The sequence below is a fragment of the Manis pentadactyla genome, chromosome 18 (genome assembly GCF_030020395.1).
Source record: "Manis pentadactyla isolate mManPen7 chromosome 18, mManPen7.hap1, whole genome shotgun sequence".
Lineage (NCBI taxonomy): Eukaryota > Metazoa > Chordata > Mammalia > Pholidota > Manidae > Manis > Manis pentadactyla.
In genome coordinates, this window is record NC_080036.1 from 28,336,123 (window position 1) to 28,592,319 (window position 256,197).

At 47.0% G+C, this 256,197-nt stretch overlaps 4 protein-coding genes and 1 pseudogene across 25 annotated transcripts; 4 read left to right on the forward strand and 1 right to left on the reverse strand.

Moving 5' to 3' along the window:
• Nucleotides 1-13,364: 13,364 nt before the first annotated feature.
• SEC11A (SEC11 homolog A, signal peptidase complex subunit) lies at nucleotides 13,365-58,960 on the reverse strand. Of its 2 annotated transcripts, XM_036931880.2 has the most exons (6): nucleotides 58,624-58,953; nucleotides 29,427-29,536; nucleotides 24,990-25,139; nucleotides 19,872-19,991; nucleotides 14,101-14,158; nucleotides 13,365-13,894 (listed from the first exon to the last, which is right to left on the reverse strand). In XM_036931880.2, exons 1-6 carry the CDS (start codon nucleotides 58,672-58,674, stop codon nucleotides 13,844-13,846), a joined length of 540 nt encoding a protein of 179 aa, XP_036787775.1. In that variant the 5' UTR covers nucleotides 58,675-58,953; the 3' UTR covers nucleotides 13,365-13,843. The 2 variants fall into 2 exon arrangements, with proteins under 2 accessions (XP_036787775.1, XP_036787776.1); XM_036931881.2 differs by lacking the exons at nucleotides 13,365-13,894; nucleotides 14,101-14,158 and adding an exon at nucleotides 19,272-19,341 and having other exon boundaries at nucleotides 58,624-58,960.
• Nucleotides 58,961-59,168: 208 nt separating this feature from the next.
• LOC130681443 (40S ribosomal protein SA-like) lies at nucleotides 59,169-64,901 on the forward strand (annotated as a pseudogene).
• Nucleotides 64,902-82,186: 17,285 nt separating this feature from the next.
• ZNF592 (zinc finger protein 592) lies at nucleotides 82,187-136,832 on the forward strand. Of its 3 annotated transcripts, none has more exons than XM_036932021.2 (10): nucleotides 82,188-82,315; nucleotides 97,883-97,966; nucleotides 114,606-116,853; nucleotides 123,105-123,283; nucleotides 129,590-129,766; nucleotides 130,025-130,184; nucleotides 130,297-130,584; nucleotides 130,795-130,907; nucleotides 131,545-131,680; nucleotides 132,918-136,832. In XM_036932021.2, the coding sequence occupies exons 3-10, from the start codon at nucleotides 114,625-114,627 to the stop codon at nucleotides 133,422-133,424; spliced, it is 3,789 nt and encodes a 1,262-aa protein (XP_036787916.1). In that variant the 5' UTR covers nucleotides 82,188-82,315; nucleotides 97,883-97,966; nucleotides 114,606-114,624; the 3' UTR covers nucleotides 133,425-136,832. The 3 variants fall into 3 exon arrangements, 2 of the variants coding, with proteins under 2 accessions (XP_036787917.1, XP_036787916.1); XR_008994689.1 differs by lacking the exon at nucleotides 82,188-82,315 and having other exon boundaries at nucleotides 132,918-134,412; nucleotides 135,121-136,832; XM_036932022.2 differs by lacking the exon at nucleotides 97,883-97,966 and having other exon boundaries at nucleotides 82,187-82,315.
• Nucleotides 136,833-145,577: 8,745 nt separating this feature from the next.
• On the forward strand, nucleotides 145,578-193,573 carry ALPK3 (alpha kinase 3). Of its 7 annotated transcripts, none has more exons than XM_057494828.1 (15): nucleotides 145,663-145,787; nucleotides 146,650-147,022; nucleotides 150,332-150,370; nucleotides 153,730-153,851; nucleotides 163,693-163,810; nucleotides 164,367-165,600; nucleotides 178,150-180,208; nucleotides 180,829-180,976; nucleotides 181,372-181,499; nucleotides 181,630-181,665; nucleotides 183,708-183,988; nucleotides 184,465-184,553; nucleotides 185,372-185,595; nucleotides 187,846-187,894; nucleotides 188,448-193,573. In XM_057494828.1, the coding sequence occupies exons 2-15, from the start codon at nucleotides 146,988-146,990 to the stop codon at nucleotides 188,791-188,793; spliced, it is 4,908 nt and encodes a 1,635-aa protein (XP_057350811.1). In that variant the 5' UTR covers nucleotides 145,663-145,787; nucleotides 146,650-146,987; the 3' UTR covers nucleotides 188,794-193,573. The 7 variants fall into 7 exon arrangements, with proteins under 7 accessions (XP_057350809.1, XP_057350810.1, XP_057350815.1 ...); XM_057494831.1 differs by lacking the exon at nucleotides 146,650-147,022 and adding an exon at nucleotides 153,526-153,642 and having other exon boundaries at nucleotides 145,773-145,787; XM_057494826.1 differs by lacking the exon at nucleotides 146,650-147,022 and having other exon boundaries at nucleotides 145,578-145,787.
• A 3,620-nt stretch (nucleotides 193,574-197,193) lies between these two features.
• SLC28A1 (solute carrier family 28 member 1) lies at nucleotides 197,194-243,186 on the forward strand. Of its 13 annotated transcripts, none has more exons than XR_008994617.1 (20): nucleotides 197,236-197,921; nucleotides 198,842-198,930; nucleotides 201,085-201,198; nucleotides 202,028-202,139; nucleotides 202,973-203,064; nucleotides 204,065-204,156; nucleotides 207,258-207,441; nucleotides 212,798-212,939; nucleotides 213,596-213,709; nucleotides 214,855-214,932; nucleotides 226,627-226,707; nucleotides 228,101-228,181; nucleotides 230,596-230,721; nucleotides 235,658-235,788; nucleotides 236,769-236,937; nucleotides 237,059-237,256; nucleotides 240,288-240,369; nucleotides 241,047-241,145; nucleotides 241,272-241,364; nucleotides 241,623-243,186. XR_008994617.1 is itself a non-coding variant. In XM_057494673.1 (20 exons), exons 4-20 carry the CDS (start codon nucleotides 202,044-202,046, stop codon nucleotides 241,690-241,692), a joined length of 1,944 nt encoding a protein of 647 aa, XP_057350656.1. In that variant the 5' UTR covers nucleotides 197,238-197,921; nucleotides 198,842-198,930; nucleotides 201,085-201,198; nucleotides 202,028-202,043; the 3' UTR covers nucleotides 241,693-243,186. The 13 variants fall into 13 exon arrangements, 7 of the variants coding, with proteins under 7 accessions (XP_057350658.1, XP_057350659.1, XP_057350661.1 ...); XR_008994618.1 differs by having other exon boundaries at nucleotides 241,626-243,186; XM_057494673.1 differs by having other exon boundaries at nucleotides 197,238-197,921; nucleotides 241,253-241,364; nucleotides 241,626-243,186.
• Nucleotides 243,187-256,197: the final 13,011 nt, after the last annotated feature.

A 256,197-nucleotide genomic window follows, 5' to 3' on the forward strand; every position in this document is an offset into this window, starting at 1 on the left:
AGAACAGAAAGGTGTGAAATGACTCTCCTGGCAAACCTCCGAGCACAGACTGTGGGCCCTGAAGGGAGACATCCGGGATAGCTCGGGTCCGCTCTTCAGCTCCAGAATGGGGAAGGGGCTGTGGAGTCAGGAAAGGGCAGGCTCTCTAAGAGAGGGGGAAGGGAGAATCAAGGGTATATGATTTACGGAAGTCAGAGGGAATACATAGGGATCAGCCTGAAAATCTGAACATTAACCATTAATAAGGAAATATTTCAGAAACGGAGATTGCCAAAATACAACACCTTTTCTTGTAAAGACTATGTTCAAAAAGAGAAAATATCTACATCGAATGAGAGAATGACGACAACCTCAACTGAGGCTAGAAAGGTAATGAAAACCTAAGAAATCAAGAAGCCCCAGACCTACCATCAATCTTATTTGGGAGTAACAGTCAGGTATTCCAGGGGACATTCCAGTAACTGAAATAAATCCTCTTTAAGCTTCAGAGGCTTAAATGTGTGGAAATCCATCTGAGAATCTCACTGTTTCTAGGAGATTCACTAACTGGAGCAAATCCACAGAACAACCTAGAGCCTCTAAAGGACTCCCAAAGCCCTTGCAATTGTGTTTATTCTGAACAAAAGTCTTTATAGAAGTAGAACGACTGGGCTATGACGTCCAAAAGCAACAGACCCTGAGGCCTGGCTCTGCCATCCACGGGCCAGGAGATCCCATGGGCAAATCTCTTAGCTTCCAGTTTCTCTTTTATAACATGGAGTTTATTTTAAGGAATAAATGGGAGAAAATAAAAAATGTGTTATAAATTCAGAAGCACTTATCAGAGCACATAGTAAATTCTAAGTACTCAATATTATTAGCTGGATCCTGGGAAAAGCAAAGTCTTCTATAAACCTAAGCCTATTACAGGGAAAAAAAGTTTTCTGGACAGCAACTGAGGCCAGGGTGTTGACACAACAGTCAACAAAATGCCTTGGCAAAATGCCTCTTGCACCGTGAACTGTATGGTAAACTAAAATGCTAGCATACTTACCTCAACTTCTGGCCAATGCCAAGAAACCAGTTCTTTACAGCCTTCTCTCTTTTCACTTAAATAAGTTGTCAGGCTGCGGGCTTTGATCTAACCTTCATATTAGTTGATTAACTTACATGCCTGACACAAATCCTGGGTACAAAGTCTTTTAACTTCTTGAATTAAAGCTGGAAACCAGTGTACCAATTTAAGTAAACTGGCCAAATAAAATAAGGGTTCTAGAGAAATGATTCTGAATTGAGAGTAGGTAGCATTCTAGAAATTCCTAAGATTGATAGACAAAGACTTATAGTTTGAAAGTCATATTCAGTATCATAACTGTATGTAACAGAGGAATGACTATTGTTTTTATAACACAAACTTAAGAAAAAGCAAGATAAAATACTACTGGCTGGTGAGGGAAATAGGATGGATGTAATACACCTGAGGGGGGAGTTGATCAGAACAGAGAAGAGGTATGAGATTTTTATGTGTCTTGTAAGAGGCCATGAGTTTCAAAAGATTAAGAAACATGATTAAACAAGATAGCAGCATGAGAAGTGAAGCAGAAACCTCCTCCCAAAATTACATATAACATGAAAATACAGCAAATATAACTAATCCTCAAAGAGCTACTGGGAAGAAGACTACAACAGACAGCCTACATCTGGTGAAAAGAGAAGACCTCATGGAGAAGGGTAAAGTAGCAAACCCGTGATCCGGTAGGACCCAAGCCCTCCCCCACCCCAGCTCACTGGTGGGAGGAAGAGAAATGGAGTGGGGAGTGAGTAGAAGCCTGGGACTGCTAAATACCCACCCCTGGAGTTCCACTCTGGAAGCACAAACCTACATTACATGGTGCTCTAGAGATTAGAGGGGTTGGAAAGCAGACAGGTGGATACTAGGACAGACTGAGATTGCAGCCCCCTAGTTGGCAATGCAGTACCGAGACCTCCCAGTGCTACATGCAGCCTGCCACTCCTTCCTCCCGGCTGGTACTGGTTCACAAACCTGCTGCCCCCACCATTGCACAAGGCTAGCTGGAGGGCAGCCCCGCCTAGGGCAGCACAAGGACTCCTCCTTGCACACTCAGCCCACTGGCCCTGGCACTGGAGGCGGGCACTAAGGCCGGGAAGCAGGAAAGTACTCTTTCCTTCTGGCAGGAACTGGTGCCATGCACCTGCGACCCCCAACATCCCTCTAGGGGCCAGTTAGCTACAGAGTAGAGCTTCTGGGCACTAGAGGGCGCTGCCAACACAAAATTATTATTCCATAGCAATCATTAGGAATAAAATGGCCAAAGACCGTGGTGCAAAGCAAAATCCCTCCAACACCAAAAAGAGGGCTAAGTGAAACTGAAATCACCAATCTTCCTGAAAAAGATTTCAAAATAAAAATCATAAACATGCTCACAGAGCTACAGAAAAATCTTCAGGACCTCAGGGAGGACTTCACAAGAGATAGAAACTTTGAAACATACAGTACGTGAAATGAGATACAATGGAGAGATTTAAAAGCAGATTAGGTGAGGTAAATGAGATGTTAAATGAAATAGAAATTAGAGAACAGGAATACAAAGAAGCTGAGGCACAGAGAGAAAAGAGGATCTCTAGGAATGAAAGAATATTAAGAGAAAAATGTGACCACTCCAAATGGAACAATATTTGCTAATATTATAGGGGTACCAGAAGAAGAGAAAGAAGGGATAGAATGTCTTTTTTTTTTTAAGGTGACACTGAGTTTTTGCCACATTTATTCCTAGTGAAATGTACTTCAACTATTCCACACACTCGATCACATTTCCCATCTACCAACACAGTAACTAGTGAAGGCAGAATTTGCAGTTGCCAGGTTAATTGGTTCAACATAGGAATTTTAAAATAAAGTTTCTGTCTCACTCATCCTCTGTTGTACTGGGCACACTGCATCACTTTATGCTATAGGGACCCAGAACCAGGAATTTCTTGCTAAAAGATGAATAAACTCGTCCAAAATCAGTCGACAACTCTTCTTCCAAAGATCACATGCAATAGAGTATTCTATTCCAGACATCTTTTTTTTAAGTAGTCATAGCAAGTCACTAAATTGACTTCACAACCTATTTTTTCGGTCACAATCACAGTTAGGAAGGCTCAAACCCTGGCTCAAGACTCAGGATCTCAGTTCTGTGTCTTTGCTCTTTATCTGTGCAGGGATCACCTAAGAAAGAGGTTCCAAATATTCCCAGTAGAGTACTGTGGCCCTTTTTTGTCTGCTGTATGATACACTCAAGAAGCCAGGTGCAAGTCAATGGGCAGCTCACAGGTCAGGACACTGGTGCGCAGATCATGCAGGGTAGAGGAGTCCTGTGGAATGCTTTTTTAGGAAGTTTTTGATCCCACAGGGATTTGGGCGACTTTATCTCTGTTGTAGAATCCCTAATTTACTTTTTGTGTTCACTTAACTTCTTTTCCTCTCATTTGCAACAATTCTGATGATTGCACATGAAGTAGGTGACAGTGATTGGGTTCACCTAACCTTGCAAGCTTTACTTCATACCCCAAGCACATGCTTTAGAGGGATGACATGACTTTGGATGGTCACCAGCACAGCTAAGTCTCTTCTCCCTGACAACAGTGATGGATTTTCTCTCGTCAACTATTATTTGTGGATCTTTCTTATTGCCTATTATTCCCAGATCACTGTGCTAGTGTCATGCAGGAGGAACCTGTAGGGCTTAAGAAGTGAAGAAAAGCCAGGAGGCAACTGCATGAATTCATACACAAGGTCATCAGGAGCCAGGCTAAGATGCAGGGAACTTTAAAGATACCCGTTTGGCTGCTTTTGAATCACCTTTGGGCTGTTCATCTTCCAAAGGTTTACTTGATTCATCTGCATGGCTGATTCATCTGCTGGCTCCAATGTTTCCTGAGGCTTAAATTCTGCTTCTGAGGCTCCCCATTCTAATATATACTCTTGTTCAATCTGTAAAATACCTGATACAGCTCCAGTATGTTCCTCAAGCATATTCAGTTTAGGTTCCTCAAAACTTTTCTGTAATCCTTGCTTTGCTTGCACTTGAGATGTTTTGTGCCACTACATTTTTCCCATTGAAGAAATATCCTGCCTTGAGGGATACCTCTGCTCCCATTCAGGTGGTGGGAAAGTTGGCACCGCCGCCGCCCTGCCGAGTATCCCCACCGGCCTTTCAGAACCGCTACTGGCAGAGGAAGAATGAATGTGCTCAGTTGCCCAGCAATGAGCCCCATGCCCACGCCCGTGCCCACCCCCTGGCTCTAGAATGTCTCTTTGAGGAAATAATTGCTGAAAACTTCCCCAACCTCAGGAAGGAAATAGTCTTTTAGGCCCTGGAAGTACACAGATCTCCCAACACAAGGGACCCAAGGAAGACAACACCAAGACATATAATAATTAAAAAGGCAAAGATCAAGGACAAGGACAGAGTAGTAAAAGCAGCCAGAGAGAGAAAAAAGATCACATACAAAGGAAAACCCATCAGGCTATCATCAGATTTCTCAACAGAGACCTTACAGGCCAGAAGGGAGTGGCATGATACATTTAATGCAATGAAACAGAAGGGCCCTGAATCAAGATACTCTACCTGGCAGGGAATCAACAATTTCTAGATAAGCAAAAGTTGAGGGAATTTACCTCACACAAACCATCTCTACAGTGTATTTTGGAGGAACTGCTATAGATGGAAGTGTTCCTAAGTTCTAAATAGCTGTCACCAGAGAAAATAAAACCACGGTAAAGGAAGTAGACCAATTAATTACTAAGCAGATGCAAAATTAAATTCAATTACCCACAAAGTCAGTCAAGGGATACACAAAGAGTACAGAATATAACACCTAATATATAAAGAGGGGAGGAGGAAGAAAAAGAAGGAAGAGAAAAAAAAGAACCTTTAGATTGTACTTGAAATAGCATAATAAGTGAGTTAAGTTAGATTGTTACATAGTAAAGAAGCTACCCTTGAACCTTTGGTAACCATGAATCTAAAGCCAGCAATGGCAGTAAGTACGTATCTATTCATAATTACACAAAATGTAAATGACTGAATGCACCAATCAAAAGACACAGAGTTCTGAATGGATAAAAAACAAGACCCATCTTGCCTACAAAAGACTCACTTCAAACCCAAAGACATACACAGACTAAAAGTGAAGGGATGGAAGGTATTCCATACAAATAATAGGGAGAAAAAAGCAGGAGTTGCACTACTTGTATCAGACAAAAAAGACTTCAAAACAAAGTAACAAGATACAAAGAAGGACATTATATAATGATAAAGGGGTCAGTTCAACAAGAGGATATAACCATTATAAATATCTATGCACCCAACACAGAAGCACCTAATTATGTGAAACAAATGGTAACAGAATTAAAGGGGGAAATAGAATGCAATGCATCCATTTTAGGAGACTTCAACACACCACTGACTCCAAAGGACACATCAACCAGACAGAAATTAAGTAAGGAGACAGAGGCACTGAACAACACATTAGAACAGATGGACCTAAGAGACATCTACAGAACACTCCATCCAAAAGCAGCAGGGTACATATTCTTCTCAAGTGCACACAGAACATTTTCCAGAATAGAACACATACTAGAACACAAAAAGAGCCTCAGTAAATTCAGAAGGATTGAAATTGTACTAACCAGCTTCTCAGAGCACAGAGGTATGAAACTAGAAATAAATTATGCAAAAAAACCCAAAAAGCCTACAAACACGTGGAGGCTTAACATGCTCCTAAATAATCAATTGATGACCAAATAAAAACAGAGATCAACCAATACATGGAGACAAATGGTAATAATAATAATTCAACACCACAAAATCTGTGGGACACAGCAAAGGCAGTGCTAAGAGGAAAGTATATTGCAATACAAACCTACCTCAGGAAAGAACAATCCCATACAGTCTAAACTCACAATTAACACAACTACGAAAAGAAGAACAAATGAGGTCCAAAGTTAGTAAGAGGGACATAATAAAGACTAGAGCAGAAATAAATAAAATCGAGAATAATAAAACAATAGAAAGAACCAATGAAAGCAGGAGCTGATTCTTTGAGAAAAACAAAATAGATAAACCCCTAGCCAGACTTATCAAGAAAAAAAGAGAGTCTACACACATCAACAGAATTAGAAATGAGAAAGAAAAATCACTATGGACACAACAGAAATACAAAGAATTATTAGAGAACACTACGAAAAATTGTATGCTAACAAACTGAATAACCTAGAAGAAATGGACAACTTTCTAGAAAAATACAACCTTCCAAGGCTGACCTAGGAAGAAACAAAAAATCTGAACAGACCAATTACCAGCAACAAAATTGAACTGGTAATCAAAAAACTACCTAAGAACTAAAGCCCTGGACCAGATGGCTTCACCACTGAATTTTATCAAACATTTAGTGAAGACCTAATACCCATCCTCCTTAAAGTTTTCCAAAAAGTAGAAGAGGAGGGAATACTTCCAAACTCATTCTATGAGGTCAGCATCACTCTAATACCAAAACCAGGCAAAGACACCACAAAAAAGAAAATTACAAACCAATATCCCTGATGAACATAGATGCAAAAGTACTCTACAAAATATTAGCAAACCAAATTCAAAAATACATCAAAAAGATCATCCATCATGATCAAGTAGGATTTATTCCAGGGATGCAAGGATGGTACAATATTCAAAAATTCATCAACGTCATCCACCACATCAACAAAAAGAAGGACAAAAACTGCATGATTATCTCCATAGATGCCAAAAAAGCATTCAAGAAAATTGAACATCCATTCATGATAAAAACTCTCAACAAAACAGGCATAGAGGGCAAGTACCTCAACATAATAAAGGCCATATGTGACAAACCCACAGCCACCATCATACTTAACAGTGAGAAGCTGAAAGCTTTTCCTTTAAGATTGGGAACAAGACAAGGATGCCCACTCTCCCCACTTTTATTCAACATAGTTCTGGAGGTCCTAGCCATGGCAGTCAGACAACACAAAGAAATAAAAGGCATCCAGATTGGTAAGGAAGAAGTTAAACTGTCACTGTTTGCAGATGACATGATATTGTACATAAAAAACCCTAAAGAATCCACTCCAAAACTACTAGATCTAGTATCTGATTTCAGCAAAGTTGCAGGATCCAAAATACATACACAGAAATCTGTTGCATTCCTATACACTAATGATGAACTAGCAGAAAGAGAAATCAGAAAAACAATTCCATGCACAATTGCATCAAAAAGAATAAAATACCTAGGAATAAACCTAACCAAGGAAGTGAAAGACCTATACTTTGAAAACTACAAGACCCTCATGAGAGAAATTAAAGAAGATACCAGTAAATGGAACCACATCCCATGCTCATGGATAGGAAGAATTAATATTGTCAAAATGGTCATCCTGCCTAAAGCAATCTAAAGATTCAATGCAATGCAATCCCTATGAAAATGCCAACAGCATTCTTCAATGAACTAGAGCAAATAGTTCTAGAATTCATATGGAACCACAAAGACCCTGAATAGCCAAAGCAATCCTGAAAAGGAGGAATAAAGCTGGGGGGATTACATTCCCCAACTTCAAGCTCTACTAATCAAGACAATTTGGTACTGGCACAAGAACAGAACCATAGACCAATGGAACAGACTAGAGAGCCCAGATATAAACCTAAACATATATAGTCAATATACGATAAAGGAGCCATGGACATACAATGGGGAAATGACAGCCTCTTCAACAGCTGGTGTTGGCAAAACTGGACAGCTACATGCAAGAGAATGAAACTGGATTATTGTCTAATCTCATACACAAAAGTAAACTAAAAATGGATCAAAGATCTGAATGTAAGTCATGAAAGCATAAAACTCTTAGAAGAAAACACAGGCAAAAATCTCGAATATAAACATGAGCAACTTTTTCCTGAACACATCTCCTTGGGCAAGGAAAACAAAAGCAAAATGAACAAGTGGGACTACATCAAACTAAAAAGCTTCTGTACAGCAAAGGACAGCATCAGTAGAACAAAAAGGCATCCTATAGTATGGGAGAATATATTTATAAATGACATATCTGATAAGGGGTTAATATCCAAAATATATAAAGAACTCACATGCCTCAACACCCAAAAAGTAAATAACACAATTGAAAAATGGGCAGAGTATATGAACAGACACTTCTCCAAAGAAGAAATTCAGATGACCAACAGGCACATGAAAAGATGCTCCACATCGCTAATTATCAGGGAAATGCAAATTAAAGCCACAATGAGATATCACTTCACAGCGGTTAGGATGGCCAATATCCAAAAGACAAGGAACAACAAATGCTGGCGAGTGTGTGGAGAAAGGGGAACCCTCCTACACTGTTGGTGGGAATGTAAATTAGTTCAACCATGTAGAAAGCAATATGGAGGTTCCTCAAAAAACTAAAAATAGAAATGCCATTTGACCCAGGAATTCCACTCCCAGGACTTTACCTGAAGAATACAAGATCCTAGATTCAAAAAGACAGATGCACCCCTATGTTTATTGCAGCACTATTTACAACAGTCAAGACATGGAAGCAACCTAAGTGTCCATCAGCAGATGAACAGATAAAGAAGATGTGGTACATATACACAATGGAATATTATTCAGCCAGAAGAAAGAAACAAATCCTACCATTTGCAACAACATGGACGGAGCTAGAGGGTATCACACTCCATTAAATAAGCCAGGCAGAGAAAGACAAGTACCAAAGAATTTAACTCATTTGTGGAGTATAACAATGAAGGAACAAACAGCAGCACTCACAGACTCCAAGAAGGGACTAGTGGTTACCAAAGGGGAGGGGTTGGGGAGGGAGAAGGGGATTAAGGGGCATTATGATTGGCACACATAATATAGGTAGGTCACAGGGAAGGCAGTACAGCACAGAGAAGACAAGTAGAGACCGTATAGCATCTTACTATGCTGATGGACAGTGACTGCAAAGAGGTGTGTGTGGGGACTTGATACTATGTTTGAATGCAGTAACCACAATGTTGCTCATGTGAAACCTTTATAACATTGTTTATCAATGATACCTTAATAATAATAAAAAAAAGATTAAGGAACACTGTTCTACAGGAAAGCCAACTGGAGGCCCCTGGCTGAGTAGATGAGTAGGTGGTGTTTTTTAAAGTGGTTCTCTGCAGAAGTTGCCAAATTATACCTGCACTAAAAGAATATTCTCTAGGACAGCTCTATGAAAATCTTCAGCGTAATTTATATAAAGATTATTGCGTACCACCACACAGTACCCTTGCAGTTAGGTTCCAGAAACTTCTTAGTCCTTTAATCTTTAAAATTTTTAATTCCCTTTTATGTCCATTCCATAAAGCATAGAAGTGGTTATTTCCCTTTTTAAATTAGCCCCTAAAAAGTTAAGAACCACTACTATGGATCTCCAGCAAACAACAGAATCTTTTGATGTGTCTTGAAGGTACTAACGTTACCTCTGATTTCATCCTTTTCTCCTCTCACACTCATTTCAATGCCAAATTTTTCAAATATTTTGTATCTTATCACATAGTACTAGGTACCTTTATAAGCCACTCAAATCCTTTTTAGAACAAAGCAGGGTATAAATCAATCTGAAATGTGCAAAGCACTGTGACTAGGACACAGGGGTCTCCAAGCCTTCAAGGAGCGGCTCAGTGACAGGGGCACACATGACGACACAGCACTGCAAGGGCAATGTTACAGGGGAGCGAGAACAAAGCCCTGGGGAGCACCGAGCAGGAAGCACTATACATTCTACAGCTTCACTGAAAATAAAAAATACTCCCCTTTTGAGTTTCCCAGGCATATCTATTGCTGCATTTATGATCCTACATGGAGAAATTTGTTTACATGTTGCCCCTGTTAAGGCACTGAGTTTCCGGCAGAGGAGGGACCTTGCCTTACTCATTCATCTTTGTTCTCCAGGGCGAGGCCCAAAATCTGGCACAGAGGAGATGCTCAATAAATGCCTGCTGAATGAGAAAGCTTTTAGCAGGCAGAAAAGTGAGCCAGCACTGCAGACAGAGCAACCAGCGCAGCGTAAGCAAGACGGCATGTCCGTACAGTGAGACCAATGTCAAGGGTACAAGAATGTGGGGTCTGCTGAGAGCTAAGACTGGAAAAATTCCTGACGGCTACATGGCACTTGAAAAGCAATGACCTCACTATTTTTTGGATACCCCTGCATACTTTAGTCTTTAACACTTCTTGGTTACACAGAATTCTTTCTGCAACCAGATGCACCACAGCTGTGTGTGAAGGGTCATATTTATTGTTTTACTTCTAAAAGAATATCTGGTATTACAGTTCTTGTAAGGGAGAACAGTGGCAAAGATCTCCCTGGCCAGAAACCAGCCTGAACAGGCCATCCTGACGGAAGGAGTACCCCGAGGATGGTGGACAATCCGTTTAGCCAGCTGCAATCAGCTGGTTCACTCCTGAAGCTCAACAGACTAGTAAGTGTCCTAAGAGGACCCTCAGGTGCTGAGATACCCCACGCCATGTTCTTAGGGGTTATTTAGATTTGGTAACATACTCATTCAAATGATCAGAAAATGAACTCAAGGATAACAGAATCTTTATTCCAAGCCTAGGCTCTCTGAGAAGTGACTCCTTAAGTGAAAAATGCCAACACTTCTCCCATCAAGGAAGAGGACACACGAAGAGCCCAAGGACACACACACATACAAGAAGAAAGCAGAATTAACATTAAACATCCCAGAAAGGGAACATGCTGTTTGAAAGCAACCATGGAGAAAGTTTCCAGATCCAACTTTGGCAAGACCAAGATAATGTACTCACTAAGTAACAGGAGAGTACAAATCACTTTAGTGATTCATATGCTCTGACCCTGAATAAAGCTCAACTATAATGCTACCCTGCCTCTGGTCCCAATGCATGATTACACTGAATATTTAGTATATGCTGCTGGATGCTTCTGGAAAACAGAGGACAGTGTCTATAAAATGGGGCACCTGCAGTGGGGGAGCTTAGAATCCAATGGAGGAACTTGAGGCCACGTACATGAACTCACACAACAGCACGAGGCTGCAAACACTGAGTGACAGAGGAAGAACAATTACTCTGAATTTGAACAACTACTTGTAAAGCAAGTGAGACTCAGACAAGTAGAAACGAGAGTCTGAGATAATTTAACTAAACACAGCAGTACAGCACACGGATGCTTAGTATGTAGGGTAAACACAGAATGTATGGTCCAAAAAGAGACACTTCTTCAGAGTAAAAGCGGGATTGAAATTAATTAACAGGTAGAAATGATCTAAAATAGGCACAGACTGGCATGCTGCAGGACAATGGAGATACACAGTCATTCAAGCCACAGGAATCCACTGAATATGTATGTGGATTTGGGTGATGGAATGAGAATGGGATGGTAGGGGGTAAATGCAGGACTTGCAAGTGACTCAATATGGTGGGAAACCGAAAAGTCTAGGTGAATAGTCCTTCAAAGAAAATTGGAAGGGAAGCTTGGAGAAACTGCTGTGAGCTTAAGTTTAAAGATGGGACCATCCATGGAGTGCCCAGTGGGAGCAGAGAGACGGGGGACTAGGACTGAGGCCAGGCGTTTGGAAATAAGCTGTGGGGACTCAGAAGCTGGAGTAACGGGAGCGGATGCCCGGAGTCCCATTATCAAATCCTCATGTGAAGTGTTACCAGTTCTCGTTCTCTGCGACTCCCCTTCACTCACAACAGCCAAGCCTTCCCAACTTCCCACTTGCTGTGCCAAACGTCAAGGAGCTTATAATTCCATTAAAACATCAAATTAACCATCTCTGGCAATTCTTCTATTTTCACACAGCTTTTAATATACATTCTATTTGCTAATAAAACCTCCTAGTATTATGTTTTTGTACTAAATTAGACAATATAAAAACTTGGAACATAATACCTCTTTCCATAAATAATCTTTTTATTTTTGGCTAATAGAGTGATTCAAATATTTTTAAATTATATGATTACTTTTCAGAGAAATTTAGCTGCTGCTTCCAACTAGCGCACCCAGCAAAGGAGGAAAAACAATTTCACAGAACTGGTTGTGAAAATATGCTAGTGAGGAAAATATTAATGTCTTCTTCCCAGTAAGTGTGCGAAGAGGAGAAGTCTGGATGGCTGAAGATACAAGGACGAGCGTGTTGACACTCGGGCTGCGAGGGCCCCAGGGAGCCTGAGGATGCCAACCTTGGCCAGCAAAGCAAACTCCTCTCGCCCTGAGCAGTCCCAAGAAGGTCAGGACAGAGCAGAGCCAGGCACTGACTAGACTGAGCGGTTAACTAGAAGGGAAAAAAATGAGTAAGTAGCAATTTTCTGCCATTCCATAAACAGGGAGCTATTTCAGCATTCCCCTTGGCTCAGAAAATTCCAAGTACTATGTAAGCCTCAAAGAGGTTCAAAATGCACTTGTTAGCAGTGATTTGCCAACTTTCATACCCTACTGAGATCACTAAGAGCCCAGCTCCAAAGTCTGGAGGCTAGGGCCCAGTTGATGGACTTTGGGCGGCACTATTCCAGAGCGGGGGACTGCAGAAGGCCGTTCCTACTCTCACTGCATCAGCGTTACAGTGCGGACTCATTCCCATCTCAGCTGAACTAGTAGAAACCATTCACTTAGCCCAACACCAAATATTTGCTGACTCTGAGGTTTCACATTAATACCTGAAAAGAACAGAAAGAATTAAGAGTGTTTTGTGTTTGAAACACATTGGCTCATCCTACACTTTCTATTTCCATAACTGCCTCAATATTCAAAGGAAAAAAAAACATAAGTGGGCTCTGCATTCACTACTTTAAACCTTGCTTCCTTAAGTCTGCATTAGAGAAAAGCAAAGCCAGGCACCTATGAGAACAGGTTTAGACAAATTAGAGTTTAAAGAAAACCAGTGGCTTGCTTGCCATCGAGCACCTGCCTCGTGAGATGTTACGACACGCTGCCATCCCACAGAAGGGGCCCAGGATGTCTCAAGCTTGGAAAAGGTTATGAGTCTGTACAGCAAAATGAGATTTTCTGAACCTCTCAGCAACACTAGTGGGGTTCATCCACACCCGAGTCACGCCCTACTGAAGAATCAAGTTCACAACTAAGGGACTTCCTATGAATGTCAACGTTGATGGCTACTTCTGCTTCACAAAAACAAAAACAAAACAAACAAACAAACAGTTGTTTAGGACAACTTTCTTGGCTGAAGGACTGTTCACATCACAGCCTTTCTTTATGTCCCAAGGGGTGCTAAGAACCAGCACCGGGAGGCAGATTTCAGAAGCTTTCCCGACAAACACAAGTCAGGGATAAGGGGTTCAATATGCAAAGTCTTTTATTTAAAATTTTGAAAAGTTAAGACTGATGACCACCTCAGTATATGCCACTCCCCTTAGAAGGAGGAATGACAGTTTCAAGCTTGCGCAGAGCTCATTTTTGTTTACAGAACTCTGTAGGCACTTTAGAAGTGAAGCTTGGCTTCAAAATACAAACACTGGGGGCTTTGGCTCAATCTTTTAATATAAAAAAATCCACTGTTGTACAAAAATGTGAAAGTGTGACAATGACAACATATGAAATCCTGTGACTGAAAGTCCCCTTGAGTGCACGCCATAGTGCACATGCACACGTACGCCCACACGCACTCTGGTGTGGGAACATAAACTAATGCGAACCAGGGCCACCAAGAAGTGCCAACATGTGCGTTCTCCAGTCCACCAACCACACGCCAGGATCTACTCCACACGCTCAGTCACAGAAAGCACGGCATCTTCCAGGGCCAGCAAGGAGGGCTTCTTACTCACGATGGACCAGCACAAATAAACCCAGCAGGAAGAGAACAGCATACTAGAAAACAAGCACAGAGCCACAAGTCAGAGAAGCTTTCAAAAGTTTACAGATCCTCACTTAGTTAATAAACTGGCCTGTGTTACCACAATAAATTATTAAACTATCCAATCAGTCTTTCATCTTTTAACTGTAATCCATTTAATAATTTCTAAAATTAAACAAAAGATCACATTTTTGATGAAATACACAATAGAGGGTCTTACCTTAAATTTAGGATAGTCATTCATGAGGATTGTCACAATCCCAATATAAGGAACGAATCTAAGCAAACAAACAAAAAATTAATCAGCACATAACTTCTCAGTAGCTGTTATCACTTATTGAATATTCTCAGTATCTTCCCTAGAATACTAATTTTCAGCTCACAAAGTCCATTTGTATATTTCGTCCTATTAGATCCTTCCAACAGCCCATGTGATAGGGAAGTTAGGAACGTCACCCTTTCATAGATGAGGAAACAGATGCTCATGCCCCAGGTACGTGGCTTCTGTGCAGGAGGACAAGTAGCAGGTCTGAGGTCCTAGACCTCTAGTCGGTGACTCTAATGCTACCTGCTGACTCAGTGCGAGGGTCTGGTTTTGCCATCAGGGGGCTGTCAATCTAGCTGAGGAGACAGGTAAACACAGCCAGCACATTACAAGGTACTTCAAGTTGAGTGTAAGAGCTCTATCACAGTACTTCACATTTCACCACACTCTCATTTCTTAACCATTGGTAACCTGCCTTCGGCTCGCTTAATCCTGAACCTTTCATTACAACAGTTTAAGTCACCAAATGCAGCAGACCAGCCTCAGCCCTCAGCTTCCTTCACGTCTCTGCAGCATCTGGCTTTGACTACAAACCTGCCCCCGACACCCCCTTCTCCTTGGTTTCTGTAATGCGCCACAAATCTATTTTTCCATCTATCTCTCAGCTGCTGTCCTTTTTCATTCACTAGCTTTTCCCTTTTGCCCCTACAGCTTGTCCCCTCGAACTACGTTAAAAACCACCCATGAAATAACCTCACAGCACCTGATATATTTCCCTTGAAGTCTTCCTCACAGTTTAAATTACATGATTAGTTGTATGAGAAGCTATATAGCATCTGCCTCCCCTACTAGACTCTAAGTTCTATTAGGGCAAACTTGATGCCAGCCCTGCTCCCACTGTACTACCCTCAAGGCCAAACCTGACAGCTCGCACGTGGCAGGGATCCAGTGACACTGCCTGAGTGAGTCTGAATGTCCAGGTCTCTCCTTTTCTCTTTTCCTCAGGATCTCATTTTCTGCCCAGACTTTGTTCTCCCCTCAACACAAGACTCCTCATGATCACAAGAACTCAGGAGAGAACGAGGAAGTTGCTAGGGCACCACTGGCTTGGGAGGAAGCAGCAGTTAACACACACACAACTTCCTTCTTTTCCCTCCTCTGCCCTGCTGAGCTCCAGAGTGGGCGGGCAGCCCTGTCCTGGAGAAGGGGGGCTGGGACACAGTGGAGACTGTACTCTGCATACTTTCAACCAGCCCAGAGACCTTTATTCAGGGCGTATACAGCCTCTGCACCACACCGAAGGTGCACCAGCAAATTACTTCCCATGCTACACCTCCACCAGCAAAGCCTTACGCAAACTTGACTAATGGAAATTTTGTCTTTGCTGCACTTCACTTGCTTTTAAGAATTTCTCTTACTTTCCATCTCCTGGTTCTCATCCCTTCTGGTGGCGTCACCAAGACCCCTCTCTCTCCTTGTCCCCAAGCTCCCATTCTGTAAGTTGGTGTTTCATAAAACCCAGACCTCCTTTGCCAGAATCACTTGTATGACTTGTTTAAATGCAGAAGGCTGCATCTTCCACAGATTTACTGAGTGCATCTCTGGAAGGTGGGGCCCAAATGATAATCTGTGTGTTAAAGTACATGAAGCACAATTCTAGCAAGTGAACTGCATGGAACAGGCATGTGGTGACAAATAATATTCCCTCTTAGGGCCCATGCTTCAGTTTAAACCCCCTGTACCTTGAAAGGCTAAAAAGCAACAGTCACTACAGAACAGCATAGTTAAGCTCTAGGAGGGTGATAGAGGTTTCTCGTTTTAATACACGTATTTTTTCCTTTTTAATGCAATAACTCTGTTACTTCTTTTGTCTCATCTATAGTGCCTCCACTAAACCAACAGCTCTCAGTGCAGGTAAATCACCCAATTAAAAAATGTAAAGACAAATGCCTTATAGTAAAATGCAGACTGAAAGTCATACAAGCATCTGATTTTATTAAAAGTTATCAGGCTGATAATTCTGGACTGGAGACCAACAAGCAGCCACTCTCACGGGTTAAGACTTCCACAGTGGTGTCCACGCCGTTGCGTCTCTGCTCAAAGCCCCACAGCCTTTGGCCCCCAGGAGCCATACAGTCTGCTTATGAGTTACCCACAGAGATATTTTTTCCCCTAAAGTTGGTTCTTCCTCACCCATTAACAAGTGAAATGGTAGCAACTTGATCTTCAACAGTAATATAAACAAGATATAAGGCTGCCAGAATGTGACAGGCAGTCCAAAGCCAAACAAAAGACAACCATTTCTATCACCGTTTCCCTCCATGGACAGAGACGGCAGAGCTGTTAAATACACAGCGCCTCCATCAGGAGCCGTCTGCGATTCAGATCAGTCGCGCTTTTTCCCTACTCTGCTCAGATAAACTCTACTGAAGGAGGGTTGATAATAAGCAGAAGGTTTAAAATAAGTAAAACAAATGCCACCCACAAGGCCAACACCAATGCCAGCCTGTGCCAAGGTAACTGCTAGTAGGCAGAGTGTGGATGAATGCACGTCTCTGAGAGCTCACGGGATGACAGGTGCTGCTGAGGAACGGGCTTCAGGAGGGAGAACTAGCTGCTGACGTCCTGGGGGGAAATAATGTTGCCAGCTGTCTAAAGTAGTCTACATCTGGGACACCTGGATTCCAGTCACTGACTTAAAAATGACTGTTCCTGTCCCAGAATGATTTAACGATGAAGTACATTTGAACCGCCTCCAGTCGAGAGCTCCATTCCTCCTCTCCCTCCTCTCGCTGCACCTGGGCCCTGACCGGCCAGCCCCCCACCTCTTCCTCCCTCTGCTCTCTGCTCCTCTTCGTTTGTGTTTTTCAACTTTCTGAATTTAGAAACAGTCACCGTATTAAGTACTTAGTTGGTTCAGTATTAGTTTTATTTTCTAAAATTTTTATTATATGCTACAACATGAATGAAACTTGAAAACATTATGTTAGGTGAAAGAAGCCAGACATAAAAGACTATGTATTATAGGGTCTTTTTATATAAAATGTTCAGAACAGACAATCCAGAGAGACAGAAAGTAGGTTAGTGGGTGCCAGGGGCTCCAGGGAAACAGGCATGGGGGGTGCCTGCACAGGTGTATGGGGTTTTCCTTTTGGAATGTGGGAACATCCTGGAATGAGGAAGTGGCGGTGGTCACACAACTATATGAATAGAATCAAACTTGCTGAATTATGCATTTACAATTGTGGACTTCATATCCCAATATATGTGAATTATATCTCCATAAAAATTTTAAAAATTAGTTTTTATCTAGGGCCTTAGGCCTCAGTGTAAAATATTTTAGTGTGCAGCTACTGAAAAAAAATTTTTTTAATGCGTAAAAGACATGTACCACAGTCAAAGCCTAGGCTGCAGAAAAGCTCTAGCCTCAAGGTCTGGGTACAGCCTGACTTTTAAATATCAGTTTAGTATTTTATAAACAATTTCCATAAAGGAGGTGTTATGCCCCATTAAGTATCAAGGTAGGTGTTGGCATAATCAACAGAAAGTAAGTTTGTAAAGTTAAGATTCTATAATCCTGCTGTTCATGTTCCAAATGTTTACATTTCATGGAAAGTTACTTAATTCAGGGAGTGCCAGACTATTACTTTTTTTTTTTTTTTTTTTTAAAAGCCACAAAAAGGTCTATATTCAAGGTTGGGATTTTATAAATAACATTATATTTTGGGATTTTTCAAAGATTTTTCAAAAATTCTTCGGAAAGACAAGTTACTTGAGTGAAAGCCAGGCTCTCTTATCCTTTCATAGGATGCTACATCTTTTACCCAAACGGGCCAGAGTGGGCAGACAGCTGCACCAAATACCTTAGAATCAAGATCCAGACAAAGAGATACTGTGTTATCTGGTAGGAATATAAATGAAACAGTATGGCAAAATTTGTAAGAGCCTTAAAATAAGTATATGTTTCACCCAGTAATTCCACTTTTAATAATTTACTGTGAAGAAATGATTGGGCAGAGGCACTGAGATATATGTAACGAGAATGCTCATCATGACACTGTTCACATTTAAAAGGAAACAAAGTGTCCAACAATAGGACACAGACTGAATAAAAATACGGTCTATCCACACAGTGGAATAGCACACAATGTTGAAAATGATGATAATCCTTTGATGTGCAAAGATACTAATAACTTTAGGGGATGAAAAAAAAAGATTACAAACAGTGTGATCCTTCTTTCTCCCTCCCCCACCGCATGTGTTTATCTATACATACATCTATATACTAGTATCTGTATCTTTACATATAGGGGTGAAAAGAACATAAACCCGAAGTTAGGTTTGCAGGGGAGGGGAAGGACAGAAGTGACTACTTCTCCTGACTGTTACTTCCTTATGCTTCTACAGCAATCTGTACATTTACTATTAAAGGAAAAACAAAGAGATTCCCAGAGGCTGAAGAGTCTGACCACATCAGCAGCACCTTGGGAATGGAGAGGGATGGAGACTGACTTCTCAGGAACACTGGCGGCTTAATTTGGATTATAAAGCAAGGTTAGCTCCATCACAGAAAACCAAGTTCCCTTGAAATGGAGGCATGTACGAAACCCCAGTTCTGCAGAAAACAAAACACCCCAATGGTTGTTCGGTTCCGCTCCCTCTGGCCCCAGGCCGAGGATCTCTCACGCCGTCCCTGAGGCAGCTTTCCTTTAATGACTTGTCATTGCTGCTCCATGGGGACAGGGCTCCTCAGCGTGGCTGCCTGGACCCAGTGTCTGTTCTAGGTCAGAAGGAGCAGATGTTCTGACAGTGGTAGGAGAGCTGTGTGGCATCTAAATAGTGAGAACCAGCAGCTCCCCACTTCGTAAGCGTTATGCCAGTGGTTCTGGTATGACGGTTTAAGAGGGTGGGCCCCAGAGTCAGCCAGCCACTACTGACATCACCGTAAGCTCAGACAAGCAATCTAACTCATCTGTGTTTCCTCATCTATGGAATGGCAATATTAGGGTTGTTTGAGGTTAAAAGGAGGTAATACTTGCAAAGCACTGACAGTGAGTCTCTGACATATAGTAAGCCCTAATAAATGTGAGTTATTGTTAATACCATTAATAACATGAAGGTAGTAACAATCGGATACTTCCTCATACCAATAACTTACAATTCCTGTCCTCCACTGATCTGTTCTCCTGATAAAATCTGAAATAAACAGGCTTAATATAACTTTTAATTTCATTTAACCTCAATAATTTCAAGACTAGAAATAAAACAGTATGGAATCAGTTAACAGGATAAAATTAATTTAGATGAATACTTAAGTTGCTGACTCAATAAATACTTGAGAAATGTAAGTTTCATGAAGCAGGACTGAAACTGCTCTGGATCCCCACAGTCTGGCACAGTACAGACATCAGAGTACATGGAAGGTGCCCAGTACCATTTCTTGAATGAATTAAGTAAACAAATTAATTTTTGAAACTGTCACTCCAATTCATCATCTCATCACTAATATTCTATTCTTTCACTGTACCCCATCAATCCCCCACCCGGGAGAAGTATACCTTAAGTTTTAGATGCATTTTAAGAAGCACACTTTTTCAAAGGACACAGGTGATCTGGTAGAACCAGCACTGAACCATTATAGTGAACTGTACAGGATCAGACAATGTAACTGAGAGGGCCATGTTTCAAGTGACATGAAAAGCTCAGTAATGTCCCTCTGTACTCACCCTCTGGCTCTCCCCACGACATCTTTCTTCTCTAGCCAATGTTGTCCTTGTTTATAGAGGCCTCGGTCATCAACTGCATTATTATCTCCTTTGGTCAAAAACTTGACATGCCCATTTTGCCTTAAAAGAGTAAGGAAAGCCGAGCCATCAAATACCTTCATGCCATTTGAAAACATGAAATCCGTTCTTGTTCACCAAAATTTACTGTGGTATTTTACCATCATTATTAATGTCGACATATTTATTTATTCAGCTAAAAGGATGTCTGTAACTGTGTTGCTGATAATAGCAAAAAACTGAAAATAAGCTAAAAGTCTAACATTCAGGAGTTGAAATACTAGGCTGAGCATTAAGGATAATGCTACAGGACAACATTTAATGACATTGGAAGATCATAAATATTTTATTAAGTGAATAGAAGATTACAAAAATAGCAGGCACAGTACAATCTCACTTTTATATTAAAATAAACACAAACCACCAATTTTCTGGAAATAACAAAGAGCAAAGGAACACACTAAACTACCCCCACTGGAGGTAACTGCCAAAATGCAGACTCTGGGGGCTACGGAATGGCCCAGCTTATTTAACCAGTAAGTTGTAAGGAACAAACGAAGTTGGAGGAAGAATTTACAGATTAAATAAAAGAGACCATAAGGTCATATCAACCAATTGCAACCAAGAACCTTACTTGAATCTAGATTCAAACAAACTGTTTAAAAAAAGTTATGATACAACTGGGAATTTGAATAAATACTGGAAACTTAATCACACAAAGGAATGATTGTTCATATTTTTTTAGTCGTAACCATGGTAATTATAGTTATGTTTCTTAAAAGATCATTGATTACATTTTATATATGTTTGCTGAAGTATTCATATATGACATGACATGATATTTAGGATTTGATTCAAAATAACAATACAGGCAGGAGAATTGGAAGAGGTGGTAGTATAGTTGGGCAGAGTTGGCCATAGATGAGTGATTACTAGGACTGGGTGACAGTACATGGGAGTTACTATACTACTTTGTTGACTTCTGTGCATGTTAGAAATTCTCCATATTAAGAAAATGAAAGAACATAAAAAAGATATTAAACAAGATCTAAAATGACAGACCAAGGTGCAAACAGGGGCTATCTATGGCTTTCTTTAGCTTGCCTTTAGTTTTTTTCCTCCAACACACATACACTGCTTTTACATGTCAGGGTTTAAAGGAACAGCATTTTGCTTGATCAGAAAATTATTAGTTTAATTCTAAAGAACCATGAGGTTTCTGGAAATTTTCAAATTTAATTGAAAGCAAAGTACATTTTACAGTTCAATAAATACTATCTTAAAGTCAATTCAAGAGGGGCTGGGTTAACCACTGTAACTAGAAAAGAAGAAAATTAGCCTCAGACTCCTACTGATTGATAACACTCCAATTCTTAGCCAGACACTGGCTCACCAGACACTCAATCTGCACATGGAACTAAATTGGGAGGTGTTGCAAACACCAAAAGCAGTTAACTGCAAACAGTCACATTACAAATGAGATTCCAATTAGGAAAAATGCAAATATATACAGAGAAAAATAATGTGTAGCAGACAACTCAGTAAGTGAGAGAATGTCTGAAAAATCCTGGAGGTAACAAGAGGACAGGTGCCAAGAGGGGCCAGCTGCCAGAGTGGAAGTGAGGAGCAGGAGGAAGGACGATCAATCCAACCATGGCAATACTGGTTGCCTCACAGCAGCACATCACATAGGAGGAGAGAGAACTGGGAAAAAATGGGAAACTCCCCAGGGAAGGAAAGGAGAACAATGCTACAGGAGATACGGGTCTATTCCCAAAGACATGATCTGCCAACAAAACAAACACACACACTCAATTCCCCCCCTCTGGGATGTAATCAGGAGAGACCACTAGAGCTGTGTGAAAAAGCACAGGTCTCCTTCCTCCACTTAACAGTGTAACAACAGTTCTCTTGTGGCAACCTGCTCCTATGAAACCTGCTATTATGAACCCACCACAGCACTTCAAAACCCTGATGGACAACAGCCCATTGGTGTAAGCCTTCTCCCTTGGAGACTTCTCTCTTGTTAGCATGGAACCAAACATTTAATATCATCTACCTCCAAAGAGCTTAGAGCTCTCACAAATGTAATTCAATCATCATAATACAGCAATGTTAGGAGGGAGGAAACAACCACTTTATAAGTAGGAAAAAGACATACCCAGAAAAGCCAAATGGGTGCAAAATAATTTGCACACAAAAAGCAAAGCTAAGGACGAAGTTATCCCGAAGGCAAAATGTATCCTTCCAAACACTTGATCACATGCCAGTATTCAATCTCAACACATGTTCTATAAGCTGAGCTTACTAAATACAGAGTAGGCTATAAAATAAGATGAAGTAAGAGTTTATATGTGGGAAAATGTAAGTTTTAAGAATGACTAAGAAGCTAATATGAGGAGCTATCAAAAAAATTAAGGTAACTGACAACATTTAAAAGCAGTATCACCTTTTAAATTAAAAAACAAACTTCATTATCTCCTAGCTCTTTTGTAACTCATCTATTTTGGAAAAAAAACAGAAAAGAACAGGTAAGGGGAGAAAAGGACTCAAAGAGATTTTTCGCTGTCTGCCGAAGTGTGTGTCTCACAGGCCCCAGGCAAGAGCCAGGAATAATTCTTATTTTTTTTTACTTAATTAAAAATATAGTAACTATAATAAGTGCAGGAGGTGGATGAGTCTTTTTTAGAAACAGTGCCAACGACTTTTTCTCGATTTGCTATTGTGACCACATATTGGAAGTGTCAATGTTCCTGACGAGAGAATTTTGCCCGAGCTCAGCAGTGCATTAGAGGTAAGCCCTGGATAACATGTGCTCTTCCACTGGTCGGATAGTTCAGCACACAGTTAGTCTCACCTGGAGGGCAGGCAGGACTAGGCAAATGACTACACTGGGCACAAAGAACAGAGTCAAATTCAAGGACCTGTTACCATCTTATTAAGCAGTACTTGGCAAGTTGATTTTTTAGCTCAGGGATTCTTTGCATATGTGGTAATACCAGATATATTCTACCACATGTTCATGAGATAATCATGTTACAAAATAGTACTGACTAGATCCCAAGCATTGTATGGGGGAAATGTTTATAAAACAAAGAGAATTACCCCGAATTTAACACTATCTCTGGGTGATAGGATTACACTGTGATTTTGTTTTCTGTGCTTTCCAATTGTACACAGTATCATGTGCCACAATACACATGTAGTAAGATGTTCATAAGACAAATTCAATATATGAAAGAGAGCTTTATATGAGATTTACAAATTTACAAAGGCATTCATTACATAAGAAGCAGGTGCAGGAAGAAAGGGGGAATGAGACAAGAGAGAAATCAGCGGCACCATCCCACCTTTATTCTGAGAGCTCAGGGTTTTACCATAAAACAAGGGTAAGATGAGAGAAATGAATAATGCAAAAGCCAGCCTGAAAATGCTCAGAACACACTTATTACTACAGAACCTTAATCCATTTTGGTTGTCATTTGGTCCCATATTTAACAACTAAAAAATGTTATATTATTAAATCAAATGATTATGACAACCAGGTATTTTAGTCTTCTCAAAGGATAAAAGAAAATTGGAAACTTCGGAACATTAATAGGGTCTATTATCTAAACAGGACTGCAAGTTGAAGGCATCTCAAGAGCCTAAAATAAATCACAAAAAACCCCAAGTTCTAAGTATCATACAGCTCAAAACATTCACGTTAAAAATTGTTGTTAAAATTTAAGGAATTTGCAGTTAATATAGTATCTGTCAATGGACCTGCTCTGAAACAAAATGATCTGTTTTGAAATAAAAACCTCACTCAATTCCAAAGGGTTACACATAAAAAACGGACAACTCTACCAAAGCAGGCCCTGTGTGTAATTTGATTTTCTCTGATAAATTCAGGGGAATTGGTTCTGCTTTGTTCATAAAGGGCAGCGCTGAGAACAAAGAACACAAATCCACTTTGAGAATCTGGAAAACACTACTTGTATGGAATAAACCTTCAAAATTCCAAAATAAATTTCTGAAGAAATTTTATTCCTTTCTAGTCGATAACAGAATGTCACTTAAAAATAATAATCTTTCACAATATACACCGAGATCTGGAAAAAAAAGAGCAGTCAGATCTTTATTTCATCAATGAAGAAAGAACTCTCCTAAACTAGAATTTCTAAACAGGGATTTTCAAAAGACAACCACTGAGAGTTCCATCTTCCTGAAGTGGAGAAAATAAGCTACATTAGAGGGTAGTAAGAATACAGTAACGCTTCTGTAGGGCCTCCTCACACTCGAGAACACGAACCCCCCTCCACTTCATTCCCCGTGTCCTCCAGCGAGCCTCCTTCTCCCTTCTGTCTTTCCTTCCTTCCTTCCTGGAAGTTTCCCTTAACGAGAAGTACTAGGGGTTCGGAAAGGCGAGGATGAGGAGCACAGGCTCGGAACTCAGGCTCTCACAGCCCGTCTCCCCAGACCTCTGCACCGCGGAGAAGGACACCGAGACCCAGGGGGGCGACACTTTTTGCTCACGTCATGCCCCACTTCCACCCCCAGTGATTCTAACGGTTTTACGTATGTCCTTTCTGATTCTAAAATACAAATGTCTGTATTTAAAAGAATACCTCAGATTTTAGAAATTTTCTTTGGGACTTGAAAAGTTGGTAAATTTATTCTTATTTGAAATTAAGAGTTTGTTAGATTGCCTTAAGGATTTTTTTGAAAGGCTAGGGCTATCTCATCCATTATATCGTAAGTTCTATTTGGGATTAACCTTTATGTCATATTTTTAGGGGGTTATGAGCAGATCAGAGTTACTAGAAGGGAACCTTCCAATAGGAAGAGGAAGGGAGCCAAGAAAAACCTCCAGAAAAACCTTCAGAGAAATAAATTGAACTAATAAATAACTATTTAGTTTTCCAATGTTCACCAAACCTTCAGACATTCATAAAAATGATTGGGATAAGAACACAGGAGTTCCCCACCCTTTCTTAATCTTTAGGCTATTAAATTAAATACTGCAAACACTAAAACATAAAAATATTTTAAAACAGAGAAGCTATAGTTTGCACGTACTTTTCATGAATCTTCAAGACTCGGTGAACTATAGGAATCTCTCTTCCTTCTATCCGAAAAACAACAATTTCTCCCACTCGTATGGGATCTTCAACTCGATTTGTTAAAAAGAGAAGATCTCCTCTATGAAATGCAGGTTCCATGCTGCCACTGGGAGGAAAAGAATAATATGGTAACAAAAAGGACATTGGAGATCACATTTACTTCCAAAATTAGATACTCAACAAATAAAATTACTACTTGGAGTATACTCAATACCTTACTAAATACATCAACAGAAATGTGTACTGTTCTCCACTATGGTTTCCTCAGACTAATGAGTTATAGTAAAGATTTTAGTTATTAGCCTTCACTAACTAGTTCCACTTCAAGCATTATTTTCAAAGGAGCTTCAATCTTGAAAAGGGCAATGTTACTAATTCCTTAACCTTTTAAAATTTCAAATGACAAACAGAATATATAAAAGAATGAACTTTATAATCACTGCCCTTATTCTCACTTCATCTGAAGATGCTAGACATATTCAAATATTCAAATGAGAACCGGATCATCTTCTTGTGCCATTTATACAGATACAGACCAAGATGACCTTATGGTTTCAATCCATTATGAAGGAAAAACAGCACATCAAGTCAAAGACCAGCCAGCTGCAGAGATAATGCTTGTGTTATAAATTTATTTATTTTAAAAAGAGGAACAAGAAGGAAAACCAAGGACCAGAGCAGAGATTTTTGCCTAAGAATTTCATAAATAAAGAAAGGATTCATAAATGAAGATTTTCACAAATGAAGAAAGGATTCGGTTCTCTCCATTAGTGAGAACAAACTTCTAGAGTGTCTTCTCACCTCTCACCTATACCAAGTTCTTCAAAGGCCCTAGGATATTTTCACTAATTAATGAACATTCTCTTCTAGAAGACTGGTCCCTCTCTTAAGGGAATATGGAAGTGGTTCCAAAACTTTGCTACACATTAAAAGCACCTGGGGAACACAAAGAAAATCCCAATGCTCAGGTCGTATCTCAAACCATTTAAATCAATGTCTGGGGATGGGAGGCAGGCAATAGTATTTTCTAAATCCCAGGTAATTCCAATAAACAGCAAGAAATTGGGAATATGAATTTTCAGTATGTATTTATTCTTAAAACTTTTATTAAGGTTCCCCATGCAGCAATGAGTTCCCTTTTTCAGAAAGTGTTCAGACAGAAGACAGGACATCAGTTTAGTGAAATTATTATAAAAGGTATTCTAAACATGTAGTTTTCAAGTTTTTACTTTGATTTCTAAAAATCGGTGATATCCTTTGTTCAAGTAAAACCATGCTTGAAAATTATATAAATAAAATGGATAAAAGCTGAGTTGCTCTGGTTAAATGACTCATCTTTACTGACCACTTACTGTATACAAAGTGCTATTCTAATTTTTTTGGTAACGATCTTCAGAACAATTCTATGATGTAGGTATTATTACTATCCCAAATTTGCAGAAAAGGAGACTGAGGCTTAGAAAGGCTTAAGGTCATAAATAAAAAATGGTAAAGGTGAGATATGAACCAAAGGAGTTCAGTAGAATCCACTCTCACTGTGCTAAACTGACTGAGCCACTTTAGAATTTTAAGCAAGGAGTATCATAATCATATTTGCATTTAAGAAGCATCACTTAAGAAGCTGTGGAGTATATTAAAAATATTCAAATATTTATTGAATTAATGAGTAAACTGAAAAGATCAGAAGGTATGTCAGAAGGACCAGTTATATACTGGTGTGTATGTATGTACATATATATGTATTATACATGTACATACATACACAAGCACATACAAGTATAACCAAAGACTTGGCCACTATTAAAAGTGTTTTTAAAATCATGGACATGGAGAATGATAAGGGGAGAAAAACAGAGAAAAGGATGCATATACAGAAACAATATACATGAAAAGAGACTAAAATGTTAATTGTGATTATATCCCAGAACTATGGGTGACTTAGTTTCACTTGCAGTTGTGTGTGTTCTCAACATTTCATGTATTGAAAATATATAAACTTTTTTCTGATTATAAAAGCATTTTTTTAAAGGTCACTACAACAGCCCAGGCAGGAACTGAGAGGGCTTGAAATAGAACAGCAGCAAGGAGGACAACTCTAAAGAGGTAGATTGGAGAGAGGAAAAATAACAAATTTGATGGCCCACTGGATATGACAGAAGTGGGGACTCAAGAATGACTCAGGTTTTTAACATTGGCAATTAAGCAAATGGCAGCGACAGTCACAGAAACAGGAGGGGAAGAACAGGTTTGTGGGAAAAGGAGATGAATCTCATTTTCATTATGTGTAGTTTCAAGTGCCTATCCCACATTCAGACAGAGACATCCAGTGTGGGGTGAGAACAAGAGTTGAGGCTTCAGGGAAGAAAGCTGGATAAGAAATAAAACATATAAGAGTTCATATGGAAACGGCAATTAAGTACTGACAGAAGAGTATAGTGAGAGGACCTTAAAGAAGTAGACCAGGGGGACACCTTTTAAACATTAGATAATTAGTAAACTTTTTACTATTATCTGATTAAATTATATTTTCAATTTAATGCACTTATCATGATAATTTTATAAGCTATATATAAATCATTTAAATATTTTAAAACTGACTTCGGCTCTACAAAAAGTAAAAAAAAAATACTGTGAATGTTCTCTGAAACCCAGTTAGTAAAATAAATAATGAGAGTATTTGTTTTTACCCCCAAAGGCTTCACAAGTCTGAAAAGTGGATTCTCAGTTAGCCGGAGTCCTCTGAGGCATATGTGGTTCCAGGTAAAAACATTCCTTCAAGTAAGATGAACCCTCAGTCAGGTCAAATCTACCTGGGCCACCAAAGCACGTAAATTACCTTTCTCTAATGGCCACTCCTTCCATTCTTGACCAGATTCTCCTCTAATGAGACCTGGTCTCTTTTGATTTCTTTATTCCACAATGGCAATCAGGAAAGTTCAGTATATAAATAACCTAGCTACCAAATAATTTATCCAAGCAACACTTTTAAGTCCTAACTGGTATTACAAATTTTCCAACTATTACAAAAATGGACTATTTTCAGGACCACCAATGTATTGAGAGGTCCTTCATCTAATCTCCTATTTACTACAACATCCCCAGTTTAAAGGTCATTCGATTGTCCTTAAAACATCTCCACTGAAGGGAACTCAATCTGAAACATTCCTAGAAGCAATCTCCACACCAGCCTCCCTGGGCCCGCTCTTGACACTTTCCCCCACAGTGCCAATCGGTGTGGTTTCTCCTTCTGTCACTGTTTGAACACTTCACAAATTGAAGCTCTCAGCTGAATTCAAAGACTAGGAACTTAGGGCCACATAATTTTAGAATTGAAAGGGTCTTCTGACATCATCCAGGTCTAACTTTCATTTTATAGATGAGAAAACTATGGTTCAGTGAAAAAGTGATTTGCCCAAGGTTGGAGTTAGACAGTGAAAGAGCTTTATACTCCCAGACCAGTACATTACATGCTTTTCCAACTAATAAAATGCCCTACATCTCTTTGGACCTCTAAAATTACAGTTGCATTTGATTATTAATAAAGACTCAAAGCTAAAGGTACAAGTAAAACACTGGAGACCCAGTGCCCCCAGCCACGTGCTTCCGCAAGTACACCCCAGCATGACAACGAGGGACTTGAATCCATGGTCTGAGTAATGTACTATTAACTAGACTCTAGATAATGGTAATGTTTTATTTTATATTTAACTCCAGAAAAGACTTGAGATACCTTACATAACTAGCCCCAAATAACACAGAACTATGATGATCCAATTAAATAATCAAGTGGTAATTCTCCAAAAATGAGTTACTAAATTAGGTTTTAAATCACTATGAGTACAAGGAAAGGATGTACGGTGGACAAAAAATTCAGTACTGTTTGTCACTTTAAGAAATAGCATTAATATCTTCAAAATTCCTGAAATCTATTTAGAAGTGATATTTAAAGGTCAGCAGGAAACAGAAATAATTAGTGATGCTTCTGTACTGACACTGAGAACACGCTGCAGAAAAACTCTTAATTCCTGGAGATGATATATATTCTAGTAAACTAAGAACTAAGTACCAGTCCTGATGTATCAAAGTAAAGAGTGTTAAGAAGACAGAAGACTTTCAGGCAAGTACACTGAAACACTTGCCTAAGAGAGGTGCCAAAAATAAAGCTCACATAGTAAATGTGCTACAAAAAAGGTCATAAACCCTTTGGGGTCTGAATGGAAACTGTCTAACAAAACTGAGAATTTCTCCCAACTGAGAAATAGTAACTAATTTTCTTCCAGGCCCTCTTCTGGGAAAGAGTAGTTTCAAAGGAATAATAAAAGTTATTCAGTATCTCAATCTTTCTCTCAAATAATGTCATGTGATTACATGCCTTGAAAAGAAAAAATGTTACCTGAGCACCACTACAATAGGACTTTCACTTCCAGTTATGACCATTAACCCCTTCCAGATCATTAGCGCCGAGGAGACAATCATTCCAAAATTTAGGACTTGATAATAGAGCTGTAAGAACAAAAGAGAAGAGATCAGATCCAAGATTATCCTCACCCAGGAAAGCAACTGAGAAGAGTTAATCAGTTTAATAAGTTTAAGTGCTACTATGAGGGCAGCTGAAACTCTGAGCCATTCTTTAAAATACTGTAATGATGACACCATCAGCACCCCCAATCAGTGCTCCTTCTCTCACTAAAGCACCCTGGTCCATCTGGTTTGCTAAAACGTGTTCCTTTTTTTATATAACAGAACTGTTCACATAAGTTTTTCATGTGGACTTCACAACTATTCACCTTAAATTGGATTACATCCATGATAAATACCAGCAAAGAGTAATATAACTCTGCTTCTGAACTCTCTAGTACTTTCTCCTCTACAGTCTACCCCGTGATAATCATGGGCTATTCAATATAGCATTTAACTCCATTCCTCATTTTACAGTTGAGCAAACTTAGTCTCAGAGAGAGGAAACGACTTAACTTAATAACAGCTGGTCAGTCACATAAGACTTGAAGGCCAACCTTCAGTCTTACTAAATTTCCGCTACCCAACAAATTGTAAAATGCTATGTGGCAGATATAATACTAGAAAGGCATTTCAAGCGAGCTAATTGTGTTGGATTAAGGGTGGATAACGGTCAAAGTAGAGGATGACTGGACACTATGGCAAACAGTTCAATGAATGAAAAGATGGTGCTGGGAGTATTGGGAGAAATCTGAAAAAGAAATAGTAAACTCACATTATGCAGAACCTTCAATGTACGGCCAAGGATGCAGACCTTTAAAGACACTCATAAAATACTTTAAGGTTAAAAAAAAAAAACTTTCAAAAATTTGCACAAAATAAGTTATTTTGTTATTTTAAAAAATATATGTGCATGTGTAAAGTCTAAAAAACAACTGTTCTAGCTTTCAAAAATCCAATGTCATGAAAATAAAGGCGGGAGGTTGTTCTAGATTAAAAAGGACTAAAGAGACATAACGACCAAATGTAATACATAAACTATGATTGGATCTTGGTTCAAAAGAACAAAATGCATATAAGGAAAAAACCCAATTATAAAAGACATTTTGGGGTCAATTGGGGAGCTCAAATATGACTTAAATGATACTTAAATGACTTAATATTAATGTTAATTTTCTTGGATGTGATAATGATTTTGTGGTTATGCAGTATACTGTCTTTATTCTTAGGAGATGCTTGCTAGTAGCAATTAATTAGTGATGGTAGTGGTTATGGGTGAACTGTCATATTTTCGACTCGATTCAAATGATTCAGAAAAAATTCACATATATGCACACACAGGTAAGTACACAGGGAGCAAATATGGCAAAATGTTAACAACTGTATCTATATGATAGTTTACAAGTGTTCATTGTGCTAGTCTTTCAATTTTCCTTTTTTTCTAACTTTACTGAATTGTAACTGACAAAATCATAAGGTATTTGAAGTGTACAACATGGTGATTTAGTATATGTGTACCTTGTGAAAGGATCCCCCATAGAGTTAATTAATACATCCATCATCTCATGTATTTACCTTTTTTTTGAGGAGGCGGCGGATATGATTTTTCTCAATTTTTCTTAAAGTATAGGAAAAATTGGAAGAATATAAACAAAATATGTCAGTGGCCACATCCAGGGCTATAATACAAGGCAATTTTTTTCTATTTTGTTTATCCGTATTTTCTACTTTTTTCTTTTTAAATTCATTTTCATTTCTATCAGAATATGATATACACAGAGAGCCAAGAGATATATAATTTTAAAAAAAAGCAATAACTTAGCCATGGCAGGCCACCCCCAGCAATCATTTTCATCTCTTGTAGCTATTTCTTCTGGTATTTACCCTCACGCTTCTAAAAACTGATTCTCTTGTTCTCAAAAATCTGGATCAATAAAATTACCCATTACAATGAGGATTTTAGCTCTTTCACACCACTTTCTATTTTTTTTCCCCATGAAATCAACCTGCTTCTCCTGCATACTTAAATTAAAAAGTTTCAAGTTGCATATGCTTATAAATGCACAGTTTATCTCTGGAAGGTTACACAAGAAACCGGGGACAGTAGCTGCTTCTGGGAAGAGAAACTAGAAATCACGGTGGAAGGAAAATACTTTCCAATATATATATGCTTCATATTTTTTAAGTTTTTCTAGGAGCAAGGATAACTTATTCAAAAATAAGTTGTTTAGATTTTTCTTAAGTCTGTGTTAATGGCCATAACATTCTCTTCTGGCATTCCAATGAAGTATGACATAACTGTCATTATAATTAATGTCATCCACAAAGGAAGAAAAGGAAATGTGGACATTTTCTAATAGACACTTAGAAGTATATGCTGTTCTTTGAGCAATGGTGTGATCTGAGACCTAGTCTGACGCTCTCACTTGTAAGTGTGGAAACGAAGGCACAGACAAGCCAAGTAATAATGTATAGCCATTGGCAGGCAGAGCGCCAACAAAACTCAGGTCCCCTAAATTCCACCTCTTCAAAATAGCAGCTTGTTAAAGGTTAAAAAAATACAGTCTTTTTATTCAGAAGTCAGAACTGAGGAGGTGAAGTAGAAGAAGCCAGAAGTAGGAAAACTACCTTGTAAAAACTAATTATAGTCAACAAATGGATAAGCAGTCAAGAATTCAGCTAAAGGCTTTATTTTCCAAGCTTTCCATTCTAAAAAAAAAAATCACCAACTACTGATTGGGACAATAGCTTCTGGACCCCAATCTAGAACCTCTGAGGGAGAGGCTGTGGGATTCCATAAAAAACACAAAATATAGTTCCATGATCCCTTACTGAAAACCCACGGGGATCAGATACATTTATAATTCAGAACTGGCCAGATTTTGAAAAAAGTAATACCTGCATGTACCATATGTCACACAGCAGCACCCACAGCAGGCAGGGCCTGTGACAGTATCTCATAACCAAGCACATTGGTATTTCTGCAGCAAACACAGAAAACACACACTGAAGTAAGGAAAAACTCACAATAGGCAAATGCCAATCAGTTCAAGTCTGTTTTGTTGAGGAAGATATTTCCATTTTCAGACAGGCACAGATGTAGCTTGTCCGAATACATGTGGGATATCTAGTAAGATAACTGTTCTTTAGAAGAAATATGAAAGCCAAAAACATTATGATTCCTATGTCCCTACAAGGTCACTCGCCTGCCCATAATTACCCTCCCCTTTTTCTTCAGACCTGTAATACTACCTTTCACTACAGAGTCATTACTGTGAAATTTCTCTCACCAAGATCATCCTCACCACTTATTAAAGCAAAAGGCTAAAGCCCCTCACCATGGTTGGCTGGTATGTTCCTTATAACGTGTCAGTGTGAGCCAGCACCTAGAGAGAAGCACACTATTTGGTAAAACAAGTATCCTTTCTGAGCAGAAGTTTGAAAAATGGCATGTTATTCTCCCCTCTATTTCCTTTACTCAAAAGACAAACTATAGCCACCCCAGCCCCTGCTTTCTTTACCACCACAGCTGAATGCTTAGGCATGTGCATGATCAGAAAAAGTGTTGTCTCTTTCTGGCACTGACAGAAATAAGGTGGCAGCGATTTAACTTTCTCATTGGCCACATCAAGCTACTAGTAAGACATTGTGACGTGTGTAGAACAACCACCACAGGATTGAACAGCACTATTATTTTTTTCTAAAAAGTGCCTGGAACGATATGTTCCTCAATGCCCAAGATGAAGCTAGAAAAGCATTTTATTAAAACCAATCAAAGCTCTATGTAATATCTCTTGGTAGGTATGGTATGGGGGTTTGTGTGTGCTATTTTCCTTTTCTACTTTTAAGAAGTAATGTGTGGAACCCGCTCCCAAAAGTTCTGTGAGTAGAATAATCTGCATGACAATTTAAAATACATTGTAAGTAACATATCACGAGAATTTAAGAAAACCTAGAGCAGAATATTCAGCAAGATAAAAGCTGATCATAATTTTAAATACTATAGTTTATTTTCAACAGGCCATAATCTGGAAGTTATATACTAAGCACTTATCTACTGTAGTTATCAAAATACACCAGTATATTTCCTATTCATGTAAGAGATATTTGAAGTCCATTATGCAGAATATTTTCATAAAAGTCAGACTTCCAGTCATCTCAAGTAAAGAAAGAAATGACCACGGAAGCAAAAATATGACTCAAAGCTACAAAATAGCAGTTGGCCTAAGTCCTAAATTCCACTTATCTTAACACCTCAAAGCAGAGACTCATTAATCCATAACTACAATTCTCTGCTTTCTAACTCACAGAAGCAGAAGTGATTAGAAGCTAGAGTATTAGGGGCAGATACAATGATAGCAGCTAGAAGTAAAATCGATGGCGTTGGAAAAATTGAAGTATGTCCAGAATGAACAGTTATTATGGCTCAATGAAGACACTGATGATAGTCCCAGTGAAGAGCCCAAATGAAAATAACAACAATAAAAAACCTGAATCGTCTAAACAGGCATAATATCAATAAAGTAAGAGAAGTTTCATTTTTAAAAATCTGTCAAATCTTTTTAAAATCTGACAAAATGAAAACATGTCTATACATACATATACAGCAGCTTTATTCATAATAGCCCCAAATTTGAGAAAACCCAAATGTCCATCAACAGATGAATAAATTACACTATTTCCATATAATGGAATACTACTCAGGAATAGAAAAGAATGAACTCCTGACATACACAACATACATAAATCTCAAAAATATGTTGCTTGGGCCAAGCTGGAGTAACAGGGACCAAATTCATCTTCCTGCCTAGAATAACTAAAACACTGGCCAAAATATATGAAACAAAGGTTTCTAGGCACTGGACATGTGACTGTGTCCAGGTAGCAGAGGACTGTGATTAGTTAGAAAGGAGAAACAAGGTGGGCCGTATGACTGCCCCAACTTACAGACTGAAGAGTTTCCAGACCACAAGGCAACAGGGAAATGCAGACAGAGCCTGGAAGTCTCCTTGACTTGAGGATAAAGAACTGGAGTCTGGGGAGACAAAGGCAGCTAGAGAATTGCAGAGCAGCAGAAATGAGATTTCCACAAAGATCTTCAGCTGAGGAATGAACAGAGATGATCAGCACATGCATATGAGGGAATCACCAAGAATGGACGAAGAGCCATCTGAAAGGAGTAGATGGAATAATTCTCAAAGCTCATATGGGGCAGGAGTAGTTTGTTCCACCAGCTATGGGAACATAACACATGGGCTTTGGATAGAGTACTCAGAAAGGTATTGTTCAATTGTGGTGCAAAATTAGCCTGAAACTAAAGGCTGCTCTGGACCCACCTTTAAAAAAGTCTTGAAAGGATTAAACTGTTTCCAAGTAATTTGATTTATTCCAGAATAAAGATGAAGAATACTAAGGCACATACAAAAATATCTAGCACCCAAAAAAGTAAAATTCAGTCTGGCAACCAATAAAAAAATTACTATTCAAAGAGGCAAAAATAAAAAAACCCCTAAAACCTACAATGAGGAGAAAAATCAGTAAATAGAAACAAACCCAGAAATGAAAGCGATGATAGGATTAGTACACAAGGACATTAAAACTGTACATTCAAGGAGGTGGAGCAAAGATCGAACACATTAAATAGATGCTTGGATGACAAAAAATACATCCATGGCCTAAATGAAACCTCTAGAGATGAAAAGTAAAATGACTGAAATGAAAACCACACAGGACGGAGTAATAGCAGATCAGCCACCATGAAGAAAAGTTTAGTGAGTCGGAAGTCACAGTAGTAAAAACTATCTCAATGAAAAAGAAAAGGAAAAAAAGACTGAAAGAAAGTGGAGTATCAGCGAGCTGAGGAATAACAAAGCAGTTTAACATGTGAAATTGGATTCATCAGGCAGAAAGGGAGGACAGAAAAAAAACTGAATAGTGGTAAAAATTTTTCCAAATTTGATTAAAACTGTAAACCCATATATCCAAGAAGCTTATTAGCAAAACCCAAGCAGAAGAAACTTGAAAAATAACAAAATACAACATAATCACTAAACTGCTTAAAGCCAACAATAAAGAGAAAATTACAAAAGCAACCAGATTTTTAAAAAGACCTTATATAAAGAGGAAGGCAGAGTCCAACAGACTTCTCTCTGAAAACAACAGAAGGCAGAAGACACTGGAGCAACATCTTGAAAATATTAAAAGAAAACTGCCAACCTAAAATTCCAGACCCTAAGAAGTTTCCTTCAAAAATGAAGACAAATAAAACCTTTCCAAACACACAAACTAAAACAATCACCAACAGACCTATTCTACAACAACAAAATCTTTAAAAAGTTATCCAGGCAAAGGAAAATATCAAATAAAATCTGGATCTACACAGAGGAATGTAGAACATTGGGAATAGTATGTTGGTAAATATAAAATACATTTTTCTTACTTAAAAGCCTTTGAAAAGATAATTGACTACTTAAAGCAAAAACAACAAGGTATTGGGATAACGTGTGTAGAAGTGAAATATGCAATAAAAGCACAAATCCCAGAGGAAGGTAAATGGCAGTACCTTAGTGTAATGTTCTCATACATGAAGTCGTATAACATAACTGGAAGACAGGCCGAGATAAGCTAAAAACGCATATGAGGAGCCTTAAGGCAAACTAAATCACAAGGTATATCTAACAAGCTACCAGAGAAGTAAAATGGAAATAAACAAACAAAAACCACCCAACTAATCCAAAAAGAAGAAATGAAGAACAAAAAACAAATGGGAGAAAAAAGAACAAAGATGGTGGATTTAAACACAACACATGAAATGTAAATGACCTAAATGCTACACTTAAAAGGTAAATACTGTCGAATTAGATTTTTTTTAAAAGCCCAAGTCACCTATAAAAAAATTGAACTTTAAATACAGACACAAATTTTGTGAAAGTAAAAAGATAGAAGAACACATCATACTAACTTTAATCAAAAGAAAACTGAAGATATGAAAGATGGATGGATGAATTGAGTGGTTAAATTAATATCACACAAAGTAGTTTCAAAACAAATATTCCTAGGGATAATGAAGGTCATTTCATAATGATAAAGAGGTGAGTTCATTATGAGGGCATAATCCTAAACACTTATGCAACTAACAACTTAGCTTCAAAATATAAGAAGCAAATACAGACAGAATTTCCAAGAGAAAGACAAATCCACAGTTACAATTAGAAATTTCAAAAGCCCTCTCTCCTAATAATTGATAAGGCAAGACAGAAAATAAGGATAGAGAAGAACTGGACCCCACCAATCAGGCTGATCTAACTGCTATTTATAGCCTGTTCTGCCCAATAGCAGCTGGGATACATGCCTCCTAAGTACACATGGAACATTTTCCAAGATAGACCATACTTAAGAACCACAAAACATGTCGAACAAAAAAGAATTTAAATTATGCAAAGTGTATTCTCCAATCACAGTGGAATGAAAACAGAAATCAGTAACAGAGAGATACCTGAAAAATCCTCCAAATATTTAGAAATCAAATGATTACTTCTAAATGACCCATGGTAAAAGAAGAAATCAAAAGAGAAATTAGAAAAAGTATCTGGAACTGAATAAAAACAAAATTATGACATATCAAAATGTGTGGGATGCATCTAAAGTATTGTGTAGAGGGAACTTTATAACAGAGTAATGGCTTGTATTAAGTAAAAAAAAGGAAAGGTCTCAAATTCTACATTGTGTTTTTGTTTACACTCTGTTCAAAATATTTTGTAATTTTCCTTGTGATTCTTCTTTGACCCATGGGTTACTTAGAAATACATTGTTTAATTTCCAAATATTTGTGGACTTCCCAAATTAAGCTTCTACCTTCAAACATTAGGAAAAGCAAATGAAATCCAACATAACCCATGAAAAGAAAATACTAAAAATGAGGAGGAAATAAATGAAACAAGAGGAAAGTATAGAAAATCAAAACAAAAGTTGTTTCTTTGAGAAGATCAATTAGACTAATCAGGAAAAAGGAAAAAGAGAACATATGAATAACTAATATTAGGAAGGAATGAGAGGTGACACAACTAGAGTAATACATATTAATTTGTATTAATACACAAATACTAAAAGGATAAGTATTATGAAAGCTTTATACCAGTATTACCAATTTCTAGAAAGACACAAGCTACGAACACTCCCTGAAGAAGAAAAAGAACATGAAAAGACCTGTATTTATTAAAGAAGTTGAATTTATGGTTTAAAAACCTTCCCACAAAGAAAAACTGCAGGTTCACATGGCATTAACTGGTGAATTTCACCAAGTGCTTAATGAAAACCTCGGTAACAAGTCTATGCAAACACTTCCAGAAAGCTGCAGCAAATGGAATACTTCCCAACTCATTCCATGAGGCCAGCATTACTGATACCCACACCAAAGATGTTACAAGAAAACTACAGAACAAAATCATAGATATAGATACAAAAATTATTTGTAACATTTTAGCATTTCAGGTACAACAATATACACATTATGACTAAGCAGGCCTTTTACTGGGAGAAAAAAAGACGTCAGTATCTGTTGCTAAATAGTTTCACAGAACAAGACAGAAAATCATCAAGTATATAGAAAACTTAAGTATCATCAACCAACTAATATGTACAGAACACTCCATTCAAAACAGCAGAGTACATGTTCTTGTAAAATATACATGAAACATTCTCCAAAGACCATGCTCTAGGCATATAAAAAAGACCCTCAAATTTTAAAAGACTGTAATGATATAAAACTATGTTCTTCAACCACAGAGGAATTAAATTAGAAATCAGCACTAGGAAGAAATTTGGAAAAATCCACAAATATTTGGAAATTAAGTGACATTCTTAGAAATAACCCACGGGTCAAAGAGGATTCACAAGGGAAATGACAAAATATTTTTAACTGAGAATAAAGAAAAACATAACATATCAAAATTCATGGAATGTAGCTAAAGCATGGCTGAGGGGGAAATTTATAGCTTTAATTAGAGAAGAAAGATCTTACATCAATAACCCAAGATTTCAAGAAACCAGAAAAAATAGCAAACTAAACACAAAGCAACCAAGGACAGAAATCAAGTTTGGAGCAGAAATCAATGAAATAGAAAACAGATAAATAGAGAGAAAAAAAATCAATTAAATTCACAGAGACAGAAAGTAGAATGGTGGCTGCCAGGAGCTTGGGGGTGGGGAGAATGGAGAGTTTTAGTTCTGCAAGATGAAGAGTCCTGGAGATTAGCTGCACAGCAATGTGAATGTATTTTACTGAACTCTATACTTAAAAAATGGTTAAAAAACAAAAACAAAAACAAAAAAAAGGTTAAGACAGTACATTTTGTTATATGTATTTTACCACAATTTTTTTTCTGTGTGTAATTTATTTCTAGTTTCATATCACTGTGGTCCGAAAAGCTGCTTGATACAATTTCGATCTTTTTGAATTTATTGAGGCTCTTGTTGTTGCCTAGTATGGGATCTATTCTGGAGAATGTTCCATGTACACTTGACAAAAACGTGTATCCTGCTGCTTCTTGATGGAATGTTCTGTAGAGATATGGTATGTCTATCTGATCTAATGTTGGTGCCTCTATTTCCTTATTTATTTTGTCTGGTTGATCTATTGATGTGAACGGTGTATTAAAGTCCCTTAAAATGAATGTGTTGTGATTTATTTCCCCCTTTAATTCTGTATTTGTTTTACATATTTAGGTGCTCCTTTGTTGGGTGCATAGATATTTTAAATGGTTATATCCGCTTGTTGGACTGACCCTTTTATCATTATGTAATGTCCTTTGTCTCTTGTTACTTTCTGTTTTGAAATCTATTTTGTCTGATGTAAGTAGAGCTACTCCTGCTTTTTTCTCCCTATTATTTGCAAAAAATATCTTTTTCCATCCCTTCACTTTCAGTCTGTGTATGTCTTTGGGTCTGAAATCAGTCTCCTGTAGGCAGCATATAGATGGGTCTTGTTTCTTTATTCATTCTGCCACTCTGTCTTCTGATTGGTGCATTGTCCATTTACATCTAAGGGAATTATTGATAGGTATGTACTTGTTGCCATTTTATTAACTGTTTTGTTTTGGTTTTATAGCTTTCTGTTCCTTTCTTCCTCTTACAACTCTTTTCTTGTTATTGACGGTTTTCTTCAGTGTTGTGATTAGATTTCTCTTTTTTAACTTTTTGTGTATCAATTATAGGCTTTAGTTTTATGGTTATCATAAGGTTCAAGGATAGCTTCCTGACTATATAGCAGTCTATATGTTAAGTTGCTCATTGCTCTATTTCCAACACAATCTCAAAAGTACTTTTTTTCTTCTTCCTCTTCCACACTTTATGCATTAGATGTCATAATCTGCACTTTTTGTGTATCCCTTGACTGATTTTTTTTTTTTTTTTAATAATTATTTTTTATTGAAGGGTAGTTGACACACAGTATTACATTACATGAGTTTCAAGTGTACAACACAGTGGTAGAACATTTATATACATAATTCTAGGTTCCAGCTATCACCCTACCAGGCTGTTACAATATCTTGACTATATTCCTTATGCTATACCTTACATCCCGGTTACTAATTTATTTTACCATTGGAAGTCTGTCCTTTTTTTTTTTTTTTGTGAGGGCATCTCTCATATTTATTGATCAAATGGTTGTTAACGACAATAAAATTCTGTATAGGGGAGTCAATGCTCAATGCACAATCATTATTCCACCCCAAGCCTAATTTTTGTCAGTCTCCAATCTTCTGAGGCATAACAAACAAGTTTTTACATGTAGAACAAATTCTTACATAATGAATAAGTTACATAGTGAACAGTACAAGGGCAGTCATCACAGAAACTTTCGGTTTTGCTCATGCATTATGAACTATAAACAGTCAGTTCAAATATGAATACTCATTTGGTTTTTATACTTGATTTATATGTGGATACCACATTTCTCTCTTTATTATTATTATTTTTAATAAAATGCTGAAGTGGTAGGTAGATACAAGATAAAGGTAGAAAACATAGTTTAGTGTTGTAAGAGAGCACATGTAGATGATCAGGTGTGTGCCTGTAGACTATGTGTTAATCCAGGCTAGACCAGGGCAATAAAACATCCACGTATGCAGAAGATTTCTCTCAGAACGGGGGGGTGAGGTTCTAAGCCTCACCTCTGTTGATCCCCAATTTCTCACCTGATGGCCCCCCTGCGACTGTGCCTGTCTTAGGTTGTTCCTCCCTTGAGGAATCTTACCCGTCTCTGGCTAACCAGTCATCTTCCGGGGCCATACAGGGAAATGTGAAGTTGGTAAGTGAGAGAGAAGCCTTATTGTTTGAAAAAGTTAGCTTTTTACTTCTTTGCATATTTATGCCCTGTGGCTTCTATGCCCAGCATTTGTCTTGAGGTATCTTTACCACTTGGAAGAATTATGATACTCGGTAAATTTGATATGAGGCACGAATTCTATTTAAGGGTTGTAATTAGGAAGGAAGAAGAAAAGCTATAGAAGTAGCAGGCGGAAGAAAACATGGGAAGATTGATTATTTCTTTGATATATCTTCTTGTAGAGTAACTTCAGCATGTATAGGTTTTAAGCTACTACTTAAATTGCACACACACATTAACATAATAGGAGTATAGTTACATAACCAAAGCATATCTGTAATTACCAGCCATCTGCAGTGAAACCAAGAAAACCAGTTAGGCACCTTAGGCATTTGTGAAAACTTATCTATGATATGGTGGATATTGTCCAAATGAACTTGAACAGTCTGAGAGAAATCAGACAAATTAAAACAACCCATTCCTGGGGACTGTTCACATGCCATATGTTCTTTTAACAATAAATAGTTTGTAGTTGTAAGACTTTGGAGTGCTACAATTTGCACTTCTCCAAATTCTTGGTTGAGTTCCAACAGTATAGATCCAGTCCAATTTTGTTGTTTTACTGTATGCACAGCCCAGCTTAGATATCTCCTTCCTCATTCCCATGGCAGGTCCAGGAACTGGTGGGATGAGTGCATCTACAGCTGTAGCAGTGCGTGGATCTTTGTTGGGGTTTTTTGATGATCATCTTCTGGCATGAGTCTTCCAGAGGGTGCAGATGTTGGAAGTTCTTTTTCATATCGTATCTTAGTTCATTTTCGGGGTAGCCCAATTAGGCTTTGATCCTCTGTATAAACACAAACAGACCCTTTGCCTACACTTTTATATGCCCTTTATACCCTTGTGTAGAACTCGTTGGAGGTTACCACACAGGAACTGCCCTTTTTTTTTTTTTTTTTTTTTTGCTATCACTAATCTACACTTACATGACGAATATTATGTTTACTAGGCTCTCCCCTATACCAGGTCTCCCCTATAAACCCCTTTACAGTCACTGTCCATCAGCATAGCAAAATGTTGTAGAATCACTACTTGCCTTCTCTGTGTTGTACAGCCCTCCCTTTTCTCCTACCCCCCCATGCATGTTAATCTTAATACCCCCCTACTTCTCCCCCCCTTATCCCTCCCTACCCACCCATCCTCCCCAGTCCCTTTCCCTTTGGTACCTGTTAGTCCATTCGTGAGTTCTGTGATTCTGCTGCTGTTTTGTTCCTTCAGTTTTTCCTTTGTTCTTATATTCCACAGATAAGTGAAATCATTTGGTATTTCTCTTTCTCCGCTTGGCTTGTTTCACTGAGCATAATACCCTCCAGCTCCATCCATGTTGCTGCAAATGATTGGATTTGCCCTTTTCTTATAGCTGAGTAGTATTCCATTGTGTATATGTACCACATCTTCTTTATCCATTCATCTATTGATGGACATTTAGGTTGCTTCCAATTCTTGGCTATTGTAAATAGTGCTGCAATAAACATAGGGGTGCATCTGTCTTTCTCAAACTTGATTGCTGCATTCTTAGGGTAAATTCCTAGGAGTGGAATTCCTGGGTCAAATGGTAAGTCTATTTTGAGCATTTTGATGTACCTCCATACTGCTTTCCACAATGGTTGAACTAACTTACATTCCCACCAGCAGTGTAGGAGGGTTCCCCTTTCTCCACAGCCTCGCCAACATTTGTTGTTATTTGTCTTTTGGATGGCAGCCATCCTTACTGGTGTGAGGTGATACCTCATTGTAGTTTTAATTTGCATTTCTCTGATAATTAGCGATGTGGAGCATCTTTTCATGTGTCTGTTGGCCATCTGTATTTCTTTTTTGGAGAACTGTCTGTTCAGTTCCTCTGCCCATTTTTTAATTGGGTTATTTGTTTTTTGTTTGTTGAGGCGTGAGAGCTCCTTATATATTCTGGACGTCAAGCCTTTATCGGATGTGTCATTTTCAAATATATTCTCCCATACTGTAGGGATCCTTCTTGTTCTATTGATGGTGTCTTTTGCTGTACAGAAGCTTTTCAGCTTAATATAGTCCCACTTACTCATTTTTGCTGTTGTTTTCCTTGCCCGGGGAGATATGTTCAAGAAGAGGTCACTCATGTTTATGTCTAAGAGGTTTTCGCCTATGTTTTCTTCCAAGAGTTTAATGGTTTCATGGCTTACATTCAGGTCTTTGATCCATTTTGAGTTTACTTTTGTATATGGGGTTAGACAATGGTCCAGTTTCATTCTCCTACATGTAGCTGTCCAGTTTTGCCAGCACCACCTGTTGAAGAGACTGTCATTTCGCCATTGTATGTCCATGGCTCCTTTATCAAATATTAATTGACCATATATGTCTGGGTTAATGTCTGGATTCTCTAGTCTGTTCCATTGGTCTGTGGCTCTGCTCTTGTGCCAGTACCAAATTGTCTTGATTACTATGGCTTTATAGTAGAGCTTGAAATTGGGGAGTGAGATCCCCCCTACTTTATTCTTCTTTCTCAGGATTGCTTTGGCTATTCGGGGTCTTTGGTGTTTCCATATGAATTTTTGAATTATTTGTTCCAGTTCATTGAAGAATGTTGCTGGTAGTTTCATAGGGATTGCATCAAATCTGTATATTGCTTTGGGCAGGATGGCCATTTTAACGATATTAATTCTTCCTAGCCACGAGCATGGGATGAGTTTCCATCTGTTAGTGTCCCCTTTAATTTCTCTTAAGAGTGACTTGTAGTTTTCAGAGTATAAGTCTTTCACTTCTTTGGTTAGGTTTATTCCTAGGTATTTTATTTTTTTTGATGCAATTGTGAATGGAGTTGTTTTCCTGATTTCTCTTTCTGTTGGTTCATTGTTAGTATATAGGAAAGCCACAGATTTCTGTGTGTTGATTTTGTATCCTGCAACTTTGCTGTATTCCGATATCAGTTCTAGTAGTTTTGGGGTGGAGTCTTTAGGGTTTTTTATGTACAGTATCATGTCATCTGCAAATAGTGACAGTTTAACTTCTTCTTTACCAATCTGGATTCCTTGTATTTCTTTATTTTGTCTGATTGCCGTGGCTAGGACCTCCAGTACTATGTTAAATAACAGTGGAGAGAGTGGGCATCCCTGTCTAGTTCCCGATCTCAGAGGAAATGCTTTCAGCTTCTCGCTGTTCAATATAATGTTGGCTGTGGGTTTATCATAGATGGCCTTTATTATGTTGAGGTACTTGCCCTCTATTCCCATTTTGCTGAGAGTTTTTAGCATGAATGGATGTTGAACTTTGTCAAATGCTTTTTCAGCATCTATGGAGATGATCATGTGGTTTTTGTCTTTCTTTTTGTTGATGTGGTGGATGATGTTGATGGACTTTCGAATGTTGTACCATCCTTGCATCCCTGGGATGAATCCCACTTGGTCATGGTGTATGATCCTTTTGATGTATTTTTGAATTCGGTTTGCTAATATTTTGTTGAGTACTTTTGCATCTACGTTCATCAGGGATATTGGTCTGTAGTTTTCTTTTTTGGTGGGGTCTTTGCCTGGTTTTGGTATTAGGGTGATGTTAGCTTCATAGAATGAGTTTGGGAGTATCCCCTCCTCCTCTATTTTTTGGAAAACTTTAAGGAGAATGGGTATTATGTCTTCCCTGTATGTCTGATAAAATTCCGAGGTAAATCCATCTGGCCCGGGGGTTTTGTTCTTTGGTAGTTTTTTGATTACCTCTTCAATTTCGTTGCTGGTAATTGGTCTGTTTAGATTTTCTGTTTCTTCCTGGGTCAATCTTGGAAGGTTATATTTTTCTAGGAAGTTGTCCATTTCTCCTAGGTTTCCCAGCTTGTTAGCATATAGGTTTTCATAGTATTCTCCAATAATTCTTTGCATTTCCGTGGGGTCCGTCGTGATTTTTCCTTTCTCGTTTCTGATACTGTTGATTTGTGTTGACTCTCTTTTCTTCTTAATAAGTCTGGCTAGAGGCTTATCTATTTTGTTTATTTTCTCGAAGAACCAGCTCTTGGTTTCATTGATTTTTGCTATTGTTTTATTCTTCTCAATTTTATTTATTTCTTCTCTGATCTTTATTATGTCCCTCCTTCTGCTGACCTTAGGCCTCATCTGTTCTTCTTTTTCCAATTTCGATAATTGTGACATTAGACCATTCATTTGGGATTGCTCTTCCTTTTTTAAATATGCTTGGATTGCTATATACTTTCCTCTTAAGACTGCTTTTGCTGTGTCCCACAGAAGTTGGGGCTTAGTGTTGTTGTTGTCATTTGTTTCCATATATTGCTGGATCTCCATTTTGATTTGGTCATTGATCCATTGATTATTTAGGAGCGTGTTGTTAAGCCTCCATGTGTTCGTGAGCCTCTTTGCTTTCTTTGTACAGTTTATTTCTAGTTTTATGCCTTTGTGGTCTGAAAAGTTGGTTGGTAGGATTTCAGTCTTTTGGAATTTTCTGAGGCTCTTTTTGTGGCCTAGTATGTGGTCTATTCTGGAGAATGTTCCATGTGCACTTGAGAAGAATGTATATCCCGCTGCTTTTGGATGTAGAGTTCTATAGATGTCTATTAGGTCCATCTGCTCTACTGTGTTGTTCAGTGCTTCCGTGTCCTTACTTATTTTCTGCCCAGTGGATCTATCCTTTGGGGTGAGTGGTGTGTTGAAGTCTCCTAGAATGAATGCATTGCAGTCTATTTCCCCCTTTAGTTCTGTTAGTATTTGTTTCACATATGCTGGTGCTCCTGTGTTGGGTGCATATATATTTAGAATGGTTATATCCTCTTGTTGGACTGAGCCCTTTATCATTATGTAGTGTCCTTCTTTATCTCTTGTTACTTTCTTTGTTTTGAAGTCTATTTTGTCTGATATTAGTACTGCAACCCCTGCTTTCTTCTCGCTGTTGTTTGCTTGAAATATGTTTTTCCATCCCTTGACTTTTAGTCTGTACATGTCTTTGGGTTTGAGGTGAGTTTCTTGTAAGCAGCATATAGATGGGTCTTGCTTTTTTATCCATTCTGTTACTCTGTGTCTTTTGATTGGTGCATTCAACCCATTAACATTTAGGGTGACTATTGAAAGATATGTACTTATTGCCATTGCAGGCTTTAAATTCGTGGTTACCAAAGGTTCAAGGTTAGCCTCTTTAGTATCTTACTGCCTAACTTAGCTCGCTTATTGAGCTGTTATATACACTGTCTGGAGATTCTTTTCTTCTCTCCCTTCTTGTTCCTCCTCCTCGATTCTTCATATGTTGGGTGTTTTGTGCTGTGCTCTTTCTAGGAGTGCTCCCATCTAGAGCAGTCCCTGTAAGATGTTCTGTAGAGGTGGTTTGTGGAAAGCAAATTCCCTCAGCTTTTGTTTGTCTGGGAATTGTTTAATCCCACCGTCATATTTGAATGATAGTCGTGCTGGATACAGTATCCTTGGTTCAAGGCCCTTCTGTTTCATTGTATTAAATATATCATGCCATTCTCTTCTGGCCTGTAGGGTTTCTGTTGAGAAATCTGACGTTAGCCTGATGGGTTTCCCTTTATAGGTGACCTTTTTCTCTCTAGCTGCCTTTAACACTCTTTCCTTGTCCTTGATCTTTGCCATTTTAATTATTATGTGTCTTGGTGTTGCCCTTCTTGGATCCTTTCTGTTGGGGGTTCTGTGTATTTCCGTGGTCTGTTTGATTACTTCCTCCCCCAGTGTGGGGAAGTTTTCAGCAATTATTTCTTCTAAGATACTTTCCATCTCTTTGCCTCTCTCTTCTTCTTCTGGGACCCCTATAATACGGATATTGCTCCTTTTAGATTGGTCACACAGTTCTCTTAATATTGTTTCATTCCTGGAGATCCTTTTGTCTCTCTCTATGTCAGCTTCTATGCGTTCCTGTTCTCTGATTTCAATTCCATCAATGGCCTCTTGCATTCTATCCATTCTGCTTATAAACCCTTCCAGAGTTTGTTTCATTTCTGCGATCTCCTTTCTGGCATCTGTGATCTCTTTCCGGACTTCATCCCATTTTTCTTGCGTGTTTCTCTGCATCTCTGTCAGCATGTTTATGATTCTTATTTTGAATTCTTTGTCAGGAAGACTGGTTAGGTCTGTCTCCTTCTCTGGTGTTGTCTCTGTGATCTTTGTCTGCCTGTAGCTTTGCCTTTTCATGGTGATAGGAATAGTCTGCAGAACTGGGACGAGTGACGGCTGGAAGGACTTCCTTTCTTGTTGGTTTGTGGCCCTCCTCTCCTGGGAGAACAGCGGCCTCTAGTGGCTTGTGCTGCGCAGCTGCGCGCAGACAGGGCTTCTGCTTCCTGCCCGGCTGCTATGGAGTTAATCTCCGCTGTTGCTGTGGGCGTGGCCTGGCTCGGGCAGCTGCTCCAAAATGGTGGAGTCGCGTTGGAGCAGGAGCTGCTGGGAGGCTATTTATCTCCGTAAGGGGCCTCCCTGCTCCCTGCAGCCCAGGGGTTAGGGTGCCCAGAGATCCCGGATTCCCTACCTCTGGATTAAGTGGCCCGCCCTGCCCCTTTAAGACTTCCAAAAAGCACCCGCCAAAACAAAACAACGACCACAAAAAAAAACAAGAAAAAAAAATTTTTTTAATAAAAAAAAAAAAAAAAAATTTAATTAAAAAAAAAAAAGGTGGTCGTTCGTTTTTCTTTATTCTCCGGTGCCAGCCTCAGGCCTTTGCTCACCGGTCTTTCTGCCCTGTTTCCCTAATATTGGGGTCCCTGTCCCTTTAAGACTTCCAAAAAGCGCTCGCCAAAACAAAGCAGCAAAAAAGCAAAAAAAAAAAAAAAAAATGGTCGCGCGCTTTTCTTATGTCCTCTGTCGCCCAGCCTCCAGTGCCTGCTCACTGTTCTTGCTGCCCTGTTTTCCCAGTATCGAGGGCCCTGCACTCTGGCCCGGATGGCTGGGGCTGGGTGCTCGGCAGCCCTGGGCTCCGTCTCCCTCCCGCTCTGCCTGCTCTTCTCCCGCCGGGAGCTGGGGGGAGGGGCGCTCGGCTCCCGCGGGGCCGGGGCTTGTATCTTACCCCCTTCGCGAGGCGCTGGGTTCTCTCAGGTGCGGATGTGGTCTGGATATTGTCCTGTGTCCTCTGGTCTTTATTCTAGGAAGGGTTGTCTTTGTTATATTTTCATAGATATATGTTGTTTTGGGAGGAGATTTCCGCTGCTCTACTCACGCCGCCATCTTCCGCCCCTCCTCTTTTCTCTTATTCCCCTTGACTGATTTTGAATATAGCTGGTGTTACTACTTTTAATTTCATACTTGCTTGGTAATTAATTGGTCTACTACCTTTACTTGGGTTTATTTTTACTGGTGAAAATTATTTAGCCTTAGGAACATTTCTATCTATAGCAGTACCTTTTACATATCATGTAATGCTCATTTTGTCATAAATTCCTTGAGCCTTTATATAGAAAACTTGAATATCATCAACCAACTCTGTTCAATCTCTGCTTCAAATCTGAATGATAATCTTGCTGGGTAGAGGATTCTTCTGAAGGTCCTTCTTTTTCAGTACATTTAATATTTCATGTTACTGGCCTGTTACTCTAGTCCATGGGGGCCTTGACTGGCCCTCCATTCCACAAACTTATTTACTATACGGATATCATACTGACTGGACTTGGTGGTTGAGCCTTGTGACCTGGATACCTTGGTGAAACACGTACGTAGCCTGTGTGGAAAAACTACCACAAAAAGTCCCATCTCATTGAAAATTCTTGGGGTTTGGTGGTCCTGGTCATGTTAAAATATCTCTTTCTAGACAAAGGGCAAGTTGCTACATCTGATTCCTGCTATCATTAAGAAACTTAAAGGCTAGAGGCCTCTTTGGATTTTGGCAGCAAGATAACTCACTTGGGTGCACTGTTATAATCTATTTATCTACTAAACCAATTTTGAGCCAATTTTGGGTAGGGCTCCACAACGGGGACAAGTTGCAATGAAAGCTGTTCTATCACCTGGGCCATAAGACCCAGAAGACCTCATGATGACTTAAGTATTTGTGACAGATAGGGAGCCTTGGGCAGTCCTCTACAGGTTAATGACAGCACATAACTTTGGATCTGAGGACAAAGCTATGCTCTTCTGAAGAACTGTTATCCTTTACTGTAACAGCTCTAGCTTGCTACTGAGGTCTAGTAGAGACTAAATACTTCACTATGGAGCATCAAGTTACCATGTGACCTAAACTCCCCAGCGTGAACTGAATGCTGCCAGATCCATAAACCGTCAGGTTAGGCATTCACAGCAGTACCCCCTCAGTAAGGAAAGTAGTAAGATTGGGCTCAAGCAGGTCCTGAAGATACAAGTTGTATGAGCAAGGGACTCAGATACTCACTGCTCCTACTCATGCTACAATGCTTTCTCTCTCATCTTACACCTGCTGCCTCACAGGGAGTTCCCTGTCACCAGCGGACTAAGGAAAACGTTGGGCCTGGTTTTTAGATGGTTCTACATGAACCATTGAGCACTAACTAAAAGTAGCCAGCTGTGGCATTACATCCCCACTTAAGAGTTGACCATGAAGGATTATGATGAACAGAAATGTTCCCAATAGGCAGAACTTCGAGTCATACAACAGTTGTTCATTTTGACTGGAAGGAGATGGCCACAGGTGTGGATTTATGCTGACTCAAGAGTAGCTAGCAGTCTGGCTGGATAGCCAAGACTTGGAAGGGACATTACTGGGAAACTGCAGAGAAAAGGTCTGCAGAAGAGAGATGTGGCTAGAGCCCTCCAAACAGGAACAGAGAATGTGAAGATAGTTGTGTCCCATATAAATGCTCACCAAAGAATTACCTCAGCAAGGAATATCATAATAATTAGATGGATAAAGTTAAAGTTATGTGGATGTCAGTCAGCCCATTTCCCAAGCCACTCCTGTCATGCCCAGTGGACTCATGATCAGAGTGGCTGTCTGCAGCTGCCAAGAGGAAGGTCAACAGCGTGGACTTTCACTCACCAAGACCAGTTTGGTTTTAGCCAACGGTGAGAGCCAACCGCAAAGACAAACAACTGCACCGCTCCTAACACTGGGTCACTTCCATCACGAAAGGGGAAGCAGTTTCTTCTGACCCAAACAGACTCTATATACGGATCGTCTTCCTTGTCCTTGGTATTTCTGTCAAAACCACCATCCATGAACTTAGAGAATGCCTTATTCTTCATCATGGTACTCCACACAACATTGCTCTGACCGGGGAACCTAGCATACATGCAGTTAGAGCACAGTAGTGGGCACATGGTCATGGAATTAACCGGTCTATGTCCCCCCATCATCTTCAAATAGCTGGCCTGAAAGAACAGTGGAATGGTAGGTCAGGCATCGATTTATTGTCTTTCAACTCCAAACCCGTCCTTCTTCGTATTTCTAAAGCTGACCTCTATAAACAAATTCTCCTTTTCCAACTGGCTCAGTGACGTTAGGCTTTCCTAATAAAAAGGCACTGAAGGGCCACTGCAAAGTGATGGAGGGAGGAAGGGGCCTCTCTTCCCACTCCACGTTTTTATTTCACACAGTAGCAGGTGGATCTGTATGAAGGAGGCAAGGCAGTGCTCACCACAGTGACCTTCACAGACTGGCTCCTGCCCCATAAACCATCTGAGAAATTTCTCAGCCTCCCAGCTGGCCACTTCTGTGCACCAGCTCCAGATCACTACACTGACCAATGTCACGGCCACGACACAGTGCATGTTCCTATGGCAGCAGCCTCACCAAAGAGGTCTGAATCTCAGGCTTGGGAAGAGGGATGGAAGGTGTTTTGAGATTTCTTTCCCTGTTCACTCTTCCCCATCCTAGAGGGCAGAGGCTGTTTTCTGTACACGCTACATCTAAATCCCTTAAGAATCTTCTTTTATCCGTTTTAGTAGTTAAGCATTGTTTGCTAGTTAACAACTCTTTATATTAAGTTTTCCCCCGTTTAATTACTGGTGTTTCTATCTCCTGAGTGATACAAATGGCATTGTGAAGACAGTTATGGCACCAGCCAGGCACTAGTAACACTTTGTGGCACTTTGTGGGACAATGTCTAATGCCCTCTGGTGCAGTTCATGCTCTGAATTAGCAACCACTACATACGGGGTTATGTCACCTACAGGCAGGAGTTACTAGTCGGGAATCAAAGGATGGAAATGTGTATGACATCTTTCAGTAACACCTCCAATACAGGTCACCTCAGGGACACTGCAGCTTGGCGCCAGATCACCACAACAAAGCAAGTATCACAATATAACCAGTCAAATGAATTTTCTGGCTTTCCAGTGCATTCAAAAGTTATGTTTACACTAGTAAGTGCTCAACAGCATTTTGTTTTAAAAAAACAGTGTACATGCCTTAATTTAAAAACTTAATTGCTAAAAAATGCTAACCAGCATGTGAGCTTTTAACAAGTCATAATCTTTTTGCTGGTGGAGGGTTTTGCCTCCATGTTGAAGGCTGCTGACTGAAGGGGGTGATTGCTGACGGTGGGGTGGTTGTGGCAATTTCTTAAAATAAGACAACAATGAAGTATGACATATTGATTGACTCTTCCTTTCACAAGTGACTTCGCTGTAGCATGAGATGCTGTCTGAAAGCATTTTACCCACAGAACTTTTTCAAAACTGGAGTCAATCTTCTCAAACCCTGCCACTGCTTTATCAACTGACTTGATGTCATATTCTAAATCCTCTGTTGTCATTTCATCAATCTTCACAGCGTCTTCACCAGGAGCAAATTCGACCTCAAGAAACCACTTTCCTTTCTGATGCATAAGGAGCAGCTCCTCATCTGTTCAAGTTTATCAAGAGACTGCAGCAACTCAGTCTCATCTTCAGGCTTCACTCCTAATTCTAGTTCTCCTGCTATTTCTACTGCATCTGCAGTGACGTCCTCCACTGAAGTCTTGAACCTCTCAAAGTCATCCATGAGGGCTGCGATCAACTTCTTACTCCTGTTCATGACATCTTCCCATGAATCATAAATGTTCTTAATGGCATCCAGAATGGTCATTCCTTTCCAGACTTTTAATGGACTTTGTCCAGATCCATCAGAAGAATCACCATCTATGGCAGCTGTTGTCTTAGGAAATGTATTACATAAATAATGAGTCTTGAAAGTCCAAATTACTCCATGATCCGTGGGCTGCAGAATGCTGTGTTAGTGGCACGAAAACAACATGAATCTCACTGCGACGGCTCCATTGGAGCTCGTGGGGGACCAGGTGTGTTGTTAGTGAGCATCATATTTTGAAAGGAATCTTTTTTTCAACAGTGGGCTTAAAACAATCAGAAAACCATGCTGTAAACAGATGTGCTGTCATCCAGGCTTCGTTGTTCCATTGATAGAACACAGGCAGAGTAGATTTGGCATAATCTTTAAGGACCCTAGGATTTTCAGAATGGTGAGTGAGCACTGGCTTCAACTTAAGTCACCAGCTGAATTAGCCCCTAACAAGAGAGTCAGCCTGTCCTTTGAAGGTTTGAAGCCAGGCATTGACTTCTCCTCTCTAGCTATTAAAGTCCTAGATGGCACCTTCTTCCAACAGGAGGCTGTTTCATCTACATTGAAAATCTCTTGATTACTGTAGCCACCTTCATGAATGATCTCAGCCAGATGTTCTGGATAACTTGCTGCGGCTTGTCCAACAGCACATGATGCTCCTCTTGCACTTTTATGTTACGGAGACAACTTCTTTCCTTAAACCTCATGAACCAGCGTCTGCTAGCTTCAGACTTTTCTTCTGTAGCCTCTTCACCTCTCGGCACAGGATTAGAGTTAGAGCGTTGCTCTGGATTAGGCTTTGGTTTACAGGAATGTTGTGGCTGGTCTGATCTTCTACCCAGACCAATAGAACTTTCTCCGTATCAGCAATAAGGCTGTTTCACTCTCTTATTATACCTATGTTCAATGGAGTAGCACTTTTAATTTCCTTCAAAAACTTTTCCTTTGCCTTCACAACTTAGCTAATTGGCACAAGAGGCCTAGCTTTTGGTCTTTCTTGGTTTTTGACATGCCTTCCTCACTAAGCTTAATCATTTCTAGCTTTTGATTTAAAGTAAGAAAAATGTGACTTTTCCTTTTACTCAAATACCTAGAGGCCACTGTGGGCCTAATCTCAGTATTGCTGTGTCTCAGGGAGTAGGGAGGCCCGAGGACAGGGAGAGAGATGGGAGTGGTTGGTCAGTGAAGCAGTCAGAATACACACAACATCTGTCAATTAAGTTTACTTATATAATAATATAACAATTACTAATATACTGTCTTATATGGGTACAGTTTGTGGCACTCCAAACAATTACAACAGTAACATCAAAGATCACTGATCACACACACACACACACACAAAACACAAGTATAATAATGAAAAACATTGTGAAAATTACCAAAATGTGACACAGACACAAAATGAGCAATGCTGTTGGAAAAATGGCACCAACAGACTTGATAGACACACAGTTGCCACAAACCTTCAATTTATAAAAAACAAACAGTATCTGCAAAGTGTAAGAAAGCAAAGCACAGTGCAGTGAGGAAAGCCTTTAATCTGCTGGGATATTTCTACTTCCCATTCTCACAACTTTGGGTTCTGCTGGTGCAGTTTTCATTCCTAAAGGAGATATCCCTCAACTACTGGGAACAAAAGTTCAATTAAACTGAAACTGAGACTGTCACCTGGCCACACTGGGCTCCTCACACCACTGAGCCAAAACACACAGGACAGGGGGTTCTTTATTGGCAAGGGTGATTGAGCCTGACCATTAGAGAAAAACAGGGTTGCGACTACATAATGAAGGAAGTGAGTATAAGTGTATACGGAGAGTCCTCTGAAGCTTCTCTGTGCCCTTGTCCCATGATAAAAGTTAGTGAAAACTAACAACCCAGTTCAGGCAGGCTACTCGTGACATTAACTCTTGAGTAAAGATTGGAGTCATTCCACCAGACAAGAAACCACCACACAAGAAGCAACTTGGGTTCTTGCTGAGAACAGAAGGACAATGGGATGGTTACTGGGAAAAAGAATACAGCTATGGCCACATGACCAATCACAGAAACAAAGGCTAGCTGAGTATTAGAGTTCAGTTTTGCTTTTATTTTAATTTGAAAAGTAAAATACGACTAAAGGCTGTGGATAGATGCTGAATGGACAAAGGATAGGCTGTAGTAGTTTTGTACTTTGCCAATTTGGCTAAATTAGACCTAGGTTTCCCCAAATCTCCTTCCCTGTATGGCTCTCGGTTAGAGCTGGCCAAAAAGAGAAATTTGCCCAAGATCTGGAAGTGAAAGGGAAGCAGGTATTACTATGCTGAAGGTCAATGTCATTAGAGGCGGTTAGAGACAGACATTAAGGGTCTGGCAGAATCCAGTTTGTTCTCTCTCTTCCCTGCCCCATGTACAGCTTCTCAGGCTGACTAGCAGAGACTAGATATACAGGCAACAGGCATCATCTACTCTCCTTCAGTGTGGTCCCACTCCATCAGCCAGACATGGACTTGCCACCTACAGCAATGCTTTACAAGACCTGGTTAGTGACATTTCTCTGATTCTCCCTCTCTGAGAAGCTTTAGACTCTTCTCATCCAGCTTCTCCCAGAATTGTGTAAGAACTTATTCCTATAATAAACTTCATAAAATTCATAGTGGTTCTACTTCCCAGACTAAACCCTGGCTGATAAACCATGCTTTTCAGATAAAGCTTTCTGTCCCTGTGGACATCTTCTGTGCTTGGACACTATCTTACCTCCTTCCTTGAACTCAGAAAAGACAACACTTTTGAATAAAAGTTTTATGCTTGTATTTATGTCCATGGAGAGAATATTATGAAAAAAAAAAAACACTAAAAAACGTGAAGTCCCTAGGAATCAGTGCCAAGTAAATGGTTACATCCTTACTACAGTGCTGTCTTCTAGATTGTGCTGAGAGCTACACAGGAGAAAGAATGATTTCTGGATGCTCAAGAATATACCCATGGATAATAAGTGCAATTTATAACATAATTTTACTTGTGATTTCTTTGTATATATAATGGAGGCTGATGTTAGCATTTCTACATCAAAACTGGACAATTCATTACGGAATGTCCACACCCTGCCAGTGATATTTTCCTGATCCTAAACAAGACCAGATTAGTTTTCAATAATCTAAAAAAGCAATGGATCTGTCCTATTTGCTGCACACTCATTCATATTAGATACAAGTATAAGAAAATTCTCCTAGGTCTCTATGTGCTCTACTAAAGGGCTAATTCATTAAAAAAAAAAAAAAGTTACCGAAGATATCCAGAATTCAATCAGATATCATTAAAACAGTCATTAAGAGTTATCTGATCCTAAGAGCCAGGAAGATATAAAAAGAAGGATTCTGCCAAGTCCTAAGGTCATTAGATTTAGGCAGAAAGACATAATGGTAATTTCCTGATAAGCAAATTCTGTGAAAGCCTGTTTAGTCCCATCAGAGCTCAAACATGGACCTAGTAACATCCTGGCCTATATTCTCTGGTCATTAAGATTTTCTCAGAACTCAGTAAAAACAATCCCAAGAATTTTACATGTGCAAGTAACATAAAAATTATTTGGCCCATAACATACTTATTTTCTTAGTAAACATCTTCTGACCCTAGGAAAACTTCCAATTCAGAACAATGCAGAGGGTAACTATACTCACTGGCAAACATTTGGTGGTGTATATAATTGTCAAGTCACTATGTTGTACATCTGAAACCAACATAATATTGTATGTCAACTATATTCCGCCAAAAAAGGAGCCATACCAAAAACAACAACAACAAAACCCAGGAATGCTTAAAGGAAATTATGTGTAATATTAATATTTTATGTTAAGGACTCTGTGCATATTTGGTACTTTAAGTATTTGTAAAATTTAAGAGAATTTGACCTATTGAAGTAATATGTCAGGTTTGTAATTCCAATTTAATGTGTATAATCAATTATTGCAGATTTATTATTTTAATCAGAAAGTATACTCTTTATATACAGTATTGAAACATCTGAAAGACCTTAAGTCATGGATTACAAAAATCACCTAAGCAATCAGTGATGTCTGTTAAATAATTAACATTCTTAAAAAGGAAACTTTAAAATTTATAAAATAAATTTAATGTTTTTAAGATGTTTAAGCTGTAAATTAATACTCAAAGACCCTTAAAAGTGATTCTTAAAATTTGCCTGACATAAAATAGGATAAAGGTTTGTAAACTGATTCTAAAAGCTTAAGAGCTTAAGTTTTAAATTTTTAGCTTTTGTAGACTGGATATTATTTTTTTAATGAATGAAAACTCTGAATAGGCTTTTCTACATACAAAGGCCAACCCAGTGAGCATCAAAACCCTAACCCACAACCAGCTGTGTGCTGGAGCCAATTTACTAAATGTTCAGGAATTTTGCAAGCTGGTTGTTAAACACAGTGTTATTAAAAATTAGTACAACTAAATTACATTAAAAACAAAGGTAATAAATATTCTAAATTCATCAGTGCCTAATTATTTCACTATACACTACTTAAGGTTACTTTTTTCTATTTTATCTATAAAGTAGAAATTATAGTTGTACGTTACCACATCTCTTCTAATATCACAATCAGTGATGTCATGTTAGTAGCTTGAAATCAGCCATGTTGGGAGTATTTACACCAAAGAAATAGGCAAACCACAAATCAGGGCTTTATGGACTAAGAAAAGCTGCAGGAAAATGATGATCTGATGAAAGGAGTCACTTCCCACAGGGTGAAGACAAATAAAATAGTATATAATAGCTAAAAGGACTTTAGAGATCACCTAATATTCTAGGGCATTCCCCAAAGTCTCAGAAAGAATACAAGGGGAGTTCTGAAGACATTTAAGTACATGAGGTTTGAACAGAACAAATGTTCATAAAGACAGCATAAAATAAGTAGGGAAGGTAAACGGAGACAAGACTGAAACACTGAGAAACTGCAGACTATAAACGATTGGGACTTACTGCAAATGCCATTCTGAGGGGTTTGAGCTTTAACCTACAAGGCAATGGGGAGCTACTGAAAGTTTGAGGGCAGGAGAGAGATGAATCTGGCAAGAGTTGATAGGATACAGTGAAGTTAATGAAACGCTTTATTCTTAAAAACCGTGAAGCAGACATAAAAAAACTACACTACATATAATAAACAAAAGTCTTGAATATGGCACTAAAAATCAATTAAAATTCAAAGCTCAAAATAATACATACTCTATGATTCCATTTAAAACGCAACCCATCCATACTGACAAAAAGCACATCAGTGGTTGCCAGGTGCTAGTATTTTCGGCATAAATGGAAAAGTTATGCAAATGACAGCAATTTTAGAAGAGTAAAACCAAACTTCTAGCTTCCCTCTCTTCATTCCATTAGATCCCATTATCTCCAGTAACTGTCAATTCTTTTTCCCAGCTATTGTGTACAAGTAAAATCTCATTTCATAACTTTCTCTCATCCTATCCTCATGATACTCATTCCCACCAAGCCCTTCCTAACAACTTCTGGGAGGTTGTTCAATTTCTTCAGGTACATAATTTCTTCAGGTATTCCTACCTCCCAGGTATATAAAGCACTTCACAATTAAGAAGAGCTCCAAATAGGCACTGTTTTGCCTTAGTCATTTTCTATCCATATATGCTCCTTGAAGGCAATCTCTTATTCATCTCTGCATTTCCCTCATCATACCTCGCACAAGGTATAATATAATAAATAGTAGGCCCAAATAAGTATTTCTCCAGACAATGTCTGTGGCACCTAGAAATTCAGAAATGAATTAAAAAAACAACACTGTACAAGTGGGAATCTGTTATAATAAAGGCATAAACATTTTGTGCATTTTGAAAAGAACAATCGATATGACCAAAAGAATTCGGAACATGTCTCAGAGAAGGTTACACTGAGCTAACCCGAGTGTGGAGGGGTGTAATGGGAGGTTACATACCTACTTCATTAAATAGTGTAAAATAAAAGTCCAAGAGAAAAACCTTTAATAGTGACATCAGGATAATTCTTAACAGCAAATACTGTAAAAAGATCCCACCAAACTAGGCTCTGCAAACACATCTGATGCAGAAAACAAAAAGGAACAACCTTTTCTAAAGACTAATTATTACAGAAGAATTTCCACTGCCATTTGGCACACGATCTAGAAGTCCAAGCTGGAGTAATGTTTAAGGACAAAATGAGATCTAAATTTCAAGATCCTTGTGCCAATACTGGACGGTATACCCGAAGATTCTGAGGGCTGCCACCTTACTGCTAAGTGGAACAGTTGCTAAGTTGCATCTGTTCCATCTCTGAACTCAGAGGTGGTCCAAGGAAAAGTCAGTGCAGCCTGCTAGGGCCCAGGTGTACCCGAAGGGTTGCGACGGGCGTAAAGCAGCAAAACCGCTCTCGTGGGGCTACGACCGCCTTCTTGCGCATCCTCGAAGCCAGAGTAGCAGTGAACTGCTAAACCTGGTCGTCGCAATCCATCGGGAGTCGCCGCGACTGGAGAAACCATGAGTTTGCCTCCTTACCAAGTCTCAGACAATGAGTGCCCCCAACTCCCACTTACAAAGCGCCCTGCGGTTTCCACTTGCTCCCGGCTCACCGGGAGGAAGGGAACGTGAAGCCTCGGCTTCCAGCTCCGCCCGCAGCAGCCCCGAATCCCCTGGGGGCTAAAAATAGGAGACGGGCAAAGCGACCTCTGGCCACAATCCCCGCAAAGAGCTGAACCGATCCAGGCGTCAGACCCACTCGGGCCCTCACACAGCGGACCAGAGATCCGCGGCGCCGCGCAGCCCGGGGAAACGGGGCTGCCAACCTCACCTGCCGCTTGTTCATCCGCCGCACATCGTCCAAAAAGTCTAGGGACAGCATGGCGGGGTCGGCGAAGGCCACGCGGGGAGCAGGGAGGATGCTTCGCGACCGGCCGGTAAAACGGCTGGCTCTCCCGCGGCGCTTACACTGGGTAGGACCCCCGGTGCCCACACTTCCGCTTCCGGGCCGGGAACCGGCGCGGCCGCGCCTCTCTGCGGAGAGCCGACCAACGGACTCGCACGCTCCTCACCAGCCTCCGGGCCTGGCCTCGCTGCCGGAGGGCTCCCCGACTCCGGACCTCGCTTGCTGAGAAGCCCCAGAGGCCACTGACCGCGCTCAGTCCTACCGCCCCTCGCGGAAGAGTTGCCTCGGAGTTAAACGTGGGCCCCTCCCTGCTGGCTCCGGAAGGCGGGCTCTCTGCATGTCTGGCCAATAGGGAGCCTCGTCCCCGGCGTTGCGGCAGCAGCGGCCCCTGAGTGGTGGGCGCGGGGCGGCGCCGGCATGGGTCTGGGTGTGGCGCTGACGGTGGCCGCCCGGCCCTGTCCGGGAAGCTGAGGGCGGAGGTGGTGTCAGGAGTGCTGTTCCCGTCAGCGTGGAGGACGTGAGAGACGTACAAAGCGCGGCCTGAGCCTCTCCCAGGAGGTAGGGAACTCCTGGTCGGAGAGAAAGCAACCCAGTGCGACTAAAAACAACCGGGCGGTGCAGCGGGGCGGTGAGGCCACCAGGCGTGCGGGTTGTCAGGGCCCCTTCCTCCCCGAGCCCGAGCTCGCTCACGGCATCGGCGCCTCCTCGAGCTGCACCCCCCGGTGTCGTTACCTCGTGCACCTTGATGGGACCCTTTTCTCACTGCCTTTTGCTCTGCGTGTAAGTAGCCTTCGCTTTGACTGGCGGAAGCTCCCAGTACTCACCCAGGATGCGAAGGACAAGAGCTGGTCTCTTGCTTTGACTTCCCTCTTTTTCAAAATACTGGTTTATTCACATTAGGGGAAGCTGAGTGAAGGATATACTGGAACCCTTTGTACTATCTTTGTAGCTCTTCAAATCGAAAATTATTTCTAAATAAAAAGCAAAGTAGAGTTGAGGATAACTATAATTTTAAAAGGCAGCTAAAAAATTTGGTGGAGGATGGGACCTTCTTACACTGCTGGTGGGAATGTGAAATGGTGCAGCCACTTAGGACGTGAGAGCGGCAAAAGGTTAAATGTAGAGTTACCCTGTTAACCATGTTAACCAACGGTTTCACTCCTAGGTTTATATCCAAGAGAACCGAAAACAAATATGCACACAAAAACTTGTACCTGAGTGTTCATGGCATTATTATTCATAATAACCAGCAAGTGTAAATAAATAACCCAATGTTCACCAGCTGATGAAGGGATAAACAAAATGTGGTATATTGTACAACGGCATATTACTTGGCAATAAAAAGAAATGCTATAACACAGGTAAACCTTGAAAACATTAGGCTTAGCATAAGAAGCCAGTCACAAAAGACCCCGTATTACATGATTCCACTTATATAAAATGTCCAGAATAGGCAAATCCATTGAGATAGAAAACAGTAGTTGTTTAGGGCTTGGAGGGTTGGGAGAAATGGGGAGTGACTGCTAATGGGCATGGGGCTTCTTTGGGGGTGTTGAAAACGTTCCAAACTTGATGGTGGTGATAACTGTACAACTCTGTGAATATACTAAAAACCATTCAATTGTGCACTTAAAGTTGGTGAACTGTATGGTATATGGTATATGAATCACAAAAGAGCTGTTATGAAAAATAAAAATAAAAAAGAACCATTGATGTCTTGTTAATTGTTAAATTCCAAGTGGCAAATGCACAACTTGGCCCATATTAGGCACCCAATGCATATTTGTCGAATTTAAAGTGTGTGTGTCTGTGTGTGGGCGGGTGTGTGGTGTCTCCAGCTGCTGCCCCTAGGCACACCATATTTATTGAGTTGAAAAATGAATTCCTGATTTCTCCAGATTAGGAAAGCCTGTGAAGGAAAATACACATTAACTCCTTGAGAGGAGGAATCTTGTCTTGTCCACCTCTCTATCCTCGGGTCTCACCAGTGCCAGACTTGTAGCAAATAGTAAGTTCACCTTTGTATTGTTGTGAAGAGCCCTAAGGCACAAAGTCAGTGTTAAGTCAGTTTATCTGGGGAGCTAAAAAAGGAAGCTCAAAAGGGGTAGAACAGTTGAGATATGGGTAAAATTGTTTTGATATATGAGTAAAGTGGGAAGGCAAAAAGAATATATCCAGTGGAAGGAATTGCAGCAATAAAGGTATAGAGGCAGGAACCGGAAAATGTATTTGAACAATCCAGTTTGATATTCCAACCTTGCCCATACCTTAAGGAGCTGGGCTAGTTAGGTATGCAGGCGCTGTCTTGGCACTGAGGAAGCCTGAGCAAACCTAACATGTCATTTGTTGTTTACACGTGATTTGCGCTCACAGCCACATTCAGGTACTACTCTACATCTGAAATCTTATGCTTCCATAACCCACTTTATGATGGCTACTTCTTTTTCATTTCTCTGTATGTTTTATATTATCCAAATAATACATGAATACATTCTGTTGATAAAATATTAAAATAAGACAAGCAGTCCTGCCATCCCATTTCTGGCTACATAACCAAAAGAATTGAAAGGGTGTTGAAAAGATATTTGTACACCTACATTCATAGCAGCATTATTGACAACAGCCAAAAGGTGGAAACAAACCAAGTGTCTACCGATAGATGAATGGATAAACAACATGTGGTCTATACATGCAATGGAATATTATTCAGCCCTAAAAAGGAATCAAGTTCTCCCTCATGCTATGACATGGATGAACCTTGAAAACATGCTAAGCAAAATTAGATACAAAAGGACAAATACTGTATGATTCCCCTTATATGAGGTATCTAAAGTAGTCAAATACATAGAGACCGAAAGTAGAATGGTGGTTGCCACAGGTTAGGGAGAGAAGGAAATAGGTTTAATAGGTACAGTTTCAATTTTTCAAGATTTATTGATAAAAGTTCTGAAATTGTATGGTGGTGATGGTTGCACAACAACATGAATACACTTATTTGCTGTACTCTACACTTAAAAGTAGTTAAGATGGTAAATTTTGACCACAATTTGAAATAAAAAAAAAACAGGCATATATGGACTAGAAAGTGTAGGTCTTTGCTCTCCTTGTCTTTTCCCTTTCTCCACGGATCACCACTGCAAAGTTTTTCCTTCTAGTATTTTTTTCCTATATACATAAAATTTATAGTCACTTTTTTACATCAATGATATCACACTGTACATTTCCTTTCAGTTTTTGCTCTCCATCCACCAATTTACTCTCTTCTACTTCTTTAAGTCCTCCAGTCACAGGACTGCGATTTTTCCCCATCTGTCAGCATTCTTCCAACATGTGGTCCCTGGACTAGTGACCTATCAAGTTGTCTACAAGCTATTCTAGTAGGATGAGAAGCTTTATTCACATCTACCTCACAAGTTTTAAATGTCAGATTAATTATGACTTTCCCAGAAATCATCTTACACCCTCACTAGTCATTTCACTCTGAAGGTTTAAGTTGTGTTGGCACTATAGTTTGTTTCAGCTACTGTTCACTTCACAGGATGCTATTATCTAAACTAATGCATTGTTTCATAGTATGCTCCATTATGTATTAAATTTGAAATTCCATTGTGTTACATTTTATTTTCAATTCACAAAAATAGACCAGTAATTCAAGCTAGTTGGTTGAAAGTTAATTAAATCAGGATGCTGAATACTTTTAAATTCAGAAAAAATGTAAGTGAAACATTGACCAGAAATCCCGTGTAAATAAATATACAGGGTGAATATGACTGTGCTTGGGATGAGTAATCCAAAGTGTGATGAACTATGAAGAGCAGCTAAAAAGGAAAAGTGCTCCCTTTCTGAGCTGGTCAAGGGCTCCATGTGGCGGTTGGTCCCATTATAACTTAACGGGAAACTTTCACAATGTCTGGAACCCATGATGTCTTGCAAATGAAGGATGAGGATGTCCTCAAATTCCTCGCGGCAGGAACCCATTTAGGTGGCTCCAACCTTGAGTTCCAAATGGAACAGCACATCTACAAAAGGAAAAGTGATGGCGTCTATATCATAAATCTGAAGCGAACCTGGGAGAAGCGTCTGCGGGGAGCTTGTGCCATTGTTGCCGTTGAAACCCTGGCTGACAACAGCATCATATCATCCAGGAACACTGGCCACTGACCTGTTCTGGTTTGCTCTGCCATGAGCCACTTCCATTGCCAGCCACTTCAGTCCTGGCACCTTCATCAACCAGATGTGGGCAGCCCAGTCCCAGGCCTGACCACCAGCCTCTCACACAGACTTATGTCAACCTGCCCACCGCTGCCCAGTGTAACCCGGACTCTCCTCTGTGCTCGGTGGATATTACCATCTCGAGCAGCAACAAGGGAGCTTACTTGGTGGGTCTGATGTGGGGACTGCTGGCCCGGGAAGTTCTGCATATGTGTGGCACCATCTCCTGTGAACACCTGTGGGGGGTCATGCCTGATCCTTACTTCTACAGAGATCCTAAAGAAATTTAAAAGGAAGAGCAGGCCAACACTGAAAAGGCTGTGACCAAGGAGGAATTTCAGGGTGAATAGACTTCTGCCCCTAAGTTCACTGCTGCCCAGCCTGAGGTCACAGACTGGTCTGGCGGCATGCAGGTGCCTGCTGTGCCTATTCAGCAGACCCCACTGAAGACTGGAGCACTCAGCCTGCCACCAAAGACCGGTCCACTGCTCCCGCTGCTCAGGCCACCAAATGGGTAGGAACCACCACTGAGTGGTCTTAGGCTGTTCTTCCATGACTCTTGAACAAAAAGGAAACAAAGTGGACAGAAAACAAACCGTTTCTACAAGTTGTGTCCTTTTATTCTGGTTCAAGATGCCTGGAATTACTTTAGGTCTCTGGACATGGCCCACTTCAGATAAAGCCCACTACAGATAAAGTATATTGCTTTTCAAAAAAAAAAAAAAAAAAGGAAAACTGCTAATAAATATAATGAGCCTCTAAGAAGTATGTTTTATTAAACTGGTAATCTATTTGCCCCTGGTTCCCAGTACATTATGTTATGAAACTTGGTCAAATAGTGGCATAAAGCCAATGAAGCTTTAGAGCCACTTAAAAAAAAAAAGTTCAGTGGCCAATCTGATAATCAAAACAAATTTTTCTAGAGGAAAAAAACCCCACAAAATAATGCTTCCTAATATAACACTGATAAAATTTCTCCCTAAAGATAAGAGTAGTGATCAAAGCTATAAAGGCATCCTTTAAAGTTGAACTTTTTATAGCCAAAACATTGATAGATCACATTCTTGCCAAGAAGCTTTTAAAATCAATCATAATGTTAAATACGCTCAGTAAGAAAGCTAAGTAATCTTTTGGCAAAATTCCTTTATCAAAATATAGTGTTGGGGAAAAAAAGATACTGGTGGACATTACACAATATCAATGGCCTACAAAGTGGATGGGCACATTGTCTGGAGTTGTCTATGGGCTCCTGGAGAAAGCTATCCAACCATGCTAGGCCCTGGAAACCCATCTCACCACTTCCCTTTCATTTTCATTTATTTGACGGATTAGTCATCTATTACTGTATAACAAGTTACCCCAAAACTTAGCAACTTAAATCCCCAAACATTATTTCACAGTTTCTGCGGGTCAGAAATTTGGGGCCAGCACAGCTGGGTGGTTCAGGCTCAAAGTCTTATGAAGCTATAGTCAAGCTGTCCAGAGGGGCTGCAGTCTCATCTGAAGGCTTAACTGAGGGAGGATCTGCTTCCAAGCTCTATTCATGTGATTGTTTGTAGGTCTCCATTATTCCTGGGCTGTTGGATTGGAGCCTCAGGTCCTGACTGGCTGTTGACTATAGGTCTCCCTCGGTTTCTTGCCACATGGGCCTCTCTTAGGGATAGATTACAGCATGGCAGCTAGCTTCCATTAGAGTGAATGATCTAAGAACCAGCCAAAGACTAGGATGACCAACTTACCCTGATTTTCCCAGAACTTTCCTATTTTTTTCCCCTGAAATTTCAGCATCCCAGAAAGCAGCTCAGTCCCAAGGCCTCATTAGTTATCCTATCAAGACAAAATCGCAGTCTTTCCCAAGTTAGTGATTCTATAACATCTTACTACGCTGATGGACTGTGACTGTAATGGGGTATGTGGTGGTAAGTTGATGATGGGGGGAGTCTAGTAAACATAATGTTGCTCATGTAATTGTAGATTAATGATACCAATAAATAAATAAATACATTGCAATCTTTTTTTTTATTAAGGTATCATTGGTGTACACTCTTATGAAGGTTTCACATGAAAAGCATTGTGGTTACTATATTCACCCATATTATCAAGTCCCCCCCTGTGCCCCATTGCAATCACTGTCCATCAGTGTAGTAAGATGCCACAGTCACTACCTGTTTTCTCTGTGCTACACTGTCTTCCCTGTAAACCCCCACATACCATGTATACTAATCATAATGCCTCTCAATCCCCTTCTCCCTCCCTCCCCACCCCAGCACCCCTCCCCTCTGGTAACCACTAGTCCCTTCTTGGAGTCTGTGAGTCTGCTGCTGTTTTGTTCCTTCAGTTTAGTTGCAGTCTCTTACAGCCTAATCTCTGAAGTAACATATCACTGCTTCTTCCATACTCTACTCATTATAAGTGAGTCCAGTACAGACTCAAAGGGAGGAGAATTAAGGTCTACCTTTTCGAGGGAGGAGTACAAATAATTTATAGACATATGTTTTAAACCACCACATCTGGAGTCCATTTGCATGGGGGAAAAGAAAGCATTAAAGAAAGAACTTCCTACCTTACTCCCTACCCAACTCATCTGCCTCCATAAACATCCCTTCCTCCTTTTTCTCCTCTGTGGGTGACAGAGGGAGCCCTCCTCCTGTTTAAAGCCAAACCTCCACTTGCCCGAGGCTTATCTTTTCCACCTCCTCAGAACATTTTCCTCTTAACCATTCCTTCTCTCCCTTGATTTCTTCCCCTTTCTCTTTTCCCAGCATATGATCATGTTCAAATATTTCTTACAAAATTATTATGCTTAGTGCTTTATTGAGGTATGATTTACATACAGTAAAATGCATCAACAATATGTATACAACTTGATTAATTTCAACAAATAGACATAACCATTTAATCATCCACATCCTTTCTCAATTCACTGAAAGCTGCTTTCTGCCCCCATCCCATGGCTGAAAGTAATAAAATAGCCTTTCGAAATCCCTTTAGGTCCATAAGGTCCCTTTTGCAGTTTGCTTCCAACCTCTCTGGCTTCTTGTTCTCTGTCTCCATCATGGACTCTAGCCCACTCCTTAGGTGGTTTGGAATCCGGCACCATATTCTCATTCTACACTGCCTCTGGGTGATCTTATCTGTTCTCATGACTTCATTTACCTTCTCTGTGCATTCACCTTTTCAGTATCTATAGCACTGATTCCTCCTGGACTTTATACCAACCACCTCTGGACATCTCCACTTGCATGTCGAACAGACACCTTAAGCTCATCCTGTCCCAAGTGTTACATCTCTCCATTCTTACTGCACCTCATAAAAGACCTGTTCTTACTCTTATGCTCCAAATCTCCACAAACGGCATCAACTGATAAAAAAAGATACCTGATTGCCACCCCTGGTTCTTCCCTCTCCCTCACCTTCCAAAGCCACTTAGTTACCAAGTGTTGTTACTCTCCTTTCTTAATATATCTCTTACTCATTCACTTTCTCCATCCCCACCGTCACTACCATGGTTCATGCTGCCATCATTTACCCTGATTATTACAGTGAACTCCCGACTGGTCTTTCAGCCTGCAGTCTTGCTCCCATGCCTTGCCTTACTCCAGTCGATTCTCTACACTGCAGCCAGAATGATTTATCCGAACCATAAATTTGGTGATACTTCTTTACCTGAAATCTTTCAGTAGATTCTCCTGACTTTCAGGATAAAGTCAAATTCCTTAGCATGCTACAAAAGACACTGTGTTATCTGGCCCCTGTCAACCCCTCTAACTGGCCTCACTCCTCTCATTTTTGAGAGTGTATAGTTCCCTAAGGTTGTGTACTCTCACCTTTGTGTAAGCTGCTTTCTCTGCCTGACACGCCCTCTGCCTATCCCAGCACTCTATTCCCCTTACCGAGGTCTACTTGCTATTCACTATCTAATTGTGTATGTTTTGCTCTCGCCAAACTCTTGAGTTTCTGGGGGGGAAGGGCCTTCTTACTGATCTTTCTACCTCCAGCATTTGCATGAAACAAACACCCAAAAAAGGCTGTTAAATAAATGATCGGAGATCTTAAAGTCCAGAAGGCCCAGCCCTCCCAGAGACAGATGGATTAAGCAAGACTCCAAGGATAGGATTATCCTTGCTCAGATCAATGGGGATGGTGCCCCGGGGTGAAAGAGGATTTTTCAAAGTAAAGAGCAGAAGATAGAGCCCTAGTCTTTGAAGAGCTTTCAGTATCATTGCAGAAAAAAAGGTATCTTTATGAAAGGAAACACGCTAGGGTGTAACAGCTGGCCTCTCCATGCTATGGAAAACTCCAGAGAGAGAATCTTCCCGGCACAGCCTTAGTCAAAGGAGACTTCTGAGGGAAGCCAGGCCACAGTCAGGAAAGCTTTGCCTTATAACAGAGGATGCCTAATGACAAGCACAGATTAGAAACGGGGTTAGGTGTGGCGAGGTGAATACCACCCAAGCTTCCTTCCTGGGAGAGTACAGTCTTGCGGGAAAGACAGACTGAGCAAGAAATAACTGGATGAAAATAATCCACGAGGAAGAACTAGGACCTAGAGAGATTAATATAAACTCAGGGTTGGAAAGGCTTAATGAGGTTTCCCTTCAGTGCTCAGGTGGAGTGTCATTATGAAAATAATTCAGACATTTAGAACAGCTGATCCCAGACTACATGAAGACGTAAAGCCTAAGCAATCAAATTTTACAAATGAGGGCTCTGACAGGCGATTTTCTCCACTCACTGGCTGCCAGTCTTCCCAACACATAAGGGTTTTGGACCCCATCAATCACAACGGCATGTCTGGTATTCTCCTTCATATATAGTCTGCTGGCCTGTGCGAAAGAAGCACCTTATTATTAGAGATTACATCACACTCACCTGGCTGTCAATCACAGACCAATTACTCACTAGCTAGGTGAACTTGGGCCAGTTAACGCTTTTCTATCCTCAGTTTTCTGGTGTGTAAAATGGGAATAAAAAACCACTTCCTCATCTGAAGGGTAAACAAGGTAGTGCCTTAATAAAGCTGCTGGCACAATGGGTGACATATGGTAGGTGGACAATTAATGCTATTAATTTTTAAAAACAGGAAGTGGGTTCAAACTGATGTCCAAAGGCTAAGAGAGTCTGTCACTATACAATCGTTCCTTAAACAAGATGGCTTTGAACTGTGCGGATCCACTTATGTGTGGATGCTGTTCAATAAATAAATTGGAAAATTTTTGGAGATTCTTAACAGTTGGAAGAAAACACACTGCAGCCTAGAAATACTGAAAAAATTAAGAAAAAGGTATGTCATGAATGTATGAAATATATGTAGATACTAGTTTATAAAATCAGCAGTAGACTATTAATTAGGTATTTGGGGAATCAAAAACTGTATGTTGATTTCTGCCTGCATGTGTGGGAGGGTCAGCACTCCAATCCCCATGTTGTTTAAGGGTCAACTACAGTTGAACCCTGTTTAATCACTTTTGTACAAATCAAGGGTGTCTACCAGCAGAAGCAAAGTTGACTCCACTTAAAAAACCTTATTCAAGATGATTTCACCAGTTTCCCCTTGACCTTCCCAATGCAGGAAGTAGTGACTGGGCAGAGGAAGTCCTCCTATGACCCTGCCAGGAAAGGCAGTGGCCCAGGCATCTCAGGGCAGGCCACCGCACTGGCCACACCGGAGGCCTGGCCTCCTTGGTGCCACCTCCCCAAAGGATCTGTCTGGGTTTTCAAGAGGACCAAGTCCATCCAACCTCCTCAAGGTCAGGTCAGGGGCTGGAGAGGTGGAACTTTGGGCCTACCAGCCCAATGGCTATGGACATCAGAGAGCACGGCTTTAAAGATACAGCAGCTCTTATAACATGAGGCATCAGGAATACATCTCATTGCCAAAAATCAAAGGTGCCTCCTGGGTAGAAAGATTACTGAAGTCATGTAAGTCTCCCCAGAAGATTTCTGGGGAGCTCTCTCAAGAAAGTCCTGGACAGCTGGGCGAGAAGGAACCACCAGCCTACTGGGTTGGTATGCGTGTACATGTGGTGGGGCAAGAGGCACCAGTTTCCTGTTTGGCCACTGTTTTGGCTAAAAGAAGCAAGGGCCTTGCTGTTTGTTTCCTTAGTTCTTAGAGAAGCGAGCTGTGTTGTGAATGCAGATGTTCTGTGGGTGAAAGGTCAAGAGCAGGGGTAACCTTAACTTCTCCCCTCTAACTGGAGCTTATATCTGCTCTTCACTAATAAAAGGCCTTATGAGCTTTTGCATCTCACAGTGAATGACGGGGGTTGGTTCCTCTTGATAACTTAAGGGATCCTATGGGAATCTGTTGAGGAAGTGAATCACCACTGGGAATGTGGCTTGTTTAAATCTGGATTTGAATATAATGTTCTCTTATTGCCACCACATTCAAAGATACAATTATTAGCAATTTATATAAGCACCCAAGTGATAAAAAACATTTACTTAAAAGTAACAGTGAAGCAACTTCTTCATGAACATATCTCCCTGGGCAAGGGAAACAAAAGCAAAAATGAACAAGTGGGACTACCTCAAACTGAAAAGCTTCTGTACAGCAAAGGACACCACCAATAGAATAAAAAGGCATCCTACGGTATGGGAGAATATATTCATAAATGACAGATCTGATAAAGGGTTGACATCCAAAATATATAAAGAGCTCACATACCTTAACAAACAAAAAGCAAATAATCCAATTAAAAAATGGTCAGAGGAGCTGAACAGACAGTTCTCCAAAGAAGAAATTCAGATGGCCAACAGACACATCAAAAGATGCTCCACATCACTAGTCATCAGAGAAATGCAAATTAAAACCACATGAGATATCACCTCACACCAGTTAGGATGGCCACCATCCAAAAGACAAACAACAACAAATGTTGACAAGGTTGTGGAGAAAGGGGAACCCTCCTACACTGCTGGTGGGAATGTAAATTAGTTCAACCATTGTGGAAAGCAGTATGGAAGTTCCTCAAAAAACTCAAAATAGAAATACCATTTGACCCAGGAATTCCACTCCTAGGAATTTACCCTAAGAATGCAGCAGCCCAGTTTGAAAAAGACATATGCACCCCTATGTTTACTGCAGCACTACTTACAATAGCCAAGAAATGGAAGCAACCTAAGTGTCCATCAGTAGATGAATGGATAAAGAAGATGTGGTACATATAAACAATGGAATACTATTCAGCCATAAGAAAACAAATACTACCATTTGCAACAACATGGATGGAGCTGGAGGGTATTATGCTCAGTGAAATAAGCCAGGCGGAGAAAGACAAGTACCAGATGATTTCACTCATCTGTGGAGTATAAGAACAAAGAAAAACTGAAGGAACAAAACAGCAGCAGACTCACAGAACCCAAGAATGGACTAACAGTTACCAAAGGGAAAGGGACTGAGGAGGGTGGGTGGGAAGGGAGGGATAAGGGGGGTGGGGAAAGAAAGGGGGCCTTACGATTAGTATGTATAATATGGGGGGGGCATGGGGAGGGCTGTGCAACACAGAGAAGACAAGTAGTGATTCTACAGCATCTTACTACGCTGATGGACAGTGACTGTAATGGGGTTTGTGGGGGGGACTTGGTGATGGGGGGAGTCTAGTAAACATAATGTTCCTCATGTAATTGTAGATTAATGATACAAAAAAAAAAAAGTAACAGTGAGCCTTTCCTCAAGGTGTTTCTGCCATAACTGCCTGATTTCGCCACTGCCTCCCTCATCAGTTTGATCTCTGATGTTCCATGTCAACCCCTCACCCTACAATCCAGGCACATGCAAACACCTACAGCCCCAGGACATGACAGGGGGTTAAAGAAGTGAGCCCTGGAGCCAAATTGCTCTACCCCTTGCAAACTGTGTGATTCCTAGACAAATGACCCCTCTGTACCTCAGTTTCTGTATCTATAAATGGGGATTGTGGTATCAAGGCATTCTTATGAAAATAAGTGAAATTTTCTTCTATGTAAAGTGAGGCTTTCTCAGTACGCCAACTTTAAAAGACCCTAAGGCTTCTCCTCCCTTTTCTGTCAGTATCTATAGTTGCTACCTTCACCTTTAAAAACATTTATATCTATCTATCTATATGATATGAATATTGATGATATATATGATATGAATATATGATGATAAGTACATATGAAGCATATATGTAATATATAACTTTATGGCCATTACAAAGAAAAATACGCTTCCCTTGACTCACTCTGTCCAGTCAGTGTCTACCTCTTATTTTAATTTCACAGTGTTCTTGAATCGCATGTGCTTAGTGCCTCACTATTTTTTGTTTCCTTTCTTCTCTGCCATCTATCATCTGCTCTGATACTATAGTCACCCTCTGGACATCACTTCAGTAATGACCAGTTAGCTGGGAAATCCAGTGGTCCCCATTGTTCCCCACTTTTCCTGGTTTCACCACCATGATGTTAGATTCTTAGCACCCCCTTTTTTTGGTTATTTTCTCCTCTTCAGCTCCCATGACCAGAAGACCAACCAGGGCCTATAAATTTACTGGCCCTGAACAATCCCTGGCAATCTCCTCTCCCTCTAGTCACTGACTATCCCCTCCTTCCAATGGTATGTGACCACTTTTCCTCCCTCCCATCAGCCACCGGTCCTCCCTCCTCCCCCACCGGTGACATTCCTTCTCACTTGCCTGTGGTTGCTTCAGGGCCAGCACCTGCAGCCACCCCACTCTGGACTCCTCCCCTCCAGCTCGGAGCAGAAGTGGCTCCCGGCTAAAGCCAGGCCCTCCACCTTTGCCCAGAGCCCTCCCCTCCTGGTCTGGGCTGTTTTAGGGAGAGAACAGATAATCATGTTGTGTCTTTAGCCTCTCCTGCTCCACTCCCTTTTTCAGCATTTAAGAGGCCTTCCAACTTAAAACAAATAAAAATCTTCCTTGCTCTCACTTTCCTCTGCAGTGACTGCCTTCTCACTCCTTCCCCATTTTAGCCAAAGTTCTTGAAATCGAGCCCCTGCTCCTCACTTCCCCCTCTGGCTCTCCATCTGGTTTCTGCCTTAAGGGTCAGCAAGTGCTCCCTCCACCATGAATTCTAAGTGATTTGTACGGATGTCATGATGGGGGTGGCACTGATATTGTCTCTGTAAAACACCTGCAGAGTGAGACGGATTTAGAAAATTAGCCTAGGTCACCTGACAGGGGTTTGAAACCAGACAGCTGGGCTCAGAGTCTGTGCTTTTGAGCACCATGCCCCACTGTACCCCACTCCTCAAACTGGGTGGCATCTGTTCTCAGCACTCAGCACAATGCCTTCATATACTGGAAGAACCATACAGAAGTTTTACTGAAATATGTCTGAATGAATGAACACATGCTAACATCAAGAGTTCAGGTTCCTAATCACTCACTCTTAGAATCACCCACTAATCAAAGGGTTCTTGAAAAGTGCATGAGCTAGAGTTTATGTCTATTTTTCTGAAAGAAAGAGTAGTTTTCATGAGTTTTTCATAGGAGTCTCTGTGTCCAGAAAAAAACACACATAAAACATCTCGATTCATTCATTTTTCTGTCTTCAGTTTCATTTTCCCTAACCCCCTCCCCCTTACATCCTGTATGTACATCACCTTAGAAGACTAAATTGTCAATGTTCTGTTTTAATTGTCACTAGTAAAAACATAAGAACAAATAACCTCCCTCCACTTCAAAAGCCTCTCCAGCTGGTTGTGTCAAAGATAAATATCAAACACTTTGGCCCAACGGCCAAGACTTCCAATAATCAAGCGCCAGCACATTTTACTAGTACTAGCTCCAATTTTTCTCCTGCTTGAATCTTCTGTTCCAGTCAGACTGAAGTCTTTTTGTAACTTCTCAACTTCTGTTCTCACCCACCCTCTCACAGTTCATTCAATAATAACAAATTACACTCCTGATCTAAGCCAGGCACTGTGACTGGGGCTGAAAATACAGAGATAAACACAACATAGTCCTTACTCTTGGGAAACTATTGATCTAATCTGGGAGAGAGATGTGAAAATAAAATTCCAAAAACTATTCATGGGACTTACCTCTATGTGGAGGCACAGTGGAGCTGATAGTAAAGGAGACTTTCTTTAAGTGAAACATGGCTGTTCCTTGCAGGTTTCCTTTACAACAAACACACTTTAATTTTGTAGCCAGGGAAAAAGTTATATCATATGAAGATTATGATTAATTCAATTCTGAGCATCTGAGTTCCAAGGGGAAAAACCATAACTGTTAAAGAATTAGTGAAATCAATGAAGGACAATCAACCGATAGAAAAATGGGCAAAAACCATGAATAGCCATTTCCCAGAAGATGACACATTTGTTGTCAATAAGTATATGAAGATGTGTTCAACCTCATTAATCATCGAGAAGTACAAATTGAGGCCATAATGAGATTCATTTGATATCTATTTGAGTGCTGAAGATTAAGAAATCTGACAATACCAAGTGGAGAGGATGTGGATCAAGAGAGTCTCCTATACAATGTTGAAATTATAAATGGGTGAAAACCATTTTGGTAAACAGTTTGAGATTATCTTGTAAAGTCAAAAGTTCACCTTGACCCAGCAATTCTACTCCTACATAAATACACAGGAGAAGTTCCTGCACTTTGGCACAGTAGGTGTTATGTGAATGTTCTTAGTAGCACTTTTGCAATAGCAAAAGTTTGCAACAGTCCAAATGCTCATTATCAGGAATTGGTTGTATTAGTTTGAGTTCCCCAAAAGTGAAGACTGGGACAATGACTTGGGGGCAGGTTGTTTTTTTGGATATGCTCTCAGGCAGCAGATGTGAAGGAGAGGGGACTAGTGAGGCAGAGGAGGAGGAAAAGCCAATAGAGGGAGCATGACCCCACGGAGACCTCCGAAAAGTGTACTGAATGCCTTCCAGAAGGCCCTTCTGAAGGATGTGAGCCTGGGGCATTTACGCCTTGGCTCTCATGCCCCCTTGGTTGAGAGGTAACTCTCTTTACTTTCAGGCTGTGCCTGGGAGAGGGCTCAGAAGGCTCTTATCAAGAAGGCCCTGAAGCAGAAATTAGAGAGGCCAAAGGCCTAGCCCTTGCCGTGGGCACTGTCAGTAACTGTGAGCTTCCATGATACTGGCCACCACATACTTGGCTAAAGTCAGTGGTGGGCTAAGGGGAAGAACACAGGGCACCAACAGCCTCTGCTGCAAGGGACAAACTAGTATTCACACATTCACACACTGGAATGGTCTACGGCAGCCACCCAAGACTAGGTTACATACACCAAGCCTAAGATCTTAGCAACATAACATGAAAAGTAAAAGAGAAGTCCCAGGATATTATATAGGGAATGATGCTTTTAACAATTTTTTAAATAAAACAACTAAAATTAACAGTTTACGTTTTGGGAATATGTATGCATGTTTACATAAACACACACAAATATATACTTACATGTGCATGTAAATATACAGACATATTGAAAATTAAGAGAAACTGTGTGTATACTTGAATTCCAAGAACAAAGACTGCAAAGGATTATTAAAACAACATATAAAGATATCCTGAAAACAGGAAAAGACAAATAACCATAGAACAATGGGCAAAAATATACAATAGATATTTCACAAGAGTAAATTTATATAGCCAATAAATATATGTAAACACATTCAACTTCAACTTTTTTAAAAAAGCAAGACTTTCTAACTTTAAATTTGATAAAGCTAGTCCAATTTATTTTATTTCATTTTATCAAATGTACATCATGGTGGTTCAACAGTCCCCCTTCTCCTCCCTCCCACCCTTTATCCTCCCCCTTTGTAACCACTAGCCCCTTCTTAGTGTCTATGAGGCTAATGCTGTTTTATTTCTTCTGTTTTACTTTGTTTTCATATTCCACAAATAAGTGAAATCATATGGTATTTGTCTTTCTACGCCTGGCTTATTTCACTGAGCATAATACCCTCTAGATCCACCCATGTTGTTGCAAATGGCAGGATTTCTTTCCTTTTTATGGCTGAATAATATTCCATTGTACAGATGTAACACATCTTCTTTATCCATTCATCTGTTTATGGACACTTATGTTGCTTCCATATCTTGGCTATTGCAAACAGTGTGGCGATAAACATAGGGGTGCATATGTCTTTTCAAATCAGGGATTTTGTTTTCTTTGGGTAAGCTAGGCCAATTTTTAAAATAATTTTTGATATTGATAAAATATTTGTTTTTTAGAGAAAAATATTTTTAAGAGCAAGACAATGATAAACACAAGATCAAGCATGGGGTTGACAGTATGTATAAGTTGCCAATTCTAGTTTTAGGATGAATGCTAAATAACAAAAGAGAGTCACACATGAACCAATGAATATTGGGTCCTGACCATGGCTTATTTTTAATTCAATGCTGTATACCTGAAGTTCAAGAAATAAGATGATACAGTATGACAATACATTCAGAGGTTCCTGTAAGATACACTGATACCACAAAGGAGGGAGCTGGAGGGTACTCCTGCAGACCTGGGAAGGTCAGGAAAGCTTGGCCAAAGAGGTGACAGTTAATGGACTTGGAAAAATAAAATAAGATGACTGACAAATCTGGGAGGAGGTGGAGGGGGTAGGAAGGCATTCTAAGTGCAAAGAACAAGGACAAAGGTACAGAAACAAGAGACACTGTTATAATTAGTAGGCTATAGACAATTAGTGTTGGTAGAAAAAGAAATGAGAGAGGTAGAGGCAAGTGTTGGACCCAGAAGATAAGACAAGGTCCATGATAAGCAGGTTGAACATTATTCCACAGTATCAGAAAATAAGAGCTTTGGAGGGTCTTGAGCAGAACACTGCCGTGATTCATTTCAGAAAAAGCCTTGCAGCAGAGTGGCCTTGCAGCCATTTGGAGGGCGCTGGAGATCTGTTAGGATATTATGATCTTAGTCCAGGGAAGAGGTACTGAAGGCCTAATCTACTCGGAGCTCTGGGGTGTGCAGGCACACATGGACTTGATCAAGAGGTTTTTAAGTAGAATGGGCAAGCTGTTATTTTCCCACTCACCTTGCTTTTCTTTATAACACTCATCACCCTTGACTCACTTTTCTCTTGTCTGTCTCCCTCCACCGGGATGTAAGCTCCAGGAGAGCAAGGATGTTAATTTTATTCTCTCCCTGACAGTTCCTGGCACATGATAGGTACTAAACAATTACTTGTTGAAGGAAGGAGAAATGTGGGGTAACAGCCAGTAGGGGAAGAATTTCCGATGCTCCAGTCTAATTTAGCTCCCGCATTTCCTATTAATCTCTTCCCGAGCTCAGACTCCAGCTCAGTATTTGGCCATGGGAAACACTGGTTTCCCTGTTTCTGGATCTCTTCCTTGGCTTTTCCTGCCCCCTATACCTATCCTGCCTGCTTTCCAGCTACCTCCATGTTTTATCTCTAGAAGCCCTGGCTCTCCAGGTTCCTTAAGGTCCTCGGGCAGATGCTTAGACAGTTCTCACACGGCTACGGGATCGCCTATTTGCTGGATAGTCTGACTGTGTCCCTCCAGATCCACTCCCCACCCTTCTCCAAGGGCTGACTTGGATGGACAGTTGTCATCTGGGCTCACTTGCCTTTAGGCTTCCTCTTGGGTTCGGCCAGTGGGATGCACCACAGGAGATCTGAAGGCAAGAGAGAGAGGAGACAGGCGGGGCTTACCCCTCTGAGCTCCTGCTGGCCCTCCTCCGGCTATTGCTTTCACTGAGCGCTAGTTCCATCATTTTGCCCCTTCAGGCCAGGGGTTGATAATGGCTACTCCGCAGATGCTAGCCCTGGGGAGCTTTGCTATCCTTGTTGGTCTTCCTCAACCCTGCCCACGTCTTGGCACACTGTCCCTTCACTAACTCTCTTCAGTTACACATTACAAGCCCAGCCAACTGTTTCCTGCTGGTCTTGGCTGATACAAAAGCAGAAACACAGAATTGTACCTTTTTGAAACAAACTGAGATATGATTCACAAAATTCACCCTTTTGAAGTACATAGTTAAGTGGTTCTCAATACAGTTGAGCAAATTGTATCTATTTTCACTTAGCATGTAATCAAATGTTTTCCAAGTGATGAGTTATACAATGTTGCATACCATAAGTTATTTAATCATTCATGTGTCAAACTTGACTATCACAAATATGGCTACAGTAAATATTGCTGTGCATGTGACCAGTCTCCTTTGGGGAGGATTATTTCTCAAGGAAAAGTTTCTAGGACTGGTACTGATGAGTCAAAAGGGAATCACACTATGAAGGCTCTTCAGAAGTACTGTCGAATCGCTTTTTAAAAAAAATTATAGCAATTCACATTTGCCAGGGCTTTCTTTGAAGGCACCAATTGCATCATCTCATCAGCATCAGAAAGCATATTAGATATATTTTGCTAATGTACTAAGAAATATTGCCATTTGAACTTCTTTGATAGCCATCCGAACCCTTGGCCATTTAGAGCCATTTGCAGCTAAATGGGAAAGGAGGGACAGTGATTTTGAGGGGATGGGGCAAGAGAAGTTGAAGTAATCAGCTCTCCAGTGTTCCTCCTTCTCCAGGCAGCCTCTCCATCATTTATGTATCAGTTTCTTCCTCTTCAGTGAGCTGTGCTTTTTCAGGGCCTAGCACTGTGCTGAATGTCAGCAAACATTTATAAAATGGATAAATGGTAGAAGAAGAATATTAAGATATTTGCGTGCAGAGCTGGTCATACAATTCTATGAATATTAATGGCTCTCCTTTTAATGGACTTTCTGGAATCAACACTTTCCATTCCTTCCAAATAAATATATGACTACTACCCATGGCCTGCTGAATACTCTGGACTAATGAGCTAATCTCTGGAATACCTACATGCTTCCTCCTAACAGTTAAGTTAGATGTGTAACAAGGGTCTTTATGTCTTGTTCCAAACCTGCTTATGACAGCTGTATGCCAGAGTGTAATTAATTTCATTAAAGTCACATAAAGTGATGAAATATAAGCATGAAATGAAAGAGTTGTTCCTATGAAATGTCAGTTGAATGCTTTGGAAATATTACCTAAAGACCAGTTGAAAATTAATGTCCAACCAGATGTGAGTGAGACAATTACAAAGGATTTTTTTTTTTTAAGGAGAAGGAGCCTCTACAGTCCTTAGTCAACCCTAAAGAAACAAGTTGGAAAGCACAGAAAATACATTGTGGATATGGTTTGTGCAAGAAAGACAACTCAATAACTCTAATCAGTACTTTTGCCCAAAGAAAAGTTTTGGCCTCACACTGAAAAAAGTGTGAGTGTTCCTTATGGCTTTTAAGGGAAAAATGAAATGTGAAGGTGTATATATCTGTCATTTTAATTATACCAAATATGTATTTCAAATAAAATTAATTTAATATATACTAAATATATTAAAGTTTTAATATAGTTTCTAATTAACTGACCAACTATCGGGTGAAATCCAATTTGTTTGGGTAGGGATAAATCCTTATTCCTTGTTTTGTTTCATAGGCGGGCAGGCAGGGTTCCTTCCAGGATGACTTACCTAATTGGTGACTGAGATCCTGCCCTCTGACACAGTGCAATCTTCTCCAATCAGAAAGGGTTAAAGTTGCTAGGCCTCTCTACAAGGGGAAGGTTGGAGTCTCAGGGGAGAAAATTTTAATTCAGGGAGTATTATCAATCATCTTCCAAACTACATTCTTCTGTTCAGCTTTATTGGTAATAAACTTGAGGTTTTTGTTTTCTCATTGGTTGCAAACTTAAAAGGGATGGAACTTATTGTTCGTATAATACTCTGAAAGAGTTGGATAAGATGGCTTTATGTACTGTCACAGTCAGGATACATTACTTTCCCTTTTAGTCCATTACTCTGTGCATTCGCACGAAAAGTTGTCTCTGGTCTTCAGGGAGTAGTCTAACCTTGTTTGAACTTCAGTCTGTATCTCAAGCTAGACAAAGAAAACATTTATGGGTCCTGAGAAATACTGATATGAGGAAATATTTATTGAGAAGGAAAGAGGAACCCAAATACGCTCCTGCCAATCCTCCTATTCCCTCCCCCACTGCATCCTGAGAGAGTCTTGTCTGTCCTGCTGATTTCTGGGACATGTAAACATGGTAAACTTAAGGTCACAGTCTTGTATGGTTATTAACCGAGAACTGCAAACATAGCAGAGAATAGTCTAGCCTCTTTTCAGTGTCTTTTGGAAAACTTTAAGGAGAATGGATATTATGTCTTCTCTATATTCTGATAAAATTCAGCGGTAAATCCATCTGGCCAGGCGTTTTGTTCTTGGGTAGTTTTTTGATTACCGATTCAATTTCGTTGCTGGTAATTGGTCTGTTTAGATTTTCTGTTTCTTCCTTGGTCAGTCTTGGAAGGTTGTATTTTTCTAGAAAGTTGTCCATTTCTTCTAGGTTTTCCAGCTTGTTAGCATATAGATTCTCATAGTATTCTCTAATAATTCTTTGTATTTCTGTGGGCTTTTCAGTGTCTTTTGAGACATTTTATAACCCTATAGAGGGTCCTAAAATCAGTGCAGTAGGTCCTGACCAGTGTTTAAAAAGAAAGAAAAGCAATAAAATTGAATATATCAGCAAACACTGCATAAAGGGTAATATTTCATGAAACTTGTCTCAGAGGTATTTGTACTTATGCACACACATATGTATATTTCAGGTTGAGATGTGGAATACTTCTTATGGAGAGATAGTCAAAAAGGTTTGCAAAGAGTACTATTCAGGCATAAAAAGAGGAGAAAATCCTGCCATTTTTGACAACATGGATGGATCTTGAAGGCTTTATGCTAAGTGAAGTAAGTCAGAGAAAGACAAATACTGCATGATCTCACTTAAACCTAAATCTAAAAATATCTAAATAAAAAAAAGCTGAAAGTTGTAAAAAAGAATTTGTAAAGCACTGGTTTAAGGTGTCCATTTTTCCTTCCTTTCATTTCCCCTCTATGCTAATTGTCTAACTCTGAAACTCTACTGCCTTCTGAATAAAAACTGAAGTAATTAACAACCAGAGAGGCAAGGGCCAATTCCCATGCTGTCAATGGCTGGAACACAAAATCTGTTGCCCCGACTCCACTGCAGAGTCAATCAAACATCCAGATAGCATTAACATAGAAGGGATGAGATCTAGAACCTCATTAAATGAGAGGTTTCAGGAAATTTTACTTATAAGATTTATCACCCACACAGGCAATGCACTGGTTCTTCCCAGCCTGTAGATTACAAAGGGTTCAGCTTGGCATTCAGGACCATAACCCTACCTTACCTTTCCGGACTGATTCTCTTACTTTTCACCCACATAAATCTGGTGCTCCAACCAAAGTGACCTCTGGGTTTTCCCTGAACACTCCATCCACTTCTTATTCTGTGTTTTCGATTGCACAGTTCTTTCTTTTGAGGGAAGCCTCCTCAACTAGCCCATCTCTGCTTGCCAAAGTTCCATCCATCCTTCAAAGATCCACTTCTGATTTCCTTTCCTGATTCCTGATATCTCTTTTGAACTCATTAAGTCTTTTAAAAAATACTTTTCTTGAAAATACTTTAAAATACCCCTTTCCTGATTTCAAGAGAAATATTAATGTGCTGTAAAAAAATACATAAGTCACAAAAAATCCCACTTTTTCTCTATGCATGACATATTTATATTTACATATTACAAGCTAGTACTGTGTTATCTTCCGATGTGCTTTTTAATTAAAAGTAGTTCCCATGCCATTCATCTTTTTCTTCAACATCACTTTTAATGGTTACAAATGAACTGTAATTTATTTAACAAGCATATGACATTGGGCATTTTTCACATATGTTGCTCTACTTTGGGGGATTATAAATGGGGTGATATCCAGGGTATAGTGACAAATTTTGTAAAAGAGCACAATAGAGTATTTTTTGGAAAGGAAATTGGATGATTAGGAGAAATGTCAGTTTTCCCATGAATCTTTGCAAATATTGGCAGGTATGTCAGGTTTCCCATTTTAAGTGGAATAGGGGTTTGAGCCAATTGCACATAAGTTTTAAAGGACCCAGCAGGCCTATGGATGACTTTGGGGGTCATCCAGGCAGCTGATCCGTGGAAACATGCAGATCTCAGTATACATGCCTCCCCATCTCAAAATATTTCTATATACATCCTTTCACATCTTTGAGGATGTGTGCCTTTTCCCCTATTTCTTCCTTCCCCACCCCTATGCCTGTTCCTTTTCTGAGATTTGGCACCATTAATGATCTAATCTCTTACTTCTTGTTCTCCCTTCTCAGCTCCTTTGAGAGCTCCTCTTCAAACCGGGGGGGGGGGGGGGGGGGGGGATCATACTCTTCCTACGCCTTGGGCTACAGGCCTACTTTTCTCTTCCTCTCACTGCCCAACCCGGGAAAGAATCGCCACCTTTACTGCCTTCATGGTTCTCACCACACATTCCTTACTCAGGCGCTGGACTCAGCTCGGTGCCTAGCGCACAGCAGGCCCTGGCTGACACTTCCACCCCTTTGCAAACTGGCATCTCTTTCCTGGTTCTTCAGAAGGAATTTCACCATGGTTAGCAGGGGGTGCTCACTGCCAGACCCCAGGGCTGCCTCTCTGTGCCCTACACCCTGACCTAGTTGCCACCTTAATGCCGTCTGCTTCCAGGTACGCCGTGTTCTTGGAAGGTCCTGCCGGTCACGCTGCTGGCCTTCTGCCCGCCGCTGCCAGTTCTCACCTGCAGTCCCAGCTTCCCCAGCAACTCAGAGGTCTCCCAGTCTACTGGCAAAGCCTCCAGTTCTGTGCACCGCGGGTCCCCGAGGCCACAGGCCTGCGCGCTAGTGCCCGCGTCCGGCAAGGACCAATGCCTTTAGGGCACACCCATAAGCGCCAGGCCCACGCCGGCTTCGGCCGCCTTTCGCTTGACAGCCTTTTCCCAGGCCCCATACGTGCCGATCTAAGGGAAAGGACGCCGTCCCGGCTGCAGAGGCGCTCGCAGTCCGCAGGAGCCAGACAGCCGCGCAGGCCGACCGCGTCCCCCTAGCGTGGAGGCCCTGGCCCGAGGCGCGGCTGGGGGCAGGAGGCCGCGCTGCCCGCAGCGGCCGCCGGCGGGAGTCGGCCGGGCGCTCGGGGCGCAGGAGGGCCGCGGGGTAGAGGGCCCAGCCCTGCGCGGCGCCGCCCCGCCCCGCCGCCGTCGGACCGCGCAGCGCAGCCCGCCGCGGGCGGGAGGCCGGAGGCCCGAGGCCAGGCCCGGCCGGGAAGCCCTCCGCCGCACCGCCCTGGGCCGGCGCCCAGGTCCGAGCCGCCTTCCGCCCGCCGCCCCGCCCGCGGCCCCACCCGGGCCCCGCCGCCAGGCCGGCTCCCGCCCCCGCTCCGCCCCCGGAGCCGCAGCCCCGCCCGCCACCGCCGTCGCCATGTTGTGGCTCCCGCTGCCGGCGCTGGGGACGCGCGCGGCCGAGCCCGGGGCCTGCAGCCGCCGCCGCCGCCAGGTAAGCGCCCCCCGCGGGCCGGGCCGGGCGGGCCTGCGGGCCGGGGCCCAAGCCGAGGCCGCCGCGGCAGGGCGAGGGCTGAGGGGGCCGGGGCCGAGCCCGCGCCCGCGCCGCGGCCCTGCAGCCGGGCGGACCCTGCCCGGCGCCCCGGGCGCAGCCGCTTCCCCGACCGCCACCTGGCGGGCCCGGGCCGCCACCCCACCCCACCCCGCCCCCGGCCGCCGGGCCGCCTGCCCCTTCCGCCGCCGCGACCCGCCGCCGCCCCGCCGGCCTGCGGGCGCGCGCTGCCGTCCTCCCCGCGCGGGACGGGCAGCCGCCGTCGGCGACAGCCGCGGCCCCCCGCCGGGCGCGGATAACGGTGCCGCCGCAGCCCGCCGGGGCGCACTGTCAGCAGCCGGCCCGCCGCCCGTCGCGGGCGCACACCCGGGACCTGCCCCTTTTGGCGCCCCTCAGTCCCTCCCCCGCCTCCACCCAAGTTCCGACCCCGGGAGGTGTCTTCGGGGACACGCGAGGATTCCTGCTCCGGAACTGGGGTTTCCCGGGGGGCGAGCAGGCCTGTCGGTCGGGTTGGAAGCTGTTCTCCGCAGGGGCTCTTCCTGCCGGCCCGGGAGGGGGAGGCGCAGTGTGACCCGAGGGAGGACAGGCCTCGGCTCAGCGTGTGAGGGGGAGGGGTCCGTCCCGCCGTGGGTACGCCCGCCCCTGAGAAATTGCTGGAGCGGCTCAGGGATTTGTAACTTTTTTTTTTTTTTTAGTAGGCCAGAGGTGGCATTAAAAGTCTCGGATCGGAGTGAATCCAGTGGCCCACCCAGGGAAGCGTGTCTGGCACCCAGGACAAGCCTAGAATAGGACTGACTGGCAGTGGGAGAGTGGGACTTGGAGATAACGTGCTATTTGGCCTGAGGTTGGCCCTCTTGCCAGAGCCGTGTGTGTGTGTGTGTAGGGCCTTTCGCGTGCACTGGTTGGTGTGTGCGGTGTGGCTGAGCGTACAGGATGTGGACAGGCAGATGCCTGGCCTGGTGGGCGCTCGGTGGAATTTTAGGGGTCTGTTTCCTTTAACCCACAGGTACGTTACCCAGTTGAAAGAAAGGAGGAAGCATGGTGCTAACACACGTTTCGACCGTTTTCCAATTTTTCCGTTGTCGGGGCTTTGACTCACTCAGTAAATTTTTACTTAGCAGTTAGTATGTGCCAGGCACTGAACTAGGTGCTGGGAGTACAGTGGTAAACCAGAAAGACGTGTTTTATAGCTTGAGCTCATGGCCTAGTAGGAAGGCCCAGTAGCAGACAGATAATGTTGATATTTCATTCAATAACAAATACTTGTTAGCAAATATGTGCCAGGCATTGTTTTAGATGCTGTGAACAATGCAAGCAGTTATAACTCTCTTAGAGAGCTTTTTTTCTAGTGGGAGTTAAAGACAATAAAATAAAATATATAATAAACAGTATAGTCTGTTAAAAAGTACTGAATGCAAAGGGGAAAAAGAAAATAGGAAAGGAGGGTATGAGATAGCAGTTGGGTGTTTAATTTACATGCCAGTGGCCTGGGAAGTCCTTCTAAGAAGGTGTGTTTTGAATAAAACTTTGAAGGAAGTGGTGAAGAGTGAGGGAAGGAATGATGAAGAGGATGGTGAGAGAGGGTCATGGGCCCTGATTTGGGTGGGGGGCTCAGGGAGGCTTCCCCGAGGAGGTGATGTTCAGGCTGAAACCAGTGGAGGGTTAAGAGTTAATCGTGTGTGGAGCAGTACAGAGCTTGCCAAGCTGGAGGAAGTGAAAGAGGCCTGTGTGGTTGGAGGGGTCAAGGGAGCAAAGTCTGTGGAAAGGTGGGTCAGGTCACAGGGGTCCTTGAGGACCAGATGCCTGCCCTTCTTAGTTTGAATTTTATCCCTGGTGTGATTAGGAACCTTTGGAGGGTTTTAAGTGAGGACATGATTACGTTTGCATTTGAAAAGGTCTCTGGCCTCATATGGGGAGTGGACTTTGAGATAAGCAGGTAAGGCAAGGCTTTCTGTGTTGAGTGACCTAACTACTACATCTGCTCGGGAAAGCCTCATGCAGTCTGGGGGAGATCCTTTTCGTCAGAGTCCATTTTGCCCAGCTTTTAGGAAGGGAAAGTTAAATGAATTAGCATGTATGGAGTGCCTGCAGGGTGGGAGAATCAATTTTAGAGACTTTTGCAAACATGAGCCAATTTAACTTGATTCTCTCTGCACCCTAAGAGAAAGGTGTTGTCTTGCTTCTTTTACAGAAACAAGCCCAGCGGGGCTGGATGACTTACCCAAAGCCGCATTTGTAACTAATCCGGACTCAAACCCAGGTCTTCCTGATTCCAGAACCCACCGGTTCTGGAGCCAGACCACTGGAAGTTTGTGTCTTGTTCTGCCATTTACTAACTGAACGATTTTGGGTTATTTAATCTCTCTCATGCCTCAGTTTCCTGTTTGGAAAAGCCTCAAGCTTTTCCCAGCTTAAATGCAGATAAAGGTACTTACCTCATAGGGTTATTTTGCAGATCAAATGTAAATATTGAAGCACTTAGCTCAAATATTAGTTGCTATTGTTGCTTAAATTTTTAAACATTCATGCTGCCTCTCAGCCATATTGTCATTTTGGATGAGGTTAAATATATATTGATAATTCTTGAATTTTGTGAGACTCTCTTTACCCCCTCCCTTTTCCTCTAAATAACTTAATGTTAAGTGTTCCATGTGGTCAGTCATTCAACATTGATCTCCCATTTGATTCTTGACATTGTGATAGGACTTATGAATACAAAGTGAGTTCCTTCCTCAAGAAGTTCAGGGTGTCCAGGAGACATCAGGTATTTAAAAGGATGAGCTACGGTATACTTAACAAGTTCTCTAATGCATCTGTGGTTAGAGAGCTGTCAGGAACAGTGAGAACTAAATGCCTAGGGAAGGCTTCAGGGCAGAGGTGACTTTTGAATTGGGCTTTGGAGGAAGAATAAGAGTTTTACAGGTAAGTAAGACTGGGCAAAGGACATTTCTAGTTAGAGCCATGTGTGAAATCCATGAGAGGCTTGGTTTGTCCAGGGGTGAGCCTGGTAAGCTGAATTGGAGCTCTGAAAGGCAGGTCAAGTTTTATTTTATTCTGCAAGCCAGGGGGAACTATCAGAGAGTAGGAGATACATCAAATACATAACCATGATGGGTGTTACAGTTAGTGTGGAGATGGCTGTTACCCTGGGGGGACTTTATTTTAGTGGAATCACTGTGTTTCAGTCAGTATCTGGTTCTCAGTTTCATAGATGTGAAATTCAGTTTTGTAGGGCACTCTGTTTGGGTCCAGGAAGACTGACTCACTAACCAAACTTGGAAGAGACTGATGCGTAAACTCAGGGTATCAACTGGCCATGAGAAATGAAACTACAGAATGACAGATGTTTCTGTCCTCTGGCCACTGCTTTGCCTGCCCCCACCCCCCTTCTGGCCAGGGCTGGGACATACTAACAAACTCTTGCTCCTCAATTCCTGTTTGTTTTTCTCAGGCTCCATGAAAATTCACCCTTTCTGTTAACATAATCTTTCCTTAAGTTCTATACAGTGTGGTCAACAATCATTATTAATTGACTGAATAATTTGTATGTTGAGTGTATTCTTTGGGTAGGATCCTGTGTTTGTGAAACTTAGGAGGGTTAACTTTTTTAGTAATAAAATATTGGAAAAGGGGGTTCCCTAGACTTGGGTTACTGGATCAGGTAATGCGGATTCTAAGTGGTGTGGGTAATGGCTGTGGACAGATGCATTGGGCCGTGTTCTGGGAACAAGTCTGAGAACTCTTGGAGGGGATGAGAGCTTTTGGTTACATTTGAAGGAGAGATTGGTTTAGAATTTTTGTCTTCTCTACACATTGCAGACAGAAAAGAAAGTAGTCATTCCTGCCCTCCTCTCAGCCTGCTCATGGCGAGCTGGAATCCTCATGAGCTTTGAGCTTCATATAACACTTATTTCTGCTTCTGCAAAACCAGAAGAGTGGTGGACCCTCTAGAATTTTGAGTCTATATTTTTCTACAGTGAAAAAAAATGAAATCCAAGCAGGTTGTGGATTAATCCAACCTAGACTGTGGATTAATTATTTTTCCCTTAAAACTCTAAAAATAACCATACAAGAAGATTCATGTAAGAAAACTTAGGAAATATGGATAGGTATACAAAAGAAATAAAACTAACTGATAAATCCTATAATCTAGAGCTACTGTTAATATTTTAATATTTAGTGTTTGTATTCAATCTTTGTCTCCAGCTCTGTCTTTATTTGTAAATTTGTTTTAACTGTTTCTTTTCCTACAAAAATAGGAACATCCTGAATAGGAGAAAGCTCTGGGTGTTGACGTTGGTGAGATGGAGCAATTCCATGTACCCAAAATCTGTGTACATTTCCATTTGTGGGCATCTGGTCCAGTGTTCTTCATGCTCAGGGAGCGTAGGATATGATATCCATTAGCTAATTAAATTTGAGAAATGTTTTTAGAGGGTCAGACTGCTACTTCAGCCAACCATCCGTTTTCATTTGACAGTGGGAAATGTGTATATGTGTGACATATATGATTTTTTTATGACTCAAAAATTAACGAACACCTTTCAAATTTGGTGTCACCACAGAGTCAGTTCTCAAACCCATCAGTGCTTAAGCGCTGTCCTCTGATCACTGCATGACTTTGGGTAAGTTCTTTCTTTGTCTTCTCTAGTTCAGATTCTGAAGGTGTTGTACCCAGAGGTAATTGTGGCCGCTTTCTCTCATTATTAACACATCTCAAGAGATGAAGAGGATGGTGGTGTTTATATATGTGGTTGGTTGTGGAAAGCCTGACACAGTGGTGAGAGAAAAAGAGGATTGTGTCTGCTGAACACTTTAATCCCTGGCCTTGAGTCAGCATGTATGGGGCAGGGGTCTGTAGAACCTTGTTATGCCTGTCTGTGAGAGCACCAGCATTGGTAGAGCCCCTGAAAAGCCTGTGAATGGTCCATGAAGGGTCTTCCGCAAAACTAAATCCACAGGCCTATCCAGGGAAGGAAGACCTACACCCTAGGTTCAGCTCAGAGTGGGTTCACTTCCTCTCTGCACAGCAGTCTCCTTATTTCTGAGTTGTAGGATTAGGGGAGATTTTTACTTTTTTCTTTACCTTTTTACCTATCATTTGAATTTTTTATAGGCTTATATATCATCTTTATAAAACAAACAAATAACTGGTAAATCTCCCATCTGTGAGGAGCCTATGATTAGAATAGGACTTAGCTTCTAGCTTCATCTGTTGGGTGTTTTGCTTCTAAAGAAATCACTCCTTTTGGGCAGGGCCCTTGGCCTTCTCCCGGGGACCGTAGTCTCAGCGTCCTGCACCCCACAATGGGTGCTGCAGGCGTTGGTGTTACAACCTGGGGTCATGGGACTGTACAGAGGGGCTCCTGTGTAAGCCTCACAGGCTTTCCTGGGATTTTCCTCCTTCAAGGGGCTCAGCCCATTCTGGGGGTGAGGTGGGGTCTCATTCCTTATATGCGTCTAGTCTTCGGGCATAGGAACATGTTACACACACTGCCGTCGGCAAGCTGGACTGAATGGTGAGCCAGTGGGTGGGCTCGGGCCCTACCTTGTTCCCCTGGCTTGCTGCAGTTCACAGCATTCTCCTCCAGCTTGCCAGTTCAGTTCCTGCAGATGAAGTTGCTTCTTAGCAAGCCAAGGGCAGCGTGAGACCAGAGGGAAAGGTCTTGAAGGTACGTCTTGGTTGTAACTGCAGGCCTCTCAGGCCTATGTCAGGGCCTGAACACATGTCTGAGGCAGAGCTTCGGCGTTTTCAGTGGAGAGGGGAGCCCAGGGTGGGCAGCACACAGCTGTTCAGATTCTTCAGGGGCTTGGCCCAGCAGAGGCTCCAGTCTGTGTGGGCAAGGGCTGCCCTCTGCCTTTGCCTTGTTAGACTCTCCAGACCTGAACTGAACTGGCTGAGGTTGTAAAACTGCTTCACTGTCTGAGACTTCATTAAGGCTATAAATCTTCAGGCCCTTAAAAATATTAGATGTGTGATTAATACTGCAGTTATTCTTAATTAGAATGTTTACTTGTATTTAAAATCCTATGGCGAGTGACTGTAATGGGGTATGTGGGGGGGACTTGATAATAGGGGGAGTCTAGTAGCCATAATGTTGTTCAAGTAATTGTACATTAACGATATAAAAACAAAATTGAAAAAAAAAATCCTATGGCGTCTTTTTGCAACTGGGCCATCATTGATCAGTCATCTACACTTACTTGTGAGAGGCCCAACCCAGAGCTGCATGCTCTGTGGAGCATAAAAGAATCATTTGAGATGAACTTTGCCCTCAAGGAGTTCCCCCACTGAAAGCAATTAGAGGACAACTTGCTTCCAGACTAGAAGTGTCTTAAGGGGGTTTTTCTTTCCGAGGGTGGTGGTTACTTTCACACAGGTCACCCCTCTGAGATGGCTGGTGTTACTTACCTCTGGGGAACATTCTCTGGTGTCCAAAATGGACTGAATGGCCATCTGGCAGGAGGGTGTGGTGGCAATGATGTAATCTCATCTTTCATTACTTCACTCGTCTCCTTTTGACACTGCTTCTCTAAGCACCTGTGCCCTTTAGGAGACAGTAGCCACCTCTCCACAAAATATGAACCCCAGTGCCTATCATTACACCCTTATGGCCCCATTCCCTGGGTCTAAGGCTTTTGCATTTCCACTTACAGTCCTCTTTGAAAATATTTACACCCCCCAGGAGAGGTCAGACTTAGCAGTTCATAACCAAACAGTAGCTTTAATTACCAGGAATTAATTAAGTCAACTGAGAGAACCTGGGATCCAGGCAGGCACTTGGGGGCATGAGTGTCCGAAGGGACACAGTCCTGCGTGCCAGCAAAAACGTGAGGGCAGCGGAAGAACCTCTCACGGACATTTGTTGCTGCAGGTGGGTACTGCTAACTCTGGGCCACCCTGGGGGTCCTTCTGGCTGGGGCATGGGGTCCAGCATGGCCTAGCACTAGTACTGGGAGCCTTGGGGCAGAGGAGAAATTGGGCTGAATCTTAAAGGGTTGGGAAGATTGTTTTGTTCTTCATTTAAAAGGTAATATATGCTCAGATTAGAAAATTTTGGAACATTCAAGAAGAAAACAAATCTCCCATAATTTTACTACCTAATGATTGATGGCTGAAATGTATAGATAGCGATGAGTGATTCTTTTACAGCAGAAGCCAGACTGTGTCACTGCTCTTACCACAAGCCCCCCTGTAGCCTTCCGTCCAAGAAGAGTCAGGGTCAGCCTGGCAGCAGCCCTCTGTTGCCTGCCTTCCATCCCCGCCTCCTGCGACGCCCTCCACCGCGGTTTGGGTTCCTGGAGTGCTCCAAGCCCTTCCCAGCTTCATGGCTTCTCTGCTTGCTCTTCCCTCTGCCTGAAACCTCTTGCTCATAATCGCAGGGCTTGCTCTCTCACTTGCTTCAGAATTGAGAATATAGTCACTCCGATTCCCCACTTCACTTGGAGAACTCCTGTTGAGAAAGGCTGTAAGACTACCTGATGTCTTATGAATCTTGCTTGTTTGTGTCTGTCTGTCTCCTTCAGTGAGAAGTTAGCACCACGTGGGCAGGGATTTGGTTCATTTCACGGTAGTATCTGCAGCAATTAGAGGAAGGCCTGGCACATAGTAGGTGCTCAGTTACTGTTACCGAATGAGTGAATGTGGCTGTATGTGTTGCGGAAGTGGAGTGGGAAGGAGCAGGGTGGCAAGAACCTGGGGGTGGGGGTACGGGTAGATGTGGATGGGGTGGAGAGTGAGGGCACTCTGGGCAGGAACAGAGGTCGGAGACGTGCTCCAGTCTTCCTGGTGCTGTTGAAGGGGAATGCGGTGATCTGCTGGTGCTTTGAGGCAGGTGAAGAACAGCTGCTCAGATATAAAATCAATAGACTTGGTCTAGGCCTAGACTTACATAGGTTCTCAAAAGCCTGGCCCAAGGGTTGGCACTAATGTGGTAGGCTATAGGAAACTCTTCAGGTTTTTAAGCAGAATGAGTGACCTTGGTGAAAGGGGTTTTGGGGAAGATTGGTCTTAGAAAGACATGTAGGATGAGCATGGGGAGAGACTGGATGTGGCAAGGAAAGAGATAAAAAGGACAGGGGTGGGGACCTGGAGTGGAACAGACGATGTCAGTGAGACTTAGTAATGGCAGGATGCTCCCCAACTGCCTTGACAAAGGTTCCCAGTGCTCCCAACATGGTAGAGCTTAAAGTATTGTCCATGGCGAGTTTTGGAAGTAGGGGACAGTGTAAGTAGGAGAAAGAGAAGGTTTGTGGGGTTGGCAGAAGTTGTGGGAAGCAAATGTGTCCTGCCCTGGGCCTGATCTCACAGACTGCAACCCAGGATGGGAGTGGGTCTTTCTTTCTGGTCTGCTGAAAACTGCTCCCTGTCTGAGGGTAGCTGTCAGTGATTTTGGATTTTCTCCTGAACCTGTGCATATAACAAGATAGTATCTGAAATCCATTTGTTCGATCACTTTCTTTCAATTGTATTTTCTGTCTCTAAAGTTTTGTGTTTCTCAAAACAAATTGTCTTTGATTCACAAACCCATTTGGATTGAATTAATTGACTGGAAATACTTATTTTTAAATAGTTTCTGTTTCATTAGGCTTCTAGCCTGTTTTTACCAAGGCTTTGGCCAAGATGAGCTCAGTGGAGAAGTGTTTTTGATATAATCAGCTTCTTTATGGTCCTTTGGTATAAGTTATGTTTTGAGATTGGTGTTTCTGATATATTCATTCCTAAAATAAATATTTGAGTGCCTGCTATGTGTCAGGCACTATTCTAGGTATTGGGAATATGACAGGGAACAAAGTAAATAAATATCTTAACCTCATGGAGTTCATATTCTAGTATATGCAGACTCACAGACCATAAATGAAATATGAAATACAAGAGATGGTGAAAAGTATTATGGAGAAAAACAAAACAGGAATGGAGTATGAGAATGCTTGTTGGAGGCAGATTTTCTATTTTAAATGAGGAAGTCAGAGAAGTCTCACTGGTAGCAGACATCTGGGTGAAGATCTGCAGGAATGAGAGAGGGAACCATGCAGATTCCTGAGAAAGTGATGAGGGTGGAGAGAGCAGCCAGAGGGAGGCTTGAGGAGCTCAAGGGACAGCGGGGACGTCAGTGTGGCCCGGGCTGGAGTGAGAGGGGAAGGGACGGGAGAGGAGGCCCAGTGAGCCCCCCGGGCCGGTGAGTCCTAAGCCTGTGGCAGCTGTGCAGGGCCGTGGTGGACTCCACTGTCCTCTTTAGGAGGATTACCCCGGCTGCTGGCACTGGAAGAGTGGGGCTTCGGCCTGGCTGTCAGCCGAGAGTAGGCATCAAAGTCTGAATCAGAGCAGGAGCTGTTCCTGGGCCGGCTGCTGGGGCCGTCCAGGACTCCAGGGTCAGCTGGAGCACAGATGCAACTGCTGGGACTCATCCAGTGCTGCCACTGCTGCTCACTGACCCCTGGGTGGCCACCACAGCTTCAGTCAGTCTGCAGGTGGGCCCAGGAATCTGCACTGTTACCAAGCTGTTCGGTGATTTGTCAGGCCAGTGGTCCCTGGACCACACTCTGATTTAAAGACAGTGGTCCTCAACCCTAGACATAAGATGTTTTTTCAAAAAAATGCCTGGCACCATGCCTAAAGACTCTGATTTAATTGGTCTGAGGCCTTGGTGTTGCTCCCCAGTGCTCCCTGGGTTCCTCTGTGCACCCAGGACTGGAATCACTAGACTAAGGGTTAAATAAGCCTCATACCTGGTATTTGATGGAGAGATTTGAATGGGTAACTGTGAGTAGGAGACTTCAGCTCCTCTGCAGAGGCTTAAAGCAGAGCCTGGAATAACAGGACTCTTTCACAGTAATAAAAACTTTTCAGTTTGTGTACTTTAGCTCATTTGATTACATTGCCTCTCTGGGCTTCTGTTTCCTTGCTTGTGGCATCAGTGGCTTACATTTAATGGTTTCCTCGAGTCTCTTTTGCTCTGACAGTTCTTAATTTTTCTGGTTTGGAAACACCTTTAATCCAGAACGATGTTCTAGGGACTGTTTTCTAATCTTGGTCTTACAACACCCTCTGGTGTGTCATAATTATGGCAAGGCCTGTATGAATGTCTCAATAGCAACCGAAGGAAAGTGTGTGCCACATACAGTAGCACCTCGGGGAGAGGAGGGTGTGGGGGAGTCAGACAGGTGAGATCTGACCTTCTGATTCCAGGTTGTGGAGGGGAAGAGCTGCTTGGTCCTTGGAGGCAGGAGGGAGCCTGAGCATTAGTCTTGGCTCTGCCACTCACTGGTGAATTCCTTGTGAAGCGGGAATAGTGTTTTATAAACTGTGAAGTTCCTGTAAATCCAAGCCTGTACACGTGGCAGTCTGACCTGGAGAAACAGCAGCCTGGGTCCGTGAAGCCTGATGCTCAGTTTGCCAACCTCTTTCTGCAACCAGAATGCGCTTTTGGGTATGAGAGAAGGTCTGAGTAACCCAGCGGGTCCCGTGGTTGCAGGAAGCAAGGTTAACCGGGAATAAATAACCAGGCACGCTCATTGGAGCACCTCAGAACTAACTTACATAAGACATTTGATCTAAGACACCCCGTTACTCCACCCCCCTCCCCTCCCCTCTCCCCCGCCCTGGCTCTGACTTTTGTCCTCATTTGGACACCACAGTGTTTACTTGTTAGGTTATGTTTTGAAATGTGAAGGTCCAAATAAGAAAAGGAAAAACTTCAGGAAAAAAAAATGTTTTCTCTATTTCCCTTCTATTGAATTGGAATAATGAATTTCCTTCTCTTCCCTTCTAAAGTTGTCCGTTAATATTGTGTATATCTCTGTTTAGAATCCAAACTAAATGCTGGTTTGTTAAAGTTAAGACAAAAAGGAAGTCATGTTTGGGGATGCAGAATTAGAGTGAGAGTGAGCAGAATTAGAATTGAGACTTTATTCTGTTGTTTGTAAGTACATGTACCTGATGAACCGTTACCAGTTTCTCCGTGCTGGGCAATTAAATCGGAATCTCGAGGGGTTATAGTCCATCATTAGTAGTTTCCCAAAGTGATTCTGATGTTGAAAACCACCTTGTTTTAAAAAATGGGTCCTGCCAGCCTGTCTTCTGTTATTCTTCTCACCTGTTCAGGGCTTGTCCCTTTGCCGCCTCTGCCCCCCGATGATGTCCCCCAGACCCCTGGTTCCTTCACCCGCTCCTTCACCTTCTGCTTCCATCGCTCAGGCCTCCTGAGCCCTGGAGGATGAGCTGTGTGGAGGGGTAACTGGCCTTCACTTCCTTTGTTGCTGTCCCCTGTGCATGCTTCCAGTCAGCCTGATGTTTAGGGACTCAGCAGTCTGCCTGGGCACCCTGAAATACTTTGCCTTAAAGTGTGCTGACCCCTGAGATTGGCATAATACTTAACAAATGTATTTGCTGTGTTTAAAGCAGTGTTGTAAGACCTTTACAAATATTAATTCATGTGGGGAAACTGAGACACAGAGGTGAAGAAACCTGCCCAAGGTCACATGGCTAGTAAATATAGACCTGGGCTTTGAACCCTGGTAGTCTGTGCTCTGAACCAACACACTGGGATAGGGGAAGGGGAGAAGAGCTGGGGCTGGGCAAAGTTTTACCTTTGACTACATTGGGGGACTTTTGGCTTGTATGTTGGAGGATTTTCTCAGGTTCTGACCCTGACCTTTTACTATTACTATTACCTAAACTTTAACATTTCCCTTCACGCCTGTTAAAGACATATTTTCCCTCTGCCCTTAGGTGGTGTTTGGAAACTAGTCCACGCACCTAGGTAGGTGATACTCCCTTCTCCATAGCTCTGTACTCCCAGCAGCGCTCACCACACCCTTGTTTTGAGGCCCTCACTGAGGTATGATGTCTAGGCTGACCTGAGCTGGCCTCGAAGAGCTGAGAATGTGGATACAAGTGATTTTTTAAATGTTCCTTGGTAGTTATGCTTTTTAAAATTGTGATAAAATATGCATAACAAAATTGACATTTTAGCTATTTTGAAGTGTACTGTTCAGTGGCATTAAGTGCATTCACAGCTGGAGTACAGCCATTACCACTGTCCATTTCCAGAACTTTTTCATTGTCTCAAACTGAAATTCTGCACCCCTTAAACACTAACTCTCTACCCTGTCTCCCCAGCCCCAGGTAACCACTGGTTCTGCTTTCTGTCTCTATGAATTTGACTATTCTGGGACCTCATCTAAGTGAGTGAGATATTTTTGTGTCTAACTTATTTCGCTTAGCATAGTGTCTTTGGGTTCATGCATGTGGTAGCATGTGTCAGAACTTCATTCCCTTTTGAGGCTGAACAATACTCTGTTGTGTATTTATATCACATTTTAGTTCATCTATCTGTTGGACACTTGGGTTGCCTTCATCTGTTGGATATTATGAACATGGGTGTACAATGACTTCTTGAGACCCTGGTTTCAGTGCTTTTGGGCTTATACCCAGACGTGGAGTTGCTAGATCATATGGTAATTCTATGTTTGATTTTCTTTAGAGACTGCCATTCTGTTTGCCATAGTGGCTGCATCATTTTACATTTCCACGAGCAGTGCAAAAGAATTCCGGTTTCTTCACATCCTCACCAACACTTGTTATTTTCTTTTTACAGCCACCCTAATGGGTATGACTTTGGTGGTTATCTAGTTGGACCCACGGAGTCCACTGACCAAGGGTCTGGTTCCTAGTTTGCTGAAATGTACAAATGTAGAGAAAATAATGGTAGACCTCCATGTACTCCTCACCCAGACCCAGCAATCATCAATTCATGGCCAGTCCTGTTTCATTTATAAATGTCCTTCCTGCTCTCCTCCTCTTCCTCTGTCAATTTGAGGCAAATCCCAGACGTCACATTTATTTTATCTATGAACATTTCACCATGTGTCTTAAAAAGATAAGGACTTTTATTCCATTTCATCTGATGGCAGAAGGGCACATAGGGATGTTTCTTTGGACACATTATATCCCTGTTACTCCCTCGGGTCACCGGGACAGTGTGCACACATGTGGTCACCTGGATGTTGCTAGACTGGGTTGTTGGAGAAATGCTGCCTTGGCTGGTGCCCATCTTCCTGCAGGAGGCTGACCGCCCTCGGGCCTGAGTCGCCCTGGGGGACAAGCCCGCCCTGATCTCTGTTGAGAGGGGAAGGAGGGGGATGAGGAGGAGGGACGCGAGAGAGTTATCTGAGGGAACACTGAGATGCCCCGAGACTGCGAGTATTCCTTGTGTACCTTCCTTCCCCAGACCTTTCAATTTTGGGGTCTTTGGGACTGTGGTTTGCTTGCGGTAGGTGAGACTCAGCTGTGGAACGCATGGGTAACAAAGATGGGGAAAGAGCGAGCCTGGGGCATGGCCATTTTTCCTTCCTGGGGCTCTTTTGTTCAGGGAGTAGAGGCTTGGTTTTCAGCAGGTCTGGGGTTACTGGCTTCTTGCTTAAATGTGGGAGTCCCTGCGACCAAGAGATGATGCTCTTACAGGTCTCATGGGGGGACTCCTGGGAGATGGTGTGTGAACAGGAGGAGTCCTGTCTCCCTTTTTCTCAGTTTCAGGGTCCTGTTCCCTTCCAAGAAAGGACAGTGCCCAGTTAGTGCTGAGATTTTCCTGAAAGGAAGAAAAGGCAGAGGGGGTACAGGTCACAAAGGGTCAGCTTTCTGTCAGTTCCCAGCTCTGTTTCGACTTTGTTGCCTATACCTATTTCCACTTGTGTCATCAGGATGGTCCTGCATAATCCCAAGGCATTCCAGGTCTACCCACCTTTATTTTTTCTTTTTCTTTAAAACAAAAGGGGGGGCTTTATCACGAAATATAATTACGTGGCATACGGTTCACCTATTTAAAGTACACTGTTCAGTAGGTCTTAGTATATTCGCAGACTTGCATCCCCTCTTCTTAAGACTCTAGACTACTTTGTGCCCTCCTCTTTCCTGTGGCTCTTAGAGCCAGCCCCCCCGCCCCCCGCTGGTATCACACTGACCCCTGTCCTCAGGACAGATGACCTTTTTGTGTGGACACTGGCCAGTAGGCACTTTGAACTGATAAAATATTTACCTTTCTCCCCATGGTAGGAGCCCAGGATTCACAGACACGTGCTGCTTCAGGCAGACCCCTTCCCACTGGCAAGGTCCCATCACCACTCAAGGTCTGTCTATTTACAAAAAGTTGTAGAAAGTGGAACACGAATAATGTTACAGATTACCGATTGCTTGACTGGTAATAAACCTGCCTAGGAATCTGTGACTGTTCTTGAACAATGTTAGTTCTGGGCAGAAAGCCTGTCAGGTCACTCCGCCTTTGTACCGGTGGCTTACCTCCCAGCAAACACTCTGGAGCTTAAACACAGACAGTGAAGAAATTTAATAATGTGTCGGGCGGTGGGAGGGGCCGAGAAAAGCAAAGCGGACTAAAAGGGCAGAGATGGATGACCAGAGTGGATACTTAGATACGCTGGCCATAGAAGGTGCCTGGCAAAGTCATATTTGAGTAAAGGCCTGAAGGAAGTGGGGAGTGAGTCCACAGAGATCTGTGGGAAGAACATGCCAAGCAGAGGGCACCGTAAATGGGAAGGTCTGAGCAGGAGCATGTCCAGCCTGCTTGGGGAGCAGTAAGCAGGTACCTGCGGGCCTGGGTCAGCCCGGGTGGCAGAGAGGTGTGGGAGACGGGGCAGCCTGGTCATTCTACCCGTGTGCGGTGGGACCATGTTGAAGCTTTGAGAAGGGGTGGGCTGTGATCTGATGGGCATTTGAAAGCAGCCCTCCGGCCGCTGTGCTGAGCGGGGCCGAGAGAGGCAAGCAGAGCAGCAGGCATCCGCAGCCACCCAGGGGAGAGGGTGTCCGCCAGAGGCGGGGGAAGTGGTTGGATGTGGGTGTTTCTTGAAGGTGCAGTTGACAGGATTTACTTATGGACTGGATGAAGGGTGTGAAGGAAAGACAGGACTCAGGTATGCCAAGGTCTGGCCTAAGCAATGGGAGGGATGGAATTGGCGTTTATTGAAACAAGGAAGACTGTAGGAAGAAATCAGGAGCTAGATTTTGGACGTGCTAGGCTTGAAATGCCTGTCCAAACCTAGTTTAATTAATTGGGGATACCAATTGGTTAATTTAGGGAGTGCCTACTGAGGGCAGAAGAGCCTCTACTGGAGTGGCTGCAGTGGAGGCAGAGAGTGGGCCGCGAGGAGGGGCCAGGCAGCTCCCAGCGAGGGCAGGGAGCCCCTAGGAAGCCAGTGGCTCACACAGGTGCGGCGGCTGTACCTTCGGCGTGTCCGGAGGGCACGTGAGAGCAGGCCTGGCCTTTCATCTGTGTCCTCAGTGCTAGACGAATGTTGGCCTTCGGTGAATGTTTGATGGATGAACTTCCCTTGTCAGCTGTAATATGAGGAGCTTGGACTAGTCCAGTACCCTGGAATCAAGTGGGAAGCTTAAAAAAAAATCTGGCAATCCATCCCAGACCTACTAAATTGGAATTCCCATAGTGGGAGCTTGGGCTTCTGCAGTTTGAAGTCACTTCCCATGTTATTCTTTTGCAGCCAGTCCAGCAGCAGTCTGCAGACGGGCACTGGGAAGCCACTGGACCACATCCTTTCTGAGGTCCCCTTCAGCTCTAACATCCTGTGAGTCTTGTCAGAATACTTGCCATACCATCTGTTCCTGGGAATGGGAATTTTGGTGGGTGGGTGGGTGGGTCCCAGGAGGGAGAGAGGAGAGGAGAAGCTGCCTTGGGTGAAGGGCACCTTGGGCAAGGCAAGCAGGGCAGGTGCCTCAGCCAGGACCTTGGAGAGGTTCTGGGCCACAGGAGCAGTGCCGGTTCACCTGCCACTGGGAGCCGGGTGTGCTAGGTCCTGGGAAGAGAAGGGAAAGGACTTGGGGAGAAGCTTGCAGACTAATGAGAAAAGCCCGCTGCGGGAAGTGCTGCCTCGGGAGGAGGGAGGAGGAGGGGGCAGAGGAGGGCGCTGCGGTGCCCAGATGAGGCACCCTGGAGCAGAAGCTCGGGCGAGGAGGCGCCTTCGGGCACAGTTGTTTTGGGGCCAGTGGCGCGGAGTATCAGATACTCTGCTCTAGTCAGGAGGACAGCTCCGGCCCTGACAGGCCCCAGAGGGTCTGGGACGAGCACCGGTCGGGGAATGGCATCGTGGGAGGTGGCTGGAGAGGCGGGCAGAGGCCGGATGGGGATGGCTCCGCCATGCTCGGCAGAGAGTTTGAGCTGCATCCTGAAGGTACAGGGATTTTGAAGGGGGGCGTTTCTGTGATCTGATCTGTGTTTTACAGCACCTCTGTAGCAAATTGTGTGCTAGAGGGGTAGAGACTAGAGGAAGAAAGGGCCAGGTGACTAGCGGTGTCATTTGGCCTGGGTCCACTGGGGCACCTGACTTCTTGTACTGCTGAGACTCTCTTAGACTGTCTTCTGCTAGATTAAATTAGGATACCAGGTACCTCACAAAATGAAACAGTGGCTGCTGACTGACTCAGAACATCTGTGACTTCGGGTCAGGTAGGCCTTGTATTCAGGAGAGTAATGATGTGTACATGTTTGCTCATCATTTTAGGTGTTAAGGTTTATGTACAAATCTGATAGTTCTAGATTAATTTGCTAATGCAGCCTAGCCTATTCAAGGACTCAAGATCCTTCAAGTTAGTTTAATTTTTCATATTAAAATTCCACCAAGGTGTCTAAGATCTTCATGCAGGTGATAGGTGACAGACAGCATAGGGGTGAAGGCCAGTTCTGGTGGTCATAATTTCTTTTTTTTAGAGGGCATCTCTCATATTTATTGATCAAATGGTTGTTAACAACAATAACATTCTGTATAGGGGACTCAATGCACAATCATTAATCAACCCCAAGCCTAATTCTCAACAGTCTCCAATCTTCTGAAGCATAACGAAGAAGTTCTTACATGGTGAACAAGTTCTTACATAGTGAATAAGTTCTTACATGGTGAACAGTGCAAGGGCAGCCATCACAGAAACTTTCGGTTTTGATCACGCATCATGAACTATAAACAGTCAGGTCAAATATGATTATTCGTTTGATTTTTATACTTGATTTATATGTGAATCCCACATTTCTCCCTTATTATTATTATTATTATTATTATTATTATTATCTTAAAATAAAATGCTGAAGTGGTAGGTACATGCCAGATAAAGGTAGAAAACATAATTTAGTGCTGTAAGAGGGCAAATGTAGATGATCAGGTCTGTGCCTATAGAGTAAGTATTAATCCAAGCTAGACAAGGGCAACAAAACATCCACGGATGCAGAAGATTTTTCTCAAAACGGGGGGTGAGGTTCTAAGCCTCACCTCTGTTGATCCCCAATTTCTCACCTGATGGCCCCCCTGCGACTGTGCCTGTCTTAGGTTGTTCCTCCCTTGAGGAATCTTACCCGTCTCTGGCTAACCAGTCATCTTCCGGGGCCATACAGGGAAATGTAAAGTTGGTAAGTGAGAGAGAACAAATATTCTTTGAAAAAGCTGGCTTTTTACTTCTTTGCAGATTTATGCCCTGTGGCTTCTCTGCCCAGCATTTGTCTTGAGGTATCTTTACCACTTGGAAGAATTATGATACTCGGTAAATTTGATATGAGGCACGAATTCTATTAAAGGGTTGTAATTAGGAAGGAAGAAGAAAAGCTATAGAAGTAGCAGACGGAAGAAAACATGGGAAGATTGATTATTTCTTTGACATATCTTCTTGTAGAGTAACTTCAGCATGTATAGGTTTTAAACTACTAATTAAATTGCGTACACACATTAACATAATAGGAATACAGCTACATAACAAAAGCAGACCTACAATTACCAGCCATCTCCAGTGAAACCAAGGTCATAATTTCTTAGTCTTTTAGTTCTACCTTTCCCTGTCTGGGGCTTTATTCTGAGTCCAGGAATGTGGGGTTCTTTCTCCTTTCCTTTGATCCAGCTAAAGTTTCACTGAATTCCCTTCTCTGCCACCTAGGGAAGTAATGGTTTCTGATCAGTGTTGTAGCCAGAGTCCAGACGGAAGCTCCTGCAGGTCACGGGGGCAGCCGCTCGGTCACATGCTTGCCTTCTCTCTCTCCCCTTGCCTGGCTTCCACTCCTGGATCAGAAGACATTCCCCATCCTGGCAGCCAACTCGAGCACTTTCTCCTGGTCTCTGTTCTGCTAAGTGATCTCTCTCTCTCTCTCTGTGTCATCCAGCTTGAGTTATTCTTTACTACTCTTGGAATGCTCCTTTTAATTAAAATAGAAAGCTGAGGGTAACTTTCATTTACCCATTTTAAACCTCTTAACATTGCAACAGTAATTGAACACATGTTGTATCCATATGTAAACCATAGTCAGGCATATGCAGGAGCTTAAAGAGTTCACTGCCAGGTTGTGAAAGCACATACCCAGATCCTTCTTCTAGTGCTCATCTAGCAGACAATGGCAAATTCAAGGAAACTTAATTTTGTTGTGTTACAGTCCAGTGTCCCTTAAATCATGCTGCCTTTAACTTGCACCATAAAAATCTGTAATGTGTTATTTGCTTCCTTGTCTCATTAAACAGAGTATACTGAATAAAGATCAGATATTTCTTAATGCTTTTGGAGTGCCTCTGCCCCCTTGATGGCCTGTTACTGAACTTTTATTAATCTACCATTACCAAATTTAGATATTGTTAAGAAAAACAGATGACTAAGTTTAATATTTTTGAAATTCAAAGGCTTCGATGTCGAGAGAAAGAAAACTCATAGGTTTAGTGGCAATTCCTTGTTCTTAGTTCCTCAGAGCCTTTTTGTTTTGTTTTGTTTTCATTCTTAGATTTGAGTAAATATGAATATTACTACATATATCTGTGTTCCCTGTAACTTTGGTGTATTTTATGACTAACGGATAAAGTCATCTTTTGTCTAAATCTTTTGTTTCAAACTTCAGCATGCTGCCCTCTCCTGTCCAGTATTTTGAAGTTTGGTGAACAAACCTGTATTTCATTTATGCCCCCACCCTGCTGAATAAATAGAGATCTAATTTTTAGGCTGTCATGAGAAAGCTCTTCTGCCTGTGGACCTCTCTGATTCGGGTCTGTCTGTCTGCAGGCATGGGGACCAAAACTGCCCAGCACTTGGGCTGTCACACTGGGTGTTTTTGAATAAGGGCAGGATCACAAGTATTTCTGTTTCCAGTATCCTTTCTGACAATGCCTAGTGTTTTCTGGGCTTGTTGTGATGAAACATGCAATGTAGTGTCTTAAGGGAACAGCCTAAGCTGATGTCCAAGCCTTTTTATTGAACAGTTTAGCTTCTAAGCCATTATTCTAAAAGTATAATTGGAATTGCTTCTCCCTAAATGGTCTTCACGTTTGCCGTCACTGATGATCCTTTGCCATAATTTTGCCTATTCATACAGCCTCATGAGAACTTCTTTTAATTTTGCATTTTGATGTCTGTAAGAGCTCTAAGGGCATTTGTGATCATTGCTTCAGTAAACACTTGTTGGTACCCAGTGGAGGACACAGGATGAGTGGCGCAGGTAAGCCTCCTCCTTCGTGAAGCTGGTGCCTGATTCTTCTGCTGGATCATTGGTTCCCAAAGCACTGTGGCAATGAGACCTCCTTTGTAAATTAGTCTGCATGGGCCCTGGTGTAGTAATGGTGTCTTTGATGGCCGGTCATTGGGAACACATGTGGATATAAGGTCGGGTCATCTTATGGGTTGGGAAGGTCCATTCTAGGTATTTTATGAAAGCCTTAAACTCCAGTCCAGGGCTGGTCAGTGGTTCCCCATATTCATTCATATACATTCACTCAAGTTCTGTGAATTCAGTCTTTAAAACTGTTTTTTGGTGAAATTTTGGCATTTAAAGTCTGTGGAAATTCTGCCTACTAGTTTCTCCACAATCATACTGTTTTTACCCCTCAAAGAATTCTGATAGGCTAATTAGGCCTGATGAGGCCCTTTCACAAATAAAGTGTTATTCCCTCTCTCTTATCCAGTTGACATGTTTATTACATGTTTGGTAAAATTTCTTGGGCAACTAATAGACCCTGTAATAAAAAATGAGAATTTATATTTACTTTTTTTTAGTTTCCAGATCTTCCCTGAGGAGAAACTTATAGCATAAAGGATATAGCATCAATCTGCCAGTCCTGGAGTTGCCTTCGCCCTCCGAGAGGGTCACACACACTGTAGCATGGTTCCACCATCTCACCCTTGAATGAAATTCGCTCTTAGCCTGGGCCGCAGAGAACCAGCGAGCCCTCGGCCTGCCTTGCCTGTTGGCCAGGCCCCTCTGACGCCAGGAGAGCTCGCGCGCCTGGGTCTGTCTGGCCTGTCCGGGTACCTCAGGCTGAGCCCTGCTCCGTGCTCTGCAGGGGGGGGGCCCTGGGTCCTGGCTGATATTCTGGGCATGGGGCAGATGCCACACCCAGACTCCAGCCCTGAGAGCCGTTGCCAGGCCAGCTGGGCAGCTGTGTGTGGTTTGCTCTTCCTAACTTATGACAGGTTGTGCACACTAGTGAATGCTGAAGATTTTCACTCTGACTGCACTTTTTATTTTAATTACTTCACTGATTTCTAGCTGGCTGTCTCCTGCTGAGTCATGCCAGATGGGCTTTTGGAATTTTAATGATTTTCAGAGTTCTCTTGTAAGAGACTCTCAAATTTTTTGACCTGCCTAATTTTTTCTTCTTTTTGTATATTAAAAATATAATTTGATAAGGCAATATGAGAAATACAGTTTGAAATAAATAGTTTGAATAAATAATTTGAAAATGCAGAGAGACAAAAGAAAGAAAATAATTTCACTATCTGTTAAGATACTTAAGATTTTGGAGTATTCTTCTAGCCTTTTTCACAAAAACTGTATGTTTTAATTTTTTGTTTTAAATGGAGATTGTACTGTATATACATTTCAGTATTTTTTCCTCAGTTTATAATAGAAGCATTTCTCATAGCCTTAAATATTGATCTATAATGATATCTACTGTCATTTGTGTTAATATACCATAATTTGTTGAACCAGTTTCCTATTAATAAACACATTAAACTTGTGTTTAATTTTTTATTATAAAATAATTTTGTTTAATTATTTTTTAATGATTATCTTTGTCATGTGCATCTCTATTTCCTTAGGATACATTTCCGAAAGTGGAATTATGAGGCCTTATTTATGCATTGCTAAATTGCTCCTAGGGAGACAGATTATTTTGCCACATCTCTGCCAACACTGGGAATTACTATTTTTTGAAAACCTTGGTCAATTTGATAAGCTAAAAGTGGTTTTCTCATTTTAATTTGTATTGCTCTAATTTCTTGTGAGGTGGCACCTTTTTAAATGTGTTGTCCAGTTGCATCTCTTTTTTAAATTGCCCGTGCATCACCTTTGCTCATATGGGTTCTTTGTAGCTTTGTGGGTGCCTTTTATGTATTAGTGAAAGATATTAATGATAGTAACTATGTTGTAAATACTCCTTTTGGTTTGTTGTTTACATTTTAACTTTGTGCTGGCAGTTTTTGATGACTAGAACTTTTTATTGGTAGTCTTTTTCTTCAGTGTACTCCCCATGCTTTTATAACAGATATATTTTTCTTAATTACTAATTTGTACTTAGGAACAATGTGATACTTTAGGGCAAGGCTTAAAGGAATACAAACACTTGGGTACACCATGAGCCCTTAATTGCTGTTGACGATTGCTACGATTGCTGCTGTTTTGGGTTTTCCTTACTAGGGACAAAGAGAAAACAAGACTTGATCTTTGGCTTTTAAAAGCGTAAGCTTTGGAGGGGGCGGAAGATGGCGGCGTGAGTAGAGCAGCGGAAATCTCCTCCCAAAACAACATATATCTATGAAAATATAACAAAGACAACCCTTCCTAGAATAAAGACCAGAGGACACAGGACAATATCCAGACCACATCCACACCTGAGAGAACCCAGCGCCTCGCGAAGGGGGTAAGATACAAGCCCCGGCCCCGCGGGAGCCGAGCGCCCCTCCCCCCAGCTCCCGGCGGGAGAAGAGCAGGCAGAGCGGGAGGGAGACGGAGCCCAGGGCTGCCGAACACCCAGCCCCAGCCATCCGGGCCAGAGTGTAGGGCCCTCGATACTGGGAAAACGGGGCAGCAAGAACAGTGAGCAGGCACTGGAGGCTGGGAGACAGAGGACATAAGAAAAGCGCGCGACCATTTTTTTTTTTTTTTTGCTTTTTTGCTGCTTTGTTCTGGCGAGCGCTGTTTGGAAGTCTTAAAGGGACAGGGACCCCAATATTAGGGAAACAGGGCAGAAAGACCGGTGAGCAGAGGCCTGAGGCTGGCACCGGAGAATAAAGAAAAACGAACGACCACCTTTTTTTTTTTAAATAAAAAATTTTTTTTTTTTTTTAATTAAAAAAATTTTTTTTCTTGTTTTTTTTTGTGGTCGTTGTTTTGTTTTGGCGGGTGCTTTTTGGAAGTCTTAAAGGGGCAGGGCGGGCCACTTAATCCAGAGGTAGGGAATCCGGGACCTCTGGGCACCCTAACCCCTGGGCTGCAGGGAGCAGGGAGGCCCCTTACGGAGATAAATAGCCTCCCAGCCGCTCCTGCTCCAACGCGACTCCACCATTTTGGAGTAGCTGCCCGAGCCAGGCCACGCCCACAGCAACAGCGGAGATTAACTCCATAGCAGCCGGGCAGGAAGCAGAAACCCTGTCTGCGCGCAGCTGCGCAGCACAAGCCACTAGAGGCCGCTGTTCTCCCAGGAGAGGAGGGCCACAAACCAACAAGAAGGGAAGTCCTTCCAGCCGTCACTCGTCCCAGTTCTGCAGACTATTCCTATCACCATGAAAAGGCAAAGCTACAGGCAGACAAAGATCACAGAGACAACACCAGAGAAGGAGACAGACCTAACCAGTCTTCCTGACAAAGAATTCAAAATAAGAATCATAAACATGCTGACAGAGATGCAGAGAAATACGCAAGAGAAATGGGATGAAGTCCGGAGGGAGATCACAGATGCCAGAAAGGAGATCGCAGAAATGAAACAAACTCTGGAAGGGTTTATAAGCAGAATGGATAGAATGCAAGAGGCCATTGATGGAATTGAAATCAGAGAACAGGAACGCATGGAAGCTGACATAGAGAGAGACAAAAGGATCTCCAGGAATGAAACAATATTAAGAGAACTGTGTGACCAATCTAAAAGGAGCAATATCCGTATTATAGGGGTCCCAGAAGAAGAAGAGAGAGGCAAAGAGATGGAAAGTATCTTAGAAGAAATAATTGCTGAAAACTTCCCCACACTGGGGGAGGAAGTAATCAAACAGACCACGGAAATACACAGAACCCCCAACAGAAAGGATCCAAGAAGGGCAACACCAAGACACATAATAATTAAAATGGCAAAGATCAAGGACAAGGAAAGAGTGTTAAAGGCAGCTAGAGAGAAAAAGGTCACCTATAAAGGGAAACCCATCAGGCTAACGTCAGATTTCTCAACAGAAACCCTACAGGCCAGAAGAGAATGGCATGATATATTTAATACAATGAAACAGAAGGGCCTTGAACCAAGGATACTGTATCCAGCACGACTATCATTCAAATATGACGGTGGGATTAAACAATTCCCAGACAAACAAAAGCTGAGGGAATTTGCTTTCCACAAACCACCTCTACAGAACATCTTACAGGGACTGCTCTAGATGGGAGCACTCCTAGAAAGAGCACAGCACAAAACACCCAACATATGAAGAATCGAGGAGGAGGAACAAGAAGGGAGAGAAGAAAAGAATCTCCAGACAGTGTATATAACAGCTCAATAAGCGAGCTAAGTTAGGCAGTAAGATACTAAAGAGGCTAACCTTGAACCTTTGGTAACCACGAATTTAAAGCCTGCAATGGCAATAAGTACATATCTTTCAATAGTCACCCTAAATGTTAATGGGTTGAATGCACCAATCAAAAGACACAGAGTAACAGAATGGATAAAAAAGCAAGACCCATCTATATGCTGCTTACAAGAAACTCACCTCAAACCCAAAGACATGTACAGACTAAAAGTCAAGGGATGGAAAAACATATTTCAAGCAAACAACAGTGAGAAGAAAGCAGGGGTTGCAGTACTAATATCAGACAAAATAGACTTCAAAACAAAGAAAGTAACAAGAGATAAAGAAGGACACTACATAATGATAAAGGGCTCAGTCAAACAAGAGGATATAACCATTCTAAATATATATGCACCCAACACAGGAGCACCAGCATATGTGAAACAAATACTAACAGAACTAAAGGGGGATATAGACTGCAATGCATTCATTCTAGGAGACTTCAACACACCACTCACCCCAAAGGATAGATCCACTGGGCAGAAAATAAGTAAGGACACGGAAGCACTGAACAACACAGTAGAGCAGATGGACCTAATAGACATCTATAGAACTCTACATCCAAAAGCAGCGGGATATACATTCTTCTCAAGTGCACATGGAACATTCTCCAGAATAGACCACATACTAGGCCACAAAAAGAGCCTCAGAAAATTCCAAAAGATTGAAATCCTACCAACCAACTTTTCAGACCACAAAGGCATAAAACTAGAAATAAACTGTACAAAGAAAGCAAAGAGGCTCACGAACACATGGAGGCTTAACAACACGCTCCTAAATAATCAATGGATCAATGACCAAATCAAAATGGAGATCCAGCAATATATGGAAACAAATGACAACAACAACACTAAGCCCCAACTTCTGTGGGACACAGCAAAAGCAGTCTTAAGAGGAAAGTATATAGCAATCCAAGCATATTTAAAAAAGGAAGAGCAATCCCAAATGAATGGTCTAATGTCACAATTATCGAAATTGGAAAAAGAAGAACAGATGAGGCCTAAGGTCAGCAGAAGGAGGGACATAATAAAGATCAGAGAAGAAATAAATAAAATTGAGAAGAATAAAACAATAGCAAAAATCAATGAAACCAAGAGCTGGTTCTTCGAGAAAATAAACAAAATAGATAAGCCTCTAGCCAGACTTATTAAGAAGAAAAGAGAGTCAACACAAATCAACAGTATCAGAAACGAGAAAGGAAAAATCACGACGGACCCCACGGAAATGCAAAGAATTATTGGAGAATACTATGAAAACCTATATGCTAACAAGCTGGGAAACCTAGGAGAAATGGACAACTTCCTAGAAAAATATAACCTTCCAAGATTGACCCAGGAAGAAACAGAAAATCTAAACAGACCAATTACCAGCAATGAAATTGAAGAGGTAATCAAAAAACTACCAAAGAACAAAACCCCCGGGCCAGATGGATTTACCTCGGAATTTTATCAGACATACAGGGAAGACATAATACCCATTCTCCTTAAAGTCTTCCAAAAAATAGAGGAGGAGGGGATACTCCCAAACTCATTCTATGAAGCTAACATCACCCTAATACCAAAACCAGGCAAAGACCCCACCAAAAAAGAAAACTACAGACCAATATCCCTGATGAACGTAGATGCAAAAATACTCAACAAAATATTAGCAAACCGAATTCAAAAATACATCAAAAGGATCATACACCATGACCAAGTGGGATTCATTCCAGGGATGCAAGGATGGTACAACATTCGAAAGTCCATCAACATCATCCACCACATCAACAAAAAGAAAGACAAAAACCACATGATCATCTCCATAGATGCTGAAAAAGCATTTGACAAAGTTCAACATCCATTCATGTTAAAAACTCTCAGCAAAATGGGAATAGAGGGCAAGTACCTCAACATAATAAAGGCCATCTATGATAAACCCACAGCCAACATTATATTGAACAGCGAGAAGCTGAAAGCATTTCCTCTGAGATCGGGAACTAGACAGGGATGCCCACTCTCTCCACTGTTATTTAACATAGTACTGGAGGTCCTAGCCACGGCAATCAGACAAAATAAAGAAATACAAGGAATCCAGATTGGTAAAGAAGAAGTTAAACTGTCACTATTTGCAGATGACATGATACTGTACATAAAAAACCCTAAAGACTCCACCCCAAAACTACTAGAACTGATATCGGAATACAGCAAAGTTGCAGGATACAAAATCAACACACAGAAATCTGTGGCTTTCCTATATACTAACAATGAACCAACAGAGAGAGAAATCAGGAAAACAACTCCATTCACAATTGCATCAAAAAAAAATAAAATACCTAGGAATAAACCTAACCAAAGAAGTGAAAGACTTATACTCTGAAAACTACAAGTCACTCTTAAGAGAAATTAAAGGGGACACTAACAGATGGAAACTCATCCCATGCTCGTGGCTAGGAAGAATTAATATCGTTAAAATGGCCATCCTGCCCAAAGCAATATACAGATTTGATGCAATCCCTATGAAACTACCAGCAACATTCTTCAATGAACTGGAACAAATAATTCAAAAATTCATATGGAAACACCAAAGACCCCGAATAGCCAAAGCAATCCTGAGAAAGAAGAATAAAGTAGGGGGGATCTCACTCCCCAACTTCAAGCTCTACTATAAAGCCATAGTAATCAAGACAATTTGGTACTGGCACAAGAGCAGAGCCACAGACCAATGGAACAGACTAGAGAATCCAGACATTAACCCAGACATATATGGTCAATTAATATTTGATAAAGGAGCCATGGACATACAATGGCGAAATGACAGTCTCTTCAACAGGTGGTGCTGGCAAAACTGGACAGCTACATGTAGGAGAATGAAACTGGACCATTGTCTAACCCCATATACAAAAGTAAACTCAAAATGGATCAAAGACCTGAATGTAAGCCATGAAACCATTAAACTCCTGGAAGAAAACATAGGCGAAAACCTCTTAGACATAAACATGAGTGACCTCTTCTTGAACATATCTCCCCGGGCAAGGAAAACAACAGCAAAAATGAGTAAGTGGGACTATATTAAGCTGAAAAGCTTCTGTACAGCAAAAGACACCATCAATAGAACAAGAAGGATCCCTACAGTATGGGAGAATATATTTGAAAATGACACATCCGATAAAGGCTTGACGTCCAGAATATATAAGGAGCTCTCACGCCTCAACAAACAAAAAACAAATAACCCAATTAAAAAATGGGCAGAGGAACTGAACAGACAGTTCTCCAAAAAAGAAATACAGATGGCCAACAGACACATGAAAAGATGCTCCACATCGTTAATTATCAGAGAAATGCAAATTAAAACTACAATGAGGTATCACCTCACACCAGTAAGGATGGCTGCCATCCAAAAGACAAACAACAACAAATGTTGGCGAGGCTGTGGAGAAAGGGGAACCCTCCTACACTGCTGGTGGGAATGTAAACTTGTTCAACCATTGTGGAAAGCAGTATGGAGGTACATCAAAATGCTCAAAACAGACTTACCATTTGACCCAGGAATTGCACTCCTAGGAATTTACCCTAAGAATGCAGCAATCAAGTTTGAGAAAGACAGATGCACCCCTATGTTTATTGCAGCACTATTTACAATAGCCAAGAATTGGAAGCAACCTAAATGTCCATCAATAGATGAATGGATAAAGAAGATGTGGTACATATACACAATGGAATACTACTCAGCTATAAGAAAAGGGCAAATCCAATCATTTGCAGCAACATGGATGGAGCTGGAGGGTATTATGCTCAGTGAAACAAGCCAAGCGGAGAAAGAGAAATACCAAATGATTTCACTTATCTGTGGAATATAAGAACAAAGGAAAAACTGAAGGAACAAAACAGCAGCAGAATCACAGAACTCAAGAATGGACTAACAGGTACCAAAGGGAAAGGGACTGGGGAGGATGGGTGGGTAGGGAGGGATAAGGGGGGGAGAAGTAGGGGGGTATTAAGATTAACATGCATGGGGGGGTAGGAGAAAAGGGAGGGCTGTACAACACAGAGAAGGCAAGTAGTGATTCTACAACATTTTGCTATGCTGATGGACAGTGACTGTAAAGGGGTTTATAGGGGAGACCTGGTATAGGGGAGAGCCTAGTAAACATAATATTCGTCATGTAAGTGTAGATTAGTGATAGCAAAAAAAAAAAAAAAAAAGGGCAGTTCCTGTGTGGTAACCTCCAACGAATTCTACACAAGGGTATAAAGGGCATATAAAAGTGTAGGCAAAGGGTCTGTTTGTGTTTATACAGAGGATCAAAGCCTAATTGGGCTACCCCGAAAATGAACTAAGATACAATATGAAAAAGAACTTCCAACATCTGCACCCTCTGGAAGACTCATGCCAGAAGATGATCATCAAAAAACCCCAACAAAGATCCACGCACTGCTACAGCTGTAGATGCACTCATCCCACCAGTTCCTGGACCTGCCATGGGAATGAGGAAGGAGATATCTAAGCTGGCCTGTGCATACAGTAAAACAACAAAATTGGACTGGATCTATACTGTTGGAACTCAACCAAGAATTTGGAGAAGTGCAAATTGTAGCGCTCCAAAGTCTTACAACTACAAACTATTTATTGTTAAAAGAACATATGGCATGTGAACAGTCCCCAGGAATGGGTTGTTTTAATTTGTCTGATTTCTCTCAGACTGTTCAAGTTCAGTTGGACAATATCCACCATATCTTAGATAAGTTTTCACAAATGCCTAAGGTGCCTAACTGGTTTTCTTGGTTTCACTGGAGATGGCTGGTAATTACAGATATGCTTTGGTTATGTAACTATACTCCTATTATGTTAATGTGTGTGTGCAATTTAAGTAGTAGCTTAAAACCTATACATGCTGAAGTTACTCTACAAGAAGATATATCAAAGAAATAATCAATCTTCCCATGTTTTCTTCCGCCTGCTACTTCTATAGCTTTTCTTCTTCCTTCCTAATTACAACCCTTAAATAGAATTCGTGCCTCATATCAAATTTACCGAGTATCATAATTCTTCCAAGTGGTAAAGATACCTCAAGACAAATGCTGGGCATAGAAGCCACAGGGCATAAATATGCAAAGAAGTAAAAAGCTAACTTTTTCAAACAATAAGGCTTCTCTCTCACTTACCAACTTCACATTTCCCTGTATGGCCCCGGAAGATGACTGGTTAGCCAGAGACGGGTAAGATTCCTCAAGGGAGGAACAACCTAAGACAGGCACAGTCGCAGGGGGGCCATCAGGTGAGAAATTGGGGATCAACAGAGGTGAGGCTTAGAACCTCACCCCCCCGTTCTGAGAGAAATCTTCTGCATACGTGGATGTTTTATTGCCCTGGTCTAGCTTGGATTAACACATAGTCTACAGGCACACACCTGATCATCTACATTTGCTCTCTTACAACACTAAACTATGTTTTCTACCTTTATCTTGTATCTAAATACCACTTCAGCATTTTATTAAAAATAATAATAATAAAGAGAGAAATGTGGTATCCACATATAAATCAAGTATAAAAACCAAATGAGTATTCATATTTGAACTGACTGTTTATAGTTCATAATGCATGAGCAAAACCGAAAGTTTCTGTGATGACTGCCCTTGTACTGTTCACTATGTAACTTATTCATTATGTAAGAATTTGTTCTACATGTAAAAACTTGTTTGTTATGCCTCAGAAGATTGGAGACTGACAAAAATTAGGCTTGGGGTGGAATAATGATTGTGCATTGAGCATTGACTCCCCTATACAGAATTTTATTGTCGTTAACAACCATTTGATCAATAAATATGAGAGATGCCCTCACAAAAAAAAAAAAAAGGACAGACTTCCAATGGTAAAATAAATTAGTAACCGGGATGTAATGTATAGCATAAGGAATATAATCAAGATATTGTAACAGCCTGGTAGGGTGATAGCTGGAACCTAGAATTATGTATATAAATGTTCTACCACTGTGTTGTACACTTGAAACTCATGTAATGTAATACTGTGTGTCAACTACCCTTCAATAAAAAATAATTATTAAAAAAAAAAAAAAAAAAAAAAAAAAAACATTAAACACAGAAAAAAAAAAAAATAAAAGCGTAAGCTTTGGTATTTAGAATCCAAAGATTACAAAGCCCTTTTCTGCTGCCACTTTTGAGCTGCCTGCCACACCATTTACTAGCTCTGATTTTCCTTGCAAACTATACCTTACCTCACCTCTGACCATTCTCAGCCAATCCCCGAGATTTCTCTGTGTGGAGAAGATTCCTTCCTTCTGATGTTCTGTCACTGCTTCAAGCCCCTGTGACTTGGAGTTAGACAATAGTAGGCTCCCCCCCCCCCCCCCCCCCGCTAATCCTTGCAGAAACTGCCAACTACTACCCCTCCTCCCCCACACGCTCTTCCCAGCTCCTTAAAAAGGCTAATCTATATTACCCTTCTCTACTTTTTTTTCCTAGAGAGTTAAAAAAAAACAAAAAGGGAGGGGGGAATAAGATTATATAGCAACTATCACACAGGCTTTCCTTATAGTTGGTATCTGCCACATAGTGGCTCTGGGTGATGGCAGGCCCGGTGCACTGCCCTTGCTTCTGGGCTCCAGCACGTCTGTTCCAGGAGGCAGGCAATTTGTTGTCTTGAAACTTCACATCTCGTTTCAGTGGGATATTCTGCCAACCCATATTTAGTTTAGATAATTGGTCTTTCAGTCAGTTATTATCCGTCGTAATTAGATACCTTCCCAGTGAGATGGGGCCAGAACTCTCAAGCAGGCAGATGTGTCTGGTCGGGGGCTGGCAGCGGGCAAGAAAGCAAACTCTCGGACCTGTCGATCCGGAGGGTGCTCGCAGGTGCCTCAGCCACGCCGCCTGCTCCTCTGTGGCTCCAGGTGTTTGATTTTTTTTCTTCTTAAAATTATAAAATCAATCCATCAGCCCAAAAAGAGTTTTGAAAAATATAGTCCACCAGTAATCCCACCACCCTGTGTAATTATTTTTCTCTGTTTTTTAAATCTTGGCTCAAATGCACACTTAGTTTTACATTGTTATAGTTTGATAACAGATTTGTGTGTTTTTGTTTTTTTTTTGACTTAACCCTATAAGTAATATTCCATGTTGCTATTGTAGGATTTTTAATGACTGTATAACAGTCTATCAATTATTTAATCAGTCCCTGCTCTTAGACCTTTAGGTTCTGCCTTTGTGTGTATGTCTCTCCTGTGTTTTGTTTTAATAATGCCGTAAATACTTTTGCATACAGCTTTTGTGAATTTTTGTTTCTGGCAGTGGGTTCCTAGACCCAAGGATTTGCCGCTTACCTGGGTCTCTGCAGCTCTAGTACTGCTTCCTGAAAGAGTTGTGTTAGTCTGCATCCAGAATGGTTTTCAGTATAAACATGGTGTAAGAAATATGTAAGCAAGTAAGGCTCTGAGATGCTGAAGCAGATGGAGGATTTATGGGCCGAACAAGAGAGGTAGTGGGGTTTTTCTTCCTCTTTGCAGCAGATTTGAGCCAGCGAGCCAGCTTCATGGTTCCTCCAAGTGTGAATGTTATAATAATTTGTTAGTGGAAGTCCTCTTTCCTAAGGGCCTTGGGTTTCCTCTGTTGCAATAGTTAATGTAGTCTGCTTCTCCTGAAGGAAATGTGGATTTCCTTTTCTTTGTGTAGTAAGATAAAGTTTAGGGCTTCCCCCAAATTGTTTCCTGTCCAATTTGATAACTGTGGTCCTTTGCGAGTTACCCCTCTGCCCCTCAGGTTTAGTGATCCATTCATCAACCAATAACAGTTTTAGGGTGAAAATTAAGAAATCAAGCAGATGCTGACTAGAGAAAAACAAATACCCAAGGGATGGTATAATTTGCTAGAGTTTATTTATGAGACAGCTAGTATAAATCCTGACAATAGCAAATCATTTTGGATTTGACTGAATTCATACAGCAAAAAAGTAATAAAAAGTTAGTGATTAATTACTGAGAGTGAATTAGCAGAAGGTATAGCCAAGTCTCATATGAATCAGAAGTTTTCTAAAATAAAGAGGAAAAGAGGTGCTGAGCCATGCTTTTCTTTTTTTTAAGGGCTGAGTGAGTGGTTTTTTGCTAGTGTGCATGGTCGGGGGGTGCCGGTCCCTGAGAGCTAAGGGAGTGTGCGCTCTCTGGGTAGCGGCCACCCAGGAATTCCCAGATACTGATGTTCAGGGCTTGCCAGGCAGCCTTGTCACTGCACATAAACTTCTCTTTCCACCCCTGCCACAGCGTCCCCGGCATCCTGGAAACCTGTTGGGGTAAAACAGGCGTGTGACTCCCCAGAGTATGGGGATTTGTGCATGTGTGTGCTGGCTGCGTGTGTGTGAGTGTGATGGGCGTGGGATGCTGCTGGACAGAGTCCAGTGGGCCCTGCCGACCACTGATCCTGTGCTCCGTTCCTGTTGCAGCCCTCGCCGGCATCCAGCCATGGGGGACATGAAGACTCCAGATTTTGATGACCTTCTGGCTGCCTTTGACATCCCAGACCCCACCAGCCTTGATGCCAAGGAGGCCATCCAGACCCCCAGTGAGGAGAATGAGAGCCCTCTCAAGCCTCCAGTCATGTGTGTGGATGAGAACGTGTCCTTGTCTCACTCGGCATCAGCCTCAGACGCACCGGCCGTGAGTGTCATTGTCAAGAACACCAGCCGCCAGGAGTCGTTTGAAACGGAGAAAGACCACATTGCTCCCAGCCTCCTACACAATGGATTCCGGGGCTCAGACCTGCCTCCAGATCCTCACAACCTGGCCCACAACTGTGGGAAGTTCGACTCCACTTTCATGAATGGAGACAGTGCCAGGAGTTTCCCTGGCAAGCTGGAACCTTCCAAATCAGAGCCATTGCCAACCTTTAACCAGTTCAGTCCAATCTCCAGCCCAGAGTCTGAGGATGCCATCAAAGATAATGGGTTTGGGATGAAGCCCAAGCACTCTGATAGTTATTTCCCACCGCCTCCCGGGTGTGGGCCTGTTGGGGGCCCAGTCCTGGAGGCTCTGGCTAAGTTTCCAGTCCCAGAGCTACACATGTTTGATCACTTTTGTAAGAAAGAACCTAAGCCAGAACCCGTGTCCCTGGGGAGTCCGCAGGAGCGCGAGCGAGGTGGGAAGACAGTGGCGGAACCGCACACAGAGCTGTTCTTCGGGGAAGCTTTGGAGTTCCACAGCCACCCCAGCAACAGTGTCACAGAGCCTGCGGGGCTGGCCCTGGAGCTCGGCGCCTGCTCTGCAGTCCCCCCGAGGCAGCGCCTGAAGCCAGCTCATTCCAAGCTGTCCTCCTGTGTTGCAGCCTTGGTGGCCCTGCAAGCCAAGAGAGTGGCCAGCGTCACCAAGGAGGATCAGTCTGGCCACACAAAGGATTCCTCAGGGCCGGCGAAAGAGGTCTCCAAAGGCAGCCCCAAAATGCCCAAGTCACCAAAGAGTCCCCGGAGCCCCCTGGAGGCCGCTAGGAGAAGCACGAAGGCCCCGGACAGCCCTCGGAGCCTGTGCAGCGACTGCAGCGGCAAAGGCTCGCCCTCCGTGGCGGCCAGTTCCCCGCCAGCCATCCCCAAAGTCAGAATCAAAACCATCAAGACGTCGTCGGGGGAGATCAAACGGACCGTCACGAGGATCCTGCCAGACCCTGACGACCCCAGTAAGTCCCCTGTCGGGTCGCCCCTGGGGAGTGCCGTCGCCGAGGCCCCCGAGGCGCTGGAGGACGAGATCCCTGCCCTGCCTGCGGTGGAGCACTTCCCCGAGGTGGGCACAGGTTCAGAGAGCCCGCAGGACGACAGGAAAGGGGCCGACAGCTTGATGAAGGCCGGCAGATCTCCGTCGCCCTGCTGCGGTTCTGGGTCCCGCGCCCCCAAGGGGGCCACCCTCGGCTCACAGCCGGGCAGGAAGCAGCAGCCCAGCAGAGCGCCGCAGGCGTCTGCCCTGGCCCCTGCCAGCCTCCTGCCCAAAGCCGTGCACCTGGCCAACCTGAACCTGGTCCCCCACAGCGTCGCCGCGTCGGTGACGGCCAAGTCCTCGGCGCAGAGGCGTAGCCAGCCGCAGCTCACACAGATGTCCGTGCCCCTGGTCCACCAGGTGAAGAAGGCCGCCCCGCTGGTGGTGGAGATCTTCCACAAGGTCCTCCACAGCTCCAACCCCGTGCCCCTCTACGCGCCAAACCTCAGCCCGCCTGCGGACAGCAGGATCCACGTGCCGGCCAGTGGGTACTGTTGCCTGGAGTGTGGGGACGCGTTTGCCTTAGAGAAGAGCCTGAGCCAGCACTACGGCCGGCGCAGCGTCCACATCGAGGTGCTGTGCTCGCTCTGCTCCCAGACGCTGCTCTTCTTCAACAAGTGCAGTCTGCTGCGGCACGCCCGCGCCCACAAGAGCAAGGGGCTCGCCATGCAGTGCTCCCAGCTGCTGGTCAAGCCCATCTCTGTGGACCAGATGTTCGTGTCGGCCCCTGCCAGCTCCACGGCCCCAGCAGCTCCTGTGCCCCACCTTTCCCCCAAACACAGCGTCGTGCCAGCCAGTGCCAGCCCAACCCTTCCTGCCTTGCCGCTCTACCCAGACCCTGTGAGGCTCATCCGGCATGGAGTCAAGTGTCTCGAGTGTCACAAGCAGATACGGGATTACGTGGCCATGGCCGCACATTACCAGAGGACGGCAGAGGAGGCCGAGGGGCTGGTAAGCAGAGCTGCCTGGGGTGGGTGCCAGGCCCATGATGGGCCAGGAGAGAAAAGTTTATTTACGTGGAGGCAGTGGTGGCATCTCAGGAGTCTTAGCGACCTGTTTGAACATACAGGGCTTGGCATTCATTGAGAAAAGTGTCCTGCCCACAAGTGAGCAGAGCCTCTGAGGAATCCGTGAGCGTACTGACAGGCACGGCCCATGCTCCAGGGGGCTGTCGGGGCTCACTGTCAGGCCTGGGCTGGGCCCTGCTGGCTCGCACCCTGCGCTCCGACAGGTGACAGTATGTGCCCTGAAAACTGGGGGGGCTCAGGAGGTGCTTCAGCGCCCTGCACCTCAGTCTATACTTCTAAGATCCATGTCATTAATAAGTTGTCTGCCTCACAGCAGACCTGGCAGCTTTTGCAGAGTTACTGTGGGGAAACTGCAACAGGGCCCACACCGGGGCTGATGAGGAGGTAGAGCAGACTGACATGGGGCCCTGGGGCACAGGCTCTTTCCTCTGCTCTTCCTGCTCTAGGAGAGCGCCTGCGCTTACCTGCTTGTCCAGTTCTTGGTTATGCGTGATGAGGGCTGAATTTTTTTTTTTTAAGTTGTTCTGTGCCGAAAATACCTTTTGGTGCCCTCTGTGTCAGGGGCTGTCTATACTGGCAAGGTCCTGGGAGTGCCTCCTGACCTGCCTCCCGAAGGCCTCTTCTTCCTGCCCCAGCTGACTCTTCACCGTGGAGCCCGGCCCGCCCCCCTGCTGAGCCTCCCTAGGCCAGGGCCACAGAGGCCTGGGAGGAGAACACACAGCTCTTTGACTCGGTTCAGCAGGGGGCTTTGCACGTGTGTTCTGTGTGCCCACTGTGTGCCGGGCACAGAGATACCAGTGGCGGGGAGTCACACTGTTCCTCCAGGGCTCACAGCAGCTCTGTGCGGGCAAGGCTGGCCCGCCCAGCAGCTCCCAGGGGAGGCAGCCTAAGGTAGGGCTCAAAGAGGCTCACCACCTAATGTCGTGGTGTGCCTCAGAGGCCAGGTCACCAGACTCCAGGCACGGGGAGGGTGCTGTGTGGACGGGACGTATGAGCTGGACCTGCGAGGATGAGTTTAGGGGAGCAGGAGGGGCAAGGGTGGTCCCAGGCGCAGGGAACAAAGGAGTGTGAAAGTGCAAGGTCCATCTTTGGACCTGGCATTGTTGGGATGAGGCCCGCCTGGGGAGTGTCAGGGCGGAGACAGGAGGTGGGATTTGGGGGCCCAGGGGGGCCTCCAAGGTGCCTCAAGATTGCTGTTGCCTCTCTCTTCTCACCTGTTTCTGTTTGCATCTTCCTGCTGATGAGGCAGGTGGAGTGGGGCCCCCCCAGGGCCCTTTCCCAGGGGGCTTCAGTTACTCTTGCTGGGCCAGGCGATCAGAACTCTTGCCAGCTGAGGTCTGATGCCCCACACGGTTCCTTACCAACCTTCTAAACTCCAAGCAGGCAGAGGTCTGGGTGTAGCATCCCCAACTGGTACCCTCCTCATCTGGCATCATCTCCACATTGTTCTCCTCCTCTAGGGGGAACTGGCCAGGAGGCTATCCCCAGATGGGAGGGCTGTCGGGCTTCTCTCAGCCTAGCTTGAATCCTTCTCAAAATCTCCCGCCAATAAATTGTGGCCTCAGAGTCTCAGGGCAAGAGTAAGGCCTGAACCTGGGCCGAAGCATAACTTCAATGGCTGTTGGCTTGAGTTCCCCGAGACAACACCCAGGCTTCAGGCCACATCCAGGACGGGAAGTGAGCAGACGGGGTGGGGTGGGCTTCCCCCTGAGGTGGGGACTGCAGGACAGCACGTGTGGGCCTGCTGGCTTCTTCCTGGGAGTCCGCCCTGGACCAGCGTGCCTCCTGGTGCAGTGGCTGGAGGATCCTTCTCCTTGCATTCCAAGCCACCCTATCGGGCAGGGTGTCAGCACAGAGAGAGGATTTCTTCTTGTTCTTAAGCTTTTATTTAACTATAGTGTCACTATCACACCCAACAATTAATAATTCCTTAATATCATTTAATGCAAGTTCATATTCACATTTTTCCTTCAAGTCACAAATTGCCTTTTTGCAGTTGGGCTTGTTTTGAATCAGGATCCAATCATGGAAAACATGTTATGTTTGTTTGTTATATCTTTTAAATTTCTCAATCTAGAACAGTATCTCTTCCCACTCCAACCCATGAGGCCTCCTCTCCCCTGCCTTTCATGTCATTGATACGTTGAAGAAACTGGGTCATGTGTCCTGAGAATTTCCCAGGACAGTTCTGGGTTTGACTGACTGTTTCCTGAGGATTTTCAGCATAATTTTGGGTTTGATGACTCCCTTCTCATGTGATTACTTTGTTCCCTACAGCCGTTTTCTCTGTAGACTGGAAGTGATAAAGGCTGGCTTCACTCCGGTTCAGTTTTGAGGAGGGAGGTACTGTGCTCTTCACATTCATGACTTCAGGGAGGCCCAGGGCACTTGGTTGTCTCAGTTCTCATGATGTGAGCTTGATCAGTGAGTTTACGTGGTGATTTTTGTTTCCTTCATTGTAAAGTTTCTGATCATTTACCTTAATGATTTTAGTATTCGTTAATAATAGCTGCTTAAGTCAGTAATTTTATTAGGAGTTGCAAAAGGGTGTTTTTCTAATTTTATTATTATTTTTCTCATTTATTAGCTGAAATTCTGTATAAAATGTCTTTCCCTCTTTCCTGAAGGCTATTTGGTTACCCTGAAATTTAGTTTATGTTGGTAAATGGGATACATACTAATTTGGTTCCCTTAGTTAACAGTTTTTTTTTTGTTACCATTAATCTACAATTACATGAAGAACATTATGTTTACTAGGCTCCCCCCTTCACCAAGTCTCCCCCACAAACCCCATTACAGTCACTGTCCATCAGCGCAGCAAGATGCTGTAGAATCACTACTTGTCTTCTCTGTGCACAGTTTTTACAGTAGTGAGTTGATGCCTCAACAGTCTCAAATAGTGTTTTAAGTCTCTCTTCTGTTATTTTTTAAATCATGGTAAAATACACCTAACAAAGTTTACCATCTTAACCATTTTTAAATGTATAGTTCAGTAGTGTTGAAGTACATTCACATTGTGCAATCAATCACCAGAACTATTCATCTTGCAAAACTGAAAGTCCGTATCCATTAAACAGCAACTCCTCATTCCCCTACTCCTCACTGCCCCTGGAAGCCACCCCATTCGACCTTGTCTCTTTGAATTTGACTATTCTGGGGACCTCATACAGTGTTCATCCTTTTGTGACTGATCTATTTCACTTAGCATAATGTCCTCAAGGTTCATACATGTCACAGATTTCTCAGAACTTGCTTCATTTTTAAGGCTGAATAATATTCCATCATATGTATATACATTTTATTTATCCATCCATTAGTGGGCATGGGGGTTGCTTCCACCTTTTGAGGGTATTTTGAATAATGCTACTATGAACATGATGGCCCTGCTTTTAGTTCTTTTGGATATGTACCCAGAAGTGGGATTACTGGATCATATGGTAGTTCTATTTTTAATTTTTTGAGGGACCCCCCCCCCCGCCAGTTTTCCATAGTGGCTCTACTATTTCACATTCTCACCAGTGCACAAGCATTCTAGTTTCTCCACATCCTCACCAGCACTTTTTTTTTTGAGAGTAGCAATTCTAATGGGTGTGAATTGACCTCTGTTACTCTGTTATTCTCTGTTAGTGTTAGAATGACATCATTGAGTTTTATATATTCAATATGTTTATGTATCCCATCTTTTTTTGTTTTTGTTTTTTGGTGCCTTTCTGAGGTGCGAACTCCAGGCGTTCTTTCTGATGCTTCAGCCATCCCATCTTTGGTCAGTGGGAGCCCCTGCAGGCTGGTTCCCCTGTCCTTTGACACAAACTCATTAATCCTCGGGAAGCTTCCTTACTTTCAGGCCCCGTGAGATGTCCTAGCACACTTCTTGGGCTCAGCCTATGTCAGCCGTGTTGCCAAGGAGCCAGGTTTCTTTTAGTGAGTTTAGAGACCACATTTTGGGGTCCAGGAATGTGTATTGGTACTGGATATATTTTAATGTTCATAGTCTTTTTCAGTGGCTAGAACTAAGATATGTAAATATTTAAAAAGAGGGAAGAAAGCATGAGTTTTTACTGATATTCAAATGGAAGATTATAGAGTTTTTATATAACTGATTTTATACTGAAAGTCTTGGTTCCTACTATATAAACATATACGTACACACACAAATTTCAAAATACCAAAATCAATATTATTTCTAACATTAGGACAAGTGCATAAGTTGAAGGTATTTTTGCAGTTCTTGCTTTTATACTACATCACATAAGGAAGTACAACTCAAAATTCTGTGTTTTTAAGGTCACTGGGACTAACTCTTTTCTCTGTACGGTTATGTCGCAGTGAGATATACAGCTGGTTTATTTGTTTCTGTTTTTCAATTTTTAGGGAATGCTTTTGCTTATCTAGCTTAATTTTGTATTACTATTACTTTAAAATTGTGTAAAACATTTATGTGATTCCAAAGTTAAAATTACATAATAAGACACGTTCAGAGACTTGTTGCTTCCATCCCTGTCCCCATCACCCCATTCCATCCTCCTGCATAGGTAACATTGTAATTCACTTTCGGTTTATTTTTTCATTGCTCCTTTTTTGGAAATACAAGAAAATCTCTCTCTTTATATATATATATATATATATATATATATATATATATATATATATATAAAGATGTGTGTGTGTGTGTGTGTGTGTGTGTGTGTGTGTGTGTGTGTATGCTGTGTGGGGGAAGGGTCACATTCTCACCTTTCTTACACAAAAGGTAGCATACCTATTTACTGTTCTGCACCCAAAGTTATTTAATACTTAAAAAAAACCTTTTTATCATAGGATGTCCCAAACCTATACAAAGGTGGAAAGAATGGTATAATGAACCCTCCTTTAACAGTTACCAACTCATGGGCTGTCATGTTTCATTGTATTTTCTTACTCATCCCTCCCTAACGATTTATTATTTTTAAACAAACTGTAGCATTCATTGTATCTAGCATATTTCAGTATGTATCTCAAATATAAGGTTCCCTCAGTATAGACATATCATTATATCTCAAAATTAATAATTTCTTATTACCAGATCTTAATATCAAGTGTCAAATGTCGCAATATCATCATCCAGTTGTGTTCAAGTATCTCTGATTGTCTCATTTCTTTTTACACTTGGCTTGCTTGGATCAGGATCCAGATAAGTGCTGTGCGTTGCAATTGCAGAAAATTTCTCCTACATATCTTTTACTCTGTTAAGTTCCTCTTCTCTCTCTTTTTCTTTTTTCTTTTTTTTCCTTGCAATTTATTTGTTGAAAAACCTGGGTTGTTACTGCCTGTAGACGCCCCGTATTCTGGAATTTGCTGATTAAAGCAGAGATCTTTTCCTGTCCTCCCCAGCAGCTTGTCCCACTGAGCAGTTCCTCTGGCCCCAGGTCAGTGGCCCCTCAGTGAGCACCTCACTTGTACCCTTTGCACCTCGAGGAGCCTCTCCAGATGCAGGGAGCTGCTCCGTCTGTTGCTTTCTCCCATAGGCTGTGGGCTCTGCCCGTGAGAGCGTCAGTAGGTCTGGCTGTGGGACTTGTCTTCTCCTGCTTCCCTCCTGACTCTGGGAACAAAGCAGCTCCCGCCGTTCTGCCCTTTTCTGTCCATGCAGTCCACTGTGGCTGAGGGCACCTCCCAGAGTAAGCAGGCAGGGCAGAGGGAATGCAGACTGGCAAGACAGCTCGGTCCATGGGCGTCGGGGACCTCTGAGAAGCAGTCAGGACAGGCTCCGGCCCTAGCCTGCTCTGGGGGTCACTGAACAGCCCGCGAGAGGTGCTAGGGAGGAACCGCCGCTGCCGAGTGAGGCAGAGTCCCTGGTGAGTCTGGCAGTGTACTGAGGTTTTAGAGTTCAAGAGATGTCTTAGGCCTCTCCGGGGAGGAAAAGCTGGTCCTTTGCTAAAACCAGAGGGAAGAAACACTCAAAATGCAAGAGGCAGGACTAATTTTGGGGAAAATAGGGTCAGGTCTGAGGTGAGAGGCAGAGCTTGCTCGGGTGTGAGTATCAGCCCTTTAAAGGAGGCCTGGGGTGTCCCTAGTATCCAGGAGAGTTGGAAGGGAGAATGGCTCACCAGGAGTCATTCCAACCCACGTCCTAGACAGCTGGGGTGGGCATGCCGGGCCTGTGGCACCTGCTTGAGCTGCTTTCTTGGTGTTCTTTCCTAGACATGCCAGGTGTGCCAGATGCTGCTGCCCAACCAGTGTAGCTTCTGTGCCCACCAGCGGATCCACGCTCACAAGTCCCCCTACTGCTGCCCGGAGTGTGGAGCCCTCTGTCGCTCTGCCTACTTCCAGACTCATGTAAAGGAGAATTGCCTGCACTATGCCCGCAAGGTGGGCTACAGGTGGGTGCTGCCCGGCTCACTGTCCTGGGGTTGCCCAATGGCTGGTCCTTTTCCTGGGCCAGAACTTGTTTCATACTGAGCTTTGTGCTGAGAGGGCCTGGGCTCCAGCTTAATAAGATAATAACACTGATTGGTATATAGACAGACTATTTTTTTAGTAGAGAGCAAGAAGAATAAGGGGGAGAAAAGGAGTTTAAAAAATTAAACATTATAAAAATAGCTATGAACAGGAAGGTTTGGGGACATTAGAATATATATAACATTCACTTTGTCCATTTGGTTTTTAAAGGTTGGTTTGCTCACAAAGTTACTGCATTTGGCACATTAAAGTATTGTTAAAATAATACATTTATTAATTTTTGTACTTTGAAATGTTCTCAGTTTGCATTAACAAGTGGAGCTGTAAGGCACCAAACTCAAAGGTCTCTACTCTGTTTATATTGATTAGTTTTCATCAGTTTGTGAGAAACAAGCAAAACCTGAAAGTGGAAAAATGATCAGCCTCATAGTAAAACCAAGAAAACTCTTATCTTAGACTGAATTCTCCTCCATGTGACAAACATATATAAGCAATAAGTCATTTTCACAAAAAAGATCAAAATGGGGAAGAAAGCTACCTCCAAAAATCACTGATCCGTAACTTTCACATTGACCCAATCAGGTCTCCTTGGCTGATTTGCTTCATTTGGGAGTTTCTACATTTTCTGATGTTGTACTTTGTCACTTTCACTTCTGAAAAGTAATTTTGCTCAAATTTAATAAGATGTTCTTCTCTTTGGTATTTTAAAACACTTATTGACTTAGTTCATTTAATAACTTATTTGAGTGCTTATTATCAGCAACATGCCAGACACTCAAGATGCAAAGGTGATTGAGACGCAGCACGTGCCCTCAGGGGTCTTCAGTCTGGCAGGTCACAAACATGCCCACAGGTGATTGTAATTCAGAGCGTAAGTCCCAGAGTAGAAGAATGGCAGGAAAGCTTCATGGAGGAGATCTTAGGAGTTTTCTGGCAGAAGAAAGGGAGGGGATGACATCTGGCAAAGGTATGGGCAGGGATACCAGCACACACAAAGGGGGCCGCAGGAATGATGAGCGTTTCTGTAGAGGGCCAGCGTGAACTGCAGGGAGAGGTGAAGAATGAGTCTGAGGACTTGGGAGGGCCAGGCCATGCAGGATCTTGGGCTGCCTGGCGGGCGTGTGGACTTCATCTAGTGGACGGTGAGGAGCTGCTGAAAGATTGCAGCCGGCGAATGATCCGGCTAGATCTGCTTCAGAAGGATCCTCCTGGGGATTGAGGAGGTGAGGTACTGGAGACTGGCTGAGAGGCGAGCGTGACAGTCCAGTGGCTGGGGCTGCTGCCTAGGTGCGGCTCTGCGGGTGGGGAAAGGTGAATTTGAGAGAGACTCAGAAGCTAAAGCCTTAGGACTCAGTGATGGCTTCTGCCCAGGGGGGTGGGACTGGGAGGGGTTAACGATGATTCCCAGGTTTCTATCTTGGTGTAAACATTTCCAAATGTAGACTAATTTCTTTTGCATGTTATGGAGAATGGAGAGTCCCGAGTGCATGAGAAGCAAAATAAACCACAGGCAGGGTTGTACAAAGCCCTTGCCACCATGTTGCAGAAGAGCATTGCTTGACAGTATCCCAGGCTACACTTTTATTTTGTTCATTTATTTATTTTTACTAAAGTATCATTGATATACAATCTTATGATGATTTCAAGTACACAATACTCGTTCAACATTTACCCGTATTATCAACTCCTCATACCCTCCACTGCTGTCACTTTCAACATAATAAGATGTTATAGAGTCATTAATTATGTTTTCTGTGCTGCGCTACCATCCCCTGACCTACCTATATTGTGACTGCAAATTATTGTGCCCCTTAATCCCCTTCTCCCTTCTCCCTGAACTTCCCCAACCCCTCCCCTTTGGTAACCACTAGTCCTTTCTTGGTGTCTGTGAGTCTGCTGCTGTTTTGTTCCTTCAGTTTTGCTTTGTTGTTATACTCCACAGATGAGTGAAATCATTTGGTACTTGTCTTTCTCCACTGGGCTTATTTCACTGAGCGTAATGCCCTCTAGCTCCATCCATGTTGTGGCAAATGGTAGGATTTCTTTTCTTTTTATGGCTGAATAATATTCCATTGTGTATATGTACCACATCTTCTTTATCCATTCACCTATTGATGGACACTTAAGTTCCTTCCATATCTTGGCTATTGTAGATAGTGCTGGGGTGCATATATCTTTTCAAATCAGGGATCTTGTTTTCTTTGGGTAAATTTCTAGTAATGGAATTGCCAGGTCAAATGGTATTTCTATTTTTAGTTTTTATGAGGAACCTCCATAGTTCTTTCCACAACAGTTGAACCAATTTACATTCCCACCAGCAGTGTAGGAGGGTTCCCCTTTCTGCACACCCTCACCAGCATTTGTTTGTCTTTTTTATGTTGGCCATCCTAACTGGTGTGAAGTGATATCTCATTGTGCTTTTAATTTGCATTTCCCTGATGGTTAATGATGTGGAGCATCTTTTCATGTGTCAGGCTACACTTTTAAACCAGATGCCTGAATGTGTGTTTTTACAGTATTCTGTAATACTTGAAAATACCTGTGCAACTTTGACTGAAATGTGTGCTGCTGCTTCCAAGGTCCAGTACACCCAATGGAAGTGCAATCAGCATTAAGATTTTTATCTTTGAATCTTGAATCCAAGAAATTTTCAATAGCACAGATGGATTAATAACTTTTAATTATTTTATTTTATTTTTCTTCTTTAAGAGTAAAAAGAAATAGTGTCTCAAAAGCAATTCAGTTTATCAAGCTGTTTCATAAGTAATGTCAGGCATAAATGTACTGTGATTCAGCTGGAGGAATTACTAAAAATATTGACATTAAATCTTCAGTGATCTGTGGTTGAACTCAGAAGACACATCACATCAATACATTTTTATTACATTTAAGATATTTGACTACTGGTATTTTTTTGTAACAGCTTTATTAATTCACATACCATACAATTCACCCACTGAAAGTGTACAAATCAGTGATTTTTACTATATTCAGTGTTGTACAGTCAGTCACTACAATCAGTTTTAGAACTTTTCTTCACCCAGAAAGGACCCCTATATTCACAATCCTCCCAGCAACTAATTAATTTTCTCATATAATCTCATAGATTTGCCTCTTTTGGTCATTTTGTACAGTAGAATCATATAATATGTAGTCTTAGAGCAGTGTTCTCAGTATTCACCCACACTGTAGTGTGTACCGACACTCCGCCCCTTGTGTGGCCGCGTGAGACCCCGCTGCATGTATGCGCTGTGTTTTGTCTCTCCGTCCCTCAGTTGGTGGGCATGGGGGTTGTTTCCGTCCTTTGGCCATCACGAGCAATGTCCTAGTGAGGATTCACATACAAGTTATTGAGTGGCATGTGTTTTCAGTTCTTCTGGATTTACACCTAGTAGGAGAATAGGTAGGTCAAGTAGTAACTCTTTAACTTTTTGAGGGACTGCCAGGCTGTTTTCCAAAGTGGTTGTACCATTTTTATATTCCCTCCAGCAATGTATGAGAGTTTTTATTTCTCTAATCCTTAACAACATTTGATTATAGCCATCCTTACGGGTTTAAAGTGGTATCTCATTATGTTTTTGATTTAAATTTCCATGATGGCTTATGGTGTTGAACATCTTGTGATATGCTTTTTTAGATATATGTGTATCTTCTTTAGAGGAATGTCTATTCAGATCCTTTTGCAAATATTTTTTTCCCATTCTGTAGGTAATATAGTAAATTTTCAAAAGGTACCTGTGTTCCATTTCATTGAACTCTACTACAGTTTTACAATATTACTTTGTTTTGTATAGTTTGTTTTCTTGAAGACAATGTAAAAAGCCTATACATTTTATATGTATTTTATATAATGTTATGTTATGTATTTATATAAATATACATATAATATACAATATGTATATTTTTAGAATTGTATAAATTATTCTGCTCCTTGTTCATAATTTGGAGAGTGGCCAATGCTGTCATAAGGGAGCAAGTTTAGACTTTTTAATAATATGTTTTCTTATTATTTGTGATTATTAGCAGAATTAAATATTTTACTGCTCTTTATCTTTTATGAAACTTTATGTTTCACAGCATGTGATTCTGTAATTGTGTTTTCCCTTTCTAAAAAAATTGGTGGAATTGTATCATGGGGTTGGATTTCTTCTCTTCTGCACACTTTCTCATCAATTTGTAAACCCTGTTTGATTCAGTCGTTTACTGAGGCTGTGTGGCATGTTCTTTTACTCCTTTATGTCCTTATTTTCAATGGGTTTTTTTTTGAAGAACCTCATGTTTGAAGAGTATACTCATGTTGTTCCTGCAGGAGTTTGGTCTAACTGCACAAATAAGGCCTCTTGGGTTCCTTACACATACCGGGTTTACTTGGTCACTTTGGATACATCTGTAAATAAGTAGATTTCTTTCTGCTTATAAAACCTTCTGCTATGGAAATACAGTTGACCTCAAACAAAATGCTGTTGGAGCCACCCGTGTAATTGAAATCCACATACAACTTTTGACTCCCCTAAAACTTACTATTAATAGCCTACTATAGACCAGAAACCTTATCGTAACATAAAAAGTCAGGTAACACATATTTTGTATGTTTTATGTATTTAATAGTTTATTCTTAAAATAACCTCAAAAGATGAAAATATTTTTTCAAATTGTTGCAAATCTCCAAAAATTTTCAACATATTTATTGAAAAAAAAATCTGCATATAAATAGACCTCACACAATTCAAACCCATGTTGTTCACAGGTCACCACCTGTACTTGTATATGTTAGAAGTTGGTCAATATTTTGTTTATCAGGAGAGAAAAGAAAATATAATTAGTTTGTATAGAAACTCCGAAGTATGTACAAATTCAGTAGCGAGTGTCCACCGAGAGTTCACTGCAGACAGGTTTCCGGCTCTGTGGGCAGTTCCTCATGGCTAACTGAGTTTGCAAAGGTGATTCTGCAGCAGTCCCCACCCTCTCACACACACAGAAGTAAAGTAAAAGGTATTGGTCAGGCATCTGTGAAGATTTGTGTGGGTTGTAAAAACGGGCTAATGCAGTACATGTGGGAGTTAAAGAATTCGTAAGTGAAGTCGCGTCTTTTCTTTCAGCAAAGCAGTAGCCCCTCTTCTAGTGCCTACTGGGATGCCACGGTTATGGGGGAGGCAGTATTGCAGGAAAAAGAAGATAAGTGTTATCTTGAGAGTAGTCGCTGGGAGCAGGGGAGGTGTTTTATCCTGTAGGGGAGACCTGCATGTGTTTGTGAGCAGGAAGAAAGACTGAACACGCGAGGGTCTGCAACCTGAGTGGAGGCGGTTGTGCACGAAGAAGGTCACACAGATCTCCAAAAAGGCAGTATTATAGAGAAATATTTTGAAGTTGAAAGAAGAGTCCAACCTGGTCTCAATTTCAGAAAAATGATTCCAGACAATTCATACATTATAAAACCTACACGTTCAGTAAACAAAACTCATAAAATATGAATTGGTGGAGAGAAAAAGAAATAAAAAGTTGCCCATAGTCCCATCAAAGAGACATAATACTGACGAGCTGCACAGTCCGGATGGTACCAGTCACAGGTGGCGGTTGAGCACTTGGAATATGGCCACTGCAACTGGCCTTTTTATTTTATTTTGTTAACTTACATTCGAACAGCCACATGGTACAGGGTAGAGCACATCACCTCACGTCCCATTGGACAGCGAGACTTTCGACCACTTCCTGGGCTTTGAAGGCTGTTTGTTTTAATGTAGTTGTTGTGCTGAGTGTAGTGTTTCCCAGTTGCATTTGTTACTAAGTGGCCATCCCTGCTCAGCACCAGTCTGTGGGAAGGCACAGGCTTTCTGCAGCCTCCTCCTGAAATCCCTCTTGGACCCCTGCAGTTGCCCCACACTTAAGTGGATGCTGTTTACACCAGTTTTTCCCCCTCTTCACTCCCACTAACTCCCCTTAGCTGGGCTCAGGTTTTTGGTCTGCAGAAGAATATCCTCTGGCCAGTGAGGGAAAGGGAAGGTTTCCCCTTGCTTCTCCACCAGCTGTGGCTTTACACTTGGGGGCCCTGGATGATTGCAGGGTGCAGGACAAGCGAGCAGGCTCTCAGGATACACCTGTGGGGGGCGGCAGATGGCGTGCTCACGGGGCCGGGAACGGAGGGCCCTGACACGGCCCCGCTGCTGTCTGCTGTCCCTCCTCTTCCAGCTCCACCTTCGGGTCTGACACCCTCCTCCCCTGTCATCCAGATGCATCCACTGTGGGGTTGTCCACCTGACCTTGGCCTTGTTGAAAAGCCACATCCAGGAGCGACACTGCCAGGTTTTCCACAAATGTGCTTTCTGTCCCATGGCCTTCAAGACTGCCAGCAGCACCGCGGACCACAGCACCACCCAGCACCCTGCCCAGCCCCACAGACCCTCCCAGTGAGTGCAGCTCCAGGGCCGGAAGACCTGTGCAGGGAGCCCGGGTGCTGCAGCACGGGTATTGGGGTGGACCAGGCCGGGCTAGTGGCAGAGATCCCGGAGTTTACTGAAGACACCCTGAGGTGGGGAGCATCTGTGGTGGCTCAGAGTGGTGCCTTCCCAGTGGTGGCCCTGGTTCAGAGGGGCAGAGGTGGGGTGGGAGCTGTGGGGCTGCCCGCAGAGCTTGGGCCTCCTCACGCTCTGGGCTTGTCTCATCAGGCTCATTTATAAGTGCTCATGCGAAATGGTGTTCAACAAGAAGAGGCACATTCAGCAGCATTTTTACCAGAATTCCAGCAAGACCCAGGTGGGCGTCTTCAAGTGCCCGGAGTGCCCACTCTTGTTCCTGCAGAAGCCAGAACTGATGCAGCACGTCAAGGTGGGATGCCTCGGGGACGGAGGCTGGGAGGAGGGCACGTGCCTCAGGCCGGGGGTCTGACTCTGTGCATCTTTCCCCTTGCCCAGTCAGTAATCGCTCTCCCCATCCCCAGAGCACCCACGGTGTTCCCCGAAATGTGGACGAGCTGTCTAGTCTCCAGTCCTCAGCAGACACCTCCTCAGGCCGTCCTGGCGCTCGAGTCCCCACTGAGCCCCCAGCCACTAGCATGGCTGCTCGGGGCAGCTCCCTACCCTCCAGCCGCTGGAGCAGGCCTGAGGCCCATCGCAGGGCTGAGGCCAGGCCCCGGCTGAGGAACACTGGCTGGACCTGCCAGGAGTGCCAGGAGTGGGTTCCTGATCGGGAGAACTATGTGTCGCACATGAAAAAAAGCCACGGTAGGGTAAGTAGTCACATGGTCACCGTGCACATTTGCTGGACTTCTGTCCATTGGGGTCAGAGTGCCCTTGTCCCTGGTGCTTTGGGCAGGACGGGCATCATAGATCTTGAGGTCTTTGGAGCATCCTCCTTTCTGCCCCCATCATCTGAGTGGACACATGGGCCCAGGGCTGTCTTACAGTTCTGATGCTTTGCACCCTGCCCTCTCTCATAGACGCTGAAGCGGTACCCGTGCCGGCAGTGTGAGCAGTCCTTCCACACCCCCAACAGCCTGCGCAAACACATCCGTAACAACCACGACACAGTGAAGAAAGTCTACACTTGCGGGTGAGCCCCTGCAGGGGGTGGCGGAGGCCTGCTAGTCAGAAAGACTGTCCTGGGCACCCCTGGGGCTTTCCTCTGACAAGAGCAGTGTTGTCAAAGGGAGAGATAAGCAAGCACCCCGTGGAAAAATGCTGTGGCAAGCTCAGAAATCAAGTTAAGTCAGAAACCAGCTTCTAGAACCTCGTAGCTCCTGAGCCCTCCCCCTTCCCACCTCCGTGACCCCGGGCCGCACTGCCAGCTGGTAGCGTAGGCTGTGAGGGGGGTGATGGGGCTGTGAGCCTGTGCCCCGTCTGGCCGAGAGGCTTCACCACCATCTGTCCACGCTCCAGGATGTACCTGGCCTCTGACGCTGACCATCGGCCCAGCGCTGGGGCCTCGGGCAGCGGCAGCAGGGAGTGGAGAGCAAGATCACAGCTCAGGGCCGGCGTGGCTCTGTGGCCTTGATCTTGTCCGCCACCTTGGCGGGCTGCTGGCTAGACTTCCCGGCGTCACGCAGCTCGTCCAGGGACCATGCAGCCAGTTCTCTGCCTGCTCCAGACTCAGCTGCGGAGCCGGAGGCAGCTTCCATCCCCACCCGGCTGGCTCCCTGGGCTCTGGAGCCTGCCTTCTCGCACCATCTCTTGTTCCCGTGTTTCTGCAGATATTGCACAGAGGACAGCCCCAGCTTTCCTCGGCCCTCCCTCCTGGAGAGCCACATCAGCCTTATGCACGGCATCAGAAACCCTGACTTGAGCCAGACATCCAAAGGCAGACCCCCGGGTGGACGTTCCCCTCAGGTGAGCAGGGGCCCCTGTGCACTGGGCGGCTTGCCCAGGAGCCCTGGGGCTGGAGGAGAGGTGGGAGGGCCACAGGGAGCCCATTTGTGATTGTGGCCATGGAGCAACCAGCAGTGATAGCTTTGTTCAATGTGTGGCACTGTTTAGCTCTGTTTGACTCACCTGGAGACTGTACACAAGTGAGGGACAGGGACAAAGACCCACGACTCCCTTCCTTAGCTGTGTGCCTTGCCGTGTGGACATTGGGGTGCTTCCAGACACACAGCAGGGCAGGCGGGGCTGTCTGTCAGTGAGGGTGGGGGTGTTCAGCTGAGTCACCACCCCGACCACCAGCTAGTTGTGGGAGGAGCCACCCTGAGTCCTGCTGTCCTAGGCCCTTGTCCTGCGATTCATCCCTGTTCCATGCCCTGTTCCCATTTCTGGAGAACTTCTGGAGCAGTCTGATTGTCCCTCATGGTGGGCAGTTCCCGTTCCGCAGTAGGGGGCTGCTCTTCAAGGTGGTCAGACACATCTGGGAAACTGAGAGTTGCCTGGAAAAGGTGACTAGCCCTGACTGTGAAAAATGGCCCAGGGCATTCTTTCCGGGCCATTCAGAGAAGGGCGCTGGTCCTTTCACACACAGCTGATTGAGTGTTGATTGACATTTTGGCAACATCTGTCACGATAAAAATGCCCCCCTCTTCCCCCCTCCAAACACACCCTTCCATCCAGCAGCTGCTTCTAAGATTTGTCCATCGGGTATGTCTGGCCTTGGGCTCAAGGCAGCACCGTGTGCCGTGGCAGAGATGGCCTTGCAGTGGGAGTGGAATCCCCGTGGTGGGTCAGAGGACACCCCTGGGCATGCTGTTATGGGGACTAGTGCCATGTGTGGTGTTAAGTGAAAGAAGCAGGGTGAAGAAAAGTGTGCCTGTAATGCTATCATTTGGTGAAAGACAACAGTTACGTTTTTATATATGCATCGAGTCTCTCGGAGGAGCCACAGAACCCAGGTGATGTCTGGAGAGCAGGTCTGGGGAGTGGGGCAGGAGAGACTTTATCTCCACACCCTCCTGCACCTGGAATATTGTGTCACATGCATATGCTATGTTACAAAAACAAAGCCAGAAAAAAGCCCCAAACAAAACAAACCGAAGCCAGCGTTCAGGGCTGGGGTGCCCCTGGCTTGGGTGGTGATTCTGAGTCCTCGTCTGGGGCTCAGGCTCGGCCCAGACTCTGCTCACACAGTCTCCCCTTTCAGGTGAACCATCTGAAAAGACCAGTCAGCGGAGCAGGGGACGCTCCGGGCACCAGCAATGGCGCGACTGTCTCTTCCACCAAAAGGCACAAGTCCCTTTTCCAGTGTGCGAAATGTAGCTTTGCCACAGACTCGGGGCTCGAGTTTCAGAGCCACATACCTCAGCACCAGGCGGACAGCTCCACAGCCCAGTGTCTCCTCTGTGGCCTGTGCTACACCTCTGCCAGCTCCCTCAGCCGCCACCTCTTCATCGTCCACAAGGTGAGAGACCAGGACGAGGAGGAGGCCGCAGTGGAGGCGACAGAGCCAGAGGAGGGCTCCAGGGAGGAGGTGTCCTTGGAGGCCAGGGAGAATGGACTGGAAGACGGTGCTGGCGAGCCTTTGCTGGGCAGCCTGGAGGCGAGGAGATCGCTGGGCCCGGCCTCATGGGAGGAGAGGGCCCAGGATCCCCAGAGTCACCCGCAGGCCTCTCAGGACCAGGAAGGCCGTGCACTGTCCTCTCAGGTGTGACTGGAGGCTCCACAGTGTGTGCAGTCGCCACCGGGTGTCCTTAACCTGCCGTGTGGACCACGGGAAGTGAAAAGCTCTGCCCCAGGGGAGCGTGGCGGCTGTGCCCTGGAGCGGTGTCTGCTGAGCCCAGGACGCGCGGGGGGACCCGGGACCCCTGCAGCGCTGAACCTGCTTCTGTTATTTATGACTTCGTGCTGCTTCTTGGTGCCCCAACTCGCTTCTGTGCCCTCCTAGCCCAGGGCTGTCCATGGGGCTTGAAACTCCGCCAGGCCTGCTCTTTTGGGAGGTCCCTCCTGCTGCCTGCAGCCTGGGGCGCCTCAGAGCTCTGGGCCTGCCAGCAGCCCTGCGCCCTGCCATGCGGGCCCGAGGAGGGGCCTGAGGCGCCGGTGCCGCCCCCGGTGAGCGCTCCGCCAGGCCTGGCCTGGCCTGGCAGGGGCTGGGCTCCCCTGGCCTTTCCTTCCTGTCTCCTCTGATTCTTTTCCCTAAAAAAGAGTCCTGGGGAATTAATTCTCACACCGGCTCACCCAGGCTGTGGGTGGAGACACTTCGGCAGCACCTGCTGTCTGGGTGAGCAGGAGAGGCGGGCAGGCGCCTGGAGGCAGACCCTTCAGAAGGAGCTGTGAGCTCCGCGCTGCTGCTCTGCCTCTCCTGACAGGTGTGGCTTGGGGTGCACAGACGTGGGAAGATTTGTATTCTTGCTCCTGTGCCATTAGAGAGGCTGCTGCCCCATGCAGGCCAGCCCCTCCTCCTCGGCTATACTAATGTTGCTCAGACTATATTTCAAATAAAAAATCTTCTTACCATGCAGGTAGGCTCTTGTATTCCTCTTCCGGTGAGCCTGGCCCTGCCCTGCCCCACCCGGGGGTCTTTTCCAGCTCCCCTCATTGTCCCGTCTCCTGCCATCCGAGGAACTTGCGTCTGGGTTCTGGAGCTGTGTCGGGAAGCCAGGAGCTCCCAGCTTGTTCGTTCTCCAGAGACCTCCTGAAGGGTGAGGGGGCCCTTACGGATGGTCAGGCCACCTCCCAGGTCTCCCCTGGGCTAGCAGCACCCGCTTAATTTTCTGGACACCTCCGCCTTTCCTATAAATGGGTTTTCAACCTAGGAGAACCCTTTGCTTGTGGCAGGGCCTGGGAGGGATCGAGGCGAGGAACTCTGTAACGCCCTGGTGCTCGTCAGAGGCCTTGGTGTCCCCGCTGCCAAGGGCCCTCTGGGTGGCAGAACTGGGGGTAGATGTGGGAGGTTGGACTCTTCCTTGACGGCAGAGTTAGGGCCCGGCCCAGCGCTGGGAGCAGGCTATGGGGCGTGCCTGCTGACCTCTGACCCAAGTGGCTGCTGCAGCCCTGCATGATCTGGTGCCACAAAGGGAAGTGGGTCCTCGCTGAGTTCTTAGAGGTGCTCTTTCAAGGGAAGTGTTGAATATCAATTATAAATTATTAAGTCAGATAAATATGCCTGACCTTTTCACAGTTGGAAAAAAAAATGCTTTCTTCATCAAATGCCAGCTTTTGCAGTGCAGACGCTCAGGGCATTGGCGTGCTTGCCTCGGTTTCAGAGCGGCCTTGCTCTTTAATGATGGCTGTGCCCAGCAAGGCCAAGTCCCTGCTGCCCGAGTGGGGACCACAGCTGGGCCTGATTCCAGCTGCCTGCAAAGCCAGAGCTAGCCTCGACTTACCTGTTGTCCCTTTCCTGATTCCAGTTGCAGGGTGTCCACCTGGGGCCCAGGACCATTCAGAGGAGCAGGTTATAGAGGAGGCTGACAGGAGGTCTTCAAATGGAAGGCTGCACCTCTTCCTGCTCAGAAACGGTGGGAGCCGCAGTCAGGGGAGAGGAGGCAGTGAAATCCACCCATCCTGGCTCCAGATCCATCTCTCCTGGGAATGGTGTGGAGTGGAAGGAATGCCAAGCCGCTCAGCAGGAAGCCTGGGTCACAGCCTGGGTTCTGCCCTTAGCCAGCTCTTAACAGCCCTGAACTTCACTGGCCCCTCCCATTCAAAACAGACCTAGGAATTCCCAGGCAGCTTGCTTCTCCGGTTTTTGTGAGAGGGTGAGTGTGGAAGCATTTTCTGGTTTAAGAAGCACTGTACATGTGAGGGTTTCTTGACTTGACCTTGGGGCGTGGAGGGTGGGGTGCGCCTCACCTGCTTCGCACTTGGATGCTGGCCATCACTTAGGATTGGCCCGGCCCCTCCCCCCCATTTAGGAATAGGGATGATAATAGCCCTTGGCTCTGCTCTCGCGCCCAGCATCGTACTAAACACTTCCCAGTGATTCCCGAGCCCTCACAATGATCTCATAGTTCTGTCCTCCATTTCACGGAGAAGGAAGCCAAGACTCAGAAGGGTAGATAACTTGCTGGGCCCCCAGTAATGGTCCTGAGTCAAGCCTGTCTGGCCCCAAATTCTGTAACGTCAGCCACTGTGTGCCTTAGTGACCCAGTTGCTTTGGCTGGCTGCCAGCATGTCAGCAGTTTGCAGCCATCCAGACAACCCCGTTCCTACCTTCCCTGGGGCTGGGGGGGCCTCCCCGAGTGCCGGGTTCCCTTTGGAGTCAGTCTGTACCTCATCACTCTAAGGAGAGCCCTGCACATCACATTTGCTGGTGACATCCTGAAACACACAGTTCTCGTGACCTTCCCTTCTCACTGGGGTTTATCTTGCCATTAGAAGGCCATCATTTTGAGGGGCCATCCCAGAAAAGGTTGCCCAGCCTTCAGAGGGAACATGGTTCCCTGGGGGCCTAGTATCTTCTGATATGGTCCCATCTTTGTAAAGATGCTTTTTAATGGTCCTGCTATCATTTATTGATGTTGGAAAATGCTTGCTCTAACAAACACTTGCCTGTGCATTAGCTGGCGTGAATGCTTTACTCGTCAAGTTAAACAGATAAGATTCCCCACCTTTGTAGAAACTACAATTTAATATATTTCTAAGGCTTGATAAATGGCTAGTATTTATTTTCCAGCTGCTTTATCTCTGTAGAATGATATGCCGAATTACTATAAACTAATTGGTATAGAAAGAAATGTTTCCTTAACTTAACTTATGTAAACAGTCTGTTTTTGAAAACTTTTAACAGTTGTGGCTCAGTAAGTTCAACACACTTTGCCTTCCCCCCAGACAGCCTCATTACCACTTTTTATTTAGCTCTGGGCGTACTTTCTTTTTACTTGTTTAAACCTTTTTTTTGTTTTGAAAAATTAATATATAATACATGCCAGACATCCAAACAGTACAAAAGGGTATCCAATGAAAAGTCAACTTGCCAGTGGAGGTCAGCCTTCAGTTCCGCAGTTATTAATCACTGTTACCTATATTTTGTGTACCTTTCTGAGCAATTCTATGCATTTACAAGTTTATAAATATGTATATTTATATATATATTTTAATACAAATGGTAGCATTCTATATACAGCGTTCTAAAGCTTGCTTTTTTTCGCTTACATAATGGAGGTTTTTCCAAATTTATCCAGTGGGTCAGTCTAATTCTTTAAAAGTTCCTAGCACAGTTCCTTGCGGATAATAGCGGTTCAAAGAGCATTTGAATGAGTGAATGTATGCATGCATGCGTGAATGAAAGAGCCCAATTTTTCTTGTAGCTACAAAGTTCTCCCAGGGTCTGATCTGAGCAAGATAGCGTTTTCTAGATTATAGAACAAGTCCCCCTGTCTTTCCCAGAGATCCAGGCCATTGCTCACCTTCACCAACAGATGCCACAGCAGACTTAGGAACTGAGCATGGGGAGCCCCTAGATGATGGGATTTTTTTGAGATCCTTATTTAAAATGCCTTTTTCTTATTGGAAAATGATACAGCATTATTAGAGGGAAAGAATGTGTATTTATAAACCCATGTTACTTCTGCAGTTTTCATTTTTGCTTACTGCTTTCCAGTCTTTTCTAACTGCTTTTTCAAAGGAACTCCCTATTCAGTTCATAGCTGAATTTGTGTAATTATGATCATAATGGAAGTTAACATTGAACATTTCTATATGACAGACAGTATTCTCACATGTATTCTCTCATCTAGCCCTATAACAGTCCTATGAGCCAGGTACTGCTGTTACTCTTCTGGATGTTCAGAGTGGTTGGGTAATTTCCCCAAAGCCACAGAGCTGGTAAGGAGCAGAACTTGGATTCCCTAGGTGTGACTAGCACTCTTGATTTTTTTCTACTTAATATTATATCTGAACATTTTCCATGTTTTTATATAGCCTTTAAATCGTCATTTTCAGTAATTGTAATTATTTGCAAATCAGCATAATTTACTTACCCATTTCCTGTTTAATATACAAATTCCCACTAAATCAGTACAAAGAAGAGTGCTGGCCATATAACTTTTTGCTTCTGCAGAATTATTTCCTCAGGAGCTTATCCCTATTTTTCTTGACTAAACTCAGTGGCAGTGTGATGGAAGAAGAAAGCCAGTGACTAGAATGTACAAGCCCCCAGATTCCAGTCTGGGCTCTGTAACTGTTACTCGGTGGTTTTTGACCTCAGCTCTCACATCTGCCAAAGGAGGTTAGGGGGAGGGGTGCACTTGGTTCTAATCTCTGGGGATCTTGAACCTGGCTAGATTTTATCTTCTTGTTCTTATATATGATTATGTCAGAATAGAGGAGACTTTCCCAAAGGCAAGAACTGTTATTGAATTTTTATTTCTATTTTTTATTAAGATATCATTGATAAACAATCTTATGAAGGTTTCATATGAGCAACATTGTGGTCACTACCTTCACCCATGTTATCAAGTCCCGCCCCCACAGCCCATTGCAGTCACTGTCCATCAGCAAAGTAAGATGCTATAGAGAGTCTCTACTTGTCTTCTCCATGCTATGTACTGCCTTCCCCATGACTCACCTACATTATGTGTGCTAATCATAATGCCCCTTAATCCCCTTCTCCCTCCCCACCCTCTCCCCTTTGTAACCACTAGTCCCTCCTTGGAGTCTGAGTCTGCTGCTGTTTTGTTCCTTCAGTTTTGCTTTGTTGTTATGCTCCACAAATGACTGAAATTATTTGGTGCTTGTCTTTCTCCGCCTGGCTTATTTCACTGAGCATAATACCCTCTAGCTCCATCCATGTTGTTGCAAATGGTAGGATTTGTTTTCTTCTTATGGCTGAGTAGTATTCCATTGTGTATATGTACCACCTCTTCTTATCCATTCATCTACTGATGGACACTTAGGTTGCTTCCATTTCTTGGCTATTTTAAATAGCGCTGTGATAAACACAGGGGTGCATACGTCTTTTTGAATCTGGGATCTTGTTTTCTTTGGGTAAATTCCTGGGAGTGGAATTCCTGGGTCAAATGGTATTTCTATTTTTAGTTTTCTGAGGAACCTCCATATTGCTTTCCACAATGGTTGAACTAATTTACATTCCCACCAACAGTGTAGAAGGGTTCCTTTCCCCCTGTTACTGAATTTCTCATTTTTGTTTTATTTATTTATTGACTCTTCTAGCCTAGATATACAAAACATGGAATAGATCTCTCCCACTCAGCCCCCTCCCTCCAGGATATCACTTTATCTGAACTTATTTATATTTCAGTATGCATCCGATTTATGCTTTTCCAGGAGCGTTCTACCTCTTTTAGGAGGACCTGTTTCCTTTGGCTTTCATCAAACCTTTCCAAGTTTGAACTACCTGTTTACTTGATAATCCAAAGTATCTTCAAACCCTTCTGTTACCCAGATGTCTTTCCTTTAGGTGCCTGGGTCCAGATGAATTCTTGGACTACTTCACTGTATCATGCACTGATCTTTTAAAGTAGTCTTCTTTTTAATAATACTTATTATTTTCAAATCGAAATTGAATTTTTGACACATGAATACTAAAAACATCAACAAATGTGGAGTTGATTATATGGAAAATGGGGCAAAGCATATGATAAAGCCATTTAAGTCAATTCTGAGTGGAAAAGCCCCCATCCTAACATGCGTGCTCAAGTGGCAGTGGGTCAGTGGCACCTTCTTGTTTCATGGTTGGGTAATCCAGGATCTACTAGATTTTCCTTCTGAAACCTAATCCCATGGCTTTGCTTCTGTTTTCTGTGAAAATGGGCATAGTTCCTCATACCTTTGATGCCTCCCTTCATCTAGCATTCATTAAACCACGAGGTTCCACTGTTTCCAGACCTCCCTTTAAGTCATAGCCCAGGACACACTTGCAGACAATTCCTGTTTTCCTCGGGGCTTGTCCAGTCCTTAGAACAACTTGCTTGGAATTTTGCTGTAAGACCCACTGTGCATAGACAGGGCTGGGTATTTCTTGGTATCTGAAGAGGAGGGTAGGTTCTATGTTCTAAGAAGCTCTTGGCCTAAGAAGAGCTTTTCTCCCTATTTCTATCCTGGAGTGGTTCTGAGGAGGGCTTTGAATATGATTTTCAATGGGGAAAAGGAGATCACGTGTCGGGGGAGTGGGGAGGTGATGTAAGGAAAGGGATGGAGAGTCGTGGAGGAGCAGGCAGAGAGTCTAGAACCCGGAGAGGACTCTTGGCTTTGCCGGTGGGCGATGGTGGTGGTTAGAAGGTAGGAGGGGCCGAGTGGGAGGAAGTGTGCGGGGTGCTGGCAAGCTTAACAATGGAGGCAGTGGTTTTACTGGCCAACAGCACCCCTTGGGTAGGCAGTAATCTCAGCTGTTGTTGAGGTGTGCTACAATTTTTAAAAGAATGAGAAGATGTAGCTATTGTGGAAATGGAGGGTTGGCAGATACAAAAGTTTCTTAGAGAAAGACTTCAACTCAAGGCCCAGTTCACCCTGCAAGACCAGGAGAGGCCTGGGCTGAGGGGCACCTTTCCTAGGCCTGAGGGTGTGGGGCTTGTGTCCTGGGCCTGACGAATTGTGCCCAGACCACAGAGTCACCCTCTCCTCTAATGACTACTTTATTTTGGAAATGGCCTACATTTGTGGTAGAAATTCCAGGCCCCTCCAAGCGGATGTGGACTGAGAGTAGGTAGACTGGTGGGGGGACATCTGGGTGCAGCAGCTCCGCTTCAGTCCCCGATTTCCCTTCCACTCAAACCGGAATCAGGAGTGGCTTCTTGTTGCCAGTAGTCCTTTAACTGGCAGCCACTTACCCCTGCACAGCTGTGCCTACACCGCCAGTCCCTGGAGGGCCGGAGTGGCAGGACCTGGAGTCTCCGCCTCAGGGTGAGGGGCCCAGCCGTCAGCTGCCCTGAGCTGGGAGCTGAGGGAGCTCTTGGAGGGAGGTCAGCAAACAGCACCGCCCTGCAGGTCGGCGGGCAGGAAGGGCAGCTGGCAGCAGAAGGCAGTAGTTCTCATAGGACAGCGGGACCAGCAGAAATCTAGAGCTTTGCTGAGCTCAGGGTTGAGATCTTTAAAATAGTGGAATCAAGAGAAGGAAAAATAGGTGAAATTGGAGGGGGTGGGCATGCATTTAATTAATTTATCCTACTACTAATGATTGCATTGAGATGGGCTACAGGTCTGGGGAGCTTTGGAAACTGGAGTGAAGCCAATGATGCCTTATAAGGAAGGTCTTACTGACCTCTGACCTCAGTTCCAGTGCCATATATTGCTGGTAGAAAAGGCTACCTCAGCCTGGGTCCACAGAGGTGCCTAAAAAGTAAATAAGATCTTGAAGGTCTACTGGCCCGAATGAGGTGGGTGGTGGTTGTGCTTTGCCCCAATGAGCTCACGTGCAAAGTGAAACGTCAGGCACAGTAGCTTAAGGTGGTCCAGCATGAACGTGTTCTGGGGGACAGTGCTACACTTACGACCAGTCCCCTTCCTGCAAAGCCGAGTGGTCCCCGCCCCCATTTCCCCCCCTCCATACAGCTGGGCCCACATGCTTTTCCACTCAGATGTGCCCCTGCTCCAGGCCAGTGGACTGTGTCTAACTACTCAGCATTCCACAGTGACACCCAGGGACTGGCCTCTGAACCCCGTCAGACAGGCCTGGCTCTGGCCTCGGCCTCAGTGCTGGGCATTGGGCTGCTTCTGCCTTGCTCAGGAGGCCAAAGTTTACACTTTAAAACCCAATTCTGACAACCCATTACTGCTTGGTAAGGCAACTGGTTTCCTTTGAGTCCTGAGAAGTGAAGGTGATGAAGGGAAGGATAAACTATTTCAGGGAAAAGCAAACATTTGCTCATCCTCATAGGCTGTGAGGAAGGCGCTGGACAGGGGAGGACAGGGAGTGTGATGGAACAGACTTTTGAGGGCCTTGGAAGGGAGCACTGCACCTTCTGAGGAGATGCTAGTGTGACTCAGGGATGTTACAGAGGGCCTGTCCTTCAAAGCTGCAGTTCTTGCCCGGTGATGGTCTCGCTTCTCCCTGTATTTTGAAGGAGCATTTGACGTGGCACTTGCAGAAGGCAAAGGGGAAGTTGGAATCTTGTTTAGAACAATTGCCATAGGGAGACGCAAAGGTCAGGGGAAATGTAAACTGTTGCCAAGCTGCCGGAGACAAGACTCAGGCTGGAAACCAGAAATGTTGGCCAGCCTTGGAGCAGGAAGCCACAGCCAGATTTCAGGTTAGGAAGTGGCAAGGCAAATTAGAAGGTCAAGGGGCAAGTGGAATGAGATCCCTGAGGAAAGTATAGCTGTAGTTGAAGTAACTGTCCACTCCACGGCTGTGCCTGTGTGTAGATGGGACAGGGCAGGGGGTGGTTAAGAAGCCAAGAAGAAACTCGGGAGTGAAGTCGTGGTTAAGTTGGAGTCTGGAGTTGCCCTCAAGCTGGCAGGATAACAGGATGGCAATTTAGAGGTAGAGAGATTCCTCTGACAAAGGTCAGGTGGTGGACATTTTGATTTGGTTCCTAAGGAAAGTGGGGCTGACAGTCTTTGAGAAGATGGGGTCAGTGGACCTGCCCATGTGTGGCTGAGTTACTAGGCCAGGATGATAGCAGGGGACCAGCGCCTGCTACACGGTGGCACTCATCATGAGGTGGTCTGGGCTCAGGAGTTCAGGCAGAAGATGGTGGGGAATGTGGAATGGTGTTCTGAGAGCCAAGAAGTACTGGGTGATGAATGTCCTTGACCAGTGCTTCAAAGGAGAGTGGATTGTTCACTTCAAAGCATGTTAGCACTGGGGAAGAGGGACCGAGAGGGGAGGGGAAAAGGCACGTGCAAGCCCAGACTGTGAAGAGGGGCTTATGGAGTGGGGTCGGTGTGTACTCTGACAGGGCAGCTTCCTTTGCGACGCTGCCCTGGGTATGTTAGTTGGCAGTAGCCCAGATTTTCCTACCACAAGCACCAGTGTACTCTGGGGCCTCAGGAAGCTCAAAATGACCCGGGAAGCCTGGCCCTAGTAACACTACAGCACATCATCAGTGCTGGTATTCAACAGCCAACCTTGACTGTTGTGTGTTATGGTTGTTTCTACATGGAGAACTACGGCGTGTGTGGCTCTGTGCTCCTTCAGCACCTCCCCTCCTACAAACCTCTTCCAGAGGATTCACGGCAATTCTGTTTTAATTTGCCTTTCTTTCTTTCAGTCTTAAGTGGTTCTCAAGGGTAGAGGCTGTAACATCCTTTTCTGTACCCTCAGCACTGGGCATAATGCCCATCATGTGGTAGTTAGCAGTTAATGCTTGCTGGATGAACAGCTATGACCTACAGGATCGGAAAGGGAATGCCTCATTCCTCTTTACAAAGGAGAAAGCCAAAGCCCAGGAATGGTGAGCCACTTGCCCAAGGTTACACAGCTGCTCAGTGGAAAAGTAGGATTAGAACCCAACTCCCCAGACTCCTAGCCTAGTACTTGTTAGACACCACTTTACATGTCCTCTCTCTCTCCTGCTAGACCGTCAGAGAGGAAAGGGATTGTGCCCTCTTGACCTCTCCATCAGTAAGTCTTGACACTCCTTAGCTCAGCTCTGCCCCTGACATCATGAAAGTCAGCTTGTTAAATTTTTAAAAAGCAAGAAGCCGGAAGGGTAGATTTAGACAAAAAAAAAAAGGGAATGTGAGACCAGGAAGATGAGATTTAACTTAAAAAAAAAAGAGAGAGATAAAGGTTTGCACTTAGGATAAAAAAGACTTTACAAGTAAGAGTGGCGAAGACTTAGGTGAACAGTGGTTCATGTTGAAAACTCACAGCCTCAGGATCAATGAAATTTAGCTGCCAAAAAGTTGTTGCTAATGCGTGGAGCCCAGACCCAGCAAGGGCTCATTCAGTCAGGCAGCTCTGGTTTTACCTCTGTGGAGGATCACATTTCAAAAGGAAGTTGATAAGTTAGAGAGTGACTAGGGTAGCCAGTGGCATCATACCCACTGTCATGTGAGAAATGGCCTAAAAGGGAAGTCAGCAAAGCAAGGCCTTCAAGTCCGGCCCCCACTGAATTCTCTTCTCTGCTTGCCCACCTCCTTTATGCTCAAATGACATGTGTACCAGGCTGTCTCATACCTCCGTATCTTTGCACGCACTGTTCCCTCCGTCTGGAATATTGTGTCCACCCTTCCCCCACCCACAAGTCTACTTGGTGAGCATCTAAACAACTCCAAAATCCTTCTCAAGCTTCACTTCATTCCTTGTAAAACCATCCTAACCCAATCCCCAGAAAGACTACCTATGCTTTTCTCTATACTTGTATGCTCCCCTATACATAGTTTTAAAATTGTACATTTTAAATGTACAATTAAATGTAGAAATACCCTGCATTGTGTTTTGCTTATGCCTGTCTCCCCTGCTCGACTATAAGTGTCTTGAAGGCACAGGTCCTCTGACCCATTTCTAGCACATGTGCCCAGCCCGATACATCAGTGTTCATGTGATTTAAACAAATGAACCAAAACTTCAAGCAGGCTTTCAGATATTTGAAGGACCGTCCTGTATATGGCTGAAGAGACTTTAACATGTACGCCTCCAGAGAGCCCAGAACAAGGATGAATGGGTGCATGTGGTCAGGGCGGAGATTTGCGCTCACTGGGAGAAAATGCTTTTGTACTGGTCAGGACTCAGATTCCACCAACAGAAGCCTACTTTGAAGTGGCTTGAGCAAGGGGAGAACCTTCTTGGTATACGGATTCCAAGAAATGACCAAACTGCCAACCTGCAGGAAGGCCAGCGACAAAGCTGGATCTCAGGAACACCTGCAGCGAGGCCCTGAGAAGCCATCAGGACTCTGTGCCCCTTGCCTTTGCAGCTTCCTACTTCCTGCCTGCAGAATGGCCTCCTCCACATGGCAGGAAACATGGCTGTTGAAATCTTGGCCCCCACAGTTCACAGCTTTCCCGGGGGGCTGGTTTTCCTTCCCAGTTCCACCTAAAACCATTTTGGTGAAGAGCTTTGGCACAGTGTGGGTCTGATGCTCACCTCTGTGGTCACGGGGACGTGTACCAAACAGGGAACAGCCTGCCTTGAGTCAGGTGCTAGTCAACTGAGGCCAGGGGTGAGAGCATACAGGAACAAGGCTTGTGGCCACCGAGACCACACTGAGTGAGGAGGAGCCACTCCTCAAAGGAGTGGGGACGTGGGCATAACCTCCAGAACACAGGGTTGGATGCCTTTGCTCCTCCAACTTCCTAGTGATTGTGGCCAACCAGCTCCAGGCACTTTCCAGATGCTCGCAGGGACGCAGAAGGAGGAAGGATGGACGAACGGATTGCGGTCACACCCAGTACTCAGAATCAGTTAGGATTTTGCCCTCAGAAATTGTTGAATGACACTTGTTTCCCTGGGCATCGGGACTCAGCCCGTTTCTTCCTCAGGGGCTGGGAAATGGAGTCCGAAGGGGTGAAGGTTTCATGGTTGCAGAGGTGCTTGTTGAGCTCCGCATCTGTGCCAGTAATAGCGGGGCACAGGACACGACACGCCGGGGGCTTCTGGCCTCCTGGGGGCCGACGGAGGGGTGCCAACAGCCCTCCCGGCGCTGCGCGGCCCGGCCGCCGCCGCCTCCCCGCGGCCCCATCAGCCTCGCCAAGGCCGCGGCGCCCGCGCTTCCACACGGCGAAGGCGAGCGGGGCGCCGTCGCGGGGAGGCCGAGGGGCGCCTGCTGGGTGGGCCCGCGGAAGGCGGCCCTGCTCCCGGGGCCCCGCCGCCGCCGCCGCCGCCCCCAAGCCGCGCGTCGGCCGAGGGACGCACGAGGGCCCGGGCCCGGCGCCTGGGCAGCCCGGCGGGTCCACGGGCCGGCGCCCCCCCCGCGCCCGGGAGGCCGCGCGCGCCGGGCCGGGGGAGGGACGGCAGCAGGTGACGGCGCCGCCGCGGGGCTATAAATAGGGGCGCGCGGCAGCCGCGGGCGGGAGCGGCGGCCGGCGGCATGGGGTCGCGGAGGGCCCCCGGCCGCGGCTGGGGCTCGGGCGGGCGGCCCGGCCCGGCGAGCGACGGCGAGGACGACGGGCCCGTGTGGATCCCCAGCCCGGCCAGCCGCAGCTACCTCCTCGGCGTGAGGCCCGCGGCCAGGTGAGCGGCGCCCGGGGGGCCGGGCGGGCGGAGGCCGCGGCCAGGCCCGCGAAGGCCTGGAGCGCGCGCCGGGGCACCACCGCGCTGGCGGACCCGCCGGGCGAGCCCGGCCCTGCGGCCCCCGGCCCTCCCCGCCGCTCTCGCCCTCCCAGGGCCCTTGGGCCGCAGCCCCCGGACATGCGAGGCCCCAGCGGGCAGAAGGGCCCTGCCCGGGGGTCTCACGGGCGCTGAGCCCGCCTTATCTCCCGCCTCCCTCCCGCCCCGTGGGCCCCCGCGTCCCTGCCCGGCTGCTCCCCGGCCTCGGATTCCACAGTAGTGATAAGGAGGGCGGGCGGCTGGAATTCCTGCCCGACGCGGCAGGAAGGGCGGGCGCGGGCGGAGGGCCTGGGGGCTGGGGGCTGGGGGCTGGGGGCTGGGGGCGGGCGAGCCCTCCCGCTAGCCCCGCGCTGGGGTTCACCGGGAGGAAACACACCTGGGCCAGGCGTCCGGGCTTGTCCCCGTGGGGCCCGCGAGGAGAAGGGGTGGGACGAGGGCAGGCTGGCGGGTCTGAGCTTGTGGCTCTCGGGGGGCCAGCTGCCCTGCCCGGCCTGGGGAGGTGGGACGCAAAGGGAGGCGTTGGCCCATCACCCCATCACCCCTCTTCCGAGAGTGGAAGATGCCATGTTTTAGGAGCTAGGTTACCTGCAGACCATAGAGGTTTACAGGCCTCAGAGGCACATGCACACGTGCGCGGCAGTGGGGACACATTCCTGACCCCTCTGGGCAGCTCAGCTTCCCTCCGTCTCTCCAGTCTGTAATCCAGAGGGACTTGTGATAGGGGGACAGTGGTTGTGTCACAGCCCCGGAGCTTGGCTTGTTGTAGGTTACCCAGGAAACAGCCACTCCTTGAAGAAGCAGCCTGGAGTCCTCTTGTCCTCCCTTCCTAAAACAGCACAGAAAACAGGCATCAAGGACATTCAGGAAAAGTCCCAGGCACTTCCTCGTGTATTGGCTGAGTTCTGTTGACCTTGGAGCTGGAAAAGTTCAAATGTAACCGGAACCGGTTTCTGCATAAAACTCGTCAAATGGTGTCACATGTCTAGGGCAGAGCTGAGGGCTGGTGTTTGTGACTAAGTCAGACTTGACACCCTGGATGCCAGGAAAAAATGCCCCTTCCTCCCAACCACTGGCTTTCCAGAAAAACTGGGATGAAATGTGGACATGGATTCCAGCCCCTGGGGAAGCTTGAGTGCCTGGTAGGGACCTCACACATCTTACACCTGTCATAGGGGCTAGTCTGGGCTTTGCCTCCCATGTCTGGCCTCTGTTAACAGCAGCAAAACAAGTAGAAGAGGGAGCAGCACCCTTCTGGAGGCAGCAGCAAAGGGGTGTGGGTGAGGAAGCAAGGGTGGCTTGAAAACTAGGCAGAACAGGGTGAGCAGGAGATCTGGGCTGTTAGGAAAAAGACAGGAGAGTGGGCACCATATCCATTCTCCAGCTGTAGGGCTGGGGGGTACGGTAGGTGAATTCTAATTGGACACCTCATGGGCACAAGGTGGTGTTCTGGCCTGAGAGCTGCAGGTGGGGTGGAAGTGGTTGGCTTAATCCACCTTGGGCCTAAGTGGGAATTCTCTTAAAAGGTGGCTCTTTTCATCAGTGTTTGGAGGGGGCAGGGCTGAGGACTGTGGGCTGTGTTTTGCCCCTGCCAGCTGGCCGCCCCGACCTCCACAGGCCCTGAGGGACACAGAGGGCCAGATTTCTCATGCTCTGGAAAAGCCTCTGGCCAGAGAAGGGAGAATGTGAATGTGAACGGGTTTGCTTTGGGGAGCGTGTGTGGGAGGTGTTCCCAGTTCCCCAGCAAGGCCTTACTCTCGAGGTGGAACAGGCAGCCACACAGATTTCCGTTCGTCACAACAGCCTGCCTGCCTGTGGGGTTGGGAAGAGGGCCCAAGGGACAAGGAGGAAGAGGGTGCCTTGAGGCCTTTGCCAGCAGTCCCTTGTTCCAGCCCAGATGAATCCTAACTAGTCAGAGTCCTGACTGAAAGGCCAGTTCTGTCCCACACACTCTCAGCTCTAGCATTTTCTGGGTCTCTCTCTATACACATCTATTGTGGGGCTTATGAGGCATAACTTGCACTCACCCTTGTGGGGTTGGGCTACCCTGGAAGCTGATGGACAGCTGGGCAGGGGGCTGGGCCTCCAGGAAGAATGGATAGTTTCCATGGCCAGTCCTGGCTCCCCACCAGGCCCACTTTTCTCCTCTTTTCTGGGCCCTGAATTACCATTCTATAAAATGAAGGTGCCATTAAGAACTCTTTTAGGCCTTTCTGCCCCCAGCATATGATGCCTCTGACTGTGACCCCCTCACAGTCAGTAAATGGGAAGTTCCTGCTTGGGTGGGAGCCCTGAGTCTAGCCCTGGCCCAGCCGTCAGGGCTCAGGCAGATTTTCCACCTTCTGAAGACAGGCTGCCTCCGCCCCACCCCCGGGATTCCTTGTGTCTTGGCTAACCAGGTGAGGGTGAGGCCTCGAGAAAGCAGGACAGTGGGGCCAGGGAGCGGAGCGTCACACCCAGCGCTAGAGTGGGCCAGGGGGCTCACTCTCCCAGCCCAGCCCCTTGCCCATTTGTAGCAGAACCTGTGGAACCTGTCATTTTCCTCTGAATTAGAGAAATAATGCTCCCTTCTCGTTCCCAGGGAAGAAATCGAGACCAACAGAGGAGAAATCTCAATTCTGAGGACAAATGCAAAGGAAGTTCATGGTCAGGGAAGGATGGAGTTGGCCAGTGCCTTGAGCAGTGGGAGCTTCTGCCCACGCAGGCCCCAGGGGATTTTTAAAGCTCCAAGCAAAGGCAGCTGTGTTCTTGCGCTTCTTTCCATATTTTGTGGAGCAGCAGCTCCCTCTGGGGTCAGGACCCTTCCTGTTTGAGAGATGCACTTACCTCCTCCTTCCTTCTCTCTTTCTTCCTTAAAACAGCTGTTGTGTGCTGTTTGTAAGCCTAGCACTGCACTAGGAGCTACAGAAACTACAAAAAGAGATTTGCCGGCTTGGTGGTTGGATTTAGTTGAGCGGAATGAAAGGAGGGCTTTCTAGGCAGGGAGAACAGTGGAGGCGCGGAGGCTGGGAATGGACGTGTACACGCCGGTGAGGGGCATGTCTGGTGGCAGTGGAACCTGAGTGTAGGAAGTGCAGAGCCATAGTTAGAGTGGGTGTGAGTCGGTGGTGGTGGTGGGGCCTTAAGTGCCCAGTCAAGTGGGAGGGGGAGTCAATATAGTATCTGGTGGGGGGACTATAGCGATTTTGCAGGGAAGTGGTGTGATGTGAGGGTTGAAGGAGAAGGGCATTGAGATGGTCATTGAATATGGAGCCATGAGGGTCCAGATCAGAACACAGCGGCGGGAGTTGAGAGAAAGGGAGAAAGAAGGGCTGAGAACTGTTGACTGGTTGGACTTGGGGGTTGGAGGAGAGGGAGGTCCGGCACGGCTGACTTACTGCTTTGGCGTTTGAGGGGACGCAGGAGGTAGCCACAGGGCCGGGAGCACTGGAGCAGAAGCCGTGTGTTAGGTGGAGGGTGGGTTTGGGTTTTTAGTTATGAAGGGATGGGCTGTCACCAGATTTTCAAGTGGTTGGAGCTGGAGGCCGCAAGTGCCTTTGAGCAGGCTGGGTTGCGGATAATGAAAGGAGAGCCGTTCTCATGGTGGGGATAGCTAAAGGGGGTGGGTGTGGATTGGGGTGTGTGTGTACCCCGAGATCTCCCGAGAGCCATGGGAGCTAGTGGCCGGGACCCCCACTGGAGATGTTGGTGCCGGGAAAGCTGGAGGGAGAAGCAGTGCTGCTCGTATCATATCCACTAAGGGAGAGCCCCCGCGTCTGTCCTCACGCCCAGTGGCCCACGCAGCCCCTGGCGAGTGTCTGTCCTCAACTGCCCCAGGTAAGAGGGATGAGTAGGGCCTCCAGGCATAAAGGGCCTTCTACTGGTCTGACCAAGCTGAGTGCCTCTGGCTCCTGCTGAATTAACGGCTTTGTCTTTCTCTTCTTCTCTCCCAGCTGGTTTGCCCTCGCGTGGCCTCTCTAACTGTACTTTAACATATTAATGGGTGTTCTCTAAGCCACCTGTCTCCTTCCCAGCCTGTTAGGGGACTTCCAGGAATGGGGGCTCTTCTCCCCCAGAAGGCCAGGACCGAAGCAGGAGCTGCCCCAGGCTGGTGTGCTGCCGTGTGGAGCAATGTGCCAGGCAGCTCTACGTGTCCCCCTCTTGAGGGCAGTGACCGAGTGCCTGGGACGCACCTTTCTCAAAAGCGCAGCCCCAAGGGGCCCCCTTCCTGCCTAACTGTTTCCCTGGACTCTGCTGCGTTTAACGAGCCCTTGGTTTCAGATACGCTGGTGTCTGATAGTGAGGCCACTTGCTAACTGGAGCAGGCCAACTAAGACAGCTGGTCCCTTTTAATAGAAAGGCCTCTGGGCCCCAGGTGGTGGCCAATTAATACTTTGCAGACTGTTGTTGATTTCGCCTCCCCCTTTCCTTGCTTTTTTGGCCTAATGATTCCATTTGCTGTTTTTGCTTAGCTTATCAAGCAACCGGTTGTCCCACCCCAGCTCTGGAAGGTAAACGCACATTGCATTACATTTCTCCGACTGCTTTCTTCTTGGGTATGGGCATCGAGGGGCCTCTGGGAGACTGCTTGTGCACTAACCAGGCTGCATGGGGTGAGGAGGGAGAGGGCACTCACGTGAGCATGACTCTCGTATGGGCCGGAGTTGGTACTTGCATGGACCATTTGAAAGGGATGCAGGGACCCAGAAAGAGGCAAGGGTTCCTGAGATGCCTGCAGCCCTGTCCCTGTGCCCCTTGGAGAGGCACCACGGAGCTGGAACAGGGAGCCACCAGTCACACGACCCGCTTCTTACCCATCCTAGGTTTTCATGGTTTTTGTTCCCACTTATATAGGTTTGACATCTTACTGTCTATCTTCTCACCATGGCCTTTGCCTTAGAATCCCTGTTTTCCTCCAGTCCCTTAGTTCTCAATTTACTGCCTCGTTCTCTAATTTCCCCTTCCTTTGGCTCCTCTCCCTCCCTGCAGACTATGAACTCTGTGAGGTCAGGGAATACCACGTTAATGTATCCTGCTTAGCTTGTGCTCTGAATCGGTGTCGGAGCCAACTCGGGGCCTGAGCAGGCCCGTGGGCCGTGTTTGCCTGTTGAGTGATCGTTCTCTTGCCTCCCAGGCTGGGGATGGCTCTCTACTTCCAGCTGAACTGACTATTATGATCAAAGTGGGAGCATTTCATGGCTACTTCCCACCACTTGGGCCTCATCCCAGACTCCAGGTTTGGGGAGAGTTGGCTATAATTTTTTTACACAAAGATTTCTGATTAGCTAACTGGTCCCTGAATAGCTAATAATGTCCACAGATATAATTAGCACCTACCAGGGACGTTTCCTTTGATATGGGAGAGTACTGAGGAGTCCCTGTTCTGGGTGGCTCATGGCCTGAAGGGGTGAAGAGAGGGTGTCACAACTGATTCAAAGTGGAGTGTGGGAATTCCTGAAACAGAAAGGAGCTTGGGCTTTTATTTAACACTATGTAAATAACCAAAGCTAAGGGCAGGGTTAAGTTCCCTTGAACATCATGAAAACCGGAGTCCTCCGGTGTTCTTTAGAGACACACATTAAGCTGTGATATCTTTATGAAGTCAGAGTTGGAAGGACTTGGAGGTGTCAGGGTGGGACCAGATCATTTCCAGATGTGTGGATTTCTGGCTTTCCGGGGGACCGGAAGCAGCACACTCAGAGTCCATCATGTCCGCCTGGAGGATGAGGATAGAGAGCGGGTGACATTTAGTGGAACATGACAGTGCATGTAGTGAGTCTCCCCATCCCCCCCAAATGCATCCCAGACCCACTGCCCGTAGAGGGCTTTCATCTAGTCATGCCTTTCTGCAGTTTCTTAGGGTTCTCCAGTGTGAACATTGGTTATAATATGGCTTAGGACCTACTGTGGAAAGTTTGAGAAGGTAAGTGTTCTTTCCCATTCAAAATAAGTAATGAAATAAAACAACTACCTGTTGCTGAATATCTCTGTAACTTTTCTTGAAGCATAACTTCCTTGTTTTCATACAGATCTGGTAGCTTATTTTCTTAGACTTTCCCAAGCAGTTCATCCCTAAAAGCCTAAACTGAACATTAGATCCAGGCTCATGTTCATGAGTAAGGATTCAAATTATGTAGGGAGGACATAATTGAGGGTGTTTCGAATTAGCTGCCAAGTCGTAGAAGTCCAATTACTTTTGGCATGGCAATTTCCTCTAGAAACGATTAGTTGGGATTTGGTATTCCCCAAAGTCAGAAGCTGCTGTTAATATGAGAGCAGCAAGAAATGTTTCCAGATGTTATATTTGAGTGTCAGGGAGTTGATGGTCTAAGCCCTGAAGGACCCACTATTTCTGAATGGATTGAAAGGGGAAGGAAAAATGCTTATAAGACAGGTGAGTTCCAGTGGGAGCACTGCAGGGGGCGCTATGGAGTCTTAACTGCAGCCCCAACTCTAGTGTTGAGGCATGGGAGAGGCTGGGATCCCCTTTCTGGGCAGTCTTTGTTTGGGAGACTCCTGTCAGTGCCCTGAAGGCCCAGGCTTCTGCATTCCTGTGGAGAAACCATGGCTGGACCTTTACCCAGAAGTCTTACTTGAGTCCCTGCACTCTTACTGGGATACACCCTTTCTCCCCAAACTCAAGACCAGAATGATAGCCACAGAAATGATTTACTGAACGTGGAAGGCCTCCCACAAAGTGCAGGCTCGTGGCTCCTGTTTGCTGTGTTTCTGCAAACTCTCACCGTGCCCCTGGTGGGGAGGTCATGGGCAGGCCCACAATGGCCAGGGGTGACTGACCCCCCAACCTCCCGAGTCACAGAGAAAGGTGATTTGTCTTTCTCACCAGTTTCTCCTGCTTTTCTGCACCTGGCCCTTCATAGCCGTCACTGCTCATTTTGGGGGGTGAGTTGGGAGGGGGCGGAGGCCTGGGCACAGCTTGTGCGCCACACAACCTGCTATGTGGTTATGCTTCATGCCTAGGGATGCACTGTGTCTGGGGCCACGGAGGGGGTGGGATGGCTGCTTGTTTCTGGTGCCAGTTAGGGGAGGACTGCAGATGCTGAGCAGCATTGGGGAGTCTGTTACGGACTCAGCCCACAGGTGCATCTGCAGTCTGGGTGATGGACTGTCACTAGGGAACTCAAAGTCCTGGCTTTTGCCGGGGTGGATCTGTTTGTGGTTTGACAGTCCTGCTGTTGGTCTGTTGGCTGGCTTTCCACTACAGGTCCATAGCCTTGTTTAGAGTTGGAGTTCATTTGAGTCTCACTTCTCTGGTAACCCCAGGAATAGAGTCCACCCCTGGGTCTAGACCCCTGGCATTGGCCAGTTTATTCTTTGTCTACTATGGGTCTGTGCTCATAAAACGTGCTTTTCTTTAGAGCCCAAGCTTTAGGAGAGGCCCCTGAGCTCCTAAGACCTATATATCCCTGAGAGCTTTTCCCTCTTTGGCATGAATGGGGGTTTGCTGCGCTGGGGTGTCCCTCTCTGAGGCTGGGCCTATCTGTGTGTGTGTCTCCCCCATGCATAAGCTTCCTGGGAGATGAAAGTGGAGGGTGAAGCAAGGCCTCCTGTTCGGGTGGGGTGGCAATGCCAGGGCTGTTGTCCTGGCATGCTCAGGAGCCTGGCCCGTGGTCCGAAGCCTGTCTGTTGTTACGGGCCTGATCAGGATTCTATTCAGCTCATTGGTACCATCCCTGTCCTGACTTGGCCAAGAGGCAGGCTCCCTTGAAGAAAGATTTGCCCAGGTGCTGGGGCCATGGCCACTGGATGACCGACAGACATGGTAAGATTGAAACTGCCTAGGACAGAGCCAGGCTGCGCTGTGCTGGGGTGGGAGAAGCTGCTCTGAATCGTTCTCTGCCTTTCCCAGGAGCACCTTCTGCTCCATCATTGCTCAGCTAACAGAGGAGACCCAGCCGCTGTTCGAGACCACGCTCAAGTCCCGGGCTGTGTCCGAGGACAGCGACGTCAGGTTCACCTGCATTGTCACAGGTAATGAGGCCATCTATGATCCGATGCCAGGGCTGCTGCACGGATCAGGGCTGCAGGGGGCATGGGACAAGCACGGAGGGGGTTAGCTGTGTGCAAAGTTGTGCAAGTTGACCTTTCTCTCAGCTTTCTCTCCAGCTAAATTTCCCTGTGTGGAGCCACGTATACATGCTGTTTCTCCCTGTGTGGAGCCAGAGTATACACTCTTTTTCTCCTCCCATCCTGGGTCCACGTATACATGATGTTTCAGTAAGGGTTCCTCACTCTTGGGAATACATACACGACTGCTGAATCTTAGTTCCAGGGAAAGACGCTCTCCAATTGAAAGAGGTTTTTGATGCCACCTCCCCAGATATCCTCAGTTTTACGGTTGAGTAGTTTGAGGCTGGGGCTGCTCGAGCCCGAGAGACAGTGAGAGCCTGGGATTCTGAGTGCTGGCCCTGCAGACGGGTTTGGAATGCTGGTGCGGCCCCTCTCCAATATGTGAAACTGAGCAGGTTGCAGAACTTTTCAGCACTTCAGCTATAAAGTGGGGATGCTAACAGCTGAACTTCACAGGGTTGTTGTGAGACTGAATACATTAACACATGCAGAGCATTTAGAATAGTACCTGGCCTACAGTAAGTACCACACAAGTGCGAAATTAAGACTATCATAATTTGCATTTCAGTGAACCCCATGGTGGAATTTGAAGCAACAGTTCAGCAAAATAGGAAGCAGAGTGATACACCTTGGAAGGGAGGGTAGAGGATTGGGAGTACTAGGCTGGCTTGGGGCTGCCAGCGCCCGGGCCTCTCAGTCTTGTGGCACCACCCTGACCTGCTTCAAGGCCTGAAGGACTCACTGATGAGTGCCTACCCCTCCCAGCTGTTTAGCCGTCAGTTCAGGGGTCCCAGGTCAAGGTCACCTCTCAGAGAGTTTTTTCAGTAAATCAAGGGCTTTGGTGGTTTCCGGCTTTGACATGCCCTGATTCTCGGGGACCAGTCTGTCCCAATCCCAACTGCTCTGGGATTGAGTTCCCTTGAGCAGTTCTTACCCTCTGAGCTCCAGGCTGAGAACATTGCTTCTGGGGACACAGACGTGTGCCTGCATTCCTTTCCTTTGTACATCATGACACATTTTGCAACATTCATGTTTCCACTGTCATTGAATTCTGCAAATTCCCTGTGAAGTGCTATAGTCAGTAAAATTTTACAGAGAAGGAAACTAGAAGAGGCTAGACGACTGGCCGAAATCCACAAAGCTGGGGGGAGGAGATACTGCTCTCCCCCTCCACAGCCTTTGAGGCTCCTTGCTTAGGCTGGTCCCTCCTGTGTTACTGACACTGACTTCTCGTTTTTGAGGAAAGCTCAGCTCTTCCACAACACCGTGCTTTTGCATGTGCTAGTTTCCCTACGTAGAAAGTCATCAATCCTTTTTTTTTTTTTTTCATCAATCCTTTTTTTTAAAGAAAATTAATTTTAGTTTTATCAAATTAATACATGCACATAGTTTAAGACTTCCAATTATATTAAAATGCATATATCAAAGTATAACAGCTCACCCTGCCCACCAGTTTGTCTTCACAGAAGCAACTGTGTCCGCTTTTAGCTGTTTCTTCTGGTGTGTATGTATTTCCATAATGCTGAGTAATATGTGAATATCGCTAACTTTTGCTTCTTCAAGTTTAGATGCTCTCTAGTCTCCCTGTTATGGTAAATAAGGAATTAGCTCTCTTTATCATCATTTTTCTGCTTCTCCTCCCTTATCTTCTCAATACAGTTACCTCATAATGTTTGCTTGAATCACTATTTACTGTTCATTTATTACTTCTATGCAATGTAGTCATAATAAAATGTTGTAGCATATTATGATTTTATTTCTTTCTGATGTTTTCCCTAAAGTTAGTACTTTCTTTAGTTTTTCATTTGATTAGTTTTCTGGAATCTATTGCTAATTTTTCTTATACCTTCTAATTGCCTCTTAATACAATGTCTACAAGGTCAGTGGCATCGGTGTTCTGTCGGTCACTCTCTGTGGAGACAGCCCTCTTGGGGATACCTATTCTCCTGTCTGAACTGGTGGTCTTTTAGGCCCGACACACACTGTTATCCTGGGTCTTCCCTTTGCCTTTCTTCGGGGTTTTATTCAGTTTTCTGGATTTTCTTCTTTTTTGGCCTTATTGAACTACATCTTTCAGTAGTTTCATCAGGTCCCAAAGATGGTACAACAGCAGGAGGCATTGTGGTGACAGGCTCTCAACCTCTCTCTCCTTTGAGTCATTCTGGTCCCATATGGTTCACTTGGTTCTCTGCGTCTGGTGACGGTTGTCATCCCAGGACCTCCATTTACCACCATCCTGTAGATTCCCTTCACTCTCTCCTGTGATGGATTTTGCCTATTTTTTGTATTCTACAGTTTTTTCTTTCCTGATTTACATTCTGATTTTGGTAGCCTGCTAGGAAGAGTACATGGGAAGTAAATGTTAGACAACTTGTGTTTGAAACATCTTTTTTTTTCTACTTTATTCTTAATGGAGAGTTTGGCTGGGTATAGAATTCTAAGTTGAAAATAATTTTCTTTCGGAATTTTGAAGACATTGATGTATTGCCTCCTGTTTCCAATGTTATTGTTTACAGCAGGAAGACAATTTGATTCCTAATTCTTTGAATGAGACAGGTTTTTCTCTCTGGAAGCTTGAAGAATGTTCTGATGTTTCATAATGATGTATCTTGGTATCGACCTCTTTTCATTCTGGGCATGCTTGGGTACTTTCAGTCTGGAAACTGATGGCTTTCAGTTCTGGGAAATTTGAGATTATTTTGGTGTTGATTTCTTCCTCTTGTTTTCTTTATTGCTTCTTTCTGGAACTTCTCTTGTATAGAAATATGCTCTCCTGGATTCATTCTCTAATTTTCTTACCCTTTCATTTACTTGTCTTTTTGTGCTGTTTTCTGGGTGATATCCACAGTGTTATCTTTCAGCCCTTCTATTGGATTTTTTATTTATAAGTGCTCTTTTTAAATCTTTTTCTGTAGCATCCTGTTCTTTAATGAATGTAGTATCTTCTGTTAGTTCTCTGAAATTTGTAATGATAGTTTTCTGAGGTTTCCTTTTCTCTGAATAGCTTGTGTTTCTCCCAATTTGCCTTTTTGTATTTAATTGCTTTTGTCCTTAATCTATTTATAGGCTTTCCTCAGATATTTAGGAGTCTGTCTGTCAGATAATGAATAAGAGTGGGAAAATAAAAGCTGATAGAAAGTTCTGAGTAGGTAGGAGGGGCCTGACAACTTGGGTCTTCGCTGTAGGGGGATCTGGTGGTCACTGTCGGGCACTCACAACGTAAGTGTCTGTAGTTCCTTCTCTCGGGCCAGCTCGATTCCCCAGTGAGTACCCTTCCGGTGTCTTGCCTGGAGGGTAAAAGTTTTCTGGGAGCTATGCAGATTAGAAAGTTGGGTGGGCTCTCAGCATAAAGCATTTATTTTATTTATAATGGTTGTCACATTTTTCTGTTTTCCATAATAGACATGCTGTCCACTGTGCTGGCTTACCCTCAGGGAAAATGTTCACCTTTGCAGATAATAAACCTCACATTTGGCTGTGGTGGGGAAGGAGCAGTTGCCCAGTGGTATGGAGTGGGTGAGGGTGTCCAGAGATCTCCTTTCCCTTTCCCCCTGGTTCCAGAGGTACCTGATTCCCAGTTCTGGAGTTCAGAGGGTAGCGCTCAGTCTTCTGCACCTGCTAGCTTAGCGTTAAGCTGTCTTGGGTCTGCTCAGTTAGTCTCTACTTCTCCATCTGTTCTCCAGCTTTCAAAGTGCCCTTGCTCTCCTTGCTGTTCTCTCCTTCCATGTGGTTTTATATCTTTTAATACAAAAATCTCTTTAATGTGGTCTTAGTGGGTTTTGGGGAGAGAGTGAAAATAAATGGTATGCTCCTTCTGCCTGTTTTACCTAGAAGCCTACTCCCTTGCCTGGCCAATTCCTTCTCCTCTTTCGAAGTCCAGCTCAGATGGCTCCTCCTGCAGGAGATCATCTCCAGCATTTCCGTGGGCAGCCCTTGCTCTGTCCGCCATGGCAGTTTCTCTGCTTATCCATCTCTCCCTCTAACAAAACCATGAGATCTGTGAGGCTCAAGCACAAAGCAAGCCTCTGGAGCAGACACAAAGAAGGCACTCAGCACGCATTTTCCAGATGACCGTGGGACCTGACTGTGCTGGTGACGAAGTCGGTATCTTTCGTGTTTTCCGTATTTTCATTCGTTTCAGCTGCAGCTTCAGTGCCTTGGCAGCAGCACCTGCCGGGGGGACCTTGGGCCACCTGAGAGGTGCAGGCATCGGGGATGGCTATCCTTTCTCTCCTTACTTACATTCTGTCATTTGCAGCCGTGGACTCTGAGAGCAAAACGTGGAGAAGCCAGACAGGAGACGTCTGTTCCCCTCTCTCCTGCCAGCCCATCTATAGACTTGGGTGGTTCGTTAACTACTGCCAGTGTCATCATGGAAGCCTTTCCCTGTTGCAAACTCCACCTGAAGGAGTAAACCTTTATCCCCTCAGTTGCCATAACCCTATGTCTCGTGATGACCAGTCAGGGCCCTGGGCTTCTGCTCAGGGCACCTACCATGCTGAGGCCCACAACACTACCAAGGAGGCTGCCAGGTCTCCAGAGGTGCAGCTGCCTCTGACATCCATCCCTTAGTCCATTGTTGTACCTGACTCCCTCCTGCCCCCTCTTTGCCCCCACGTATATGACTTCTCAGGTTACCTGGGTTTTATGTGGTTGATTAGGAAAGAGGTCTCTATGACTGCTACAGTGCACTGCAAACAAGCCCTTTCCAATTAAGGAGAAAATGTAGACTGTAAGTGGGGGAGGGTGATACAGAAAGATCAGAGAACAAAAGAAGCAGGGTGAGTAATCAGGTGTCCCCAGTCTAGGAAGGTGGATGGTAGATGGATCTGTGGCTGAGGTTGGCCTCTTCCTCTGAGTGGTGATCCTGCCCTAGTCCCTGCGGGCATAGAGTGGCCACCTTACCTCTCTTCTTCCCATCCTGCTGGTAGCATTCTTAAACCAGGCCGTGATGAGTCAGCCCCGCCGGGGCCCTGCCAGGAGCAGGTGACCCTTTCCTAGTGAGTCAGAGCTGAGCCCAGTGACGGAGAGGAGCCGGGGCTGGTTTCCTTGCTGGCTGAGCTTTGAGGGGAGCCCATGGGGGCTTGGGGAAGAAATGTACAACCCTGAGGTTCTTTGCTGTCAGAGTGGCATTGAGGGGACGGTGGGTCTTGACTGGGCCGTCTGGCTCCTCTCTCCCCCAGGGGCCCTGCTGGCCAGAGGCTGCTGTCCTCCTTGAGGCCGCCCATCTGTGTCCGGCATGGTGGCCCTCTTCCCCCACCCTCCTCAGCTCTGCTGTAGATTCTGTGTTGGTGTGTGTGTACGCACCCATGTGTTGGGGCAGGAGGAGGGGGCGGTGGCAGCCAGCCGGCTGGACAGAGGGACTGAGCCTTTAGACAGAACCAAGTTCCTGAAGAAACTTTTCTTAGAGAAATGAGTCTAATATAGTGACTGTTGGGAGCAGAAACTTACCTGTGGGTCCTAGAATCCCAGAGCCCCGGTGCCAGAGCATCGGGAAAAGGAAAAGGGACCCAGGGGCTTTGCAGTGCGCCGGCTCTGAGCCTGGAGTAGGTCACTGTACTTTCTCTGAGCCTCATCTTCTTTCTGTGTCTAATAGGGCTTAAAACGTGCCCGGCCTGTGCTACAGAAGAGTGGGATTTGGATTTTCGCTCTTTGGTGTGCCAGCTGGATGACCCCGGGAAGGATCCTTAAGTTCATGGGCCTTGGTTTCCTCCTTAAGCTGGGGATTAATGACAGTACATTCTTCATAGGATTTTCATGAGGATTAGATGGGATAATATATGAAAAATGTTCAGCTTAGTGTCTGGCACATAGTAAGTCTTCAAAAAATGTTAGCAGTTGTTTTCACAGGATTGTTATGAGGACCAAATGAAATTCTGTATTTGAAAGCTCTTTGAAAACTCTGAATTTACTTCGATCATCAGCCTTCTGTCGTGTCTGAGCTTCTCCAGGCTGGAATGGTCAGGACAAGCTGCGAGTCTCCGAGCAGGGTTCCAGACTCAGCCCTCTGGCTGTGAAGAGACGTCTGTGTGTGTGAAGGGACAGAGGGGAGGCCGCTGTGGTCTTCCCTGGCTAGGGCTGAGTGAGTGTGTACGCCTAGCTGCCTGTGGCGCGCACACGGGCATGCTGTGTGTGCAGCTGGCGGTGCGGGACCTCTCCTGCTTCTGGGTATTGTAGAATGCAGTTCATGTAATCCAGGGGCAAGGAAATGTTTTCTCCCCACATAAAGTTGTTTCCAAAACCCATTGTTATTGCCATGGAGCCCTATGCTGTCAGGTTGGCCCCACTCTGTGCAGAGGCGCCAGAGGGTGATATGGGGCCGAGGCCCCAGCCTTGGGGCTGTGCGGTCCAGTCAGCGTCTGCCTCCTTGCCCTGTCCCTGCCCCCTTGCCCCAGCCTGAGGGGACTCAGATGCCCTGGGGGCGGAGGCCCTACTGGGCAGGTCATGGGGCAGGAGGCCGTGAGCTGGGATGAGATCACCCCACAGGATGGGAGGACACCTGCGCTGGCCCTGGCCACAAGCAGTGATGTAACCAGGGGCCTGAGCTCACAGTGGAAACATGGGGCTCGCTTTACAGTCAGGACTGCCCAGAGTCTGCCCCTGGCCAACCCCACTGTAGCCTTGCCTCCCCTGCTCCCTGCGCCTGTGCCCGGTGCCCAGTGTGCCCTTTGCTTTCCACCCCCTCACTCACTCGTTTACTCGCTCATTCAGCAGATCTCTGTTAAGTAACTCCTGTATATCAGGTGCTTTTAGGCGTAGGGATGTCGCAGCAGAAGGTATGAGCCCTGCCCACATGGGACGCGGGTCTAGGACGGGACACAGACAAGGAAATAGTCAGTTACATAATCGTGATTAGTGGTATGAAGGGAAAGTGCAGGCACCAAACCCACATTTTCTGAAATTCTGCCCACCCTTCAAGGCCAGTTCAAATGCCGCTCATGTCGTACAGCCTTTCCTGATTCCCCAGCCAGAGGTGTTTGCCCCCTTCTCCGCACCCTGAGTACTTAGGGTATTGCGTCATTCATTCATCTATAAATATTTAACGAGGGTTGGTTCCATACCGGGCACTATTCTAGGAACTGGGGACACAGCAGCAAGTGACACAGATAAGTCACGGAGCTGACATTTCCACAGGGGTTTGAGAGGATGGACACTAACTAACAAACTCATAGCTGTATGATATGCATTTGCATTCTATGACAGCAATGCTTTCTATGAAGACAAATAAATATGGTAAGAGGTACAGAGGTGCAGGGAAAGAGAGCGGCTGTTGTACACAGGGTGGTAGGCAGGCTCCCTGAGGGCTGACGTGCAGCCAGAGAAGGAATAGGAAGGTGTGGTGCCTGCATGGTGTGTCAGGCGAGCCTGAGGGCCGCGGGGCCGGGTGTACCGGGGAGGGCGGAGTGGAGGGGTGAGGGGAGCCGGGACGAGGGCCCTTCATGCCAAGGAGCGCCACGAGCTGACTTTATCTTAAAAGACTCACTGTGGCTGCTGTGCTGATAATGGGCTGAAGAGAGACCAGTAATGAGATCGGTAGGGACGTTATCACAGAAATCGAGGTGTAAGTCGATGGTGATAGACCAGGGCTGTGGTGGGGAATGACGAGAAGTGATCAGATTCTAGATCTGTTCTGAAGCGCAGGCCCCTGGGATCATCTGGCCGAGTGGACATGAGAAAAAGCAAGGAATAAAGGATTACTTCCAGGTTTCTGGCCTGAGCCAAATTAGAAGGACAGAGTTGCCATTCACGGAGCTATGTGGGACCTGCCTTGGACAGGGGAATAGGAGCTTGGCCTGCTATGTTTGACGCCTATTAATCCTCCATGTGAGACGTCAGATGTGCAGCCAGAACTGACAACCAGGAGCTCAGAGCAGCGGTCTATGCTGGAGAAACAAACCGGGGGGTCATGAGCATGTAGCTATTTCAAGGCCACAGGACAGGATTTGATCCCCAGGCTACATGGATAGAGAACAGACAATGGTTCTGAGGCCTGAGTCCTGGGGCATCCAACATTTATAGGCCTCGGTGGCGAGGGGTATGGATGAAAGAGGGTAGGAAAAGTGGCAAGTGAAGCAGGGAGAGCCCTCGGAGGGAGTGGTGCCCAGAAGTGAGTGGGCAAAGGCGTCAGGTCGGGGGTCAGTGCTGACAGACCAGGTGTGGCCTGAGAATCAGCTGCAGGTCTGGCGGTGTGCGTGTCGTGGGTGACCTTGATGAGAGCTGTGCAGTGGCGCAACAGCCTGACTGCAGGTGTTGGCAGGTGCAGGAGGTGAGGGCAGTGAGTGCGGGCCTGTCTTCCAGAGGCTTCTTCTGTAAAGGCGAGAGCAGAGAAGTAGAGGCAGGAACTAGAAGAGGATGTGGGGTCAGATGAAGTTCTTTTAAAGAAGGGAGACAGTATGGCAGGCTGGTATGCCGATGGGAATGGTAGAGTAGAGAGAAGTGTGATGATGCGGGAGAGAGCAGGAGTAATTGTTGGAGAAATGTCCTTGATGTAAGAAGAGATGGGATCCAGTGAGGATGACTTTAAGTAGGCGTGGGGGCAGTTTATCCCTGGACAGTAGGGAGGGCAGAGGATGTGTGCTTAGATGCAGGTGTGTCCCCAAATTGTATAGGGACCTGCCTTACCTTTTCTAATGTACTGTAGGTTTCCTGAGTGCAAGAGACCCTGTCTGTCACTCACTTAGCAGTCAGCACATACTTAATAGATATTTTTGAGGGAATATATGTTAGGAGCCTTTGATCTAATAAAGATTGCATATTGATTGGAGTCAGCCTAAGAAATGAAGCAAAATTCATGGATAAAGCTTGACGGGCTTCTTATGGAATTGACAAGTAGGTGTGCCCTGTACTCAGGCAAGGGATGGACCCAGTATTTGGAAGGAAGTTGGGACTCTGACTCCCATCTCTTATTTTATTCTGAATATCAACTTCATTTTTCCATCTTGCTGCAGAACAGCTTTGTCTACTTCTCAGCCCATGTGCCAGAACATGGCTGTACCCCTTCAAGTTATATTTCCAGACACAGGGTAGATTGTCTCTAGGTCCTGATTCCCAAATTCTAGGTCAAGTAATTGGACTAGATTAGCTGATTGCAGGTGTCTATTACTGGACCAATCAACTATGTGACAGGGGAGGCAGGGACATGTAACTCTAATGTTGGAAGCTCTCCTTGTAGGTAGGGCTGGGTGTCCTCAGAGGGGAGGGACTGGGAAGACACCTCAGTCAGTCTCACAGCAGTGAATGGTTAGATGGATGATGGGTGAGTGAATGGGTGGATGGATGAACAGATGGTAGATTGATGATGGATGGATGGATGGATGTTCTAGCTGTGTCATCAAATAATATTAATGGTTCATGAACCTGAAATGAAAGAACGAGGACTCTTGGCAGTGGTGTTGTGGGGAGACCTCTGAAGACAGAGTTGTTATTACAGTTGAGGGTATATAACAGGCCATGGAAGGAGGAGGCTTATTATTACTGGCCAAAGCTTTCTGGAAATTCCTTGCTTCCCTTCTTACCAGGAAGCTAGGAAGTTTCTTTTCTGTATTTGCCTTCAGCTTTGACAGGGCCTAGCTTCTACAAAATAATCTGAGCTGTAAGACAGCCCTGCTCTTCCAGCAAGCCTGGGACAGATGGGCCAGTCCAGTCTTTTCAGGTGGCCGGGGGAAGCCATGGCACCCTGTTCTCTCCATCCACCATTCTGGAACTGGTCTTCCTGCAATCCAGTGTCCTGCTTCCTTCTCAGGATACCCAGAGCCAGAGGTGACGTGGTACAAGGACGACACAGAGCTGGACCGCTACTGTGGCTTGCCCAAATACAAGATCACTCATCAAGGCAACCGGCACACGCTGCAGCTCTACAGGTTAGGGAGAGGGCCCTGGTCTGCCCCCTCTGCCCTCCTGAGGGTCCTGGGGCCCAGGCCTGCCCTCAGAAACGGAGTCAGCTGAACAGAGATGCCCTGGCAGGGTCTGGGGTGAGGGCGGGGTTCTGCTGCTGAGCTGCACTGCCCACCAGTGTCTGGGGTTCCCTAAGGCCATGGTGGGAGTATCTCTGATAGCCAGAGAGCTGGGCACAGCCAGAGGAGCTCCTGTCCCAAGGAACATTTTCCATGAGGTCAGCTGCCAGAAAAAGTTCCTGTGTCATCCTTCCTTCACAAGGGGCTGTGTAGGTCACTGCCTCTGAAGGGGGCTCTCCTGGGCCCCAAGTCTAGTCCCTCCTGGAACACCATGGCCTTGGGCAGCTCCCGCATGCTTGGCCTCAGTTTCCTCAACTGGAACAGACAGTGCTGGGTATGGTGACGTCTGAGGTGGGGCGCGGCTCTCAGGGTGGGATTTGCAGGGTGCGGGGTGGCATGCTTATCTCTGCAAGGCTCTGGCGGCACAGAGGGGGCGCCCCTTACCTCCTGCTCCCTGCTGTAGGTGTCGAGAAGAAGATGCCGCCATCTACCAGGCCTCTGCCCAAAACACTAAGGGCATTGTGTCCTGCTCAGGGGTCTTGGAGGTGGGCACCATGACCGAGTACAGGATCCACCAGCGCTGGTTCGCCAAGCTCAAGCACAAGGCTGCAGCAAAGATGCGCGAGATTGAGCAGAGCTGGAGACATGGGAAGGAAGTGGTGGGTGAGGCCGACACCCTACGCAAGCTCAGCCCTGACCGCTTCCAGCGAAAGCGGCGGCTGAGTGGGGCCGAGGTTCCAGTCACCGCCAGCCCTCCCAGGAGGGCTGAGGACAAGACCCCGGCAGCTTGGCAGGAGGGAGAGGCTGAGCCTGGTCAGCTCCCTGGCTTGGGCCTGATCAACAGCTTTGCCTCCGGAGAAGTGACCACCAATGGGGAGGCCGCGCCTGAGAATGGAGAGGACGGGGAGCATGGCCTGTTGACATACATCTGTGGGGCCGTGGAGCTGCGGCCTCAGAGAGCCCCCAGAAAGGAGTCTGGGGCCAAGAAGAAAAAGAAAGATGAGGGACCTAAGCAAGGTCTGCCGAAGCCAGAGTCAGAGAAGGCCGCTCAGAGCCACCATTCTTCTGGAAACCGTGTCCCCAGTTCAGACAAGCCCGACTCCTGTGGGACACAGGGGCCCATGGACGTGGAGCAGGCTCAGACCCAGCCCAGAGGCGGGCCTGCACGGGGGCCCAGGTCCTCCAGAGTCGACAGCACCAGAAAGCCAGCCTCTGCTGTGGGCACTCAAGACCAGGCCCGCAGTGCCCGGGGCCCTGTCCCAGGCCCAGACCAGGAAGAGTCTTTTTCCCCGAAGGACATGTATCTGGAGAGTACCGGGGCAGTCAGGCCTCAGGAGGAGGACAGGTCCCGCTCCTCAAGTGGCAGGGTGCCTGGAGGAACGCCCTCGGGGAAGATACCCAGAGGGGCTGGAGGTGAGAGGGGGCCTGCCACCCCTGGCCAGCCCACACCCTTGGTTCCCCAGCCGACTGGGCCTTTCAACAGGAAGAGATTTGCCCCTCCGAAGCCCAAAGGGGAGCCCACCACCAATAGCAAGCCTGATTCTTCCCCAAGCCAAGCTCCAGAACCTGGGGCCCAGAACGTAGGGAAGGCGCCAGTGCAGGCCTCTGCCCAAGTGCCCACACCCCCTGCCCGGCGGAGACACAGCACCCGGGACAGCCCCCTACAGGAACGAGCCGGCCACAGGACTCCTGGAGAGGTAAGTGTGGGTGTTGGGTGCCTGGAGGCCACTCTGGGAAGCTGACCTCATGGAAAGTCTTGCTGCAGCAGCTGGGCAGCCAGTGAGCAGTGGGCTATTTATAGAAGGGGGTGGGGTGGGGTGGGGACAAAGTATCAGCCAGAAGCAGGGGACCACAGGCCCGGCCCTTGCCCCAGCCCATCTCTAGATGCCAGGCATGTGGGCAGCACAGGCTGTGAGCCTATCCTCTGGCAGAGTGGCCCTTCACAGCCAAGGGGACTGTGCCCCAGAGGGAAGTGGAGGAGGAGGATGTTCTTCGGGGAGGGAGGAGCCAGTGGAGCGTTTTCTGTGGGCTCCACTGAGGTGGCAGTGTTGGTGGGGAGGCCGAGCGACAGGAGGGAGCTGTATTGTGAGTGGGTCCCAACCTGGATGCTTCTTTGAAGATGCAAAAAATACCAAATGTCTGGGAAATTCTGGTGTAGTCTTGGTTTCTATCTAAGATTTTGGAGTCAAGTATACATACCTATTGTGCGATCCTGGGCAAGTCTTAGGAGCAGAACACTAATACCCACTGCCTAGGGCTGTTGCAGGAACCAGGGCTTAGCACAGGGCCTGGTGCACGCTGAGAACTAAATCTTGGCAGGAGGTGTAAGATGCTACTGAAGTGGGGGTTTACCTGGGAAGAGGAGCCGTCATTTCCTGGCGATGGGGTGGCCAACAGGTCAAAGGTGACATTTAGTATGGGGGATGGGGAGGGGATGCCCAGTCTTCAAGAAACTCAGCCGGCGACAGCATTAAGGTGTTTGATGGGGAGGAGGGGGCGGGGAGAGGAGGGGTCCGAGGGGTGACCGAGGGAAACAGCTGGCCGTGCTCTGCCTGCTCCCGTTTCCAGGGGCAGAGGGCAGGCGTGTCTCGCGGGCGTGCGGGAGGCAGCGCTCTGCGGTGGGGCAGGACCAGGACAGAATTTCATATGAGCGGCAGAACGAAAAGTGTCACAAGAGTTGGGGTGCGGTGGGTAAAACAGATGGGATAGACTTACACTAGGAAATGATCGGTGGTTTATCTGACATTCAGATCTCGCTGGGTATCCTGTATTTCTTTTCATTAAACCTGGCAACCCTGAGTGGAGACAGCATTTTGGTAGGAAGTCAGATGAGACTATTTTGGGGATGGAGGAAACAGGAGCGTGGATCCCAGGCAGCAGGAGGAGCGGATGGTTTCTTGGAACAGGGAAGGGAGACGGAGGAGGATAAGCTGCTGCTTGTGGGGGGCAAGGGGAAAGGGTGCTTCATGGGGAGACAGCAGCTGCCTTTCCCGTGGGAAGAACATCTGTGGGAGAAGGGGGAAGAGGCCAGTTTCGAGGGTGATCGGGGGGATGGTTTTATTTCAGTGGGTGCTGAGGCTGGTCTGTGGACAGTAGTTGAGAGGGCTGTGGAGTGGGGCAAACCTCCAGCCAGACTCTCTGGAATCTGTTCATGACCCTCAGCCCCTCATGCTTGGTCTTTGGAGACTCTGGCTGCTGGTGTGGTGAGTTCCCAGCCGCACCAACAGGGCTGCTCCGGGTGCCTAAGAGCGCGGATTGCACAGCAGGGCCCCACTGTAGGGAAGGCCCTCAAAGGCCCCCAGGGAGCCCATTTGGGACGTGACCAGCTGGTGGCCACGTCTGTGGGTGAATGTGGCTTCTCCACCACGGGGGTGGGGGACACCCCAGTCAGGTCTGCTGCCCCTCCAGGCGGGGCCCTCCTGGCCTCAAGGTGGGAGAGGACTGGGGAGGCGCAGGCTGTCTGCACTGGTCCCCCTGTTCTTGCGAAAAGTTTTCATTTAATTTTTTTATGCTTTAAGAAACTCTGAAATATATCCTACATGTAAAAAATGCATTTAACATCCATGTGTGTTTTGAAGCTGTTGCTGTTTAGTGACTGAATTTGATTGTTTTTTTTAATTGTCTCATTCTACCAAATCTATTTTTTTTTTATCTTTTTTTTCTGGTTATGAAAGAAATACATGGTTATACCAGAAAATATTCAAAGGAGAAAGTAAAAATTCAACTGTAATTTTACCATCCATAGACATCTTGGTGTATCCACCTGTATTTTTATATATGTAGTTGTTTTATTTTTTAATATTTAATTTGTATTATTATTCTGATTCAGTTTTATATTCTGCTTTCTTTACTTCTCATTATTTCATGAGAATTTTTTCATTGTTCCTAAAAATTATCTGGAAAACTTCCTATTTAAAGTTTGCATAAGGTGCCATGATATGCATATTTTAGCCATTTCTTCAATAGTCTTTATGCTTTCTTTCCCTATTCTGAAGTTAGTTAAATATTAATCTATATTTTTCATAATTTTTGTTGTTTAATTCCTTCATTTAACTTGTAAATTAATCTGGAATTGATTTGTCTGTACTATAACATCAGTCTCTAGTTCAGTTTTTTGTTAAGAAGTAGGTAATTTCTCCCAATCATTTGTGGAATATTTAACCCTTACCTATTAATTTGTGATTCTTTGTGTACTAATTTTACTAATTTTTATATACACTAAAGCCTATTTAAGTTGCTAAATATACATCTATCATACCATTAACCTGTTTGTTGATTCTTACAACAGAATGATCTTATTTTAATCATTGCAGGCTTAATTTCTGGCAGAGCAATCCTCTTACACTTCTTTTAAAAACTTTCTTAGCTATTCTTGCTTGTTTATTCCTCTAGGAAAATTGTGGAATTGTTGTTTGAAATTCTTCAGACTCCAAGATACATTGTTTTTTATCTTGTATTTTTATATTCACCATTTAAAAAGCATTAAATCCAAAAAAAAAGAAAAAGCATTAAATCCTCTCATGGAAAACTAAAGTCAGATTTGCATTTTTCATGGTCTTTCAGTGAATCTTGTTAGATATATATTTTTGCATAGCTTTATTGAGGTATAATTTATCTACCACAAAAGTCACCTATTTGAAGTGTACAATTCAGAGTTATGCAGCCATGACCACAATCCAGTTTTAGAACATTTCTACCACCTGAAAAGATCTCTGTTACTTTTTGTTCCTACCCCCAGACCAGGCTTTCTATTTCTATATCACTGGTGTTTTGATTGGGATTGCACTAAGTATAAGAATTAATTGGGAAAAATCAACATCTTAATATTTAGTTTTCTCATCTGAGACCATGGTATTTCTTTCCATAATTAAAGCCTTTTTTCTGGTCTCTTTAAGTTCTGTTGTTTTCTTCATAGGGGCTCAGCATATCTCTTGTTAGGGTGTTTTGCCTGAGGGTTTTGGTTCTGGACAAGTTGACTATAGATTCAGTGGGACTGAGAAATTACAACATTCTAAGGGTAAAAGGGTTTATTACCGGCTTTATTCTCCTGGCAATAGGTTGTGCACTAGAATCATGTCTGCATTCAACAGTCTGCAGGTCCATAATCCTCCTCCATCTCTGCCTGTGCCCAGAGCACTGGGCAGAGCTCTTTATATAGTGACTCAGTCAATAATAGCTTATTGTCTATGGTTGTGGGAGCAGTCGCCTAGCAGCAGGCCAGTGACATCAGCAAGTAGTTGAGGGTCAGGCGAGGATCCTGGCCACAGGAACTTCCATTTTCCCCACACAGGGCAGGGCTAGGTACATTAAGGGTCTCTGCTTCTGGAGTACTGTGCCACTGCTTTCCTACTCTGTCCTGATTTTCTTTCCTGGAAATAAGGGGTGTCTCTGGCACCTCAAGTTGGACTTCTATCTTGGATAGGGATGAGGAACACATGCTAGAACTGAGGACTTTTGGGTTGTTAAGAATGTCCAAACACCTTCCCGTTGAGCCTAGCCATGCTCTTCAGACAGCTGTTTCCTTGGGCAGAAAAAGTCTTGCCTTCATGGTATTTGGTGAATAGGGACTGGCCTTCAGTGCCCTCAAAGGCTGCTTTTTAGTACCATAACCTGAGATCTCCTCTGAGACTTGCCCAGATCTCTGTGGCTGAGCTCAGGAGTGTGAAGACATGGTGGAGTGCCCCATCTGCCCAAATCCTTGGAGGGAGCAGTGTAGGCATGGGAGAGCTCTGTTGAATCGTGAGACTTCAGAGGGTCTCTTGTGAAACCCCGTAGTCCTGAGGATGATCATCTCAAGATGTAGAAACTCCCCTCCCATAAGAAGGTCTCTTTGGTTTTCAGAGAATACATGAGAATGGGTATTTTCTGAGAGCTGTTGAAGGGAAAGGGCTTGAGGAGAGAAACAACCCTGGCCTTGAGGAATTATCTAATGAATCAGGGGATTAGACATACAGCAAATCTAAGTGCAAAGAAGATGTGGTAAACAGCTACTGCAGTAGGTTTCCAAGAAAAGAGGGTGGGGTGGTTCTGCCGTCATTAGGGAAGGTCTGCAGTCACTGGGAAGACGCCAGATTGGTTGCCAGCATGTGTAGGATTTGTTGCTGGAAATACCATAGTAGAAAAACATCAAATAGATTTTTTTAAAATATAAGAGAATGCCTGTAATATCCCCAGATAGAAAATTCGAAAGGTGAAAGAGAGGAAGGAAGACATTCTTGGAAGGATGAAAAGCAAAGGGAAGGTGGTGGGCTAGAGAAGGACTGTAAAACCTGCCTGTCCTGCTCTTAGTGCCTAGATGCCCTTAAAGCTTTCCAGCACTTTTTCCTCTCTTCTGTGTCTTGTGTTCTGCTTTGGTTTGTTTAGCAGTAACTGTGACATCACCCAGGCTTGGGGTCAGATAGAAAGGGGAGAGAACTAACACTTACTGAATATTAGCTCCCAGTAGTGCTGGGTGAGGTAATTCAGATCCACTGTCCTGCAGAGGACAACTAGTAAAGCTGGGAAAAATATAAAGATGTCTGCTTGAGGGCATTGGGGAGCTAGCAAAGTGAAGAATTACTGGCCTAGGATCGGGGAGAAGATGGAAATCCAGAATGGCAAGGCCAGCTTTTGGCGCAGCTTTTATCCAGAGGTTGTTTGCTACTCCAGAAGAGGAGAAGGAGGCTCAGCAGTGTTTGGACAGCCTCATGGGACTAGTGAGACAGAAATTGGAGTCTGTGGTCTCATGAGCGGTACCTCTGGCAAACCCTTGTGCTGGGGCCCTGAAGGCCTAGGAATAAGGGAACCAGAAGTAAATTACCATCATAGGAATTGAGGCTTAACTCTGAGTTACCTGGGTGATTAAGAAATAGCTCAATCCCTGAAATTAGATTAAGTTGATTCAAGGTACTTGGTACCCTCAAGCACCTGGCAGAAGCAAACAAAAATCAACTGGAGGAAAGACAAGTATTAAATTATTTCACTCATATGTGCAGTGTAAGAACAAAGAAAAAACTGAAGGAGCAAAACACCAGAAGACTCACAGAACCCAAGAATGGACTAACAGTTACCAAAGGGAAAGGGACTGGGCAGGATGGGTGGGAAGGGAAGGATGGTGGGGGGAGAAGAAAGGGGGCCTTATGATTAGCATGTATAATGTGGAGGGCACACAGGGAGGGCTGTACAACACAGAGAAGACAAGTAGGGATTCTACAGCATCTTACTACGCTGATGGACAGCGACTACAATGGGGAATGTGGGGGGAACTTGGTGAAGGGGGGAGTCTAGTAAACATAATGTTCCTCATGTAATTGTAGATTAATGATACCAAAAAAAAAATCATCTGGAGGATGTTAGCATCATCTTAAGCCTCAAATGACTTTTAAAAAGTGTTTCAAATATAGTATTGGCACCCAAATAAAGATAAGCAGGCACAAAAAGAGAAGAAAACATGAAAAAGAACCAGCAGAAATAGCAAGAACTATAAATGTATTCACAGGGATTTCTAGCCTTTGGAATTATCAGACATGAACTACAGAACTAAAACTATTCTTCGTATACTCAAGATGGTAAAAAGACAAGATTGAAAAGTTCAGCAAAGAACTAGAAGGTATAAAAAGAGATAAAAACTTAAAAATGAACTAACTAGAAGTACAGAACTGAAAAATACAGCAGTTAATACTAAATTTAGTTTGTTTTGACAGTTCCAGTTTTGGATGGTATGGATTAAACAAATTCCACCCTATATTTCCCATTGAATACAGTTAAAATGGGCAAAATGCATGATGCAGCTATTTGATGACTTGATAAGCAAATAGTAGCAGACAGATTGGGGGAGAAGACAAGAATTCAAAGTACCATGGAACCAGCAGTATTCACCCTTTTTCCCTTTTATACATCTTCTGATATTCCCTGGCCTGGTCTTAATATAATCAGAAAATCAGAAATAAGCATCAGCATGGAGAGGAAGAGCTCCAGGAGAAGCCTTTTAGATGAAGCTCAAGGATGGGAAAGGGGTCTCCTGGTGGTGACAAGTCGTGAGAGCAGAGTTCACAGGTGCCTAAACTTTGAGGGAAGGGAATCCCCTCCATTCAGAGAAGCTGTAGTACCAAGAGGGCGGGATAAGTCCTTGTTGCTCTTTTTCCCTATTGGACATCTTCTTCGGCCCAGGACACAGGCTTATGTGTGAAAGTACGTGATAGAGGTGGGTCAGTGAAGCCCCAGCTATCTGTCCAGGGGAAGGAAAAGAGAGCCCTGAGGACCCAGGAAGTACAGGAGAGATCATGGAGAGGGAGAGGATGGGGAGAGGGACTTTATAAGCTACTTATAGATTCGTAGGCTTATTCCCAAGCTGTTCATGCATGGATCTGGTTCTGAGCAGTGTACCAAAAACTTTGACCGGTGAACTGAGAGATCATTATCCAAGTCCCAGACTGGCTGCTGGGTGGCACACACACAGGACAGGTCTGCATAGTGCTGCAAAGGCTTTGCAAATAGGCCTGACCTTGAAACTGCAGCCTTGCAAGACTGAATGGAATTTGCAGCCTGAACACAACCAAGTTGATTGTTTGCTAACACAAAAATATTAATGTTTTTCATGGGATTTATATAAGAAACAGAGTCTCATAATGTTAAAAATGTCCAGGATATAAGAATTACTTGGCTTATGAAAAAATCTGAAAAATATTAACTTGTATAGGAAAAGACAACTAAGGAATGCCAATGTCAAGATGGCAGCAATGTTGGAATTATCTGATTTTTAAGACAGCTTCTATAAAAATGTGACAAAAAGTAAGGGTGAACACTTTAGGAATAAGCAGAAAGATAGAAAGACCTGGCAAAGAAATACAAGATATGAAGAACCAAATGTTAATTTTAGAACTGAAAAATACAATAACTGAAAGAAAAAGACTTGCTGGTTGGGCACAATGGCAGAACTAAGATGAACAGAAAGAGTTGGTGAACTTGAAGATAGACCAATACAAATTATTCAATCTGAATAACAGAAGGGAAAAAAGATAGGAAAAAGAAATGACTAGAGCCTCAGGGACCTGTGCTACAATATCAAAATGGCTAACATTTGTGTCATTGGAGACCCAGAAGGATAGAGTGTGGTGCCGAAAAAGAAACAATGGCTGAAAACTTCTCAAATTTGTCAAAAGATACAAACCTACAGAACAAGAAGTTCAGCAAACCCCAAATAAGATGCACCCACAGAATATCATGCCAAAAAACATCATAATCAAATTGCCAAGAACTAAAGACAACAACAAAAACATTGAAAGTAGTCAGAGAGAAAAACAAGGTGTTACTTAGAGGGGAACAATGACTCAAGTGCTTGCAGATTTCCCATTGGAACAATGGAGGTTAAAAGGAAGTAGAATAATATTTTTTAACAGCTGAAAGAAAAACAATGTATATTCTACATTCAACAAAAAATATCTTTCGGTACTGAAGGTGAAGTAAAACTATTCCCAAATGAAGTAAAACTAAGGGAATACACTGCTAGCAGACCTCTTCTAAAAGAATTGCCAAAGTAAGTTTTACAGATAGAAGGGAAATGATACCAAAAGGAAACATGTATTATTAAGAATTAAGGAAACAGAAGTGGTAAATATTTGGGTAAACATAATAGATTATTATTCTCTTAAATTCTTAAAATATGTTTGAGAGTAAAAAGTACAAATTGTAACATCTGCTAGAGTTTCTAATATATTAAATGTAATACATAAAACTGCAATATAAAGGGACCTATATGATGGAAAGATTAATACATTTCACTAAAAATGGTAAAATTTTCGTTGACTATAAGTAGACTGTGGGAAGTTAAGTATATAAATATTGTAAGCCCTAGAGCAACAATTAAAATACTATATAGAGAAATATAGTAGAATTCACAACATATGTTGAACTGGAATTCTAAAAAAAAGTTCAAATAATCTAATAGAAAACAGGGAAAGGGGAAGAGAGGGAGGAAAATCAGAGGGAATGAATAGAAAACAAATAAAATAGTTGACATAAATCCAAAATATAAATAATTACACTATATGTAAGTGGTCTAAACACACCAAGTAAAAGATAGAAATTGTGAGAATGGATCAAAAAATATTCTCAACTCTATGCTTTTTTAAAGAAATCAATTTCAACTATAAAGACACAGGTAGGCTAAAAGTAAAATAATAGAAAATATATACTGTACAAACACTAGTAAGTTGAAAACTGGAGTGGCCATATTAATATGAGACAAAGTAGACTTCAGTGCAAAGAAAATTACCAGCAAAAAACTAGTGAATTACATAATGATAAAGGGGTCAATTCAAGAAAACCAAACCAAACAAAAAATATGTTTGCTGCTAACAACAGAGCTTCAAAATACATGAAGCAAAAACTGGCAGAACTGAAAGGCAACATAAACAAATAAGCAATGATAGTTGGAGACTTCAGCGTTTCTCAGTAATTGGTTGAACTAGTAGACAGAAAATCACCAAGAATAGAAGAGAGAACCGAACAGCAATATCAACCAGCTGGATCTAATAGACACGTTGAAAATCCCATGTAATAACAAGAGAACACTTATTCTTTTCAAATGCATATAAAGCATTCACTAAAATATATCATATCCTGGGTTGTAAACAGACCTTAACAAATACAAAATAATTGAAAGCATACAAAGAATATTCTGTGACAGAAACAGAATTAAGTTAGAAATCAAAGACAGAATGATAGTAGGAAAATCTCCAAACACTTTTAAATTAAATGAAACACTTTTATGGGTCAAAGAGCAAAGTTTTAAGGGCAATTAGAAAATATTTTGAACTGAATGGAAGTGAAAATGCAAGATAGCAAAATTTTGGATACTGCTAAGTCAGTGTTTTTAGGAAAATTTATAACATTAAATATTTGTATTAGGAAAAAAAAGTTCTGAAATCGATAATCTAAGCTCCCATGCTGAGAATCTAGAAAAGGATGAGCAAAATAAACCAAAAGCAAGCAGAAGGAAAGAAATAAAGAAGAAAAGAGAAAACAATGAAACTGAAAACAGAAAAATTATGGAGAAAATAAACCAAAAGCTAGTTATTTGGAAAGATCAGTAATATTGATAAACCTCTAGCAAGACTCAGGAAAAAAAAAAAATGAGAGAAGACACAAATTGCCAGTATTAAGAATAAAAGAGGGGCTTGATTATGGTGATCATTTCACAATATATAGGTATATCAAAACATCAAAGTATACCCTTAAATATATATGAGTTTTGTTTGTCAATTATACCTCAATAAAGTTTTTTTTAAAGAATGAAACAGAGTATCACTAGAGGCCCTGCAAGCATTAAAAGAATAATAAAGTACTACTATGAAAACCATGCATTTAAATTCAACAATTTAGATGAAATAGATGAATTCTTTAAAAACCATGAACTGCCAAAATCATGCAAAACTGAAATAAGATAACTTGAAAAATCCTGTGAGTGTTGCAGAAATTGAACTTGTTAAAAGTCTTCCAAAAAAAGAAATCTTTAGGGCCAGATAGTTTCATTGGCAATTCTACCAAACATTTAAAGATGATAAAGCCTCAGCATCAGCCTTGGGTCTGGGTTTCAGGGGAAGGAGATTCCAGGTCCTTGACACTTCCCTGGACTATCCCCGTTAGGCTCCTGGTTTCATCCCCTACCTCCCAACACCAATGCTCCCGGGCCCTGCCCTCTTAGAGGGTTACAAGCCATGGTACTTGTCAGTTAGTAGCTCATTCCTGTAAACCTCTTATGTGTTTGGGCCTGTGAAGGATATGCAGGTGAACCTGACTGTATCCTTAACTCTGAGAATTTATGGGGAAGATAGACAGGTTGGCAAATTAAACCTACTCATGTTCTTCGCAGTGAAAAAGCTCTCAGAGAACCAGCTGGGTTCACCCCTGCTCACATAATTTTCATTCTTAAGAATGCATGACATTCCTTCTCCTATCCCCACATAGTTCCAGACATAGACACACACACCCTATAGCGCTTAGAGAGCTCAGCCACCGTGGAAGTGCACGGGAAGGATTCAGTCAGTCATTTGCTGTATAGTTTTTGTTGATGGGCTCTAACCTTGGGCTTGTGCTGGCCCTCTTCAGAGGGGACAAATTCACAGATTAGCCCGTGACACACGCGTGAAACCAATAGGTGCCACACAGAATGAGGGATGATGGTGGAGTTAGGTCCATTTGCCATGGGCGCATAGGGGAGGAAGCCACTTTTTTTTTTTGGAGGGGTGGAGGAGGGAACTCAGAGGTCTTCAAAGAACAGAAGAAACTTGAGTGAGATGTTCAAGGATGAGGAGGCCTCCAGGCACTAAGACGGCTGAGGATGTCCAGCAGAGAAAAAATACACAAAGTGGTTATAAAATAGTGCAGCAGTCAGCACCATAAGTTAGTTTTGTTGGGTGGAGGAGCCCGTGAGTTGAACCTGGAGAGAGAGATCTAGGACCCTTGCTGAAGGATGGGTCTCATTGATCACACATGGTTTTATTCACCTATTTTCATTTATAATTGAATTTTGTTGAATGTGTCATATGCAAATTATATAAAATTGTAGAAATACAAAAGGTATGTAGAGACTATTGCCTTCCTGAATTCCTTACCCCCACCACTCAGTTCCTCTTCCTGAAGTCAGTTGCTGGAACTGGCTTTGTGGGTATCCTCCCAGAACTGTTTTCTGTCCATTTACAAATCTGTGTGTGTCTGTGTATTTTCCGCACAAAGGTTGCGTATTATGTCTTCTACCCCATACCCTGCTTTTTTGTTTGGATTTGATACACCCATATTTTAAAAAATTTATTTGGAATATGGGTCTACCAAAAGTATTGAATCAGTTCTGTATTGAAGAAATTAAGGCGATTTCTGGTCTTCTGCTGTTATAAAGTATGCTGCAGTGAATGTCCTACATCCTTGTGTGTAAGTCCATTTGCACAAAAAAGTATCAAGGGGTAACTTCCTAGGAATGGAATTGTTGGGTCAGAGAATACAAGTATTTTTAGTTCTCGTAGATAATCCAAATTGGCTATGTTGATACCTGTTTCCCCATGCCCTAGGCAACAGGGAGTGTTCTTTAAGTTTTTGCTCTTTTAGGATAGGGCTTTTGGGTTTATCCTGTAAGTGATGGTAAACCACTGAGAGGATTTTAAGTAAGGGAGTGTCAGTCAGATTTGTGTTTAGGAAAGACCATTTGCGCTGCAGTGAGGGCAAGAGTTTAGCAGAGGCAAAGAGCAGAGCTGTGGATACCGATTAGGAGGCTTTCCAGTAGTCCAGGCGAGATAGAGTTTTTGCCAGCTTGGTTTAGGTAGTTGGCAGTGGAGACAGAAGGGAATGGATACTGAGATACTGAGAAGTAGGTTCAGTAGGACTCAGGGACTGGTCAGGCTGGGGGAGGGGAGGAAGGAAAATAGCTTTAACCAGAAGTTCTGTTCTCATAAATTTTGTGTGCAAAGTCAGAATTTTCTTTGTAAATTTATAGATCTCATATCCGTATTAGTATTTCCTAATCCTAGAATACCAGAAGGTAAAAGAGGGTCCTAATACATTAGTAATTGCTGTTTATTGGCTTCAAGGAGTTCTTATCTGGTTGTACCTTACTGGTTGTCAGAGAAGTTGTATGAACATTTTTATTAAAATTCTTTGGTCAGTCACACTTATATTTGACGGTTTCTGAGAGTCACCAAACTCTTTTATTTTTCCCATATTCATACCATTCATTCAAAATTCCATATTCAGTAAAATGGCTTCAAATTCTATACTTAATTTAAATAGTAGTTTAATTATATGTATTTTAAAGTCTTTCATTATATGTTCTGTTTGCTTTGGTTTTGTGTGTGGGTCTTCTGATACTTAGAAATCTTTTTAGGTAGTAATTTATAAGTTAAATTTTATATAATGCCATTAATTATTTTATCTGTTCCTGAGGATACTCTCGTCCAGACGGCAGGGGGAGGGCTGGGATGACGCATGAGCAGGCTCTTTCAGGGAAGGAGGGTTTCTTCGGGGAGAGGACACGAGGGCCAGAGCTAGACCTGGATGCTGGGTATTCCTGGTCTAGATTCTGGGCTCAGGGACCAGGGTGGGTGGGCTTGGGACTTTGTCACATGTCCTTTGCTTCCCAAACCCTAGAAGTCCTGAGAAACCAGGTGGCAGGAGTCCCATCAGGGCAGTTCTGGTGAGAGCAGAGGAGGCTGGGGTGCCACACTGGAAAGGTCCTCGGTCCATGTAGTTAAGCTCTTGCTTTTATCATGTGTTCTCAGGTCCCAGAGTCCCAGGCAACCGTGGCTCCTACCACGTCAGCCAACAACAGTTCCGAGGTGGGCTCTGCTGGCTGCAGCATGTCAGGAGGTCAGGGCGCCACTGAGCCCATGGATACAGAAAGCCAGGAGGACAGGAGGACGCTGGCTGACCGGGAAGCTGGGGGCAGGAGGCGCACAGAGGCCGATGGGAAGGTGCAGGCGGATGGGAGGACGCTGGGGGACAGAGTGCGAACCGCGCGGAGGACGCAGGCAGACAGGGGGACACACGAGGGCACTGTGACACGAGGAAGCGAGAGGCCAGAGTCAGGCGGGAGCTCCCAGCAGGGTGCGGCGGTGCCGGCAGGAGCTGGAGCACCGGCGGGAAGGACACGGCGCGGTAGAGGGAATCCGGACCGCGAGGGGACTCAGTCGGCGGGGAGCTCGCCCACAGCCTTAGAAGGTCCGCCGGAGAAGTCCGCGCCCAGCCACCGCCCACCGTCCGGAGCGCCCGGACGCCCGCCTGCCGAGGGTCCTAGGTCCCCGCAGATCACGGAGCGTCCTGAGCGGGCCCCACAAGGGCCGCCTGCCCCCGAGGAGCGTGGTCCCGTGCCCGGGTCTGAGAGGGCCGCCCCCGGGCGCTGTGAGGAAGCCTCCCCGGGTCCCCCGGCAGGGAGCCTCACGCTCGCGGCACAGCGGCCTCCTGAGGGGAGTTTGGAAAAGATGGGCGGAGAGAGACGTCGGGGGCTAGAGCCGTCAGGTCCAGGCGGGGACAAGCCAGAGGGCGGCCCGTTCCAGCGCCCGAGGGAGGAGCGGCCGGCGGCAGTGCCGTCTGCGGATCTGGGCGGCTGCCCTCCGGCCGGCCTGCGCCCAGAGGCGCCCACCCTGCCCTCTTCTCCTGGGACTGGCCTGACCCACAGCTCACGGGAGGGGCCGCCCAGCCCTCCGACTGCTCAGCGCCGGAGCGCGGCCGCCTTCCTGCCCCCTGGGGACCAGGCCTTGCCGAGTGCTGCCAGGCCCCTGCCCCTGGGGCCTGGGACCCACCCCCAGCATCACCCGCCGGAAAGCATGGCCGCCAGCAGTGAGGGCGCCTGTGCCGAGGTGCCGGGCGTGGAAGGGAGGATCCCAGGGCCCCGGAGCTGTGACCCCGGCCTCATCGATTCCCTGAAGAACTACTTGCTTCTGCTGCTGAAGCTATCCAGCCCGGATTCCCAGGAGGAAGCTGCCACCGGCGGTCTGGCCCCCTCGCCCACTCTGCTCCCCTCCGTGGAAGTGGCTGGGCTGAGTCCCCGGACGTCGAGGCGCATCCTGGAGCACGTGGAGAACGACCACCTGGTGCGGAGCGCGCAGACCCTGCTGCTGAGCCCCTGCACCTCCCGCCGCCTCACAGGTCTCCTGGACAGGGAGGTGCAGGCCGGCCGCCAGGCCCTGGCTGCTGCCCGGGCCCCCGGCCCCAGTGCCCTCACTGTCCCTGCCATAGTGGTGGGTGAGGAGGAAGGCCCTGGGCTGCCCTCAGAAGCGTCCAGTGAGGGTGAGGGTGAGGGCTCCTTTGGGGCGCCTGGCCTCCTGGGGGCCTCCCAGGAGAGCAGCATGGGTGGCCCGCTGCTGGAGGAGGGTGGGCAGGCAGCCTCCGGTCAGGGAGTCCTCTCAACGGAGAGCGGAGCCCAGGAGCCCTTTCAAGGGGACGAGCCCCCAGGGGAGGCTCTGGCAGGTCTCCCCGCAGCTACACCCGAGGAACTGGCCCTGGGAGCCCGGAGGAAGAGATTTCTCCCTAAGGTCAGAGCGGCGGGAGACGGAGAGGCAACCAAGCCTGAAGAAAGGGAGAGCCCCACAGTTTCCCCCCGGGGGCCCAGGAAGGGCCTTGCCCCTGGGTCCCCTGGGACTCTGGCGCGGGAGAAGCGCTCCCCTCCCCAGGGCAGAAAGGCAGGCACGCTGGAGGTGCCGCGGGCAGAGGAGGAGCCTGCGCTGGGAGACCCCCCGGGCTCCAGCCCCAGAGCTGGCGGTCTGGACGCAGAGCAAGCCCTGGGTGAAGGCAGGCAGGAGGCCCCCAACCAGCCGAGGAAAGCTGAAGCCCTGCTGAAAGGTGAGCAATGGGGAGGGGCAGGCAAGGCTCGCTGGAGAGGGCTGCTGGGGGCACGCGCCCCTGGGGACTTAGGCTGCCGCCCTAGACCCTTCACAGTTAGGCTTTAGGATCAGAAAGGCTAGCTCTTGTCCTGGCTCTGAGATGGTAATGGTGCCAACTGCATAACACGGTGAGGGGTAAGGGCGCGGGATGAATCAGGCACCTTTGCCCCAGGCCTGCTTCAGTGACGTTCCAGCTCTGCCCTCCTTCCCCTCACCGGGATCCCTCTCTGCAGAGTTGCCCGTGGGTGTGTGTAGGGGCAGGACTCAAACGCAGGTTCTGGAGCTAGGGGCCCCGAGCGCAGACGGAAGCCCCGTCGTGGCTGCTCTCTGTGTCCTGGGCGGTGAGGCTCTCCCGGGCACTCAGTTCTTTTCAGCTGTGTGCTGTGGGGTCAGGGCAAAAGCCTCAGATACGTGGGGTGCAGCTGGGGGCTGCGAAGTAGTGGGCTTGCGAGGAGACCTGAATCCTGTGTTCTCTCAGCCTGTCCCACCAAGGACGCCCAGTGAAGCAGGAGCAGGGCCAGAGAGGGAAGGAGGTGCAGGAACAGTGGCTTGTTCCTCCTAACGGGGTCCCTGCCTCAGCCCCCCAGGTAATCCGGAAGATTCGGGTGGAGCAGTTTCCGGATGCCTCGGGCAGCCTGAAGCTCTGGTGCCAGTTTTTCAACATTGTTAGTAACTCAGTCTTGACCTGGGCCAAGGATCAGCGCCCAGTGGGCGAGGTGGGCAGAAGGTAAGCCAGCGTGTGCCGCCCCCACCTGACCTGGCTCCCTGACCACAGCACGAATGTGGACATTGTCCTAGCATTTTGGGTCTGTCACCTCCCTCAATCCTCACAGTGGCCCTAGAGGGGGATTCTAGTATTCCCATACAGAGAGGAGAAAATCGAGTCTCACAGGGATTATGTCACTTGCCCAAAGTCACACAGCTGGCAAGTGTCCGCACTGCAAACCAGGCCATGTGACCAGGACCAGCTCTTGACCCAGGGCCTCTCACCACCTGCCCCAGAGCTCTCAGAGCTGGGCTCACAGCAGCCTCTGTGTGCGGGGTGAGGAGCCTCAGGACTGCAGTCTGGCCCTGGGCTGTGCCCTGTGATGGCCCTCATGACAGGATCATCCCCTTCTGCAGTGCAGGGGACGAGGGGCCAGCGGCCTTGGCCATCGTGCAGGCGTCGCCCGTGGACTGCGGTGTGTATCGATGCACCATCCAGAATGAGCATGGCTCGGCATCCACTGACTTCTGCCTCAGCCCCGAAGGTGAGTGTGCCCCTGGGTCTGTGTCCGGCCGGCTTCCGAGGGAGGGCAGCAGTCATCTTTGCGGAGATGGTGCTCTCTCTGGGCAGACCAGCCTGAGCACAGCTGCTTTCTCTCCTTTTTCTCTGCATAGTGTTGTCAGGATTCATCTCCAGGGAAGAAGGTGAAGGTATGGTGCCCCTCTGGGGGAGGAGTGGGTGGGCCTCTGGCTCTACCCCTGCTAAGCACAGGGGGGAACTTTAGGAAGGTGGCATCTGTACACCCCCATGTGCAGCTGTGCTTGCCTCCTAGGGGAGGGCATGGCTTCAGGAGGAGGACCTGCTATTTCAGAAGACCGTGGAGGAGGAGTGACTCTGGGCCACAAGGAGTTCCTTCAGCCTGGGCCCTCACCCATGTCAGGGCCCTTGACCAAGGGCAGGACTGTGCACCAGGGCCCATCGTGTTCTGCCAGCTCCCTTCCCAGAGCTTCTCACGGTGGTCAGTGGATTTCTGCGTTAGGTTCACTCAGGCAGCCTGCTAAAGGTGCAGTTTCTTGGGCCCTGTTGCAGATACACTTAGTCACGAACCCTGGGGAAGGACCTAGGGAAATTGCATCGCAGTAGGTTCCCTGGTGATTATGATATGCCCCCAGATTGATAAGCTAAGGCTCAGACATTAGAGGGAGAGTCACTATTGCTCCTGCAAGAGGATTAGGACCGAGAAGGCAGCTGGTGATGGAGGGGTTTCCAGAGGCTCCACCTGCTGCTTAATGCATTGATCCCTTCATTCATTCTGCCAGTGCAATTGTCCAGGTACCAATTCAAATTTAATAAATATCAGAAATAACCTCACACCTAAAAATTCAACGATTATTCTGTAATATCAGTTACACAATCAGATCTCCCCAACTACTTCAAAACCGCGGTCTGTTTGAATTAGGAGCCACTGGCTGCTCTTGGCTGATGTATCTCTCAAGTCTCTAAAAGATAACTGTTCTTCCCTCATTTGCTTTCCCTCTTTGCCACTTACTCGTTTGTTTGATGCCGTATTCTTTGTTGATGTTTATTGTTGTCACTTGTTTGTTGATGTATAGAATTTCTTACATTTAGCTGATTATGTCACCATCCAGCACGTTCATTCGTGTGCTTTGTCTTAGCTAGTAATCGGTCAGATTTGGGCTTGGTTTTGGCAAGGACACCTCAGGCATGCGTGCCGTTCCTTTGCATCCTGTCTGCAGGCACATAATGTCAGATTGTTTTACTTTTAGTATTGTTAAGATTGATCCCTGGGTTCATTCAGGTGTTTTCTGCCCCATCAGTCCCTTTTAAAAGTTGGGAAATTGTATATGGTAGAACCCCTGTCATTATCTAGGGGTTTTAGAGGTCACCGGTTATTGCCTGAATCCATTATTTCATTAGGGTTTGCAAGGTGGAGAATTTTAATTCTATCATCCCTTCTTCACATTGAAATTTTTCTGTAAAGAAGGAACAGTTATGTGGTTACCCTGGGTTGGTGCCCCAGCATCCTCAAAGGTCACCAGTGAGGTTTGCTTTTTTGTGGGGGCAGGGGTGAGTTTTTTTCAATCACAATTGTGAACACAACATTTGATATCTTCAGTACATTGCAGAAATTATTATTTTTTGTTGGTAAGACTCCTTGATTTTGGTCCCTGGGAGTCCCTTCAGAAGGTTGGCACCTGTGTCCTTTGGCAACCTTGGTATTTTTTTATAGCTTCTCTGCTTTCTGGTCTGACGAGTTGTTTTGGGTCTAGCCAGTCCGGTTCCTTCTAGTGGGAAATGGTATTTAGCTCTGGGAGTGCTCACTTCTGGATTGGTCCTGCAAACCTCTTGGTTCAGTCAAACATGTTGGTTGAGATGGTTGAGATTTATTTGATCAGAACACCTAGTTCTAAAAAGAAGTAATAGTGGTGTTCTATGTTGTCTGCCTCTTCCACAGAAGAGCCCTGCCTTCCGCAGAACTGACCGAGTCCTTACTGTGTGTGGGCACACTTGGGCCCTGTTGAGTGGCAGGCTGCATCAGATGCAGTCCCTGCTCTCAGGAGCTCACAGTCTGGTAGGGGACTCCTGGTGCACACCGAGGAGCAGTGATGGACAGAGAGCGGGCACGTCAGAGTGGCAGGGCGGGAGGCCATCCGGCCTTTCCTGCCCTACAGAGCCCATCTCAGTCTGGCAGGAGCTTCTAGTTTTCCACATTTTTCTTGTTCCCCTTCAGTTGGAGAAGAGATTGAGATGACCCCCATGGTGTTTGCTAAGGGTCTGGCTGACTCTGGATGCTGGGGGGACAAGCTCTTTGGGCGTCTGGTGAGCGAGGAGCTGCGAGGGGGTGCACAGGGGTACGGCCTTCGGAAGGCCTCCCGGGCCAAGGTCATCTACGGACTGGAACCCATCTTCGAGTCGGGCCGCACGTGCATCATCAAGGTGACCAGCCTGCTTGTGTTTGGACCCAGCAGTGAGGCTTCGCTCCTGGGCAGGAACTATGATGTCACCATTCAGGTACCATGTCCCATCCCTGTGCCCCATCCATACACAGGCTACATCTCTGGAGCCATAGTTTTTAAATGATACTTTTGCAGTAGAAACCTTCCCACTGTCCTCAAATATGTCTTGCACAGAAACCTTATATAAGAGATAAAAGGGGAGTGACTGTGGGTGGCTGGATGGTCTGTGCTCTGCCCAGTCAGCATCGTCCTTGCTCCACAGCATGGCCCCCAGGGCATTGCCACCTATCACCAGGGCTCCAGGAAATGCAGTTTGGAAGCCACCTTGAAAACAAGTCCACAGCCTTTTGTTTAACAAATAAGAAAAATGAGGTGCAGAGCAGGGCAGGGAGGGAGTGAACCCTGCCCCCCCACCAGGGGGTCTGGAATGCTCTAGCCGTCTTCCGGCAGATGCCCTCCCCCTCAGAGCTAGGCACCATGGAGAATGGGGAGCTTCCTTGCCGATCGTGCTCGGCTCTCTTCAATCCGCAGGGGTGTAAGATCCAGAACATGAGCCGGGAGTACTGCAGGATCTTCGCAGCGGAGGCCCAGGTCCTGCCTGGCTTTGGGGAGGTGCCTGAGTAAGTGCGCAGGGAGGCGTGTGCAGGGGGCAGGCCTGTTGGCTCGAGTGTCCGTGGAGAACAGTGCTCTCATGGTCTTGCGGGGACCCTCCCAAGTTACGGCCGTGTACACGGTGGGCCCACAGCTAACCCCATCCATGCTCAGCCCAACGGTCCCACAAACTCTAGAAGTAAAGACTCGGGATTCACTGCCCACTTTAGAAGAGCCTCTCCTCTGGTCTTCAGCCTCCTCCTGCCCACCTGACTTCCCCACCCCTTAGCCTAGTTTGCTGGTTGCAGAGTTTGGGCTCTGCAGGTTCTGGGTCTCTCTGAAGGTGATGGGGTAGGTAAGCATCGGCAGACTGGTTAGGACTCTCCTGTGGTAGGCAGGCAGAGTCAGCGTGATCTTTTGTAGGAATCCGCTATAAATGGTCATTGTTTCCATTTCGAGATCTGCACTCTGACTCTTGAATATTGGGATTGACATTGAGCTGCATTTTGGTTGCATCCTCTCCAGAGGTGTCCTTTCTGTTTGACATGTACTGGTCTCAGTCCCTCACCCAAGCACAGGGTCCTCCTGGGACGGTGCATGGTTCACCTCTAATCCCACTGGCCTCAGAGAATGGACAGGACTCCGCAGCCAGTGGCCTGAACTCAGGGTGGAGCTCCCCCCATTTACTCCCCTCTAGTCGCAGAGTTGAGAATTCCTTTCTTGGAAGGACCCTCCCTTCGAGGGTATAACTGAGGATATAAAAGAGTATAAAGGATAAACCTGAGGTGGAGGGCGGATCCCTCTGGGGCCAGGCTTGCCGCTCACGGCAGGGTGAACCTGTGTCTAGGATCATCCCACTGTACCTGATCTACCGGCCCGCCAACAACATCCCGTACGCTACCCTGGAGGAGGATCTGGGCAAGCCCCTGGAGTCGTTCTGCTCCCGGGAGGGGGGCGGCGCTGCAGCTCCGGCAGCATCTAGCAGTCCGGAGGCCGCGCAGAAGTGCCGGACCTTCCAGCACTGGCTCTATCTGTGGACGAATGGCAGCTTCCTCGTCACAGATCTGGCAGGTAGGAGGGTGTGAGCGTGTGCATGCCGCTGTGTGTGAGAGCATGTGGAGGGCAGGGCCACAGTGCCTGCTTACTAGTCTGCTTTTGTGTTTATTCTCTTTTGCTTTTCTCAGTAACCTTGCAGAGTAGGTTGAACAGGGACCATTCTGTATGCAGCCCTCGCACATACCGGGCCTCCTGAGGCTCAGTCCTGTGACTGCAGTCGCATTTAAAGGAGTGCATCCCAGGCTCCACTTAGAATCCAAAAGAAATTCATCTCAGAAACTATTACATGGGATGTAATTCAAAACCCACAGCCACATTTGCAAAATCTCCTGCCTCCCTTTGCTCCCTGCGCGTTGCTCTAGGCTGTCTCTCTCTCGGTCCTTCCCAGACTCTCTCCTACCCCCGAACAGGGGGCTTTACTGTCCCTCCCTCCTCTTCCTCCTCCTCCTCCATCTTTATTAGCTTTTTAGTATGTAAACCAACAGAATCTCTCTGGCTTCTTTTTAGTTTATTTCTATTCCTTCCATCATTACTCACATTCCCCCCAACAAAGACAGGTCGGGAGCACGAATCTGCCTTCACTCTCTGACCGATGCTTCCTGGCCTGCTCTCCTTAAGTGGGCAGAGGAGAGGAAAAGATGACATTTCCTCCGCAGTGGGAGGAGAAGAGTGCTAGGAATGACACATCATTACATTTTGTCTCTGATGTAAGTAAGTGAGAAAGCCAAGGGCCAGAGTTTGAAAACTAGCTCAAATGTGCTTTTCACTGGGGTTAAACTATACAGTAAGTAATGTATATACAACCCCATATACTGGGGGAGGAGTGTTATTATTCACTCTCTTTGTTAACTCATGAATTTGTCCTTCCTTCCTTTTTTATCCTGTCTATCCAACATTTACTAAATACTGGAGAGATAGAAAGGTGAATTAGGAATAGTCATGGTCCTCAAGAAGTTGTGATAAGTATACCAATGTCTACAATGAGATGACAATATGATACGGTAGAGAGACTTGGGGGGGTCAAAGAAAATCAATTTAAGTCTAAGGTCTCATGGTTTTCTAGTTGGGTCTCTATTGTATTGAGAAGAAAAGTGAAGCCCAAACAGGTTAGGTCCCTTAGTCTCTCTAGGCTTCAGCTTCCTTTTCCTCTCTAGGAATAATATCCTCCCTGCCTGTCAGACTTGTTTTGGGGATTACATGAGACTATTTGTGAAAGCTTCTGCAAACTAAAATCCTGCACAAGTGGAAGCAGTCTTTGTTCTCATAATGCAGAACGGAATGTGATAAATGCTGACAGAGAAATGACAAAGAAATTAACATTGGTTGCATAACTACACACTAGTTTATAGTTTTGCACACTAAATTAGAGTCCTATGCATGCTGTGATCTTCTTAATACTCCTGCAAGATGGGCAGTGTTATCCCCAGTTTTATAGTTGAGGATTAGAGATCGTAAGCAACTTGACATGTTCACGCAACTCGAAAGTGACAGAGCTGAAATGTGAATACAGGTCTGTCTGATTCTCAAGCCCACATTTGTGCCACTCTGTCAAATGGTATTCAGCCTGTTCATTCCTAGGCAAGTTCCTGGAAGAACTCGTTAGTTTGAAAATGGGGAAAGAGGATCACAGGTGTAATGCAAGAATGCTAAGATGCTGGGGTGGACCCACCAGGGTGGAGAAGCTTTCTCTTCTGTCCCCATTTTGCCAGGCTCTTTCTTCCAAGGCTGTCTTCACCTAGAAGACCACCTTGGCTTCCTGGAGTGCTTGCTCACGCCTTAATGAGTAAATAGAAGCCAGTCCCATCCAGTGTCACATATCTGCTGGTCTGGCCCCAATTTACCTTCACGTTCCCACCTTCTCTCTCTTGCCCAGATAGGCTAATCTGTTCAGGAGAAGGAGGAAGTGTCAGCTCAGAGCAAGAGGCCAGCCCAGTTTGTGACCTAATCTCATCCAGCAGGGGCAGGATGTCTGGGTCCAGGAGTAAGAAGAGCTGAACTTGGGGCATTGCACATAGTCAGTGCTCATTTATTAAATAAATGTGACTTTGCTCCAATCACTTCACTCAGAGCTCATCTCCTCACTTATAAAAATGGGAATGTTATTACTAGCAATAATGCAGAGAAGCTGCCCTCCCTGGGAGATGGCCCAGCAAGAGGGCGCCTGAGACCCAGCAAGTCAGTCCCCTGTGGAAGTGATGTCCTCCTGGGGGCACGGGCCACCAGCCCAGCCCAGTGCCATCAACTCCCCATTTTCTCTCTTTGCAGGGGTTGACTGGAAGATGACCGACGTGCAGATTGCTACCAAACTGCGAGGGTGAGTGGCCTTGGAGACAGAATGCCATCTGTGAATCTTCTCAGGGTGTAAAATGTCAAAGTTCTTGTGATTCTCCATCCCTGAGGTGCTAGGCCTGTGTCTGCATGGTCCCAGACTTGCACCTGTGGCCACATAGTAATGTCCCAGGGGCTGCCACCCCCCACCTGTTGTGGCCCTGACCCCAGGTCTGGACCAGCAGCTTTGACACCCACACAAAGGATCACCTGCACTCCTGGGAGCCCACGGACCTGCTCCTCTTGCCTCTCACTTGATGCAGATGAGCAAGGGCCCCGTGAGGAGAGTGAGGGCCTGGAATCCTCCCCGATTTGAGTGAAAAAGGCAGATCGCCCTCACACCGATTTGTGTCCTGGCACAAATTCCCTGAGCCTGGGCGTAATGAAACTTCGGTTTAGAATTGAGGTTTTGGATGCTACTATGTACTGTAGCACCCAGGTAGACTCCCCAGAACCCCCGGGTGGGGTAGGGTGTTCCCTGGGTCATGGACTCTCAGCCTGGGTGGGACTCCTCCTCAGCTCTCCCTGTTTGGCTGCAGATACCAAGGCCTCAAGGAGAGCTGCTCCCCTGCCCTGCTGGACCAGTTTGCTTCCTCCCACCAGTGCAACAGCTTCTGTGAGATGCTGGGGCTAAAACCCCTCAAGGGCCTGGAGGCTGCCCACCCCCCAGCCAAGGCCAAAGGCTCCAAGAGTCCATCTGCCGGCAGGAAGGGCTCCCAGCTGAGTCCTCAGCCCCAGAAGAAAGGCCTCCCCAGTCCCCAGGGCACCCGGAAGAGTGCCCCAAGCTCCAAGGCCACCCCTCAGGCCTCAGAGGCCATCGCCAACCAATTACTGGGACAGCCTCCCATTCAAGAGGGGGCCTTCAAGGCCCAGGGCATGCGGTAGCCTGCACAGGAGGCTGGGGGCCTCCACTCAGCAGCAGACCAGCAAGGAAGCAGCTTGAACCGATGGAGACCTCCCCAGTAAGGGACTGACGGGAGACAGTGCGCGGAGGAGGCTCCCCCTGGGGGCCCCTCTGAGCAGCCTCTCTCCAGCCAGCTGCTCATCGAATGGCTCTGGCGCGTGGCAGACAGCCCAGTGGCCTCTCCCGGCGCCATCATCACTCGGGGCTCCCAGGCCCCACCTCTGAGTGCCAGGCCACTCCTTGAAGTTTACACTGGCCACTGCTGGAGGCTCCCCCGAGTCCTCTGCATGAGTTCTCCAACCCCTCGCCCCAGTCAGACCCTGCCGTGAATGTTGTACTCTGGGGGCATGCAGGCCAGCATTTACCCTCTTCCCTCGCTTGGCCCTGATCCCGCCCTGTGCTTGGGGCTCCAGGCTTCCTCTGCTGTGTCTGGCCGCGTGGCTCTCAGGGTGTCTTCTCCTTCCAGCTGCTTTGCCTCAGTCATGCCAGCTTCCCCTGTGACTAACCTGTCCCTGAGCCCAGAGGGGGCTCAGGGCCTTTCCAGAGCCCGTTATTTGTGCAGTGGTCTTCAGTGACGTGTGCTCGTGCTCCTCCTGCCCCCATAACTCAGGTACTCACCTGCTTCCCATGCTCCCTTGCGCCCTGTGCCCACTCCTGGCTTTGAACCCAAGTGCAGCTTGCTGCCTGCCCTTCACTGACTCTCTGCTTGTCCCCTTGCCCAAAGGCTTCCCTAACCTGATTCTGTACCTGCCCACCAGTGCCCAGCTGAGAAGCAGACCCCTGGCTCTCAATCCTCCCCTACTTCTCCCAGGCCCTCTGCCCATGAGGTGAGAGCTGGCATGAGGGTTGTGTCAGCCGCTGCAGCCAGAGGGAAGGTGTTGACTTTGAGGGACCTTGTACTCCAGACTGAAGAGGTGGGGTCACACTGAATTTTGCATCCCCTCTTGACCAGGGATGAAGGGCTGGGAGAGAGGGCCCGGGAGTTCTTGGAGGGATGTAACCCACCCACGTGCTGGGGTGGAGGGGTGTCTTTGAGCCTGGGAATTAGGACACTTGCTCATAGCCTTAGCTTTTGATCCTGGGGCTCCAGCTCTGGGGCCTCGTATATGGGCTCCCAAGAAATTACTGTGCTCAGCCCAGCACTCGGTCATTCCTGAGAGCCCGTCCTTGAGGCCTGGGGCTGCTCTGCTCCCTGTGGACTATAATAAAGGCAGTGACTGTGTATCCTGCTTGCCCTCATCTGATGTGCTTGTAGGTATCTAGGGTCAGGATCCCCTCTCACCAGGCAGGCTCTCTGGGGCGTCTTGCAGCCCCTGGAAAAATGTATCCGTCCTGGACTGACATTCAATGTCAGCCTTCTGTGGCCACAGCTAGACAGTCAGTGCTTCTGGTATAACTGAGGGCTGATGGCTTGTGCCCCTTGGCGGTGTGTCTGGGAACTTAGGCCTTTGAAATTGCTCCTTCACTTGGAAAAGGAATATAAAGCAGGGAGTCCAGGGAGGAAGAGAAGAGCCGGGGGCTCTGGGGACACGCTGTGTCTCCAGCTGTGTTCGCTGCAGCATGAGTGGCCCAGGGGTGACCAGTATCTGCCTCTCAGCTGCTCACTGGCCTTTTCCTGCTTCCCAGGCTGCAGAGGCTCCTCATTCCCGACCCCGGCCACCACCTGGCCTTTCCTTGCCTGACATTGACCCCCTCCATTTTGACATTTCTGACTTTTCTACCTCCTCTTGTGCTCAGGTGACTTTACTCCCTTTGTCCTCTCGCCCCAGTGTGCCCCCACCTCTCGCAGCCTGCGTATCCAGCTTGCATGGTGAACTGAGAGCTGGAGTATCGTTCATTCATTCATTCGTCCATTCACTCAGCAGACATACACCGAAACTGAGCACCTTTATGCCAAACGCTGAGCTGAGTCAAAAGACCCTCTTTCCATCGGGTTTCTTGGGTGTTGAGCAGTAGATGTGGACTCAGACCAACTTAAGCAAGGAAAAAAGGTTCCTGGGAAGGGTGATGGCTAGCCCACAGAACCGAAGGAACAGCGGACCACTGGCCTTGAGCGGGGAGGGCAAGAGCCAGCGTGGCCAGAGAGCCTGCCTGCAAGGGGCTGCCGACGTCGGCCTGTCGGCACCAACTGGCCGTCGGCTCCCGTGGGTCTCCCTCCACTCAAGATTCAGATTCCCCCCTAGAGCTCAGAGCATCACAGAGCAGGAGAGAGGCCATTCTCCGAAGGATGGGGATTCTTACCGGAAGGATGGTGCCAAGAGGGAGGGTAGAAAGGGCTTTGTAGGCACAGAAGATACCCTTACACATGCACGCACACTCACACACATGTTGTCCTTCCCACATACAACCCAAAGCAAATCCCTCTCTGCTTGGGGAGACCACCGAAGGCCACATCCAATGGCTAAGTCGGGGTGATGGACGGGGCTACTGTCCCCCAAAGTCCATTGCCACTAGGGATACTCTTCCCTCCTTCACCACAAGCCCATGTTGAAATTCTGCAACCTGTAGGTAACTGGTATGGGCAGAGGCTGCAGTCCACTTCTACAACTGTCACGAGGACTAGCGTTTCGACTAGGGGGTTGCCTGTTGGAGTGAAGCCATCCTTCAGCTCCAAGGTCCCACTCCCCTCACTCTATTCCTGTGGCTTTAAGAAGAGAGGAATTTGTCCTGACCATGGGCCCTTCTTCCGGAGTTAGATTTGCTTTCCTTACGCGTCATGTCTCTCCTACCATCAGTACCCACAGACTTACCAAGTGTGATAAACATAACCATAGTATCCCCATATCTGCATCCAATCAAAGAACACACGTTACAGAAAAAGCAAAGTAATGAGTAGAGGCCTAAGGCATTCACCCACTTCGCCAGGACCCCCCAGTCCGGGAGCGGTCAGCCTGATGGTGTAGTGAAACCCCACCTACTGGTAGGGTGCTCTGGCCGTGCCTGACTGGGCGGGCTGGTCAGACAGCCCATGTTCACGAGGGGCAGCGTGAGCCCCTGGTGCGCTGTGGCTAAGCATTCGGGCTCTCCCAGAGCCCTGTGGCAAACCAGAGGGCTGTGTCTCAGAAGGGTAATAGTTACTTGTCACAAGCTCCATATGGCACTCTGCTCTGCCAGGGCTCCACACGGCTCCCCAGCACCATTGCATCTGCCAAGTCGTGTGACCTTTGGGGCAGGACCAAAGGGTTTCTCAGCTGGTGAGCCATTCTTGCTCCAAAGCTGGTGGCCCTCTAGGACAGTCAGTAAACGGGTTGGAGCAAGATGTCCCAAAGCGATCATTTTGCCTGGAATTGGGCCTTAGTGGTAAGAAGTTCCCGGTGCAGTAATTTGTTCCACATTGTGGAGGAAATCATTCTGATCTCAGTGGACCCCTGAGCCCTCAGGAACTTTATCCAGGGGACAGACCTTTGCATTTTCACATGATTTATCTCCTGTCTCTGACTCCTGTATGTCTTACCAAGGCATCTAGGGAAACTGCCAATCTCCAGGCCCTAATCGGCCTGAGGCCACAGTCTGGTGGAACACTGTGCTGGTCAGGTGGTGGCCCAGAGCTGGACATTGCATGTCTTTAAGCCAGAGCAGCAGTGCTGTAGTGCTGCCCTGCCGGTGAAGGTGAATTGCTTCTGATGTTCTTCATTCAACAAAACAGAGAAAAAATGAATTCACTGCATCAAAGGATTCATACCAGATGAATTTACTTTGGCAAGAAGACCATCTCTGGAACTATGCCTGCGGTTGGAGACATCACTTTTTAACGTTTACAACAATCTGAAGACCTCATGGTGGTCTGTCCTGCCAAGCTGAGCTGTGGTAGGACATTGAGAATGAATTCACTATGAATTCATTCTCAATCCTTGATAACGCTGATTTCTACGATTCTCCCCAGGGATATGGCATTACGTTTGCTTTACCATTTTGGTAGGGAGAGAAAGTTCTAATGGCTTGTGCTTGTCCTATCCTACCATATTCATTCTTACCTGCAACTCAGCCATTGTGGGGATTGTGCTTGTTTCAAAATACATGCATCTCAACTCTACACTCAAAATAACCCCAGGTTGGTTTTGAGATTCCACTGGGTCTACTGTGGCACAACATTTGGTCTATTAATCGTCCCCTTTGATTGGTAGACCACATGCTTTTTCTATTGTCCCCAGATATTAGCTTGGAGCCAGTGTCCTACAGAGCTCCTTTCCCCAAGTGGACATATTTTCCCTTTCCTTTTATAGTTCCTAGATAGGTGGACACAGACCCCATTGGGGAAGACTGCGTGGAAGGGTCACTATGAATCTAAGTGTTAAAACGAGGTTTTCCTTCAAATATAATTGACTCTCCATTGAAGGTCTGGAAATTAAATAGGAGGTTTTGACTCTCGGCAGCTTGAGAAGGGCCCGTTTGCCCAACCGAAGTCTTTAGTCACGATAATAACTAGGTAATATCTTAGGGGCTGTCTGGCCCCTTTCATTTCTGGGACCCAGTGATTGATTAACCACAGCCAGAAGTCTAGCTTCCATTCCTGTGTCCCTCATGATGACTTCCTCTACTCTGTTCCTTCTGTGTCTCTCTGCTGCTGAGGTCAGGGAGCTCATCTTCATAGCAGCTCTTCAAACCAGCATTCCAGGCCCGTAGAGGAGCCCCAGCAGAGCCTCGCCAGTTTATTTCTCGTGGTGAAAAGTGAGACCATCTTCCGGGGCCTGTCAGACAGTGAGAGGGTGGGTGGGCTGGATGCATGCCAGGGACCCAATAAAGCATTCTTGTCTCTTGAAAGCTGTGAGTTCTTCCCTTTCTTGGGTATTCGGTCTTTTGATATAATTTATCAAGAGGTAACATTTGGTTCAGATTTGCATGATCCACCTCCCTCGTCACATGGTGAGAACGGTCCCGGGCTGTTTCTGCTTCTGCATTGAAGGTAGAATCTGCTGAGGGAACAGAGCTGTCTTGGTCAAACAGCTTTTAAAAAGTTCCCATAAATTTCCCCATATTCTTTGACAATGTTTATTAGCGAATTCAGTCAGTTTCTCCTGGGTGTAACTCTTCTTTTTCCTGGTGTGGTCTCGCCTCTCACCCCCTGCGCTATGTGAAGCACGGACTCTGGTTCCAGGCTGATTCACAGTCTGGTGTGGGTCAGGTTCTGGGTCCCGGTTTTGTAACTTCCTACTGTCAGTACCCCTGAGTTGACCACACTCTGGGAGGCTGTCTCATTCACTAAACTTACAAGAAAATGGGATTTGTGCACCAAAAAACTCACCTTGCTAATTTTTAATGAGAAATTTAACCATCCAAGAGACTGGATACTTGTGTTTACTTGGTAAATAAATTCTTCCCTTCTTTTTCTGAGGGAAAAATTTGAGGGAAACCAAATTATCGGAAGGTTTTTTGGTGAGCTTATAAGACAGATAAACTTCAGTTCAAATCCAGCTTTACTAGCCATTTGAACTTGAGCTTATTACTTAACCTAACCTCTCTGAACTGAGATGCATTGTCTTTAAAAATCCTTTTACTAACACTTATAGGCTGCCATTCATATGTGATAATTATATGTCCTGGATACATAATAGTGAACGAAACACATAGACTTCTCCCTCATGGAGCTCCCGGTCTACTGGGGGAGCCAGACATTAAACAGACACACCAATAAGTGTATAATGGCAAATATGTAAGTATTAAGTGCAATAAAACAGAAGAATGGGAGAGAATACCAGCAGGGTGTTAGGAGCCAATCTGAAGGCATGATATTTGATCGCGATCTCAAGGCTGTCAGGGAGGGGCAGGGGGAGAGTGTGCCTGGCAGAGGAAACAAGCTGGGCAGGGGGTCTGAGTCAGATGACATCGGACAGAATGGAAGCTGTGTGTAGGGCACGGTACCCAAGAGGGCTTTGGCATTGCAGTTCAGAGAGGGCTAGGATTTGGCCATGGAAGGACATCTGCACTGGGCCCTGAGAGCGGTGGTGCATCAGTTAAGACCAGTAGAGAAGCCCTCAAGCGGTAGTGGTTTTAGGCAAGCAGTGTGTGAGCAGGAGGAGGTCTGGACGTGGTCCGCTAGGGCTGGCATTGCAGCTTAGGATGTTGTTGAAACCGAGGATCCTCCAGTTCTCTGCTCTGCCAGCCCAAGCAGGAGTGATCATTGATCCCAAGTGCAATGTCATGGATAGAAGAGCTAAGATAGTAACACAACTGTAAAACATCAGAGAGCCAAATCTTCATTGTACAGCCAACAGATAATGTCTAAAGATGAATATAAAAAAATAGTCTCTGAATATTTTTGTCCATCATTCATCTATCTATCCATCCATCTGTCGTTCATCTATTTTATTTATAGAGGTTATGACCAGAAGTGAAAAAACAAGAACAGCTTGTTTGTAGTTGTCTAGGGCGGGCTTAGTCTCCCTGAGGCTGCCCAGTGGTGGGCAGCCTTGAAGTTTCCTTCGCCAGTCATCTGTTTGGATCTTACTTGAAACAGCCTAGAGAGCGTCCCCAGCTCCTGCTTCAGGAACTTCCTGTTGGAAATTGGATGAAATCCCATTCAACCATGAAAATTTGAGCGCCATTGTTTAATTGCAGTGACAAATATGAGATTGATGGAACTCTGCCAGGCAGGACTATCTGTCCTCAAAGGGGTTGTATGGCTGGAGCTAGCTCTGGGTAGGAGTCATCCCATGTGGACACCCGGGGGGCCTGGCACCCCTGAGGCACTGTCCTCTGTCCTTTGAACTGATGTGGTTCAGAGTTGTCTCTGTCTTATTATTTCCAAAGGCTGCGAAGAGTAGCAGCTACCATACATTCAACCTCAGGGGACACACCGCACGCTGGCCCTTGCCGTACACACCTGGACGGTCCTGACTGTACCGGTCACTGGGCTGGGGTGATGTTCTAGCCAGCTGTTTTGACCATTCGAGCAGGGCATCCAGGCCCAGTGTGGGACGCGCCCCTGTGGACTCAACTGGCTGGCATTTCTGACCAAACTGAATGCCTTGGTTTCACACTCTGTCTCTTTGGTTCTACCAAACCCCATGAGAATTCTCTTTGGAACGGACCACGGACAGACCTGGAGTCCTCTAAGGATCTCTGAGGCAGGCGGAGTACCTATGAGGAAGAGACTCCGCCTTGGCTTGGGCCTGGGCCTGGGGTGATCCTCAGCAGTAGCTGCTTCTGGTACCTGGCCAGGTCCCCTTTACTATGGGGACCCATCTCCCCGACAGGTGAGTGGGTTGGCTCACAGCTGCCCCTTGTCGGAAGAACTGCCCTGAGTCAAATGGAATCCACGTCACCTGGTAGGCAGCACCCCTCCCAAACCCTTCCTCCGTCTTTGGTCCATGACTGACTGGCCTGGCTGCGCTTCACGGCACAACAAACCTGTGGAAGGGTTTGCATTCCGGAGTTTCCCTGTGGGATCAGAATAAAGCTAGACTCTAATCAAGACCGTGCTCTTGTTTCTTAACCCGCTCAATTCTGCATCTCTTATTCCTCTTCTGCAAAGCGCACCCGTCCCCGCTCAGTAAATCCCTTGAACAAGAATCCCCATCTCAGGCCCGGGAACCTGCCTCAGACACATCAGGTGTCCTGCCCTGTGGACTCTGTCACTGGCAGAGAAATTTCATTGGGGTTCTTCTTTTCTATGAGAGCAAAATATGTGTTCTTAGGGCGGTTGGAGTCAAATTACTCAGGCTGTGTGGCTAACTGCCCCGTAGACTGGCCTTTGCAGAATCTGTGCTGGGTCTTCCTCGGGAAGACACTCAGAGATGCATCCCTGATTTCGTGGAGTCTGACCAGAGAACACAATTCACAGCCATTGGGTTTAAGTGTGGGCCCAGAACGCACCCTGCCTGTCAGGCAGCTGGTGAGATGGAAGCATGGGGTGGGCAGCTCAAGAGGCCGGCTCAGCTCTCCCCGTATGAACGGAGCACAGCGACCTGTGGCTCACCCCAGGCCACCCAGCTTCTCCACAGGGCTGCGTTCATGGCACCAGCTCCCCCGTCGCACACCTCCACGGAGGACAGCTGGGGGACCGTGGTGACCAGTGCTGCTTCACTGGGTTTCTAGAAGGTTCCCTGAGAGAGTGCGGGAGCCCTCAGCACCAGCCAGGCTCTCCTGTGTGAGGCCTTCAGCCGGCACCGTTCTCACCATCTCCTGGGACTGCAGAGTCCATCTTGGCCACCCACACCCTGCTCTTCTGCCAAGCCGGGAGCCCCTGGTGTCCCCACCTTCCCTCAGGGCGGGGTGGCTAGCAAAGACCTCTACCCGCAGCCGTGAAAACTGCTTTCTAGCTCTTGCCCTTGGGAAGCTGCCTCCTGGCCCACAAGCCGGCCGGTGCTCAGCTCCTGCGGTGGGTCGGGCCTGCCACAGCCCCGTGGTCACGGAACGGAGGGACTCGGGCACCACCTTTGGAATGATGGCTTTTGCTTCCACAGGCAGAGTGAAGCGGAGAGGAGGCGCTCGGAATGAGTCACGTGTATCGCTGGCGCTGGCCAGAGGAGAGTCAGACGAGGCCTGCCTTTCATTCTAAGGCGTGGTGTTGTAATGGAGGAATTCCACCTGGGTGCAGGGAGGCAAGGGTCACCTGGGAAGTGTCAATGTCCAGATGTGACAGAGGTGTCCGTTTTTGTTCTTCCTAGCAATTGTATTTAATTTGTGATGCTCCGCTTATCAGCACCTTCCTCATGGACAAGGCTGGTCTGTGGTAGATTTATTTTACTGGCTTCTCCCAAGGAGGCCTAAAGTCCTCTTCATGGAAAATTCCGTAAAAATATCTGGCTTTGTTCTAAGGCTCAGTGGGTGTCACATCAGACCACTTCTCTGACAAAGGGAGAAGATGGACAATCATGGATATATTTTTGTCTAATAACTGACCAGCTTATCAACTGTGACTCATTGTCAGGCTCTGGGCCAACGAAAGAATGGAGATGCAAATTCACTACCAGTGGCCAGTGAAAAACGGTACACATGAGAATAAGGAGATGGCTTTGGAATAAAACCCATGGAATCCAGGGATATCACCCTTGAATCCCAGAGGATGACATGAATGAAGACTAACCTTCGTTGGCAGAACATCTTAACCTGGACCAGCTAAAAGGGAAACATCTCGATCTCTCATTCTATGAAAAGCTGACATGAGATGGTAAGTCCAGAGGGATAGAAGGTAAAACAGTAACAATTAGGGAAATGCACTTCACAAGGGAGCAGCAAGTTAATATTTGGAAACAGTGGTTTCTTAATTGCTTGGGGAAAATGACCCGTGGCCAGTGGCCTTAGGAACTCATGGGTGTGGGACTAGGTGTCCTTATTCAACTATCCCTTTATTGTTCCTGGGATAGAAGAGCCCCAGAGTCATTCTTTAATTTTGTACTGGATAATGGCCATTTGTGCCCATCTGTTGCCAATGAATAGAAAGGTCAAGGGGTGGACCATATCAGGACAGATGAGCAGTCATGCCAAGCGGGTTGGGGCAGGGTGTGGGGTGGCGTTCGGCCTTTTGGGCATTGGAGTGCTTCCTTCCTTTGTGAATACCTGACCTGCTGTGTAGTTGACAGAAGAGCAGAGGGCTCCGCATCCTGGGATAGTCCATTTTCACGGGAACTTTATAGTAGAGGATATAAAATCCTAAGATACTTCTTCAGTTTTTGTGCTTTCCTCTCTGTCGTCAGAATCTGTACATGCCTTCTAGGGTAGAATATGTCTACTGTGACTATGGGAAGCCCATTTTTAAGTGCCGCAGATGAGAAAGGAAATATTGCATTGACTGTCCTTTCTGGCAACCAGCCCAGGTTTAAGAGAGAGAACCAGGTTTGGGGGAATGACAGGGAGGTCATGTGCAGGGAACCCAGCCAGGTGGGAGCCCCTGTTCTTATCCACTGCTTGGACACAAGAATCAAGAAGGCAATGGGAGAAACTTCACCTGTGAAGAGTCAACAGATCAGTGTGGGCACCACCGTGAGAGGGAAGCAGAGATTGCTGGGCAGCCCTTCTGATGATGTCTGCCTCTTATAATTCTGAATGTTTCATTTGCCACTTACAAAAATATTCTCTCTGTTAATTCAGAGCCTGGCAAGGAGAAGGGATTCTCTCTCACAGTGGCCAAGAATTCCCCTGAAACATGAGATGGCACCAAAGAATAAAACCAGAAACAGGTCAGTGGCTGCCTCTGAGGTGGGGGACGGGGAGGGAGAGGTGGGGCGGCCTCTTCACTGTCCACCCTTCTGAGTGTTTTTCTGTTCTGATTGGAACGGACACGTGTAAGTATTACAGGTATAAAATCTTCTATAGTCCTTGCCTCGCTCTGCCCTGGACCCAGTGTCCCTCCCCTGGGTGGCTCAGTCCTGGTGTTGCTCTGCCACCCATGGTGGGTGGGCCTCAGAGGCCGCCTCCTCAGGAACAGCCTCCTGGGGAAGCAAGCACACTGAGCCCACGCAGCTGGGAGGGGCAGAGCTGGACCCTGGGGCCCTCTGGCTCGCTGTCTTTCCCTGGGGCTCAGCCCGCCACCTGGCCTGCGACTCTCGGACAGATTCCACCTGAAGAGAGAAGGCCTGGCTTCTGGGGTCCAGGTCACTGTTGGCTGGCCCTCCTTGAGGGGAGGAGCAGGGGAGAAACTCAGGGTCTCCTGGCCTGGAGGAGAAGAGCGGTGTGCCACGCCGGCCCCAAGACCGGACCTGTGCCGGCAATGACAGCTGCCAGCCCAGTGGTGCCCGGTCCCTGCCAAGCACGTCACCTGCATTAGCTCATTTAACCCCCACTGACAGTTATGCATGAGGTAGGTGCTGTTACCCACCCCCACCACTTTACAGATGAAGAAACAAGTCAACTTCCGATGTCAGGACCTCATCTAGACCTCTGGGCTCTAAACTCAGGCTTCATCCCACACACAGCCTATTAAATCCCTATTTTAGAGATCAGGGCACACGAAGATGTCGAGGTTATAAAGTGCAATATAGGGAATGTTCTGGAATGAACTTGCTGAATGAGCTCACATTACTACTGAATGTGTGGTGCCTCTTGGCTTCCCCCTGGTCACCAAGAGAAGCCAGGAGAGGAGGAGGAGGAGTGGGGCAGAGGCACAGAAGCCCATGCAGTCCTGTGTGCCCCTCCCTAGGGCCTGGTGAGACCCCCTGCAAGGGAGGCTCCAAGCCCACTTCTGCGGAGGCCCCCACAGAGGCAGGAGCTGCTCAGAATAAACCAGATGATGCCACAGACATTTAGTTTATAATCAAGGCAGCAGGAGTGGGAAGTGGGCCAGGGTGTGGCTCTCTGCCACCAAAAGCAAATTGCAAAAATTGCTGGTATAGTATGAGACCCTTTTGTAAACTGAGGAACGTAAAAAGAGATTCTCTTAAGAAAAGACTGGAGAAAAACTCTATAAAGTCAGTGGTAGTCCCCTCCGGAGAGCTCAGAGGGATTTTTAACTTCCTGTGTGCTGTGTCTTCCTATAATGTTTAAATGTTCAACGATACACCTGTGATGCTTTTGTAATCAGAATGGCAAACCAAAAAAACACGTTTTTAAAGAGAGGGGAAGCCCCGCCCTCCATGCATCATCCTTTCCAACCTTCCAGAAGTGCCAGCCGCCTGTGCGGATAGCCCTGCGCTACCAGGAAATGTTCACGCACCGTAACGGGCTTTGTCCTGAGTGTGTACGATTAATTATTAAAGAGATGTTGTCAATCCTGTCAGATAAGTTTAATATTTAGTTTGAGGATTAAAACACTAAAGTCTTTGACTTTGCACACTGTTGCTTAGGTGTCAGTTAAGAGAAAAAAAAAAAGAACAAAGGGGCAAATTGTGTGATTTTATTTTGTTTTCATGACTATCAGTGCTTAGACCTGAAACACCTTAACTGTTTGTGACAGCTACGCAAATAGCTGCTTTCCTTATCTTCAAGCTCCAGGAATAGGGTGCTGTTATTATAATTGCTGCTTCAGTAAGAAGGGAGCCTGAGTAAGATGTCAAATGAAAGAGAAAATGTAAAAAACCCCACAAAAACTGAGTAGCACTGACAGCAGATAGAAAGGAGGCCACAGGAGGGCCGTGGGGAGGATGAGAATAATGAAGGCGGGTCCCTGGAGGTGGGGGGCCGTTTGGGAGTGGGCAGAGCAGAGGGACAGCTCGGGTGAAGGAAGATTGAGTTAGAGGGGGACCAGGCCAGGAGAGGGCCCACTGGCCCTTTTTCCCCTTTGTCCCAAGAGAAAATTTGGGGTCCCTAGTCCAGCCATGGCCCTGGGCTCCAGAGATGGTGCTGGACAGAACTGGGTGGGAGGCCCAACCTCCTCCGGCTTTGGACTCTGCCCACAGGTTTCCAGTGAAATGAGGAGACAGGCCAAAGTGCAAGCAGATTGGATCCATCTTGTCCTCCAGGAAATGCCCGCTTCTGTCTGCCCCTGAGAGCGACTTGTTTGCCACAGATATGTGAGTAGGAAGAGGATCCTGCCTCTCTGCAGCCGTGTGTCTGTGTCTGTGCGTCCAGGGGGGCCAGGGCTTTCCCAGCTCTGCCCGTGTGAGCACTTGCACATGTCCCTGCTCGTGTGCGTGAGCAGGTACACGTTCTTGTGCCTGCCTCTGGGTATGTGAGCTTAACCAGGCTGCCCTTTGGATAGGGGAGGGTGCTCCCCAAGGGGAAGAAAAAGAGAGGGAACAGGAGTGGAGAGAGATGGGGTCTTAGTTAGGGCTCGTATTTACAGATGGGTTTAAGACTATGAACTGAGCTTCAGCCAAACGAGGACTACATTGGCTCTTCTAATTGAACAGTTCAGGGGTGGGACTGGTTTCAGGTATAGCTGGATCCAGGGAATGGAGGGATGGATCCCGATGGAGATACTGTCTCTCCATCTGTCAGTGGTGGGAAAGTACACCACAGTGAAGATGTTTAACACCATGCGGACATGTTGTGGGGCGTGAGAAAGCTAGGGCCTCTCTTTAGGAAGACACCTGGATCAGATACATGCACATGCCTGTTTTCCTTCCCGTGAAGGGGGCAGAAGGTGCCCGGCTTCTGCCTGGCTCCCCAGGTTTACAAGGCTTGCCTCCCACAGGTTCAGAAGTGAGGGCCGGAAGGGCCGTTCCCTGGCTCTGGGCACCAGCAGGGCTGAGCTCTGGGATGGGATGAGCAGAGCCGGCGTCTCCCCTGCCCCCGCCCCGCCCTCTCCCTCCCCATCCTGCCCCTTCCCCCGGCCCCTCGCCTGGGGCCTGCCTGGGGTCTGCCTGGCCTCCTTTCAGCTTTGGGCTCTTTGTCTTTCAGCTGGAAGGTCTGGCACATGGAGGACAACATGCCAAGATGGAAGGAGTCCGTCTCGCTCTCATCCGTGGCCAATGGTCTGGAGAACATGGGAGCTGAGTTCTTAGAAAGCATGGTCTGTCCCCTCTCCCCTCCCCCTTTTGGGCCCCTGGTGGGAGGGGCCTCTTTCCATTGGCTTCCTCTCTGCAGCCTCGTCACCTATTTGCTTGAACACCTGGGAACCCCCCAGTGTGTCAGCCTCCTCAGCACAGAGCAGCCCCCCATTCCATGCACGAACATTCCTCGCACACCTGCGGTGTGCCAGCACAGCCTGCCCTAGTCTGAACGGTCACGGAAGGTCCAGCAGGGAAGGGACATCGAGCTATGACTGATGAGGAGAACCCACGTGATGGGGGCTCAGGAGGGGTTCCTGGGCAAGGCCCCGCCTGTGAGGAGCTAGCAGTCGTGTCCTTGCTCTGGAATGGCCTGGACAAGGCCCCCCACCCAGAAGCTGGAACCCTAAATGACACCCTCTTCCTCCCAGCCTCTCCTGACAGAGCCTCCCTCTTCACACTGCGCACCCCAGGGGCCACTTTCACCCTGCAGTCTGTAAAAATAAGCTCCTACATACTGGCCACAGCCTGGGGGTGTGGGGGGTGCATATGGTGCCGGGATCCAAGCTGCCCGCCCAGCCACAGCTGAGGCACGCGTCCCTTCCTCTTGCAGCCCTGAGCTCCCGGAGGGCAGCGTGAGTCCAGCTCACAGCAGGTGCTCAGGGTGTGCTTTGTGGGGTTTGATTAAGTTGACCTCTAACTCCTTCCCGTGCAGAAGGTCAGCCCCAACCCTGGTCCACTCCTGAGGTGATTGTGGGCACGCTGGGAGCGCTTGGGTCTCTCCCCGCTCCAGGCCCCCAGCTCCAGTCTTCACTGGGGTGGGAGGCACTCTCTGGTCATTCTCTGGTGGCTTTAGGAGGAAGGCCGGACCCCTGGCAGCAACAACCCAGGCCCCCCAGAGGGAGGCGACAGCTGGAGCGAGGCTGGCCCGGAACCCTTCTCAGGATGGTAGGTGGTCTCCAGGAGGGACGTGGGCTGGTCTGGGGAGGCCACCATGGGAGCAGGGCTGGGGAACCTGGCCTCCTGACAGATAGGGAGGGGGGCTTCCCAAGCCTTTGCAGAAGAAAGGCGTACGTGTGCTTTATCCAGCGGAAGAGCTCTGCCTGCCTCTGCGTCAGAGGCGAGCCAGGCCACAGGTGCCCAGCCTGCTTCAGAGCCGCCAGAGCGAAGCCCCGCAGAGCCCCAGTGTATACTGCCCCAGTGTATACTGCCCTGGCCCAAGTTGGACGGGGGCCCTGAACCGACCTGACCCTCTGTGCCTTCTACCCCATTCAGTCTTTGGGGGCACCAGGGGGAACTCTGAGGCTTACTTTGAAAACCCCTAGACTGGGCCAGACCCCTCCTCTCACGTGTGGTCCCCCAGCGCAGCCTGTGGGACCCCAGAGGCTATTCAGGAGCCAACCTCTCCTCCAGAGATAGACAAGTAACCAGATATCCAGGCAAGACCTGGCATTGGCGGCAGGCCTGGAAGGCAGCAGGGGCACACCATGGCTGTGGGCACAGGTGGGCTATTCGCATAGCCACTTGCTAGAAGGAGCTGTGGACTCGGATGACGGGTCTCCCAGGTCCCAGCAGAGTAAATGCAGAGCCAGGAGCCTCCCCACCTGGCAGGTGGACATGGAGCCGGGAGGGGTGCTCCATGTGGTTTGCATGTTTCTGTATGACGGCAGGTGCTTCCTTATCATCTCAGATAATTCCTTCCAGCCCTGGAGGCAGGGTGATCCCTGTGGTGCTACTCTAACCAGGGCTCAGAGCCTGCAGACGGGCAGGAGCCGGGCATGGCCCGAGCCGCTGCTCAGTCTGCTCGAGGCTGGGGTTGCCCTTTAGGCCTGTGGGATGTCAAAGCTCGTGCCTGCCTCGCCTCATGACAACATTTCACTGGGGCCGTACCTGAATGGCTTCCACCTGGAGGCACTGAGAACCCCACAGACCTGCTTCACCTCCCCAGGAGGAGCCTGCAGCCAGCCCTGAGGGCGAGACGCTTCTGCAGGGCACACACACTGCTGTTTCGATGGATCTGCGCAGGCCTGCTCTGCACTGGTGAGCCTGGCGCCCAGCCCCGACCAGGTGTTGGCACGCCCACCCCAGCCCCCCGGCCCCACTACCCCAGTTTCAGCCACCCAGTCTCAGGGAAGGGCGGGTCATTTACCCAATAATTCAGCAAAGGTCTGTTGAGCACCATCCCAGAGCCCCCTCCCGTGCCAGAAGCCAGGCATCGGAAGGAAGCCCGGCCAGATCTCACGCGTGAGGTGCTCTCACCGGTGAGGGGTGTGTTAGTGACGGCGGACACTTGCTGTTTAGGGCCGAGGCTGGGAGTCATAGGAGAAGGTCCAGGAGGCAGAAGTGACTGGAGAGGCAGATCCTGGGCACGGGGAAGGGGGCCCGGAGCCCAGGTGGGGGGCGGGTCTTCGGCCAGATCCTCACCGCCGCCCGTCAGGTGGGAGGTTAGCGGGGAGATGGGGGCAGAGACCGTCACAGGCAGCCAGGGACAGAGAAGCAGGATGGCGGGGGCTGGGCCTTGGGAGGAGACTGCAGGCAAACCATTCCCTGAGCGGGGCTGGTCCTTGGACCCCGCAGCTCCCTTCCAGAGACGGCCGAGAAGGGGCATCTGCCCTCCGCGGGGGCTGAGACGGGGCATCTGCCTTCCACGGGGGCTGAGACGGGGCATCTGCCTTCCACGGGGGCTGAGACGGGTTGGGGGGCACATCTGCCCTCCGCGGGGCCAAGCCAGGCCCTTCGCCCCTCCCCTTGCTCCCACCTTCACTTGGACTCGATCTGTTTCTCTTGCAAAAATGACTGAATCCTGCTAGTGGAAAGTGAGGGCTGCCCGTCTCAGCCTGCTTGCACTTCGGTCTTGCGCTTCGGAGCCCAGCCTCAGCCATCAAATGCCCCCTTGCCCCGGCCGGCCTCGCCTTCCGCCGTGCTCAGGGTTCGCTCTCCCCTGGCTCTCCGACCCCGTTATTGCATGACGCCCTTTGTGCAGAGGCCCTCCTCGGACTTCCCGGGAGGAGGCACGGGCAGGTAACCGAGCTCACGTTCTCAGCACCGCGGCCTGAGCCGTCGCCACGGCGTCCCCCTGACTCCGTGGTGCAGAGACCGCCGCGGCAGGGCCACACGGAGGGCCTCAGCGCCCCCGTCACCGCAGACGAGTGTTCCTCCCGCTCGTGCTTCTGGCTGAGTCCTGGGAGCCCCCCGATCGGCCTCACTGAGGTCATGGGCCAGCCCTGGGCCCCAGGGCGCAGTGGCCTCCTGCCCCAGAGTGGGTCAGGCACCGCAGGACCACATGGGCTGAGAGTGGGCAGGGGAGCCCCAAAGGAACAGGAATGCCCAGTCCCTGGGGGGTGCACGGATCCTACAAGGATAGAAGTAATTTCTGGGGCACGTTTCCCCTGCCCTGCCTGGAGGGCTGGTCCACACGGCCCCCTTGCCTGCCCTGCGTGGGTCCTGCCCCGAGTCCCTGCTGGCCACAGGCCCTGAGGCAGACAGACCTGGTTGGAGTCCTAGCCCGGTTTCCTCCCGACGTGAGTCTCGTTATGTCCCTGGCCTCAGAGTCCCGTCTAAATGGGGATCACCAGTGTGCTGCCCCCCGGGGTGGGTGTGAGGGTCACCCTGCCCGCCCTCACCGTCGCCCACAGCCTGGGCCTGCACCCTGGCACCGCCCTGGGTGCCTCTAAGTGACACCCAGACAGTAGCAACACCAGCCCACAGACTGCTGTGTGAGAGAAAGGGAGTGGTTTCCTGTAACTTGGCTCATTTTCCACTTCAATTTCGTCACGACCATGAGTGACAGGGTCTGTTTGGACCGCCCGTTCGCCCTTTGTCCAGGAGTCCCCAGCGGTCTGTCCGCAGGGCCCCGCTCACCTGTCCCCCACCTCTGTCTGGTCCCCGGGGCTGCCCTGGCAGGTGGCCGTGGGGACGCCCCGTCTCTGTCGTGGGCCTGTTCCTGTCTCCGCTCTCTCCTCTTCCAAGCCCCCCACAGACATCACTGCTGCCACCACGGTGTCTGCCAAGCAGTGCGGAACCTCAGAAGCTTTCTCTGGCTCTGCCTGCCGAGCCCCACGCGGCCGTTCCTCTCTCTGGAGTGAGCGGCCCCCCCGGGACAGGGCTCCTCTGCTTGCGGTGCCACCAGCCCAGCAGGGCTTTGCCAGCGATTGCCCCGCCTCGCCCCACTGCAGCCACTGTGCCTAAGGGCCCTGGCTTTGGAATTCTTAAGCCAGGGAGAGAGAGTTCCCCTCTGCTATCTACTACCATATGCCTTTCTCTTTCTTTTCCCCAAAACAGTTTTTTAAATTTTATCAAATGTACATCACAGTGTTCAATAATCCCCCTCCCCTCCCCGCCCCCACCCTCTCCCCTCCCCCTTGGTAACCGCTAGTCCCTTCTCGGTGACTATGAGTCTAATGCTGTTTGGTTCCTTCTGTTTTGCTTTGTTTTTAGATGCTACAAATCAGTGAAATCATTTGGCACTTGTCTCCACGTGGCTTATTTCACTGAACATAATACCCTCTAGCTCCATCCATGTTGTTGCAAATGGCAGGATTTCTTTTCTTTTTATGGCTGAATAATATTCCGTTGTGTGTATGTACCACATCTTTATCCATTCACCTATTGACGGACACTTAGGTTGCTTCCATATCTTGACTATGGATGTCATATTCCTTTCTTGAGGCATAGCACAGACTGACTTAACTGCTTGAAGGGAAGAAAGGCAAAGGGGAAAAGGAAATTCCAGGAAGAAAATGGTCATTGACTAATATTTCAGAACAGGATCCTGGCTGCCACGTGTGAACTCCTTCCTGGAGTTACTGACTTATGCATCTCTGTCCGCCATGGAACCTGGGGTGGCTCTAGAACAGAGTGGTGGCCCATTGGTGCTCAGACATTCCTGCTGTCTTGCCTTGTCCACACATATCTCCTCTCTCACATTTGGTCAGCACTTCACAGTCTGCAAAGCCCTTTCACGCACGTCTGTCCGTTAACACCCTTACAACCCTCCAACACGGCAGGGATGCTCACTCTTGTTTCTGTGTGAGGAAACCGAGGCTCAGAGAGGTTGTGTGGGCTGGAGGCAGGGCTGCAGGGCCTGGAGGGGGGCAGGGTCATCCTCACTGACCCCCCTGTGTCCTCCCCACGTCCTCCAGCATTCACAGCCTTCCTGGTGATCGCCTGCCTCCTGGATTTCCAGAGGGCCCTGGCGCTGTTTGTCTTCACTTGTGTGGTCCTTGCCCTCCTGGCCCATGGCCTGCTGAAGAGGCTGCTGGGCCCGAGGCTGCTGAGGTGGGCCCAGCCTCTGGGCAGTTCCCGCCTGAGCTTCTGGCTTAAGAGGTGAGTGAGCTCAGCCCCCAGACGGGGCAGGGGCGGGGGGCACCTTGGCAGAGAGCCTGTGTGTCAGCTCCTGGGTCACAGCCAGGGCTGGGTGAGGAGGGCCTCAGTCACTGTCCCACCAGAGGGCTCCTGTGCCGTGGGGGCCACACCCCACCCTGCTTGCTGCTGGGAGCCCCGGGGCAGGTGTTGCGGGGTGGCTCCAAAGGCAACAGCCATCTCTGTGGGGTCTGCCTACCCCCCTCTGGTTCTCTGGCCCAGCTGTAATATGTGATTAGACTCCTCAGAACAGGACTCAACAGTTTCCTAAATTCAGAGATCCCAGCCCCTCCGTGCAGGGAGGGCCCCTATCAGTGCCTCCGATCAGATAACCTGGGGCGTGTGTGAGACATGCACCTGTGGGGGACGCCCCCGGAGTCCGATTCACAGGTGGGACTGGAGTCTAGGTATCAATGTTTTTAGTTGGCCCCCAGGGGATTCTGACGTAACCAGTCGTGTCCCTAATCAATAGTTTGGGATCCCCTGGTTTTCAAGCTGGCTTCCTTAGAGTTCTGGAACCCTTGGAGATGCCATAAGGTGAGAGAGAGATTGGAGGTGAGAACGTCCGACACCCCACACCCCATCCCCATTTCACCCAGGTAACTCTATCTGATCTATAAACCAATGTTTACAGAATAATTTAGCTGGAAAAAAAAGGTTTCTATGGCTTAAAAAGGAGTCTGAAGACCGCAAATATAGTTCAGTAGTCTATTGTGTTGATGAAGAAACTGGTACCCAAAGTTATCCAATAGCTAAGCCGGGGAGCCCAGGGCACGAGCGTGTTTCCCAAAGGAGGACCCACATACCACAGCAGGACAATTTGATCCAGCCTATGAACAAAGTGTTCATTTTATTTATAAATGTATTTGCTTCTACATTTGCCTCCTCCTTAATGAACAGATTTATAAAAGGATTTATTTTTAGAGTCATCTTCTACTTATGACAAATCATTGGCACTGGTATTCCATTTGAGGTATTGATAGAAAGCTTCGTTTAAAAAAATACATGCAGAAAATTAAACTTTATAAAAACCAAAAATGTTTTTCATTCAAGGGATACCACCAAGAAAATGAAAAGATAACCCAGAGAATGGGAGAAAATATTTGCAAATTAAATATTTGATAAGGGGCAATTCAACAATAACAAGACAAATAACCCAATTAAAAAATGGGAGAAAGATTTGAATAAACTTTTCTCCAAAGATATACAAATAGCCAATAAGCACATGAAAACATGCTTATTAGCCATTGTGAAAATTCAAATTAAAACGACATTGAGATACCACTTCACATCTACTAGGAAGGCTGTAACAAAACAGTCAGATGATAACAAGTATGGGCAAAGATGTGGAAAAATGAAAACCCTTATACACTGCTGGTAGAAATGTAAAATGGTGCGGCTGCTTTAGAAAACAATTAGTTCCTCAAAATATTATACATGGAGTTACAAAATAGCACTTCTACTCCTAGGTATATATCTTAGAGAAATGAAAACTTATGTCCATATAAAAACTTACACATAAATGTTTATAGCATCATTATTCATAATAGCCAACAAGGGGAAATAATCCAAATGTCCATCAACTGATAAATGGATAAATAAAATTATATATCCATATAATGGAATAATGTTTGGCCTATCAGTGAATACATATGAACCCACCCAAGGCTTAAGAAAGATCCACCCAAAAGGGTAAGAGGGAATAGTGCCTGGAAATCACACAAGGCCAGGAATAGTGTTTTTATCTCAACAGTCCGAGTGGAAAACCTCATAATTCACAGGACATTGTTTAGAGTACTGAAAAAGGTCTTGGACAATAAACCCTGTTTATGCTCTGCCTAACAAATCTTAAGGCAAAACTTTAAAGATTCAGTCAGAGTATCAGTTAATCCTGCCACAACTTTAAGTGAGTAAATATTCATGTAACTGAAATGTCCGAAGGAAAAGGAGGGAAAAAAAAATACTTGAAGAAATCACATCCAAAAAATTCCAGATTTAAAGAAAATTATAAACCCAAAGATCCAAGAAACTCCATGAGCCCTCAGCTCAAGAAACATGAAGGAAATACGAAGGCACATCGTAATCAAATTGCTTAAAACCAGTGATAAAGAGAAAATCTTAAAAATAACTAGAGAAAAATAGATGTGCAGAGGAACAAAGACATGGATGACAGCAGATGTCTTCTCCAAAATAATACAAATGAAAAAACCGTGAAAAACCAAAAACTAAATGAATAAATAAAAAATGTGACAACTCTTCACCAGTGAAGGCCTTCAACAAAGGAGAAATAGGACTTCTCCAAATATACAAAAGCTGAAAAACTTTCAGCCATAAAAAAAGCAGTCCTGCCCTACGAGAAATCTTAAAGGAAATTCTTCAAATAGAAGGAAAATGATACCAGATGAAAATCTACATTGAAAACTACAAAACCTTGCTGAGAGAAATCAAGGAAGACTTAAATGGAGCAATATTTCAAGTTCATGGTTCAAAAGACTCAGCATTGTCAATTTGTCAATTCTTTTCAAATTTATCTACAGATTCTAATAATATCTCAATCAAAATTACAGCATGCTGCTTACTATGCTGATGGACAGGGACTGTGAAGGGGTATGTAGGGGGGACTTGTTGAAGGGGGAGCCTAGTAAACATAATGTTCTTCATGTAATTGTAGATTAATGATACCAAAAAAAAAATTATAGCATGCTTTTTGGGTAGAAATTGGTAAGATGATTCTAAATTTCATATAGAAATGTGAAGAACGCAGAATGGCCAAACAGCTCCGAAAAAGATGAACAGAGTTGATGAACCTAACTACCTATCTTTACAACTTTTTATAAAGCAACAGCAGTCAAGACAACACGGAATAAGCATCAGACAGATCAGTGGAACAGAACAGAGTCCAGAAATAGATCTAATTACATATTGTCGATTGATTTTTGACAAGGGTGCTAAGGCAATTCAGTGGAGAAATTACATCCATCTTAAGTTCTGCTAGAGCAGGGGGATATGTACATGCAGAAGAAGGAGGAGAGAGAAACTAACGAAATTTGATTCATGCCTCACATTATATAAACAATTAATTGAAAGTGGGTCATAAACCTCAATGTGAAGCCTAAAGGTATAAAATTTCTGTAAGAAACTATAGGAGAAAAATGTCATGATCTTGAGTTAAGTAAGTTTCTTAGATACAAACCAAAATCATGATCCATTAAAAAAATTAATAAATTAAACATCAGAAATAAGAACTTCTACTTTTCAAAATACATGGTTAAGGGAACAGCCATGACTAGAAGTTTTGCAAATCATATATCTCACAAAGGACTTGTGTCCAGAATATATTAAGAACTCTCAAAACTCAATAATAAGGGAACCAACCCAATTTAAGAATGGGCTCAAGATTTTAAATACATATAAGTGACAAATAAGCACATGGAAAGATTCTCAGCATCCTTAGTCACTAGGGAAATGTAAATTAAAACCATAGACAGCTACGTGCCAGAGAATGAAACTGGATTATTGTTTAACCCCACACACAAAAGTAAACTCGAAATGGATTAAAGACCTGAATGTAAATTAAAACCATAAAGAGATACTACCATATCCATATTAGAATGACTAGAATTCAAAAAAGGGTTGGCAAAGATGTGGAGGAACTGGAACTCTAATATACTGCTGGTGGGAACGTGAAATCATGAAATCACTTCGGAAAACAGCTAAGCAGTCTTCTAACAAGTTCGACCTGCCATATAATTGATCCATTCCACTTACAGTATTTGCCCCAAGAGAAGTGAAAGTGTATCTCCAGATGAAGACTTGAGCACGAATGTTTGAATGTTCATAGCAGCCTTATCTGAAATAGCCCAAAACTGGAAACAACCTAAATGTCCATCAGCAGGTAAATGGTAAGTCATTGTGGTTTATCTACACGACGGAATAGTGCTCAGCAATGAAGAGGAACGAACTGCTGATGCATGCAAAAACCTGGATGAATCTCAAAATAATTACACAGAGCAAATCAGACAAAACAAAAGTACCGTATGATTCCACTTATATAAAATCCTACAAAATGCAAGCGAGTGACAGAAAACATCAGTTGCTGCCTGGGATGAGCGTAGAAAAGCAAGGAATTACGGAGGAGCATGAAGAAGCTTTTGAGGGTGATGATACTTTCACTGTCCTGATTGTGGTGATGATGGTTTCAAGGTGTATACACACATCAAAACGTACCAAATTGTACCCTTTCAGCATGTTCCCTGTATTATATGCCAATCGTACCTCTCGTAAAGGTGTTTAATACATACAAAAACCTCCCCAAACCTGCATTTAAGTTTTTGTAAAGTGAATTAACTTTAAGAAAAGCAGTAAGTAAAGAGATGTGCTTGGAGCACAGAGACATGGCAGAAATTATTCTTGTGGAGCTGGGTGATAGGAATTTGGGAAACATGGACAGAAGCAGTGAACTCTGGCATTAACCAGCTTGAGTTCAGGTCCTGGGCCCACCTCTTACCAGCTGGTGACTGTGTAGAGAACTAGTTAGGAGAGAGAGCAGACGTGCTGGCAGTGTCTGGGTGAAAATCCCAGCTCTGCTATTTTCTAGATGGGTGGTGGTGGGCAAGCTGCTTAACCTGCCCGTGCCTCCGTTTCTTCACCTCTTAACTGGGGGCCGGGCCCATGTGTCTCCCAGCCCCTGGCATACTTCCTGACACACAGTAGGTGCTCAGTGAGCACCAGCTGTCATTGGTAGTACCAGCGAGTTGACGACCAGGTTGGGGCTAGACCTTGAGCACCCAGTGCCCAGACCTGGGCCCTCAGACCCTTCAGGCTGCCCCCTGGACAAGCCCAACCCAGCCCCAGGCGGCGAGGCATTGCTGGAAGGCTGCACCCAGTCCTGGATCTCGGGTGCTGAGCCCAGCATTCCAGACTGCCAATGCTGCTTCTGGGCTTTTGGGGAGCAGAGCCCATGGCCCACAGGGCTGAGTCCTGGGCCACGCGGGTGCCCCCTCACCCTGGCAGGGTCAGAGTCCACCGGACTGGGCATCCTGCAGCTGTGAGAGTTCCTTGAAGGAGGCATGTGCTGGGCGCCGTACTAAGACCAGTGAGCACATTTTCCTATTTAGTCCCCTCAGCAGCCTTGAGAAATGGAGAGGTCTTTGGCTTCATTTTCCAAATGAGGAACTAGACTCAGAGGGACAAATGGTTTGTCTGACGTCACACGGTGCTTTCTTCTCCCACCAGCCCTGAGCACCCTTTCTGGGGCCCCGGGAGCTTCTCTGTCAGGCTGGCGAAGACGCTGAGAGCAGTGGCTTTCTATCCCCTGCAGGGGTCTAGCCCTCGCTGCTTTTCTGGGCCTGGTTCTGTGGCTGATTCTGGACACCTCCCAGCGGCCTGAGCAGCTCGTGTCCTTTGCAGGAATCTGCGTGTTCGTCGGCTTCCTCTTTGCCTGCTCCAAGCATCACGGCGCCGTGAGTGCCCGGGTGTTGGGCCCGGAGGGGGCCTGATATGGGGACCCTCAACCGCCCGGATACGGGGACCCCTCCCTGTTCCATGGTGCGCTCACACCTTCCCCAGGGCTCCAGCTCAGCCTCCCAGATGTCCTGATGCTCACCTGAGTTTGGGGATCGCTGCTACGGATCCTTAAGTGCTGAAAGGCAGCAGCAGCCCTAGGAGCCCAGCTGCCCCCTGTGCTGGGGGGCGGCCACTGACGGGGTGGGTTGGAGCAGTTGGGAGCCCTGCCTCCAGAGGATGGATGCGGGAGGGTCCCGGCAGATGGACCAACCTCAGGACCACAACTGCAGCCCCCCCCAACCCAGCGATGACCAGGATCAAGCACATGCTCAAGGCTGGTCAGGTCTTACCTGGGTCCTTGGTTAGACCTTGCCCCCCTCCTGCCCACTGCCCCAGGCCCACTGCTGCCAAGAGCGTGGCCCATTCTGAACTCCAGGGAGGACATGACAATCGGCAATAGACCCAGAGTTGTGGCTGGGTCCCATCCCCATCCTACAGACGGGCAGAGCTTCCAGAGCCCTCAGCAGTGCCATGCCCTCTGCCCTCACCCACCCTGACCCCTCGGGGTCCTCTGCGGAGCTGAGCTCACCAGGACCTTTCTGTGGGATGGCAGGTGTCCTGGAGGGCTGTGGCTTGGGGCCTTGGACTACAGTTTATACTTGGACTCTTCGTCATCAGAACAGAACCAGGATTTATTGCATTCCAGTGGCTAGGCGGCCAGATCCAGGTGTGTACGTGGGGCCCAGCTGCCCAGGGCATCCGGGGTTGCCAGGGAGTGGATGAGAGGGCACACTGCTGGGGAGGTGGATGGTGAAGCCATAGCCAGGGATTGGACCAGGATTTGGGGTATATGTAGGGGCCCCAGCCTAGGGTACCTGGGCACCAGGCACATGGCCCTTAGCAGTCATCCATGATAGGGAACTCTTGGTAATTAGAAGTGCTAAAAAAAATTGATTTACTTTGTGTATGTGTGTTTAAAATAATGTTCAGGTTGTTGAAGTTATGCTTTTTTAATTCCATTTTTTAATTGTGGTCAATACACACAACACAAAATGTACTATGTTAATCATTTTTAAGTGTCACTGAGTTCGTTCACATTGTTGTGCAACCTTCTTGATCTACTTTTAAAGATACTAAATTTTCTAGGACACAAGGTCAATCCTATACTCCCCCCCGCGGCACCCTCTCAGTTTTCCCGTGCTCCCTAGGGGCAGCGCCCGGGGTGGGGCTCCGCATGCCTGGCAGCCGGCCAGGGGTAGCCGCGTGGAGGGGAGGCGGGCTCCTGCTCTGGCCACGTGCCCCATTGTGTAGATGGGGACCTGAGGCCTGGACAAGGGAAGGGACTGTCCCTGCAGTCACAGTGCAAGTTCGGGACCTAAATACAGGTCCCTGTAGAAGCGAGGCTGGATTTGAACCTCAAGGCCACAGGCCTGGGATGGGGACAGGAGGGGGCTGTGCCACTGGTGGGAGGGGCGTGAGCAGGGACAGAAGGCACCACCTCGGACAGCCCTCTCCATGCGTCTCACTGTCTTGCTCCCTCCATGATCTCTTCATTATTGTTGTTCCCACAACCCTCATCTCAGAGTATGTCTTTAAAGTGTATTGAAAAGGTGTCTTTCCTGGAGTACGTGCCGAGAAGGAGCAAGTGCCCATGGATGTGGCTCTAGCCACCCGCCTTGCTGGGCGGTGGTGCGGCCCCTCTAAGGCCAACAGCCGGGGCCTGGAGGGCCTGCGGCCTCTGTGGCCCTCTCCCCTGAGCTGCCGGGAAGGCCCGCGGAGCAGGTGAGGCCCCTGCAGCTCACCAGCCTGGTCCTGCAGCTGGCTTCCTCCGGCCTCATTCCTGGCCTGTCTGGGTTTGTTTTCTTCTTTCAGATCTTCCTGAGCTACACTGAGGCCGGCTCCAGCTTCGTGTTCGGGGAGGCTCTGATCAAGGATGTCTTCGCCTTTCAGGTCAGCTCAGCCCCTTCAGGGCCTCCAGCTCGGGGGTGGGCAGAGCAAGCCAGCAGGCCCAGCCTGGGGATGGGGACTGTGGGCAGAGCCCCAGCTGGAACCTCACGCATCTCAGGCCTCCAGGTCCTCAGTGGGGCCCTGGAGGGCTTCACCCGGCGGTATGGTTTTGGTATATTTTGTAAAATTTGCAAAACTAAGAAATTATCTGTATTCTTTTTCTAAAAAATGACTTCTCAAGTGATAGAATTACTGGGAGGCTGAGGACAAGGAGAGACAGTGGGGACATAGGATGACACCTGCTCCCATCCCAGCCCCCCACCTGCTGCAGGGACCCTGGACATCTACAGATCAGATTCCAGGAGCCCTTAGGCTCAGATGATCCTCTCACTGTGCTCTTTCTTCAAGGCCCCTCACAGGCCACCTCTGCCAGGAAGCCTGCCCTTACTAGTTCAGCTGCAAGCTATAACCCCTGCTCTGCACCTCCAAGACCTTCAGTCTCTCTCTGCTTCTTCCTTCCTTCCTTGAACTTAAATCTATTGTGTGCCTACTGCAGGCAAAATATTACAGGGGAAACTGAGGTAAAGAGTCAGAGACCTCACTGTGTAGTGGTAGAGCCCCAACCATCATTTAATGGGCAGCCTGTGCTGAGTGTGCCGCACGGGGCCGCTTCGCCCTTCTGGGTGGAACCGTGGCTGTGCTTCCTTCCCTGACTGGCGGCCTCAGCACCCGGATGCCCCACCAGGGGCATCCCTGCCATAGCCCTCCTCGGCCTGCCTTACACCTAAGTCACGTCGAGACCCTGAGGCCTGCTGCAGGCTGAGGCTCTGCTTCCAAAGGCCAGATGGCGAGAGAGCCACCCGGGTCCTGCTCACCCATTAGCAGGCCCCAGTTTTCTGCCGCCATTTCCAGCCATGACACCACAGCTGGGAATGGGTGCCACCGCCCCAGTCTGTCCCCGACTGCCATCAGCATGGCACTGCTGTGCAGGATCCCAGGTTCTGGAAGCTTCTGCTTCTTGTCATTAGTCTGGCTGTTGTTCCCAGAGCCTCCCCACCCTTCTGGAGTGCTGGGCCCTGGAGGCTTCCAGTCTGAGCCATGGGCTTGGCCGTGGACCTCTGGGCTGGTGTTGAGCCAGGCGAGTCCAGACACGCCCAGTGCACGCCTGAGCCTGACTCACAGGGAGACCCTCTTGGGGCCTTGGTGTCTGGCCGCCTCTCTCCTGGAGACGCTCACTCTGCCCAGGGGCTTCTAATAATGCCAGCCCTGGAGTGGGCAGGGGGCCGGGTTCCTGTCCTTCCAGGGGCCTCTGCACCCCAGGACAGACCTGTCTGTCCTGTTTCCCTGAGATGAGTGCGTGGAGGGCCACTAGGGTTGCCCTAACACCATCCCCGCAGGGCAAGGTGGGAGGGCCCCCCTCTTCTCAATTCTATTCCCAAGAAGGGGCCCCCCAGGGCTCAGGTGACCTCGCGTGTCCACCCAAGCAGAACAGCAGTCGGCAGCTTCTCACACCGTACAAGACAAACTACCGCACTGCAGTCCCCTCTCCCCAGGCAGCCGGGTTCAAGTGCACCTGGCACAAAGGCGTGTCCCTGGGGAGTCCTGTAGGCAGGGACTGTATGAACTAGGGACAGTGAGGACGACTCCTCGAGGAGGTGGGACTGACATGGAGCTTCGGGACAGGAATGATCCTGCACGAGGAGAGAGGCGGGGGGAACTTCGTGGGCAAAGGCACGGAGGCGAGGAAGCGCCACTGTGTCTGAGGTGCGGGGCGACGCTCAGCTGGCTGGGCACGCACAACCTTTGAAGGAAAGTATGGCTTGGGGGTAAACTGCATGTGTGGTGGACTGTATCTTGAGGGGTCTTAAATGCCAGGCTGAGCCCCTTGGTTTTGTCTAGCAGAGGGTTTGAGGAAGGGGGACTTGACAGGAGCTGTGGGGTGGCTATCATGTCAGTAGTATGTAGGAGGGGCTGCAGGCAGGGTGCTGGGGAGATGGACCAGTGAGGAGGCTGCCTCGGGGCAGGGAGGGTGAGGGGGCAGGAGGGCCCGTGTGGAGCCCACCGCTTAGCCCCGCAGGCCGCCGCTGTGTCTGCTACTGGCCAGTCGAGGTCGGGCCGGGCCTCACTCATCCTGAGTCTTCACTGACCCCGAACCCGGCTGTGCCCCGCCCAGTGCCTGGTGCCCTGCTCTGTGCTGAAGAAATGGAGGCTCTTTGGTATGGGTGGGAAGTCCCTCTGTGCCTGAGGGGAAGGGCTGGCTCTGTGAGCCCCGGCGGGGAGTTGGGCCCCCACCCAGCCAGCCTCTCCTGCCTGGACCCCCACCCCCACCCCATGGCTCTGTGGCCCTGAGCAGCTTTCCTTTCGGCCTCAGGCCCAGCCTTCCCAGGGGAGGCCAGAGCTTCCCAACGCTCTAGGGCCAAGATCTACTCACAGGCTTTGCAGCAAGGTCCAGGACCGCGGGGGACCATTCTGACCCCTCTGGATTTGAGACACTGGTGGGACAGGGAAGGAAAGCTCAGAGAGAAGGAAATCCTAACAGCTACTAGTTATGGGGCAAAGATTGTGTGCCAGGCACCAATTCGCTGTGGGGAAAACTCTGTCCTGACCCCATTTTACAGATGAAGCTATTGAGGCTCAGAGTGGTTGTTGCATGCACAAGGTCACAGAGCTAGTGAGTGTTGGAATAAAGATCGGAACCCAGGCCCAGAGCTTTTGCTTATTAGCTTCTGTGCCTTGAGGTCAGAGCCCTTTCCTTGGTAGGCAATGGAGACAAAGAGGCCCCAGACCTTAGATGTTTGTTTTCCCCCTAGTTTAAAAGGAAGAAAGTATTCTGTAGCACTATTTGGTAGCAAGTGAGAGAAATCCACTTGAAACTCACTGCAAAGGGAGGAGAGACGAAGGGGTGGGTGTTGCTTGGCTCACAAACTGGACGGCAAGGCTGGAACCGGTGCCCCAGAGCTGCCTGGCTTGCAGCCTCGCATCTCTGCTTAGCCCAGGGTGCCAGCTTCATTCGCTCGTACACCAGATTTCCTGGGCCCCCATTCTTACAGCATGTCACCCAGAATGGGGGAAGCTCTTCCCTTCCAGCCCCAGTTAGACAATCCGGGGGACGGGTTTCAGATCTGGCTGCCTTGGGTCATGTGACCATTCTTGGGCCCATCGCCAGGCCCAGGGCAGTGGGAGGGAGTGGAGTCGTGTGCTCCTGGCCAGAGCCAGGGGTCAGGTGCTCTGGTGAAGTGGAAGCCACACTCGGGAACTCCCCATTGGAAGGAGCGCTGCCTAGAAGAGGCAGGTACTGCTAGTCCCCCACGTTAGGAAGCCAGGCGGACACCCCCCGTTAGGGCCTGCGACGAGCTACATTTCCGGGGTGGCCCTGTGTTGCGAGTGCGTGAGTGTGGTCTAGTCTTGGAGCAGGGCCCAGCCTGGGAGGAAGAACAGTGGACTGGATCGTTCGATGTTGTCCCTTCCAGTCGGAACATGGGGCCACATTTGGGAGTCTAGGCTGTGCTTCTTGATGGGGTACTTAGCTCCTGAGTTAGTCAGTTGTAAGAGAAACAACACTCAAAGTGACTTAAGCCAAAAACAAAACAAAACAAAACAAATCAAGATTAATTCCTATAACTGAGAAATGTAGGGGTTTCAGTTCCTACTGGATCCACGTGCTGCTATCACCTGGGGTCTGCCTTGTTTATGTCCTGTTCCGTAGTCTCAGTACTGGCTTTAGTCTTAGTCTTGGAGACGGTCTTCTGAGGTAGTGAGGTAGTGGCAAAGCGGTGCCAGGCTTACATCCAACCAACTCAGCAACCTGAACAGGCAGAGAGAAAGAGCCAGCGAGTGAGGCTGTTGTCCACTAGCTTCAGCAGGAAACCCGGGAGTGGGCCATCCCATGGCTTTGACTGGTCAAACCTGAAGCCTGTGGGCTGGCAGTGGAGGTGGAGTAGCTTCCCAAAGGGAAATTAAAGCTTTGTTACCAAAAGAAGTGGAGGAAGGGGCGCCGGGCAAGCAGCTGCTGATCCCAGAGCCCACGCCCAGCTTCTCCCCCGCGGCAGCCCTGCACGCATCCCCTGGCTTGCGGCTGCGTCCACCCCCTTCAGTGTAAGCTTTGCGTCCTCTCGTCTTTCTTGGCTTTCTGGAAGAATGTGTGCACACCTGCTACTTGCATCTCTTTCCAGGTCACCTTTTAGAACCACGGATTTATAGATGGTTGGGCTTCCAGGGAGCCCGCTGCCCTTCGGGTCTCCCCTGTATGTCACAGGTGGTCACAGCACACCCTGGAGAGGAGCGGTACTGGGGCACCTTGCCCAGGGAGGTGGGGCAGAGCAGGGCTACTAGCACCAGTCATTAGACTTCCAGTCAAGCAAGTCTTCTTCCTTGTGCTGTAAGTAGAGGCAATGATATCACGTCTCCCTTCCAAATACCAAAAGCATCCCTAATAACAATAATGATACATGAAAAAATATATATTAATGGTTGCTAAAGACTTTGAGATTGGATGTTCAGTCATGAGAGAAAAAACAAGCGTGGAGGTTTATCATTAGCCAGCCTCAAGATTCCCCAGTCACCTCAAATCGTTTCCCGGCCCCTGGGAGGCCCTGTCCTCCGGACAAACTGGTCAGCGTGCCAGCCAGTGGCCTGCTCCACAAAGACAGGCCAGCTAGGGAGGACTTCAGACACGTGCCCCACGGACACGGAATTCCCTTTCTCCCAAGAGTCCTGTAACAAAGCCTCACTCACAAGCCCCCTCCCCACATCACCCACGCACGCACGTGCCAAGCTTTGGGCTTGTCCTCAAGGCGGGCTGGCTCTGCTGGTGCTGAGTTGAATGGAAACCTCAGGAGCTTTCCTTCCTTTCTTTCCACGAATCATGTGGCCCTAGTCCAAGGCCACTGGCCCACGTCAGCCCAGGGAAGTCCTCTCTGAGCTCACTCAGATTTTCGGAGTCTGAGCTGCTTCCTGTCGGGTCACAGGCCAGCTCGTCACTCCTCCAGGGAGTGGGGTCCCTGCCTGGGGCCCTTTGGTCCCCACGGCCCCTGGCCTGGAGTCCAGCACAGTTGACGTAGCAGCCACCTCCTGGCCGTGTCCTCTTGATTAGTCATTCGGTCTTGGCCCCATCCCCCTTCTAGTAACTTCCCACCCACACCTCTCGGGGTGCAACTGGCCTGGGGTACACACTCATTCCTTTGCTGTCCATCACTCCATCACAAGCCCCCCACTCACAACGCCCCCTCCCAAGCCTCTGGCACGTGCACTCACTACTGAGCTCAGCGGTGCTGCTCAGGTGGTCTCGGGGAGGAGCCCCGAGCAGTGACCGAGGGCCCCCTGGTGGGCGCAGTGAGCAGGCTGTCGGGCAGGGAATGGGAAGGAGGTGGAGGCTCAGGCTGGGAGCTCAGAGGAGGGAGAGGGGACAGTTGAGCCGGGAGTTGTACGTTTTCAGATCTTATATTTAGGTCTTTAATCCATTTCAAATTTATTTTTGTGCATAGTGTGAAACAGTGACCCAGTGTCATTCTTTTGCATGAAGCTGAGAGGCTGGCATTTGTAAAGGTCTCTGAAGGACACTCGGACAGGCAGGGATGGGCATGAGGGGGCAGCGTGCTGAGGAGGCATGTGCAGTCTATCTGGCCTTGGAGGAAGTCCCCTCTGCCTTCCCATAATGGTGGTGGTGGGTGGGCACAGCAGTCACATTTGAGGAATCTTCCAGCTTTGGGTTTTTTAAATTGAAGTATAATTGGCATAAAATGTCTTATTAATTTCAGGTGTACATCATAGCGATTCAGTGTTTTTGTACATTATGAAGTGATCATCTAAGTCTAGTTACCATCTGTCTTGATGTTACATAATATTATTGTATTATTATGGTATTATTGACTATATTCTCTATGCTTTACATTACATCTCCATGACTTACTTATTTTATAACTGGAAGTTTATACCACATAATCCCATTTAGCTGTTTCATTCACTTCCCCAGAGTCGGTTTCTATTTTGTTTTGTTCATTTGTTTGTTTTGTTTTTTTTAAGATCCACGTATAAGTGAGATCATGCGGTATTTGTCTTTCTCTGTCTGACTTACTTCACGTAGCATAATGCCCTCAAGGTCCACCCATGTTGTTGCCAATGGCAAGATTTCATTCTTTTTTATGGCCGAGTAATTTTCCATTGCATATATGGACCACACCCATATCCACTTATCCATCAATGGATGCTTAAGTTTTCCATACTGGCTATTATAAATAAAGCCGCAACGAACATAAGGGTGCATATATACTTTCAAATTAGTGTTTTTGTTTTCTTTGAATAGATACCCAGAAGTGGAATTGCTGGATCAAATGGTAGTTCTATTTTTAATTATTTTAGGACCCTCCATACTGTTTTCCACAGTGGCTGCTCCAATTTACATTCCCACAAACAGTGTAGGAGGGTTCACTTTTCTTCACATCCTCACTTGTCATTTCTTGTCTTTTTATACTAGCCATTCTGACAGGTGTGAGATGGTATCTCACTGTGGTTTTGTTTTGTATTACCTAGTAGGTTTGTAATGTTGACCATTTTTTTATGTGCCTGTTGGTCATCTGTATGTCTTCTTTGGAAAAATGTGTATTCAGGTCTTGTGCCTATTTTTTACTCAGATTGTTTTTTGTTTTTTGTTGTATGGTTTATTTGCATATTCTGGATATTAACCCCTTATCAAATATATGATTTGCAAGTATCTTCTTCCACTCAGTAGGCTGCCTTTTCATTTTATTGTTGGCGTCCTTTGCTGTGCAGCAGCTTTTTAGTTTGCTGTAGTCCCAGTTGTTCATTGTTGCTTTTGTTTCCTTTGCCTGGGGAGCTGTATCCAGAAAAAAGCTGTTAAGGCTGATGTCTCAGAGTTTACTGCCTGTGTTTTCTTTTAAGATTTTTATGGTTTCAGGTCTTATATTAAGTTTTTAATCCATTTCAAGTTTATTTTTGTGTATTGGGTAAGAGAGTGACCCAGTGTAATTCTTTCATATGTAGCTGTCCAGTTTTCCCAATACCATTTATTAAAGATACTGTCCTTTCTCCATTGTATATTCATGGCTCCTTTGTTGTGGCTTAATTGACCATGTACATGTGAATTTATTTCTATTCTGTTCCATTGATCTGTGTCTCTTTTTGGGCCAACACCAAACTGTTTTGATTACTATAGCTTTGTACTATACTTTGAAACCAGGTTACTGTTACTTCCAGCTTTGTTCTTCTTTCTCAAGTTTGCTTAGGCTATTCAGGGTCTTTTGTGGTACCATACAAATTATAGGATTATTTGCTCTAGTTCTGGCAAATGCCGTTGGTATATTGATGGGAATTGCATTGAATCTGTAGATCGGACTTGGGTATATAGATATTTTAACAATATTAATTCTTCCCATCTATTAGCACAGTATATCTATCCATTTGTTTGTGTCATCGATGTTTTATGATTTTCAGAGTATAGGTCTTTTACCTCCTTAGTCAGATTTATTCCAGGCATTTTATTCTTTTTGATGCAATTATAAATGGGATGGTTTTCTTAATTTGTCTTCCTGATAGCTTGTTATTACTATATAGAACCACAACTGGTTTCTTTAAGTTAATTTTGTATCTTCTGACTTCACTGAATTCATTTATTAGTTCTAATAGTTTTTTAGTGGAGTCTTCAGGGTTTTCTGTGTATAATATTATGTCATCTGTGTATAATATTATGTCAAATAGTGACGATTTTATTTCTTATTTTCCAATTTGGGTGGCTTTTGTTTCTTTTTCTTGCCTAAGTGTTATGGCTAGCACTTCTAGTACTATGTTGAATAAAAGTGGTAAGAATTGACATCCTTGTCTTATTCCTCATCTTAGAGGAAAAGCTTTCAGTTTTTCACTGTTGAGTATATTAGTTGTGGGTTTGTGCCTTTAATTACATTGAGGTATGTTCCTTCTACATCCACTTTGTTGAGTTTTTATAACAAGTGAATGTTGAATTTTGTCAAATGCTTTTTCTGCATCTATTAAGATGATCATATGATTTCTATCCTTAATTTTGTTAATGTGGTATCACATTGATTGGTTTATGGGTGTTGAACCATCCTTGCATCCCTAGAATAAATCCCGCTTAATTGTGGCATCTGATCCCTTTAATATATTGTTGACCAGCTTTTGGTTTTTGTGGTTCGCCACGGTCTGGGGCCTGTAACAGGGCCCTGTCTATGGTGCTTAGGCTTTGGGAGACAGGGGGTGGGGATTTGCCGGGATAGCTCCGGAAGTTATCAAAAGCTCCAGTTCAGCCCGCTCCAGGAAGAGGGAGCAGCAGGGCCAGGCCTCACTGGGCTTAGTCCTGCCTTCGGAGCCTATTTCCAGGTAAGGAGATGATGTTTGCTCAGAGAATATGGTCTAGACTCTGGAGCAGTGGTTCTCAGAGTGTGGGCTCAAGCCCGGCAGCACCAGCAATATCTGGAAAGGCTGCATTCTCAGGCCCACCCCAGACCTGCTGGATCTGAAACTCTGGGGGTGGGGTTGAAAATTTGCATTTTTAACATATTCTCAGGTGGTGTTGCTGGCTCAAGGACCACACTTTGAGACCCGCTGGCCTACAGGAGCTAGAAGTTCCTTCTCCCTTGAGTTATGAGTGAGCGTTAGTGTAGCAGGACCAGCCTGCTCTGAGTGTCCAGGAAGCAGCGTCAGCACTTACTTCATGGTCGGGACTTGCTGCACCCTGAGCTAAGGCTCTCCATTGGAGGGAATGAATGCTTCTCATGGGGACGGAGAAATGAGGCTCCAGGCCTGGCACCAGGATGAGCCCTCTCTGGGTCATGGCAGAGCCTTGGCAACCTGCTTAGTGGACGGGAGGTACTCTGCCACTTCTCAGGTGTGCAACCTCGGGCAGGTAGCCAACCTGGTAACCTCAGTGCCCCCATTTGTGAAGTGGATTTACATCGCCCTCAGTTACTCTGAGGATGAGTCACTACACATGGGGTACCTGGCGTATAGTAGGACTCCATAGAAGACACACAGTAGGTCTTATGCTACTTCCCTCCCTTCCCATAGGAGCAGTCTTCAGCTACCTGCCCCGTCTTTCAGTATCTCAGATGCTAACAGGGCCCAAGCTTGTTTTCCAGGCTGGGAGATCATATTGGCCCCAAGGACCTTATTTAATATTAAATATTCCACCTTAGAAAATCAGGGGTCACCTCTCTTCTGTCTACCTCCCTTCCCTAGACAGTCGCCATTTAATCCAAAACACAGCTTCCCTTCCACCAAACATCCCCGGCTCACAGATAGAAAATGTCTCCTGCCTGCTGCCCGGAGAAAGTCCCAGTCCTGCAGTCAGGCCCTTGTGCCCTGGGCACTCTCCTTCCTGGCTTGGGCCATCTCTGCAGCCCTGCCAGGCTGCCACGCAGTCCCTCACATGATAAATTGGACAAGCAGTCTAGACAGTACGTGTCCTCTCTGCGTTTACTCCAGGGGAGAGCAGAATGATGTCACCACTCCTCGTGACAGGGGTGTGTCTGGCACCAGGCAGCTGGGAGACGTCACGGGGCAGGAAAAGGGTTTCTGCACTCACTGCCTGTGCTCCACGTCAGGTGACATGCCCACTGCAGTGAGGCTGGTGATGGAGATGTCAGGCGGAGCGGGCTGAGAAAACCCACGGCACATGCCTGGGAGGGGAAAGGGAGAACACCTGGGCAGCCTTGTGCTCATCTTGGTGAGCCTGCCCAGGACAGCCGGCGTCCTCCTCCGGGGCCATCTGTGATCCCGGTCGGTGAGCTAGAGCCTGGATGTGATGGCTCAAGATTCTCCCCTCTTGGAAACAAAACAGCTCTCCCTCCTCCTCTCCCCACCACAGTCCCCTGCCTCCCCGCTAAGCTGCTCCTAAGAGCTGCCCAGTCTCGCCTTCTCTCCTTCCTCACGTCCCACCCCCTCCGCGGCTCCCAACACGGCCCCAGCCCCATCCCTCCTCTGATGCCGTGCTCGCCTAGGTCCCCGGGGCCCTTGAATAGCTAGGTGCCCAGGGTCCGCCCGGTCCTTCCTAGGGTTCTCCCGTGCATCTGGCACAGCCGACTGGCCGTCCCTTCTTGAGAAGCTTCCTCAGTTTCCACCCCCCGTCCTGGGCATCCTCAGCCTCTCGCGATCGTGGTCGTCCCCTCCGTGGGCCTCTCCTTCCCCTCTTGCCCTTCCGTGGTGCTGACCCCCAGGGCCCTGGCCTGACTCCCTCCTGTCGCTCAGGGCCATGTCCTCGGTGACCTGCACCCACCCCAGGCCTCAACCTGCACTCTGTGCAGAAGAGTGCCACACGGGGCCCGGCCTGACTTTGAGCTCCTGCCCCTTGACCCAGTTGCCCACTTGCTGTTTTACATGTATGTTCCACCAGCATCTCAAACCTAACAAGCTGAAAACCGAACTGATGAGCCTCCCCCAAACCTATTCCCTCCCTTGAGAAGTGTCCACCTATCAGAGAATATTAGGATCAGATTAGCAACTGGAAATAAAGGAAAATAACAAAATGTGCGCTGTCCCAGCACGGAAGCCAGCACTAGAGCGTTGTGTACGGCCGCCTTCTCTGTATGCTGTTACTATTCCAGTTTCCCAGCCCATCATTTTAGCATAGCAATGCTCCCATGCTGTTACCGATTCTGTCAGCTTTTTTTTTTTTAAACTGGAACAGATGACCCACTCCCACAGTACAAAAGAGGATGTGGTGAAAAGTAAGTCTCCCTCCCACCCTGACCCTCAAGTCACCCAGGTCCCTCCTCAGGCAACTGCTGGCCCCGGTCCCATTCCCATCCTTCTGACGTATCCCGTGCTCATACAGGAGCACGCACAGTGCCCCCCACCCACTGTTCTATACGTGTATGTGAGCACAGCACACACCTGTTCTACGCCTTCCCTTTCTTACTTAACAACCTATGGAAACCACTCCGTGTGCCCTGGCTTTTAATGCGCCCCTGCCCGTCCCACGGCAGGCCGTTCGGGTAGTCCTCCTGACTGGCCTGGCTGTTAGAAACCAGACCGCAGTGAGGAAGTGCTAGGCGGGCCATGCCTGTGGGGCGGGGTGGCTGGGAGAGGGGGATGTGAGAAGGAAGAATCGATGGGGCTTGGGGTGCGTGCGGAGGGGCGGTGAGCCTGGTAATAGAAACGGGCGACCCAAAGAAGTGGAAGCAATGCTGGCTGCGGGCCCAGGGCGGGTCTCATCCTGAGCTCACTGGCATCGAGTGGAAGTAGGACACTAGGAAGATGAGGGCTGCAGTCAGGCCCAGAGCACAGGAGGGGGGTGAAGGCCAGAGTCACGGCCCAGGGACTGGGCTAACAGCGGAGGGCAGCCCCTGTGCTCGCCTCGAGCCGGCGCTTTACCCCTCACAACAACCAAGAGGCAGGCATTTTATCCCTGTTTTACAGACAGAGAAGCAGGTGATAAAAAGTGGTGACTCAAATCCTGCTTCTTGACCACAGGACAGGCCTCCTCTGTGGAGGGTGGGGAGCAGGGGCAGAGGGCATGACCCTGACTGGATGGTCAATATTCAGAGGGGAGCAGAGAGGAGAGAAACCATATGTAGTTTCATGCACTAAATTCAGGGATTCTTCTGTGACCCTGTCAGGCCTCTGCATGGCAAGGCTTGGATCAAGTGGGCCGTCTGGGGTCTCCTAGGCTCTGTGTGGTACCCACCACTGCTCTGCTGCTAACCTGGGGCCTATGCTCTTTCCTGGCAGGTGTTGCCCATCATTGTTTTCTTCAGCTGTGTCATGTCAATTCTCTACCATGTGGGCCTCATGCAGTGGGTGATCCTGAAGGTGAGTTCCCAATGCCATGGCCTGGGGTTCCCCAGAGTTACCTGCTCACAGGACTCACACTCTCCCAGAATGCCTTTCTCCCAGAGCCCAAACCCTCCCCACATACCCTACTCTGAGATCCTGCACCTTCCCAGAATCCCCTGCCCCTAGGATCTATGCCCTCCCAGAATCCCCTACTCCCAGGGTCTATGCCCTCCCAGAATCTCTGCTTGCAGGATCTATACCCATTCAGAGTCTACTGCTCACCAAATATCCTTTCACAGCATCTTGTTGTGATACTAAGGAGAACTGACACCAAATCCATGTGGTCTTTGTGGAAGAGAAGTTTGCAGAATTGAAAAGAAATGTTAGGGAAAACAATAACTTATATGAAAAAGACCTTGAGAGACTGGAGCAGTGGGCCACATCAGCCAAACTTAGCTGGTATAAATGTCAAGTCCTTTGCTTATGGTCATAAGATGTGCTGCACAAACCAGGATGCAGGAGCCAACCTCAGACAGCATCGGACCTGGGAAAAGATTCTGAGGTTTTAGCTGTTTGAGCTCAGAATAAAGCAGCACCATCAGGTGACTGCCAGAAATGCAGAACCACCCGTGGTTACGTGAAGGGTGCACAGTGCACAGCATGGAGGTGTCCGACCAAGGGGCTGTGGCCAGCTGAATCATGAGAGGGAGAGGAAGGCGCCTTGACACCACACCCTCCACAGAATGGCCGAGGAGGCAGGGATGATGAGCCTGGAAAAGGAGGTCTGGGGCTCAGGAGGTCCGGTGGGACGGCTGTCTCCAAATACCCACAGCAGGAAGTTGGGGAAGAGCAGCCTGAGAGGTGCCCACCACGGAGGGAATGTCCAGGGAGGCAGACTTCATCTTGGCTGAAAGGAAGAACTTTCAAATACAGTATTTTCCAAAGCCTTTTCCACAGAATTCTAGTTCCATCATGGTTTAACAAATGTTACCAGGTAAAGTGATCCCACGGCCAAAAAGCTTTGTGAAGTCAGGCTAGGCAAATGTGAATGAGTTTGTGCAGGAATTCTCAGAGCCTTTAGGCAGCTAATATTATTGGTAATGTCCAAGGTGTTTGTGTATAGCAATTCTCAAATATATTCGACCAGGGAATACTTTTGCTTGGAGATGGAAAGCATACATTTTACAAGAGCTGCTCTAATGGTGGGGGCTATCCTCAGGTGGAGTGGGTGGCCGGCCCTGGGGACCCTGAACCCCCATCAGTGGAGGCATGGGACAAGGTGAATGGGCCTTGTGGGGAAGTGTAGGTGAGCGGTCCTGTGCTGGGCTGGTAGTCAGCAGGAAGGCTTGGAAGGTGCTCCCACCCTGCCCTGCCTCTCTCTGGCCCTGGGGCTGTGATGCCGGCCCCCACAGAGCACTCTGCCTCCTAGATCGCCTGGCTGATGCAGGCCACTTTGGGCACCATGGCCACCGAGACCCTGAGTGTGGCTGGGAACATCTTTGTGAGCCAGGTGAGTACTGCGGCCTCTGCGCTTGTGCTCAGCAGCAGTGTCCATGGGAGGACGGGTGTCCTGGGTCCCCAGAGCTCGGATTCAGCTCGAAGAGCCACCTGAGATTTCTCCCAGGGCTGCCAGGGCTGCTGCCCCGGGATGGTCCATCTGGGGACACATGCCTTGCCTGGGCCGGCACAGGAGGATGGGATCAGGGCGCCGCCTCCTCGCCCTCTGGGCCTGGGCTGTCTCCATCAGCTCGGAACCCATCCGTGCACGTGGGAGCTGTGGCTCGGAGGTGGGGGTGACTCGCCAAGATCCCGCAGTATAAGCCAAGGCTTGGGATCCAGGTTTCCTCCTTCCTGGCCAGAGTTCTTGCCATGACACCATGTTGTCTTTTTCCCCCCTCCCTTTTTTGGAAAATGTGCCCATCGACCAATGTTTGAGTCACCAAAAGACACACTTGCCAAAGTGTGCTGTATTTCATTGGACAGTTTAGGGAACTTTGGAGAATATTTGCATCTTTTTGCTATGGCACAAGCATGTTAATCTCAAAGTTGTTTTCTGTGAGCCAGTTAAGACAGATGTGCTCTCAGATGAATTGTCCAAAATCCCCTAAGATGTTCAAAATGAGGGAAAAGAGAAAAAGATACTGAGTAGGAAGGATTTATCTTGTATGTTGTCAATGTGATCAGTGGTATTGCTGAGAAGAATACAAACTTCAGGTGAATGTGGCCTTGGGTGAGGTGAAGAGCTGCCAGGGTGAATTAACTCTGGGTAAGCCACCGAGCAAGCTGACCGAGACCCCTGGCCTTTGCCGCAGATTTCCCCAAGGAAGGGATGGGGAGCCTTCAGGGATTAGTGGCATCATTTCAATTCAACCTCAGTGCTGGCAGGCCCGGGGCTCTCCTCTTCTCCCACACACTCCATCCCGGGGGGGCACAGCAGCCCCGTAGCTTACACACCTTAAATATCTCCCAGGCCCCTCTCTGCAGTCCTGGCCTGTCCCCTAAAGTGCAGCTGACACGTCAACAGCCCTGACCTTGCCCGTGGCTACCTAAGGGGCACCTCAAGTTTACCAGGCTGAGTCCACACAGCTGAGGGCTTGGTTTCCTCTCCAACACACCTGCACAGCCCTGCATCTTTCCCTTCTCAGTAAACAGTAATGTCTTCCACAAGATTGTTAAGACAAAAGTCGTGAGTCATCCATCTTCCTCTGCTTCCCTTGCAAATGGCCCCATCACTACATCACATCCACCCCATGTCACATCCCAGGCCGCCCTGCTGTCCTTCTCCACTGCTATGAGCCACCTCTCTCTCTCCTGGACCCTGCAGTCTCCTTCTATCTGCTCCCCTGCCTCTGTTTCTGCTCCTACTGTCTGTCTTTCACACAGGCCGCTGGGGTGACCCTCTAAAGATGCAAGTCGGATGATGTCACTCCCTTCTTAAAGAAACCCACTTCCTGCTCTTTGCAGACCAAGGCTCGCCCACCTGCCCTCCTCCTCCACCATGACTGCGCGCCCGCACACCCCTCCTGCTGCAGACACACTGGCCGGCCCAAGGGCCCTCAGACGTACCACGCTCAAACCTGCCCCTGCCAGTGCTCTGCCCGGAAGGCTGGGCCACCAGGCTGAGCAGCTGACTCCAGGTCTCATTCGGACGCCCACCCTCATGAAGGCCTTTGCTGATTACTCAATTTTAAATACGCACCAACTGCTGGGCCTCCTGCTGGCTCATCTCCATAGCTTTTCTCACCATCTAAAATTACACTGTTTATCTACTTGGTTCCTTGTTGATTACCCACTTCTTCCCTTCATCCCCTCTCCCCGCACTGGGGCCAGGATATAAGCTCCTTGGGGGCAGGGACTTCAGCGTGTTTACCCCGGTGTCCCTATTACATAGGACAGTCTGGCACATAGGTGCCCAGTAACAACTTACTGAGTGAATGAATGAATGGCTCCAGGCTTCCCCAGATGCCCTGAGGTAAACACACCATCTATTGCCCCAGCTCCTTTCTTTCTGGAAACCCTCCTGGCTTCATTAAATGCTCAGGTCTGTGGTTGCATCTGCCTCTTGCCCTTTGCATGAATGGAGGTAATTCTTCAAACCTCCCTGGTACCCTGGCTGCCCTCCTGGGCATGCTTTCTTGGGGGTGGTCAGAGGTGAATGTGAGGCACTGGGTGGGGTGCCTGCACGTGGTAGGTGCTGGACACGGAAGCATTATCCGGCCTAGGAAGACCTGGGGGTCTTTCCAGAGCCAGGCTGACACTAAAGTTCAGAGGCTCAGCCAAAAATACGCCATGGTCCTCACGCCAGGCTGCTGCCTTGTCCCCTGGGGTCCCCAGCACTCACTGTGACTGGTGGGGAGGCGGACGCCCCAGGTTCCTATGCTGGCCTGGCCGGCTCTGGCTGTCTGACATCTTTCCTGTTTGCAGACGGAGGCTCCTCTGCTCATCCGGCCCTATTTGGCAGACATGACGCTCTCTGAAATCCACGTTGTCATGACGGGAGGCTACGCCACCATTGCTGGCAGCCTGCTGGGCGCCTACATCTCCTTCGGGGTAGGTAAAGCCCTCCCTCTGCCTCAGGCGAGAGAGAGCCCGAGCCCCTCCCCAGGGGGCCCCACACAGCTCCTGGCCAGAGCGGCCTGGGGGCTGCTTTCCTGGCGGTGTCCGGACCCTGGGCTGCTATGCTGGGAGAGGACATCACCTGAGTGAGGCAAGCCAGCGGGCTGGGCCACTTCAGCTCCTCAGGAGATTGGTGGGGACAGAGGTTTCCAGTGGCCCACTTACTGAGCACCTCCTGTGTACCGGGCCAAGTGCTAGGTGTGCTAATATGCTCATTTTACAGATGAGGATCTGATTCCCAAACTCATGCCCACAGCCCCTCATCTAGACCACCTGGAGATCTGTCCTCCTTTCCCCTCCCGTTTGCTCTGCGTGCTCTCTGGGAACAAGCCTTCCTCTGCTCCTAAATTATTCCTTGTGTGGCTGAGCACAATCTGTTCCTCAGGCAGATCCCAGCGGTGTGAATTGGGGCCCTTAGGGCGGTCACGTAAGGCAGAACCTCGGCAAGCAGAGACGAATCTTGAACATGTTCCCTACAAAGTGCCTGGCGATAATGCTTTGCACTGATAAACACTGTGCATGGTGGTGTTTCACACACACATCTTTAGCCATCTTGTTTTCTTCGCTATCAGAGAAACTCTTGCTTTATTCAAAAGTGAATAAAGTTAAAAAAACAAAAAACTTCAATCCCGCTTCCCATGGATAACCGCTTTTACTAGATCGGAACAGCGGTTCTCAGAGTGTGGCCTGGGGACCAGCAGCACCAGTTTCACCTGGGAACTTGTTAGAAATGCACATTCTTGGGCCCCACCCCAGACCTGCCAAAACGCCCCAGAATCACTGGGGAGGGACCAGCATCCTGTACTGAGCAAGCCTTCCAGACGATTCTGGTGCTCGCTCAGCTTGAGAACCACTCACTTAAAATACGTCATCTATTTTGTGTAAATAATCACTTAAGTATATACACCTGACTGCACACATATTTGCCTTCTCTTTTACTAAAGATGAGGTAATTCTATCCACACTCTTCTGCAATTTGCCTTTTTCTTGTAAATTCTGAGCATGACATGAAATCCAGAAGTATAAAGGAAAAGTTTGACAGAGCTAATGAAAATGAAAACCTCTGAATAGTGAAAGTCACAATTTTTAAAAAGTTTAAGTGATTTATCAGGAGAAAATAGCTCATAAATTATAAACAGATATTTAATCTCACCTATAGTCAAAGGAATTAAATCAATAATAACATTTTTCTTCTAAAAGATATGCAACATTTTACATGCCTCTAAAGTGTAATTTGCTGTAACCTTTTTCTGACTTTCTCAGTTCTGACCTTGGGGTGGCCAAGGGGATAAGCCGACTGGCCCTCAGTCTCTCCTTCCTTGGGGACCCCTGGGCCTCACCAGTGAGCTCAGCTCCGCATACCGCATACCCTCGGGCTGTCCGGGCACAGCCACGCTCTGGGGCTTTGTCTTCTCAGCCTGACACCCCCACCCCCCATCTAGAATTTCATAGATCATCTGGGTCACAGCTTGTCTCCCAGAGGCCTCGGGAGGGTCCGTCAGAGCTGGTGCACCACCCCCGCCCCAACCTCCCCACCAGTTAACTTTGGAAGGAATTTGATATTTCAGAAAAGGAAACTTGTAACCTTGGTCCTGAAACTTTTTTCATGGTGGCTTACTGGGGAAGGGATGCCATAATGATTCCGGGACTTAATGGCCTTTATCCATCTTAACTTTGCTCTGGGTCCCACAGCCCGTTAAAAGAACGGTACTTTTCTTTTTCTTTCTACTGCATGAGCGTCGCTGCCATGACTTAGGACTAAAAGCCTGGAAGAACCCTCTCCCTTTTCCACCATCTGCCTTGCGGCTCAATCTCCTTCCCCCCCTTTCTCAGGCGGGGGTCAGGCCCGGCCCCGGGCAGGCACGCCTCCCTACCTCCCTTTAGCTGCAGGAACGCGCCCCATCTGCATTCTCAGGCCCCGGTATGGAAGCCCCGGGCCCCTACAGCAGGGCTCCGGGTGCCAGGCACCTAGCCGACCTCCCTCCCTCCCTTCCGCCCTTGCCCGGGTCTGGAATCAGAGAAGCCCTCGTCTGCCCCCACCTGTCGCCTGGCCGCCACTGCAGTCTCCCCGGGCTTGGAGCTCAGCTCCCGCCCTCCGCCCTCCCTCCCAGCAGTTCCTCACTGTGTCTTTGGCTCTGCCCTCAGCCCCTGAATTCCAGAAAGATCCCGCTTGCTCTCTCCTCCTTTCTCTTGTTACTCAACCTCTGGCGTCCTTTTTCCTGTGCCCCCCTATTGCTAATACCGGGGTATTTCTAGCCCTGTGCTGTGTGACCCAGTAGCCACTAGCCACACCTGGCTATCGAGTTGTCTGAGCTAAGATGTGCTGAGACTACATATGCAAAAAAAATCACTATCAATTATTTTTGTATGTTTTATACTGGTTACATGGGTGGAAAGATAATATTTTGGAAATACTGGGTTAAATAAAATAATCAAAATTAATTTCACCTGTTTCTCTTTACTTTTTTAATTGGCTACTAGAAAAACTACAGTCACAGATGTGGTTCCCATTATATTTGTACTGGATGACACTGGTCTAGACCTTCTCTGATCTGAGTTCCCAGGGGTTTACCCTGACTAGAAGCTTCAATTGTGATTTCCACGTCCATCTCCCCTTTCACCCTATTTCCCCAAAGCTGTCAAGCAGGCACCCTTCTCTCTGCCAACCCCAGGAAGTGGTCTTTCTTTCACCCCTTTGGCTCAGGGGCCAAAGGTGGGCCTTGGATTGTGAACACAGGCTGGGCAGGCTGACACTGAGGGCCAACCACCGAGGTCCGTCCGTCAGTCGTGTGAGAGTGGGAGCCCCTGGGATGGGTCCGTGGGGGCCTGAGCTGGGCCGAGGGAGTCTGCTGCTTGGTTTCCCCATCTGTAAATGGGCAGAATTGCTGCCCACCCCACAGCAGCTTAGAATTAATGAAATAATAGGCAGAAAGCACTTGGCATGGTGTTGAACAGTGGCGGTCCTTTCCCTGACATGTTAAGTTCCGAAATCCATCCTTCAGAAACAGGCCCATTTTATGTTTTGTGACTACAAAGACAATTGAGTAGATATTTTCCTTCTCAGTAAAGATCTTTACAAAATACTCAAATGGAGGCCTCCTACCCCTGGAACACCTTTGGGTAGAAGGAGGAAGGTCTTGGGCAGGAGTGGGCCCTGGGGAGCTGGGACAGAAGGCACCCTGCCCTGGGGGCTTGGAGGCAGGGCTGGGAGGTCGCAGCCCCGAGGAAGGCCGTGTGCAGGCTGAGCCTGTGCCGGGGAGCCCGCCTCTGCAGGCCTCACTTCCCAGGATGAGCGGGAAGGGCCGGCCTGGGGGACTGAGGCTGTGGCCATGACTGGGTCTGGGCAGCCAAGGAGGAGGCCGGTGAAGTCCCAAAGCCCAGCCTGGGGTACCCCCAGGAGCAGGGCCTGCGCGCCCAGGGCCTGTGATGGTGGTGGGAGCTGGTGCCGATACGCGACTCGGGTTTCTGCTCGCCACTGACAGAAACAACAGGGACTTAAAAGAAGGAAAGGACATAATATGGGCTTTAGAGCCTCCGAGAGTGTCCCAGGCCCCATTCAGCATCAGCAGCTTGTGGGACTGGCTTGGGCTTCCTTGGCCCTCTGCTTTTTTAAGCCTGAACTTATAAGTTAAACTTATCTCCCCTTTTTTTTTCTACTTTATTTAAAATTTAACGACTGCAGTTGATAAAATCACAAACTTTAAGGAAAAGAAGTCGGTTTTACTTTTCTGTTTATAAAAGCAGTATATATCACTGTGGACATTTAGATGTGTACAAAAAAGCAGAAAGGAAAAAATAAATCAGCCTGGCTCCACTAGCCAGGAACAGACGGTTGGTTGGCATTTCGTGGATCCTCCTGATCTCTTTATGTGTAGTTTTGGAGTTGGTTGTTTCCCCGCCATCGTGGTTCTGCTCTATATGCAGTTTCGGGGGATCCCCCCGCTGCTGGGGGCTTTGGTGACCGTCACTTTGGATGGCCGCTTGACAATGCTCAGCCGTCTCCCGTCTGTAGTTAGATGTTTAGGTTGGTTCTAATTTTCCCATTTGGTAAATAACATGGTGGTGGACAGATGTTCCATCTTTTCTATGGAAGAGAACAGGGGAGCAAAGGGTTTGGGGCCACAGTGAAGATAAAGAGTTTGGAGGGGAGAATCCAGAGGCGCAGGCCGCGGCCCCGGCCTGCCGGGAGGGCTTCTACAGCATGGCTCTGAGGACAGACCAGGGCTGAAGGGTGGCTGTTTGTAGGGGGCAGATTCCCTGGGGAAGAGCTCTGGGACCAAAGAGCAGGGTGACGGGCTGCCTTGAAGTGGGGGGCTCCCTGTCACAGTGAGTATTCAAGGAGGGGCTCCTCCAGAGGGGGGACATTCCAACACTACGAGGTTGAATCAGGTCCCCTCCTGGGTCCCTCCCAGCTCTCTGCTTCTGTGCCTGGGTCTGAAACTGTCACAAACCCTCAGCCAATGGTGAGCCAACCCTCAGGTTAGGGTTCAAAGGGAGACGGCCTAGAAGGGAAAGAAGAATCTTGAACTTGGAGCCAAAAGACATGATAGGTTCGAATTCCTTCTCTTCCTTTATTTTGGGCAAGTCAGATTTAAGCCCTTGGGGCCTCAGTTTCCTTATCTGTAAAGTAGGGTGACACTACTTGCCCTGCCCGACTTACAGAAGTGCCAGCAGGAACTATGAGGTTCTGTACATACAGCCTGTGACCCTTTACACATAAAAGGTGTTATTCTCAGTAGTGATGGCTGCTGTTATTATCTGTAGTGATGACACCACGAGGGCAGCGCACGCGGGTCCCCTGCTGCCCTGGGCTGCACTCCATGGCCCCAATATTTCCTGTCTCCCATTACCCCCATTCTCACCCTGGCAGATTGACGCCGCCTCCTTGATGGCTGCCTCTGTGATGGCCGCACCATGCGCCCTGGCCCTCTCCAAGCTGGTCTACCCCGAGGTGGAGGAGTCCAAGTTTAAGAGTAAGGAAGGAGTGAGGCTGACGCAGAGGTGAGCATAGCGGGAGGGCCTGGAGCAGGAGACTGGGGCAAGGAGGGGCCACCTCAGCCCCATTGTCTGCCCGCCAGGCTTCCGCCAGGCCGGGCCCCCCATCCTCTCATGCTGCCGCACTGTGGTGTCTCTTTCACAAACACAGAGTCCAGTTATTTTATCTTGATTTCCAGTGTCTGACCAGCAGGAAACAACGGGCAGATCAGGGCCTGGGACAGTGGCCTGTTCCTGGGGACGTAGCCTGGTGTGTGTGTGTTGAAGATGGTCATGAAAGCCCCATGCCGCCTTCTCCGTGTGCTCTGAGTTCTGACCCCCAGTGTGTGAATCACACATTGACATACTGAGCATGGTCCTTGCTTTCACTCGCCTCCTAACGTCCCTTCATCACAGTCTTAACAATGTTGTGTAACATTTAAGCCTTTAAGAATGTTGAAAAGGCCCTGCTTCTGACCAGTGTGCTTGGGGGTATGGTGGGCAGCCCTGAGCTCATGACCCCCTGAAGGTCTGGAGCCTCACAGCAATGTAGTGTGAGCCGCATCCACAATTCTAACAGGTTCTAGTAGCCGTCTTTAAAAAAGCTACAAGAAACAGGTGATTTTAATAAATTTGTCCCAAATTTTGTCATTTTGGCATGTAATCAACATAAGAAATTATTAACGAGCTATTTCACTTTTTTTTGCACTAAATTTCCAAAATCTTGTGTGGATTTTATACTCATTTTATCTCATTTCTGACCAGTCTCCTTTCGAGTGCTCAAAAACCCCTTGTGGCTAATGGTCCCCACTGGACAAGGTCCCACTGGAGGGCTGGGTGTTATCCTCATGCCCAGACCAGCCCCTTCCCCTCTGGGTGTCAGAGGGGAAACAAGGGGGCTCGGCTCTGAAATACTTTGTCCCAGGTTCCTCTCTGAGGCTATAGGACGAGGGGCCCTGCTGTTTGTGGGGACGGGCCAATAGCGAGGGCTCTTGATCCTAAAACAGAGATGCTCAGAACCTCTTAGAGGCAGCCAGCAGCGGGGCCGCCATCGCTGTGAGGGTCACGGCTAACATTGCGGCCAACCTGATTGCCTTCCTGGCTGTGCTGGCCTTCGTCAACGCTGCGCTCTCCTGGCTGGGGGCCATGGTGGACATCCCGGAGCTCAGCTTCCAGGTACAGTATGCTGCCCCACCTGGCCTGTGGAGGCACGGTCCCCGGGGGTGGCGCGGAGGGTGGACACCCCACAGAGGCCAGGCCAGCCCTGGTCTCAGCAGCTCCTCCTGCTTTGCCTCAGCTCATCTGCTCCTACGTCCTGCGGCCTGTGGCCTTCCTAATGGGCGTGGCCTGGGAGGACTGCCCCGTGGTGGCTGAGCTGCTGGGAATCAAGCTGTTTCTGAACGAGTTTGTGGCCTACCAGGAGCTCTCCCAGTACAAGCAGCGTCGCCTCGCAGGGGTGGAGGAGTGGGTTGGCGACAAGAAGCAGTGGATCTCAGTGAGTTTCCCGGTCCCCTCCTTGTGACAGGGCTGTCATGCGCCTGCCCCTGAGGGCCCCTGGCAGCCGGCCTGGCCGAGTCACTCCACATCCTACTGTCCTTGGCCACACGACAGCTTCAGGCTTCGCTGCCGTCTTCCTGCAGACCTCTTAGGAGGCTGAGTTGGGAGGAAAGAGCCTTGTTGGAGATCTCTGAGCACTGGCCCTAGTGGGACAGGTGAGAGCACCCAGTGGCCGAGAGAGTGAACTAGGAGACCTCACCATCAACATATTGGATTCAGTTCAGGGATTGGCACTTTCTGTTAAAATTTCTTTTTAAAAAACCATAAAAGCTCTATAAAATGAGCCTCTCTAAAATAATAAATGCTCTATGTAACATCATTCAGGATGAAAAAATTACCTGTTATCTCACCGTCCTAAAAGAACAGTGATTGTGTTTTACATTTTCTCCTCTTCTTTTGCTAATTGAAATATAGTTAATACACAATATTATATTGGTTTCAGATCTATGACAGTGATTTGACAATTATATACGTTATTAAATGCTCACCATGAAAAATGTAGTTACCCTCTGTCACTGTGGTATTACTGACTATAATCCCTGTACTGTAGTTTTTCATTCCTGAGACTAATTTATTTTATAATAGAAAGTTTGACTTTCCTCTGTTCTTTCTTTTTTTTTATTTTGGTATCATTAATCTACAATTACACGAGGAACATTATGTTTACCCTCTATTCTTTTTAAGAGAGTTTACGTAATTGTCAGTGTAGTATCCAAATTGCATTATCGCCAGCTTTTTTCCCACCTACTCCTATGACATAAGCATCATTTTGGATATGTGTGCTCTAACATATTTAACCGATCCCCTGCTGTTGGGCCATTCGGGTTGATTCCATTATCTGGCTACTATTCCCAGCGCTGACATGCAGAGCTTTGCGCACAGAACTTTCCCTCCTCTCGGATCATTCCCTCGGGAGTTTTCCCAGATGTGGGTTGGCTGACTCACATGGCGGGAATCCTCCTGCGGTTTCTGCCAGTAACTTTCCCAAAGGACTGAGGCTGCAGGAATCGCCCCAGCTGAGCCTGTGCGCCCTCATTCCGCACGCCGAGCAGCATGAATAGCCTCTTTAAAAACAGGTTTGCTGCTTTAAGGGCCAGATAACAGCTCATTGTTTTCATCTGCATTTCTTGGACTACTAGAAACATTTAACACAGAATATTTTTTTTGTCTTAAATTATATTTTAGATTGTAAAGGAATGTACTCTCTACTTTTTAAAGAAAAGTTTGTATGTAATAAAAAAACGCGATTTCCCCTCACTTCTCATCCTCAGCTCCAGGTTCACTCTCCTCCAGAGATAAGGGACAATATGCTCCTTCAGGGCTTTTTTTTTTAATGAACTTCACTTCTTCCACATTATCTGTGGGGACCTCTGAGGTGCCAGGCCTTCTGCTAGGCGCCAGGGATAAAAAGGGGAGTCCGACAGTCACGGTCCCTGTGGGACCATGTGGGGTACATCTAGGGAAGGACACTGGCAAAGCGCAAGGAAGCAAAGAATACAGAGTAAAGTAGCCACAGTTTGTAGTAAGTTCTGTGAAAGAAACAAGAAGAGGAAACAGGGAGGGGACTTCCTTTGGGCTGGTCAGAAAAGGCCTACTTGAGGCATGGCATTTAGGCCAAGACTTGGAGGGAGGAAAATGGGCCGGGAGAGGCCGGGGAGAGCCTTCCAGGCAAAGAGGCATGTGCAGAGGCTCCGAGGGTGAGAAGCACTTGCTTTGAGAACTGAGAGAGCTGCAGTCAGAGCAGGTGGTGACTGCAAAAGAGAGCGGCAAGTCGGAGACGCAGCAGGTCGTCACGGAAGACTCGACTTTTTACACTTTAATACTTTTCAGGCTGGTGTGTGGAGGGTGATTGCAGGGGAGAAGCAGGGTCTGGGTGCCTTAATATTTTTCCATCAATTCGTACGAACTCTGTGTATTATAAAGACATTAACTTTCTCTGTTTCACTTTCTACATATATTTTTCCTAGTCTATTTTGTCCCCCCTTCATTTTGTATTCAGGGATTTTTTCTTTCAAGGTAGATCTTACACCAAATCTCTTCCTGTGTGATTTCTTCTATTATTTCTAAACTTAGAAAGTTATCCCCATTCCAGAAATTTGCTAAGTGTGAAATTCCTGAAACAATATGGTTAAGTAGTTAAAAGCATGAGTTTTGGAGAGAGACAGAACTGAGTCTAAATTCTGGCACAGCTGCCCTCATGCTGTGTGAACGTCCTTAACTACTCAACCTCTCGGCATAGTTTGCTCCTCCCCAAAATGGGAGTAATAATTTACCCAAAACCTTGTAACTGTAATTGTTATTTTCCTATATTTGTTGTTCTTTGATGTTTAAAACATTAATATTTATCTGCTTCAATGCTCTAGAATTGATTTTTTATATGGTATGAGGTATGGGTCTAAGCCAATTTTTTTTTCAATTGTTCCACTTTGGCTCTTACCACCTCTCTCTGGGAAATCCAAGTGTGCAGAGCAGAGCAGAAGGGGAATGTCTTTGCCTCAGCCCCTCCTTGCATTGTCTCATCCTTACAGCAGCCCTCCTGGCAGGTACTGAAACCTAAAAACACCGATGACTAACTGAGCCTGATGGGCGGGGACAAGCCCAGGCCCCAGGCTGGCCGGGCTCCCTGCACTCGGCATGGCAGCACCTCGGAGGCTCTTGGCCTGAGGCACTCACAGCAAACTGGAGCCCGAGACCCCCTAGTGTCAGGTGGCGCTGGGTGCAGAGTTTAGTAGGCTCAGAGTAGAACTGGGCAGGCCTGGGCCATACCTGGAGAGGCTGGCAATTGGGATAAGGGGGTCGAGGCAGATGAGGAGGGGGCTTCGACCTGGCTTAGAGGTGGGTGTGCGAGGCCTGGGAAGAGGCAGCACTGAGACCCTCAAAGGCCAAAGACACACAGGAAGTGGGTGAAATTATGGCCAGGGAATGGGTGGTGTGGGAAGGAAGCCCCCCTCACTCCTCTGCGTTTTCAGGTCAGAGCAGAAATCCTCACGACGTATGCCCTCTGTGGATTCGCCAACTTCAGCTCCATTGGGATCATGCTGGGAGGCCTGAGTGAGTCTCGTGGTGGCCTTCCCAGCACGCTGGGGAATCGGAGACCTGGGCTCCCATCCTGGCTCTGAGACTACTTCCTGAGCATCTGTGGCTCCCATTCGGCTAAGGCGGGGCCTGAACGACAGGGCCATGGAGGTCCCTCCCAGCCCCAGAATGTCATGATTTCTCTGCCACTGGGGCCCCAGGAGCTTAGCACCTTAGCCTTGCAGACCAAGCCTGGGTCAGGGGTCTGGGGAGGGACAGCCCTGGTGGGGCCTTGGCAGGAAGCCTCCGCATAGCTCTCAGCTCTTTACAAAAACCATTTTCCCTCCTCACAGCCCCCTGCCTGGAGGTGTAGCCACACCGTCTTATAGGGAGGGAAACCGAGTCTTGGAGAGGTGAAGGGATGGCCCCAGTCACTCAGCTAGTAAGTGGCTGAGCCTGTATTTAATCCCAGGTCTACCTAACTCCAAACTCATGTTTTTTTCCCAAATCTCCCACCAGTGGTGGCAGGTGTGTGTGCTAACTAGGGCCCAAGTTAGGCCAAGGAGGGCCTGGGAACTCAGCAAGCAGTCAGGAGGACCTCTATTGCTCTGGACCCCAGAAGAGGAAGGGGAGTCCACAGCGTGGCCGGAGGTTAGGGCACGGGCAGGGAGGCTCACAGCTTCCTGGCCCTGAGCCCTGCTGTCCCCTTGCAGCCTCCATGGCTCCGGACCGGAGGAGCGACTTCTCCCAGATTGTGCTCCGGGCACTCCTCACGGGCGCCTGTGTGTCCCTGGTGAACGCCTGCATGGCGGGTGAGTGCAGGCCTGGGGAGCCCTGGTCCGGGGCTCTGGCCTCTGGAATCCCTGGGGGTGGGCAGTGGGGGCATAGAGCCCGCGCACCAGCTGCCTTCCCTGCACAGGGATCCTCTATGTGCCCAGGGGGGCCGAGGCTGACTGCACCGCGCTCCTGAACACCACGCTCAGCAGCAGCAGCTTTGAGGTGTACCAGTGCTGCCGCGAGGTCTTCCAGAGGTGAGGGCCTGCGCGTGCTCTGGGCTCTGACAGTGACGGGTGCAGCAGGTGCCCGGGCCCAGAGGTACCTTTGACACGAGGGTGAAGGGTACAGTGCTGATGCAGGCAGGGGAGGAGGAAGTGGAGCTTGAGGACCAAACTTTGGGGAGAAAGGGTGCACCAGAGACACGGAGCAACTTTCCCAGGGCTGCACAGCCCATAGTGGCCCGCAGAGCCAGGCCTGGAGTTCAGACTGCAGCCTCTGCTTCTTTTCTGCAGCAGCCTGGAGTTCAGCCCGGTGGCTCTGGACAACTGCTGTGGATTTTACAACCACACCATCTGCACGTAGAGGGGACAGCACATCTTTGTGTGTCCTGGGGCTGTTCTTCCCCCGGAAGCAGCTGTCCCCACCATCCCTCTCCAGGCCTGTCCTCGGGGGTGCCACAGGGCTGCGACCCACCTCAGCTGCACGGTCGGAAAGGGGCTGGGTGAAGGGGCAGAGGCTGAGCGAGTGTGCAAGTAAATGAAGGATCCCCCCTCCGTTCCCCCTTCTGTTCCCCCATATCCGTCCTCCAAGAACATAGACTCTCAGGGTCACTCTGCCTCCTCTTCTGTCCCCGCCGTCCAGCTCGCACCCTGGTCCTCCCTGGGCCCGGCCTGGGGTCCCGCGCATGCACCTTCCCTCTGTACGGGCTTCCTCGCCCCCGGCTCCGGCTGAGCTTCCCTCCTGCTCTTCTGGGCCCTGGGGCTGCTGCGGCTCACCGGCCACTGGCCGGTTCCTCCTGGAGCCTCACATCTACTTGCAGACGCCCCTGCTGCTTTTACTGTGTCTTCACATGGCAGAGAGGGACAGCAAGCCCCCTGAAGGGCGCTAATCCCATCATGGGGGTCCCACCCCATGAGCTCACCTAACCCTAATTGCCTCCTAAAGGCCCCACCTCCAAACTCCATCAAAAGGAATGGAGGTGAGGCCTTCAGCATATGAACCTGGGGGGACACAGCTCAGTCTATAACACCTATTGTGCGCCACGCTCTGAGCTAGGCAGGGAACAGCAGTGAGCCATGCTCTGCAGTGAGGTAAAGAACTGGCATCTGCCTTAGAGAAGAGGGTTGCCCAGGAGGGGAAGCCCAGCAGAGACTGGAGGTGGCCCCTGCTAAGGGGATCTTGAGCAGAGGGAACGGGAGAACGAACCTCAGCAGGGCTGTGCGGGCATCCACAGGCGGCCTGGCCAGTGGCATTTCCGGGGGCTCTTTGATGTTGAACACAGAGTACATTGTGATGTTGTGTTATCCACAGATGATGACAGGATTTTTTTTCAACTAAAGCCCAGTTCAGTAATTTAAAAAGCCATTTTAATTTGTACCAGATACTGGAATGTGATCGCACATCTTCACCTACATGAGGTTTCTTGAAATATGTAGATTTTGTGTTCCTCTGTATTTAGTGTAAACAACATACAAGATATATTTATTGTTTTAAATCAAGTTCTGGTGGGGTGGTCTGGTAAGGAACCCCTTTCAGTCACGTGAGTGTCATGAGTGACCTGCTTTGGAAACAGCCCCAAGTCTACACTGAGAGCCCTTTGCAGATGAAAGGCTCTTGTCCTCCCCTGCTTCATGACTTGCTTCCAAAGCGCACAGTTTGGAAATGGGGGGAATAAGAAAGTAACTTTGCAGTAGAGAAGCCTGGCAAACACTTCCTTAGCTAGGCACCTGGTTAGCACCATCAGTGACCAGTCTAGTTGACACAGACAACCTTGATGACCTTGTGTCGAGAAGGGCGCTCCATCTCTGTGGTCTTCCCCCCCAAAGCCCAAAAACCCCAGTCTAACTATGAGAAAAACATCAGAAAAGCTCAAATTGAGAGAGTCTACAAACAGCCTGGCCTGTACTCCCCAAAACTCTCAGGATCATAAGAAGCAAGGGAAGTCTGAGAAACCGCCCTGGCCCCCAGGAGCCCAAGGAGGCGCGACGGCTGGATGTACCGCGGTACCAGTGTGCTCAGGTGTGTCCCTGAAAAAACACGGCCACATCCCGACTGCCGGAAACTGTAAATGTGACCTTAGTTGAAAATCGGGTCTGACAGATTTAATTAAGGATCTCAAGATGAGAATATCTTGGATTTGGGGTGGGCCCTAAATCCAATGATGTGAAATAATAGGAAGAGAGGGAAACGAGACACACTGACAGAGATACACAAAGGCCATGTAAAGATGGGCAGTTATCAGCTCCAAGACATGGCCCCTCTGCCCCCTGTGCTGGTCCAAGGAGCGCGGGGAGCCGGCCCAACTGCAAGAGGCTGGGGGACTCTCCTTCAGGGCCTTCGGGGGGAGCCTGCCCCCAGGATAGGGCTTCTGGCCCCCAGAACCGCGAGAGAACTTGTCTGCTGGTTCAAGCCCGGTCTGTGGTTCCTGGTTGCTGCAGCCCTAAGGGACGGACGCAGGTGCCTAGGATCGGATCCTAGGACGGAAAAGCGACACTAGGGAATAGCTGAAAAAGGGAATCCCAGGAAAGCATGGAGTCTAGTTAAGGACGCCTTAATATGGTTCTTGGGTTGTGACAGTGTGCCATAGTGATGTACGGTGTTAGCACGGGAAACTGGGCGCAGGATACGGGGACTCTGTATCATTTGTGTGCCTTTCTGTGAATCTCATGCTATTCCAAAATTTAAAAGCATAGTTTAAAAACTGCGTGAAAAAAACACACTTTGACACAAGTGTGATGTGACTTGTCATCCAGCCTGTGGGCGGCTCTGACCTAGACAGTGTGCTTCCCAGTGGGCGACCCCGTGAACTTGGCATCCCCCAGTGTGCCACCACCCCTTCCCAGGGCCCTGCTTGCCCAGCTGCCGGCCCCTCACTCTCATTCGAGCCCCTGCCGCCAGCAGAATTTGAAGTAGTCTTGACCTCTACAGCCACATGGAGAGTGTCACCCACTTGAAATCACTTCTGATTCTGAATTAGTGAGCCCCGACTTTGAACAGGACCCTAAACAACGTTTTGAGGGTGTCTGCTCCTGCTCAACTTTTCTGAAAACTTTTACACCCACTGCACAGAGGGTCTGTGCTTTTATGTTGGAGTCATGAGACTCCATCCCCATGGCCGTGCTGACTGAACCAGGACCGAGCATCTGACACAGGAGGAGCCAGATCCTAGCCTTGCCAGTTGCCCTTCAGATTCCTGGGGAAGACTCTGAACTAAGAACCCCAGAGGCAGAGCTGGAAGCTCAGTCACCAGAGCGGGGCTGGCTTGGAGCTGGTCTCATTCCTATCCTGCCGCCGCCTGGTTGCTCAGCTTTTCCACAGATTCAGTGAGAGCTGAATTCTTTCCCCAAATCCCCTCTAATGAGCTAATATGAGAAGGTTCCTTTTACTTTGTAATCAAGAGGATACTGCCTGGGACAGCCAGTCTGGGTCCTCAGGTGGCAGAGAGAGCTCTGTCATCGCTTCCTCTCAGAAGGGCACCAGCCCCACCAGGGAGCTCCGCTCTCATGCCCTCTTCTCAACTGGATCACCTCCCAGAGGCCCCACTTCCAAGTACCATCACATCGGGGATTAGGATGCGGCGTAGGAACTTTAGGGGGACCCATACATTTAGCCCATAGCACTGGCCGTCAAAGGCCAGGCAGCTCTGGGCGTTGAGTAGCACTGGGCTACTCACTCCTGGCGACCTGATCCAGCACGGAAGAGGTCTCACCACCCGGAGGCTGCCGTGATTTGAGGAAGCTCAGGCCTTCCTCAGAGGGGTAACATGCAGGCACCAAGTTAGCGGGTTTCACGTCATCCCAGCCGAAATGCCAGCTCCGAGGGAGGCAGCCTCTCAGTGGTTCCGGCTCCCGGCCCACTGAGTCTCCCCAGCCGAGGCCTCAGAGACCCCGGAACAGAGACAAGCTAACCCTCTGGTGCTCATTCAAATTCCTGACGTGCCGAATCCCAGAGGATAATGGACGGAGGCTGCGTGATGTAACTGGCTTTGGGGCGGTTTATTACACAGCAGTGGACACTGGAAGAGCTCCAGAGTAGGAGTCGAAGACGTCTGGTCACGGAACATTTGAAATAAGAGGAAGATGAAACTGAGGACTGTCTTGTATCAAAAAAAAAAAAATGCAAATAAAATAGCTTCTCAATAGGGAAGCTGTTGGAAAAATCCTGACAGCTCCAGGCTGCAGTCTTCGTTCCTCCACTAGGCGGGGCGGGTGCACTGGCTGCTCCCGCCTCTGCAGCACCGGGCGCGGAGAGAGATCGGGTCCCCTGCTTCGGCAGGAAGGATGGCCTCACCCCAGGCTGGATCTCGGGCTCCAGGCTGCAGAGAGCAGAGCCCCGGGGCGCCTGGGTGAGGCCGCTGCTGGAGGGAGCCTCCTCCCTTTGAGGGCAGAGCCTCTGAAGCAGGCTAGGACCTTCAAACAAAATTCTCCAGGGAGCCCGGACCATCCCACTGCAGGAGGGGTTACGCCCCCACGACGGGCCCTTCACGATGGCAGTTGCCCTCCCATCAGACCTCATGTGACTGAGTTCCTGGAAGTTGTATCATTCCTTTGATAATTTCCTCTCCCTTATTTCCTCTATTGTCTCTTTCTGGAACTATATTTGATGTTGGATCCTCTGGATTTATCTTCTTTTCTTACCTTTCTTCTGTTGTCTCTTTCTTTGTGATTTTGTTTGCTTTTTGGAAATTGTCCTTAAACTTATCTTCCAACTTCTCTAACAATATTTTTCCTGCTACCGTCATTTTAATTTTCGAAAGCGTTTTACTCCTTAGCTTTTTTTTGTCTTTAACTCCTTGTTTTTTTATTCTGTTTCATGGATGTCATACTGTTTCCCACAGCTCTGAGTATATGAATCGTTTTAAGGCATTTTTCTCTGACCATCTGCCTTCTCTGACCATCTGCCTTGTCTCTCTCTGCGCCTTCCATTTCTTGTTAGTTTTGTTTGTTTTTACTTCTGTCTTTCACACTGGATGCTTTCCTCAGATACATGGTGATCCTCTGCTTTTCATTCATACATACCAAGGAGGCCCTGAAGGCTTGTTAGGATTCTGGGGGCTGGGAAGTTTATCAGCTGGCGGGTCTCAGTGTGAGGTCATCCGGTGGGACCAGACATTCCCCTGGGGAACTCCCAACTGTCAGCACTTACAGATCTGAAAAGAATGTTCCAGGCTCCCGCCTGAGGGGTAGAGATTTCTGGGGATGAAGTGGCATGAAGGGAAAGGAGAGGTGGCCCACATTCAGTTCACGCACTTTCATTTAATGCCTCTTTTAAAATACTGAGCCTCGTGCCCTGCACTGTGCCCGTTACCCTGATTCAATCTCAGAATAAAACTTGTTTCCTGTTGGGGGACAACAGTCACCTGGCCCTTTGGGCTGGTCTAATGGGCCTCCAGCCCGGCCGCCTGGCCTTAGCCCTGCCTTCGCCCCCCACCCTCTGCAGCAGCAGGGACCCCTGCTTCCCTCGCCCTGCTTCTCATCTTCCAGAACTTTGTTAACATCTCTTACGTCTACTGTGGCTGCTCTCAATCTCTTTGTCCTTATTGGTTTATTGATGTTTTACTTGTCCACTTTCTTTTCAGTGGGGCTTTGAGAGGAAGCAGTGCTAAGTGCACATGCTCAACCCACCACGCTTAACTGGCAGGGCTTGAGTCTAATTCGCAGGAGCCCATGAGGATCATGGAGGGGCAGTGAGGTTTCTGCAGCCAGACGGCTCCGCTTCTTCATGTCCCTGTGTGATGTTGGGCCAGGTGATCAATCTCTCTGAGCCTCGGATTTCTCATCTGTAAAATGGGGACAACGCCACGTCTTAAGTCACAGAGGTGCTGCCCCATTAACTGTGGGGAGGCAGGGGTTTCTGCCCAGGCCTATTTAAGTGCAGCCAGACCAGCCTGCCTCCCTAGAGGTCATCACGAGTCAGAGAGGGGCTTCTCTCTCAGCCTGGACCCCAGGATGGAGACGGTACATGGAACTGAGCAACTCCGAGCCAACCTATGCTGTGAGTGAGAGAGAAACCCCAGGGGGTTGTGAGCCACCAAGAGAGTCTGAGTGCGTCTGTTGTTCAGCATGACTTCATGCAGGCTGACTGACACAGCCACAGCTTAGGGGGTCCAGGGGCTCCAGAGAGACGCTGGGTGAGGGAAGCTCAAGCCGGGGAAAGTCGCCGGGTAGGGCCGGCAGGGGAGAGAGAGGTGTGTGAGCTGACAGCCAGGACCGCAGCGGCACTGGCGCAGCGAGACACGCCCTTCACGGAGCCGCAGAGCAGGTGACTTGCTGAGATGCTGGCGGGTCCCCATTCACTGTGTGTTTCCCCTCCCCTGGCTCTTTCAAGCCTGGAGCCAGTCCCTCGGTCTTTCCTTGCCTTGGGTATTTTTGGTGATCAGAGCACAGAAGCTTCTGGATGCTGTCTTTTGTAATAACCTCGACTCTTTACAGAGATTGTGTGACATGTCCTGGAAGGAGAAGAAAGGAAGCGTGGGCCTTGGACATCAGCAAGGCTGGAGAGGGAGAGGTCTTCACCGCGGCAGGGAAGGGGCAGAGCAGGGAGGGGGCCCCACGCCCTGATTCTAGGCGGCTGCGGAGGGACTAGCTGCCAGGCACAGTCAGGCCCCAGCTCACACTCCTCCCCACGGTTCCCACCCCCTGAGGGGCGCTCCGCATCAGCCCGGCCCCTGCCTCAGGGGGCACAAGGGCTGGCGGGGTGGGGGAGCCCTGCTGTGGCTGGTGTGACCAGAGGGCTGCCCAGAGCTTTAGTGTGCTAAGTCCCGGCATCTTACTTTGGCGTCAGGGGAGGGAAGGTCAGCAATGTCTGCAATTGAATTTCCTGCCAGTTCAGTGCGATAGAGGCCTAGAGTCAGATTTAAATTGAATCAGACAAAATAAGGAGATATGCCAAATCATTATACCTTGCATCCTTCAGGGGGGCCCCACCAAGCTGCTCACTGCCTGCCTGCCAGTGAGCAAGTGGCTCCCAGCTCGGGAAGCTCCACAGACCATCACTGGGGGCCGACATACGCCCTCCCCCCAGGACCGGATGCCCACCAGCTGCGTTTCCCTGGCAGGGGCCTCCCAGGCCCTTCACCCTGAGGTCCTGCTGAATGGGCTGACAGACCATGTGGAAGCAGGGACCTGGTTCCAGAAGTGGGGCATGTGCCCCAGGGCAGGACACTTTTTGACAAAGTGAGCTGTCACCCCACTGTGAAGCAGCGGGCAGGGGTGGCTCCTGTTCAGCTCTCCTGACCAGGTAGGATACCTTCCTAGGCGTCCAGCTGCACCTCATTGTCTGCTATCAGCCACTGCACGCGGGGCCAGATCATGTGGGACTGACCCAGCACAAGCCTGGGCAGCAGCAGAGCAGTGTGGGGGCAATGGGGCAGTTAAGAGGCACAGGGCCAACTTCGTGCTGTCGGGCAAAGTGCCAGCTCCTTATCATGGCTCATGAGGACGGCTGTGGTCCAGCCCCCATGCCCCCTTCCCCCGCCTGACCATTTTATCTCTAGCGGCTACCCGGAGCTGCCCCGCTGGATCCGAGCCCGGATCCCAGAGCTGCTGCCAGTCCCTTGAAGGCCTCAGTCTCTCCTGCCTTGTGGCTCATCTGCCAGCTGCTCTGTATACTTGGACTCGCCCTTCTCTCCTTTGGCTCATTCTTTTCATCCCTTAGGACCTAACTCCTACTCATCCCTCAGGACCCAATTTGGTCTTGTGCTCTAGAAAGCCCTCTGAATCCCCACCCTGGATTGGGAGGCTATTCTAGGTCCTTCCCTAGCACCTGGCTTTCCTAGCTTGGTCCTTGTCACCCCTGTGGTATAGGATTGTTTAACTGTCTGCCCCGGGGGCTAGTCTGTAAGCTCCTGGACGCAGGCCTTGTAACCATCGTCAGCCCCTGAAGTCTGAGGAGGGAGGACGGGGAGGAAGGAGGAGGGGCCAGGGGAGGCTGTTCGCAGCCTCTGTGCCTTGAGGCTTCCTTGCCTTTGAGGCTAGTCAGCAGGAAGCCTGGCGCCTGGCCTGGAGGGCAGCCTGATGGGGCCGGTAAGGAGGCTCTGTCTCCAGCAGTCCCTCCATATCTCCCGACTGGACTTAGGACCGGCTGGGGTGAGGACACCCAGGAGAGCCGGAAGCTGCGTTGCTGAGGGGATTTTAACTGCAGCCAGGCCGAAAAATAAAGGTCAGAGCTGAGAAGGGCCTGCCTCTGCATGGGGTGCTGCTGAAGCAGGAAGCGCTCAGAGGGCAGGAGCAGGTTCGGATGGGAGAAGCCGGCCTGCAGGCACTGACTGCTGGCCCCCAAAACTGGTTTGCCCTCTTTTCTTAAAAGCGTGTAATTGAATATATGGTTGCCCAGAATAAAACTGACATTTCCTGGCCTCCCTCGCAGCTAGATGAGGCCATCTGAGTAGGTTTTGGCCAGTGTGGTGAAAGAAACATTTGGTATGACTTCCAAAAAGTGTCCTTAAGGGAGGGTCCAGGGCACCAACTCTCCTGGTTTGCCTGAGAATCTTCTGGATTTTAGCTCTGGACATCCTGCGTCCTGGGAACCCGCCAGCCCTGAGCCAACCAGGAGAGGGGGTCACCTCACTTTTCCTCCTGGCGAGAACGTGAGTGCGGGAGACGCCAGTGTGGAACCACGAGGTGGGGGCCGGGAGCCGTGCAGTGGGCGCAGGAACTGTGCCAGCTCTCTGCCTCCAGGCCACGCACGGCGCCCCGGGTCTGAGCCACCTGGGCCCGGATCTCTGGGGTGCCTTCGGGCTTTGTTTGCTGGAGAGAAAGGGGAGGTCTGTGCTCTTCATGTCTCTGTTCCTCTGGGTTCCCTGCCCCAAGCGGCTGCACCTGAGCTGAGGGAGCGCTTTGTGAAGCTGCCAGCTGGGCGCACCCGGGCTGGTCGTGGAGCCCTGCCCTGTGTCCCGCAGAGGTGTCTTCGGGCCGCGCCTGGCAGTGAGGGGCTGACCTTATGGCGGGCGTCTTCCTTCCACCTCCAGGGGTCCCTTCTCTCATTTCCTTTGGCAAATGGCTCCTGCCTTGAAAGCAGTTTGAAAGCCACTGGCCCCCAAAGGACTGGTGGCGGCCTGATCCGCTGTCCTCTCTGACCGTCTGCCTCCTAGCTACTTAGCCACTTCTTGCCCACTTGCCTAGGAACTGCACAAAATCCATTCAGACAGATATGATGATGAAAATGAAGACTAAAAGGGGAAAGGGAATTAAATCCTAGAAAACGTTGCATAAGCCTAAGCCCCAGGAGAGTCTGGCACCAGAAGGTGTTGCGGGCAGCGGGTCTCTGTGGGACTTGCTGCTATGGAGACCTCCCTGGGCCTCCCGGGAAGGGGCCCTATGCCCGGGGTTTGCATCATGCCCTGGCGGCCTTGCTCTGACAGTGCACCCCTGCGCTGGAAACCCGGCCTCCGGGCACACCTGTGCAGCCGGGGAACTGTCTGGGTCCTGGATGGGACTGGGGGAGGGCTGCCGGGCCAGGGATGAGTGCGTAGGGCAGGGTTATGTGCCAACGCAGAGGAGTGATTCCCCTTCTTGTCCGCTGGTAGGTGGTTTGGAAGGCACAGCAGAGCCCTGTGCTGGAGGAATAAGCCAGGCCGAGGCCCCTGGGGCAAGTGGCCTAGAACAGGGGCTTCTGTGGCTCGCAGAGGCAGCTGTTGCCTCTTCTGCAGCACCGGGAAAATGACAGCTATTTTATTGATGTTGTGCAGGTGGACGCAAACCCGCAGCCCAGCACTCAGCCTGGCAGGGCTTCTCTCCCGAGGCTGCTGTGAAGTCCTGGGTCGGGGCTGCAGTCCTCTGAGTCTGAGAGGGGCCTGGAGACCCCCTTCTAGGGCGGCTCTCTTGCAGGCTGCTGGCAGGAAGTCTCAGAGCCTCACAGGGGGCCTCTGCCTAGAGCTGTGGGGCACCTTCACCACCGGGCAGCCGGCCTCCTCCAGAGGACGGAGCCAAGCACGAGGATAGCAGAGAAGCGGCCAAGGTGTTCACGGCCTAGACATGGAGTCACATGCTGTCATTTCTGCAGGACTCTGGTGCTCCTGTGGGCCAGCCCTGTTGCGAGCTGGAGGGACCGCACAGGGCATGAGTGGCAGGAGGAAGGGGCCTCTGGGCCCCCTGGAGGCTGGCACCACAGTGACCTCGCTGACCTGTCACCTGACCTCTCTGTCACGTGGTATAAGAAGTCCTATCGTTGTTGTGCTCGTGTAACCCGGAGCCTCCTGCTATCCCTTCCCAAAGCTCCTTTCTTGGGTAAGGTAGCCAGGGTTGGCTCAAAGCCCTTGGCTGACCAGGCAGCAAGCCTACACTGTCCACGTGATTTAGGGACGAGGGAAAGCTGGGCTCCCCGTGGAAACTCCTATGATCCTCACTCCAAACTTCGCAAATGTGACCTGGTTTTCCAGGGTCCGAGAGGGAGCACTGCGAGGCCAGAGAAGGCCCAGCTTTTATGGGCTCAGTTAGTCACAGTCAGTTAAAAACAAAAGGAAAGAAAAATGCTCACTGTACTGCCGCGACTCTGGCTCTGCCTGCTTCTCCAGCCGCTCGGCGGAGGGCCCGGATCCTTCTCCGTCACCCCCTCCTGCCTGGGCTTCTCTGCTTCACTTTGGGATGCAGCTCCTCCCCGCAGAGCTCCCAGGCTCTGTGCCTGGGTGGCCAGCAACGAGTAGAGTCTCTGAAGTCGCCACCGGGTCCAGGGAAACACGGCGTTTATGCAAGTCTGGTTTCCCAGCCACCGGGAACCATCGAGCTGGGCCCTGGCAAGCTTTCACATTTCAGAAGGAAGAGGAACCTTTCTGAATTCACCTCCCTCTGTTCTTTCGGATCAGCTGCAGCTGGGGGCACAGGAGCCGGGTGGCCCACCAAAGCTGGAAGCGCCGTCACTGCTGATTATGCACTGGGGAGGACCGTCCTGCCCCCGCTCAGACTTGCATGTCCTGTTGGGTTCTGTGGGCAGAGGGGCGGCTGCAGGGTGGAAAATCACCTGGGGCCGTCTTCATCCAACCCTCTACTCAGAGAAGCTGCAGGTGGGTGAGAAAACGGACCATTTCTTAGAAGCAAGAACCGTTGGCACTGACGTCCATCACTGCACAAAAGGGGGTAGTGGGGGAGGATGCCGCCGACTGGATGGCCTGGTTTTCTCACGCACGTACAGTGTGACCTTGAACATTTCCCCTCTTACCTTCGTTTCCTTCTTTGCCAAGAGAAGTTGAATCCCAAGATGTTAAGTTTAAAAAGGACAGGGAAATTCATCTGGTTGGCCTAATATGTCAGGTAGAATGCTTGGCTGCAGATAAGAGAAGGCCCAACTAAAAATAAACAACAGAAATTACTGCGCCATCTAACAAGAAGTTGAGGCGTGGGTGTTTCTGGAGTGGTTAATCCAGCAGCTCTGTGATTATACTTGGGCCCGTAATGACACAGGCCCTTCCCACCTTTCCATCCTGCCACCCTCGGGGGTTGGCAGCTCCCCCATGGTGGCCAGGTGGCTGAAACAGCTCCAGGTGTCACTTTCTCAGCCATTCCAGAACAACAAATGGTTAGATGTCTCTCTCATGTCTCTTTCAGAGACACAGAAACCTCTCTGCACACTCTTCCAGCAAAGGCCCTACCCCTCATGGACCAGGGTTGTGCTGCGGTCCCATGACCAAACCAATCCCCGATGGTGGGAAAGGGGTGACTGTGATTGGGAAGGGCGTGTGAGGCACGTGACAAACGTGGGAAGAAAGTGAGAGGGGAGTGGCTGTGGGTAGGTCTGCCGCCGCTCCCGCGGGACCTGTGGGGAGAGAGATCCTCTAATCACACAGGCTCTGGCGGGGTCGGGAGTCAGTGCAGTCCTGCCTCCTGGACAAGCTGTGTCATCCCAGCTGGTTGCTTTTCCGGCCCAGATGATCTAGTAGCACTCAGGATTCCACGGCCACTCTGAGACATAATTCTCTAGAGCTTCCTCAAGCCCTCGAGGTTTGTCTGCCTCCAGTCCCAGTAGGTCCCTAAGGAGAAGTTGCTATGGCCTGGTGGTTAAGAGCTCCTAGGGCAGACAGAATCAGGACCAGATCCCGTCTCTGCCCTGTGTGCTCTTTGTTGATCCCAGCAGACCACCCTGGCAGCCGCTGGCAGGGAGACCACCTGCTGAGGACAGTAGCAGGCCCAGCAGTCACCCCTGTCCCTGACCGGAGCAATCAGTGGCCAGCCAAGAGAATGGAAACTGCTGGAGATATTCCAGGCAGAGCAGTTTTAAGGGAGGGAGCTGGTTACAGTGGTGTCAGGAGGCCTGGAGGGACAAAGGTGAGCCAAGGGTGCTACCCAGGGGTCGGAAAGCTGCTCTATAGGGGAGCTGGGCCCACACGCCCTTGCCGAGCGGCTCTTCCCGCCATGGTTGCCACCAAGCCAGCTGCGGCCACTGCGACTGATGCTACCAGAGTCAGGGTGGCTTTTCCCTGTCTCCTGCTTCCTGATGTCCTCAGTGCCCCCACTGGCCAAACCCAGCTGGAAACCAGCTGGTCAGGAGTGGATGGAAGGGAACAGACTGAGGTCCTAGCAGTTCCTATGTGGAACAGAAACATGTAAGCTAAACATCAAATGCATGGATTGCTGCGCCAGAGAGGCCTGGGTTTGTGTTCTTGTTCTGTGACCTTGGTCAGAGAACACACCCCCTCGTGTGAGCTTTGGCTCACGCATCTGTAAGACAGGAATGACAACACACCTATCTGGGAGTGTGGTTGTGAAGGCTCAAAAGAAAATCACTATAAAGAGCCTTTTAACCTTAGCTTAAAAGGGGCTCAGCTCCTGAATATACTCTACCTCTTTTAGTCCCTGAATACACATTGCTCTTTCCTCTCATCTCAGGGCCTTTTTACTCTGTACTTTCTCTTACCTCTGCCTGAAATGTTCTTTCCTATATTTTTTTATCTCATTACTTCTAACTAATTTTCCTAGTCCGGACAGAACATTTTTGGTTCCAAGAGACCAAAAACTAGACCCAAAGAGGCTTTAGCAAAAGCAGAAGTTATTGGTTGTTAAAGGTGAAAAGTCTGAGCATAGGTCTGCCTTCAGGTATGTCTTGATCAGGGGCCCAAGCAGTAACATCAGCAGTCATTAACTCTGGATTGGCTCATGGGCCCATCTCTAAGTCAATTTCTGTGGCCAGGGAAGTGGCACACACTAAACATTACACCCAAATAATTTGAGCAAATACTAGGGGTTCCTGTGGTTTCCCAGAGGAAAATCAGGTATAGTTATGAAGAGGATGAATGGATGCTGGGATGACAAACATCTGTCCCTCATGTTTCAGCTCAGGGAGAACTTCCTGGTGCTCACTCTCATCTGTCCACAGTTAAGTCATTTCCCTCCTGGTACACACTCAGAGTTCCTTTTGCGTCACAGCACTCATCAGTGTGTAATCAGACTCCTGTGAAGTTGGATGACAACTGCCTCCCACCCCAGATTATGAACTCCATGAAGCTGGGGTTCTTCTGATCATTGTACCCTCGTGTGCAGCCTGGAGCCTGCACACGCTGGACGCTCAGTAGCGCATGTAGACGGAGGGATGAATCTGGGATCCTGGTCATGGCGAGGCCCAGCCCCTTACCTTTTCCCAGCTGCACTGCCGCTCGGACCAGAATCCACCCCCAGCAAAGTCTTCTACAAGCAGGCGTGGAAAGCACTTACACAGGCCACATGTCCCCAGGAGAGAGAATGACAGTTTTCCCACGGGACCTGGGAGCCTTGAGATCCAGAACTTTGGGAGGGTGATTTAGGCTAAGAGAACCGACTTGATGAATCAGGAGAGAAGCCAGGGGAAAACGAAGGGTTTCTCTGGATTAAGAGCTTTAAGCGGAATGATTCATGATCTTTGTGGCTGACATTTAAAAAGCCCCAAATACTTTTGGTAACCACTGTGCCATTTTACATTTTGCCTCATATTTATCCTGGGAATGAGGCAGCCCTCAGTTGCTCTGGGGTTCATCACATTTCACTTTCTGCTTCTCAAGCATCAGTGATGCCTGGCTCCTCAGTTTCCCATATGTAACCTATTATTGCCAAACTTATTTTCACAAAGGGTCTTGCTCAGTAGGGGCAAGTCGGGCTTTGGTGTCAGAGAGGGAACAGTTTGCAACTTGGTTCTGCCATCTGCTATCTGTGTGACCTAGGACAAGTTACTTAACCTCTCTGAGCCTCCATTTCCTCTCCAATAAAGTGAGAATAATGCCGACTTCATGGGCTTTGGGCAGATGTAGATGGGGATGTTTCTGTGTAGCGTGAGCTCCAGGTCTAGCAGAAGCTGTGGTGGGTGGCGGGAGGGGTGGGAAGTAGCTCTTGTGTGGTGGAGGAGAGGGGGAAGCCTCAGGGAGCTGATCTGCCCGGGGTGCGTGTGAGCCTGATCCCCCAAGACGGTCTGTGGACAGCAGCCAGAAGGGCTCCTGGCCCAGAAATAAACTCTGCAAGAAGCAGGGCGCAGTGTGGCTTCCGGGCCTGGGAGACAAAGAGACTGTGCGTGTGCGTGTGTGTGCGTGTGCGTGTGCGTGTCTATATGTATATGGGGAGAGTGTGTGATAGATGTGTAGGGTGGCCAGCCAGCCTGGTTTGCCTGGAACATGCATTTATTAAAGACTTGGGAGTGATAAGAGGAATAAAGATAAGGAGGCTTACGAATCTGGAGATGACCAGGACAGACCTTACATCTGGAACTGCTAGATCCCCCTTATCCAGGGGCAGAGGTGTCCAGGGATTTCCCCTTCCCAGCCATCCAGCCTCTGCTGGGCTCTGGGTATTCATTTCCCCACATCCTTTCTGGAGCTGGGGTAGAGTGAAAGGGTGCAGACCTTTTGACCAAATAATTCAACTTTTAGGAGTCCATCCTACAGAAAAAGCTATGTTCAAGGGTGTTCACTGCAGC

What these genes read in the sequence shown, in the direction of transcription:
- SLC28A1 (XM_036931860.2), top strand. Translation starts at nt 202,044, where the DNA reads ATGGAGGACAACATGCCAAGATGGAAGGAGTCCGTCTCGCTCTCATCC. An exon ending in GCTCCAAGCATCACGGCGCC is followed by an intron (nt 212,940 to 213,595) that starts GTGAGTGCCCGG and finishes GTGGGATGGCAG; the next exon opens with GTGTCCTGGAGGGCTGTGGC. An exon ending in GGAGTGAGGCTGACGCAGAG is followed by an intron (nt 235,789 to 236,768) that starts GTGAGCATAGCG and finishes ATCCTAAAACAG; the next exon opens with AGATGCTCAGAACCTCTTAG.
- ALPK3 (XM_057494826.1), top strand. Translation starts at nt 145,645, where the DNA reads ATGGGGTCGCGGAGGGCCCCCGGCCGCGGCTGGGGCTCGGGCGGGCGG. An exon ending in GCCACAGGACTCCTGGAGAG is followed by an intron (nt 165,601 to 178,149) that starts GTAAGTGTGGGT and finishes ATGTGTTCTCAG; the next exon opens with GTCCCAGAGTCCCAGGCAAC. An exon ending in GTGGGCGAGGTGGGCAGAAG is followed by an intron (nt 180,977 to 181,371) that starts GTAAGCCAGCGT and finishes CCCCTTCTGCAG; the next exon opens with TGCAGGGGACGAGGGGCCAG.
- SEC11A (XM_036931880.2), bottom strand. Translation starts at nt 58,674, where the DNA reads ATGCTGTCCCTAGACTTTTTGGACGATGTGCGGCGGATGAACAAGCGG. An exon ending in GTCTTGAAGATTCATGAAAA is followed by an intron (nt 19,992 to 24,989) that starts GTACGTGCAAAC and finishes TACTCTTTTAAG; the next exon opens with GCAAAATGGGCATGTCAAGT. An exon ending in ATGACTATCCTAAATTTAAG is followed by an intron (nt 13,895 to 14,100) that starts GTAAGACCCTCT and finishes CTTGTTTTCTAG; the next exon opens with TATGCTGTTCTCTTCCTGCT.
- ZNF592 (XM_036932022.2), top strand. Translation starts at nt 114,625, where the DNA reads ATGGGGGACATGAAGACTCCAGATTTTGATGACCTTCTGGCTGCCTTT. An exon ending in AACTGATGCAGCACGTCAAG is followed by an intron (nt 130,185 to 130,296) that starts GTGGGATGCCTC and finishes CCCCATCCCCAG; the next exon opens with AGCACCCACGGTGTTCCCCG. An exon ending in AAGAAAGTCTACACTTGCGG is followed by an intron (nt 130,908 to 131,544) that starts GTGAGCCCCTGC and finishes GTGTTTCTGCAG; the next exon opens with ATATTGCACAGAGGACAGCC.